At 47.6% G+C, this 288,358-nt stretch overlaps 9 protein-coding genes across 16 annotated transcripts; 4 read left to right on the top strand and 5 right to left on the bottom strand.

Annotated features, from left to right (window-relative positions):
* Positions 1 to 39,472: 39,472 nt before the first annotated feature.
* On the top strand, positions 39,473 to 40,486 carry LOC142558489 (putative G-protein coupled receptor Mth-like 2). Its single transcript, XM_075670620.1, has one exon. The coding sequence runs from the start codon at positions 39,473 to 39,475 to the stop codon at positions 40,484 to 40,486; it is 1,014 nt and encodes a 337-aa protein (XP_075526735.1).
* Positions 40,487 to 47,712: 7,226 nt separating this feature from the next.
* Positions 47,713 to 52,537, bottom strand: LOC142557256 (uncharacterized). The gene is made up of 4 exons (XM_075668964.1): positions 52,154 to 52,537; positions 52,012 to 52,062; positions 51,272 to 51,813; positions 47,713 to 50,565 (listed from the first exon to the last, which is right to left on the bottom strand). Exons 2-4 carry the CDS (start codon positions 52,051 to 52,053, stop codon positions 49,149 to 49,151), a joined length of 2,001 nt encoding a protein of 666 aa, XP_075525079.1. The 5' UTR covers positions 52,054 to 52,062; positions 52,154 to 52,537; the 3' UTR covers positions 47,713 to 49,148.
* An 11,595-nt stretch (positions 52,538 to 64,132) lies between these two features.
* LOC142558488 (putative G-protein coupled receptor Mth-like 1) lies at positions 64,133 to 64,885 on the bottom strand. The gene has a single exon (XM_075670619.1). It carries the CDS (start codon positions 64,883 to 64,885, stop codon positions 64,133 to 64,135), a length of 753 nt encoding a protein of 250 aa, XP_075526734.1.
* A 5,681-nt stretch (positions 64,886 to 70,566) lies between these two features.
* Positions 70,567 to 107,416, bottom strand: LOC142557252 (uncharacterized). Its single transcript, XM_075668959.1, has 8 exons — positions 106,973 to 107,416; positions 102,264 to 102,554; positions 98,165 to 98,470; positions 93,489 to 93,751; positions 85,062 to 85,341; positions 80,607 to 80,864; positions 72,577 to 72,893; positions 70,567 to 70,984 (listed from the first exon to the last, which is right to left on the bottom strand). Exons 1-8 carry the CDS (start codon positions 107,324 to 107,326, stop codon positions 70,669 to 70,671), a joined length of 2,385 nt encoding a protein of 794 aa, XP_075525074.1. The 5' UTR covers positions 107,327 to 107,416; the 3' UTR covers positions 70,567 to 70,668.
* An 11,287-nt stretch (positions 107,417 to 118,703) lies between these two features.
* On the top strand, positions 118,704 to 170,268 carry LOC142557253 (uncharacterized). 3 transcript variants are annotated; one of them, XM_075668960.1, is made up of 4 exons: positions 118,707 to 119,563; positions 119,745 to 120,102; positions 121,801 to 121,939; positions 170,019 to 170,268. In XM_075668960.1, exons 1-4 carry the CDS (start codon positions 118,792 to 118,794, stop codon positions 170,157 to 170,159), a joined length of 1,410 nt encoding a protein of 469 aa, XP_075525075.1. In that variant the 5' UTR covers positions 118,707 to 118,791; the 3' UTR covers positions 170,160 to 170,268. The 3 variants fall into 3 exon arrangements, with proteins under 3 accessions (XP_075525076.1, XP_075525075.1, XP_075525077.1); XM_075668961.1 differs by lacking the exon at positions 121,801 to 121,939 and having other exon boundaries at positions 118,704 to 119,563; XM_075668962.1 differs by lacking the exons at positions 118,707 to 119,563; positions 119,745 to 120,102; positions 121,801 to 121,939 and adding an exon at positions 161,759 to 162,855.
* Positions 130,346 to 141,320, bottom strand: LOC142557903 (uncharacterized). Its single transcript, XM_075670105.1, has 3 exons — positions 140,616 to 141,320; positions 137,518 to 137,717; positions 130,346 to 130,684 (listed from the first exon to the last, which is right to left on the bottom strand). The coding sequence occupies exons 1-3, from the start codon at positions 141,318 to 141,320 to the stop codon at positions 130,354 to 130,356; spliced, it is 1,236 nt and encodes a 411-aa protein (XP_075526220.1). The 3' UTR covers positions 130,346 to 130,353.
* Positions 156,708 to 176,549, bottom strand: LOC142557254 (uncharacterized). Of its 2 annotated transcripts, none has more exons than XM_075668963.1 (2): positions 176,310 to 176,520; positions 156,708 to 158,478 (listed from the first exon to the last, which is right to left on the bottom strand). In XM_075668963.1, the coding sequence occupies exons 1-2, from the start codon at positions 176,385 to 176,387 to the stop codon at positions 157,903 to 157,905; spliced, it is 654 nt and encodes a 217-aa protein (XP_075525078.1). In that variant the 5' UTR covers positions 176,388 to 176,520; the 3' UTR covers positions 156,708 to 157,902. The 2 variants fall into 2 exon arrangements, 1 of the variants encoding a protein (XP_075525078.1); XR_012822748.1 differs by having other exon boundaries at positions 158,346 to 158,478; positions 176,472 to 176,549.
* A 260-nt stretch (positions 176,550 to 176,809) lies between these two features.
* LOC142557249 (uncharacterized) lies at positions 176,810 to 215,087 on the top strand. 4 transcript variants are annotated; one of them, XM_075668955.1, is made up of 3 exons: positions 176,810 to 177,590; positions 185,998 to 186,196; positions 208,812 to 215,087. In XM_075668955.1, exon 3 carries the CDS (start codon positions 209,271 to 209,273, stop codon positions 214,617 to 214,619), a length of 5,349 nt encoding a protein of 1,782 aa, XP_075525070.1. In that variant the 5' UTR covers positions 176,810 to 177,590; positions 185,998 to 186,196; positions 208,812 to 209,270; the 3' UTR covers positions 214,620 to 215,087. The 4 variants fall into 4 exon arrangements, with proteins under 4 accessions (XP_075525070.1, XP_075525069.1, XP_075525071.1 ...); XM_075668954.1 differs by having other exon boundaries at positions 185,998 to 186,358; XM_075668956.1 differs by lacking the exon at positions 185,998 to 186,196 and having other exon boundaries at positions 176,810 to 177,180.
* Positions 215,088 to 242,153: 27,066 nt separating this feature from the next.
* Positions 242,154 to 265,841, top strand: LOC142557251 (uncharacterized). Of its 2 annotated transcripts, none has more exons than XM_075668958.1 (3): positions 242,154 to 244,841; positions 255,605 to 255,891; positions 265,514 to 265,841. In XM_075668958.1, the coding sequence occupies exons 1-3, from the start codon at positions 242,277 to 242,279 to the stop codon at positions 265,761 to 265,763; spliced, it is 3,102 nt and encodes a 1,033-aa protein (XP_075525073.1). In that variant the 5' UTR covers positions 242,154 to 242,276; the 3' UTR covers positions 265,764 to 265,841. The 2 variants fall into 2 exon arrangements, with proteins under 2 accessions (XP_075525073.1, XP_075525072.1); XM_075668957.1 differs by having other exon boundaries at positions 242,154 to 244,848.
* The last annotated feature ends 22,517 nt before the right edge of the window (positions 265,842 to 288,358 follow it).

Raw genomic sequence — 288,358 nt, 5'->3', positions numbered from 1 at the left:
TAGAACAATCTGCCCACCATCCTTCAACAAATCTGCTGTTACCTGATCCTCCCCAGCTGCCTTCCCACAGTAACGTCCCAAATGTCGGGTGACAATGCCTGAACAATCGCCGCACAGGCGAGCACATGCAGCCGAGGCGGGCGGTGAGAGTGCTGCGTATGCATGCGCAACCTTCGCGATCACTTATACATTCCAGTCACGACCTCTCCTGCTACTCGTGCGCCATGGTGTTCCTGGTGTTCCTGGTGGTGTGCATGGTCTTCCTTGCCATGGAGGGAAGACTGCAGGGAGTCGTCCAAGACACGGACGCCGCAGCCTCTCCCTTGCAACCTCCCGCCAGCCCCGGGCACGACGGCGCATTAAAGAGCCAGGTTGGGCTGCTCATATACGCCTAGAAATAGACCCACCTTTCAGGTGTTTCCCCCTGACAATGGGTGGCTTGTGGTAAGCATTTTGACTAAGTAAACTTAATCATGGCTTGCTGAATGTGTTTTGATTAGGTAACGGTAAATTGCTGTGCAGTAGGTGATCGAGCCACGAAGACTGATAGACTCGCTGAGGAACTCGGCGAGGGCATTTGTCCCTGGTAGTGGACAATCCATTGCCCGAAAACGTGCTGCAGTGATTCGTGCAAGCAGCCCCAGCTGAAGCAGGCATCGTTAGGGAAGTGATAGCGAAATGCAAGCAACCCATGTGGGACACAATGAAGGAGATACACCTATAGTGGTGATAATGGGTGGAGCAATTGACGAACTGCCGGGACAGGGGGAGGGGGGACGGGGGGGGCAGAGGGCAAACAACCAAAGGGGTTAACGACCTGCGGAATGTTTCAAAGGAAATGCAAATCGCATTGTGCACGGTGTCAGGGATTTAAAGGCGAGGTCATGGAATTGAAAAGAGAGCGCTCGCAGAAAACAAGGAGATTTGAACGCTAGCTGAGGCAATGGATCTTACAGTCATTGACGTCAACGGAGAAGTGCACCGAGCAGGCCGCAAAGGCGCTTTGGAGCGTGGCGGGATGCATTTTAGTCAGAGTGTAGCAACACTGGTTGCGCGTCAATTCGCGGCACGGGAAGTAGCTTTCTCAGGCGGGCCCCAGGCAATCGGGAAGGTAGATTATGTATGGAATGTAGCGACCCACCAGCGAGGAGCATAACTGAATAATCAATCAATTATGAGGCTTTGCGTGCCAAAACCACTCTGTGATTATGAGGCACGATGTAGTGGAGGACTCCGGAAATTTCGACCCCCTGGGGTTCTTGCACCTAAATCTAAGTACACGGGTGTTTTCGCATTTCGCCCCCATCGATATGCGGCCGCCGTGGCCGGGATTCGATCCCGCGACCTCGTGCTCAGCAGCCCAACACCATAGCCACTGAGCAAGCATGGTGGGTCGAGCATAACTGAATAAAAAGGAGTTAGGAAAAGGCGCACAAAGCAAAACTAATGAGGTGGTAAAATTTGTTGCATAAACATGCAATATGGTCGCAAGCAGGATAAATGGCTGGGAATTCAAAGGCACCTGAACGAACCAAAGTGTTAGCGTCTGTGCCTTGAACGGAACGCGACCGGAACAGAGTAGATATAGTTCTGAGGAAGAGAAAAAAATATTAAGATGTATATGAAATGATAGAATAGAAAGAACGTACAGCATAACTGATTAACTCAAGTACGCTAGGTACGATTTCTCACCGCTCATGTTCAACGGCGCCGCCAATAAATCACAATTCGTCTTACGCCTATAGGTGCAAAGTAATTTAGTTAACTTGATTTTGGTGCTCTACGTGCCAAAACAACAATCTGAGTAGGAGGCACGCCGTAGTTCGGGACTCCGGAAATTTGGAATACCCGAGGTTCTTTTTTAACGCGCACCTAAGTCTAAGTGCGCGGGTGTTCTCGCATTTCACCCCCGTCGAAATGCGGCCGCCGTGGCATGGATTCGATGCCGCGACCTCGTGCTTGGCTGCCCAACACCGTTGCCACCGACCAACTACTGCGGCTTACGCCCATGATATCCATGAATTAAAATACCGTTATGAGAAATAGCTAAAATTCTAAAATACTCGATCACCCAGGCCCGTTTTCACGAACGCTTGCATCGACAGTCAAGAAAGGCCGCAACGGGCAGGCAGCGACCGGTAAAGACCGACGCCCCAGACTTGCATCGGCGAACCGCCTCGGCTGCGCACCCACATTCGAATGCACCGGAGCGGAGCGCCCCGCCTTCCCTTCGGCGAGACCGCTCTCTCAGCACCGGCGAGATCTCGCACGTGACGTGAGTTCAGGGTATTACTGGCTGCATTGTAATTTCAGAATACCGAAATGTGGCGCGCGAAAAACGGAACGATGCCGGAAGACGTAATGACCACAGACGCACACTGTGCTATTGTCAACAATTTCTTTCTTTAATGCGCTATCATGAGGAGTGTCAAAGCGCAAAACGTGGAGTACTATATATATATATATATATATATATATATATATATATATATATATATATATATATATATATATATATATATATATATATATATATATATATATATATATATATAGAGTGCGTGTGCTTCCATCTCGATATCACACCTAAAGACATCGATATATCACCTAAAACACGTTAAAACTCAGTAGGCATTTATTCTCACTGAATGGGCACGTGAGCCTGTCCTCCGGATTTGAGGGCAGTCGAGAAAATTTTAAATCAGTGTGCGCCACTTGTTCAGGCGTCTGAACAAGTGGCGTCGCCGCGAAAAAGCAGGAAAGACGTACAACAAAGAGAACGCTATTTTATAGGCAAAGCTTAGGTTGCAAAAATACTCGGAGATTCGTTCGAGTAGCGCGAATAAATGCAGCTGCGAATGCAGACAGTCTTCCTGCAGTATGTATGTATGTATGTATGTATGTATGTATGTACGTACGTACGTACGTACGTACGTATGCATGCATGTACGTATGCATGCATGTACGTATGCATGCATGTACGTATGCATGCATGTATGCATGTATGCATGTATGCATGTATGCATGCATGCATGTATGTATGTATGTATGTATGTATGCATGTATGTATGCATGTATGCATGCATGCATGCATGTATGTATGCATGTATGTATGTATGCATGTATGCATGTATGCATGTATGTATGCATGTATGTATGCATGTATGTATGCATGTATGCATGTACGTATGCATGCATGTACGTATGCATGCATGTACGTATGCATGCATGTACGTATGCATGCATGTACGTATGCATGCATGTACGTATGCATGCATGTACGTATGCATGCATGTACGTATGCATGCATGTACGTATGCATGCATGTACGTATGCATGCATGTACGTATGCATGCATGTACGTATGCATGCATGTACGTATGCATGCATGCATGTACGTATGCATGCATGCATGTATGTATGCATGTATGTATGTATGTATGTATGTATGTATGTATGTATGTATGTATGTATGTATGTATGTATGTATGTATGTATGTATGTATGTATGTATGTATGTATGTATGTATGTATGCATGCATGCATGCATGTATGTATGTATGTATGTATGTATGTATGTATGTATGTACGTACGTACGTACGTATGTATGTATGTATGTACGTACGTACGTATCAATACATAAAAAATATACAACGAACTACTAATAAAGGGAAAATCAGACATCTGATGTGGATATCTGCTTTTCCCTTTATTAATTACTTCTCTCCACCTTGAGGGTTTCCGCAGAACTACTACGTCAAACAACGAACTATGTGACACGAGCCACATCCACGTTTCAGTATGTGTCTTTCATCTGTCCATTGCCCTGTGTTCTCCTCACTCAACTGTATACATGCGGTACTTCGGTAATTACACCGACGGTAGACGCCGTTATCCATTTTCATAATCGGTATTCAATCACACAAACTGGGGTGCTCGTTAACTTGTTTAAGTGATGCCACAAGACCACTGAAGTGAAGGAAATTACGGAGTAACTTATGTGTCTAATTAACTGCAACGTAGAAATAATCAGAAAAGGGGACAATAACGGTAGAAGAAAGTACAAGCAGTGAAATTCTGCCGCGTTTTAACTGACTATTCGTTGCTCTCAGCACGATTTCTGTTTCGATGCATTTGAATCCTATCGTGCATATTTTTCGCAAGGGCTCCGCTGTATGCTTTTCAGGACGGCATTCCCTGTCGAAGAGGAGGAGAACGGTGGGGCTGAAGCATCGCGAATGCCTTCGCTGGCGCCCTCGGCCGAGACGCCCCCTGCTGGTAGCTACAAGCCCGAGACGGGCGTCGCAGAGGCCATACCGACGCCCTCGAGTAATGAAGATCGCGGAGTCACCACTGACAGCGTGGTTAGACTCCATCCGCTGCCGATCGACCCGCCCCCTGGCAATGGAGAGCCGGACGACGACGAGGGATATGTCGACGGATAGAGTGTCGCCAACGATGACAGCGACCGTGGCGTCTAGGGCGGCTGTCCTCGCTGCTTCACAAGTTTCACGTTTTCGTCACGCGGAGTACCCCCGCGTTGAATGTACACATAATCGCCTTCTCTCCAAAGAACTTCGAATGACTAAAGGTTTATATTCAACCCGTTTATTTCATATTGCAGAGTAAAACCTTTGTACTCCAATAGTGTAGAAAGTATGAAGTGTTGTGCGTGATCCGAAAGGCCATCGAGTTGCCACCAACAGGAATACATGTTTCGAAACGACTTCTTCGCAAGAAAATTCGTTAAACTACAACGACAACAGCGCAAATTGCAGTGTTTAACATGTTCTAGTACTACACAGTGCTTTATCGAACTTAGGGCCTACGTTCGTGCCACGCTCATTATTTATTTTTATTTTTTTCCATTCTCCTCCACTTTCGGCAAGATTCGTGTCGTTGACCGCCAAAATGTGCGGTACTCTGAATTTGAGAAGTAACTAAATTGCCGAAAGAATTAGCGAACGTAACCATGGATTCGAAATTTCAGCCGGTGTTTCTTTTGGGCTATCTACTTGACAGTTCGAAACTGCAAACTTCATTAAATTACAACCGTCACTCTCTAGAGAGAAGAAAAGTAGTTTTCATCATTCGCGGCTTTAATAATAATATTTGGGGTTTTACGTGCCAAAACCACTTTCTGATTATGAGGCACGCCGTAGTGGAGGACCCCGGAAATTTTGACCACCTGGGGTTCTTTAACGTGCGCCTAAATCTAAGCACACGGGTGCTTTCGCCCCCATCGAAATGCGGCCGCCGTGGCCGGGATTCGATCCCGCGACCTCGTGCTCAGCAGCCCAACACCATAGCCACTGAGCAACCACGGCGGGTGATTTTCGCGGCTTTCGTACACTTTTATGGTCAATTGTGGGCGTTTGCATATATTGCGTTTCCTGATTTCATATTTTTCTCGTGTTAGTGGTCCTCTCATTCAAAGTAACTGAACACCTATTGATATCTCTTCTACAATTTACCTCGCAGATTCTAGTGCGAATAAAACACTGAAAACATTGCTTGCCTATTGTCATGGTTTCGCAGGAGAACTAGATGATTCACGAATTTTTCCTTTAAAGGGAATGCGGGGCATTGCAGGGGTCATGAGCAAAAAAAAAAAATTGAAATGTGCAAGTTCATTATTGGTGCAATGAAAAGTGCTTAACGCTAATTTTTCGGCTCGCTCGGAAGGGTTAGAACGCTTAGAAAGCTTCGCTCCTCTATAGGTGAACCAAAAAATGGCAATTTTATATTTGCGGAGGATGGGGGCCACCCTGCGGTTGACGCCTGTCGATAGCATTAAGTGTGTAGGTTGTTTACGGGTTTTGTGAATGAATTGCGCCCGCAAGCGTTTCACAACTTTTATATTTGCGGAGGATGGGGGCCACCCTGCGGTTGACGCCTGTCGATAGCATTAAGTGTGTAGGTTGTTTACGGGTTTTGTGAATGAATTGCGCCCGCAAGCGTTTCACAACTTTAGAAGTGCTTGACCGAACACGCGGGAAGTTTGCCACTGCCTCGACAAAGTGTCGACAAACATGACACAAACTTTAAAGTTTGATTCCCACGTTTTCATATTAATCGGTGTTTGCGAAGTATGCTATTCTTGTTCAGCTACCGTTTGCAAGTGCAGAGCATAGCATAAAGTTAGACACATGTTGACCAGAAAGCGAGTCGCTCAACAGTAAGTTCCGCCCCTCGAGCACCCGCGCCGTACGAATGACGGAGAAATTGACAATCTAAGGAAGACAAAAATTTAGGATGCCGACGGTAGAACGACGACGAAGGCTGCAGTCCTTGTCAATTTATCGGCAGCAGAGGGAGTGTCCTGGGCGATGTGAAGGCAGGCAACCTTGTTGGAACTTGCCGATCCATGTAAACACAGTTGTTCGCGCCGCCATTAGTTGTCCAGCATCCAAACAATCTTTTCACTAATGCTTCGCGCTTCTCTTGGACTCCGAGATGTGCATTGGATCTGCGCAATTATTCGCACATTTCAGTTAGCGATTACCGATCCTTACCTGCTCAGGTTCTTTTATTGACAGCATCAACTTTCGCCTTTCACACGACCTAACTTATCAGAAAAAAATTTATGGGCGGTTATTTCTGGAAGTAATACGTCCGATATTTGTCCAATCTTTAGAGTAGGTATGAGCAATGTACTTATTAGATACGAATAATTAGATTCCCGCCACTGGAATAGGGACCTCGCTATCGGCGCGCGCAGTTTCCTGCATCGTAATTGTTTGGTCATGTGTATTTTCCGCCAGTCACGCCTATAAGGGCGCTTATGTAGCGCTTATGTAGCTTATGTAGCACAGTTATCCACCGACGATGACGACGATGGTGGGGGGTGGTAATGGTGGCAGTGGTGACGATGACGATGTGTGGCTCCACCCTTTTACAGGGGAAGAACGGTGCGCGCGGACGGAAAAACGCTTATTTCGTCGCTGACGTCACGTGGCGGCGGCGGCGGCGGCGGTGGTTGTGGCGACAGTCGTCTACGAAGCTAGACAGACGGCGATGGAGGACGCTCGCCCGGGGCCTAGCGGATTGCGCGGTAGGCCTCGAAAGTACTCAACTGCCTCGGATGCTCGCCAAGCCAGAAATGAGGTGCCACGTGCGAAGCGGCGGGAGCAAGGCGTTCGACCGCGAGTGCTGTTGCAACGTAATTGCGTTCGACTTGTGTTATACATTTGTAACACTTACTGGCAACAAGCACACCGCACCTTTAAGTAGTGCATTAAGCGCTCGCATGTGTCGTTGAGGAGGTCGACCTAAAGCGCCACACGTGTGTGCTTCACGCTGCGACTCGTTATGCCTTGCAAGAAGTTCGACCTCTCCGATCGTATAACTTAATGCATTACCAAGTGCGCAGCTGGCTTGCACCTTGACGTGTTACAGGAGTGTAACGGGCTGCCGAACTTTTTTTTTCAATCATTCACTAATCAATAATGAATGAATCAAACGTCCGACGGATAAAAATCTGTCGTTTCTTCGGTCCCGTCAGGACCGAAGGGCATATCGGTTTCAACAAAGGGATCCGAGGCCGTCGATCAAAAGGCGCGGCCATCAAAGAGTGGCGAAAAAAAGAAAGAAAAAGTGTTGCTCCCAGGCGATCCTCACTCGTCGAACATGAAACGCTGGGGAAGGGGTGAAGCATCGCGTCGCATCTTGTTTGAAGGCCCGCGTCGCGTCGTATCCTGCTTAGCGACGCGTCGTGCGACGCCCTCGGACACCGTACTGCTGGTGGCGTCGAACGCCGTCTCACGGACCTTCTGGTGCTTCATTATCTGCATGGTGATGATCAGCACGAGGACGGCGACCACGATGGTGCACGAGCCCACGAACAGAATCAAGGTCAGTGGCCGGCGACGGTTCCGCAACCCAGGCGCACGAGCAGGACTGCCAATCGCCTTGCTGCGACGGGGTTCTTGCTATTTGCACATGCACAGAGAGAGAGAGAAAGAAAGAGAGAGAAAGAAAGAGAGAACGACAGAGAGAAAGAGAGAGAGAAAGAGAGAGGAGATAGAGAAAGAGAGAAGGAAGCAGAGAATGGGAGAGAGGGATAGAGAGAGACAAGGAGAGAGAGGGGGAAGAGAGAATGGGAGAGAGGGAAGGAGAGAGAAAGGAGAGAGAAAAGGAGAGAGAGAAATTTATTATGACATAAAAGCTGAGAGGTTGGCCTCATTCAATGTTCCGACCTGCTACTAAGCATTTGGGAAGGGCAATGGGAGTAAGAGAGAAATGAAAGAGAGGCGTTGATCGTGAGGACTAAAGTGGTGGTGAATGAACTTGAACAGCGAAGACTCTTGAAATATTGAAAATACAACTACTAAAATGCTCGTACTTGCTTTCACACGCTTTGTGGAAGCATTTACTGAGGTGGCGAGGAAAAGGGGGGCGGGGCCAGAGGTGGCGGTCGTACAAGTAAGAACCTCAAGAGAAGAGTGAACGCGTGCTTATAAATTTATACAGCTACAATACTCGGAAAGGTCCTTGTAAACAGGGCGAAAAAAAATTGGCAGGATTTGTTAGGATGCTGCCACAGTCCTGCGATATCGTCGTGAGACTCGAAGGCAACTCAAGGATAGAATCGGTTTCAATGTCGGTACTTTTTCATCGACTGGTACTTTACGAGTGCGAGAAACCCATTTTTTAATCAAAGGGGGAACCGTGCGCTTTAAATATTCTTTTTTATTGCTTGGGAAGATTTTGATGAAACAAGCTGAGCCTATGTACTTCAATATTCCAATTATACATGTACATTCAGTTTTCTTGTGGAGTTACATATGGTCTATCAAAGAATTACAACTAAAATCATGCGGAACTATCAGAGTGCAATGCTGGGAGAATGAATGCTCAGAACTAATCCGAATCACCGTTATAGCATGCAATTTTTTAAAATTAAGAAACCATAGTAGCAAGCCCGGACAAATTACTACTTGTTGAAAATTTCTATAATAATATTTTCAAATTTCAGGGTTGTTGCACCCTATAATTTTGTATCTTCTCGAACAAAAATAAATATTACGATGGGGTAAATAAAATAAAAGATACCATCACTCTAAAACTGCGACGCCACCAGAAATGCTGTTTAAAAGAAAACGAAGAAGAAAAACATTTCGCGACATGTTCATGGTGATTGTGGTAAAGGCTAAATCGATCCAGATATGGTACAGGCATTCAGTCAAGCAAGAATAAATGCCACGCGTCAACTTGGAGCAAAGGAACGCGAAAAGATATTCGGCGCAATATTTCCCGCTTCAAAGAGCAGGGTCACCCCTTTAGAATAGACTGGTTAATTACCGAAAGGAGCAGCTACGTGAACGTGGACGAGGACCGTCTCTTCACGTCTGTAATGGCGAAATCCGGCTTGCCTTCTCCAGAGAGAAATACCGAGATGTAATTTCTTGCTGCCTGCCAGTTTGATGCTGCGCCCTGGAGTTGCTTGTAATCTAATTAAATGAATGTGTGGAAAGCTTCCGGGTTGTTTATCGAAGACTGACGGCAAGATTATAATTAAACCACGTCTATACGCTTCCGCTATCATCTAAGTGCAGTGCATTTAGGATCAATATTTAAAAATATTTAATAGAATTGTTTGCTATTGAGCTTAAAAAGAAAGTTCGGCAGATCCCGTCTTACGATGACTGTTGATGGTGAGATGATTATCACTTTGAAGCAATACAGCGGCACAAAATATAGCCACCGTTGAAACGCCTTATGTACGAGTAGCGTACTGCCGCGGGACTGCTTTGTCGGCCTTCACTATGAACGCCCTGTCAGCTCTGATTGACCCAAATGGCTGCTACAGCCTCCCCGATTGGCTCAAAATTCCATTAATGCAGAATTAGAGAGTACGACGGAATTAGACTACGTCCCGAGGGTCCCTAAAGCTTTCAGAAAAACTTTATTCATCGCAATCCTCCTTCTCGCTTATTCTTGTCTCTCATGAAAAATGAATAGCGTTGCAGACATTTTTTTGCTCTTCATGTCACCTGCACAGAAGTTTGGGTATTCTTCGAGCGGCCCCCTTAGGATTGTTTTTTTTTTGGGTATCGAAGAGTGCTTGCTTAGTTTTTGGTGGCGAACACGGGACTCGCGTGTCCCTGTTTTGCACTGGCATGGTATTAGGCAGCACAGGCCAGCGTACGGTCGCCTTCGTTCGTGCCAGCTCGCGCCTTACGACAATTACCGTGATCCCTGACCTACTTCAGTGCTCGAACACGCGAAAGCACTTAACTTTAGTCGGTGATGTGAAATTAAAGCAGACATAAAGAGGCATTTCCATCATTGCACGCTCCATCTTCAAAATGTACAGAATGTACAGTGCAAGCAACGCAGGCACTTATGCTTCACATCATATACATCTTTCTATTTATATTAGTGTCCTGCCATTGCTATTATTATAAATAAGTACCAAATAGCCCAAACTTCACTACTATAAAAAAACAACTTAAAGATACAGACGCTGTCGTCAACAATTTTGATACTGTGTACTCTTTTGCTCTCAAGTGGTCAGGTCTTAAAGGCATTGAAATCATTATTTAAGAAGTCACAGTTTCACCCGAAAGGAGAAGCATAGATTGCGATAGTAAATTAGTATATAGCTATACGAAGTAAGGATAGCAGCTTTATTGACGGTACAAACTTGTAAATACAGGTATACTAACAAACTTAACGAGCATGTTGTCACACGCGCTCAAGCAAACGTGAACACATCTCACTCGATGACCGCGGAAACTCGCTGTCAGAACGCTGCACCGAGGAAACGCGGCAGCAGCATCGAGCGGATTGACCTTCGTGCTGCTGCTCGCATCGACGCGAACTAAGTCGCGAGAACACAGCGCAGCGCGGACTCTGTACCCTCCGCTGATGGCTTTCAAGATAGGGCGGCCCGGCCAAGCACTAGCGGGCTTTACCCGTCCGGAGTACTGCGCGCTCCCTTCCGGCCTACCCCCGAAACTTTGCGCGCGACGGAAGGCGGCGCGCTTCCTCCGTGGCGTGCGCGAGATTGAGCCGCGGTCACTGACTCACCCACGCACGCTTTCCTTCGCACGTGCAGCATACGGCGCGCGGAGACGATCTTATCGCCCTGATACTTTATACGGAACCTCACGGCGACGGCACAAGTGCGCCCGGAGTGTACATATAATTGATATCGCAATAACCACAATATTGCGAACGCGTCAGAACGCTCCTGTTAGTGTTTATCGACTCCTTAATGCATTGTTACCGATTGATGTTAATTATGTAGTGGCCAGGGAAACGTTGGACGATTTCAGTCAATATATTTCTGATTTCTAAGCCTCGGGCGCCTTGCTTAACCGCGTTTCCCAGAACCCGTTACGCATCCTTCGTGAAAGCACCCTGCATAAACGCCTAGCAGCTCAGCGTACCCAGTTATGTACAACACCACCAGAGGTAGTACCTGGCGGAGGGTCCCCGAAATGAGGACGTGAACGCCCTGACCGCGCTATAGTCGTGCAAGTTGGGGCCGTAGCCGACGGCGCGCAGCTTGCACACATCTCTCTGATTACTTTCATCGCTCCTGTAGCGCGCATCGCACTCAGCTACTCTAGCGTCGAGCTTTCAGCTGCTGTCGCCTTAAATGCAGGTTCTGGGTCTCGTTTATGAAACGCACTATTTTGCTCTCTCCATCAAGGTGTCATTTTAATGTCAATGCCTGCGGCATCACGTGAGAACCGTTGCGTGCGGGATAGCCGACTTACGTAACTGACGAGTGGAGAATATATTTCGCTTCCCGATGGTGTGGGCCACCTCGGCTGCGCGGGTGCAGAACGGGTCCCCCGGCGGCTGGCTTTGAACTCTTCGGCTGGCGACGTCGCTTTGGCGTCGCCCCGCGGAATCGGCCTCGCCGGATCCCTGCACAGTGGAAATCATACGAGTTTCATAAGTATACACGGCATGTGCAAAAGTTTCGCGAGGAAACTTTCCCACTTACGCGATTCACCCTCACCTATACACCGCTATGCTTCCGCTTGTCTACCGAGCTCTCGTACAAATATGCCCCCCCTGCAGAATCTAGAATCAGAGTTGTTCATTCGCTTAAATGCTACAGATTTCGCTCGAACACCTTAAGCAGTTGCACAAGGGGATGAGCTAGGCGCTTTGCAAGTATTTGAATAGTAGCGACTGTACTTATAGCTGGAACTTCCTGTATTCTCCTCCGACAAACCGGACACGCACTTGCACATTACGCTACAAACATCTGCTTCCTTTGAAATGCATTCCACAAACACAATTTTGACGCTATTACAATTATACTTAACGCTACAGTCACGCGGATCCAGCATTGAGCATGCATCGGGCGCACTATGCATTGCGTCGCCAACGTTTAACATATGATCGTGTACACAGAAACACTAGTCGAACCGACACAACAAGTGTTTTCGATTTATTGGACAGTCGCCATCGCCTTGTAGAACCTTTCAAATCGATGTAACGTTGCCGACTACTTATACAACATTCTCAGATCTTGTATTCTTCTATACATACATGCACGCGCCTACTTCACACACAGAGGATATCGCACCTAAAATGAATGCCTCGCAACGCCAACAAATGAATGCCGACAAATGGCCAACTGCGTAAACATATAACCTCCATTCAAATCATCTTCTTGACATGTCAGGTCTTTAACCAGTTACACTCTCACAGCAGTTGGGCATGCTTGCTTAGCAGAAGATTATCAATTGACGCAAGAGTGTGTCGTCGTTAGGTTGCCAACCACGGTAGCGCTTTTCTTTACACCTTCTATTATTCTTGCACGTGAGGACTATCACGAAAAAACAGCATTAATTACTTAAGTGGGCTTCTCCTTACAAAGGTTCTCTGTGCAGAAAAACCAACTTTAGTGGTTCTTTTAACATACTGCGCTCATGGATAACCTGTCAGGCGTATGGGAAATACATAGAAGAAACAGCAACCTGAACAGATCACGCGAGATAGGTCAGTTAAGCGCTTGCAAGATAAGAGATGTGCCCCTTTCATGCAGATTTGGCGCACTGAAAAGTGCTAATCAACGTGAAAGTGAAAGAAATGGGAAATTTGCTGGCGTCGAGAATTGCTGCATGTCGAAGACTAAAGAAACGTGCTGACGTGCGAATCGGTTCACGGTGCTGGTGAGATCAAAAAATTGCAAGAAAAAAGAACACAAATAACACCGAAGAAAGCGCAGGTTTCTGAGGACAAGTACTGTCGCATATGTCTTGCTTCTGTTTCGGTTTGTGTTTTACTTGCTGTTAATTTCCGCAGTATAACTATTACAAACATGCCACCCTAAACACTACTCTGGGCGTAATATGAAATAACGGAAGACAATACATTTGCACAACGGCCTGCCTAGTAAAATTCTCACTCTATTCACCCGTTGTGCACTGCGTGGAAGGACTGCGCAATTAGTATTTCTCTTAGGATAGATATTGTTATCCGCCGCTATTGCTAAGTGGCTAATAGGTTGTGCCAATGAACAAGACGTCGAGGGTTCGATTCCTGTCCAATGAGGGCGGAGTTTAGAAACCCTACTGCGCACTATAGAACTAAAGGCGGTCGAAGAGAACTATAGGCGGTCGAAATTATTAGGGATCTCTCCGCCATTGCATCACTCATTGATCCTGTGTTCCTCTGGGACATTTAACTCAATCAATCAATCAATCAATCAATCAATCAATCAATCAATCAATCAATCAATCAATCAATCAATCAATCAATCAATCAATCAATCAATCAATCAATCAATATATGGTCCTTTTTTGAAACTGTGTCTGACACACAGGATTTTTTTTTATTCTTTCATCGACTGATTTATTGATGCATCTATGGGCTCTTGGCAACGCAAGTATAATGTACCGTCGATTACTTGAACTTACGTTAATTTGGGAAAACCGAACGAGTAGGGCCTTACGATATCAGAAAGGGTGGCAGATCGTGCTATAGGCTTAGTTTCCTTTTTTTTCCCGAGGCGTTTGCCAAGTGGCAAAGTTTTGCGAAGTGCGTTTACACATGGCCACCTAGGTGAACTGGGTGTCGACGGTGCGCCAGGTTGTCCTTTCCCACCGGCGACTTCGCGACGTTGCAACTTGGGAGCACTGTAGCTCGGAGTGGCGCCACCGATGTCGATCCCCTCCACTGAACGCAAGCTCACTGGAGTCGACGTCGAACGGGCTTCCGCTGCGCGGAATGAGACTCAATAAGCACGACGTCAGCTATGGCGATGGTAATGAATAATAATAATAATATTTGGGGTTTTACGTGCCAAAACCACTTTCTGATTATGAGGCACGCCGTAGTGGAGGACTCCGGAAATTTTGACCACCTGGGGTTCTTTAACGTGCACCTAAATCTAAGCACACGGGTGTTTTCGCATTTCGCCCCCATCGAAATGCGGCCGCCGTGGCCGGGATTCGATCCCGCGACCTCGTGCTCAGCAGCCCAACACCATAGCCACTGAGCAACCACGGCGGGTTATGGCAATGAATACCACGGCATTATGTACTTTCTATAGCCCAAAGACAAGATCCATGTTTTGCAAACAGACATGGAGCGATGGAGGTGATATTTACATTGGCAGGTATAGCACGGCTGTAAAGGGGTATACCTGCCGTAGTGGCTCGATGGAGGTGGCGTTCTGGTGATTAGCGCGAGGTCGCGACTTCGAATCCGGGCGTGGGTGGTCACATTCGTATGGGAAGGAGATGCAAGAACGCCCGCGTGCGTTCGGGTTCAACGATTGCAACATAAGTTGTGCGTAAACTACGACCTAAAATTTCCACCGAATATGTGCCGCTTCAGTGCGTTCCCCTGTAAAACCCGCCGTGGTTGTTCAGTGGCTATGGTGTTGGGATGCTGGGCACGAGGTCGCGGGATCGAATTTCGGTCACGGCGGCCGCATTTAGATAGGGGCGAAATGCGAGAACACCCGTGGTACTTAGATATAGGTGCACGTTAAAGAATCCTAGGTGGTCGAAATTTCCGGAGTCATCCACTACGGCGTGCCTCATAATCAGAAAGTGGTTTTGGTACGTAAAACCAAGAATTTTTTTCCCCTGCGAACTTCCAATTGGTAGTTTGCGCTTAAGTCGTCACCTGTTTGATGCTTATCAGCGCTGGAAGCGCTGCATAAATCCAGCGATAAGAAGAACATAAATCGTGCAATAAGAGGAGGAAAAAAAAAAGGGAGAAAAGACGCAGACACATTGAACTCAGTGATGGAATCTGAATGGCGTTGAGCTTGTTTGAGTTAGTGAGGAAGAAGTAGCAGATGAGATGCGTACGGCCTCTTAACCTCGAACTTTTAGCTCTGTATGTCACAAGCAAGAAGGCAAAGAGAAGGCACACACACAGACACAAATGGGCAACAGTAAAATCAGAGAAAACGAAATTAAGCAAATCACCGAAGTCGTTCAGTATGACGCGCACCTTTATTATTAATTTAAGGTTGCATGTGTTTAGATATACAGCTAAAACTCGATCTAACGAAACCTGATCTTACGAAGATCCCGATATCTAACGAAGAATGTTACATTCCCCGGCAGGTATCCCTAGGGCGGCGGTGGTTGTTTTCGTTACTTCATGGTTTTATGCAACAGATGCACCAGTGAGTCGGTCAAAATTCATTGCTATAAAAGGCATGGAAAGCTTCGCTTCAAAACGCAAATGAGGCCAATGGCACATCGTTCGTAGTTGCCTTCAGTTACACAATTTCTTCACATGCGACCACTTCTCCTCGCCCCCCCCCCCTCCCCTCCGATGCAGAACAAATTACCTGGAAGTGGCGAGACGATAGGTGCCGGAGCAGCGCTGGATTTTGGCGATGGCCCAGCCTTCGCGGGAGTGCCAAGCTTCGGCGGTGACCTCGCTGGTGACATCGCTGGTGACAGAGAGCCGCTCCGCTGCGGTGAAACGGTGGCCGCTGGAGAGCCGACGGGTTTCGGTGATGCACCAGGTTTCGGCGAGGCGCGAGGCTTGGGTGACGCGGACGGCGTCCGAGCGAAGTCGGTGTCTTCGGGCGAAGCGCCGAGTTTCGCCGCCTGAGGGCCTCTGGTCTTCGGCGAGCCCATTCCTCCCGTCGCCTTCGGCGAAGACTGCGGGGGCACCTGCGAGTACGGCTTGCTCGCAGGCGAAGCAGCCTGTTGCGGCGACTCGCGGCCGGGTCTGTTCGAGACGCGGCGACTACTTGGTTTCGGTGGTGGGTGGTCGGCGGCGCGGACCCCGTCTCGGGGTTCAGCTGGTGGCGTGAGAGCTTCGCCACGGCGAGTTGGTTGGGGCCTCAGGGGTTGTGGCGAAAGGGCTCCCTTTTTCGAGACGGTGCCGTCTTTCGTGAGGCCTCCTTTGGGAAGTCCTTTCGACGTGTTCTCCATATTGTTTTTCTTCTTCTATCAACTCTTGTTGCACGTGCCTAATAGTCGTCGTTGTCGTCGTGGTTGCTGTTGTTGCTGCCATTCTCGCTGCGGCTGATGCTGTTGTTTTTTCTAGCTGTTGCCTTCGCACAAACGTGACTGATTTCATTTTAATAATTTAGCTTGACGTGGCAGACACACAACTTTGGGTATGGGGTAACGATCGGTTGGTTTCCTAAAAAATGTGGTTAATAGGCGAAGTAAATGAGAAAAACTAATATTCTGGAGCACATACGTGTTATTGGAATGTCAGACTGTTAGGCTATTTTAGTAAGGTCAATCGTAACACGGTAATTGAAACAATAAAATACAATTACTTTCTAGAAAAGTAGGCAGTGCGAGTCAGGAATGAAATCGCAGAATAACATGCAAACATCCCGGCAGCTGTAGGACCGCGTAGAAGCTCCAAAGGAAAGTAAGACAGGAACATTTACGCCGAGGCCGGCTTCTTTCTTTCTTTTTTTAAACACAGCTTTCATTTTCTTTTACAGCAGCCATATGATCCCAATGTGCTGCTGAAAGAAGAGAAAGAGAGGTGCAGATGGTTATGATAGCTGAGAAACTAGACGAACATTAGAGGGGCTTGTTGTGCTGCGAATGAGCTTGCCACGCCAGTCGTCGGGAATATAACGACAAGCGTTCGGATGCTTTGGGAGCAGAGCAGGTAGCCTTGCCTGTGAGCTCATTATTGACAATGATAATATGAAGGAAATAGTTTTGAGGAGAGACAGGAACATTGGTTATGGGCAATGGGGCATGTGCCAATAGGTCACCGGGTATGTATCACTGGGTATGTACCCCTGGGTATGTGGCGCTCTTTCACACAAAGTTGGGCCTTAATGTGTGTGCGTCTGGGTATGCGCCGCTGTTCAATGAAAAAAGAAAAAAAAAAGGGTAAGCGCTGCACAAAACTCAGCCACTCCCCGCGCCTCGTTAAGTTCTTTAATAAAGACTCTACACTTGCACATATCACAACTCGATCTCTGTCTCGTTACCACCATCACTATAATCATCACAATAATCATTATAACAACCATCACAACAAATAAAGACTCATCACCAAATACACATCCATCGCAAGAAACACTGCTAATCGCATTAGCGTCTCCTATCACCTCCGAATGCTGGATGCACCCCCCAGTTCCATTGATTCCACGAGAGGTGAATTCTGGTAAATATTTGTCAATTTGGGCCAAAATAGGTTTGCCGGTTTAAGCATGGCCATTGCGGCATGTAGCGCAATGCGTTAGAAACAATACGGGTGCTAGCGAATGAGATATTAGACAGTCCTAGCGCAGCGTTACTGCCTTGTCGTTGCCGGTAACGGCTGTCATACCAGCTGTTGCGTTTCGCCTGCGACACGTGGTTTTGCCGGCGCGACTGCGGCGGGCGGCAGACATTTTGGCCCGATCGTCGTCGCCGCAACACTCATCGCCAGGTGTTTCCAGGCGCGTCTGCGGCGATGCGACCGCCTAGGGATTTCGTTCCAGTCATTGTGCCCGAAACAGGCGATGCCAAAGCAGGGATCTCATTCCAGTTATTGGGCCCGAAACAGGCGATGCCAAAGCAGGGATCTCGTTCCAGTCATTGTGCCCGAAACAGGCGATGCCAAAGCAGGGACCATCTTCTCGTTACAGTCATTGTGTCCGACCGGCAGCGCCACGACAGTGTGCTGCGCAGCGCCACGACCAGGTGCTACGAGATCGTGCGCAGCGCCACGACATGGTGCTACGGCGTCGCTACGACAGTGTGCGTCACCATTAGCCCATTGTACATTCACGTGCTCGTCTTTTGAGGGGGTCCTTCTTGCCCTCAACTGCGAGAGTATAAAAACAGCTGCCCCCGGACGCCAGAGGAGGGCTCCGATTTCTTCAGTTGAGTGAAGTGCTCTCCCGTCTCTCTACTTCGGTCAAACCTGACCGCCAACTCTTTGCGATGTTAAAATAAACAAGTTGTTTCGTTGTTACCAGTCGACTCATGCTTTGCCGGGACCTTCGGATGCTTCGAGTTGTACCCCAGGCCGCCAGGCCAACGCTACCCTTGGGGCTTGCGACCCAGGTACAACCACGGGCGTCAGCGCCGAGTTCCCAACAGATCGTACCAGCAGTCAGATCCAAACATCTGGTTGGCAGCGGTGAGATCGCCTACGACTTCAAACAACAGTCTGCCAGCGGTGAGATCGCCTACGACTTCAAACAACTGTCTGCCAGCGGCGAGATCACGACAACGGAGGCCAGCAGCAAAGAGATGCAGTTGACAGTATGCTGAGCAGCTCAACGACGATCCGGGAGCAGTGCAACGAGCCCTGTGTGACGACTGGTTGCCTGCAGCGGAACGACTGCGCGGAATTCCTGCCTGCGAGGTTTGGTGAGTGCGGGACTTTCTTCTTCTGAGCTTTGCCAGGCTTTTTGTTAGTGTCAGAAACAGAGCTGGTAATTGTGGTTGTCGTTGCTGCCGGGTTAGTTTGCGGCAAGACAATAGTAAGCAGTAGAGAAAGCAGCATTCAGAGCAGCCATGGATTTGAAGTCGTTGCGCAAACCGAAATTGTTGGAGCTTGCAAGAGAGTTGGGTCTGGATGTCTCAGACAAACTAAGAAAACCTGAACTGCTAAAGGCTATTCTTGAGTTAGAGGCTGAGGATGACGAGCTGTCGGAATGCCTTGAGACTATTGAAGAGAGGGAGACAGAAAAAGAAGAGCGTGAACGTAAAGAACAGAAAAAGCGAGAGCAACAAGAGAAAAAAGAAGAGCGCGAACACGCTTTGGAAATGAAGCGTCTCGAGGTAGAGATGGAACGCGCTCGTAATGGAAGTCAGGCACACGGTGCAGGAGAACGCGTATTGTTCAAAATGACTGACCTGATGCGGCCGTTTAAGCTTGGAGAGGACATTGGTTTGTTCCTGGTTAACTTTGAGCGAACGTGCGAGAAGCAGGGGTTCTCTCGGGAAACGTGGCCACAGCGCTTGCTCACTTTGTTACCCGGCGAGGCGGCCGACGTAGTCGCTCGCTTGGATAGAGAGGAGGCAGAGGATTTCGACAAAGTAAAATCGAGTCTGCTAAAAAAGTACCGGCTGTCTGCGGAGGCGTTCCGTCGGAAGTTTCGGGAAAATGAGAAAGGCAAAAGTGAGTCATATACAGAGTTTGCGTATAGGCTTATGTCGAACATGCAGGAGTGGCTCAAAGAAGAGAAAGCGTTTGGTGACCACGATAAAGTTCTGCAGTGCTTCGGGCTAGAACAGTTTTATAGTCGGTTACCGGAGAACGTGCGATACTGGGTCTTGGATAGGCCAGACGTGAGTACGGTGGCTAGAGCCGCTGAGCTAGCCGAGGAGTTTGTGACGCGTCGAGCTCGCGGAGCTAAGGACGGTCAAAAGGGTGAATTTGGCTCCAAGTCTGAGAGGCCAAGGTTCACGCCCATGAGATTTAAGGGGGACACGCGTAGTGAGGATGCGAGTGAAAGCAATCCGACCAAACGTAAAGAGACGGCAGCCGAAGCCGAACGCAGAAAGCGGTTCGAGATGAGGCGAGCGGGCGTTTGTTATACGTGCCAGAAGCCGGGTCACTTTTCGGCGCAGTGTCCGGAAACAACACCAAAGGTTGTGTTTTTTTCAATAGGCAGCACTGACGAGAACATGAAGCTTCTCGAGCCTTACATGCGAGACCTCCTCGTAAACGGGAAAGAGTGCCGAGTGCTTCGCGATTCCGCAGCTACGATGGATGTAGTTCACCCGTCTTATGTAGAACCCCATATGTTCACGGGCGAGTGCGCGTGGATCAAGCAAGCCGTGGAAGCTCATAGCGTGTGTCTTCCAGTAGCAAAGGTGCTTATTGAAGGACCTTTCGGAGCGCTTGAGACGGAGGCGGCAGTGTCATCTGTGCTGCCACCCCAGTACCCGTACCTATTTTCAAACAGGTCCGATCACCTCCTGCGCGAGAAGGGGCTTTTGTTTGGTGAAGCTAGTGTTCAGGCCTTAACCAGATCGAAGGTTCGGGAGCTCGCTGCAAAGGCGGTAGTTGCGGGGCCGACGTTATCAAACAACGAAAAAGGGTCAGAGGCGCAGCAAGCTGATATTCCGAGCACGCCCGAACTGAATAAACTTGAGTCTGTAACGTTAAAGGCGCCATATACTGGAGAGGAAAATCCCGATTCGGGAAAGTTAGAAGAGCTATCTACTGATTTGCTCATCGCGCCTACGTCAGACGGACTTGATAGGTTGCTAAAAGTCAGCCGGTCGGCTTTGATAGCCGAGCAAAAAAAGGATGGTAGCCTAGAAAACATACGCTGCAATGTCAAAGAAGGTATCGCCAGGAAAACTGCGCGTTTTGTGGAAAGAGGTGGAGTCCTGTACCGGAAGTATCTAGACCGCAGAGGAGTGGAGTTCGATCAGCTGGTCGTGCCTCAATGCTATCGTCAGGATCTGTTGCGCTTGTCACATGGGGGTTCGTGGTCCGGACACCTAGGAGTTAAGAAAACTAAGGACCGTCTCTTGCAAGAGTACTATTGGCCAGGGTGTTTTCGGGACGCAGACCATTTCGTGAGGACATGTGACACTTGTCAGCGGGTGGGCAAACCAGGGGACAAATCGAGGGCGCCGTTGAAATTGGTACCTATCATTACGGAGCCTTTTAGACGGCTCGTTATTGATACTGTGGGACCTCTGCCGGTAACAGCCACGGGGTACAGACACATTTTGACTGTGATCTGCCCAGCGACAAAGTTCCCTGAAGCAGTGCCGCTTAAAGAACTCAGCTCAGTTGAGATAGTTAATGCACTACTGTCCATATTTGCGCGAGTTGGTTTTCCTGCAGAAATTCAATCAGATCAGGGCACAGTGTTTACTAGCGCTTTGACGACAACTTTTCTCGAAAGGTGTGGGGTAAAGCTGTTACACAGCTCAGTGTACCACCCACAGTCGAATTCCGTTGAGAAGCTCCACTCCGTCATGAAGCGCGTGTTGAGAGCGTTGTGTTTTGAACATCGAACTGACTGGGAGCTGTGTCTGCCTGGGGTGATGTTTGCTTTAAGGACCGCGCCGCATGCGGCTACGGGGTTTTCGCCAGCTGAACTGGTGTACGGTCGCTCGCTTCGATCTCCGCTTCGCATGCTTCGAGAATCATGGGAAGGTAGGGGCGACGACCCAGTCGTGGTGGAGTACGTGCTTAAGCTCCTCGAACGCTTAAGAAGGGCACAGGAGTTGTCAGGTGAAGCAATGGCAAAGGCCCAGCAGAGGGCCAAGGTTTATTATGATCGGACAGCCAGGGCCCGTCGTTTTGAGGTTGGCGATGAGCTCATGATATTGCGCACATCGCTAAACAACAAACTAGACGTGCAGTGGGAGGGCCCAGCGCGAATTGTTCAGAAACTGTCGGACGTTAACTACGTGGTAAGTCTGCCAGGAAAGCGGAAAGCACAGCAAGTTTACCACTGTAATCTGCTCAAACCTTATAGACAAAGGGAAGCAGTGGTGTGCATGATGGTAAACGTTCCTGAAGAGCTTCCGGTCGAGCTTCCGGGACTAGGCTCAGTGACGAACAGGGAAGACACCGGTCAAGTCATTAGTGACCTTATCAGTAAAGCACCGCTGTCGCCCGAGCAGAAAACCGAACTACACCAGCTATTACAAGAGTTTCAAGGTCTGTTCTCTGAGAGGCCTGGTAGGACTTCTGTACTTACTCATGATATAGAACTTACCTCCCCAGAGCCAGTACGATCCAAGGCGTATCGGGTGTCACCCCGCCAGAGCGATATTATGGAGGCTGAGGTAAAGAAAATGCTACAGCTCGGTGTTATTGAGGCAGGTGAGAGTGATTATACCTCCCCTTTGATTTTAGTTGAGGTACCGGGCAAGGAACCTCGTCCTTGCGTCGACTACCGCAGGCTTAATTCCATCACTAAGGATCAAATTTATCCGATCCCTAACATCGAGGAGCGCCTTGAGAAAGTTAGTAGCGCTCAGTTTATTTCCACCCTAGATCTTGTCAGGGGTTATTGGCAGGTTCCACTTACAGAAGAGGCTAGTAGGTATGCGGCGTTCATTTCACCAATGGGAACATTCCGTCCTAAAGTGTTGAGTTTTGGTTTGAAGAACGCGCCATACTGTTTTTCAAGCCTCATGGATAAAGTGTTGCGGGGACAGCAAGAATTCGCTTTACCGTATCTAGGCGACGTAGCGATATTCTCCGCATCCTGGTCTGAGCATATGACACACTTGCGGGCAGTGCTAACCCGCCTGCGCGAAGCAGGCTTGACAGTCAAGGCTCCTAAGTGCCAGTTAGCACAGGCCGAGGTTGTCTACCTCGGTCACGTGATTGGTCAGGGTCGTCGCCGCCCCTCTGAAATAAAAGTGGCCGCTGTGCGAGACTTTCCGCAACCGCGCACAAAGACCGATATTCGGTCGTTCTTAGGTGTCGCCGGCTACTATCAGAGGTACATCCCTAGGTACTCTGATATCGCGGCTCCCCTGACGGATGCTCTAAGAAAGACAGAGCCTCAAACAGTCGTCTGGGACGAGACAAAGGAAAGAGCTTTTAGCGCCCTAAAGAGTGCCCTAACAAGCCAGCCTGTGCTACGATCGCCAGACTATACAAAAGGGTTCATTGTTCAGTGCGATGCTAGTGAGCGAGGCATGGGCGTTGTACTGTGCCAACGGGAAAATGGAGAAGTAGAACACCCCGTCCTGTATGCTAGTCGTAAGCTGACCAGTCGTGAGCAGGCGTATAGCGCCACCGAGAAAGAGTGTGCATGTCTCGTGTGGGCCGTTCAGAAATTGTCATGCTATCTAGCCGGCTCGAGGTTTATCATTGAGACGGATCACTGCCCTCTCCAATGGCTGCAGACCATCTCTCCCAAAAATGGCCGCCTCCTGCGCTGGAGCCTCGCTTTACAACAATATTCCTTTGAGGTACGTTACAAAAAGGGGAGTCTCAACGGTAACGCCGATGGCTTAAGTCGAAGCCCCTAACGTAGGAATCAGCCTCAAAATTGTTTGTTACTGATGTTTTTCTTCCTGAGGCAGGATTTTTTTTAACATATTGCTTTTGTTTAGTGTTTCAAAGTGATGATATGCTTTCTAGTGCAATTTTTCAATTTGTGGACGCGTTCTGAGTGATGCTTTAAACTACTGTAAGGAACTAGGCAGTGGTATAAAAAGGGGAAAGAGCCTGGCAGGGCTTAGTGAGGGTTGTGCCGTGCTTGCTGACTGAGCGGTTGAGTTTTCAGCGTAGTTCTAACGCTTGCCGGGAACGAGAACAAAAATGTGAACTCTCCCGAAGTCACTTTGCAGTGTCCCGTGCGAACCTGAACGAGAGAACGAGGCCTTCTCTGTGCGCTGCGCTCAAGAAACGTCAAGGGACGCCCGACTTCGGTTATGAGCATCATCGAGCGACATCCCTCCGGACAGCGGATGCAGTCCCCTGTCCATCGGGATCTCCTTCCCCCGGCGGGGCGGTCTGTTGCGTTTCGCCTGCGACACGTGGTTTTGCCGGCGCGACTGCGGCGGGCGGCAGACATTTTGGCCCGATCGTCGTCGCCGCAACACTCATCGCCAGGTGTTTCCAGGCGCGTCTGCGGCGATGCGACCGCCTAGGGATTTCGTTCCAGTCATTGTGCCCGAAACAGGCGATGCCAAAGCAGGGATCTCATTCCAGTTATTGGGCCCGAAACAGGCGATGCCAAAGCAGGGATCTCGTTCCAGTCATTGTGCCCGAAACAGGCGATGCCAAAGCAGGGACCATCTTCTCGTTACAGTCATTGTGTCCGACCGGCAGCGCCACGACAGTGTGCTGCGCAGCGCCACGACCAGGTGCTACGAGATCGTGCGCAGCGCCACGACATGGTGCTACGGCGTCGCTACGACAGTGTGCGTCACCATTAGCCCATTGTACATTCACGTGCTCGTCTTTTGAGGGGTTCCTTCTTGCCCTCAACTGCGAGAGTATAAAAACAGCTGCCCCCGGACGCCAGAGGAGGGCTCCGATTTCTTCAGTTGAGTGAAGTGCTCTCCCGTCTCTCTACTTCGGTCAAACCTGACCGCCAACTCTTTGCGATGTTAAAATAAACAAGTTGTTTCGTTGTTACCAGTCGACTCATGCTTTGCCGGGACCTTCGGATGCTTCGAGTTGTACCCCAGGCCGCCAGGCCAACGCTACCCTTGGGGCTTGCGACCCAGGTACAACCACGGGCGTCAGCGCCGAGTTCCCATCCGATCGCGCCAACGTCGCGATCCAAACACAGCGCATGCGAGGAATATACTGGGCACCGGTGTGCTTACCGGACGGCTACTACCGGTTACCACGACTGCGCGATGACTTGGCATGGCCGAGGCCGCCCACTTCGATCCTAACTTGTCCGTGTTACGCGCTTCCCATTGTCACTGCAACAAATAAATAATGAAATCAGCCATCGTGTAGGCTCATTTTACGGCGAGGACGAAGTGCAAGCGCTCTTTTATTGTTATTATTGAGATCGGTTGCTCGTTGTGACACTGATATGCCTAGAGGGAAGACGTCTAGGCGGGAAAGTGTGTCTAATTACCCCCAACAGTTGACGCCGCAGCATTGAACATTCGTCAACGCTGGATGGATGGATGGATGGATGGATGGATGGATGGATGGATGGATGGATGGATGGGAGCTATGAGCGCCCCTCTAGAACGGGGTAATGGGCTGCGCCACCAAGCTCTTGTTATTATATTGCCTAATGACCTACCTATGTTAAAAAAAAGAAGGAAAAAAACAATGATGAATTCCCATAACTAAACTTTCTGAACCCCTATTGTGAACTTTGTTTTTGCACCCCTCGGTTGCTTGTCGTTTCCCTACTTTTCTTCCACCAATCTTCCAATCCCCGCTTACTAATCTCTACTGCGGACATGTTTACCTTTCCCCTGCTATCAGTGAAACCGAGGGCTTCAAGGAGGCCAGAGATGCCTAAATCGACCGCTAGGCAGATAACTTCACATTCTAATAAAACATACTCCATCGTTTTCCTACTCGCGTTGTAGCAGCAAGCACATGCTTCTTGTTCCTTCTTGTATCTCTCAATGTAACGCTGTGCGGCGCCGTGGCGCCATCTGGCCGGTGTAATTAGACCCGCTTTTTCACCTGCATGCCGCCCTCGGCCACGACCGCGAACTTGCGACAAAGTACGTTGTCATTGTCATTCCGCTAGCCGTCCCGCGTTAATCGCAGCGAGTGACAGTCACCGTTTACACCGCCATTTTCGACGACTCCTTCGCGCGCCTCTACATCCCTTTCCCTATCTGGGCGACCACCGGCGTACCTTTGATGTCGGATGTGCCAAAAGGTTCCGTAAAGCACAACCCGGCGACATTTGCACAACCTCGCCTGTGTATCTTTGTTCGTTATCAGTGTTCTGGGAATCGTGTTCATGAATTTCCAACCACTTGCGTCTCGATTGCTCGTAGCATCGACCCAGTTCTGTTTCCCATGGTGATCGATCCAACGTACTACCTGGAGGCTCAATGACAGGAATAATTTATTTGAATGAACGCAGAGAGGTCGGCCTGAGCTAACGCGCTCTAGCCTGCTACTCTGCACAGGGGGATGAGGAACGGGGACATAATGGTGTGATGAGGGATGATGATGACATACAAAGAGGGATGCGTAATGGTGAAAGCAAGTTCAACATTCTGATAATAAACATTCAGAAAGGTAATTCATGGAGCCACTATGGGGTTCCGTATCTAGTCAGTAGTCGACAATTCAAGTGAACTTAAAGGCGCTAGGACGAAGCTGGTGTGTAGGCCTCCCCGCGTGAGCAGCACAAGCGCCCCCAAAAAAGAAGAGAAAGCTTTATAGCATGTGAAGAGCTGCGATAAGCGCCTCCAGCACGGCGAGCACCTGCAGGGCACATCTGGCGGCCGGATTCTGGGCTCAATGGCTTTCTGCTGCAGAGTATGAGAACGTGGGCTCTACTCGAGGCCTCAGCATACCACAATCCGGTGGGGGGCGAAGTACAAAATTCTGATCTACTGGGCTATGGGTGCACGCTATAAAACCCCAGGCTGTCAAAATTATACTCGAGTCCTCTACTGCGCTTCTGAAAGCCCCAATGTTGCTTTCGCTTCTTAAATCAACAATACAGCCATTCATTCGTCTGATATGTCGTCACTTTATTCAAATGGATGGATAAATTTTGTGGACTCAGGTGACATATATAGCGAAATTATTTTTTTACCGGCCATCGAGGACGACCTATACGCGCATACGTACATCTCATTTTCTCCAACGAAATTCACCAGTGTTCTGTCTTATGTATAGCTCATCGTCAATATCGTTTGCGTAAACTATTCCGATCATTGCGTTGTTCACTTTCGACTCCACGAGCGAGGCTGCTTCATTACGACTCCATTAGCGAGGCTGCTTGGCTTCAACCATTAAAGCCACGAGAACCCATTGGCCGACTCAAGCATTAGTTACTATCAATGGTGAGTGCTTCGAGGATTCTTGCTCCTTGCCTTGGAAACTGCCCAGGAATTCATACCTGAACCTTCCAGACTACGTCTTTCGGTCGCTCCTGCAGTGCCTCGCAGACTAGCATGGATGTTCTGAACAGCTCATCACCTGTCGCCGCCCGGACATTTACGTGATCGTGTGTTCTTGCGCCTCCAACTGCGTGGTTTACGGGGACTGCGGATCGAACTTCGTCGAGTCCAAAGTCTTTCAAAGAAAAACAAAGAACTGGAAGCTGAAAACTGCAGATTGAGTAAAAGGATAGATCAATTAGAACAGTATCAAAGGATGAACAACTTGGAAATAAAAGGAGTGCCTGAGGAAGGTGACGTTGTCGATGTTGTGAGGAGGATCGGGAGTACTCTGAATGAACCGATTGCTGATTTGGACATTGACATCTGCCATCGTGTGCCCACATCAAACTCTTCCGAAAAAAAACATTGTTGTCCGTTTTGTACAACGCACAAAACGGGACAAAATTCTGCAAAAAGCAAGAAAGCAGAGGATGACTACAAAAGATCTTGATTATGGTGGAGACGGCACACCCATCTATGTGAACTAACACCTGACCCGCTCAAACAAGATAATTCTGGGTGTTGCGATCGCTCAGAAAAAAGTAGCAGGATGGAAGTTTGTGTGGGTGACTGGCGGGAAAATTTTTGCCCGTAAGGACGAGCGAACCACAAGCCACAGAATTAGCAGCGTTGCTGACATAGAGCAGATAATTGTATAAAAAAACTGTACAAGCTGTACAGTGCACAACAGCTCAAATGGAAGACATACCACAGGAATGCCACTATTATGAATGTGATCATTTCAATGAAAAATACAAAAAAGGCGAAAGAAAGTTTTCAGCAATTCATCTAAATATGAGAAGCCTTAAAAATAAGGTTTAAGATCTTGAAATGTTTCTGCAGTCATTTAGCTTAAAATTTACCGTTATAGTGCTCACGGAAACTTGGCTGTCAGATGAAATCGAACCCCCTTACCTTCAAGGTTACAAATGGGAAAGCATAAAAGAAAGCACAAAGGAGGTGGTGGGATAGCCATTTACTTAAAAGATAATTTACCGCATAAGGTATTAGACAGCATGTGCAGAATGGATGAAAATGTCGAGAGCTTATCGGTGAAAGTGCTTAACACCATTGTCTGCGCTGTGTGCAGGCCACCTTCTGGCTGCGTATCTGAATTCATGTCATTTTTTGAAAATTCACTTAGCTCTCTTAGCCCGGCGAATGCGCCGTTTATGATCCTTGGAGATATAAATATTGACACAATATCCGGTAACTTACATGCTAACACATTTCGAGACGCTGTTCACCAGTACGCGTGCAACAATGTGATAACACTGCCCACTAGGGTGACCGTTGACACGGCCACATCCCTTGACATCTGCGTCACAAACATAGATAGCGATGGTCTTTCCGCTCGTGTAATCTTGAATGACATCAGCGATCACCTGCCCGTGTTTTGCCTAACAAATGCATCCTACAAGAAACAACATAATGATGAAGGAAACCTCTTGCTCCGCACAGTAAACGAAACTACGCTAAACATGTTCAGCTGCCTTATCAACCAAGAAAGCTGGCAGGCCGTTTATGATCAGCATAACCCCAGAACTGCGTACAAGATCTTCTTGGATAAATTCAACCAGTGCTACAATACAGCCTTCCCTCTGCGAAAGCAGAAAAAAAGAAATAGAAAAGTTAGAAAACCATGGATAACTGCCGACTTATACAAACGAATACGCAAAAAAAAAAAAATTTGTACCATAGTTTCATTAGCTCTCGTAATTGTGACATATTGACTGAGTTTAAAAAATTCAGAAATAAATTAAACTTCGATTTGAAAAAGGCAAGGGATGATTATTACGAAAGAAAATTTTACAAAATTCATAACGATCAACGTAGACTGTGGAATACAGTGAACGAATTAACTGGACGAGGGCGAAAAACGCATATCGTGAATGAAATTGTAATCGATAATGCCAGTGTAGTTGGGCAACAGCTTGTTGATGAAATGAATCGACACTTTGTAAGCACAGGGGTATATAGTGGAGAAGACTTGCAAGCGGATATTTTCATGACTACAGGGCAGGTTGATTCCATTATGCTTACACCAGCGACTCCTACTGAAATTGAAGCAATTATCACGACCCTAGAAAACAAAGCTGCAGGCGGAGAAGACGAAATAAAGGCCTTACCTGTCAAGTATGTCGCTCATCATATGAGTCCTGTATTAACCCAAATAATAAATGAGATGCTTACACGCGGCGAGTTCCCAGATGAATTAAAAATAGCTAAGATCACCCCTGTCTACAAGGGTGGCGATGAGAAAAAGCTTACCAACTACAGGCCGATATCTGTTTTGCCGGTGTTTTCCAAGATATTTGAGCGTGTTATTAATGATAGGCTTACGTCTTTTTTTCATAAACACAAAATAATTACGAAGTCGCAGTATGGCTTTCAAAAGGGTAAGTCTGCAGAACTAGCTTTAACAAACATAAAGGACAAAATAATTGAAAATATTGAGAACAAACTGCTCACTCTGGGGATTTTCTTGGATTTAAAAAAAGCATTTGACACTGTGCAGCACGAAATCCTTCTAAAGAAGCTTGCTGCGTATGGTGTTCGAGGAGTAGCACAGAATTTAATTACATCATATCTCTCAAATCGGTATCAGTATGTATGCGTCGACAATCTGTTATCACAAAAATTGAAAGTCGAATGTGGTGTTCCTCAAGGATCAATCTTAGGACCCCTCTTATTTCTTGTATACATAAATGATATAACGTCCATACCAAACTCCCCTGAAATAATAATGTATGCTGACGACACTAATATCTTCTTTACTGGCACTACAAAAGAGGTCATAGAATCATCAGCTAACAGTTACCTCTTACACCTCTCCAGGTGGCTTAAAAGCAGCCGGCTCAGTTTAAACACAAGCAAAACCAAATATATGATTTTTAAGCCAGCAAATAAAAGAGACCCCTATTGTGTTCATCTGCACTTTGAGGACACGTTACTGGAACAAGTTACAGAGCAAAAGTTCTTGGGCGTATGGTTTACAGAGGACCTTACTTGGAATACTCATGTTGACAAATTAAAAAGTGAGCTATCTCGAGTTACTGGCTGCATGTATAAAATACAAAATATACTACCCACCTGGTTGAAACAAACATTATATTACTCACTTTTCTATTCAAAACTCAGTTATGGCATTTTAGTCTGGGGAACTACGACAGCTTCAAACTACAACAAACTAATCATTGTACAAAAGAAAATATTGAGAATGTGTGAAAACTATGTGGGTGACAAACGAGGACTCCGAACAAAAGCGCTCTTCATTAAATATAGCATGCTTAAAGCAGATCAAGTTTATTATTTCAAACTACTCCAGTGGATATATAAATATAGGCTGCACACAATACCTGTCGACAGTTGCACCTCATACCCAATACGTAAACCACACTATGTAAAGCCCGCCACAAGAACTAATTACGGAAAGCAAACATTGAATTATCAAACGATTAATATATTAAACAGTGATCACTTTAACGTACAATACACACAATCCTTCCACAGTTTCAAAAATGACTGTAAAAACCTATTAGTGGGCAGTGACATTGCGTTTTCATTTTGAGTAACTTGTGCTCATCCCTGATAACACATGTAACCTCAGTTATGTTAGATTTTTCTCAGCGCTTGTAAATCATGTTTGCCATTGTTTCGGCATTTACATTGTGTATCAGTCTAAACCTTCGTTTCTTTTTTTTTGTCTTCTGAAATGTTTTAATGTACTGATCTACTTACTGTATGTGCTATTTATTTTCGAGCAAGTGATTCTATGGTTATTTTTATTTATTGACTTCTGGTGTAAGCCAATTTTATTGTTATATAATACTCATTGCATATGTATCTTCTGCTTTTTCGAAATCTATCCCGTTGAAGCAAAAGTAATGCTTTGGAGACATGTGTTCTGAATAATTGAATTTTTCGTTGCTGTGTGCTGTGTGTTAAAGATAGGTTCGACAAATATGTATGTGAATGATATGTCATGCTGCCTTGAACTGTAGGGGCGCAGAGGCTCTGTCAGGTATTTTGCCTTTACCTCTGCCCCCTACACGGAGAGAATCCGTGAAACAAACAATAAAGAAAAAAAAAGTGTCGACCGCGGAACTACTCCGGACTTCTTGCGTAAGCCTGGAAGCTGAGCTGAGGTCGAGTACCATCCAGGGTCGTCCTTCTTGTGCTTTCTGGCTGCCGCGCTACTAAAGACGACGTTTTTTACTTTATCTACAGTTTCGCAGCAGTTAGTCTGCATGAGTCGGCGCGAACCTAATAAAACTCATGAAAAACTTTAGTGATTGATGGGAAAGCTCTGAGACTTGTTCATCAACAAAAGTTCTTGGGTGTTGTCCTTGAGAGGGTCTAACATGGGCAGCACAAATAAAATACACAGAACGGAACATTAACGCGTCGACGAAAGTTCTAAGGCGCATTGCGGGAAAGAAGTGCGCTGTTAACATCATCATCAATAATCGTCCATTTTGCAAACATAAGGCGAGTGGCGCATTCTGCCCCTGTCCTTCACAATCTATCCCGTTCCTTACCTTGGCCGCGTTCTGGCCAGAAATGTGCGTATATGTCTCGGAGCACCACGTGCGACGGTAGGTGCTTCAGTAATTACATAGGCACGCGAATCTTCATTTAGATCACTGAGACTTGTGGAGACGGGTTGCCAAAATTTTCATCTGACAACACAGTATGCCCGTCACCCGACTTCTTCGGAAATTAAACGACGCAAACGGAGTACATGTACACGCCACGATATGAGAATGCAGCATCATTGTCCACTGGAATATGTTTTGGTCAGCAGTAGCTGAGTACCCTCCCCCCCGTGGCTGTTATCAACCCAGAATCAGCTCTCGCCAATGGGACCTATCGGAAATAGCTATGAAACAATCAACGCTGTCGCTGATCCACTAGCCTACAGGGGTTGCGTTCTGTTTCACACAGATGGCTCGTGTCAAATTGAAAGTTCGCCGTCCGCATTCTGCATACCTTCTACGAGAGAACAGAACGTTCAAATCAAGCGTTCCTACCTCTGCAATAGCAGACCTTTATGCCGCAATGTCTGCTTGGAAATTCAAGTGCTCACAATCGCACCCACTGAAATGGGTGATCCTGAGTGACTCACGAGCGCTTTCGTTGAGCATTAATTCAACGAGCACGACAAAAAATGTGATAATGCTCTAGTACCAGAAGTACAAAAGATAAAAAAAAACACTAAGGTGACAGACTTGCAATACGAAGTTTAATTTCAGTGGATCTCTAACCTGTGGCAATCCAGGCAACACAGAGGCCGACAGCATAGCACATGTGGCGCTTACTGAAAATGGGATCTTAGAAGGGAACTTACCGAAGAATAAAAATGGCTTGGAGCGCCTACGGCACACATTGCCCCGTCCTGACTGGGCGCTTACTACTGTCATTGAAAAGAAAATTGTACAATTATTGCATTTTGCAGGTGGTAACACATGGGGCAGAAACTTGGAGATCAACAAAGAAGGTTAACAAAAAAACACGACTTTCGATACACTTACTACTTGCAGTTACCGTGTTCGATAAGTTTACGACGGTCTCTTATGGAGACCCTCCTCCATCTTACGCTGTGACTGTGCTGCATGTGTCACGCAGGCCTATGGCCTTCTTGGTTTCTGTGGGAGAAAAAAGAAATGATACATAACAAAACAGAAATAAAATTGTTGAAACGATTCTTAGCGTGTATTATTGCATCGAAAACAAATTGACGATGCTGATTATTGATAGGCAAATCGTTGAATATGCTATTGTACAAAAGTCATTACGATATATGGATTGCACGTTATCTTCGACAGCTTGATAAGCGATCGCGTCTCGGTGCAGAAGTAACAAACCTGGAAATGAGGCGATTAATTCACCGGGGAAAAAATGCGCTACAACAACTATCGTGCAAATAAATAGCCGCGCCTGTGTCTCGACTTTGCATCGTCGGATATTATGTGCTGTCATGTAACATTCCCTCGACACAGCATTTGACCGCAGTTGCGCATATATACTTTCGTAAATTGTTCCGTTTGCGTGGTCGTAAAAGCATACCGCGCGACAACGGTGTCAATTTGCCTATATCCAGAACGCACGCGAGAAAGCAGAAAATTGTGACTGCATTCGAAGGCCATGTTTCTTTTTTTCTTTCTTGAGAGGGACACTTCGTAGTAGTTGCAACTCGGTTCGCGTGCGAATAACTGAATTGCATGCAAAAGTACGTAATATCAACATCCGATGTCAATGTACAAAAAAGAAAAAAGAAAAACGTTGCCTGATTAGCGACGTAGCGTGTCAAAAAAGGCATAGAAACCGCGAAACCGAAGCTGAGCTACGACTTTTTATCTTCCTTGTTCGCGTGTCGGTGCCAATGGTACGTACCGCTCGCGCAGTCAACGGCTTCGCTCGGTTAGTTGCATTTTTCTGCTTTCGTTGAACGACAGACATTCCCCAACAATCTGCCATCACCGAAACAAAACCACAAAACAGGTCTCCGCGTAATTTCGACGGACCTTCTCTCATATTATTTGTTCTTCTTTTTTTTTTTTTTACATCGACGTCCATAAATCGCACTGGTCACAGGGATCGATGCAACCTGCGACCAACCGGCAGGTCGAAGTCGTAGTGGGGAGGAGAGGGGGGGGGGGAGAGGTCAGGGCGTGCGATATTGGTCGCATGCGACGGAAGTCGTACTTCCAGAGTGACGAAATTCGCTCCGTATGAAACGAGCTTCGCACCACGAAATAGCTTAAGAATTTTTTAGGAGACATGTTTACAAAAGGGAAGCGATCAAGAAAATTAGGTACACCAGGCTCACTGAGTTGAGAAGTATACTTAGTCCGACCTCAACCACGCGGCTTAGTGGCGTATTGGTTTTCACGTTTCGCTGCTAAGCACAAGATCGCGGGTTCAAATGCCGGTGGCGACGGCCTATTTCGATTGGGGCAAAATGTGAAAACGTCCGTGTATCGGGCATTGGCCGTGCGTTGAAGAACTCCAAGTGTTGGAAACTAAACAGGAGTTACCTACAAAGGCGTGTCTCATATTGATATCGTGGTTGTAGCTCGCAGAACCCCAGAATCTGATCGGTTCGACTTCGCGGCACAAACTGCGTAGCTCTATAGCCTTATCATGATTTGTATCCTCATGCTGGAGCATGACGGGTTGATGTGAGTACCCACCGTGGTTGCTTAGTGGCTATGATGTTCGGCTGCTAAGCACGAGGTCGTGGGATCGAATCTGGGCCACGGCGGCCGCATTTAGATGGGGGCGAAAACACCTTAAATTCGTACTTAAATTTAGGTGCGCGGTAGTGAACCACGGGTGGTCCAAATTTCCGGATTCCCCCCACAACGGCGTGCCTCATAATCAGATCGTGATTTTGGCACGGAAAACTCCAAACTTTCATTTTAACAATTTTTTTTTTCATGTGAGCAGCTGCGCCAGATTGCAGGTTTCCCACAGTCTTTCCCGTGCATGAAGGGCGGCCATGATGCAGATTTCTGCACAATCGACGGCGACGACGACGATGATGATGATGAAAGGGCTCACGCGACAAATGGCAACATCTCCATAGTCTCTTGCATTATATTTGCAACTCTTGGTTTGTGCTTTCATTTATCTTGCTAATCACGTTGCAGGGACCACGATGAACTTGAAATTTCTCTCTCCCTGTTAATCCGTTAGTCATAGCACGTCGCTCCCATGGCTTCAGAGCAACTGCGCATAGCCTCCATTTTCTACGACTCTCCATGGCGCCTATATGTGACTCTGGCTATCTGAACGAACACCGGCGAAGCATTGATGTCGGATGTGTCAGAAAGACTTCGAATGCATAACCCTCTGACCTTTGCAGAGTCTCGCTCTGTCTACTTCTCTTCTTTATCGTCCTTCTGGCGCCACGCTGATAAATATCCAACCACTCGAATCAGGATTGCGCATAACGTCGATTCAGTGCTGTTTCCCTGGTGACCCGATTTGTTCTGCGCGCCGCCGTAGCACAGCAGCCTTTTGTTGCAGAGCACGAGCACGCGGGTTCGACTCCAGACCTCGGCTACAGCATTCCATTGGTGGTTGAGCTCCATATCATGGTGTACCGAGCCTCAAGTGCGTGCTAAGAAATCGGAGGCCGTCAAAATTAAACTGGAGCCATCCGCTGCACCGCCCTATAGCGTTGATCCTCATAGCCCTATTGTTGGTTTCACTTCACAAAACTATAATTCAGTCCCTCCTCCAAGTGATGCGTTCTCAGCTTTACACAAACGGACAGTCCACTTCGGTGGACAGGGATAAAATATATAGTGAAAGAGTTTTTTTTTTAGCGTCAGTGGAGAACGACCTATGCGAACCAGTATGGCCCATTTTCTTCCTAGAATCAGAACGCGTCCCCATTGGGCATATTGTATTTCATATGTTTGAAAAGTCCAGCAGAACGCAATGAGCGCAGCAACTCTTGAATGAGTATTTTAATTCGTGGCGGGTCGTGTTGATGCTGTGAATTATGTGCCCCAAAAGACACCTTAGTTATCAGTGAGCACAGCACTGAACTCCATTAAATGCATGATCATAGATAACATTCGAACTTTTTGCCGTTAGTTCTTCGTCTGGATTTTTCTCACGTTATAAAATACGTGTTCTTTCCAACTGCCGTCACCCTTCCGCGCGTCTACTTCACTCGTGGGAAGCGCGCGCGCACCAGTCACTAGCCGTGTTTGTCGGCGACAGATTCTGCGTATTTTTTTTTTTTTTTTGCTTGAGTTAACGCTCTCGGTACCACGAATAGCGACGACGAGAAATGACCTAACGTCGGACGTTGCGTAGAGTGCCATTCCGGCATCGCTTATGTGTACAGACTCTGTTTCCCGAACGAGAGATTGTTCCTATCAATCATCTTATCTTTGTCGAGTCATCTACGTCCGTAAAAGCTTTCGTTGTCGCCCCTCCGCCCTGTTCCGTCATAGGGCTACGCCCTTTTTCATCGAAATTGTTTCATTCCGGCAGAAAATGTGGTGTATGAATCCTCGACCAGGCATCATTCATTTCCAAGACCCGCGATGAAGTTCTTCTGCGCACACCTGGCATGGCTGATCTCGGTCGGAACATTCGCACTGGCCGAGTCTGCGCACGAATCAACGTGGCTGCTAAACCTCGACGGCTTATGGCATGGGAATACTTTGGCCGAGGCAAGCATGGCTACCGATGATGAATACCTGGAGAACTATTGTAACTTGCCGTCGAACCTGGTAGTGAGCGCTGAGCAGGACCTTCCAGACCCCTATTTTTGGTCGTTCTTGCAATGTCCCGCATACTTGCATGGGTGTTCTGAAGAGCTCTTCACCTGTCTTCGCCCGGACATTTACGTGCTAACGTGCTCTTGCGCCCCCAACTGCGTGTTCTACGGGGACTGCTGCTGGAGCGCCGCAGAGGGTCCTGAAATTTCGACCGCGGAGCTACCCCGGACGTCTTGCGTAAGCTTGGAAGCTCCGGCGATCGGGCGACAGTTTGAGTACGACCCTCGGTCCGGCGTCGTTTCCTTGCGTTCAGAGATTTCTGGACGGTTTTCTCTTCAAATGGTCGTCGGATGCCCTTCCTCATGGCCCCGGGACGACGTCCGAAAGGCATGTGAAGAACCTGACCTGTTTAAAGAAATATTCTACGGTATTCCGCTCACAACAGACCGTGACGTCACGTACAGGTAAAGTAAGTGAGAATGGTCGTTTACAACATCTGTCTATAGGAAGCGCTTGTTTGCATGTTATAAGCTGCACAGCATACGTATATAAAGCAAGCAAGAACGATACCTTTGGGTTATTTTAGAGCAACCGCGCCTGTTCATTGCTCCTTTATTAAAGGCAGTTGACCTCTAACCATTTTTTCCAATAGGTATTAATGTCTTTGGTCACCTACATTTGAAATACATGAAGACAGAAAGACAATGCGAAATTGAACATATTGATGTGCTATTCATTATTAAAAGCAAATCACGCGGCTCTCATACTTTCTGTATCAGAGGTTATTAGAGTGTATTATTAGAGTGTATTAGAGTGCAATCGTACTGTTTCAGAAGCCGTAGGAGGGTGTCCAATAGCACAAGATTACTCGCATAGGCTTGAATTGGCGCAGTTAATTCGGATGAGTTTGTGATATTACGGAGAGGCACTTTTGCTTTACAATACGAAAGCCATTAATTACGGTGAACAACAGGTGATGTTCATGCACATCTTACGCTTTGATTCATGCTTGGCAGTGCATAATGTAAAATAAAGGAGGCAAATACAATCGCCGGCTGAGTTAAGGAAACACGCCAGATTTTCGGTAGGCCTGCTGGGATATGCTGTTGTGGACACTCATTCCTGTGCTGTAGTGGCTAATGCTATGAGGGTTCGCGGTGCTGTGACATTGCTCCGGGGTCAGCCCACGTTTAAACCCACATAGAAGTACGGAAGTATGGTTAAATTCCGAGCGCGCACTAGTGGGACACAAGCTGTCAACTGCCTGTCGCATAGGTTGAAGAAGATAGCGTCACGCTATGGCGTGAATGTTGCTTCCTCGGCGAAGAACAAGCTCTCCACCATTCGTTCAGCCATGCGCAGGCGTAGCGAAAAATCGAGTAGCTACACGACAGATGAAAGTAATCGGTTCGGCTGCAGTGTGAATCATGCAAGCAGTTTTGTTTCACGCTCAAATTCAGTGGTGTATTCTCTGCCTTTCTCGTCTGGGAAAACGAATGTGGGCCAAACACGCCGATGTCTTTACACTAGGCTAAAGGAGCATTTGAATTCCACGAAACCGTTTGCCCACACGCATCTCGCGATGCAAGTAAGAGGCTGAAATTCACCAGGTAAATGCACACCCCAGTTTGGAAATGCATCAATCCTGTATAAGCACACAGATAGAATATCAAGAGAAATTATAGAGCCCCACGAGATAAATATATATATATTATGGGGTTTAACGTGCCAAAACCACTTTCTGATTATGAGGCACGCCGTAGTGGAGGACTCCGGAAATTTCGACCACCTGGGGTTCTTTAACGTGCACCTAAATCGAAGTACACGGGTGTTTTCGCATTTCGCCCCCATCGAAATGCGGCCGCCGTGGCCGGGATTCGATCCCGCGACCTCGTGCTCAGCAGCCCAACACCATAGCCACTGAGCAACCACGGCGGGTCCCACGAGATAAAGAAAAAGCAAGCAGGATGTATCAGTCACGCTTCTATAGCGCTTCATGACAGTAAAATATCTTTTCTTGATGCGACTTAACACGTGGCAGTTTTTGGCGAGCTAACACCGAATAACAGACATGGTCTTTTTACCTGCTCTTTTTATGACGTTTGATGACGCGGGATATGTGGAGCTCAGAAAGTCTAAAAGCTTTCCAATAAACTTTCAGTTGCAAGTAGCGCTGTGTCCTGGGTCTTTTCTTGTGCCCTAGCTTGTGTCCCAGTAGTTCGCGCTCGGAATTTAGCCATACGTAACAATATATTTCAAGGGTCTGGACAGGTGCTTTCCAGGCACGCTAAGCATGAAATACTCGCTTTTTTCTCATATTGTGTGTTTCTGTAAAGAGTCCTCACGTTGACGCGACGTTCTGTAAACAAGACAAAACTCACTTAAGAATTGATCATTATTACTAATTTGTTCAGCAGCCATGTGGTTTGCGGGATTCTGAAGGGACAATAAATGTGATCAGTCTATATTTTGAATCGGCAGGAAAAATTTGCACCTGAAGGGTTTTTTTACTGCAGCCGGTTAGTCTCGATCTGTGCAACTTTTCTTTATATTTGTTATTTTTTGGTGATTACTGTTGTCAATGCACGTACTCTTTGTTCGTTTTATTTCCCTCTCTTATGTGTAGGTACATGCAATCCACTTCTTTTTATAGGGTTGTCGTAGGTACAAAGCAAGAAAAAATATATATCTGGCCGCACTGAGTCACTGCAGAGAACTAAAACAAACAGATGCTGCCATAAACATAAATCGCACGATGCTTTCCCTATTCTTTTACTTCTGAATAATGTGAGCCTGCACACATTGTGAACCTGCGCATAACCTGGCCTTGAAGAAGACAAATCCACTTGTCGAAACGTTGGCTCCTGCTTTCACCTTGCTCTCTTCTTGCTCTGCGCATAATTTAGCAGTGTATATTTTGAACCAAGATCTGCCTTTCATTTATTTCTTCCAGAAATGGCTTCTGCGCGCTGTGTAACAACGACCGCTTCGACGGCGCCTTCTGGGATACCAAGCCCGGCAGAAATGAAGCTGTTAGTCTTCTTCTTCCTGACCCTGCCTCCACTAAACGAGCAAGCCATCTGCGGCCTTGCACGGATGATGGCGCAAAAGACACATGCAGCCGAGAAGTTTCCGAAGTGGTTTCTCGCAAATGCGAAACGCATTACGCGCCAGTCAGGGACATCGACCACGGGACGGTGTACAAGAACGTGTACTGCGCCACGTGCAACGGGGCTAACACGTCGAGATTATCATGTGGACCGATGTCGTATTTGGAAAGTAAGAAGGATACCTATAGAGGGGTTGGTGGCTTGGCGGCCCTATTTAAGCCCGTGACTAGCACGCCCACCTGCCGCGCCTTCTACGACGGTCGCTGCTACATCCCACGCAGTGCCGACCTACGAGAGGAACAGCTGAATTCGGGCAGCAGTGAAAATCGCACGTCTGAGACGCAGCTGGCCGAAGCGACGAGCGAGCTGTGGTCGCTTAAGGATTTCGGCCTCGAAAACTACGTGACTCTCGTGTGCCTGTCCTTCTCCATGTTCTGCCTCGCCCTAAAGATCTTCGTCTACTGCGCGTTCCGGGAGTCGCGTGGTTTCACGTCCAAGTGTACGCTTTGCCTCTCCCTAACGCTGCTCGTGACCCACGCCGTTTTCGTAGCCACGAACTTCGTGGATCTTTCGGCTGCCGCCTGCGTCGCAAGCGCCGTGCTTGTTCACTACGGCATTTTGTCAACGTTGTGTTGGACGTGCACGCTTTCCTTCGACGTCTACAGATGTCTCACCGTCCTCAAGGTCTCGTCCGACCGCGACAGTACTTTGGTCGCGTACGGCATCTTCTCTTGGGGCACGCCTCTGGCGATTGTCTCGGCAGCCATGGCCGTCGACGGGGCAGCCTCGGGAAGCCTCCTTTCGCCCAGTTACGGCAGTCCCACTTGCTGGATAGGCACGTTCTGGGGCCTGGTGCTCTACTTTCTGGCGCCCGCGTTCGTCCTACTGCTGTGTTGCCTGATCTTCTACTTCATGACGGCGTCCTACATTGGAACTGCATCTCTCGCGCTCAGCGCAGCCGAGGACACAAGGACCACGCGCGAACGCACCCACGCGACGTTATTTCTGCGACTCGCGCTTATCATGGGTTCCCCGTGGCCCGTCGCGTTTCTCGCTACCTTTGTACAGTCAAAAGCATTGGACACCGTGGTCAACGCGCTGGTGGGTTTGCAGGGAGTGTACTTGTTTTTGATCTTCCAGGACTACCGCCACTTTTGGCGTCGTTGAGGAAAACCATTGCCCACAAGCGCACTTGCCCACAGCACGCTTACGCACTGTTTTCGTTCTAAGTTAGGGCCAACTGCAACGAATTTCCACTCGAGCCTAATTGACTTGAAAGGATCATTGTATGGTCATCGAAGTAATTTTGGCAAAGCCGGGAAGCCGGCAGTCGCCTTATGCCCTAATTAAAAGCGTTTATGTAGCATCTTGACAGAAGACGCAGGTCCTTATTGGTAGCCGGACATTACTTAGGTTTGTGACACCCGCATGTATGCTCATCTCGCCGGTGGGCCTTGGGCTTTGAGGCGGGCGCTGGTACTTTACAGCTGAGGATTCTGCGTTAAATCTGGGCAGCGGTAATCGCAGCGTCAGGGCATAAAATTGGACGAGTTGTTTCAAGTTGATTAGAACGGGAGCGTAAAAGGCACGGTGACAAGGAACAAATACCCCTCAATACAAGGAATAGGCTAACAACGGACAGTTCGTTGCAATTATGCAAGGAATAAATACAAGAAGCCCATCTGCGCACGTGATCTCATTCTTCCGACTTAGCCAAAAGCCGCCGTGCACGGTTCTTCACTCTTTGTCGCTGTCCCTTTTCCGCTGCAGCAATAACGAATCCCTTCCGCTACTGGAAAGTCCCAGACACAAATTATTTACCCTTACGCACCGGCAGGAATATCACTGTTTGGAATCAGCAAAGCTGCTTAAGCTAGGATCATTTCACGCGGCTTCAAAGGATTCATGTAATTGCTACAGGTGATGCACCGAACAGAACCTTGGATCACATCTTGCCAAATTTGTTTTCGTTGATGGTGTTCTTGGCACATTGGTGAGAGCAGGTGTGTGCGCCGAGAAATACGATAGGAAACGAGAAGGACTCAACGTCTCGGTCCTTCACACTTGCCACTTTAGTGGTTTTCGTGTTACTCGCTGGCGGTGGGCGCCACGCTTATTTGTTTTGCTTCTTGCTTCTTGGTGCAACGTCCGCCATGCTTCACGTGTAATCTCATGTAATGTTTACGTTTATCCACCGCAGAGGTCAAAACGTTATTGTCATGTGATTTTTATGTCTATGCGCTAAATCTCTCCAAATCTATACCGAAATACAAGTACCAAATCAGGCAGACGCACATTGAGAAAGAGAGAGAGAGAAATCACTTTATTCTCGGACAAAAAAAAATGCACACAGAGAGGCATACATGCAGCGATTTCACAAGGACGAAGGCGACCTACGATGATGGTCGATTGAAGAATGGAGATGTCAAGTGTATGCAAAGAAAAGTACGACACGTATCAAGCAATGTTGTGCACCTCTTGTATCATAGTGCAACATTCCCATTCTGGACGATTGGGCGACCACAGAGTGACACACACTGAGTTGTTAAGTCAAAGAAAATAAAGCAAACAAAATAATCTGTGAGTAAATTTCACCGTTCCATTAGCAGATCGGTGCACTTTAGAAAAGTCTGTGAGCGGGTGTTGCGTGTTATTTCTTTGCTACGCAAAAGATAGGTGGGAGCACTTGATCAGCACACAGGGATTATATAAGCGAAAAGGGTGTTTAACTGGGCCAGCTCGTTCATTCTTCGAGCATCGTAGCAGCAGAACTTAAGGGACACGGACACATAAGGAGCTGCGTCCTCGTCCAGTCCTTTCTTCTGTGTCCGTGTCCCTTAAGTGTGCTGCTACAATCCTCGAACATTAGATAAGCCATTTCGCGGGCACTTTGATATGACGTTTGCATGCATATCCACAAATATATGCGACGAGATATCGGCTGCAACAGTAGTCTGAGCTGTTTCTTTTTGCATGCCGTTTTTTTGTGTTCATGACTATTTTCTGTGTTGACTGTTCTTGAAACTTCTTGCGCTGATGGATACATCATTCTTGGACTGTCTTACTAACAGTTCGTGCGCAATGTGGACTTTTTGTAGTGTCTCTTTTTCTGTCGTTAGCCTTTGAGAATTCGCCATTTAAATGCCTCTTGTCACGTCACAGTCGCGAATTGCTGGCGTATGTTGATTTGATGCGTTTTGTTAAATCTATTAAGAGTCTCTTTCTGACCAAACAGACAAGCAGCCATGCGAGACCCATCAAAAGAGGAAAGAAAAGGTTTAAAATACGGTATATTTATTAACTGGTAGGCCTTGCCCTTCTGGCTCTATTAACTACCGAGCAAGGACAGATGAGGTATCAGAGCGCAGTGACGTATGTCTGGCTTCGCGTTGCTTAACGGAAGCGCAGCACGTGATACGAGTGATACGATTTTACGGTCATCCGCCACAGCGCACCCGTTCGACTCGCGACTAGGAGAAGCACTGATGTACACAAGTAATGCGTGACTTTACGTAATGTAACGTCCCGAAGCTGTAGTTGCAGCATACCACGTAGCAGTTTGTTCACCGGACGCTTCGCGAAACTGCCGACTGCCGACAGCGAAAAGGCATGGAGTGAGACTTCTACGAGCGTACTAACTACGTAACTTCTGCGCCATTCCTGATACGTATGCTGCACAGTACTGTGCTTGCTGAGGATGCTTATTCCGCCGGGGGTTCTGCATAAACACTGACTATTCTTTGCCACCGGGCCACCACGCACTGTGTTGCATCAGTTACATGTTGTTTCCCTCTCTGCAGTTGCACAGCTTGTAAAACAGGCTAATAAAAGGATACTAAACCATGCGAGGTTTAAAATTGAGCGCTTCATGGTCTTGATGGCAGTGGCCTAAAGAGAAATCAGCTACACCAAAGCACGATGGCAACATTACGCTTCAGCGCTATCAACGCAAAGACGTTGTGCCCTGCGATTGATCAGTATAGATATGCATCCCAAGAACAGACGTTAACCATGTGAAAGTGTTTTTGCTATTAGGCATCTTCTGTGCTCTTCACAACAACACTCAACGAAATTGATGAACTGGAAACTAAGGGTTGAGGCATGCTTTCCAGGCTGTGCACCAGACGTACGGCCTTAATGCCATACGTCGGGCAGAAATTACGTAGTTAATATTGCATTAACAAAAAAACATAGAGAATATCAATATAACGTTTCTAAGGGTGTCTTGCACGAAATAAAAAATAATCTTGAGCAACAGAATCGCACATTGGCATGAAAACATAAATTTGTGAGATTTTATTAACTCCGACAATGTTGCCTCTACCTATCCGTCAACATATGCTGCGGTATATCGAGAGGGCAGTGAGGCGCAGTAAAAAGATTCCACTTTTCCCGAACCCCTCAGAGTTTCAGCCAAATGGCGACAGTGTAGGTGATCAAAATGTAGATCCTAAAACATCGCAGCAGTCGGCAGGCAGTAAAAATTTGCAGTGTATGTGGGGTGGTTTCTGACATGTAACATGAGTCAGTTGACAACGTGTAATTTTTACTGCTGTTTCTTGCCACTTCTGTGATAGTAGGCAATGTAATCTGGAGTTTGTAATGTTATGAGATAATATCTGATGCACGTAACTGCTGTGAAGAGCAGTAGCCGGCACCATACGTTGGGGCCAACATCTTCTTGTTTATTCATATCGGTAGAAAAAAATTATTCGGCTGATTTTGTTGGTGGATCTACTTCACTGCGCAATAACCATTCCTATAGGCCAAGCAAACTCACACGTCTTCAATCACAACAAAGAGCTACAGTTTTGTGCATTAGCGCAAGCTCTTGGGCCAGTCGGTGCATGGGTAACTTGAAAAAGGGTACCAGCGAAACACAAAGGACGCGCATACAAACAAAAGGCGTTAGACACAGACGGACGCTGGACTTTCAACTGTACTTGCAGGAATTCACATTGCCTTGCAGTTTTGTATCGATTTTCGTTACTGATGACGAGGCAAGGAGTACGACAAAACGTGAAACTACCTCCGTATGAGAAAATCCAGAACATAGAACAAAGCTAAACTGTCTAAACGAACTTTTTCGATAATGCCTAATTGAAATGCCCGAACAGGTTGCCCGAGGTTGCCTAGCTGCTGCAGAAAAATAATCTTTCACTCCTTCTCCTGCCGGTATTCAGCAGAGAGGCCACTCTTGTCTTTGGCACATAGGGGCAGCTGCTTTGAAATGTTCGCAATGCAAATGTGTTTCCGCGTTTGAAAAGTTCAAACGACCTTTTCGTTCCTCTTCGTCAATAGTAGAAGCCTCAAAAATGGTGCGCTACTGGCTTTCACAAGGAAGCACAAAAAACCATCTCAGATCGTATGTTTACATCTAACTGGTAGCTCAACAATATTGTTGACCGAATACATTTCCCGCAGTTCTCAGAGAATAGTATTGATATTTAATTTATCATGTATTTGTACATCATGAAGAGAAGAATTAAATCAATAAAAAAAAACTGACGCCCAGTCCTTCGTACCTTGCCAGGGTTAAGGAACATTTGTGAGAAACTTTTTTAGTACATAACTGAAGTTCGTTCTACTTGTAGTGGATACACTCGGCATTTTTCAGAACCAAAACAAGAATTCTGGTCTTGGTCATCCATTCCGAAAAAATCCCAAAGCTGGAGGCTCGAATTCTGACAAAGAACGAAGTTTTCAAGCAAAAACGTTTTCTTTTTATTCAGTATGTACAACACATAATCTGGAACGACCCACAGAAAAGCCTTTCTAGACAATGGAACAGTTGCTAGGAAAATAATTTTTTTTTCGCACAACCAAGGTTCTGAGCAAAACGCAATTTGAAGCTTTGTTTCAGAAATACTAGCTCAGAAGTCTTCCGCTGTATAATGTACACTGCGTTTTTTCTCTCGACTGCCTCTCAAGACAACTCCTTTTCTTCGCCTTTGCCTTTTCATTACTAACAGCAGAGGCCTGGAAGCCTGCTGTGGTGATTCTGTCATTGTCCATCCTGCCCAGCATGGCACTGTAAACGCTACTAGTGTGACACCGAGGCGATCAAGACTATCTTTTTATTATCGTTGCCTTCACTGCGATAACTGATTGCACCATTCGCAGCAGGTGTCACTGTGGATATTCAAATATGACTTCTGGACAGAACAAGAGAAAAAGAATGAAATAATTGGAAGGCGCGTTCGTCGTCACATGAGACACTTTCTACGGAGCTCAAATCTACATTAATCTTCAGAGAGTGCCCTCAAAACAGAACAGAACAGTCGGGAGCTCTCAGAAAAGCCAGAAATTGCGAAGCGCCCAAGTGGAATTGCGATATCTAGTTATATCTGATGCCCACATAAACGTAAACAACTGTTTCCCGCACAAAATATCGCAGAATTCTTACGGTGCGTATTCAAATAACGAATACACTCGAGTCATTAACATGATTCTAGATCCTTAGACAAGAAGCAGCCTTTAGGCTCTTCCAACTAAACGATAACTCAGGAACTCACTACGCATTATTGAGGCTTGCACGGTCAGTAAGCGATGTACCAAGGATAATAGAAGTTTTCACGTTCAAATAAAAAGAAACGCAATGCTGGTAGATTTTGGTACTCATACGCACTTAATCGCTTATTGACAAAACGGGACAAAATTGCATATTAAAGGAACAAAATACTCTGCATGGCACATTTCAAGAACTTTCTCAGTGCCAAAACAACCCGAATATAACAAGATGCGTTAAAATACGTGGCATCAAACTAACGTACCAGTGCCGAGGTTCGGGCGCGGAAGTTTAAAAGGAAAGCGTAACGTTATTTTCGTCCGGTAATATTGCTATTTGCCATGCAACGCGAAAGAAAATAGAAGCGTTAAGGAGTATACTTTGCTAGTCTAGCTTACTGTTTCTGTTAAAATCTTGACTAAATTTGAGCCCTGTGGTGTACTGCATGGCCCTTCACGGAGAACGAGTGCAAACATGTCCGATAGCAAGCTCTGAGGTGCGAGGGCTTGGTCGTAAATGAACAGTCCCACCAAGAAAGGTCATCGAGCATAAAAATTGCAGGGGAGTAGACTTCGCCATGGCGACAAGATTGTCCCAATGACACGCGCATGCACTCGAGGCGTAAGTGGAACGTTGATATTACGAATGCCCTCCCGGACGGTTCGCAGGTGCGATAAGCGAGGCGGTAGTGTGTGAAGATGTCCAAATGTTGCCGAAGTCAGGCCTGACATCTGCGATATTACACGTGGGCGGTGGCTCGTGGTGACAACGAGCGGTAAGCATGACGGAAGGGTGAGATGTGAAGGTGGGCATGGCTCGGTGCTCTGACCAATGTGGCAAAAGAAAGTTCGCCGATGCTCTGCCGATACAAGAGACAGATCCGGAGGAACAAAGCGGTTTGTTCTAATGAAATGAAAAGCGGCTCACACCAAGCATGCCGTGGTTAATAAAATTATGATCAGGATGACGACGTTTAGGATTGTTTTGCCAACGCAATGAGACTCGCAGCTATATTGGGAAACATCTTAGAAACACGTGGCTTTTTCGGATATCAACATAACTATAACAAGCCAATGGCTGGAGATCTAGTCTTGTCCTCCACGAAGCGCTATTTCTTTACGCGACGTGATTCCTTGTCCAGCTTTCCTTGCGAAACATCGTGCCTTGTACTACTATCTAAGCACGCATGTTTAATTGTGCTCCAATGTCATAACGGCAGTGCAGGTTGAAGTTGTTGCTGGCAAGTATTCCTTTGCGCAGTCGGTAGCAAATTCACTCGAGCGTTTCCCTTCGCGAGTAAATGCAACACCGACGCATCAACGTGTGCGAACACTAAAGAAGGAGGAGCAGAGTAGGAGAAAGTGGCACGGTTAAGCCCAACGGTGCTCGACTCGGCGTCACAAATTCAGCTTCATACTAAGGACACTAGAGGGGGAATCTGGCGCTGGTGACTGCGTGCGCCACCAGTGCGGCTTTTCAGCAGACCACGGCGATGACCACCTGTGCATGGGTCTGCCTGAACTTCTCCCTTCTCGATTAGAGAAGCAGTAAACGCTCTTACTAATCGTTTACCGCTAATCGATTGTGAGACGATTGCAAGCCTCATTAAGTGTTCAGCTTGCGCACTTCAGTAGTTTTGGTTCTATAATAAGGCCAAAGACAATAATTTAGAACGTCACTTTCAGCTTACAAACGGAAACCGTGGCAAGCTTCCGGCTTTCCCCAGAAAATGAGAAAGGCTGAAACAGAGAATGGCAAACCAAAGCAGCGCGGCTATGCAGCCACCCGTACAATTTCAACAATTCATTTTTTTTGCTCTGCAGCTAAGCACAAATTGTGAAATCGATTTCGACGCATTTTACACAGACAATTAGAGGTTTCCATGCTGTGTGCATGATCAGTATTTATTTCATTTGAAAACGCAGAATGGGGCATCTCGTACGCTGAGTAAACTTGAAAAAAAAAAACACTTTTTTTGGCATGGATAGGCGGGCGTTTAATCATGTCGCACACTCACCGCATCTAAATCATGTGCAAACTTATGTACGAAAAAGTTATTACGCATGTTCAGTGTTGCTAAATAACATCTATATAAATCTGATGATGTGCAGAATCGTAACTGCTGCATGTAATTTATGTGGATGAAACAACGCACTGAAAGGAATTCATTGCTACCCGCTGTGGTTGCTCAGTGGCTATGGTGTAAAACCCCAAATATTATTATTATTAATTCGTTGCGAACGCGATACGTTTCGAATACTCCCAGGGGACGTTGGGACGTCAGCATACATCAGAAGTGAACCGTAACCGTTATAAAAAGCCAGCAGAGCGTTCTCTCAAAAAGGTTCTCGTGAAATTTTCGATAGGTCCATGTACCTTCAAATCCCAGGGAAGCTGAAATGTAGTGTCGCTAAGTGTGCCTTCGATAATCTTAATGTGCTACTTTTTAGCTTAGTCCAACTATATGAACGGCAGGTAACCATTATAATATTGTCATTAGCGCGGCTTTACTCTGGAACTCTTCCCCGTGTGATCACTAATCTCTGATAATCCCACTGCAGATGTGACTGTGCTGTTTCGAATAATTATAACGTCGTCAAGAGTTAGCAGAAATTGCATCAACTGGATTCACGACGCTTTCCGTTGGCAGAGCAGCTGATCATAGAGAATGTTCTGGATTGTTAGATCTCCTGCTGCTTAGATGTACTCAAAGTCGCCAGATTCTGGCTCCCAAGGACCCAACAGAGAAACGCCACCAAACCTGCACAAGAACTTGGTAATCTCAATTTATTTTTTTCCTGCGTCATACGTCAACATTTTTCTTTTCTCGTTTTCGATTCTTTAGTTTATAAAAAAGAACGTCTCTAAAGCCACGTCTGTGGCGTCATGATGCGAATTCATAATTTCCCGGCCTCGCGGTGTCTACCATAGCTGCGAGATCGATCCAGCGAGGACGTCGAAACCCGGAAGTTAAAGCGGCAATGTAACTTTGAGATCACTGTTGTGGAGAAACGCGCACTTAGCGGTTTCGGAAGTGATGCCGCAGCTAGCCACATAAATATGGTGAGCGAAGATTTTGAACACTAGCTTCACGGTGAAAAGCTCGCCTCTCATGCGGTGTACTGAAGCTCGATTAATGCTTAGTGTGAATGAAACTTTTGATGGTGCACGTTTCACAGGGCAAAAAAGCATGTATCTTTCTATCTTCTTATAGATTGCTGTTAGCTCTTTGTTAGCTCTAATATATACCGTTCAAGGCTTTCAAACATGCTATTATTTTGTGGTAAATCCCTCTGACTGGACAGCGTGTGAAGTGGACATTCAAGAACTGGTGCTGGGATCTGTCTTCGCTATTAGCTTACGAAGAGACCACCAAATGTAGCGGTAGTCCTTGAAGACGAAGAACAGGTAGACCCCTTGGGAACCAACCAAAACGTTCACGATGGATTCGATGATTGTGCTGTGGACGAAAGAACCGGCAAGGGCGACGGCCCAGGGCGCGCCCATGATGATGGCCAGGCGAACGAAAAGCGCAAGGTTGGTCCGTTGTTGACCGTGCTTCAAAGTGTCACCGCTTCGGGTCTTTGAGTTGGCGTCCGCGCCGTCAGCTGCAGAAGACGTCGTGCGAATGTAGTGCACAGTGTGCAAGTATAGAATCAGGCAGAACAGCACTAGCGACGCCATGGGCAGTAAGAAGTAGACCACAAGGCCCCAGAAGGAGCCGATGAAGCATATAGGATCGCCGTAGTTGGGAGATAGCACCGATTGAGGAGCAGTCTGATCCACGGTCAAAGCGGCGCTGACCACCAGTAAGGGCGCGCCCCAGGAAAGAAGAGAGTACAAGGCCAGTGTGTTCCTGCTGGTCGAGGACACCTGGACGGTGGTCAGGCTTTTCCAGATGTCAAAGGACAGCACGCACGTCCACAAGAATGTGCTGAGGAAGCTGTAATGGGCAAACACCGCGCCGGCGAAGCAAACGGATTCCTCAAGTTCCACGCACTTTGTGAAGAGGAAGAGCATTTGAGCGACTAGCAGCGTCACTGCCAGGCACATCGTGCAAGAGGACGAAGAGCTTCGGGCCTCCTTGTAGGCACAGAACACAACGAGCTTCAGTATGATGAAAGATATCGAGATAGATGTGCAGAGAAACGCGACGTAGTGCTGCACACCGTTTTTGCTTGGCCTCTCCGACCTGTATCTGCTTGGAAATTCTGGTTCCGTAGAACGTGCCCCGCCTTCTGCAATGTCGTGTTGCATCCCGGAGCTATGATGTCTTTTTGAGACGTCCCGAGAGCGCCGGATGTAGCAGCGGCCATCGTGAAGGGCGTAACATGCAGGTGTCCTCATCACCGGTTTTAACAAGCCGCTTAGCTGAGACGTCTGTACGCCTTGGCGTAGCGCCACAGGGCGATGGACGGTCGGACTGCAAGACAAGCGCGACATGTTTACCCCGTTACACAAGGCACAGTAGACGTTCTTGAACGCCGGTGAGCCTGGAATGTTAGCGTCCCGGACTGGTGCGTAGTACATCTGGCATTTTCGGGAAACGACCTCGGAAACGTTCTCCGAGCATGTGTTGACAGTCGCGCCTTGATTACAGGGCCTCAGGTGAAGCGATGCATCACTTTGGGCGACTCTTGGGGGAAGCATGTGGACGCCGCGGTCTAGTCTGTGCTCCACTACACTCCAGAAGATTGTATTCGCCACGTCCTTGTTACACTTGGCACAGAAACCATTCCTGGAATCAGAGAGGATAAAATTAATTCAGGGAGACTAGCTTGTCCGGGTGGCGTGGTGTCATCATACTCAATAGAATGTCCTTCGGAACTAAATCGTCTGTTGTTATCACGCACGCATAGAGAGTACGCCTATTTCTTGGATTACGTGCAAATGGAATAGTTGCACCACTTGTTTTATAGAAGTGTCATGAATTAGTTGCCAGGAAACAGCTAGTGACCGCACGTAGCATCACAAAAGAGACGTAAAAAGAAATAAAATAACATGAGTTGCCATATGAACATACACAACGTCCATTTGGCACTGCATAGAAGCGTAGATTGATAGTGAAGAGAATGAAAAGCTAACAGGCTTACATCAAAAGGCACACACATCTACACCTCTTCTGCAGCTCAGACAGACGTAAGCTTAACCGGGTGAATTGTAACAGCTCTAACGCATGCGATGCTCACAAGAGCTTACAGCAGAATGAATCCGTGCTATTTTTCCAAGTAGCTATCTTGTAGGGACTGCTAGTCTTTTTTTCATTTGTTTACACAGAACAATTGAATTGGACTACTCATATTATTTGCATTTCTTTGTCTATCCTTCTTTGCAAAATACGATACTGTAGTAAGCGTGGTTGGGCCATGAGTCTGAACTTGAATGTAAACCAAAGCTCTATTGTACAAAGATGCTACGCAAATTAGTGGAGGCACAGAACTCACCGGTATGTGACACCAGTAACGCTTGTGGCCGGAATGATGTAAAAATTATCCGTAAAGGACTCCGGTCTTTCGCACGCATCTCGCACGTCGTCGTTAGGCCAGGTTGCGGAGCAACCAGTGACCATGTTGACGTGAATTTTCGTCGTCGCTGAGACTTGTACTTCGATGCACGATGCCCTGGGCATCTGTGCCACGGGAGTTGTGGTAAACGCGACGTTCCAGCAACAGTCACCGTAGGCTCTGCAGTTGGGTGCGCAGGAGCACGTCACCACGTACGTGTTCGCGCTGCAGCCGATCAGCTCTTGCGAGCAGCCGTGCAATTGCGCAGGGCAGTTGGTGAGCGTCCGAGGAACGGTTTCTGGTAGGTCCTGGTGCGTCCACTCGGACATCGTCAGTGACAAACTCTCGTTGCATGGTATCTGCATGCTTGACGACTTGAGCGTGAAGAGCCCTGCCACCATGTGGGCCGAGACGAACCACGATATCCACGAGAGGAATGTCATCGTATAATGTGGTAAGACTGAAACCTTGGGCAGCCCTTTCTGGGGACAAAAAGAAAGAGTAGGAAAGAAGTTGTGTGAGAGGGCACTCACCAAGGTAAGGTGTTGCTTCTTGCGCAAAAGGCAGAACAGAATTAAAGATAAAGTAGATTGTGAACGAACAACAATCCCGTATCTTTCAGTGCAGTATGCAATTTTCAATGTCAGTGGGGTACCTCTTCGATAACGAGTGTTACTTACCTCCAACGGCTTTTGCAAGAACACACTGCCTTTGTATCGCATGACTCAAGCCTGCAACGAAAAAAGGTCACTCAATGAGCACCGATAAGACAGATGACACTTTCTGCAAAAATGCTAATCGGTGGCGTAGTGAGCTCCTTACCGGAAACAAATGGCGTCGCTAGGGGACAAGGCAACCATCCCTGTTACTTGGGACTTCTTTAGCCTTCTTCTGTGTTCGAAGTTTGCTCAGCGGCGTCACGCTGAAACACCTTCAGCTCCGCAATGTTGAGCGCTGCACCGAAGCTTTCAACCCCACGCTTGAAGCCAAGGTCACCGCCGACTGAAGTACTTGAAAACTGTTGTAGAACTTCCGTGCACTACATAAGCGCAACGTTCTCAGCATCAGTCAGTCCTCATTGCAACGGTATACCATTAGAGCTGAATCCTTTGTCACGTACGCGTTCTTTCAGGGCGGGGGACCCTTACGATGCGTCTGCGGTCGGGTGGGACAAGCCCTACGGAAAATGGGCGGCCGGCTGTGAAAGCAAACCCCTCTACCGGATTTGGGGAAAGGGTACTACGCTACGAGAGCTCTCTGCGTAGCGTCGAATAGCAAAAGCTCTCAGGGCACAGATTGGCTAGAAGCAGATAAGACGATGAACCGGAACCTTGCCTTCTATTTTTATTTCTCGTTCACCGAAGCTCGTCCGTCTAGATAAGAATCGGAATAACACCTTATGGCAGGTGCGCCTGCGTGCTTTAGTTTCGCGTAACTTCTCCTCAATTGTCATCGCGTTAATCTCTAATGCGGAGCAGGCCTACTTGTTTACGGCTAGCAGACGGGCTAGGCGTGACATAATGGTGTTTTTCGCCATGTGTAAAGACAAAATTGATCGGAAAGAACAATTCGCGCAAAAACGTTGCAGTATGCAGCCATGGCCCAAGGCTGTGTTTTGTTCGTGCTGCATCGCACCGTTCGGCACCACAGTTGCGTCCAAGTTGCTGCTGTCTCCTTTACTTACGTCAAGGTCACCTTCAGACCTGGCCAAATTTAACTGAATCCAGAGCGGTGCCAGCGCCGAAGTTTTAACTCTCCCTCAAGTCTCCCCGTAGGATATGGCGGGAAACAAAATTTCCAAAAGATCAGTTAAGACTACAAGAAAGTTCTCTAGTCTGTGCTGAAACCGTGGCCACGGGCATATTTTCATCAATATTAATATGTAACCCTTGAAGATGATTCACGTGACATCGCGTTTGCTCGCAAAATGCCGTAGCCTATGTGGAAAGCAGGTGAAACGTGCTGTACTGCCGCATAGCTGCTCCTATGTAAGGACTTGTAACATATTTTAGTCGAAGACTTCTAAGAGTATTCGCAAACTTTTAAAACTCTGATGCGCAGTAATGTTCAGAAAAAGAAGCAGTTACCATTTTTTTCTAAGAAAACGAAACTTTCTTTGCCTCTTGTCGTCCTTTTGGGGTTGCTCTTGCTACTGAAGCCTTGCTGAGCAACCCATTTCGGCCACCAAGAATGGCCCACCCGGGTAGATGACCAAATCCACAAGTTGCTACTGGCTGTTGTCTTGCCAAGTAGACACCAACATGTCCCATTGGGTCATGGAGTTGTGTGCAAATACGCAAATTTTCTCGTATATTGAGGGCGGCCTTCAAGATATAGCGAAAAGGAAGAGCACGGAAAATGAGGCTCCAACGCACGTGTTGGAACACGTATAAGGGGAGTTTTACCGAAGTGGTTCGCTAAATCCTTTATAAGCAACTGCAATGCATATGATGGTATTTTCTTTCTTCCATAGCAAAGTCAAACCTTGCGTAATGTTTATATTGATTGATCCACCACTCAGGTGACGACATTATTCCGATGCAAGTTTGTTATGTTAATGCGCTACACTGTTCGCAAGTAAATGAGGAAACGGAAGCACCACGTTAGGAGGATTGAAAGTATCAGATGTGAAGGCGGCGATGTCACGAAGACGATAGATCGCTACTCGGGGAAAGAAAAGACTACAAAGCCACTATGTTCCTGCTACAAGAGATTGTAGCAGGAACACGTTGGCCTGGAAATGCACGCCTTTCCAAAGTACGATGACTTGTCGACGGAAGAATGGCGATGACAGGTGTATGGTGCGCAGAAATGGGCGACACGTATGGAGCTTCGTTTACGGATGATCGTGATCATGCTTAACCAACACGCCCAACTATCCATCCTTACTCCGTTTACGGATTCTGTTTTTTCTTTTGTCACAGGCTAACCTATGCCCATTCTGAAGGACTTACGTGTCTCTTTGTCCGTGTTTTTGCACGCGGCGCAGCCCATATTTATCGAACGAACTAACGAGCCGAAGCCAAAGTTCTATAGCTATCCACCATGGCCATGGCATTGCGCTGCAGAGCTCGAGGGTCCGGGTTCGGCCGTGGTCGCTGCATTTCGATGGGGGGGAGGAATGCTAACACTCTCGTTATCTTAGATTTAGGTGCACGGAAAATAACAACAAGTGGTAAAAAAAAGAATCCGGTATCGCTCACATGGCATGCCTCACAATCAGATCATCATTCTGGCCTGTAAAAATCCAGAATCTTCCTTTTTTATTTAAGGTTTAGCGTGAACAGCTGAAATTCATGAAACTTTGCTTGAAGCTACTGCTGCCTAGCTAACCTGAACTTCGCGTCATTCACACTAAAACAATGAGTTGGACTGCGTGTTCTGCCACCACCTATGAAGCGCACAGAAACAGCGTACAGCTTCGAGATAGGATAGCTGAATACAAAAGTATTCCACACAACAGAAACGGATGACGGTCGTCCCGGCCTGCGTAGCAAAAATGACGCGTTTTCGTACCTCACGTGTGTTCTTCTTGGTGTTCTTTCGAGACGAGCAAGTAAGTTCCTGACACGAATGCAAGGGTGAAGGCGATATCAAGTTTGATGACGGCCGGGTGGATTTTTCTTTGGGAATGTTAAAAATCGGACTACTAGACGAGCTGGAGTAGCTGAAATAATGTATGTATGTATGTATGTATGTATGTATGTATGTATGTATGTATGTATGTATGTATGTATGTATGTATGTATGTATGTATGTATGTATGTATGTATGTATGTATGTATGTATGTATGTATGTATGTATGTATGTATGTATGTATGTATGTATGTGTGTGTGTATGTGTGCATGCATGCATGCATGCATGCATATATGTATATATGTATGTATGTATGTATGTGTGTGTGTGTGTGCGTGCGTGCGTGTGTGTGTGTGTGTGTGTGTGTGTGTGCGTGCGTGCGTGCGTGTATGTATGTATGTATGTATGTATACAAACAATTGATATCGCCCATCTTAAGTTGCCTTCCAATTGCTTGCCGACCTGTTGCGATGCGTGATGACAGTTAAAAGCTGCGCACACAGATTTACGCCTCTCGATAACCACGCGAGGCGCCAGATTAGAAGACCGTGCGGCGTCACAACAAAAAGGCGCGCACGTATGCTAATGCAAAGCGCGAACTAATTTCCCGGGCGACGAGATTGCCCCGGCGGCACGCGCACTCGAGCCTCAAGTGGACGATATGCCATTGACTTGGCCTTTCGGCAGCGTCGAGTGCCGATAAGCGAGACGGAAACACACGATACGCTGCCAAATGTCAGTGGTACGTAGGGCTTCGATGTCACCTGTCGCTTGATACATCCGTTATAGTACAGAAACCACGTAATGTTTCCTGCTGAAAATTGCTGCAAAAAAGAAAGGTTGCTGCAGAAAACCGCTACAGAAAATTGCTGAACCACACACGATTACAGGGCAGCCACTGTGTTCATACGTCCGCAAAGTTTCACGAGGTTCCCGCCTCCCGAGGTATATCTGAATCTCGATCTGACCTCAACCTCACAAAGCGAGGTTAGATTGAGGTGAAGGTTGGCGACTGGTGAAAATCTTGCGAGTGAGGCTTTCTGGTCAATGTTTTTTGACAGCTGCTCACGTGTATGCCTGCTCCTCCTGAACGAATGAGTCCATGGTATTCCTTAGAAGTTGCACGTCTACATTTAAATATTGGCCCCCAAAAGTTTCTGCAAGTAATTTGATTATGTGTGCTTTCTTCTCTCTCTTTTCATCATTTTCTAATGTTTAAAAGCTGCCTTGCGCGAAACAAACCTTCAGTTGGAAGTAGGGGCTCCAACTAATGTCCTGTTTAGTCCCGTTCTTAGAGCTATTTGTTTTCAAGGTCATGCACCAACGAGCTCACGAACGCGCGTCATTATCGTCGAGATTATTTGCAGGCACAAAGTGCAAAGGATGCCGGGAGATCGCAAAATATGACGAAGCATGGTGCAATTACTGTTGACGAGTAACCAACCGCGCTCGTTAGTGAAAATGTGAGGTTTTTTTTCCCAGTCAGTAATACCTTCAAATATGTAGAACAAGTGTGTATAATTATGGGCGAATTGTGAAAAAATCTGCGTTTCCCTAAACAGTGATTTAGTTGACGTGCCATTTGGGCGATTGAGTCTTACCACAGTGCGTCCGTTCCAAACTACAGTGATTTTTGTTTACTTCTCACAATGCTGGGATTTAAAAGAAATTACATCTATAAAAATGAATAAAAATACAGACAACAGTTGGAGGGCGCCATTTTACGCAACGCTCATTTGGAGCGGCAATAAACCTTTCCTTCTTTCACTCTTTGTTTAGAGTGAGAGCCAGTGAGTGAAAATTCAGCGATTTCAGCGGGAGTGTAGCAGACCAAAAAGGCGATTTCCGCAGCTGGCGTCACTGGAACGCCGTCCCCAGTGCCACCACCCGCTACGCACGATGCCTGTAGTTTGTCTAAGCCATAGGACACCTTAACACCACATGATTCTCAGAGCCACCGATCTCCGCGTGATATTTTAGTTGGTTGTGAGTTGTGATGTGTTTTGCGTATCTTGTGTAACTGTGTTCTGAACTAAGCACATCGTTTCATTTTCCGCACAATCCTTCTAGAGTAGCATGCTAGACGTGTCGCAAGGCAAACCTCGCCAGGGTCCATTACACAGCCTTCTCTCTTTCTTCCTCTCGTGCTTTACAGCTAGAACCTTCCATGATCAAACATTTCCTTGAAGTCTTACTTAATTTGCTCTATTGTGGCTTTGGGCCACCTGTATGATAGGCATTAGAGCATGTTCACATAAGTTTGTACATGGAAAACACATTAGAATTCGAATACCCGACCAGGAGCCCTGGAAAACGATATTGTCACGTTGTAGTGACTCTGAAGAAGATAAAAAAACTGTCTATTCCGAAGCTAAGCTCTTTGTTGGGCGAACCTGTGCCCAGTTAGCCAGGCCACACTCAAAACGCAGTGATAGTCGCGAGCACAGTCGGCTATCATCGGAATCTGATCTGCGGGTCAAACACGTCGCCTTTTGCACATGACTCGTGGAACGTTCCAACGTAATCGCTGGCGCCTGGGTACCTTCTCAAAGTACTGCACAATTTGCGTCGCGCATACTGATTACAGAAAGTTCGGCGACAACACACACAGCAGATAGAATCAACGATAACATTCGAGAAAGTTCCACATCATGCAGGCTGAATTGAGCTGATCAATAACTTTAGGTTAGCGGGTGAATTACAGTCCCAGGAAAAAATGGGAAGTAAGTACACGTGTACTTATTGAGGTTGAAAATCTAACAACTTCAATAATAAGGTTAAGGCTCGATGAGATGATGGAGGTTGGATCCTAGCCTCACCTCAACCTCAATAAGGACGCTCAGGTGACGTCGGCGGTGGCCCCTTAAAGTCGAAGTGAAGGCACCCAACCTCAGTGGATGAGGTTGAGTGAGGTCGTAGAATATGATTGAAGGCTGAATTGAGATTAAGCAAGACGAGTTTGTTTGACCACCTTTGTTCGTCAGTCCTAGTAAACGACCAGGATACCTTTTGTTTACTAATTGCGTGGTTCAACAGAGAATAACAAACAAACAAGTTGTAAACTTTGGGCAAGTTTGATTTTGGAGATGAACACTTTCCCAATGTCTTGCTGCACGAGCCTCTTCATGCCGATTTTGAACCGGACGCTTAGGGCGCAGAGGTTGGCATAGCCGAGGAAGCGAGAAATTTTTTGCAACCTATTGCACATTCGCATACTTTACAACTCGCGATGAACCCCAGTTCGAGTTTGATAAACTATAGCTACTGTGACGCGGTGAGCTTTCTCAAACGCGGCCGTTACTGCTCTGATGGACAAATGTACTGCCGAGCAACACCGCCCCGAACGCTGCGCACTAGGGTAAATTTATTTCCAATTGCATCATGCGCGGCGCGACAATGACGTCATCTGCGCACGTGACTGATGCATGGTCGACTAATGGTTTGTGTGTTATACACAATGACATCAAATTATGGTGCATGGGCAGCATTTTTGGAAAGATGTAAGTGACAGTTCTATAACCGGGTTTCGCTGCATCAGCAAGCGACCCCTTTGATCGTTGTGAAGGCGTTTCGCGTCGAAATTTTGCTCATCTTTTCTAAATGGAAAGAATCGGCGAAGCAGTTACAAGCGCTTGACTTTTCTCCACTGGAAATCATCATTGCCGACAGTCCCAAGTGCTTGTGCTCGTTCGATGGAACGATTAATTGGAGCACTTGCATTCAAAGTACACGTGGTCGCTAACCGTAGGTCATCGTTGTATCAATCTTAAACGCTTCCGCGTGCCCATTTGAAAGCTTCAGTGGAACAGTTATGCCTGCTCACGGTCGCCCAATGGTAGTGGTCGCGTTCACCCGCTGCATAGCGTCATTGGAGTAGCTTTACGTGCTCGTGTTTAGTCCAGTGGAAAGCATCACTGAAGCGATTCTGAGTGCTCGCATTCACTCACTGAAAAAACGTTCCAAGTGCTTGCGTATGCCCATTGAAAAACTTCGCAGGAGCACTCGCGAGTACGCTAAGTACGCGTTAGAGGTGCCTGGGCATCGGTGAATCCACCGAAACGGGCAGAAACACCCATGGGATAGCATTTTTAGGCATCCTCAACTCTTCTGTATAATTGGAGGGAGAAATTGATTCTAGAACGCTAACGTCTTACGAGAAAGCTGGTAGGCGTAGTATGCGAACTGAAGTGAGTACCGCTATCCCTGTTAGGATTCTATACCAAAGAAGCGAGGCCAGTTATCCTTTATGCACTCAAGCAACGTTGCGCATCCAGGTGACAAGTACAAAAGAATTTCGCTGTACTCACAAGATTCGCCGCATTTCTGAGCCTACCTCCGACCTCTGTGCTTGAATCGAGCAGGGTGTTGTGACCGCAGTGACCTCAGGGCTGTGATCCGCAAGCGTTTCATCTAGTGCAGAAGAGGCGGGCTTGGGAGCGACGCAAGCTGCTGACGAACGCGGACGGCCTTTGCACCATCTGATCAACGTTGGAGTGTTCGAAGAAAACAAAAACAAAAAGAAGAAAAAAAAATGTCCCCCAACGTTTCTGTGAAACGGCGAACGCGTGATCAGTGAAAAAAAAATTGGGATTTTTTTCGCATTACCGCTATCAATTTGGCGACTATCAATAAAAGTTTCAGCTTAAGTTTCAAACTCGTGCTATTTTTTAGCTATTGCGCAGAGGCGGCGTAATACTTTTAAATGGAAGGTGCTTTGAAGTGCAATGCACTAGACTACACTCCTGTATACTTTATTTTGATGTGCGATTAAAAGAACACATCAAGCAGGGTATAGAGGTAGGTGTGTTGATCGATAAGCATATGACTCGTTTACGTGTCCTTTTTCGGAGCGTTTTTCACATGCTATGTTTCATAATCTTTTTTTTTTACTTTTATCTGAACAGTTCCAACAGGACGCATTTTTGCTTTTGCTTTGTGTCTCTTTTTGTCTGTTACTATGTGACTGTACACACAAGTGTGGCGCATGGTTTCATGCCTGGTTTTACACGGAGGCGGGACCACTGAGGCAGCTATCTTGCAGATTTTACCTTGCCATCACCACCACTGATCTCCAACAGCGATGCTCGGAAAGAATGCTAACTGCCTCATCGCTACACAGGGTGTTACTTTAGCTGCACAAAATTTTAAACAATTCCCATTGACCGATAATACAATTGTAGCCTTTCATCTACATTGGCCACTTATTCTACTAGATATCAAAATGCTTAACTTAATACTTAGCATAAGCATGATAATGAAGTGGTAAATATTTGATTTACGACCCATGTTTCAATCTACGAATTATAGCCGGTGAGTTAGTGACTTGACCAGTTTCATTTTTCAAAACAAAACGCTGTATTATGCATTGAAGCACGAAAGTGACTGGAACACCAGTGGATCACTTTGGACGCTTTGCGAACTCACCAAATACAACGTTCTAAGGAAGTTAATTAGCGTAAATATGGTAATTATTTAATTAAGATTTTGATTTCTCGTAAAAATAACGGTTGCCTCAAAGGGTATCTTAGATCAAAGGTTATAATTGTGATATCTGCTACAGGCAATTAAAAAAAAATCGGTGCAGCTGTGAAAAAAAGTACTCTATACATACACCGGTGCAGCCATTTGGTAAACGCCTTACTCAATGCAGTGGTCTCTAATAGCAGGGCAAGAAAGCAATTGTTCCTGGTTGATAGTCGGCCCCTTAAATCTGTACAAGAGCAGATTCCTCTAGGTCATATAATCACAAAGGACTCGGAAATCTCGAAATATTGAGACGAATAAAGCCCATTTGGAAAGCTTGTGACAAGTCATGATCGGCAGCTTGCCGATATTCTTGCGACATCAGTGCATCTTACTAACACATGACTATGGAACCGAAGCTCTAAACAAAACGAAATAAAAAAGAATGTGCAGTACTCGAAGAACGCAAAAGGAAGGATTGAAAGAAAAATAATAAAAACGATAGGCGTAACTTGAGAAACAGGAAGATAACTTTGTGGATTAAAAAGGGCGAGGGTCGCACCTAAAAGATTAGCTGCGAGTAAGACGACGAAGTCAAGTTGGGCAGGTCGTCAATTACTCAATTTTTGTTCGTATCAATGCATGCAAGTGTACCAAGGTGCTTTCCAATTGCCACCTATATATACTTCGACTGTGAATTTTTTTTTTATAAACGTCAGCATTGAGAGGTTGTTGCTGTTGTTACAGTTGCTATTGTAAATGACTTAATGTAATTGAGATACGACACTGCGATGCCCGCAAAAGTTATATTCGTAATGCACCTCGCGCACAACCAGAATCGTCACGGTCACAGACGCGGTCTCGTGGATGACGGAAAACATCAAGCCGCGGGGATAGGGCAGCTTTGGGCGCAGCTTTGGGGCAGTTTTGGGGCAGCCTTGGGGCAGCTTTGGGGCAGCTTTGGGCAGCCTACGCAGCTTTGGGCGCAGACCGGGATCTTGTGGCTGGAATGATAAATTTCCGCGTTCACAGAACCACCTGTAGTCGAACGCAATCAATGCATTTCACTAATTAGTTTCTTGATGTGGCGTCACATAACTCGACCTAGCTGTCAAAAAAAAAAATTCATACACTTTTATGGGCAAGAAGTTGCTCTAACACGTTAGTTGCACAACGCCTTATCATGCCTCGCAATCGTCTGGCATTCCTTGCACTATGTTTTCGAAAGTTAGTCTCATTATCGCTTTTCAATGCAAAGAGTTTATGCTAATTTAGGCTAGCAGGATTAGGCTATTCGTGCTCAGTGCACGGTACGAATAAATTAAACCGCCAGCAAAACTTGGCTTACGTCAGTTTCAGAGCAGATAAGTTTATATTACCCACCTAAAAAAAGGAACACATAGGAAAACTATCTTTTAAGAGGAAGCTTTAGATACCAGTTTCCCAGTTGAACGAACAAGTGATCGTTCTTTCTTGCAACTAAAGCGCCGAATTCGGATACGTTCAAAAATTGCCTTTAAAGAAAATTAAAGTATAGTTAACATAGGAAGGGGACTATTTATTTAAGCCATCTATTTGTTTACAACTTATAATATTGCTAAATTGAAAATAACTTGAATACAAATTTTGCGGCTCTTTAAGTGGTGAATAAAAACGTTATCTCAATTCTGGAAACAGCAATTAGGACCGAATCAATGTCCTAGATATCGCTCTGAAATTTACAACTAATTTGCAAGTAGGGTTCCTGCGAGACCCTCGAAAACGGTGTAATGAATTCTCGTAAGCTGCATATTCAGATCTTAAATTTGTCGAAATTGGATGCTTTAGATACGGCGTACAGAACTGCTATATCTCCTTTTAGAGCATAGGAATCTATTTATAGACTTGGTGCTTCATTTTTCTTAACTTAGCTGTTTTGGGAAAATTTTATAAAAAGCTTAGTCCCTAAATCCTACTTTTGCTTGACAGCGTCACTAGAATTGAGCTTTTTCTACCAAATGTAACGCATTTCATTCAAATCGGTCAAGTTGTTGTCTCAAGGCATTCGGGCGTTTTACATGTGTTTGAATAGGGAAATCCAAGTCGGCAATGAGCTAAAGCTTCCACTTCAAGCTGCCATTGTGCGCAGGACAGTTTGTTGCACTTACGGGCGTGCACTTCTTTATCCTTGAAATTTTAGCTATCCAGCTATTTATTACGAAACGTAACACCAAACGGAAACCAATCAATTTGATTGGCCGTGTTTCAAATTGCGCGTGGAGCGCTTACGAAGCAAAATATATCGAATAAAGTGCACGAAGCGTTTGGCCCAATTGGTCGTCTGTTTTTGTTACGTGATAGAATATTTTTTTTTATCTGTGGATGAATCTCTGCTGGTTAGCAGGAGCAAGAAAGAAACTTTGCGTAAGAGTCCCGTTTGCGCTGAGAATGCTAGCCTGAAGCAATACAGTTGCACATTCTTGCGAAATGCTCCCGAATAATTATGTAACGTTCTCTGTTTTGCCCCGTAATTTTGTCCGACCCTTCGAGAGAGATTTGAGAAATATGGTCACAACCAAACCATGCGGATGGGCGGCTGGCCATGCGTAAAAAAAGAAAAAGTAAGCGGCGGAGATTAGGCGTCTGTTTGGTCAATGTTCCGTAACCAAATCCCTCAAATTGTGGTGACTTAATAATGCACTCTGATCAAACATTACTACTTAAATGAAACCCGAAATATCAGGCAAACCTAGCCAATCAACAATAACATTTCTCTTTTCCCACTTTCTTCAAGCACGTTTCGTTTCCCTCTTATGCCAGACCATATGCCAGCGCTGAAACGTGACTTACTTACCTAATCATTTTGCTGCAACGAAGCACTGCCTGCATTAACGCGCCACATCAACGTGTTCAATGCTTGATAACAGCACAAAATGTATTTCGTGATATGCACAAGGCTGGAACGAAATATAGATGTCTGCGGTCAGCGGTGCCAATGCCCGACCACGAAGGGCACAGTTACGCAACGATAAACACTGAATTACAGTGGAGACTTGGAATCTGAAGGCCCAGTGTAGCAGTTAGACAACCACAAAGATTGTTGGCAAGCTATCACGAGTGCGCCGCAGCCAGCAAACAGTCTTCCGAAGATACGCACACTGTACACGCACATGACACACTGACGTCAGCAGGCAACTCCTGGGCCCATCCATACTGTAAGCGTACAACGATGCAGCTCTGCTCAATTTCGTGGGTAATATTGTTGTAGAATAATCCGTACGGCTGTGCTAAAAAAATTTGCACGTGAACGTGCTTAACAAACTTGAGCACGGTATGTCGAACGACCGTGTCAAGCCCCTTTCAAGTGGTGCACACGCGCGCGGCGCCACCAGTGAAGTCCACCAGATGACGCGATCGAGAGAGCGACACTCGCAGTTCTCAAGAAGTAGGACATTAACGTTATTCTGTCTACCATCCCTCCTAGCATAAACGTTTCAGTTTTCTCTGCTGCAGAGCTGGACTGACCCACTCAGGTCATGCCCTTCGGCAAACTTTGGCGTGAAGGGGTCTTGAAAACGGACGGCCACCTATGCTGTTTCCGTAGAATGCCTACCAGTGTTCCTGGGTGTCAAAAAAAAGACAGGTTGCCACACAAGTGCAAGTGTGGCTGTGGCGCGTGAAACCACGTGGGCCCCGTGGGACCACCTATGGAAAGCGTGGCGCGGAGCGGCAAACAGGTTGCGTCAGTATTGCTTTAATTGGGCGACTTTGACTTAGAATCCTACAGGTATCGCTCTGTGTAGTGGGCGCTCATGAATCTTTCAGGAATTATCAGTAGGGAATTATCAGTAGGGAACGGGCTAGAGGCATTGCTCGGGTGCGCAAGTCTGGCGCGTTTGCGTATCGATGACCAAAAGTAGCGGTAGTCCTTGAAGGCCAAGAATAGGCAGACACCCTGAAGGCCAACCAGAACATTCACAACACAGTCCAAAACGACAGATTCCACGAAGGTCCCCGCGAATGCGATGGCCCAGGGAGAGCCCATCACCAGCGCCAACCGCACGAAGAGAACGGCGTGGGCGCGTTGCCGATTTCTGACGCCGCTGACCGCATTCTGTACCAGGGACGTCTGGCTAACGTAGAACACGAGGTAAAACACGAGGCAGCACAGCAGCAGCGTCGCCACGGGTACCAGAAAGTACACGACCAGACCCCAGAACGTGCCTATCCAGCAGACCAGGCGGCCGTAGCCGGGGGACAGAACAGTTCCGGGTACTGCCAGATCTACTGCCAACGCTAAGGCGACGACGAGGAGAGGCAAGCCGCAGGAGAAAGTGCCGTAGATGAGTGGGACGTTCTCGCGTGACGAGGAGAGTTTCCGGGCCGTCAGGCTTCTGCAGATGTCGAAGGACAACGTCCACGTCCAACAGAAGGTTGACAGGAAGCCGTAGTGAACCAGCGCCGCGCCTGACACGCACGCCACGGTGGGAACGTCTAGGCAGCTCGTGATTAGGTACAAGATCTGGGTGAGCATGAGCGCGACGGAGAGGCACAGCGTGCACTTGGACGCGAAGCTTCGCGAAACTCCCGGTAGGCGCTAAAGACGACGAGCTTGAGCGCGAGGCAGCACATTGAGAGTGACACGCTGACTAGCGTGACATACTGACGTATGCCGCCGTCGCGGGGCGCTTCCTCTGACGGTAGCTCCGTGAATGTCTCGTTCTGGTTGCCGTCCCATTCCTGGTCCCTTCTTCGGGGCTCGCTTGAACGCTGTATGTAGCACCGGCCGTCGTGCTCGGCGTAGCACGATGGCGTTCTGACAACAGGCTTGAACAAGGCTGCGAGATTTCGATACTTCTGGGCAAATACTCCCGAACGGCTGGGAACGAAATGCCGCGTTGGGCTGCACGACAAGTTTGACAGGTCGACCCCGTTGCACATGGCGCAGTAGACGTTCTTGAAAGTCGTGCCGTCCGGGTAGTGGTTCGTGACGGGCGCGTAGTGTGTCTTGCACTTTTGGGTTACCGTCTCTGGCACCTCTTGCGAGCACGTGTCCGTTAGAACCTCGTCGACGCAAGGCCTCAGATACTGCGCTGGCCGGCGACGCGTGAATTCGGGAGGCGCAATCAAACTTTCATTCTCATTTGGATCCCAGGCGTATCTCCAAAAAGTAACGTAATATAATCAAAAGTAGACGAAAAATGTAAATAATTCCCTTTTGAAACTGCCTATCCTCTAGGACACATTTATGTTAGAACAGAGTTTCAGAAGCACACCGCCGTGAAAAAAACATGAATTTTTAATAACTACAGTTAATTTGAGGCAATGAGAAGTTATAAGGTGATGCATATCGAGTTGTGCCGAGATGAACAAGTTGTTCTCTGTTTAAATATATAGAGGGAACGTTTTAGTGCATGTTGTTGTAGACCACAATTGCCATGTTTAATTTAAATAGCCAATGAATTGTGAGAATGTGATGCTCTTACCCAATTTGTACGTGCGCCAGCCAGTTAGGTCCGATGATTCCCGGCTTTTGTCCCCGTACAGAGCTGTCGCTATGTCCCTGGTCTCAGAATGAAACCTGAACGCCCTGGCAGCTAGTTCTGTCGCCAAAATGGATATCAGTGCTGAGCCAAAGGTAATATTTTAGCTTGTAGCAGCGAGATTTTATTCTCCATTTACCTTGGGGTTTATGTTAGCAGAGCCGAATCATTAAGCTGTAAAAGGTCTCCTGCTGGCTCGCCTTTCTTCCAGAGGTGTAGAGCAGGTGCTCTGGGTTTTTGTGGGGGGAGCTTGTTCTTACTTTGAGGTCGTCACCGACGATAGTGTATACGGGAGCTACAAGCATGAAGTTTCAGCCAACACGGGAACAATGGCGTATTACACGGCTTCGCCTAAACTTCGATTTTCTTGCTTCGAACGTCTTCGTACGTATCGAAATTTGGGATATTGAACAAGTAGCTGTGCTGTCATTCACAAACAGGAATTCGTCGCGTGCGTGCATATTGAAAAAAAAAAATTAAGTGATTGCTGGGTAACCGCAAGCAGACAGTCCATTTACAAATCAATACCCATTACTATATTGGTAGATGAACGGTCGCCGTTGCAGAGCTTTTCTGAAATATTTCGCAGAACACTCTAAAGAAAACAGAACGCACCTTCATGATGAGCAGCGCGCGAAGTATGCAGAGGTTAGCGAAGGCAAAGTTACGTTCACCGGGAGAAACATCGGTTGGCACAAGTCGCAATCTTCGCCTGTTCCAGCCATAATACTCGCTTTGGTGCCGGTGTAAGACTTGCTGCCGAATTCACTCTTTCTATATTACTGCGCAGCGCCCAACGCGTTCGATTCGGTGACGCATCGCAAAAGATAAGATGTAATGGAAAGCGGGTGGGGGTGGTCATCCCGGATACTCCCTGAGCAGCTTCACTTGTGCCTTTTACAAGTTCTTTGCAAGTTCCTCACCTGTGCCATTTGCAAGGCGGGCACAGAAGTGTTGATTTGACGGTCGACCGCTTCCGTAGTGTCCCCTGGACCCTGCGGTGCGCATTAATTAATGCGGCTCAGCTTCTGCACGCCCTGCGTAATTTGTTCGCTTGACATATTTGCATGTCGCTTATTTTCCAGAAATAGCTGCGAAGTACTGTACCGCACCTTGAACTTAAGCTTCTCCTGTGTCCCCATAACGACTGTCGTATGGTAGTGGGGTTTCCTTGCCTCCTCACGTCACCTCCCCCCTCTCTTATATGGGAACGGCCTCTGCTCCTCCCTCTCCTTCTCCTCTTCTCCTCTCTACAGTTCTATCTGCGCCCCCTCTGGCCTCGCCAGGTTAGTAGAAAGGGAAGCGCTGCAGTTTCTGCAATGCTTCTCAGTGGAGTCACGGATAATCACAGCTGTCAAGAGGCTAAGGCGGTGACGGCCAGGGAGCTCCATAGGGAATTGTGCACATTCGAAGCGGTGAGGTGAAAACGAGTTTCTCCCGTCGCCTTTCCTCTCTTAATCGCGCTTGACTATATATACACGCTCTGAACCACCCCCCCCCCCCCCGAGGCGGTGTGCGTGACAGCAACAGCCACAGCAGCAGCCCACAGCAGCAGCAGTGGGAAAGTCGAAGGAAGAGGCCACGAAAGCTTCGCCTTAAAAAAACAAGTGAAGTAGGGAGCACCGATGCACTGCAGCCGCTGGGACGACATCATCGTCATACCGTGGCCGTGCCGCTGTGTTCCCACCGTCATCGTCACGCACTGTTTTACTTTGTTGTCACCGTGCAGCCTTCATGCAGCGCTATATTTTTTCCTAGCTGACGGAAACGATTGTTGCAGACGCACGACCGAAAATAATGGCATATTCTGTAACGCGCATTCAACCCTGTGTGTTTCGTTCTACACTAGGCTGAGCAAGGGCAGAGCCTTTTGGCCGGATAGGCTGTAGACGTGAGGCCCCACGTGTTGTGTGAGGGGTGCTTGTTGAAAGAGGGCTTAGAAACAAAATGTAGAGTGAGAGTGAGCGCATGTTTGTTATCCGTAATACAGCAATAAGGACGCTGTAAGTATGTGTATATATATATATATATATATATATATATATATATATATATATATATATATATATATAGCAGTGTGTTTAATGGGGCTTGTTGGTTCACCTGTTTTTATTCTCTCTATATATATATAGTTCAGGCTGAGGAACTCACGCAGGCCCCGGTAGTGAAATGAGGCAAAAGAGCGTACGACATACGTTGGATTTGCACAGTATATTTCACTGGCATTTCGGCTGGTGGACAAGCCTTTGTCGAAGTGACAAAGGCTGGTGAACCCTGTGATAACTTTGACAAAGCCTGGTTCACCAGCCGAAACGTCAGTGAAATATACTGTGCAAATCCCCAACGCACGTCGCACTCTTTTTCCTCATTGTGTGTGCGTGCGATAACTGCGAAGCTGCGCTTCGCCGTTATCTTCGATTTGTGTGCGCCACCGTTCCGGTCGACCGACCTTTTTCAAAGACTTGAAGAAGGTCGGTCCACCGACTGGAACTCTTGGGTTAGTAAACCAAAGATAACAGCAAAGTTCTGTTGCTGCACACACACACACACACACACACACACAGTATATATATATATATATATACTGTATGTGCGTGTGTGTGTGTGTCTGTGGCAGGTCCTCCGGTTCATCCTGCAAGAAGACCTGTATGTTAAGACTGCACTATTTGCAAGGACGTAATTAATGAGGCGCATGATTGGAACTGTGACAAAAACAAGTATTCCATGAGAATTCGGCCAACTAGAATGGAGGTATACAAATGAGCTCTTAAAAGCTTAGCATAACTATCAACTTTGCTATTATTTTAATATGTAGCAATCGCACAACCGAGAGCTATCCACAAAACTTAACACAAGCGGTCGGTTTTAATGAAGCACCGAGAAAATTAATGAATGATATAATTGGTGGATTTCAGCACCTCAAAAAACAAGAGTGCGACTACGAGGCGCCATGATTCAGGATTCAAATTTGGCCGCCTGGGCGCGTCAACCCTCAAACTGTGTCCAACTACACCAGCGTTTTTGTCTTTTGCTCTCATTAATACGTGGTCACTGGCAAATCAACTGCATGAATGATACTACTGCAGAATGCCTTGTCACGAAGAGCCGTAGTCCGAGTAGCACGTGGATTCCGGCTGGCGAATGCTGCCGACGTTTGCTAGCAATGCATTACGAATACGTGCTTGTTCAGTTGATGATGGTGCGAGCTCTACGCCGGCTACGCTGAACAGGAACCGACACCTCAGGCATCCACAAATACCGTCCCGCCGAGGTGAGTATGCACAAGGCAGTCGCGAATATGAGAAACACGAAAACGCCAGAAAAAGCGGCTTCGCCGAGGTCTCCTCAAGGGCTTGACTTCTGACCCAGGCACGTTGCCGTGGTGACCGGCTGAACGACTCAAAGGGGCTCGACATTTAAAGCGAACGGTGCCTCGTGTGACGGCATGTGATGCCAAACCGACGTACCACACACACACAATATATATATATATATATATATATATATATATATATATATATATATATATATATATATATACATAAACAGAGTGCCGAAGCTCTCCATCTCATGCGTTCTTTCGTTCTTTCGTTCGCGACCTTCGACGCAGAAAGTCCATTTGTCAGCACTCTATACGCTCCCACTGGAACTTGGAGCAAAGCTTGTAAACAAGCAGATAAGTGCCGTAACTCAGGTCGAAGAAAGTAAACTTTCGAGGAAAAAAAAGAGAAAGGTGTAGAGAGAGGAGAGAGAGAGAGAGAGAGGGCAATGTGTCCACACAGGACACGAGTAAGCCAACACTTAACTCGTGAACCTGAACATGACATACGGCCTTCTTTTTAATGTGACATGTATACCGGGACTCATGCGATCCTCCTTGTCAACTGCCCTTGGGTGCTGTATATACGCTGTCGCGAAAATAGGTCTCGCCACGCGGCTGCGTTCCTTCCTTCCGGATAATAAAAGATCTGTCGAAGTATTTAGGGATGTCAGTGGTAAAATAGACAAAGGGTACCTAAACAGTTGTATGCGATTATCACTTAGCTTATTTGAAACGCGAAACAGCATTCCTTATCTGAACTACCACGCAACGTTTGAACGTTTATAGAAAGTAAAACTTATGAGCTTCCAGGTGTCAAACGTCAAGTGGTGGCTTTGTAATTACATAGCACCACGTGGGATTACGTAACATAACGCCCGGGGATAGCGAACTACCTGCAGTTGTTCAAATACGACCAGCGGATTGCGGCAGGAGTCGGGGTTCTTGTGCAACACTACAAATAAATAAAAAAATTGCGAAGACCTAAGACGCGCTCTCATGTGTTATGAACGTTGCTTGTGACATATTGCAGTTGGTCGTACAAGTTCGCGTTCCTTGTGAGCTGTTCGCATTTGAACGTCTGCAGCTACAACCAGAATATCTTGCTACAATCGAGTACACTGTACCCAAGCCACGGGCCTCAAGCATTTTGCATTCTGCACCCCCACCAGAATGCGGTCCCTGTGGCCGGAGTTTGAACCCAAGACCTCTTTTGCTCAGCAGCCTGATGCGTGAACTTATGATAACAATACCGACAGACAGGACTTGGCTTGGCTTGACCGGACCTGACCTGGTCCGACCTGACTGACGGAGAGATGACTGACGGAGAGATGACTGACAGACGCAGAAAAAAAAAGCGAAATCCGCGATAAAGCACGCATTTATTACAGTGTGCTGGGATGCAGCTTCTGCGCGGAAACCCTATAGAAGAAAGAGGTTTACGCGCGCGAAGCGCTAAACCCTGATCGCGCACTTAGTTTTCGGGTTCATCCTCGAACCCTCCTTGCAACGATAGACGCGCGCGAAGTCGCTAGAGTGCATCAGGGGCAAGTTGCAAAGCATTTCGTTGTAGGGTCGCAGTCCGCACGAGAACCAGCAGTGGAAGGCGAACACGGCGGCGTCGCTGGGCACGGGTCCGAGGTTGATCGCCGCGGTCGCGTTCGCCCTTCTCGCCGCCTCCCAGGTTCTCCAGACCACGCGCAGAGCAGCGGCTGCGGCCGGAATGTCCGACCCGGCACCGTGTTCGTCTTTGGCTGAGGGCGCCAGACATCTGCGGCCGAATTTGCGGAATATTTCTTTTGTTTGCGAGTTCTCTCTTCAGCATTGCCCCCCCCCCACCCCCTAATATATCATTTGCTTATTTCTACAGCTGCTGCTGTAGCCTCAGTCGGAGGCTTTTGCAAGATAGAGAAGATGGTTTCGTACCATAGTGAATACTAGCGCCTTTCGTTCCATGGACGGACGAGCTGAGCTTGTCAGTGGTACTGTTTCATTTTTGTAGCATTCCTTTGCAATGTTTTGTCGAGCTTCTGGTCGATAGCGCCGCAGATAATCCCTCGGGGCAGCGCAAGCGGGAGCGAGCTTATTCTGACGGAGGAAGTAAAATGTGTTGACAACTCTGGTCTTTCGACGTAATTGGGCCATTTTCGGCCAGAATTGGGAATTACAGAGCGGCACGAAATGGGTGAGGAGCAACGCCATCAGCCATCAAAATTTGAAAAAGTAAGAAGCGCATATAGATACGCAGTAGAAGAGATACAATAAACGTCCGTGCGGTAAAATTAATAGCGCTAACAAAAGGAACCATTGCTGCCTTCAGTTCTATTCTACTTGGTCAACATTCTGAGATAAACTCTCGTTTCGTTTCGTTTTTGACAAGACGTTATTAGACCTACAGTTCACAAGCTCACGTGGAAACATATTGCGTTTTCTGACTTTCTATCAGAAAAATTTGTCTTAGCTTAGAAATCTGCTTGAATAAGTGTTCAATGCGCTCATCTCTCGTTACTCTAAAAAGTGTGGGCGTCAGGATCAGTTTTAAATTGATCATTTGTGTGCTGGCAGAAAAACTTAAGGCGTAATAACTTCGCACACAGCAATTGCTAATGGTGGGTAATTTATCCCCCTTCTGCAGTTCAGACCGAGAAGTGCAATGATCATGTTTTTAATGCAAGTGTCATTGCCTTTCGATGTACATTTTACAACATCGCCACATTATTGAGCTCGCGAATGTACACGAGCATGCTACACCAGACTCCAGTATTAGTCGAACGTTTGACAGACTAAAAACACAAATAAATAAGATAGACACCATCCTACATATCCAAGCCTATAATTCCGAACAACACAATATCGTCAGATCTCTCGGCGGCACTCCCAATGTCTGGCATGAAGCAATACCTGATCGTGCATAGCCGCGTACATTTTCAAGTTTAAAATAAACATTCTTCACACTAAGCGTGTCTAACAATTTCAGAGCACATACAAACCACGAAGCATTGATCCTATAGGGTTACCTGATGGCGCCACCTGGTAGCTCTATCTTAGCTACATCACATGCGACGACAGCGCCACACGTAGGAAGCAGGTGTCGTGGACCGTGCTCATCTATACCGGAAAGTTGCCTTTGCTTTTGCCCTCTCATTTTTCTTGTCACGTACTTAAAAATAATCATCTCCGATTTGTCCTTTGTTATTGGAATGCTTCAAATGCCGAATAGTTCCTTTCTTCTGCGCTTTTCCGTAGCTTCCTTATCGGTTGGCTTCAGCCACAGACGTGCTACTCGACTCCTAGCTGTACGACGGGCCACCGTTGGACCGCATAAATGGACACCGAAATGATTTCCATCATTTTTGTCCTTGCCTGAAATTGGCGGCGGTGGTCTCTGAGGCGTTGGCCAGCCTCGCCACCGATTGGAAGTAGAGCGTGGCCGCCATTCGGACGCCCAGTCCTGCCAGGGCGAGGGCGTAAGGCCTTCCCGGTCCCAGCCACGGGAACTCGAGCTCGGCCGGCACCAGGCTGTACGCCCGCAGGCTGCTGGAGTCCTCGATCTTCCACGCCAGGTTCATGTCCAGGAACTCCGGGTCCCGCGTGTGGCCATACATGGCGTCTTTGACGGCCACGTAGTTGTGGAGCGGCTTCATTTTCATGGCGGGCACGGAGGCGTAGAAGGCGTTGACCTACCGCCGAGAACGTGGAAGCGATGAGGGCGCGCAGAGACGCTAGTTGGCTACAGGGAACGCACTCTGCACTCTTGAAACAGTTGCACCTCTTGAGGTGCGTATTTGTCCTACAACAACAATCGTCGCCTGCCTCAATTGCTGGCGCTTTTGTTTTTGAAAACGCTGCGCTCGCTACTTTTCTTTCGGGAATCCTATATGTCACGCTGAAAATGCGCATGCCTTTCGTGGCTTGGAAGTACCGAGTTCGCAGCGTTAAAGAAAGGAAGTGCGGGCAAGGCAGATCACGATTATTCCTGTGGCACAAGATAAGCGCCAAAGGGAGTAATCTTTTTAAGAGCGTAGAAAAGGAAATCGTCACCTTTTAGGGTGTATCTTGTCCCCATATAGTTATCGCAATGTGCCTGGTTTGCGCTTTCTTTCAGGAAAATTCTGCGTTCGCTATACGTTCCTGTCCAAAACGCCGTGTCGTGTTGATAACACAAATGCCGTTTATCAGCACGGCAGTATGCTGCGCGCGCAGCGTCAAACTGTGTAAAGGCACGCAAGACAGGCGGTGAGTATTGAGGGGGGGGGGGGCGTAATACGCCCCGAAGTGTGCACGGCTCTGTTAGAGGGTAGCATTAAACGTTGCGTGAGATGGAGCCGCCTCACTCTCGGTAGAGCGAGAAAAGACGGGTCGTGTCTTCGCTTTACCTTTTCTTTCTTTCACATCCCGTGCATTCTCCGCATATCATATTGAGCGCAAATAAAGAAAAATAAAGATTCTGGGGAGGAGCCAGGACCATACTGCACGCGAACTGATGCAGGCATATCATATAAAAAAAAAAGATAGGCCGAGACTGTGTTAGTGACACTTCCATTAGGTTGTTTCAATCGGAGATAGATTTTTTTTGATAATTGCTTGCCCCGCTAGGCTGATGAATGTTCTTGGTAGCTGTGTTCTGCGCATGTTCTATTTGTCTATATATGCCCATGGGTTGTCGCGAATAAACCAGTTGAAAGTTACCGCCCGTGTCGTATTTTCGTGTTCCCTTCCGCTGTCCCCGTCTTTATTTGCGATCAATATGATATGCAGTAAACACCAACTAGGCCAAACTGAAGTACTTCTCGTCCGTGCTCGTTGCTCCGAGAATGGCGAAGGTGCTTAAATACGATGAGAAAATGACAAATTGAGCGTTTCAATTCGCCTCGTGCTTGTTCTGCTATTCGTATTCTTTGCCACTAACCTGTATAACGCAAATGCACAAGTGAAAGCAAATAAGGTTCGCGTATTTCCACGCCGAGTTTACAATTACACCCAAGAGGGTATTAAAGCTTTACTCCACACTCTCTGTTACGCCTAGCTAGTACTCATTTAGCTCGTAACACCTCATAATAGAGGTGTGGGCGAGAGCATAACGTCGCAACCAAAACATTTTCACACGCATAAGGGTGGTAATGGGTGCTTGGCACTTCTTCGAGCACCCTATAAGAAGAGTCTTTCTTCTGAGGATTGTCGCCAACTCCTATGAGCAACAACTCGCCAGCATTTAAGGTAGAAATCTTCAATATTTTTGTTGACTACGACAGAGCAGTGCCGATATATCGCCTAACGCAAATGTCCTCTGGAAGGTCTCTCCCGTGAATATTATGAGCCCCGCCTTCGAACTTTATGCCGCTGTCAATGATTCATTTTTTATTAAGACGTGGACTTCCTTGCATAAGCAGTTCACTGCTAAGCGCGGTATAATAAAATACGGGTTTAATGTGCCAGTAAAGCGATGTAATACGTAATTAACGGACCAACTTAACACCGACAGCCCGAAAGAAGCGGGAATTGTTTATCACAAGAACAACCTGATCGCCTTGAATAGCCAATAAAGGATGCTAAAAGGAGAGCAAAAGAAAGTGTACTTGAGTGCGGCAAGATAGGCCACAGAAGAGACGTTTGTCCTAACCCCAATATGAAAGTATGCTTCGATTGTGGGGCCAATAACCCTGTCGATGGCCACGAGTGTAACCCTAAATGCAAACTATGTGGGGGGACAACACCCAACGGCCGATAGAGAATGCAAGAACAAATACAAAACTCCCTACGTAGTAACGAAAAGGCAGTGGAAGCGCAAGATGGCGGAACAGCGCGTGCAGCAACAACTAGCATCCGGAGAGTTTCCACCGTTGATGACGTCAGCAGGAGCGAGCGGCACAGCTGGTCGCCATGAGTCACGCTCGCGCGGGAACAGCAGCGAAAGTCGAAACAGAAGCTTGAGCCGCCACCGCCGATCCCAATCCAAAGACAGGGTAGCCTGGGCAGACATAGTAAAGTCGGGGATAGCCAAGAAAGAGCAGCAGCAACCGCAGCAGCAGCAGCAGCGACAGCAGCAGCAGTCACCACCACTTAGAAGTGATGGAGGGAAATTTAAAGACGAAAGTGAGGCAATGAAGGCGCTAAGAGAAGCAAAGGAGGCGTTGCGGAAGAACACTGAACTATAGGCGACAGTCAATAAGATCAGTAAGGAAATGGCAGAGATCAAGAGAATGATGACGGTCCAGCTACAGCAGCAGCAGGCACAGCATTTATCGCCACAACCACAGCAGATGGCAATGACCGAGGATGAAACAGAAGTAACGGTGAACCCGAGGCCAGAGAACGCGGCCTCGGTGGGCCCAGCACCCAAGAGAAGAGCAATTGAAAATCTTAAAGAGCGGAGGCTCAGCGATAGGGTAGACAACCTTGAAGTTGGCTCAACCACATTGAAGAGTATATTCGCACGACATTCACCAAGACAATCACCGACCGTTTCATAGCAATTGAACAGACGTGCCAGCAATTAACTACGACAGTACAGAATTTGGCGACGCAAATGGCTAACTTTCAGGAAACATAGATAGGACATCAACTACCGCAACCACAACAGCAGTGAAAGGTCTCCTGGTCTGGCATTGAAATTGCAACGGTTTTGCTGGAAAAAAGGTTGTACTTCAGCAACACTTAGAACAAGTATCAAGAAAGCCAGATATTATCATGTTGCAAGAGACCCTCATTGAGGAAGTAAAGCTCTCAGGTTACCGATCCCACGCCAGCCCACCAAGCCTCCTGACCACGGCCGGCAGTAACGGCAGGGGAGTTTGCACCTTGGTGAGAAAAGGCATCACGTACGTCGAGCACGAGTTAGTGAGCAAAATCCCAATCGAGCTCACTATGGTAGAGGTGGTTACCGGGAAAAAGCAGAAGGAAAGCACTTTTCTGGTAAACGTGTACTGTAGCCCGTCGCACGGAAAGCAGAAATTCAAAGCACTGTTACACAAAGCGTGCAACGTCGCGGGGCCCGACAACCTGCTGGTAATCTGCGGGGACTTAACGCGCCGAATCAAGCCTGGGGTTACCCCAAAGCATTGGCAAAGGGCAGGGACTTAATGCAAAATGCTACCGACTTGGGACTAAATCTAATCATCGACCCAGCATATCCTACAAGAATCGGCAACTCGATCACGCGAGACACAACGCGCGATCTCACTTTCGTCAGGAGTAACGGCGGTGGTATGGCGGACTTTGAATGGCGAAACACGGGCCACGAATTGGGAAGTGACCCTCACATAGTGGAGGTCGCTATCCCACTCGGTGGTAACGACGAAGTTGGCAGAAGCTTTCGGAAACATAGATTCACTGACTGGGACGCGTTTCGAGGATTGTTGCCCGAGGAGCAGACCGAAATTACGGACATTGAGGAGTGGTCCACCCGAGATTGTAAACAAGGTAGAAAAGGCCACCAAGGAAGTCGAGACGGACGAGCGTGTCCACAGGGTCGACAGCCGCCTCGCCCACCTCATCGCAGCCAAGCAGTCCTTCCTGTCAAGGTGGAATACGCAGAGGACAAACAAAGCTACGCAAGAAGGTCGCCGAACTCAATCACGAGATCGAGTCCCACAGCCGAGTGCTATGCACTCAGCAATGGAATGAGGTTTGCAACGCAGCGGACGGCCAGATGCCCTGCGGCAAGACGTGGAGTATTCTGAGGCATCTTTTGGATGCGACCACGACCAAGTCTCACCAGCACCACAACCTAGCCCAGATCATTCACAGGGCGCTGACCGAGCATGGGGAAGACGAAGTGAAGAAACGCCTCGACGACAAGTACCTCCCGGCCACTCCCACAGAGACGCAACCGGCCTACCTAGGCGAAGCAAACGAGCGGCTAGATCGAGACATTGAAGTATGGGAAGTAAGGGTTGCCCTTACTTCCCAACAGCAACTCCGCCGCTGGTCCCGACCGCGTTACGAACAGAGCGCTAAAAATCTTAACGAAGCGGCCATCGAGAACGTCACGGCATACTTCAACACTTGCTGGCGAGCCGGATCATTACCCCGGCAGTGGAAAGCAGCCAAGACCACCTTGATTCCCAAGCCGGGCAAGCCACCCAACATTGAGAACATCCGGCCGATCTCGCTTACATCCTGTGTAGGCAAAGCGTTGGAGCATGTACTCATGAACAGGTGGCAGAGGTACCTGGAAGATTCGGGGCTCTACCCAAACACCGTCATCGGGTTCCGAAACAAGCTCGGAACTCAGGGCGCCATGATACAACTGAAAAATGAAATCCTCGATGACACTACCAACACGAAAGACAAGCGAGCCATATTGGGTTTGGACCTGCAGAGCGCTTTTGACGAAGTGAGACACTCTGCGATTCTGGCCCAGGTGTCACGGCTAAACATGGGCAAGAGAACATATGCGTACATCAAGGATTTTTTGACGGAGCGGACTACCGAAATCATCGCCGGTGACCTGCGACTCCAAAAGAAGAAGCTCGGCAGTGTCGCGACCCCCCAGGGCTCAGTCATCTCGCCATTACTTTTCAACCTTGTAATGATAGGGGTGGCCGAGCGCCTCTCACGAGTCGCGCGAGTCCGACAGACCATCTATGCCGACGACATAACGCTCTGGGTCCCAGGAGGAAGCGACGGACACATCGAGAATACATTGCAAGAGGCGGTTGACGCTAGCGAAGAGCAGCTGGACGGGTCTGGGCTCGTCTGCTCACCAAGCAAGTCTGAGCTGTTGGTGATACCTCCGAAAAGGGCAGCTAGAAAGACGAAAGGCAACGAACCTGCGAGAGAGCAAGACACAATAAAGATCAAGACGAGCGGTGGTCACATGATCCCGGTTGTCGAGAAGATCCGAGTGCTGGGGATGCTGATTGAGCGCAAACGAGTCAACGGCGAGACGGTCAACCGTCTGGCGGCCAACGTCACCACGGCCATCCGCCTCATTAAGAGGGTGTCGCACAGAACAGCAGACATGAAGGAAGAAAGCCTCACCCGGCTAGTGGAATCCTTCGCTATAAGCCACATTACATACGTTGCTGCATTCCACAACTGGAGGCAGTGCGAACGAAATACGATCAATGCGCGCATATGCAAAGCGTACAAAGCTGCACTCGGACTTCTCGACTGCACAAGCACCGACAAGTTCCTCGCCCTGGGAGTGCATAACACCTGGGAGGAAATCGCCGAGGCGCAGAGGACCGCTCAGCTCGCGCGGCTATCGGAAACAAGAACGGGCAGACAGGTGCTGCGTGACCTTGGCCTGGGGCCAAAGGAAATGGGACCCGAAAATACAGAAGTGCCTGTACCGGACGCAATTAGTAGACGGCTACGGGTATGTCCGGTGCCAAGAAACATGAACCCTGAGTTCCACAAAGAGCGGCGGGCGGCGAGGGCCAAGGCGCTCATCGATCTCCATTCCAAAGACAGGGGTGCCGTGTTTGTGGACGCGGCAGAGTATCCACATGACAGAAAGGCATTCGCCGCTGCAGTCGTCGGGGCATCGACCGGTGCAACGAGAACAGCGGCGAGTGTGCGGACTCGAGGGGCGCATCAAGCCGAGGAGGTGGCAACTGCCCTGGCCATCGCCGACCCCAAGTGCACGAGTGTGCTCTGTGATTCTAGGACGGCAGTGAAAAATTACGCCAGAGCAAGGGTGTGTGGTGAAGCCGCGCGTGTGTTGCGTGTAGTCGATCTCGCGAGTGAAAGTCGGTGTGTTGTGATAAAGTGGTTTCCGGCTCACATGGGCAGTGATGTGTCGGATCGCGGCAACGCAAACCACGAGACGGCGAACGCGGCGGCGCGAGGACTAACCAACCCCGCCGCTGCTACTATACGGCCGACCCGTCGTGGTGGTGGGAAACCAAGGACAATATGGCTTCCTACGACGAAATTGTGAAATGGTACCGACTAGAGCGAAGGACTATGCCGCCACCTCATCCGGGCTTGACCCGGAAGGAGGCGGTTTTATATCGACAACTTCAAACTGGGTCGTTATTCATCCCGGTGCTGATGAGGCACGTGTGTCCAAGTGTTTATGACAGTGATCTGTGTTGTGTGTGCCGAAAGGAAAGAGCCACTGCAGCTTACATCTTTTGGGACTGTGCTAAGAATCCGCACGAAGCTGCAACGATGACAACGATGCCGCCGCGGCTCGAGGCCGCAACGAGGTGCTACGACCAAGATGTCCAAACCCAGGCCGTCCAGCAGATCTCGGCGGCCCTCGAAAGGCAACGACCGAGCGAAACCGGAGGGAGGCTGCCACCCCAAAAGAGGGGCAGGCGCGGTCGACCAAAGGGAGTAGTGCGGCCGCGGCCGAAGTAGAGGCGCCACACGCCGCGAAGACGTCATGGCCGCGTCACGGTAACGCCTCCCTAACAGGGGAAGGCTAACCGTTCTGCAGGCTTTCACAACAAAGTTTCTTCACTCACTCACTTGAGTTTAGCAAGAGAAGAAATAGAGTTTGTCCTGCGTCAGTGTGCTACGGTACGCCGGGGGAAGTGTAATGAACCGACTGATAAAGGCGGATCGAATAAAGGAAATTAGTTACGACCGGCGTCAGTATCTGGAATAAAACAGCATATCAATTACCCTAATTGTCAAATAACGCTTTAATTATACATCACAGGCCACGTGTAAGAAAAAAATTTAATGGAGAGCTCCATTCGTTCCCGGAAGAATGTAATGGACTGCCAAATTTTCTGCCTCAAAAACACATGCGTATCACTGAATCACCTCCCAATGCTAGCTAGCGCCATCGCTTTTGAAATATTTTTTTTTCTACTGATTAGATATGACTTTGTATGTGTTGTACGATTTCAACGTTGCATTGAGGTTGTGTATTATCCACTGTGTTGGACTAGCGGCTATGGCGTTGCGCTGCTAAGCGCGCAAGACCATAGGATCGAATCCCCGCCGCGGAGGCGGCATTTCGATGGGGGCGAAGTGCAAAAACTACCCGTGTTCCACGAATTGGGAGAACGTTAAAGATCGGAAAGTGGTCAAAAATAGAATAATCCGTTGTCCACCACTCGTGGTATGCCTCATAATCAAATCGTGGTTTTGGCACGTAAAACATAAAAATTATACTCAGATTGCGTACGGTTGTTTAATAAAGCTGTTTTGCTGTCCACACGGTATACAATAAAACCTCCTTATAACAATATTGAAGTGGAATCCAGCGTTACTTCGTTAATGATATCGATATCGCGCGTACGGCACTACGAGTCTCTATTGGGGATCATCGTTACTTCGTTGCATTCGTTATTTCGTGACATCTCTTTTCGTTATAACGAGGTTTCACTGCATCTCTTTCGTTCGCGCTTTCTTTTGTCTGTGTGCCATCGGTAATGCGTATTCACACTGACGACATTCTAAAATAAATCAGTGAAAAAAAAAACGCCCACCTTGTCGGGCCTGGACAGCTTCCGGTGTCTAAACAGGGCCTCCAGGTACGGATTCTTGGGCGGCGGACTCCGGCTGCCCAGCAGCGTTTTGTTTTCCTCGACCAGCAGCTCCGCGAAGCCTCGCCAGACGTCGTTCGCCGTTGCGATCACGTCCTGTAGAGACGCGTCGGGCACTTCCATCCAGTTGTCGGCGTTGATGGCGGAGCGGAAGGCCGCGTGAGTCTGTGCAATGCAGTGCTTCCGGTGCCTGGAGAAGGCCTGCGAATTGCGGAGTGCTCGACTTTACCGTAACGACCTATACCGCTCACTTCTTAACGTTTCTATCTTTCGGGGTCATTGACCCAGCCGCGCGTGCTTTGCGAACGTGTTTAAATATGGATGTGCTGCGTCAGATTGCATGCAACCGCTGTTAGTGCAATACTGTTTCTTTTCAGCCAGTTCCTACTTTTGGAACTGATAATGAAAGTCGGCAGTGTAGCTGCTCTGCAATTTGTGTGAAAATGTGAATATGCTGCGTCAGGTTGCACACGAGCGTTATTAGTGTAATACTGCTTTTTGTCAGCCAGGTCATACTTCTGGAAATGACAATGAAAGTCGGTAATATAGCTGCTTCGTGTAGGAGCTTCGTGAGAACAGTTTATTTACGGAATTCTGCCACAGCGTAAGAACCAGCCCTTCCCTAAACTTTTTTGTGGAATGTAGCTTTGTCGCGCCGAAGTTCATTCGCTCATTACTTCTTGCGAAGTCGAGTGCCGTAGTCGTAAAATAAATTTAACACGCTCTTCTCGTACGTAAAAGGACGGGCACTTAGCAAGTTCGAACTTTGGTTAAGACGTAAGATATTTTAGACCAGTATTACTAAATTTGATCTCGAAGCGCCAGGCCTGGCGTTTTGAAAATAATCCCGACGTCATGACGCAGCAAAATGTGCTAATGCGCTGAAATAATTGTGATGCGCGGTTGTCTCAATTCCTTTTAATTTAGATTTTTTTTTGTTTCCATGACCGTGCTCGCGCGCGCCCGTTGCAGCGAGTACAGGAACAGAGCGAGCCACTGTATCATGACGTCATGATGCATACAGCCCCTGGTTGGCAGTCAAACTGGTTCGGTGAAACAACTGTTGCGGCAACTTAAATTTATGGGTGCGGGGACGTTTGTCACTATTCCATCTGGTGTTAAGATGGTTTGAACCCTGTAGTTAACTGCAGGAAAGAAAATGACAAGTCAACAATACCGCGCGATTGCTTGTTTAACCAAGTGCAGAAGCAACGTACTGCTTCTCTGTGAACGAAAGAGAAAAAAGAAACATACACGCAAAAAAAAAAAAGTGCGGCATTGGAGCCATCAGCGTTAACCCGCTTCCTCCTACAATGTTCACTGGCGAGTAATGATTGTTTAGCGAATCGAAAAAAATTCCGCCTAGTCAGCGCGAACATTTAACAAATCGCACACATCTCGGACACCGGGTAGAGCCTCCCGTCACATCTTTTTCCACTTCGCCTTGCATTATTTTCCAGAGTAGTTGAAGGGGCGTAAACTGAAAACAATTCCACGAGTAGCAGAAAATTACCTTACAGCAAAGTGAGAAGAAGTCCCGAGAAAAAATACCTCTTACCTTGACGAGAAAAGGCTCCGCAAACCATAAAACATGCAAATATGACGAACTCGTGCTGACGCCGCCCTGAATTTCACGCGCAACCTCGCCGTGACGTGACGGATTCAGTCGACGTCTGCTTGGGCCTAGCTAATCTTTCATCATTATGGATGACTAGATTTCAATCCAAAGGGGTCAGTGACTGAAATCGGCAAGTTTCAAGTTTGAAAAACTTCTGCCACAACGGCCAAAATACGAAAAAAAAGATACCTCAAAATTTTTGACGTCACACTGACCTGACGCCGGTTTTTCTGGGGGGGGGGGGAAACCGAGCAAAAGTAAAACTTTGACAATTTATTTTCGCTTCGAGTACGCAACCTACTACCATGAAATTGGCTAACAGATAGTTTTGAAACAATACTTTATCAGTTTATAAAGAGATTTTAGTATTTCGCTTAAATGTTCCTCTAATCTCTGAGCTCTGTGCGAAGATTGAGAGCGCTTGCAAGAGTATACATTTGTGCTCGGCCGTCTCACCAAACGCCCTATGTGCAGCTGTAGCGAGACCGGCTCGACTCACACCCAAGTCAGCACGAGCCTCCGAGACACCCGGCGGCGAGCAACACACCACACCCCTGGCTATATATTGATCTGAATGGGTCGTTTGCCAGCTGCTACATTAGCTGCGCGGCGGATAGTTTGTTTCCCACGCACAGACCGCGGTTCAATTCCCGGCAATGGTGGGTATTTCTTTCCAGTTGCCGACCGACACGAAGGTAAGCAAGTTTCTTAAAAGCGAAGGAGATCGCACACACAGCCGATCGTCGTAAAGGAAACAATCATTAGAGTGACGCATATAAGGTCGCTACTTATGGGATGTCTACGTGCTACGGGCTTGCGTCACAGGGTGACCACGCAGACAGTTTTGCCATAGAAGCGGTAGCGCCTCGCATCGCATAGTTCGGCGGAGTACAGTTGAAACTCGATCTAACGAAGTGATGACCGCGCTCGAGTTATTTCGTTAAATTGGGAAGTTTGTAAAGTCGAGGAAGGCATTTTTCGGCTCTTCGAAATCTAAAATTGTGACGTAGCTACATGCCAAAGGCTACCGCGGCATCGTAGTTGCCCCCTGATGGGGCGATCTGTGGCGTAAACCACGAAATAACGAAAGCAACCACCACCGCCTCTACCGAGGCGGTGTTGAGTCCGCAGTTCCGTGCAGTCTCGTCAAAATAAAGCTAGGGCCGCGACTAGGGCGCCTAGATGTTCTAACACGTAAGCTTTAGGGCCCACGTTCGAGGAAAAACCCGTATGCGTCAAAATTAGAAAGAAAGCACCTTTCTTTTTCGGTCATCTATTTCAGGAAAAAGCTTCGTTAAATCGAGTTCGGCCAAGTTAGATTCGTTAATTCGATTTGATGACAAAGTTGAACCCTATGGGTACCTGCTGGGGAACGGAAATTCCTTCGTCAGATCGGGAACCTTGTAAAATCGCGTTTCGTTAGATCGAGTTTTAACAGTACTTACCGCAAAAACTTGGGCGCGCCTGGACAAGGCGTCAGATTCATACGAGAATTTATTTGTGCAGTCACTGTCGATGGGCAGTGAGAGCACGGCAGCGTTACAGATGCATGACGTAAAAGCGAATTCGGATGCATACTCATGGACGCACACCCGCTCAGCAAGTCCACTCTGACGCCACTTTTAGCGCAAGGCGGTAGTCTCCGCCGCCGCAGTTACGTACTGTTCACGCCGGCTGAAGACGCCCGTTCATAGTTGTCTAGTCACTGCGTTTTTTGTTTTGATTAGATCACGGTCGCTGCACGACGGCGGTGTTGCTCCGCGGCATTTCTTGTAGCGCCAATTCATCTCGCTTCCCCTCTAAAGACGTTCACGGTTCTGATCTGCACAAAATCCGTTGGTGCGAAAGCATGAAAACAACCACGTGGACATTAGGCGCCCGAACAAGAGCGAACACGCTTGAACATGAGGTGCATCACAACGGTGGCTCGATGAGGAGCGACCCCAGCGCCATTGCCGGCGTCGCGCCTCAATAGTTTGCGAGACGAGACAGGAGGACAACCGTCAACGTTTGCTGCTTGAAGTCGTTCCGGTCAGACAACTGTATACAATGCACAGTGTTGTCAGGGCAGAGCTGCACAGCAGCAACTCTAAGTGGCTGTACACGCGAAAGCTCCCGCCAGCAGCGCAAGGGAGAACGCCGATCTGGCTCCGCCGCAAGCTTAATGAGCGAAACCATGATGGCGCGCCCGTAACTTGGCTGCGTCGTTTTAACGCGACAGCGTTAAGGAGCTCGTGTCGCAGAAAAGCCGGTGTCGGCGGTGTTCGCCGTGAGCAAAAAATCCCGGAACGCAATTCATAAGTAAAAACAACTTGCAAGAAGGGCTGGGTGGGAATCGAACCAAGGTCTCCGGAGGGTGAGACGGAGATGCTACCACTCAGCCATGAGTTCCATGGTTCAAAGCGCGACAAAAGCGCGTCTAGTGAATGCGGCATTGTTTTTCAGACAAACACAATGCGCGGCCCTTATGTCTCAGGAGAGCTCGCAAACCTCCACGCTCGAGCTTCGTGTAAACGCGGCGACTTGCACCATCCACACCGGGACATCACGGCGACGGCGCGAGCGCGCCTCGAGTGCCCGTATAAGTTCCTGTGCTCGATAAGTGCTGAATAAAGCAGAGATTAAATCCGACATCGAAACACCGGTGACCCAGAGAACACAGCTACGCAATGCCATGCAACGTTTTTTGTATGGCGCGAAATTTTTTCCGAACCTTGCATGTTAGTTCTCAGGGATGAAATTCCGCAACGTCATTGCGTGTGGAAAGCACGAATCCTTACCTGTTCCTCGGAAGAGTAGTAGTAACTGGAGAGCAATTTCCGGCTGGTGAAGTGTATCAGCGACTGTGTGCAGAGCCAGCCGAAAAAGTCCAAAATCTTGGCCCCGAACGTGGCGTGTAACATGAACACCGCCCTGAAGTATTTGGGGCGTTCGATGGTCATTGACGCGATGTTGTCGAAGGACTGGTTGAAGTGGCGACGCAGCGCGGCGTTCCAGGTGTCGTAGTCGGTAGACGGCGCCACCTTCGGGATGTCACGTGGGTGAAGCTTGAGGGGCGTGCTGCGACCATGTCACGTGCTTCCATTTTGGTTTTTTTTTTCTTTTTGACCGTTGAAGCTGACATTGAGGGCAACTAGGTACGCTCGAGAACGATACACATGCTAGCTTTCGCGGTTTTCTGAAAAAAACTAGATGTCTCATGACGTTTTTACTTTGAGAAAATGTGGAGAATGCAAGGAGTATGATATGCAGAGTAATCTTGAAGCTCATTGGTCAATTAGGGGCTAAATCAATATTACTAAACCCACCTTCTCGCATTATTAAAATTAAATTATGGGGTTTTACGTGCCAAAACCACTATCTGATTATGAGGCACGCCGTAGTGGGGGGACTCCGGAAATTTCGACCACCTGGGGCTCTTTAACGTGCAGCTAAATCTATGTACACGGGTGTTTCCGCATTTCGCCCCCATCGAAATGCGGCCGCCATGGGCGGGATTCGATCCCGCGACTTCGTGCTCAGCAGCCCAGCACCATAGCCACTGAGCAACCACGGTGGGTTTCTCGCATTATTAAAGTAGCTATATGAAAAGGATATATAGCAGGTGTTCTTTGTTTAGCTGCACAATGTTTTGGTGCGAAAGCCTGATATGCCCCATTAGGCGAGAATGCTTCGTGGTCGGCGTGACGGTAAGAATGGTACCAAAAATGGCCGACGACGCACTGAGTGAAAACACGTCAAAAAGAGCTATAGGATAGACATCGAATGTATCCTGCGGTTCTTGCAAACAAAGTAAAGTATTGTCTTTGAAAAGACAAATTCGGTACGTTTTGATCTGGGTGGGAATCGAACCCTGGTCTCCACGGTGCAAGACGAGAACGTCTCGTCGAGGTCACGGCTGTCTTTTGTTGGCTGCCTTTTGAGTCCGGCGCTCTACGCGGTCGAAGGGGACTGGCGGCCACGCATCGTTACTCAACTTTCCAAATAACAATACGAGTCAGTGATTGTTCCGCAAATATATATTTCTCTGTAATTATTCCAGGCCTAATTCGAAAAACGCTACTACAGTCGGACACAACTTCAGGCTGCAGTGAAGCCCTGCCCCTGCCCTCATAACCGCCAGCCACTGTTCCTCCGCGAGGCTGCAAATAATTCGTTGTTCAAGTTTTCTTGTTATCCAAATAAGGCGGTAACCGCAAAAATTAAATTATTACCACGTAATTTTATACGTTTTCTTTCGCCTATTATAGCGGTATGGAGAAAGCCTGATTCGTTATTGAACTGAAGTAAAATGGTTGCTTCGCTACAAGTGTGTATAGTCAATTTTCACTTCAGTTGGCAGTGAAGTTTCATGAGTGGAACGGGCTAAGCAGTTAAATGAACTGTACCATAGACTTTCCAAGAGTGAAATGCTCAGACTCCATACACCTTGTACATGTCTGTTGCACGCCTCATTGCTTCCGCCGATGAAAAGACACTTCAAGAACACAGGATGGTCCGAATTTTTCAAGAGTATGACGCCATTTAGAAAAGGCCGCATGACGATGATTTTGTTTGCTTCTGTGATTGACTGGCAGAGTAACACAACGCCGCGCGGTCCGTGCGCCTTGGTTCCTAACTACTGTTTCTTTTTTAAAGTTGTATTCTACTATTGAAATCTTTGTGTTGTGTTGTGTTTTATGGCACATAGGCAACTAAGGCCATCTTGCGCCAAGCTCGAGGTATAGGAGAATTTTCCGTGTAATTTTATAAAAATGTAAATAATCGTCGGTGGTGTTGAGTGCTTAAATAGTTAGAGTTACCTCATGATGGAGTAAGAAAAAGATTGTAACAATGGGTACTGATAAAAACTTCTAAAGGGGGTCGGGTAACCTCAGCGGCCATCCTTGCCAGGGCAAGGATCTCGAGGCTCCTAAACAACCAAATAAAGTCCTCAGCCTTTTTCTGAGGAATGAGAAATGGCTGTGGTGTATGAGGTGAAGTACTGCGTGATGATTTACATATTTTTAAGAAAACCAGCTTCTGTTAAAAATCTAAAAACGCTAGACATATCCACAATTGCATTATCGCTCAAGAGCAGTGCTGGGTGAAAAGGGATGTATTGGTTATAAAACGGGGAAAAGCACTTTTTCCGTAGCTTTTCCAGTTTACAACATGAAATTAAAATGTGATTGACTGTAAGTTCATCTCCGCAAGTGCAAATTGGTTTGTCTTCTTTCTTCAGCAGAAAGTTGTGTGTAATGTGTGTGTGACCTATACGGAGACGGCAGATAATGACTTCCTTGAAACGCTTCTGGTGCACGCATGACTTCCATTCACCTAGAACTGGTTTTATTAATTGTAGCTTGTTATTTAGTTCGCTGTTCCAAGTGGACTGCCATTTTTTCCTTGCATTACTATGCAGTAAGTTCATGCAATCTCTATAGGGCATATTTACATTCTTAATTTGTTTACCGTAAGCTTGAGCAGCGCACAAATCTGCTCTTTCATTGCCTTTTATGCCGACATGACTTGGTACCCAGCAGAGCCTGATGTTTTGTCCTTGAGCTGTGGCTGCTGTAATGCTGTGTATGAGGTCTCCAAGAAGAGGAGCCATTGCATTTCCAGAATGAAAGGCCGTGAGCACATTCAGTGAGTCTGTATAAATAACACTGTTGGCGAGTTTCTCATTTACTATTTTTTCTATGGCTACATAGATGGCATAACTTTCCGCAGTGAAGATGGAAGCACACTGTGGAAGTCTTACTATTTTATTCCAATTGCCCTGTACAGCTGCGCTTCCTACATAAGCATCTGTTTTTGAACCGTCTGTGTAAAAAGCTGCAAAATTGCTGTACTTTTCTTCAAGTGTGAGGAATTCTTGTATTATATGTTGTTGCGGAATTTCTTTTTTACGGAAGTGTGTCAGAGTGAAATCACAGATTTCAGGAAAATTGTGCCATGGTGGCAGTGGACCTCGCCTTTGGGCAATGTTTGGCAATATGTCTAGCATGCCGAGGTTTTGGCACATCTCTTCGAAACGCAGGAGGAGTGGCCTAATAGTTTGTGGTTTGTTGTTAAAGAGTGTTCTTGATGGGCACTTTGTGACTATCGGGTAACATAGGTGTTTGGGAAGCGAACGGATTTTTAGTATGTACGAGCTTGTAAGCATGGCTCTTCTACCTGTAAGTGATGGTTCATTGGTTTCTACATGGAGACTGTTTATGGGTGATGTCCTGTATGCACCAGTGGAGAGACGCAAACCTAAATTATGTACTGGATCTAGCCGTTTCAGGTACGATGGTCTTGCTGACCCATACACTATACATCCGTAATCCAGGGTAGAGCGTACTACAGAACGGTAAATTTGTAAGAGACAAGTCCTATCGGCTCCCCAGTGTTTTCTCGATAGCACTTTGAGTATGTTCAGGGACTGAGAAGCTTTCTTTTTCAAAGCATTTATGTGAGGCAGGAAGGTGAGCTTCCTGTCAAATGTTACACCTAGAAATTTATGTTCATTTTTTACGGGTAGATCTATTTCGTTCAGGTATAGGGTGGGATCTATTTGTATGCCTCGTCTAAGTGAGAAAAGAATGGCCACCGATTTCTGCGGGGAAAAACGGAAACCATTTCTGTCTGCCCATGTTGCTAGTTTGTTTATTGTTAGCTGTATTTGTCGTTCGCATGTTGATATGTTTGAGGATGTGCAAGCTATCTGGATATCATCTACATAGAGAGAATACATCAGGGATCTTGGAATTATTTTCCTCACAGAATTCATCTTTACAATGAAGAGTGTTGTGCTCAAAATACATCCCTGAGGCACTCCATTTGCCTGGATAAAATTCCTTGAAAGGGTTGAGCCAAGGCGGCCATGAAATGTACGGTTAGACAAGAAGTCCTTCAGGCAGTTCAAAATCCTGCCGCGGATGCCCAGTTCAGCCAGGTCCTGAATGATCCCAAACCTCCACGTTGTATCATAAGCCCTCTCTAAATCGAAGAAGACATATAGACAGTGTTGCCTGTGTATAAATGCTTCACGAACAGTGTTTTCAAGACGGACAAGGTGGTCGGTGGTAGAGCAAGCCTTTTTAAAACCGCATTGATGGACATCCAGGAGCTCCCGGTCTTCTAACACAAATGTTAATCTGATATTCAATAGACTTTCAAAGGACTTTGCTAGACAGCTAGTCAGAGCTATGGGCCTATAGCTGCTAGGAAGGGTGAAAGGTTTTCCGGGTTTTAATAAAGGAACAATAATGGCCATCTTCCAGGCTTCGGGAAGTTTCCCCGATACCCAAACTTTGTTAAAAAAATTTAAAAGTGCTTCCACAGCCGGTTCAGAGAGATGAGCTAACATATGATAATGTATTTCGTCTGGGCCAGGTGCAGTTTGCTTACCAGCGGACAGTACTCTATTAATTTCCTGAACTGTAACTAAGTTATTATAGGGTTCATTTGTACCGCCACTTGTCGGCAGTCCTTGTCTTTCAGCTGTGTTTTTGTATTTCAGGAATGATTCTGAATAGTTAGATGAACTGGAGACCGCAGAAAAATATTCACCCAGAATATCTGCCTGTTCTTCTATATTTGTCTGTGTACCAGGGTCAGAAAGAAATGGAACCGTGAAAGGAGAGTAGCTGCCATTTATCTTTTTTACCATCTCCCACATTTGTTTTGATGTAATTGTGCTATTTATTGAGGACACGTAACCTTGCCATGAAGCTTTTTCTGCATTACGGCGAATATACCGGGCTTTTGCTCTGAACTTTTTGAACTTGGTGAAATTTTCCTGCGTTGGGTACCTACGAAAAATTCCCCAGGCTTTGTTCTGTCTCCTTTTTGCGTCTCGGCATTCTTGTGTGTACCAAATTTTGTTATTCTCTTTTACTACTCCTGAAGACTGAGGAATTGCCAGGCGTGCAGCGGTTAAAATACAGTTGGCCATAGCCTCATTCAGTTCGTCTATGCTTAAATCATCTGAAACTATTTTATCTAAGCTGGCCCTTTCTTTAAAAAGTGCCCAGTTGGCTAAGTGTAACTTCCACCGTCGTGGTTTTGTTGGGATGACTTGTGGTGGAGCGGTTAGGCTGATTAATACAGGCAGGTGATCGCTGCCGTATGGGTTGTCGATGACATCCCATTTAAAATCGCTAAAAACAGAGGGTGAACTAAAAGACAAGTCTATGGAACTCATTTTTCCCGTGCTCGGAGAGCAGTATGTACTTTTGCCGGTGTTCAGGAGGCAAACATTATTACTTAAAATAAAATATTCTAAAATACCGCCTCTCGCATCAGTGTGTGCACTTCCCCAAAAACCAGAGTGGGCGTTAAAATCACCAACTAGCAGGTACGGCTGTGGTAGCTGTTCTAAAAGGGTTTCTAAATGATTAAGTGTTACTGTTAAGTGTGGCTCAAGATATATATTACATATTGTGATCGTCTTAAAATGAATGACAGTGGCAGCAACAGCTTCGTATTTGGTTTTAAGTTTGATTTCTTGGGTTGCAACACCAGTCTTAATTACAATGGCAACACCTCCAGACAGTCTACTTGCGTGTTCTCGGTCAGACCGAAAGACATTGTACTTGTTTAAAATGTTTTTTTGTTTTGGACCTAAGTTGGTCTCCTGTAAGCATAAAGCCACCGGGGACAGTGTGTTTAACAGTTCTTTTATGTCACTGTAGTTTTTATTAGTCCTCGGCAGTTCCACTGTATAAGGAACGCCATGTTTGATGAGTATAGTTAAAAATTAGGATGCTGGTTTTCGGGGTGCCAATACTCGGGTTTTTTCTTTTCTTTTTCGCTCCAGGGAGCTGTGCTTCTGCTGCAGCAGAGGCGAGTTTCGTGTTATGTCCATTGCCTCACTAGAGGCTCTGGACTTCCGCGGTGAACCCGCGGGTGTACGATTTGTGGGCTTCTCTCGACTGGGGGAAGCCTTGCGGGCGGCCGACTGAGAGGCCGGCGCGCCTTTGTTCAAAGGTGGCAGAGCAGCCTTCGCTGCGTCTGCCGGGGGCGGGAGTGGCCCTGCCTCAGGCTTTGCCTGGGCGGTGGCCGAGGCCTGGTGTGGTGTGCCGCCCCTGCGCACCACATCGGCGAAATTTGTTTTTGCTTTGAATTGAAATGTTGAGGAGTGTCGTTTTCGTGCCTCTTGATAAGTTATGTTTTCCTTGGTCTTGATCGTTATGATTTCTTTCTCTTTCTTCCAGGTCGGACATGATCTCGAGTACGCGGGGTGATCCCCTTCACAGTTCGCGCACAGTGGTGCAGCGGTAAAGTCCACGGATTCATGAGCATTTGATGAACATTTGGCACATGTTTGGCGGCCACGACAGCTCTGGGAGCCATGGCCGAATCTTTGACATTTGAAACATCGTCTCGGATTTGGAATGTATGGTCTTACAGTTATTCTACGATAGCCTACTTCTACGGATTCAGTGAGTTGGCTGGAGGCAAAGGTCAGGATAATGTGTTTTGTAGGCATTTCCTTGTTGTCTTTTCGGATTTTGATACGATGGACTTCGGTGACATTCTGGTCTTTCAGACCATCCAACATCTCTTCTTCAGAAAGGTTCAGGAAATCGTGCTCAGATATTACTCCTTTGACTGTGTTTAGTGAGCGGTGAGTAGTTACGGTTACCCGCACGTCTCCAGAGGACACTAAGGTTGGGAGTTTCGAGTATTGTGCTTTGTCTCGGATTTGGAGAAGTAGGTCGCCACTGGCTAGCTTCGTCACCTTGTAGCCAAGGCCCAGGGCGTGAGTCAGAGATTTTGATACTGTGAATGGGGACATTTTTCGAGCTGGTTGATCTGGATCTTCACTATGTATGACATGATACCTGGGGAAATGTTCGTTTGTTTTTTGGAAGCATTGGGAAGTTATGTCCTCGGTCCGCACTCTTTTTGGAGTGCGATCATTTTCTGAGAGAGGTGGAGCCATAAAGTGCGTTTAATGTTCGGTCATGATGCCAGCCGCCCACCATGGAGCCCAACGAGGGGACGGGACAGGAACTCGCAAGCAAGTCCTGCCTACGCCAGCTGTACACCTCAACTATAACCTAATACGACATAACCAAGGTAGGTTAGTCACACAAGGTCAACCCTTGCCACCTACGAAAAATTGAAGTGAACAGAAGATACAAGAAGACAGGACAGGTGTGAAAGAAGAGGGTAAAGAAAAAGCGTTTAGAGGGAGAAGATAGGAAAAGGCGACTGCCGATTTCCCCCGGGTGGGTCAGTCCGGGGGTGCCGTCTACGTGAAGCAGAGACCAAAGAGGTGTGTTGCTTCCGCCGGGGGGCCTTAAAGGTCCAAACACCCGGCATCGGCTCAACCCCCAGGATCCCCCTTTCCCCGGACACGGCTAAGCCGCGCACGGCTACACGCGGGAGGGTCCAACCCTCGTGTGCTCGGGTCCGTGGTGTCGCAACACACCAAACGCCTGCTGACGCAGACGCCCCTGCGGGGTATTGAAATCTTTGTACTTTCGCTTGTTTACTTCTTCTTGGCAGCGTTCTCCCTGCCCTTCTTTCCTGCGCGAGTCCATTTGATGTGGTTCCTTGTTTGCCAATTAAACGAGAGTTGTATCTCGCAGGCCTAACTGTGAGATGCGACTTATTTCATTTCTATTTTGCGGGTTTACACGTCTTTATGGCGATTGGTGGACGTTATTCACATTTGTACTACTAAAGGTAACCCCCCCCCACCCTAATTTGCATGGAAAGGTTAGCTTGGGCCCGTACATAATACATAATACTTCGGGGCCCTGTTGTGATTACGAAACTATAGATAGTCCGGGAATGCTCAACCAATGCCCGTGCGTCGAAGTGCGTATATACTTCAGTTCGTGGGCGTGGAGTCGCTTTCTTCATTGCACAAAGAAGGCCGAGCTCTCTCAACTATCTTTGATTACCCGCGTATAGCAGCAATCGACTTCCATCCAACGCCTGGAGATGTTCTACTGTCATCACACGGGTAAGCCGGTGATTTTGGGTGCATAACGCTTTCACGCGCAATCAATCCCGCTAATTATGACTCATGTACACGGTGACACCCCTAAATTGCTGAAGAATTCTCACTGATCCACAGGGCGGTTGAGCAAACCACCGGTTATCATTGTTACACGCAAGAGATTCACCCACGCGTAGTTTCACCTATTCAAGTTTTACGCTGTCTGCGATGCCACCTTGGCTTTGAAGCTTTCAGAATGGGGGTGCAATGTTCACTATACCTGTCGGCGATGGTATTCTGGTAGGACGTGGAGTTCCCAAATTTGACGCTGATTGCTATGAGGTCTTTGAAGAGCTGATCGGAGCGCCCCTTGTCATTGGCCAGCTTCGGTGTAGACGCAAAGCTGTCGTACGTCAGCTTGAAGTGGCCCAGGATTCGCTTCGTCATCCTGTGCTGCTTCAACATCTCAAGTACGGTTATGAAATCCTTGTCCAAGCGGAAGGTGACAGCGGGCGACTCTAGGGCGTTCTTGCTAACATTCACCTGCACGTGACACCATCGGCAAGAAATGTTGACGCGACAATGAATAGCGATAATAATTTACGCTGACTTAAAATAATAGTTACTATAATAATTTACGCTCTATTAGGCTATAGACGACGCGCGAAATTACGTTGGGGCGCTTTCTTTTTCAAACCTTTCAGGCAGACTTCTACGTAAGGAATTACACGTGATTAATTTATTGTAATCCCTTACGTTCTCCGGAAATTAATCTATCATTACGCTGTTTCATTTATTTGTCATAAATATTTAGTTCACAGTGCAGTTGTAAACGCTGCAGTGTTCCCGTCTGCTGTCAATACATGGCCGTCTACGGAGGAATTGTGGTTGTAAAATATGACTGTAACTCTTGTTTTATCGAAACGATCCCGAAACAAATTGCATGAAAATTAGCCGCTAAGAATAATCTAACATTGCGCCGAGTTTCATCTGCTTTTCCTAATCGCGTTGTTCACAGTGAAGTTGTAAATATTGTACTATTCGCGTCTGCCGTCAATACACGGGCTTCTAGGCGAAGGAAACGGACAGCCCCATCTATGTACGTTAGAATAAAACTGTAGTCCTTCCAACTTTTATTCAGCTAATTAAGTAAGAATTATGCTCAATCGCTAATTACAAACAAACATATTTTGCTTCGTCAACTCCTTTTATACTGCGCTCCAGTCATCGTCGCTCCCGTAGAAGCTCAGTTTAACGGCCACCTGCGTCCTATGCACACTGTTGCCACGAGTAGGCGCTGTTTGTTGTGGTTGCGACATCGTCGCCTAGGCAACCTCATAATATATGCACGCATATATGCACACAGACACACACACACACACACACACACACACACACACACACACACACACACACACACACACACACACACACACACACACACACACACACACACACACATACACACACACACACACACACACACACACACACACACACACACACACACACACACACACACACACACACACACGCGCGCGCACGCACGCACGCACGCACGCACGCACGCACGCACACACACACACACACACACACACACACACACACATGCGTCGATTGAGGCAAAACATACCACAGCTTCGCTGTTCGATCGTCCTTCGCGAAGTGAAAGGGCTGATGAGTTTTTTCTCATTTTTTCAGTAATCAATTAATATAATCAGTTACTGTATCGACGGGAGAAGCTGTAAAAGACACTGCAGCACTCAGAACCTGAATTCGGTGGGAACTGCACTCGGACACCAGAGATCGCGCCATGCGTCAGCCTCGCGGAGTTTTCAGACAAACCCCGGAGCTCAGTAGTTATATCCTCGCCTTTACGCTGCACCTGATGCTGGCCGACGAATGGAACCGGCATATCGCAATGTCTCTTTTATCAACGGCCACTTATGACGGCATTGCTAGGACAATTTTTTGTAACTTTTGATTGGCCATACCACCTTCTCCGAGTATCTGCAACAATGAAGCGCCGAGCTTCATAGTGGACCCAGACGCTGAGGAACCGTACACGTTAGCAAGATCCTTATTCGCTAGAACACTGCCTTATGTCCCATCACGCGTATAATGTCTTCACGAAAAGGAAAAGAAGAAAAAAACGAGGGAAGATGAACGTATCAATCCTGAGAAGGAATCGCTAGTGAAGATTAGCATTGTGTGAATATTTGCAGAAGAATATCTGCAGAGGTACTGCAAGTGCCAGGCCAGTTGGCTCCGCATGTGGTGTCTGTTTAGCGTTCATTAATGTTCGGAGAAGTAGCTCCTCAGTTACTCGAGTAACTCCTCAGTTACTGTCCTGGGGCAGTAATTCGTAAACCCACCACTGTGCGGTTACCTCAGTGTGACGTTACCGGTGGTGAGGACAGCGTTTTGGCATTCATCTCTCTTGACAGCTAGCGTTTTGCGACGCTGTCGCCGAGGCGCTACACCTCCGGTAACCAAAGACGGTCGCGGACAATGCACGCGGTTACGAACTGGTCCCCGAGGAAGGGGCGCTCGAAGTACCCGTTGGCTGGCTCTCAGGTACGCGTGTAAGCACGGTGGTAAGTGCAGCGCTACCCACAACACATGATGCAACACAGTGCCACCAATCACCTCTCAAAGCACACAATGTGCTTTCTTGGATCGCAACCAGGATTGGTTCTCTCACAAATAATTTAACGTATCCATGGCAAACAGGAACGTGGTTGGTACCTTCAAAAATCTTTCAACTTACAGTATGCATCGACAGGACAGTTTTGTGGTTCACAATAGAGCAAGATGCTTCAACAGCTCCGCATAAATCATTATACACATTCCGCCTTGCTATCCAGGTGTTGCACCTCAAGTTTTATTTATATAGTAACAAAAGACTTCAAGAACCATAATTTGTAGGGATGTATGGCAAAGTATTTCATTGGTGGCGTACGCCTTTGACTACACCAAACATAGTCACTGTTAGTGTTTGTCTTGAAGGGTTGTAAGTTATTGGTTATAAGTGTGTGTTTGCTTTATACGTTTTTTTTATATGTAATTTCTTGATTCCTTACTTAATTCTTATGCGTATTTTCCCTTATTGGCTTCGCTAACCCCCCCCCCCCCCGCCCCCATATTTTTGAGGCTATCACTTTACTTTATACCTTACTCTACGCATCGTCATATAAGACTCCTCCTCCCCCATACATAGTGGGGGAGAGTGAGCTACGTGTAAATAACGTGTTTCGTAGGAAATCAGTCGCTCCTGGGATGAGGACAGTAATCTGTGTCAAAACATTGGTTCAGCTGCATGCTTTGTTGTACAAGTGGCAAAAGCAAAAAGCATATCACAGCGATGAAAGACTTAAATAATAAGACAGCAAACGCAGGTAAAGAACCTGAACGTTTTTAGTGCCCCGCTACTTCCTCACGTCCGAATTCGCTGTGACGAATTCCGCCGCTTGTCAGCTGTCAAACCGCATTTGACGAAGAGAATCTAAAAAATGGCGAAGCAGCTAGCGAACGGAAAGGTGGGTTGAGACCTCACAGCAAATATCTCGCTTTGCTTTGGTCTCGTCTATTGATTTGCACCATAGTCAAATATGCATCACCAACTGGCGCAAAATTCTGCTATTCTAATGTCAATAGCGTTTTAATCTTTCCGTGCAAGCCAATCTGCGCGTATCCATTTATTCTTCATGTAAATAGTTGTCGGCACGGGCTCAGAAAATGATATATGCAGGAAACCAGTGCCTTTGAGAGAAGTGATTGTACCTGGCTGGGCTAACGTAGTAACGGGCCGTAGGCTTACCTTTCTTTAATTTTTTTCATTTTTCCGGGTTACCCAAGCTTCGCGAGTTCCTTTATTCATCGCGTGAATAAGCAGGGACACGAGCACGAGGAGTGATGTATGCAACGAGCCGGTACTTTCGAGAGAAGTGAATGGACCTGGCAAATTCAACATTGTAATGGCCTATAGGCTTACCTTTTCTAATTTTTTCGTGCAAGCCAATCTGCGCGTGTTTGTTTATCCATCGCGTAGCCACGCATCGTCAGGTGCACGGGAACTGATGTACACAAGCACCGAATCAGCGCTCTCGATATAACTGATTGGACCTGGCAAAGCCGATATTGTAAGGGGCGATAGGCTTACATTATTGAGCGAAGCGTTCAGCCTGTAGTTGGTTGTGATTTTTCCTTGCCACGTGCTCACACAAAAAATTCGGCCTATACCGCAGACAGTGCAAAGAAGCGCGAGGCGCACAGTGTGCGGCTCATCCAAGAGGTAGCACATGATGTCATCAGGCGACACCACCTCTTGACGATGACGTCACTGCGCGACGTCACGTATGGTGTGATGACGTCATCAGGCGAAATCGTCACGTGACGATGCCATTTGTACCTAATGTAACGTTTGACGTGAGGTCATCACGCCACCTATGGTGTGACGACGTCATTTTTTTTATTGCGATGTGACGACGTGCGATGTGCCATAGGTGGTCATCACGCCACCTATGGTGTGACGACGTCATCACGCGACATTTGGCGTGATGACGTAATCATGTTACGTCATCACGTGAAACGTCACCTCACCACCGGATGTTAACGCCCAGTGTTTCACTTCATGGGCCATATGATGCTATCGAATTTATAGATACCCCCATCAGCAGTTGTAGAGGCGGTATTAGACAGCTTGCGAAACATTCACTTTCGCAGGGCCGGGATGGCGACTCAACTTTTTTTGTTGAGCCTTTGTTTTCCCGCTTGGGTTGCCACGCGGCACAACGTCCGTACGGAACCAGAAATATAAGTATGTAGGCCCGCTTCGTAGAAATACTGCAATAGTGACTTAAAAACGTGTTCTCCATAATCCATCTTTCATTCTGTTCAGCTTGAGCTCTGTTCATTTTCACAGCTTTCCGTATAGGTTTCCGTATACCGCCATACCTCTACGCGAAAGAGGACAGTCGTGTGCAGTTTCGCCGACATGTAGAAAATCCCGTCGATGAGACTGGCCGAAGGATCCACGTGGTCGGGCCACGTGATGCCGCCTCGTTTGAGAGCCTCCCTCACCTCGTGGACGTTGCTGCCGTTGATTACGCGCTCGCAAGCCTGCAAATAGGCGGCCGCTTTCTGCAGCGGCGACTGCCCCTCATCCGGGACACTCATATCCCGCAGCTTGGTCGTTACATCCATGAGAGAGTCAAGCCGGATACGTTGCACCATGCTGATGACGTTCTTGAGCCGTCTATTCTGCAAACGTAGGAGATAAGAAAAAACTCAGTGCCCTTCCACTCTGTGAAGAAGGATGACCAGCGGAGCTGTGTATGTGGGCTCCTTATTGGCGAAGTGCACCTCCGCCGCGGCTCGGCCCGGCATTGCACTTTCTTAGGGATCGGCCTACGTATGAGGAGTGCTTAACGCCTTCTTCACCTCCGCCGTTGATCGGGCCGGCATTGCACTATCTTAGGGATCGGTCTACGTAGGAGGAGTGCTTAACGCCTGCTTCACCTCTGCCGCGGCTCGGCTCGGCACTGCACTAATTTCGGGGTCGGCGTACGTATGAGGAGTGCTTTAACCTACCTGCTTTACCTCCACCGTGGGTCGGGCCGGCATTGCACTTTCTTAGGGATCGGCCTACGTATGAGGAGTGCTTAACACCTGCTTCACCTCCGCCGTTGATCGGGCCGGCATTGCACTATCTTAGGGATCGGTCTACGTAGGAGGAGTGCTTAACGCCTGCTTCACCTCTGCCGCGGCTCGGCTCGGCACTGCACTAATTTCGGGGTCGGCGTACGTATGAGGAGTGCTTAAACCTACCTGCTTTACCTCCACCGTGGGTCGGGCCGGCATTGCACTTTCTTAGGGATCGGCCTACGTATGAGGAGTGCTTAACACCTGCTTCACCTCCGCCGTTGATCGGGCCGGCATTGCACTATCTTAGGGATCGGTCTACATAGGAGGAGTGCTTAACGCCTGCTTCACCTCTGCCGTGGCTCGGCTCGGCACTGCACTAATTTCGGGGTCGGCGTACGTATGAGGAGTGCTTAAACCTACCTGCTTTACCTCCACCGTGGGTCGGGCCGGCATTGCACTTTCTTAGGGATCGGCCTACGTATGAGGAGTGCTTAACACCTGCTTCACCTCCGCCGTTGATCGGGCCGGCATTGCACTATCTTAGGGATCGGTCCACGTAGGAGGAGTGCTTAACGCCTCCTTCACCTCTGCCGCGGCTCGGCTCGGCACTGCACTAATTTCGGGGTCGGCGTACGTATGAGGAGTGCTTTAACCTACCTGCTTTACCTCCACCGTGGGTCGGGCCGGCATTGCACTTTCTTAGGGATCGGCCTACGTATGAGGAGTGCTTAACACCTGCTTCACCTCCGCCGTTGATCGGGCCGGCATTGCACTATCTTAGGGATCGGTCTACGTAGGAGGAGTGCTTAACGCCTGCTTCACCTCTGCCGCGGCTCGGCTCGGCACTGCACTAATTTCGGGGTCGGCGTACGTATGAGGAGTGCTTAAACCTACCTGCTTTACCTCCACCGTGGGTCGGGCCGGCATTGCACTTTCTTAGGGATCGGCCTACGTATGAGGAGTGCTTAACACCTGCTTCACCTCCGCCGTTGATCGGGCCGGCATTGCACTATCTTAGGGATCGGTCTACATAGGAGGAGTGCTTAACGCCTGCTTCACCTCTGCCGTGGCTCGGCTCGGCACTGCACTAATTTCGGGGTCGGCGTACGTATGAGGAGTGCTTAAACCTACCTGCTTTACCTCCACCGTGGGTCGGGCCGGCATTGCACTTTCTTAGGGATCGGCCTACGTATGAGGAGTGCTTAACACCTGCTTCACCTCCGCCGTTGATCGGGCCGGCATTGCACTATCTTAGGGATCGGTCCACGTAGGAGGAGTGCTTAACGCCTGCTTCACCTCTGCCGCGGCTCGGCTCGGCACTGCACTAATTTTGGGGTCGGCGTACGTATGAGGAGTGCTTAAACCTACCTGCTTTACCTCCACCGTGGGTCGGGCCGGCATTGCACTTTCTTAGGGATCGGCCTACGTATGAGGAGTGCTTAACACCTTCTTCACCTCCGCCGTTGATCGGGCCGGCATTGCACTATCTTAGGGATCGGTCTACGTAGGAGGAGTGCTTAACGCCTGCTTCACCTCTGCCGCGGCTCGGCTCGGCACTGCACTAGTTTCGGGGTCGGCGCACGTATGAGGAGTGCTTAAACCTACCTGCTTTACCTCCACCGTGGGTCGGGCCGGCATTGCACTTTCTTAGGGATCGGCCTACGTATGAGGAGTGCTTAACACCTTCTTCACCTCCGCCGTTGATCGGGCCGGCATTGCACTATCTGAGGGATCGGTCTACGTAGGAGGAGTGCTTAACGCCTGCTTCACCTCTGCCGCGGCTCGGCTCGGCACTGCACTAGTTTCGGGGTCGGCGCACGTATGAGGAGTGCTTAAACCTACCTGCTTTACCTCCACCGTGGGTCGGGCCGGCATTGCACTTTCTTAGGGATCGGCCTACGTATGAGGAGTGCTTAACACCTGCTTCACCTCCGCCGTTGATCGGGCCGGCATTGCACTATCTAAGTGATTGGTCTACGTAGGAGGAGTGCTTAACGCCTTCTTCACCTCTGCTGCGGCTCGGCTCGGCACTGCACTAGTTTCGGGGTCGGCGTACGTATGAGGAGTGCTTAAACCTACCTGCTTTACCTCCGCCGTAGGTCGGGCCGGCATTGCACTTTCTTAGGGATCGGCCTACGTATGAGGAGTGCTTAACACCTGCTTCACCTCCGCGGCGTGTCGGCCACGTATTGCACTATCTTCGGGGTCGGCGCACGTATGAAGCGCGCTTAACACCTGCTTTACCTCCGCCGCGGGTCGGCCCGGCATTGCCTTAATTTCGGGGTCGGCCTAGGTGTGAGGTGTGCTTAACGCCTGCGTCACATCCACCATGGCTCATCCCAGTATTGCACTATCTTCTGGACCTGCCCACGTATGGAGTTTTGTGCCTACACCCGGACACGATTCCGGGGGAACTAGCCATTAAGAGCTTGGCTGTAAAATTGCTTTAATATAATCAAATAAAAGGCATACGCAGCGAAGGAAATTCTTTGCTTGGGTCGCCCGCCAAAATAAGAAAGAAATGCAAGCCTATGGGCACGTTACTACGTTGGCCCAGCAAGGTACCATCAATTCCCTCGAAGGCACTGGTTTTGGGCATATATCATTTTCTGATCCGCGTGCCGACGCCGTCCTAACCTAAAATACCCTATTACCAATTAATTAATTAATTAATTGATGACTACGAACGCGGGAGCAGTTTTCTATATTGCCCGAAGGGCGAGGCATTGACAGCTGCATACGGAGGTCTAGCGTTGCGCTTGAATTCGTCAGACGCTGTTCTAACTGTACACGGGTGCGACACCTTGGCGCCACGTAGGACGCATGGGTACCACTGCTGGACGGCAGGAACAACGCCCTCACCGCTACCAGGCGTCACAAAACGCGGTCAAGAGAAGGACTGCATTGGCACTGCAGGTGTCGCACATCGGTGGCGCACGAGATGAGACCAACGGAAAACGGTAGGCGTAATTCAGCGCCCAGAGAAAAAGAAATATTAGATAACGTTCGCTTCACGTTTGCCAGAGCATATACGCGAGCCAGCAGCGGAAGGCAGAAAGTTGGCCTTGCTCTGCCGTCGAGGAGACTGATCGTAGCGTTGACGGTACGTTCGATTCGCTTCGTCGTTTTTGCATGCAAACGCACCTTGCGTCTCTGGAGACTAACACACTGCGCGCGACCACCCCATGTACGGTCACCGGACAGCACGACAACGGCGACAGCGCGGAGGAGACGCCGACGGCGTGGATGTACATACATCGAGCGTCCGGGCAATTGCTATCGCAACGAAATCGCGCCCGCTCTGTTCTTTACGTGTGCCCCTACATGTCCGTGCAATTAGCGCGCACTGCTCGTCCCCATGCTTACGAAAGTTTGTTGCTTCGTACATACTGGTGTGGAGAACCTATACCTCGATGCTGCAGATGTGCTTGTAGTAGTTGTCGCACGGCCTGTTCTTCTCGTCGATGGCGTTGCTTAAGAGGGCCGCGTACTTTGCGCAGGCCGCAGTCCGGCATCCCGAACGATGCATGGAACTTCGAGCGTGGTAATGCCAGGCCATCGTCGAGGCGACGCCCAGGAAGACGGCGAGAGCGACCGCGACGGCTGCGCCGATGACGAGCCAGGCACGGAGAGTTCGTTGGCGTTCACGACGATGGGCCTCTTTGACCGGATCGAGGATGCCCAGCGCCGACAGGTCGACCTGCGGCGAGCGCGACGGCCAGTCTGTCGTGAGTCGCCGGGCACGATTTGCGAGCGAGATTTTACACTATCTTCGAAATCATGAGCGTGCCGTCTGCCATCCTCAGAGGCTGTTTTGATGGCCTGGAAACAGAAGGTGAGTCTGCGTTCTCGACTGTCACGGCGTGCGTATATGCACGCACTCTGTGAGGAACCACTGTAGCAGGAACCATTTACAGGTGGTTCCTGGTGCAACTCCCTTCGCGTAACTCGAGCGGTCGCCCCTAGCAGCCAAGACGTAGAAACGTCGCTAGCTGACCTGCGTGTGTAGATAAGGACAGGTGGTTCCTGGTGCAACTCCTTTCACGTAACTCGAGCGGTTGCCCCTAGCAGCCAAGACGTAGAAACGTCGCTAGCTGTCCTGCGTCTGTAGATAAGGTACAGTGTTTTATACTTCTCTGAGCTGCTACGACTACCGCAAATCTTGAGCGAAAAGGCGTGTTCTCGACAGCATTTCACTGCATAATTGGCGCTGCTTTAGAATATCCAAAATAGCCGCGCAGATGGTGTTTAGCTCTTCACTTCAACCAGTAGCGCGATCACCACACGTTAAACCGAGCATATGGTCGCATGTGCATTCCGAGATGGCCGTGACCAAGAAGGAAAAGTGGCGTAATATATATATATATATATATATATATATATATATATATATATATATATATATATATATATATATATATATATATAAGCAAACTGTAGATCCAGAAATCAAGAAGATAGGTAGGTGCTGCGGCCAGACGACACTTTGCATTACCGTTACTGGAGTTATGGCGAATTACGAAGTCGCGCTTCATTTCGACGAGGCCTGGTGGAAGAAGGTCGGGTGAGAGAAAGTTCTTTGTGCACGAGGCCTGCTCGAATATGTCTGGTAGATATTTTTTTTCTTGTAGAAATGTCACAGTCGAGTAAACTTCCATAGTTTGCCTCTACATGTTCTTCTTTCTTTCGTGCCAGGAACTTATTCCACGGAATTTTTCGTGTAATACTTATCAACTTAACGTGCATCAGTGCTCCTCTTTGGCTCCCTCTATACATCTTCGAGCGTTCACTGTAACTGACAGCAGCTTGTGCCACTTCATATTCGATATGTCACGGTCTCTGGCCTGTCGTTCGACCGTTGCTTGCACCTAATTGGTGTAAGTTCTGGTATATAAAAAAAAAGCATGCTCCTTTTCCCGACGTACTGCTCTGTGGCTTGCCTACCCAGCCACGGCTGCTGGATATATATTCAAATAAAAAAGGTGCGGCCTGTGGCGTGCATCGAAAACACCGTTATCCGCCGCAACGCAACAAGCCGGGGTCTGCTGTCTGAGATCAGCATGGAAAGTGCGTCACGCACGCACCTGGAACGCCATCGCCGACGCGTCCCATCCCCGGCAGTTAGCGCCGTTCGGCCCAGCCAAGCGGCCGAGAATGCAACTACGGCAGGCCGCAGCTTTTTTTCGTGATCCAGCGTTGCTTATACTACACTCAGCATTTTGTCACGTTGTCAGCACCGTTGTCAGATGGGAAGAGGACTTGGCACCCGGATGCGCCGAGAGCTCGCGTTTACTCGTCAACCCAAACATCATTCGATACATTGACCCTGGTGCTCCCCCTCAACCCGGGCTGACTGGGCGGAAGGACTTGGTTCAGGCCAACGGTCCTTCCCGGACAAGGTGGCTACTGTGGTGCAGCACAACTGAGGAACTGCACTCAAGACACAAACAGCCATGTCGGTCTTACAGGGCACAAGCCTGGTCTCCCCCCGCATTGCCAAAGGTACGATCTGTCCATGCACAGGGCGAACTGGAAGCTCATTACGGCCGGCGCTTCACAGCCGTCCCGGCTCGTGGAGTGCGGCCCTTTTGTGGCGGTCGTCAGGACTCGGTTCATATCTTTAAGCAGTGTTTGCTTACGACAGCTCTTCTCCAAAGGAGTGCTAGTCTCTTTAAGCTCACAGGCGTTCCTTATGAGACAGCTCGATTTTTGCACCCTTTGCCTAATCAGGCGATCAACCAGTTCGTGCTTGTTCTCGCCGAGTGCTCATACCAAGTTTGGTTGGCACGCTGTGATGCACTTTTCGGGGATCGGGCGCCGGGCCTTCACGAAGTGCTTGCGAAAGCGCGGAAGGAGGTCTGGTTCCATCTCACCCGGGAGCAGCACCGCTTGGGCAAGAAGAAGTTTCTCGAAGTGTGGGCTCGTCCTGCCGTGATTTTTGGTGAGTTAAGTGGAAAGCTATCCATTAAGTTATGATGCATGCTCCTAAGGTCGCTCGACTCGGCCGTGTGAGCCAATCGATATACGGGGTTTTGTTTGGCTCAGTGGATCCCAGAGCCGGAAACGGTGGTGGCGCACCCTCGTGTGGTCGCGCTGCCCCGCAGATGACTTTGGTTGTATCCGCGGTTGTATGCCTTGACCTCTTGTGCGTCAAGGGAGTCCGGGCTTTAATAAGCAAGCAGGTAATAAGCAATGTTAATAAGCGAGAGCGCATTGGCAAAACGAATTTCAAACCCCGCATACACAACCAGGCAAGCCCTCCATGTGGCGCAAGGAAATTACGGAAATAATTGAATTTCTCAGCGGAAAACATGTAGAAAAAGTATAATTTAGACACAACCTAGAGACGCGATAGAGACGGGTTGTAATTTGAATATACGTGAAAACATAATTATGTTACGCGGAAACTCAAACACAAACCCCTCTTAACGCGGAGCGTTTTCCAGCTGCTGTTAGATGTATGTCTTATAATCGCGGACAACTTTTCTTGGCTATGAAACGGAGGCTACGGAAACTAAGCGCACCTCTTTCACTGCTGCTGGAAGTAGTCCCGCAGTTTTGTTGACGTTTTCTTACGTGGGAAATAGAAAACAATATTATTTTTGTTTTGTACTGCACCTAGTTTCAAACGATGCGTAACCTTTACCAGTCAGCTATTGGTATTTTATTGTACATTTAGTTTGGTCTTTCGAGTTTTCGCACACCCGAAGCCATTCCACGTTTTGCACATTCACCAAACGCGAAATGGCACCTGTGTCTTCTGGTGAGTGTTTGTCGCCTTCTGTCCCGTCAATCAACTCCCCTGAGAGGCGTTCACCAATCTCGCCAACAAAAGACCGTTGGAGCACACCAATAAAAAAAAAAATTGGAGGACGCTTAAGCTTCGCCTTCAAGAGTGGAACGCGACAGCGTTCCCGTCGACCCGCCAAGGGGTGTAAGACAACGGGCTACGGCGCAGCGACTACGCGCCCCGCATCGGACGCGGTGAGCGTCGAGCAACGCAGCGTTCGGCGCGACAACGAAATGTGCGCCTGAGCAAGCGACGCACGCCTGAAACAGCTCGTTCCTAAGGCAACACCGCGTTCACTAGAGGCGCTTTTGTACCGCTTTGAAGCATCGAACTCGTGGCTCAGTGGTAACGTCTCCGTCTCACACTCCGGAGACCCTGGTTCGATTCCCACCCAGCCCATCTTGCAAGTTGTTTTTATTCATGAAGTGCCTGCTGGGATTTATCGCTCACGGCCAACGCCGCCGACGCCGATGCCGACGACACCGGCTTTTCTGCGACACGAGCTCCTTAACGCTGTCGCGTTAAAATAGTGTTCGCAGCGTCTGCGCCGAAACCAAGCGAGCCCATCTGGAAGTCGCAAACTTCGACATCTTCGTACAAACGAGTGCGCGAGCGAGCTGACTGCTGGCTGCGCCGGCGCTCTACCAACGCCAGCGTCGGTTGGGCGTCCAAGCCCTAACCGACGCCATACGGCTGCATGGGAGCTCCGACGCCGGCTGCGATGCTCCCTGTTCACAACTTGGTACATATCGGATCTGAATAAACATTGATTCACGCCGAGTTAATTGCACCTGCCCTCACTGAAATGGTTGTGCGAGGTTGGCGAAACCGAAACCTTTGCCGAGTGCGCCCGGACTACACTGCATACGAATACACTCACGTGCAGAAGCTCCGCCCCCGGAGCTTTCGCTTCATAGCCAAGAAAAGTTGCCCTCGAGTATAGTAGTAGCGGCGCGGCCCCTTGGTTTCTTGCACATCATAAAAAAAAAAGAACCATAAAGCTCGCCTTCGTGCACAGCGCTTACCGTCAGTCAGCGTTTTCCGGTGTATATTACGGTTACATAAGCTGCAGTTGCCCGGAAGCGTGAGAAGCACTAGGGGGTCTTTGAACGCTATCGTGTTGCACTCGTAAAGGCGAAGCATCCTCCAAATTTTTCCCCCCACCTTTCGTGACGTCAAGCTCAGCCGGGTGCCCATCGAGCATTGTTTACTCCGCTCGCGTCTATGGTTACGTAAGGGTCTATTACTTGTCTCTCAAGGGTCCCGTGCCGCAATCGTTACATTTTATGACGTCACGGAATGCGAATCGTCTCTGAAGCATCGCTTACCCTACTCAGTCTTTCTTGCCCTCGCTGCGCGTTCTTCGAGCGCTTAGCCTTGGTCTTTTTACCATCCGTGGTAGCGGCGGTGGTGCCGAGGGTGATCGTTGTGAGATGGTCCTTTGTTTTGGCGCGAGCCCCACCCGGCGACGTCAAGCGTTGTCGCGCGGACACGGACGGCCTCCTGAGGGACGGCTTCCTCAGGGACGTAGCGCTCTTCGAAGCCCGAGAACGGGCCGCTGCCCGTGTCTTTTTCTCGGACGACGGCGACTGATGAGGACGCTTGCGGTCGTCCTTGACCTTGACCTTCGGCGCCGACTCTTTCGAGCGTTTCTTGTGGGACTTGCAGAGCTCGTCCGACATGGCGTGTTCTCGGTTCTCGCGCTTCTTCTTCTTCCTCCTCTACGCTTGCCTGCTTGCTGGTTATGCCACGCCGCTCGTCCACCACGCGGAATTGGCCGAGAAGCCGGCGCTCGATAATGAACGATGGTTATATAATAAACTTTACTAAACTGAAATCACGAGCCATTCCACACTGTCAAGGTAGATGCCACACAGCTTCGCCGGTGGCATCTACCTTGACAGGACATACAGGCGACCAAGAAATTGTAACAAAGGTACGAACACATCTATTGCTTTGATCGGTGGTTATCGTGACGAAAGGTACGCACCAACATTCATTTTGACATAGTCTGCGTTCATTCGCGTTATACATTCGTTATACACGCTCGTGTTTTCATTTCGCGATATATTGAGGCAAAGAACTTGAAGCTTCAGTCACCGCACCGACTGGCAGTAGACCAGTGCCGTCAGCGCCGTCGCGGAGGGAGGACCAGTGTGAGAACGCCGATACGATGGCATTGGGATATTAACTGTGAGCATAGCGCTGAAGCGACGCGGACAAGAAGAAAGAGGTTAGCGCGCCCTCTTTGTCGTTCCTTCTTGTCCCCGAGCGCTCTTGTCACAGTAACTGCGACACACGCCGTGCTGAGTGATCGACTCCGGGTTAATCCTGACCCCCTGGGGATGTTCGACATGCATACAATGTTTCAAAATACGAGTGCGCTTGCACTGCAATCTTACGTGAACGCGGTAGCCGCTACCACGATTCGGAGCCGCGAATTTGAATGGCGGAGGTATTCGTGAGAAGATGCCGTTTATTACCAATATTATTTCATACCTGTCATTACTAGAGCCTGTTCTGATTGCGCACTCACAAGTTTTCTGTTTACTGAACATTCAGATCAATGCTCAATAATATCTTCGAATCCCATTGGCTGTCTTCCGCGAGCAAACCCAGAGGAAATAATTAGACACGTCTATTTTAATGCCCTTCGGTTTGAATGGCCACTGAAAAATGAGCGCATAATTGTCGTACATAGTCTAGTTGAAGTTGCCTTACCTCGTTTTCGTTTATAGAAGTGTGCGTGCATTTTCTGGGAATTGTTCGAGTGCCTTTCTGCCCCCAGAAGTCCGGTTATAAGTGTGTTAGCTTCCCGTCTTTGTCTCTCACAGAAAAAGAACTAAGTTTCTTGGAGGCGGCATCACATGACTCGTAACTATGTTACATGAATTCGCACTTCATTTTCTTGTAAGAGCATGCGCGGTCTACACTGCTTCCCATGTATAAAATCGACGCAGTGGCACAATAAACCCAGTTGAAAGTTTTCGCTTGGTGTGTCGTCTTCTCTCACGTCCGTGTCATTCTCTTTGTTTTTGTCGGGCATTATCATTTAAGTAATGGATTACCAACTTGCCCGGAATGCTGCTCTCTTTGTATTTATTTATTTATTTATTGATCGCAAAATGGCCGCACCTCTTCTCTTCAACCCGATGCATATATGTTAACAGGCATTTTCTTGTGCTGTCTTCAACGGTTCCCGATATGTTGAACTCACTGAGCCTCGGCAGCAAAAACGCTCCTATTAAGAACAGCAGTCACTCGCCCGATCGAACGAGACCGTGGCTTCCACCTGCGAACGGCGAATTCTCGCCTTCCATCCAATGTCACGTGAGAGGATGATCTCTTTATTTTTCGGATGCTTTTTTTTATTCAGTTACCCCTAAAGACCCGGTATGGGCAGGTAGGGGGGAAATGATAACGAAACTAAGATACATTGTAACTTATCGAAAATACCTATATTACATATTTGTATATTGACACGTGTACTTGTCTACTTTTTCCGGGTGACCACTTGTCACCGCCTAACAAACGTTATCGCAGAGCGCAGGACACGCCTGCATGTATCGGAAGTTTCTGGAATGTTATCGGCGGTTCCATCCGCTGTCTGTCACCGAACCTTGTGTAATCTGATTGCATGTATGCGAGACGCGAATAGTGTAGAACTGTGTGGAAGACACGCGGGTACCAACGGTTACTCTGGAACATTCGACGACTGACCTATAAAAGCAGACGCGCTTGACCCGCTGATCAGATTTTCTACGATCGCTGTGTTCTCGCCGCTATCGTTGTGTTTTGAGCGTAGCCTAGGTTTTAGGGCACAGCCTCGCCCAATAGAAGACTAGTTTTGCCATTCACACTTTTGCTGCTTTTTTCACCGTCCTACCACATGACATATATATATATATATATATATATATATATATATATATATATATATATATATATATATATATATATATATATATAGTAGGCAAAGAGGGATTCTTCAGGCTACCTTTCAAACGTAAAGAACTTGAGTGGTGCTACAAGGTAAACAGAACAAGTATTTAATTTCAACAGTTTCGATCGGTGGACCGATCTTCATCAGGGTTTACAAAAAAAAAAAATGGCAGTTCGGCCCTGGTAGTGAAGACACCAGACCGGGTGCCCGGTCATTCTCAGATACATGAAACCGAGAGGAACAGTTGTGACAGTGATTGATTTTCGGCGCTTTGGCAGATTTACAGCTGCCTTTGGCAGCTATGCAGGGCAAGAGGAAGGAGGAGTCACATGTATGTAGAGCAAGGAGGTCAGTGAGCAAGGAGGTCCTTGCTCTACATACACGTGACTCCTCCTTCCTCTTGCCCTGCATAGCTGCCAAAGGCAGCTGTAAATCTGCCAAAGCGCCGAAAATCAATCACTTTCACAACTGTTCCTCTTGGTTTCATGTATCTGAGAACGACCGGGCACCCGGTCTGGTGTCTTCACTACCAGGGCCGAACTGCCATTTTTTTTTTTTTGTAAACCCTGATGAAGATCGGTCCACCGATCGAAACTGTTGAAATTAAATACTTGTTCTGTTTACCTTGTAGCACCATTCAAGCTCTCTCTCTCTCTCTCTCTCTATATATATATATATATATATAATAGTATTATGTGATGCGTGAACGATGCCTATGCAAAAGGAAAGTTTAATGATAGGGTCGCGATTTCAGCCGGAGGAGCTTTTCTCTGGCCTTCTCCTCAATCGGGGCAATGGGTTAGGGAGAAACAGCAAAAGGATGAGAGAGAACGAGGTGACGACGCAATATTACCGTAAGTGCTTGTGCTGGATATGCAACGTGCACGAAAAACAAGAAAAATGCAAACAAATAATGCATTACTAAGCAGTATATTATTACATACCTTTATTCGAATGAATCTAATAATAGCAACCTTAAAGGAAGAAGTATAGACCGAGTTTAAACATCATAGAAGGTGGTATAGTTATTTAACGTAAGCAATAAATTCTTCCTGATGCGTGACACGGGCTGTCTTCAGATTATTGGAGAGCACGGGCATATAAAGTGTCCAGCAACACGAATGTACTTTAAATGTTGAAGTCGATAGCCTCATATTGACGTCCGTAAGGGTACTTACGAGCAGAATCTCAAATGATAGCGAAAGTTAGCATCTTCCTTTTTCTCTCTCTCTCTTTCTTTTGTGTGATAATAATGAACGACTATACAGTAAGCAGCGTCCCCTCTTCCCTAAAATAGCGAGAACAAGAGATTTAGGTCAGGTCCTGAAGTGCCCAAGTATTTCTGATGCACTGTAGGGTTCCTTTCACGCGTAAAGTGAAATTGAAGTTACCGGCTCGCGGCATGGGTGCGGAATCCGAGAAGTCAAATTGCGCCGTCCGTTTTCTTCGTCAATAATCAAGGACCCTCGAGCAAACAAATGTTTCCCGGAAATATTGAGAACCAAAAAAAGATCAACTGCATTTAGTTACCCCTATGCGGATGAATGCGAAAGGATTGCGAACACAACGTGTTGCTTAGACATGCCACAGCGTAATGCCGACGGTTCGACTTGCAACAAAGGTATTAATTGTTGTAATACAACAATGTATTAATTAACTGTGTCTTAATTACCTTCGCCTTAACTTATACCAAAGGTGGCGGGTTCGACTCGCACCAAAGGTCGAGGTTTCGTAGCCTTTCTGTACCATCGTGTGGTCACACCGAAAATGCCGCATTTTGCGCTTCTCGAGTCATTTGATGCTTTCGCATTAAAACGGAAGGCAGCCGAACGCGCAAAAGTATTCACAGAGCAGAGACGGCAGCGAGCGACCAACTGCCTCATTCCCATTGCATTTTTTCTCTTTACATCGATGGGTAGCGAGTACAGTTGAAACTCGATTTAACGAAGTAATGACCACGCTGGAGTTGCTTCGTTAAATCGGGAAGTGCATAAAATCCAGAAAGGAATTTTTCGGCCTTCTAAATCTAAAATTGTAACGTAGCGACACGAAAACAGCTACTGCTGCATTGTATTTGTCGCAAATTACCTTATACCAAGGTGGTGTTGAGTCCACAGTTCCGTGCATGGGCGCGGCGTGCTGCCTCGTCAAAATAAAGCTGGGGATGTGACCACGGCACCAGGATGTTCTAACGGGATAGCTTTAGAGCGCACGCTTCAAGAAAAACCCGCCTGTACTAAAATTAGAAATAAAATCACCGCTCTTTTTACTCATTTATTTCAAGAAAAATTTCATTAAATCGAGTTCGGCCAAGTTTGTTTCGTTAATTTGGGTTGATGATGTTATGGAACTCTATGAGTACCTGCCGAGGAATGGAAATTTCTTTATTAGATGGAGAACTTCGTAAAATATGATTTTCTGAGATCGAGTTTTAACTACAGTAGGATAAATGAGCTGCAGACGAGATTTCTGCAGAGAAAAATGAAATGTCATCTCTGGGCTGCTTTGTTTTCAAGGAGCTCCCGAAGTGACTAGAACAAAAGGTAAACTGGTGGTAGCTGTCCTTTCGCGAAAGTTTCCTTTGTCATGTTAAATTAACGACTACGGCTTCGAATGCGTAACTGTCTGAAACCATAGAGTTCAGCAGCTGGCACAGTGCAATTTGCACCATCCTTCACGAGTTGATTAATGCGTTGATCTCATAGGTTACAAATCGGGGCTCAGTCTCCGGCGATTTCTTTGTGATGTGTTTTCTTTTAGTTATAAAAGAGAATGGAATAAATAAATATGAAAAAAAAATGTAACGATAGGAGCAAAATCCGCAGGGCAACTACGATCTGGACATGTGTCGTGAAGAGCCGACCGTCGTCACTATATTTGTTACTAAAGTGTGCACAAACAGAAGGTACCAGTCCTGTCGTCCTAGTCATGTCGTCACGTTCGGCGTGAGCGTAGTAACGGGTGCGAACTGCGTGCGTTTGTGGCAAATATTTTAGTAGTCATTTTATTTATTTTTCTGTTTTCCTGGCCGTGCCAGAGTGACTGCTCTTCGATCATAGCTTCTACTTAAGACGTTTCCCTCACGAAGGTTGTATTCGCGGACCCTTTCATTTTTTTTCCACTCCACCCGACTCTTTTTTTTTTTTTTAGTGGCGCAAGGGCCAGATATGGCCAAAGAGCGCCAAGACAGTGTTAGTGATTTCGCGGAGATGATAATGAGTTCTGTGAAGATGTGACTTGGCTGTAAAGAGGCCTAAAAATAGTCGCTGTAAAGCGCGTAAAATCTACGTGCTATAAAATTATGGCGATGTCTAATGACGTCTAATGACGAGTACTATGGACATTAAAATCCATCGTAGAAGAATGATGCATTGTTTAAAATATGCGAGATGTTGAATTGCTTACAGCACTACTGCCTCGCCAGAGCCCTTGAACCACAAGGGCCTAGAGGCATGTGCTATTTAAAATAATTATCGCAGCGGCATCCTCTGAAGAGAGGAAGCGCTACGAACGTGTGGGGCTAATAACATGCAATACAACATCTTTCAAAAAACCTAGGACGGCGTTGGTGTCAAAGAGTGGTTCTGGACCAAGTAACATAACAGGATGAAGGGGGATGTGTTGCCGGTACGCTAAGAGAAAATGTTTCTTTCTTTCAGATTCGGCTTCCCGACACTCCAGTAGGACGTGGAGGACGGTCGGCCTCTCCCCGCATCTACCACAGGTTGGAGGCTCGTTTCCTGTGAGTGAAAAGTTATGTGTGCCAAAAGTGTGTCCTATTCTTAGACGGCAGAATAGGACATCTGTCCGGCGGGATTTTGTTACAGGAGGCCAGAAACCTAATTGTGGCTTTATTACATGCAGTTTGTTATTTATTTCTTTGTCCCACATGTGTTGCCAGTAGTTTCGTAGTTTCCTTCTTAAGAAAGGCTTCAGGTCTGTGACAGGGACCGAAGCAGTAGGATGAACTGCATGAAATGAAGTTGATGTGGCCATCTGATCGGCTAGAACGTTTCCCTCGATGCCCCTATGTCCAGGCACCCAGCATATAATCACATGTTGGTTAGATATATATGCTTTACACAGTGCGGAGTAGAGTTCATTAAATGCTGGATTTTTGTGGTTACAGAAAGACATCAAGGCCTTCACAACACTGAGGGAGTCCGTATATATAACTGATTTCTAGAGTTGTGATTTATTTATATGCTTTACGGCCGACAGCAGTGCGTAGGCCTCAGCCGTAAAGATACTAGTTTCCGGGTGCAGTATGTCGGATTCCGAGAAGGATGGACCGACGGCTGCATAGGACACCCCCTCGCGCGATTTCGATGCGTCTGTGTAGAACTCGGTGCAGGCATACTTGTACTGGAGTTCCCGGAAATGCATTTGGATTTCGATATCTGGAGCATGCTTTGTGACTTGCACAAAAGATATATCGCATTGTATGAGCTGCCACTCCCAAGGAGGTAGCAGCTTGGCTGGATGCATTAGGCGGAGCTCGAGGAGTGGGACGTGTATTTGATCACTAAGCTCCCTCACACGCAGCGAGAAAGGCTGTCTTACGGAGGGACGATTGCGAAAGAGTGTAGCATATGTCATATCGTTAATGGTATTAAAACGCGGATGTTGAGGATTAGAGTGGACTTTCAGAAAATATGTTTGGCTGATGTATGTTCTCTGGATATGAAGAGACCACTCATTCGATTCTGCATATAAACTTTGTATGGGACTCGTTCTGAAAGCTCCTGTGGCTAAACGGATACCTAGATGGTGAACAGGGTCTAGCATCTTTAGCGCACTTGGAGCGGCAGAATGATAGATCGCGGCACCATAATCTAATCGTGAACGAATCAGGCTCTTATAGAGATTAATTAAGCACTTCCTGTCACTACCCCACGAAGTATGGGATAGAAGTTTGATTAGGTTCATTGTTTTCAGACATTTTTCTTTAAGGTGTTTAATGTGGGGGACGAAAGTGAGTCTGTAGTCTAGTATAACACCTAGAAATTTGTGCTCTTTGTTTTTTTGTTTTCGGGTATTTGTTGTCCACATAGTTCTAAGCAAGGATCTGGGATCATTCCTCTCTTGCTTGTAAAAAGAACGCAAGAGCTTTTGTTAGGATTGATCTTAAATCCATTCTTGTCTGCCCACATCGACACTTTGTTCAGGCCATGCTGTACCTGTCTCTCGCACACTGCGAGGTTACAAGATTTGAAAGCTATTTGTATGTCGTCCACGTAGACAGAATAAGAGATTGCCGATGGTAATGAAGCGCGAAGCGTGTTCATCTTCACGATGAAGAGTGTGCAGCTGAGCACGCCTCCTTGGGGTACTACAGTTTCTTGCGTAAAAGGACGCGAAAGTACATTACCGACTTTTACGCGGAAGGTACGAGTGGACAGATAGCTTTCTATAAGGTTTAGCATATTGCCATGGATGCCCATTTCTGACAAGTCTCTTAAAATTCCGTAACGCCACGTCGTATCGTACGCCTTCTCCATATCGAGGAATATGGATAAGAAGAATTGTTTGTGTACAAATGAGTTCCGGATATTTGCTTCTACACGTACAAGATGGTCAGTTGTGGAGCGCCCTTCTCGGAAGCAGCACTGATGGGGATCAAGGATTTTGCTCAGTTCAAGGAAATGAATGAGTCGCTGATTAATCATTTTTTCAAAAACCTTACAAATGCAACTCGTGAGGGCTATCGGGCGGTAACTTGCCACTGAGGAGGGGTCCTTGCCTTGTTTCAATACAGGGACCACAATGACTTCCTTCCATGCGGTTGGAAGGTACCCTGCATCCCAAATGGTGTTGAAAAGTGTGAGTAGTGTAACCTGCGTGTCATTGTGTAAGTTTTTGAGCATTTCGTACATGATTCTGTCAGATCCCGTGCAGAGCTCTTGCATGAGCTCAAGGCAGCTCTCAACTCGGCAATACTGAAAGGGCAGTTGTACGATTCATTCTGTAGACATTTTCTTTTGAGTGGCTTACATTCTTCTATTTGCTTATACTTCAGGAAGGATTTCGAATAATGTTTTGAACTTGACACACTCTCAAAGTGCTCCCCAAGTGAGTCTGCCTGATGTTGCAGCGTATCACCCTGTGTGTTTACCAGAGGGAGTGAATATGTTTGTCTCCCTCTAATTCTATTTTGCGCGGTTCCAGACTTTCGCCTCATCTGTAAACGAGTTGATGTTCTATAAAAACTTTTGCCAACTCTCTCTTCTGGCCTGTCGGCGAATTCTCCTGCCTTGAGAATTAACTTTCTTAAAGTTAACAAGATTCTCTGCAGTGGGTGAAGCACGTAGCAACCCCCACGCTTTGTTTTGATTCCTACGTGCGACTCTACATTCATCGTTCCACCACGGGACATGCCGTTTGCATGCCGAGCCACTTACTTCACGTATGCATTTAGATGCGGCATCTATAATGAAAGCTGTAAAGTAATCCACAGCAGCATCAATTTCTAACGAGGACATGTCATCCCATGATATGCTAGTCAAGGTTCCGAATTTCTCCCAGTCGGCTGTATCGATTTTCCACCTAGGAGCCTGTGGTAGACATTCGTTTTCTTTATATGTTCTTAGTAGTATCGGGAAGTGGTCGCTCCCGTAAGGATTGTCGTTAACTTCCCATTCAAGTTCAGACAGTAGTGACGGGGAGACTAGGCTAAGATCTATTGAAGAAAATGTTCTGTTTGCAAGAGAATAGTATGTCGCTTCCTTCTTATTCAGAAGACAAGCACCAGAAGAGAAAAGGAACTGTTCAACGAGACGACCTCGCGCGTCTGTACGAGAGTCGCCCCACAGGCAGCTGTGCGCATTGAAATCGCCGAGAACAGCATAAGGTTCTGGCAATTGATCTATATAGGATTGAAATTCTTGTTTCGTTAATTTGTAATGTGGGGGTATGTAAAGAGAGCTCGAACCGCCACTGCTTCGAGAGGCGTTTGTAGCTGTAAAAGTTGACACGCAATGCTCTTATGGATAACAATGGCGACACCGCCCGATGATGCGACAGCATCATCGCGATCTTTACAAAAAGTTATGTACTGTCGGAGAAAGCTTGTGAGTTTGGATTTTAAGTGTGTTTCCTGTAAACACAGCACTTTTGGATTGTGTTGGTGGATCAGTTCTTGTACATCATCAAGGTTTCTAAGGAGACCTCTGACGTTCCATTGTATGATTTGTGTATCCATATTTAAAGCGAATTGGTGCTGTGTTTACGGAAACGGAAGTGATGCCTTAGATCACAGAGCTCTTGCGAGGCCCTGTAACCGGGGTTCTGCCTTTTTTGGAGCGTTCGAGGGAGCCTCGCCGCTCCTTAGGCGCTTGGCGCGCCGTGAGGACAGGTGAAGTGTCCATTGCCTTTTTCAAGGCGCCGGACACATGCTCTTGCGAGCGAGAAGTTTTCTGTGAGGGTCCTGCCTCAGAAGGCAAGACCCCTGCGCCCACCAGCCCGGAGGCCGATGGGGCTCCCTGAGGGATCTGGCTGCGCCGGCTGTTGCCAGCGCTGGATGGGGCCGGGGAGGTTGGGGTAGCCTCGGCTGCGCCCACCTTCGGGGTCGGTGGCCCCGTCTGCTGGGTTAACGGAGCAGCGTTAGCTGCAACCACCGCGGGGGCAGATGGCGTAACTGCCGACTCACGGCTTGTGGGTCGGACAGCAGCCGGAGGCCGTTGTGACGCAGCCCCCTGACGCGCCACTTCGGCAAAGCTGCACTTAGGAAGGTATGCAACCCACCTGCGTGCCTCTTTGAATGATATGTTTTCTTTTACTTTGATTGTGACTATTTCTTTTTCTTTCTTCCAAGACGGGCATGACCGCGACTATGCGGCATGCTCGCCATCACAGTTCACGCAGTGTGGAGCGTTTTCGCACGTTTCAGAGGCATGATCATGGGAACTACATTTTGCACATGTCTGCCGGCCTCGGCAGTTCTGGGAACTGTGGCCAAAACGCTGGCATTTGAAGCAGCGGAGAGGATTTGGAACATACGGCCTGACCCGTAGCATTACATATCCGGCCTCGAGTGTCTCAGGCAGAATGCTTGAGGAGAAAGTCAATACAAGATGCTTGGTTTTTATCTCCTTGCCGTCGCGCCTTAGCATGATTCTTTTAACATTGATCACGTTTTGCTCACTCCAGCCTTCCAACAGTTCGGCTTGTGTGAGCTCCATCAAGTCGTCGTCAGAAACAACACCACGGCTGGTGTTCATAGTTCGGTGTGGGGTTACTGTTACTGGGATTTCCCCAAATGACTGAACTTTAGGAAGATTTTCAAGCTGTTTCGGAGTGCGGAGTTCCAGAAGGAGATCGCCGGTAGCCATTTTCGTTGCTTTATAGCCTGTACCAAGAGTTTCAGTTAGATACTTAGATACGAGGAAAGGAGAAATCATTCTCATGGTCTTTTCAGGATTGTTTGAATGAATTACATGGAATCGGGGGAAGTTTGGCTGTTTGTTCCCAAGAAATTGGAAAATATCTTCGGTGCGCCCTCTTTTCTGAGGGCGATCAGGTAGTCTGGGAAAAGAAGTGGCCATTAGAAGTATGGTTTTTTCGGCAGGGATGGCCGCCGCCCACCATGGAGCCCAACAAGGGGACGACACAGGACGCAAATATTCAGTTCTGTGCACGCCAGCGGTACAACCCCGCTATAACCAAATACATATACCCAAGACTGGATATAGTGCACAAGGTTAACCCTCGCCGCCTACGAAGCCGGAAGTAATACGGAAATAAAGAGAGGACAGGAAAGATTAAAAGTGAGAGAAAGGCGAAGATTTGAGGGAGAGAGAGAAAGGAAAAGGCAACTACCGATTTCCCCCGGGTGGGTCAGTCCGGGGGTGCCGTCTATGTGAAGCAGAGGCCGAAGAGGTGTGTTGCCTCCGCCGGGGGGCCTTAAAGGTCCAAACACCCGGCATCGGCTCAACCCCCAGGATCCCCCTTTCCCCAGACACGGCTAAGCCGCGCACGGTTACACGCGGGAGGGTCCAACCCTCGTGTGCTCGGGTACGTGGTGTCGCAACACACCAAACGCCTGCTGACGCAGACGCCCCTGCGGGGGCCCCACCCGACTCTTCATCGATCGCACATAACAGGTACGTGCCACAATTCTTGAGCCCATCATCATCATCACTTTCGCCCCTAACACGCCTTTTGCTACTTGCAAGGACGAAAAGAAGAAAACAAGGAAGCCGAATCATGGCGGACGGTAAATGGTCTGGTTCTAGCCCAGCACAGCACTTCAAAGGGAGCAGACCTGGCGAGAACAGCCCCACGAACGCGAGGACATCTCCGAAAGACGCAGAATCCTCGAAGTCTGCGAGAAGCGGCGGCAGGGCGTCTCCGAGAAGTCAACACTCGCCTACGTCATCCATCCTTTCGCCACCACCAGAACGAGACGGCGAAGTGCGCGAGGCAGGCGAGGAAACCTCGCCAGAACGGACCGCTTCGCCAAACCGCGGAGGTTCGCCGGCGAACATGAACGAGAAAACGGTGGCGAGCGACTCTCCCAGCTCGGCGAGACCGAACACGTCCCCTCGAGGTTCGCCTGGGCGAGGAGGCACGCCGACACGTAGGACATCGCCGATGAGGGGAGACCCGTCTTCAAAACCTGGCACGTCCTCACCGAAACAGGGCGAAGCTCGTGTTTCAAAACCCGGTGGTGCTTCGCCAGTGCGTCGGGGTTCGCCGATGCAATTGCACAATATACGGGTGCCAAAAACGGGAGACCAGTCCCCTGCACGAGGCCCGGCGAAACCGACGAAATCCGGAAGCGCTTCGCCGAAACGGCGAAGCTCGCCTAAGCAACAACCTATACTGGTGCAAGTGGGCACGTCCTCCACGCCTCCTGGCGGTCGTGTGCCAAAAGCTGAGGGGTCACCCGCCAAGGCTGTCGACGGCTCGCCGAAGGGTCGCAGCTCACCATCTGGAGGAAGCACACCAATTCGCCGAGCTTTTCTTGGGAACGCAGGTTTGAAATCTTCGGAACTATATGGCTAACATAAGTGGCATATACTCAGAATATTTTGAATCCGTAATGGTCATATATTTTATTGCTGCCTCGACCTCATGTCCCACCCATGTTTTTACGCTAGAACCCTTTGTAGGAACACGTCTCTTGGTATGTAAGGACTTCGCCTCTTTGGTTACAGGAGCAGCGGCAGCCCCGAAGCCGCAGCCTGCGAAAGACGAAGTCGTAGCCAAGCCGGCCGGCGATGCAGGTTCGACCAGAAGCCCTACCGAAGCTCGACCTAGGCCCACGATATCTCTGAAGGACCCGCGGTTCCGGTACATTGCCCAAGCCCTGATGGCTGTGCGAGGAGGTCGTGGAGCGGACGGTACCAGTGGCAGTTCGTCGCCAAACGGACGGACGTCTCCCTCCGCCACCCCGTATGTCGCTTCGGAGGACGACAACACCATCCTCGAGCTCGGCACATCACAACTGCCCCACTCCACGGGGGCATATGGAGGGAGGTCCTCAGGAACTGCCTCACCCGTGATCTCACAGAGGTAATGCTGGTACGATACATATTTACACACTGTATACTTTAAAGATATAGCCTATACTTACGTATGCATGGTATGCTCAAGTTGACGTGGAGAAAAAAAAGAAAACGGAGCTGGACAGGGCATGTAGTGTGTCGGGTAGATAACCGGTGGGCCATCAGAGTTACAGAATGGGTGCCAAGGGAAGGGAAGTGCAGTCCAGGACGTCAGCGAATTGGAGCGGGGGATGACACTAGCAAATTTGGAGGCGCACGTTGGAATCAGCTTGCGCAAGACTCGGGTAATTGGAGATCGCTGGGAGAGGCGCATGTCCCGCAATAGTCATGGAACTAGACTGATGAAGCGGAAGAAGATGATGATACCTTTAATGGACATAAATACAAACACTAAATTGGTATAGAGCGTTGTAGCGTGCTTCGATAATCACACCTTTGGTAATCTTGACGTAGCAGTCTAATTATCAGAAGACTCCACAAAGTTAGCTTTTTTCGTAAATTATATAGACACCCCAGGCGAAATTTCGCCGTCGGCGTCGTCGTGCCGTTCCGCGTAGAGTCTTAGTGCGATGACGTCACGGCTGCGCGCCTTATGCTGTACGTGCGAGGGAAAGCATGCGAGGGTGGGCATGTCCTCCTGCAGATTGAGCGTGATGGCAGGTTTTGCTCCGGCTGTCGAGAACACCGTGTCATGCTGATAATGCTGGAAGTACCGGGCTCTCAGCGTTAAAGGAAGGAAGTGCGGGCAAGACAGATGGGACAAGATAACCCCAAAGGGTGTAAATTCTTTAAGAGTATATGTACAAATGGGAGTATGCACCTTTAAAAATGTTTGCGCCCTTTCGGGCGGAATTAAATCTCCGTTCAGTTTCGTGCATTACCTGCTGCATGCACCAATCCCAAGGCTGGGTGGAGCAAGAAATTGCGCGCCGCGCGTCAAATGATCGAAAATTACGTTATTTACTCTTTCATTAGTACGTGTAGTTGCCGTACAAGCAGAAATTAGTGCAGCTAAGCCCAGTGAATGTTAAATATTGATTGCATATTAATAGCATATACAAGGCCAGTCGCTTTTCCGCGTGTCTGCGTACGGCATGTTTATTTTCTTTACACACACACACACACACACACACACACACACACACACACACACACACACACACACACACACACACACACACACATATATATATATATATATATATATATATATATATATATATATATATGTAAGATGCTCGGCAACGCCACCTTGGGGCAGCCGGACGCGCTAGCGGCATTGATGCTTTCTTTTTTTTTTTTTTGCCAGCGCGCGTCATCTCTGAGGCCATGGGGTGGGCCGGGAAGCATGGTGGCTCGGCTCGACCTGTGTTTTCTCGTGCGCGCAAGGCAGGAAGGTGACAAGGGTACTCGAGACGGTCTTACGTGCAGTACTCCAGATTTCGTCGGTGGTCTTTCGCGCTGTGTAAAAGAGGGCCCTCATACAATCAGTCAGTCATTATAGCGAGCTGGCCAACACTGGGAGCGAAACAAGCACAAACCTAAGCGCTAAACCGCTACATTACAAGCGTTGGGTGGCAGATGCAGTACATTAACGCAAAATCCCAACACGCATGCTTGGGATCAGCGGTTTTCTCTTTTCTTTGTCCTCGCGAAACGCCGCGCCATTCTGACAAAACGGACGGTTACGCTAATATATATGCAGGGCTTCCATCCAGCTTTCCTCAGCGCTCCGCGAAAAGCCAGGCGCATTTCCCCCCGGCAGCGAAATTCGGTCCTCCGTTCGAACCTGGCCGTGGCGCGAGTCTGCGAACGACAAGTTCTCGCCTTCCAGCCCGCGTCACGTGAGCAAATGACCTCTTTTTTCTCTTTTTTGTTTCGTTGGGCCATACTGTAAGACGGAAACAATAAGTACAACAGAGGTATAGAGAGAAAAGTGTATTGACAGGAAAGGTGTAAAGGTCGGCCGGAGGAGCTTGCGTCAGTCCTGTTATTCCAGAAATGGGCAAATAGTTGCGTAGACACAGGTAAAAGAAGACTGAAAACGAGGTGACCATCAAATACAACAGTGAGGGCCACTGATCAGTTGACTGCGCGCTAAAGACAACGCACACGGTTATTACGGATGATCGACACGCCTTTGTCTTGGGATTATTGAGGAATACTACTAAGTTAGACGGCCTCTGTATTTCCATGCGCGAATGTGCCCTACGTAGAAATTACAGTGATCAGGTACATAAGGATGCACATTATACGTATACTACGCACCCGCGGTCAGGCACACGAACGCTATTGTAAAATCCGCAATTGCAAAATCTTATACTGCCCAAAATGTCAGAAAGCACGGGCCAAGCAACTCGCCCTTTCGCTGTTCCAGCTTCGCGTAAAAAATGAGCAATAACAAAAAGAAAAGCGCTAAGAGAAATTGTAGCATCAAAACGTTGTGCATGAGTTCTAGCGAACTCCTACCTCCTTGTATAGTAACTCCTGCACGACGATACACAAAGGACGTGACAGGGTCCCAAGGCAAGCTCTTATTATTGACGAACACTGCGCTGAGCAATCACAAACCAACAGCAATAAAAAAGGCCAACTTGTCAAACTTTCTCTTTTTTCTTTTTGTTGTCCTCGTTATGCCCCAGTTCTGCCGGCAAAGGGAAACACAGTAGGTGTTTGGAAAGCTGGCACGAGTGTATAAATAAGTGTGTGAATAAGAGCGAAATGGAAGACTTTTTTCTTAATCGGGTAGCACAAATTTTAAATTGGTTAAATGGACTCAGAAAACCATATCGAATCAGTACAAGATGTTAGCTCACTCTTCTGGAAACGTCGCAACGTTTGCTGATTGAACTCGAGGAGTCTCTGCTGGGAAGCTATAGTTGGTAAGACATTATTTTGTGAACCTAAACTGCGCTGGGGACGAGACGACTTTGCTAAGTGCCGCGAGATGGTTTAACTGCAGACATAACTCCGGCTCAAGCTGGTATTTCAAATCACCTGCCAGAGTAGCAAGATAAGCGAACTGGATTCCGCAACTGACCTTGCGATTTAACTATAGAGGTCCAAGGGTGCCGCGCGCAATTCAGATGCGAGATGGTTTCTAAAGGCAGCAGAGACAGAACAGGGGTACGAAATGTGTGGGTGACACCGTTTCCCCCACTGGGGCTATTTCCTGCATGTGGAGGGTTCAGAAACACTATTCTGTCTTCGAAATCGTGGCGTCCTATTACCGTCAGTAGATCGCAGTGTGGGTGAAGAATCTAAAAAGAAAAAAAAGGTGAAATTTCGCATTCGTTTTTTTTTCGCTCTCTCTACCCGCTTATGAACGACTATAGAATAAAATGAAGCTCCCACTCCCCCCTATTCTCTCTGAAACACCCAGAAACAAATATTTCAGGAGGTTTTGAAGCATCAAGGTAATTCTACTCTACAGCATGGTTCCTATGACGTGTGGCTCGCGTTTTGGGGGCAGAATCCGAAAAGGCGAAGCTCGCCGTCTATTTTCTCCGCTAATAATCAACGAGTCTGCAGTAAATAACTGTTCCACGAAAGACCGTAATTATTTGCCTGACATACCGAAGTCCAAACGTATTTCTTGTGTGCTGCAGGGTAACCTTCAAAGCCCACTTGCCGGTGGTACCAAGTACGACGGCCAAAAACGCTCAAAGCTTTCCTTCCTAGTGCTGACCGGCGCGTGCTTGCTTGCTCTGCTGCTCAGCGCCATCGTCCTGGCCGTCTTGCTGCACATGATCTCAATCTTCAACGCTCCCTCGCGTCGAAAACACGCAGGTCAACGCCACACCAACACGAGCACAAGGAATCCGCGGTTCGGCACAGGGGTAGCCGACACTAGCGGTGTTGGCGGAAGTGCCGCTGAGGTGGGGAGGGTGCAGACTTCGTCTCCCCCCTATTCTCCATGGCGACACGCTTAGCGCGTCTTTTGAAGGTCACAGTAGGAGCTCTTGCCGATGTCTCCGAACTGGCTTTCAGAATCGGCGACGAGCTCGCGGACGCATTCCGTAGCGGTGTGCCACACCGTCATCGGCCGTTTTTCGTATTCCGGGGTGACCAGATTCGGCAAGATGTTCACGCTTCTGGATAACGCCCGAGCCCGTGTGGTTCATCGGTGACCGTGGAACGTACCCGGACATTAGCTGGCGTCCACTCAGGAGTCGCCTGACCCTCACCGAACCGCTGGCGAGGCGATCGGATTTGGCGTCGACGGAAGCGCCGACGTTGCGCGGCGACCCACTAAATGTACTGCCGACCTGCCATGTACGAGAGTGGGAAGGTGCTGCCGGCATCTCGTACCTCGGGTTTTGTTTGGCGCCGTACCACCTCTTCTTTCTCTGGGTTCTCGGCAAGCAGCTTCTTCACCGGACTGCACTGTACGCCGGAATCGGGGCTCGCGACTTGGCGGCGGCACCGTACTTTGATTACGTCGATTACTCTTGGACAACCACAGGTGCCTCGCGTCGGAGCTGCAAGCGGAGTTACGGAGCTGCAAGCGGAGCGGCGGGGCTGCAAGCGGAGCGGCGGAGCTGCAAGTGGAGCGTTGGAGCTTGGACCTGCAAGCGACCGACGCGGGAGCCGAAGAGGGCTGGAGCGCGTACAAGAAGAACACGAGACGGAAAGTCATCAACGAGTTCGACGAGTCCACTTCAGCGGCGAAGGTATTCGGTGCCATGGCGGCAGGGTCCCCGAGCGTTGCTCGCCTTTCTGGTGTCACATTTTTCGTGGAGAGGAGGAATGGCGAGAGGCTGTGCAGCTAGCCGCCGAGGCACGGTGCTGACTTCGCTCGTGTATTTCAATGTCACAAGGTTTCCTAGACGAACCCAGAAAGGAGGTGCGACATGTTTCGCTAGTGCTGATGAAGAACGCGTATGGAATGATCTGCCCCCATCCGTATATATCGTTGTCCCAGTTCTAGAATAACGCGGTAATTCATTGACGACAATTGAGTTCTTCGAATATTTGGCAGACTATTCTTTAGCCCACGAGTTTGGGGATTCTTTTTGTTTCTTTTTCTTCTGTCCGCGCCTCGTCAAACCTGCTCGGCAGAGAGGGACCAAGCGAAAGGGCGTACTAAAGTGAAATTCTTTGTTGATCGATTGTGCCATAACGCGATTAGTAATTTCGCTATTCGTATATGAAATGAGGATAAGACAAGCGGCGATAGATGCCAATGATTTCTGCGATGGTCGCGCTAGTTAATGCATGTGCCTGCATTTTACTCACGGAAATCACTTTTTGTTGGTTAATGTAACATTTGTTTTCCTTGTGTTTATGCATATTTATAAACTCCCGTATATTTAAATTCTAACGTTCACGATGTCCTAGGCACAACGCGTTTCTGCAAAGTTTTGGCTGAGAATTTGAAAGGCCGAAAAATCTGAGATGGAATGTTAGCTCGCCTAGAAAGGTGAAGTTAGCTCTAGGTAAGCCATACAAAACTAATGATTTGTTGAAGCTTCGTCACTACAAATTTTTTGACCGCCCTGAGTGCAAACTGCCTGGTATGTTCCCTCCTCCAATTGTCCCAGCAATACTGCCAAGGTTTCCCCAAAATTATTTTGCCCCTCAGGCGATTAGTTACACTTCCTACTATAATAAAGTCTGTGCATTCAAATGCCCTTATAGCGAAGTGCTTGGTGCCTCCAAAATTCGTTATGCGGGGCACTTCGTTGTAAAGGTCGCGCACTGCACAGCTGCTGATGGAACATTTAGTTCCAGGTCATTTAGTTGTGGACAAGTTCCTTGTGGAGACGCTCGACTGTAGATCGCATGCATGTCTTACTAGCTGATGCTTATTGCGCTGTTCTTTTCGCTTGTTACAATTACACCTGGATCTTCTGGCAGTCTACGAAGTTTACAATGTTGAGATTTGCTTGCGTCGGCGTTGAGTAGTTTGCGCGCAACATTTCTGACGTAAATTCACGATAGTAGAGCTTGAAAGGTGACAAAAGGCTACGCGCAATGAAACTATGTCTTGACTGATTTCTACCATGACCGAGACGCTCAATATTTTTGATGTTGAAAAGGATGAACATTCTCGCTGCTTCTGACCTTTCCTGGCTTCTAAGTTTTGGTTCATATTCGTTGTAATTGAACGCAAGAAATCACGAATGATATTAGAGACCTTTAGCCTGTCCGCTATTCCGGTAAACGGGAGCGGTTTCGCCGGATTGCCAAATTTGCGGAGGCGTAAACATGAGTGGCCAGAGCGGTGCAGCCGCGTGGTAGCGTAGAGTTCAACCAGACAAACACAGAGCTAAAACTGCAGTAACCCACTATATCCTGATTCGCTACTGGTGCAAACTGTTGGCAGCGGCGTAATTGTGAACACGATTACGCCATTATCGAAAATTTACGCCAGCAGCTACGTAGAATATAGTAATTAGCTTTGTGTTTGTGTGGTTGAGCTTTGCGCCACCAGCTGGCGCCACCAATCTGGCCACTAACGTTTACGTCCCCGCTAAACCGGCAAACCGCCCGCGCTTGCCGGAATACCGGTCACGCTAAATCTCTCTGTTAATAAATGTAGAAAAAAATACACGGAACATACTTTTGTGAAAAAACGCCTTAGTATGACGCACACCGCAGCTACACCGCTAGATTGATTTCTCGATTACACCAATTGAGAAAAATCGGGGAATGTTTGATTGTATAGCTACCAATAGCTGGGCAAAAACTTAATCCAGGCAATAGTGAAGAACGCCTTATCTCAAAACGAAATATAAACATGATATTTAAGTATTAGGTGGCAGCCACAAACATGTTTCGCACTTTTATTCAACCATAGCAGAGCCACCAATGCGTCCAATCGAATACACAGCAAGCTGTAGAAAGGAAAGCAAACCGTCCTGGATTTCGACCGAGCCATTTTGAGTATGTTAGTGTAGGATTGAAATATTCTGTTTTATTTCTTAATGTCCACTAAAAACCGTTACTTTATTGGCGACTAACCAATGAGATTACTGAGAAATCAGAGATACAGTGAGCGAGATTTATGCGGCGTCAAATCTGTATTATTGGCCTTTTCTTAGTGTGAACGTCTAATCATGCCACAAATCGTAGGTAGTCTGTTTACGTTTGGTTAGCCAAACATTCGTGGCCACTCAGCCAACATATTTGTGTCAGATCTCGCTTCCTAGGTGTGACGCAAGTCCGCAAGATCATTGGTCGAACTAATTTGGTACCGCGGTCACTGAACAACATGCCTTGACTTGTCTCTCGAACACTGTTGCATAACTACCATAGGGGACTGGCTAAAAAGCAAGCGCTTTCCGGGATGTTTAGAATTTAAACAAAACTAGATTTGAGTTGTAGTGCGGGGCAACAAAGGAATATGATTTATAAGTTTAATAAGGATATTCTGAAAATTTTCGAGATAAAATAACTTGACATAAAAAAAATCTGAATAACTTTATTAGGCAGTCATTTGCACCTTCTTCCTCCTCCTCCTTCATCCTGCCAAAATATAATATTGCATGCCTTTAAGGATATAAAATTTCTAAGACGAACTGCTGGTCAGTAGGTTAAGCATGTAACGAGCATGTCGGATGAGATGAAGTCGCATGCTGCACAGACACATAGTACAGAGAAAGCGTACAGCGTCCCAAAGTTTCTTCTGCCCTGTTCGTCTCTCGTCAAACACATTTGAAATATTTTTAATATAATTCCAAAAGATTTGCCTTCCATCGTACCGGTACTTCGCCTGACACAGGCAGTCAAGCAAGGCGAATTAAGGCTTGATTACATTAAAGACGATAACGCTGACTAACACATTAGTGGACGACCGGGTGAAGGAAGCAGTGAAGATAGGTGAAGCAATAAGTATCCCAATAACAAAATCATTCATTAAAAAGAATCGCGATCCAATATTTAACACCAACTAATTATAAACTAAAGAAGCGAAAAATCTCAGTAGCGGAAAGCAGAAATCGTTTTTCTCGGCAACCGCCCTGTCCGTATTGCGACAAGGTTTGCCGCATTTAAGACTAAAAGTTAATATCATGACTACAGGGAGCAGATCTTTATTTAGCCTATTGACGTTCTCGCAGAAATTCTTCGAAACTGCGAAATACTGAAGAATCACGATTACAACTATGTAGCGTGGCATTAAGAAGAAGAAACACAATTCTGTCACAATTCTGTAAACTGCTTCTATTGAGACACCCAAAGCGGATAAAATTTATGTACGATGCATCACTCTGAAGCATACCACTAATTTTGGGTCGTACATTTGTACAACACACGCGAGTGAGAATGGCAACTGTTTCACTTTGTAAAAATCCAGTTTGTCCATTTATATGCTCTAATTGATGCTGTTTACAGAAGCGTGATACCGGCATTTGTCATAGCGCTACGAATTTATAAAGTTCCCGCACCACTTCTTTTTTAAATACAAATTATTTAGAACTTTTTGTTAAACGTCCGAAGCCTTAAATCAAACTATTTCAAGAGTCAGCAGAAAGCAGCTTTCTCGTTTAAATGCAACACGGTTTATTTGATTCGGTGAACCAGTTGTATAGTGAAGGCACTTCAACGTTTTACGCCTACTTGAAAATACAAATTACAGTTTCGTTTTTCCTCTTCAAGCATCGGTCTGAGAACGGGAATTTAAGCTTAGGTTATAAAGGCAAAACACACAAGAAATCTCGCTTACCTGCTGGTTCACAACAGAATTTACGGACTTCAATACACACTGATCACACTTGTAAATTCAGGCATTCTTTCGAGTGTAGCGCCTGCGCAACAAGTTCACGGATTTTGCGCGCTCTTCGATTTACTATTACGAAACAAGTGTTAAGAACCTTGGATCCTGACGCAATAACAGCTAATATTACCTGTAAGATATGCAGTATTAAATGTTAAATGCACCAAACGTCAACGCCACGTATCCCAAGAAACTGAAACACTAAACAAACCAAAAAAAGACACGAAGAAATTAAATGGACACCCTTAAGAAGCAAAATCCACGAGTATTTGCTGCAGTTATCAGCGCGAATCAGTGCCATGTCAAAAATAGAGATAATCAGAAAGGACAAATGAACGACACACCGTGCCAGAAAAGAGAAAATCTACAAGGAATTGTGTTTTTTTTTGCTTTTTTTGCTATTTTCTAGTAGAACAGGAATAAAAAGAAAAAGGTACATTTTAACAGCACCGACGCACCTGATTGTCCATCATTAATGATGATGATGACCATCATTTCTTAGCACGATGGTCTCTTCTACCACCGCCATCTTCCTCGGGGCTGTCCAGAACGATTGTCAGTGCAAAAATTATTGGTGAATTTCAATGGAGGATTCAGAGCACTTCCGGCGCAACAATTATTGCTCTTTCTGGATCAAACCTGTTCTATTGGTAGATCTGGAACATTCCAGTTGCAGGTTCAGAGAGCGCGAATCTGGAGGTGAGAAGGATTTACTCTCAGCAGTCCGCGCACCACACCGCCAAATTGGGCGGAGCCGAGTGGCAGCCCCCGCGATGTACTCTGATTAGAATGTCTGCGGCTCATCCCCTAACAATAATTGTCATTCATATTGCATGCCTTCTCATGTTTTAACGCTGTAATCCTTAACGTATCATATATGTTGCGGTGTGTTTGATACACATTTTGGTTGAAGCATGGGAAACGTAAGCCTACAATATATATATATATATATATATATATATATATATATATATATATATATATATATATCAACGTTTCGGATACGCTGAGCTGAGTTTACAGTTGTGATTAGTTCAACCAAGCAATCACTAAACAATCAAACGCTATGCTAAAGAACTTCTGACTGAAAAATATCAACGTGAGCATGTATTTTTTCAACATGTGCTCCACAAGGCCAGAAATAATCATTATTAAGTTTTCTGTGTGACGTGCGTCTGGTTGAGCTCCCTACTTTTTCTTCTGTAAAGCCTATTGTGAGTGCTGTTTGCATGCCATTTTCCGGCTACCTACTCTAACTATTTGTACCGCACCAGCACGATTGGTCGGCATCAAATTGCGAACAGTACTAGAATAAGAACTTTTTGTTTGTTGCTATTTTCTTTTTGCGAATATGGGCTCATAGTTTCGTATTCATCGCTAGCGGGGGGGGGGGGGCACTTGCTCCCGAAGTGGTAGACATCATAGATCCCCATAGATTCTCGAAGAAGTCCAACGAAATGAGGCGCTCCGAACGCCGACCCATTGGAATTCACCCCCTGCTCGCCCCCTTGCACCGGGAAAATGAGACGCGCTGTCCGTTCATTCGTCGTCGTTGGTTTCGTACGCCCAGCGCTTCTCCACTGCCGCCAGGCGGCGCAGCGGGCACCGCGTGAACGTGGCCGCGTGGGGGCCGTGGCAGTTGGCGCAGCGCGGCGTGCCCTTGCGCTCGCACGTCTTGTAGCTGTGCGGGCCCGAGCACACCTTGCAGCGGGGCGTGCGCAGGCAGTAGCGCGCCATGTGGCCGAAGCGCTGGCAGCACATGCACTGCACCGGCGGCTCGTAGTGGGGCCGCACGACGAAAGGCCGGTCGCCGAGGAACTTGGCCACCTCGGGCTTCGGGACCACGGTTGTGGGCATCCTTTTGTCCGGCCTGGAAGTGCGCAAGAGGCCAAGCGAGAACTTGATGGATACACCGTCGAGCACCACTGATGTTATGCTCCGTTTCACACTATTGAAAGCTTTCACGTGACGTCACGAACTCGGCTTGTCACCGTGCCGGTGCACCAGCATGGCAGCTACGATGACTTCAGGGCAAGTCATCTTATCGATAGCTTCGACGTGGCGGCACAGACCCAGCTTATCACTGTGCCGGTGCACCAGCATAGCGACTATGATGACGTCAGTGCAAGCATGGCATAGCAGGCAAAGCTGTGGAACCTACGCATGTAGTTTGGCTATAGACTACAAGTTGGCACCCATGATCAAACTAATAATAATATTTGGGGTTTTACGTGCCAAAACCACTTTCTGATTATGAGGCACGCCGTAGTGGAGGACTCCGGAAATTTTGACCACCTGGGGTTCTTTAACGTGCACCTAAATCTAAGCACACGGGTGTTTTCGCATTTCGCCCCCATCGAAATGCGGCCGCCGTGGCCGGGATTCGATCCCGCGACCTCGTGCTCAGCAGCCCAACACCATAGCCACTGAGCAACCACGGCGGGTCATGATCAAACTGGGATATGAACGAAAGGTGTGTATTCGAGTTGGTCACCTAGTGCCAATGGACGAAGCCAACTATTTTTTCGTGCACGCACATTAGTTATTCTGTTCAAATGTGTTCTGAGATAATCATGCTTCGCAATCGACGTTCTCGTGGAAGTCAACTAGGGCCGTATTATGAAAACAGTACGTGCTAACAAAGAAAATGAAACTAGTTTGTCTCTCTAGTTTTCGTTCTCTATGGTATGGCATGAAGAACTTTATAGGGTCCTGAAGGTCAACCCTAGGTTGACGCGGGCCGCTCCCACGTTGGGACTGTCAGGCCGAGCCCTTCAGCCACACCGCGGGCATTCTGGACTGCCCGTCATTTGTCAGAGAGTGATTCACTGTGTGGCATTTGCCGCCACCATTCTTGTTCCTTCTCACAGTCTGTGAAGACCGCGGGGCACTGCCAAAGCATGTGATCAAGAGTAATGATGCCATTGCACTTATTACAATTGGTTTGAGTTTCCCTCTCCGGATAGATCCTGTTAATAAAATCTGAACATGGGTATGTCCTTGTCTGTAGCAAACGTAATGTGACCGTTTGGGCTCTGCAAAGCTTACCATGTGGCATTGCTTCTGCTTAAATAATAGTGCTTGAGGATTTCGTTATATGCTAATAATCGATCCCTGTGTTCCCTGGGTGAAGTGTAAGTTGCTCAGTCTTGAAAAGCACGGCTAGAAAGTCTTCGTGCTGCTTAATTTGCCACCTCATTGAGGTTTCTCTGAGTTCCGCTGGTTTCGTTCTGTAACCACAGCTAAATTTCCAAATATCTATTTCTTGGTCAATCCCCCATCGTGGCTAGGAGTCACACACGTGATAAGCAGCAGAAAACAACAACAACAAAAACCTAAGCTATGCCTACAGTGTGCCGGCCGCCCTTAGCTCACGTTAACTCTCCCGCGCTTTAGAATCTCGCCGGTAAGCTGTCTGACCCGACGCCGGGTATCAAGCGCTGTATTCAGAAAATAAAGTTGCTGCTGCAGAGCGTAGCTGTTCCTTTTTCATCTCTCTCTAGCCGCCGAGGTGTCTTTGTACAGGCACCACTCGAGACCTAAGAGGGCGTATATTATTTCAACGCGCCGCGTGCCTCCGGTTGGCCGTGGCGCATTCCCGGCCACTGTCACCAGGTCGTTTTACTGAGTACTACATATTAACGGACCTTCTGATCGAGTTATTTTGCAGTTCTTTGCTCTGTAAAGCCTGATGTCCGGGTACGAGATAAAGAATGCTTAGAAAATCGTACTGGGAAAATTTTAGGAGCACGAAAGCTAGTGAGACGTGTTTCCCCGGAGCTTCCATAGTTACTGGATTGATATGTACGCTGGTGCAGCGGACCACTTGGCACACAGGGACCTCTCACTCAGAGATGTCGGACTCCCCTCATTGCTGTCACCTGAGTGATACCTTAACAGAGTCCAAGGCTTGACATGCAATAATAACACGCTGCCCGTGTGTTACGCGTCTAGAGTGTTCAGACTTTACTCGCTTCTTATGTCGACCGTGGGCAGAGAGGGGCCTAGAGCTGTGGCAGCACCTCTAGGCCCGTCGCTGTTCGATATTGCGGCTATATCGAAGCTCAAACCTTAGTGACGACACGCTAACAAGTTTCCCAATCGCAAAATCTTGTTGAGACATCTCAGGAAAACGCGAAACTTGCAACTTTTCGTCAACAGCTCGTTCACTGTGCACCGTCCAGCACGCTCCCGGATACCAGCATGATGCTGGACGATAGACGGTGCTGTGATCGCAAAATGGCCGTGCCCTGGATAAAATGGTCTATAGTACTCATATACCGTTGCCTGCTGTGTATAAAACGCACTACATAAATTCTAAACGCAAACTTTTATTAGGATCATAAATCTTTTTAAAATTTATTTCAAGTCATAGAGCAAGCACTAGCACTGGAGGATTTTCGTCGGAAGCCACTTGTGTGTGGCCTTGTGAAGTCTCTTCTGTGTGGTGTGCCTGAAGCCCCTAAACGTGTTACCACTTCCGAAGTACTAGATATACTTTGTGCTCGTGTAGGCGCCCGTTAGCTTGTCTGACGTCTATTTCGTGTCATATGTCTAATCAGGCAAAATAACAATAACCGGCGTTCTCTAACGCAAATAATGGCATGGGCTTAGATGCCTCTTTTTTTATTCTTCGTTAGGTGTATATGACAGCAAGATTGTTAAAGTTTGCAGCCAGGGTTAGGAGCCAGGTTAGGAGGACAAAAGAAGCATATACAGTGCTAAAAAGCGGGCATGTACTGTGTTACCGGGGCTTAGCGGAGAGACGAGAACTAGGAGTCGGATTCCTGATTAATAAGGAAATAGCTGGTAACATACAGGAATTCTATAGCATTAACGAGAGGGTGGCAGGTCTTGTTGTGAAACTTAATAAGAGGTACAAATTGAAGGTGGTACAAGTCTATGCCCCTACATGCAGTCATGATGACCAGGAAGTCGAAAGCTTTTATGAAGACGTGGAATCGGCGATGGGTAAAGTCAAAACAAAATACACTATACTGATGGGCGACTTCAATGCCAGGGTAGGCAAGAAGCAGGCTGGAGACAAGTCAGTGGGGGAATAGGGCATAGGCTCTAGGAATAGCAGAGGAGAATTATTAGTAGAGTTTGCAGAACAGAATAATATGCGGATAATGAACACCTTTTTCCGCAAGCGGGTTAGTCGAAAGTGGACGTGGAGGAGCCCGAATGGTGAGACTAGAAATGAAATCGACTTCATACTCTGCGCGAACCCTGGCATCATACAAGATGTAGACGTGCTCGGCAAGGTACGCTGCAGTGACCATAGGATGGTAAGAACTCGAATTAGCCTAGACTTGAGGAGGGAACGGAAGAAACTGGTACACAAGAAGCCAATCAATGAGTTAGCGGTAAGAGGGAAACTAGATGAATTCCGGATCAAGCTACAGAACAGGTATTCGGCTTTAACTCAGGAAGAGGACCTTAGTGTTGAAGCAATGAACGACTATCTCATGGGCACCATTAAGGAGTGCGCAATAGAAGTCGGTGGTAACGCCGTTAGACAGGAAACCAGTAAGCTATCGCAGGAGACGAAAGATCTGATCAAGAAACGCCAATGTATGAAAGCCTCTAACCCTACAGCTAGAATAGAACTGGCAGAACTTTCTAAGTTAATCAACAAGCGTAAGACAGCGGACATCAGGAACTATAATATGGATAGAATTGAACAGGCTCTCAGGAACGGAGGAAGCCTAAAAACAGTGAAGAAGAAACTAGGAATAGGCAAGAATCAGATGTGTGCGCTAAGAGACAAAGCCGGCGATATCGTTACTAATATGGATGAGATAGTTCAAGTGGCTGAGGAGTTCTATAGAGATTTATACAGTACCAGTGGCACCCACGACGATAGTGGAAGAGAGAATAGCCTAGAGGAATTCGAAATCCCACAGGTAACGCCAGAAGAAGTAAAGAAAGCCTTAGGAGCTATGCAAAGGGGGAAGGCAGCTGGGGAGGATCAGGTAACAGCAGATTTGTTGAATGATGGTGGTCAGATTGTTCTAGAGAAACTGGCCACCCTGTATACGCAATGCCTCATAACCTCGAGCGTACCGGAATTTTGGAAGAACGCTAACATAATCCTAATCCATAAGAAAGGGGACGCCAAAGACTTGAAAAATTATAGACCGATCAGCTTACTGTCCGTTGCCTACAAAGTATTTACTAAGGTAATCGCAAATAGAATCAGGAACACCTTAGACTTCTGTCAACCAAAGGACCAGGCAGGATTCCGTAAAGGCTACTCAACAATAGACCATATTCACACTATCAATCAAGTGATAGAGAAATGTGCAGAATATAACCATCCCTTATATATAGCTTTCATTGATTACGAGAAAGCGTTTGATTCAGTCGAAACCTCAGCAGTCATGGAGGCATTACGGAATCAGGGTGTAGATGAGCCATATGTAAAGATACTGGAAGATATCTATAGCGGCTCCACAGCCACCGTAGTCCTCCACAAAGAAAGCAACAAAATCCCTATAAAGAAAGGCGTCAGACAGGGAGATACGATATCTCCAATGCTATTCACAGCATGTTTACAGGAGGTATTCAGAGGCCTGGAGTGGGAAGAATTGGGGATAAAAGTTGATGGAGAATACCTTAGCAACTTGCGATTCGCTGATGATATTGCCTTGCTTAGTAACTCAGGAGACCAATTGCAATGCATGATCACTGACCTGGAGAGGCAAAGCAGAAGGGTGGGTCTGAAAATTAATCTGCAGAAAACTAAAGTATTGTTTAACAGGCTCGGAAGAGAACAGCAGTTTACGATAGGTAGCGAAGCACTGGAAGGGGTAAGGGAATACATCTACTTAGGGCAGGTAGTGACCACGGATCCGGATCATGAGACTGAAATAACCAGAAGAATAAGAATGGGCTGGGGTGCGTTTGGCAGGCATTCTCAAATCATGAACAGCAGGTTGCCACTATCCCTCAAAAGGAAAGTGTATAACAGCTGTGTGTTACCAGTACTCACATATGGGGCAGAAACCTGGAGGCTTACGAAAAGGGTTCTGCTGAAATTGAGGACGACGCAACGAGCTATGGAAAGAAGAATGATGGGTGTGACGTTAAGGGATAAGAAAAGAGCAGATTGGGTGAGGCAACAAACGCGGGTAAACGACATCTTAGTTGAAATCAAGAAAAAGAAACGGGCATGGGCCGGACATGTAATGAGGAGGGAAGATAACCGATGGTCACTGAGGGTTACGGACTGGATTCCAAGGGAAGGGATGCGTAGCAGGGGGCGGCAGAAAGTTAGGTGGGCGGATGACATTAAGACGTTTGCAGGGACAACATGGCCACAATTAGTACATGACCGGGGTAGTTGGAGAAGTATGGGAGAGGCCTTTGCCCTGCAGTGGACGTAACTAGGCTGATGATGATGATGACGCAAACGCTATACGTATTATTATTTTTGTTGTCGTTAAACTATACAGTTTTACGTGCCAAAACCACTTTTTGATTATGAGGCACGCCATAGGGGAGGACTCCGGATATTTTGACCGCCTGGGGTTCTTTAACGTGCACCTAAATCAAAGTACACGGGTGTTTTCGCATTTCGTCCCCATCGAAATGCGGCCGCCGTGGCCGTGGTTCGATCCCGCGACCTCGTGCTCAGCAGCCCAACACCATAGCCACTGAGCAACCACGGCGGGTGTTGTTGTTGTTTCAATTTTGTTTGTTTTATGTGCTCGCGCTTTGTACGTTATATTGCGCGAGTGATACGTCCCTTCTTATGTTACCGTGAACTGTACTTTTCATTCCTTTCCCGACAACTTTTTGTATTGATTTGGCTTTTTCATTTGTAACACTGTTCTGCAAGAACGTGATGATTATAAACATTTTTAGCTGTCACCTTTCTTAGCGCTCATATGTCGGTTTTCTCTTGTCATTTGTTAAACGACGCCCTCCTTACTCAATGCTCCCCTTGGGGCCTGTAAGGTACATTGAAATAAATAAATAAGTAAGTGTGGTGTGGCAATGTGTCATTTGCTGCAATACTGAGGGCTCAAGTAAATGGCGTAATCTTTAGCCTCGCGTCTATTTAGGCCTGGCATGATTATCCTTTTTTAGAGTGTATCAGCAGTGCTCAGGATAAAAAGCGACAGTTACGAAGGAAAACGCGATGACGTGACCATATGTAAGGCTTACTCTCATCAGAGCGAAGGACAGCCTCGACACGAAGACCAGCGAATTAGACCGCACTTCAACATGCATCGGTTGTATTGTTTTGTCCTCTTTATTTTTCTCCTTGGTCTTTTCAGTAGGCTCGTTTTGTGTAGTTTACCTCGTTTGATTTCGCTTCTATTCTCATTTTGAGACGCATTTGTTGTCAGCGCTGTGTATGTGCACTCGTCTCGTCATTGTCCTTTGCGCTGTTGAAAAAGTATTTGTTGTCTTGCGGTATTATCGTGTTTTTTTTTCTAATACTTCAAGTGGCTAATGATTACGCTATCATTTCTTACGCTTCTTCCTCCATGTGGTTCCATCTGCAGTTAGCTTGTTTCGTCTTAAAAACGTTGATGAATTTTATCTGTACGGTCTATAAACACAGGGGGAGATTTGTCTGAATTTCGTGTGTCATGTGCGTCTGCTTACTGCGCCGTTAGTTCGCACTCAGCCGACCCGAATCGAAATAAACGAACAAGATGCAGACACACTCCGTTCTGCGTGGCGCACCTGAAGGTGAGGATCACGTTGAAGGTGGGCACGCGTTCCACGCGTTCGTCAACTTGGCGCTTGTAGACCACCTGGCGACGGGCGTGGATGACTCCTTGGGACACGAACCACTCCTGCAGCTGCTCGTCCGAGTGGGCCAGCGGCACGTTGGTGATCTTGCCGACATTGTTGCTCTCGTCGGCGAAAACTTTGACGCCCACCTTTAAGTTTTAAACAACAACAAAAAAAAACGAACACGTTAAATATTAGCGTACGAGCCTGATTATATAGACACTATCCACACGGTCACTGCACGATCTACTTTACCCAGACGTCAGAGACGCGTGTGCCGAGTATACCGAATTTCTCGAAAAGATGCCAGCTTGAGCGTCTTCTAAAATTTTTGTAACGCTGGGTGAATTTTTACAAAACATGAGGTGCCGGAAGGCGGGGCCTGTCTATATATATATATATATATATATATATATATATATATATATATATATATATATATATATATATGTACAAAAGAGAAATTGTGATGGTATCTGCCATCTTTGCAAAAAAGAAGCATATTTTTTGTTATTTCGTCATAGTCGTGTAGCTGCTCAACACACTTTGTTCGACTCCCAGCGTACAGAATACGACAGTTTGACGACGTAACCTGGGCACGCGTTGTGCCTCTCTGCCGTGGGCGTTTGTTCAGCTCCTCCGACGTGGCTGACACATCCTGACCTCGAGATTATGCATACTTTCAGACGCTAGTGATTGCGACAAAGCACTTGCTCCTCATTGGGCGACGAACGATTCGACGTGTCGCGGTGCCAGACAGACAGCGTCCTGCGAGACAGGGAGGACCAAAATACTACTGTGCGTTAGTCTTCGTTAAGTGGCGAGTGGGGCCACGACCGTGCTTATGACAGCGGCTAAAACTGAGACTGTGCACCTTGTTCAAGCCTGCGCACTTGTGATGGCGGAGACATCGCACCAGACGCGCGCCCAAGTCTGCGCAGCGAACAGAAGTTCAGCAGTGCGCTGAAATTCGTCTGCTAATACGATACTCCTCGCCTGTATCAAGTCCTCCTGGCCTATATCAATTTAGGCTTGGTAAACGAAGCCTAAACTAGAATATCTTATTGCATATGACATCTTTGCACTAGCGTTATATCAAAGGAATGAAACGATTTAAAGAATGTCAGTTAGGTTAGCTTATTCCATCAGAGTTACCAAGCCTATCGCATGTGACATTTTTATCTACAACTACAAGAAGCCCCCGTTGCCTGGGCCGAAAGGGTCGCTCCTCGTGAGGGGCCATCCTAGGACTCGGGCGTGCTAGATCATAACTGAGCAGAATCTCAATAAAGTTGTCACCACCACCCACCGATCCCGAATCGTTGAAAAGGCAGTAATCACCTTACTTATATTTTTTACATCACGACAAAGTCGGCCATAATTTGCTCTCCATTGTAAATAAATGTGATCTTGGTGACGTTAATAGTTCCCCTAGGGCAGCAGGCTAAAGTCAGCTGGCTGAAGTGTTTAGAACGCTTCAGTCAGCTTGCAAACGTACATATGCAACTATCGGCACCTGTACTCACACTCGCAGATCGCCATAGTTATAGAGTACTCCCAGAGATGGCGCGGCATGCCTAGTGATGCCTGCTCCCTTTGCTACGGAGGCAGTATACGAAATTTAGAGGAATATCCTGGGCGAAAAAAAAAAGTAGCAACCGCAACGGCGCCGCCATGTTGCTATCTCTGAACATCGTAACGCTGAATACATTCGAAATAAAATGGAAAATGAAGCATTTCCACGTAGTACATACATACGTACGGACGATGGCGCAAAGTTCATTCCCTGTATTTTTTTAGAAAGATTCACTAGCTATTTATAAAATTTTGTTGTAACATCTATAGGTGCGGAAAAGGGGTGCAGTTGCACGCACGCGAACTAGGTGGTGCCACGGTACCGGGAGCATGCTCGGTAGGCTGGGGATCACGTTGATAGTGCATCTCCTCTGATTCGCATCTCATCGTCTGCACCTGCGCGACTCCACAGAGTAGCAACATGGCGGCACTCTGGCGGTTACCCATTCCAATGCATGAGGGTTATCCTTTCCTCTAGGGTCGGTTATAGTAACTGTATGCCCTTCCCCTCGGAGACAGAGTTGCCAACCTTCTAGTATTTAGCGGAACCGTCCCGATTTTTGAGGAAATGTCTCGTGTCCTGGCCAAATCTGCACATTTGGCCGTCCAAGCTGCCAAATATAACGCCACTTTGTCTACTATTGGATGACAACAAATAGACGCTATTCCTTTTTATGAAGGCTCACAACTCCTTTGCAGATCTTTGTCTTCTCTTCCATTGTCATTAACATAGAGGCGGTTTCATTTTTGTCGTGGTTTTAGTTCTGTTCTACAGCCCTAGCCGTTTACACCACCTCTATCAGTATTGGTAGCCGTGTGGCATGCACGAACTAGATCGCGTCTTTCTTGTGGTATGTGACCACACGGCAGGACTATAAAAAATACATGTTCGAATTAGTTGCACGTAGACACTGGCTGGCGGCTGCTGGTACTAACAGGTCAGTCGTAGCTTACCATAGCTACTCCTCCCTTCTCGCCCTGATTGACATCTATAATTTGGCAGCTTGTTGAGTTTCCATACGACATGCTAAAGTGACGAAACTGACCCTTATATTAACAGGTTACATACATAGCCGGATCCGAGATACACTAAATCCGTGTGAAGTGGCCAAAGAAAACCTTGTCTTAAAAAATATAAAGAAAAGGCTCTTATGAAATAGGAAGCCGAAACATGAAAGGTCTGCCAACCTTGAAGGGACTGTTTTCCAAGAACCAACGCTCAGATGTATACCTTGAAGAAAGGGGGGAGGTCACTTTGTTTGAGGTTAACTGCCCGACATCACGCTGCCACTTGGTCATTTTCATTCGTCCATGTTTATACTATATCGACATTAACGAGGATGACGTTGGCGGCGACGCACACAACGATAGCAGCGTCCTTTCCGCCTACTCCTCGTTACTGGGCTTCCCGCTACAGAAGTTTCGACGGGTTTGTACCATTTAGTCCACTCGTTAGCTCTTTCTCAGCGCACCTTGTGGCCGGCGATGTGCCGCACGCGCAGAAGCCTGGCAGCCGCCTCGGCCGACCGGACGACGACCACCAGGCTGCCGTTGTAGGTGACCCGCTGGAACAGTATGGGCTCCTTGGCGGCCGCCGTCAGGTCGATGGTGACCTTCTCGATCTCCAGCTGGAGGAAGGAGGGCGCCGAACCGACGGTCTTGAAGTACAGCTCGATGCCCTCGACCTTGAAGTCTTCGTCGTAGGTGCACGACAGGCCGTACCAACCGCGACCTCCGCGGCCGCGATACCTGTTCCTCGCCTTACCGCGGAACGCCTCAGCGGCCGGCAACCAACGACGGCCGAGTCCCCCGTACGTGGCTTTGGGCGGGACCAGTGGATTCCGCGCGACGGGAGTCGGCGCCGGAGACGGGCTGACCCGAGTTTTCGAGTTGGACTCCGGGTCAGGCTGCGGGGGCGACCGTCGCGCGCAGGAAGAGTCCGAGTCTGAATCTGAGTCTGAGTCCGAGTCTGAGTCCGAGGACGATTTGCCGGAATCGGTGCGCCACTCCGCGTCCGAGAGGTGCCCGGAGTCGTCTTCCTGGTCAAAGTCCCGACCTCGGGACCCACTGGCCTGGCCCGACGCATTCTCGCCGTCGGCGTGTCCGCCCGCGTCGTCTCCGGAAAAATCTGAATCTTGACCAGAGCTCTTCCTGGAACGTTCGGGACAGAGGGACATGATCGACCGAAAGGCAGGAAAAAGGTGCAGTGCGCCTGGTCCTTTCGCTGGAGTGCGGTATCTTATAAATGAAAGCTTGCATTCACGAGAAGGATCTCCTGCTCTGCATATCGACGGAAGGAAACGCTTTCCTCGGCCGTCTGAAAGCTCAAAGCGTGAAATATTACGCCTATGATGGCGGCACAGCAAAGGAAAGATTACCAAAGCAGTGAATAAACAATGGAGCAATAGGTTTCCCCTACGTACCGTATGCGCAGGCTTTATGCCTCTGGCTTCGATTCTTGCGGAGAGAGTGCCCTGCCAAGGGAAAAACGATCTGAAACAAAACGACAGCAGGGGGTTCGAGTAAACATTCAAAATTAAACCCACGCAGCTAGCTGCGTTGTTGTCAATTTACGAAAACTACTTACATTTCTGGCAAGAAAGTGGGAATGAGCACTGAGTCCCTGGGCTTGCCCGCGAACGCTGTCATCGCATGGGGCCACACTTCACCAGAGAAACCGGAGAGCAGGCATCACTCATTCACTTCCAATGGGCAGAGCAGAGATGACAGGCGCGTAACTCGGCGGAAAGGTGGCAGGAACTACGCCAATTTACAGTTATCTTTAATAGTTTATTCCTTCAGTAAATCTAATTTACCAATTTTCTCTCGTTTTAGCAGACTCCGTGGTTACACTTCTATAAGGAAAAAAAAAATCAGCCATAGCCCATATCTCACTACAAACATCCGGGTTAATGCGATTAGCATTGAAGAAATGCAGTGACGCGCCGTATTGCCCAATCCTTCACTTCTGTCAAGCGACGTTTTTCAATTTTATGTTGCCTACTACTTCATTTCCCATTTTATCAAAATTCTTAACAATATTTTCATTAGACTTCTGAATTACAGTTCTATAGCCCCACGCTCCTCTATTCAAATCTAGTTTCGCTTTACTTATAAGCATACGGAGAACCGCCTGCTTCTTCGCCAACCCCCATAGTGGGTATGCGCTACTTTTTAGGATATAAGACAAGACAATACAAGACAAGGCAAGACATTTCTCTGTAGCTCAGCTCCCATTGCTCCAGGCGCACTCTGGTGTCATTCTGGTAAATTTCCTTCTTTCTCCACACTCGGCTGCTTTTGATACCGACCTTTTTTTTTATTTCCTCCGTAGCCTATTTCTTAAATCTCATGTTGCAGAATTCTTCATTTTGTTCCACGCGTGTTTCATTTCTATCCGAGCACATGCCCAGCGGCTGCATGATTCTGGAGGATTGGCCGAGAATATCTGCATGCCTAGTGTCACATGCATCACTTGCACATAACCAAGAGCCCAAGTTGTCCATTCTCACTTCATTATAGGGGCACGTGTGGGGCGGCAATGCTCGCGTAAACGAAGTTAGATATGGGCGGACATACCGAAAAGTGTGTGAAGGTCCTGTAGAATGGCAATCGCAGTAACGTCTTGCAGGTGAGCGGGTGTCTGCTCCTTCTTTTCCCACACCACACCCACAAGCCACAGCCTTCATAGGACGCATTGCTTTCTGCATTCTCTCGTGCGCAATACTCCATTTTTGGAAAGCACATCTTGCCAGATCCTACATTGCTCAATAGAGGCCTACTCAGCATGAACAAATCTTTCCTGTCCTGTCCAGAAGCCAGGTAGGGGTACAGATATATGCATTACTTCCAAGGCCCCCATTGGCAAGCTCTATAACCGACGAGAATGAAGACGTCATTGTTGGTCAAAACATGTGTACCGGAACTGCACAGCTCTCCCCCCCTTCTCCAGATTGTATGGGGCTGCCGCAGTCTCGGGATTGGAAACCGCGGTCGCATTCTTAGTCCCAGAAAGGTGTACTATACTACCAGAGACGTTTCTGTGGTGTTGGGCTGCTGAGCACGAGGTCGCGGGATCGAATCCCGGCCACGGTGGCCGCATTTCGATGGGGGCGAAATACGAAAACACCCGTGTACTTATATTTAGGTACACGTTAAAGAACCCCAGGTGGTCGAAATTACCGGAGTGCGGCGTGCCTCACAATCAGAAAGTGGTTTTGGCACGTAAAACCCCATAATTTTTACCAGAGACGTTTAGCGGAAATTATGAACATGTTGACGATATATTGATGTATCTTTTGAAAGGGGCGTTGAGAAATAGTCACTTAGCCTGCCTAAACTGATCAGGTAACATACACACTCGTATCAATCCAGACTTCTACTACAGATTCTTGATTGTTTCTATGTTCCTTCAAACTTGTATATCTACCTTGCACACTTATCTACGCCTGTAGCGGATTTGGTGCTAGAAATCTCTTGCTTGTTGTTTTTCCGCCAATACCATAACATTCTCTGTTATCTCGACTGCTGACCGGCTAATGCTTTGATCCGCTTTAAATCCCAGCGCTTCTGGAAAGTGGACGCAAACTAGCTACGGGTCTCGCTAGCTGAGTGCAAATGCATTTCATTTCGATTTCCCGAGTTATCTCCATATTTTTGCTGCAGCAGACACGTGCCTCATCCTGTAGCAAACATCTGCTCTGGTATGTTCTTTTTCTGGCGCAACCAGCTCGGGCCTTAAATAGCAGTGCCTTTTTGTGTTATTGTACAAATTTGCCTTTCTAATTCCTTTCTCGCAACCAACTGAGTTGGTGACGTCATCTTGTGGTGCAGTCTCCAGAAAGTGCACCGAGTTGTTATTGCAGGGAGCAACCATAACCTGTTTAACTGTTGTCGTAAAGCGTCGGTGTAGCCACACAATCGTTAGCAGTGCCTCTTTGAAATTACTTTATTTGACTAGAACACTCTCGTCACGGAATAACATTTCAAGCGCGTTGTAGTTGGACAATGCGCCGTAAAACGTTAACAGAAAATTGTAGCTGGACATTTATGGTCTGCTCGACTCAGAGTGGCACACTAATGTGCGTGCTCACAACCGGGGCTGTGCAGTAGTGAAGTTACATGCACCTTAGATACCACCTTAAGATACTATTTGGGTATCTTGTATCTGTATTATGATACTTGCGGCAAGACGTATATCCGTACCTGTATGTTCGATACACCATCAGAAGTATCGTGAATCTTAGGGTACAAGATACGTCTTTCCCAACATGCGCGAAGACATCCGCAGTTACACAAGACTATAGCAAATTACTGCTATTAAGGAACGTCGTAAGAGACGATAGTATGGGTAAATCATACTCCAAATAATAAAAATCGAGAAGAATACGAAGAATGCACAACGCGGTGCCATCTAGAAAGGCTGCGTTTTCCGAATTAAAGAGGCCGTGACCCCAGAATTTCCGAACTTCAACTTTGCATTACAGGCTCCACTAGGCACTTCCCACAGCACGCTCGCAAAGCTGGAGCGCATTTGGTGCGGCAGAATACTTGTAATCTGAACTTCCACGTATTGCACTTCTAGCGTATACAGCCCTCTGGGAATCCTGATGATCCACGACATGAAGTGTGTTCTGCTTGGTCGATGTGTGGCGCTGTACGCGGGGTTTTGTTGTTGTCTCGAGATAAGTTCTGCGGGCGCGTTGTCTGGAGGGTGAAAGAATAGCGGGCTCAATGCAACAGGGAAATCCTTGCGTGCGGAACAGGGAGACGTCGTTCTTTCCGAGAATCGTCAAATGGGCCAGCTGATAAGGTATCATACTAGAAAGAAATCAAGCGCAAACTGGACAGTCAGTTCGGTTGTGCCAGGTCGTACCGCAATCGTGCACCATATGCCCTTGACCTGTGGCAAGACCTGTATGGGCGAAGGTAGTCGATCTATTGACACGTGCCCCCTAAGAGCATACAAGTATCCATCAGCAGCACCCGCTCATTCCCATTTGGCTGCGCCAATGGGAATACGAGTGAGCGCAACTGCGACATCTTTCCGCAGCGGATCACATGACGCGACGTCACACCTTCCCACGTGTGCGCCGGCGGCTGAAAGTCAAACGCGCGCCGAGATTGACCTTGGGAATTGTACCTCGAGCTTTCGCTCTAAAACAGTCTAACAGGACTAACTCTTCATTGTTGGGCTCCATGCATTACCGCGAGAAAGTTGTACGCCCAGCCCGCTCCTCATTGCTGAGTTTGGTTTCTGCTTGGGCGCTCCCTCAGCGGTAGGTGTGCAACCTTCTCGGCACGGTGCAATATTTCGGAGCAGACGACACAGGGGGTTCCCCGCACTTCTTGACGTCCCACAAACCATGTCGAAATGGTGGTCGCTGTCCGTGGCAGGGGCTCGGATGCCCAGCCATTTCAAAACGAAATTGCAAGGTAAAATTTGTGCCGAAAGCCGAATATTAATGTGCGGCCTCTCTACTCTAAAAAAAAAAAGGAAAGAAATTAAATTCTGGTGTTTTGCGTGTCAAACAACGATACAATTATGCGGAATGCCGTACTGGGGGACTGCGGATTAATTTTGACGACTTGGGATTCCTTAACGTGCGCCCAATGCACTGTACACAGGTGTTCATCTATTTTGCTCCCATCGAAATGCAGCCTCAGCGGCCGGCATTTGGTCCCGCGCCTTCGACTTAGCAGTGAAGCAGAAAACCCACCACGACTGATCCCCCTACCCTCGGTTACAATGATATATACGCTAGTATTAGTAGCACAACCGTGTCGTGGCCCATTTAATGGCAGGCACCAGCCCACTTTAATTTTCTTGAGGAAATAAGATTGTCTGCGGTGTGAGTATGTGTACAACGAGAACTGCATGGGGTGAACTAAAAAAAGTGCGGTCGTAGTTCTTAGTTGGAAGGGCGTATGATCTCAGTGGGTGTAAGTGACATTTGGCTAATACGTATAATATTTACTAATTTTGAACTTTGAGATTATAACACCTAAATTAAATTAATGAACTTTAGTATTGACTTCGTTAGGGGAGGTTGTAAATGCAGGATCGAAATCAGCCAGTATTCAAATCAAACGATTCCGGTAGAAACGTGTGTGTAGGAAATGCTTTGAGAAGCACAAACGGCAAAGCTGGCATAAAATGCATTTTATTCTCGTCAATTGTTTTCCATAATGCATTTTCTTAATGCACAAGGATATTATTCGTATGAGCCGTACAATTTGCTTCTTATTTTGAGTACTCCGAGTGCACTTTGTACGGGTGCAGATATACTCACGTCTAAATACCCGCGCACACCTTATATAATTCAATTCGATGCAGCAAAATCAGGCATACAACAGGATAAATATATTTTACTGTTCTTTGTCCGCTCGCCGCGGTCATCAGGTCGCGCAGACGGAGCGCATACCTCTGCGCGTCACCGTGCTCTTTGAAGTCGCACGATCTAAGAAGATAAATTTTGCTAGAATATTCCACGAAAGCTGCACCGAATTCAAGCCGAAGTTGGCTATTCGAAATGTTCCGGACACCACTCATCACAAGAGCATGGCTGCCATCACGATTAGCCAAACGCTTGAGAGGCTGAAGCGCGGAGCCCGCTTCGGTGGCTCTAAGGCCGATGGAAGAACTATATGACTCCAGCTTCTCTTTTTTTTTACTTTTCTCTCGTGACTTCATTCATGCTTGTTCCCCCCTTTTCCCGACAATTTTAAATACGCAAGGCCTTAGACAGGCTAACTGCATCCTCAAGCTCCTTCGCATGAGTGCTTTGATGGGCTATCAAACCGTGCTAACAACTTCTGCGTACTTCCACATGCTGCGGATGAATAGTCGTCATCGGCAAGAGAGAGAGAGCAAGGACAGGAAAGGCAGGGAGGTCAACCAGAGGAGCACCCGGTTTGGTACCCTACACTGGGGATGGGGGAAAGGGGAATAGAAATAGGAAAAGAGGGAGAGAGTGAATACTGAGTGCGCGCGGGAGGATGCACAGGGACGCTATAAACGGTCTCTCAAGCCGGTGAACTTCACGTAGTGTACTAAAGCACGAATCGCTTATGTCCACCACCAGCGTTGCTACTGTCGCCCAATTGCTTCAGTGACCCGGTGTGTAGCAGATGGACCTGCGTTTACGGACGTGCTGGAGCCGTGATAAAGGGGGCGCAGACTCTGCCGCGCAGTTAGCCGCAGGCATCAGCTGTGCCGACAGTGTCGGCCAAATGTCAAGCTGACGAGTACTCCGCGATCAGCCAGCTGCTCGTTGCGGAGCCGTCCGAAGAGCCAGCTGCTGGGCAGCTGCAATTCGATGACGACCGCACTAGCGACCCATAGCAACTAGACGAGAGACATTACCGCGCATTCTGTGGGTAGGAGTACAGGCTTGGCCTTTCTCGACTACGCTCTGGCATGGCACGTTAAGCCAAGTCGACGAGCGAGATTCTTGAATAATTTGCAGGGCCGAGCACGTACGCTTCTAACGACAAGATTCAGAGAGGGAAAGCCCAGTGGAACAGACAGTCAGAGCTGAATCGCTGTTCACGATTTAAGCTTCAGAGATCAATGCACCCTCAATCGTACATTTGCATGCTGAGAACGGTGTATCAGCAATTTCGTGCAGTGAGGCGAACGTCAGCGTTCGTGTCAGCGAACCAACGACGAGCGTTCGACGCGTGTAGCAGGAGGAACGAGGGCTCGCCACTTGTGGGCCACTAATCCTGCCGTGAAACCTCATTTCAGTCAGTGTCACGTGGTGAGTAATCAGAGCTGGACAGTGAGGCAGCCCTTCTTTCTAATTCTATGTTCTGGTTTGCTTACGTGGTCGTGGACTCCGACATTGGCACCCGATCTTGGAGGCTATGCATCCCTGCAGGCGGTCGGTGAGAGGAAGTATTGCGGAGATCCCGACGCTGCAATTATTAGAGGGCCGGGGGAAATATTAGCAGTACTTGGGCTTAGAATTGAATTCTGGGATTTCACGTGCTGAAACCGCGATTTCATTATGAGGCACGCCGCAGTGGGGGACTCCGGATTAATTTCGACCACCAGGGGATCTTTAACCTACCCCGAATGCACGGGACGGGGGCGTTTTTTGCACTTGCGGCCGCCGCGACCGGGATTCGATCCCACGACCTCGTGTCTAGCAGGGGAACACCATAAGCCTCCGCGGCAGGTCAGTTGGGCTTTTCTACGATCTCTCAAGGCTTATTTAATGAAGCTCATTGTTGATTATTATATGGTTCTTGTTGTTGAGCTAAGCTACGCGTTATCGTTGAATCGTTTGCGCCGTCGAATGCCTCACGTTCACAAGCTCTTTCAAGCATGCGTGCGACTAGAATGGATAATATGGACAGTATCTGCAGCTAATAATCATGATAGGTTATGACTTTTAAAACGCATTCTCGATTATTTCTTTTATTTTAAAGGGGCCCTGAACCACCCCTCTGGCTTGGTGAAATGACGCGCAGCTGCGGGTAGCATACGCTGCTGTGAACATCTCAGCCTTATCGTACGTGCTGCGTGGAGCTCGCAGTCACCTTTGTATCAAGCGCTCTCTTTTCCAACAGAAGTCTGCTCCTCACTCTCTTCTGGACGCTTTATTTCGTAATAAAGCGGATTCCCATAGGCGGCTGCTATTGGTAGCTGCGGTTGGCAACGCAGCGTAGATACCGCGGCCGCCGCGAGGTGCCGCCACGAGTGCACTTGCTGAGCGTACCGCGGATCGCTGAGGACAACAGCATTTGGCGTACGCCGCAGGCACCGAAATCGGAACACGTGGCGTCTGCGTTAACATCCACAATGAAATTTTAACTGCGCGTCACGGTGACATTTGGAAGGCGCAGCGTTGTCGACACGCCCCACTGCGCCGCAGCCTTTTGCAGTGCAAGGCACTGAAGATGGAACAGGAGCACAGCGGATACGGTGTTTTGTTGCCAATAACTCCACTTCTGCTGAACGCATTGAAGTACTTTTTTGTGGCAAAGCATTTCTGAAAGAGCCTATTTTCATTTCAAATGTCTGTCTCCATTTGGACAAGAGAAGGTTCAAGGCCCCTTTGAACCCGGCCTAAGGCCGAGCCGGGCCGGGCCGGGCGAACTCAGGCTTCTTTCGCGTCGGGCCGGACCGGGCCGCCTCTGGTAGTGTAGGGCCTGGCCCGGGCGCGGGCTCAGAATTGCGGCCCGTGCACAGTACTAGGCCATCTAAGAGAGCTTGCGTGTCAGTCATCTCGCGTCGCCGCGAAAACATGACAGTCGTTCGTCATTCGTTAGATGTAACAACAAATCCTCCGCGGTAAGTGCATTCTAACTAGGGTGCACATTCTGCGTATATGACATGCTATCGCCAGGAAGTCGTCGCGGCGCTTAGCTGACGCGATTGACAGCGGACTAAGCAAGCGCGCCGTGTCTCTCGATGTCAATTGAAAAAAGCTAGTCGCAATAACTGCATGTGATTTTATCACTTGCTGCTATCCCTAAGAGCTTCGAAAATCGCAAGCGCTGCCAGAACCATGGTATGTTCAATGAGACGTGAGGCGAGAGGACGCTCAATATGGTTTCTTCACCAGCCCATGATTCCGAAACTATACGGAGCGTGCTTAGCGTGCGTTTTGTGTGTTTGAATTTATTCAGTTTGACAGTCTACTGTGTACGGAACGCTGTTGAAATAAGGAGTCACATAACAGAAGGCGTCATTTGGCTGGCGGCGTGCTTTCGTTATGATAAGCCGCGCGCTTGACGGTGTCTCGCCCATGGGTAATCTGCGACTACTGAAGTTACGTGCAGCGCCCGTGCTAGTTAGGAACGTTGCAGCAGGCATTCAGCTGCATGCTGCAATAGGTCAGTTGGGCGCGTTACCTTGAACTTGCCGAAAACGCGTGAGGAATCCAAGTTTTATGCTGAGAAAAGTATAAACACCATATAAGCGGTCTAGCGGTATGGTGTCGGTATGAGGGCTGAAAATACGCGTCGAAACTATAGCGTGACACGTGCTTGAGTAACTTAAGTTGATGCATTTTATTGAAAAAGTAGCATAAAATATTTCTGAAGGTCTTGCAGTAGGTTCTTATCTTTGCACGTATAAAAATTCAATCGCTTGATCGTTCCGCGCGGAAATCGGTAGTATTTGAGCGATGTATATCCAGTTCCGGCTTCGCTCTATTGGCTAGTCACTCATAGCACTTCCGGGCGACGAGCGACGAATTCTAGATTTGCAGAACCGAGCGATCTGTTCAAGCGACGGCCCGTTTTGTCGCTCGCAGCCGTCGCTCGTCGTCATCGCGCTCTAAATCGCTCTCATGGGGTTTAGCCCTAAGACTGAACTGTGTTTGTTCATCTTTTGAAGTGGTGTGATTATATGTCTGATTTAATGTCTCCTGTTGCGGTTTTAAAGCACGGTGCAAATACAGAAGGGTGCTTATTTCTACGAACTCGGTAAATTGTCAAGCAGCGAGTTATGCTTCGGCATCGAATATAAAGGCTGCTGTGTAGAATTAGAATTGCAAGGGCGCTTTGCATACGCTAACTGTTTTGAACATGCCTGTGCATTTGCTAATATGAGTTGGCATTTCAGAGTTGTGAGCAGCTAAATCACCCTTCCTCTTAGGGTTACAAGCGTAATGTGTGCATCTTGTTACTGCATGGTAGATCAAAATGTGTTTATCACCTAATTATTTGTAGTAGAGAAATATAATATCAAAATAAAACGTTGTTTATTAATTCCGTGTTACCAGTCGTCTGTAGTACATAAAACAAAGAGTTGGTCTAATAAACTAATAACGGCGATCTAACAGCAACTTTTCTATCTAACTGCAAAAGCATGCCTTCAAGAATGTAAAATGCTAGATTTCAAACTGCAGCAGCAGTCGAGTCTGTCAAACATGAACTCCATTGCGCACCTCATAAATGAAAATAAGTTCATGCCTTTTAGTAAGCTTAGATGCAGGCCGCAGTGAATTTCTTGTTAGTATTGAAATTAAGCTTGTCATAACAAGCCTTGTTGCCCTTTCTGATAGGCACATCCAGTCATATCCGTTGAACTGGAGGAGCATATTTGCATCCTTACTGAGCATCATGTTTGCAGATATGACCCTAAAATTACGGCTTGAGCAGTGGCACACCCAGAGATGGTGCGGGGGCACACTGGGCACGTGCTTAGGATGTGTCACAAGTGGTGTTTGCGACACTCCATACTAATGACAGACTTATGACATCTGACAATGACCAATATTCTATTAGTAGGAGTATTTTAACTTCGGTGCTGAACCAGAATGAACTGCCGGTTATTTCTTTTTTGCTTCAATCTCAAAATTGTAGTTAGTTTAGCAGTTGACTGTTGCAGCGATTTAGATGTTTCGCATGTATTTCAGTAGGAAGACTAAGAGCTAAGACTTTCTTTTAGTGCCATGACCTTACTTCTTGACCGTCTTGATGTAGTTTTACAACACGTCCTCGTGTTGACAATATGTTTCAGGTACCCGCTTTATATAACGTAAGAAGGAAGCTTCAAGGACACAAGGATGTCAAAGAGCTAGCCCAGATCGATTCCACATAGTGCAGAGGAACGCACGCCAAAGACTCAAAATAAATTGCCATGCAATTTGGGCGAGAAAACTAGAATGTGGGTATATTGGGTGTACCATATGACTAAATGTCAACAAAACTTTACAAATACAGTATGTTACACCAAGATGAAACAAAATTGTCACGTGATCTAGGCAGTCATCTTAACATGGTATACTTATGTAATGTCTCTGATGGGAATGTCAAAATCAAGTATGCTTTCTGTAGACAAACACATAGGAGTAAATGTCATTGAAAAGATAGAAATGTGTTAAAAAAAGCTGATTATTTTGTGAGATGTGACTGCTTTTTGTCTTGCCTCTCGACAGATATATTCATGTGATAAAAAAATAGTGCTACAGTGAAATTGCATATTTGCTTAGTCACATGATGTATACTTGCTGTAAGCCCAGTGCCTGTGTTCACTATAAAAATCAACAGCTCATGCTTGGTTGGATGCTTACATACATTTAACGTTTAACAGCTTTAACAGCTTACATTTAACAGCACGTGAATGCAACCCTGCAAATACAAACCGCTGTGGTTCTGTATTTTAAATGCTGACATGAAGCAGGCAGATTTTCATGTCTTCCCTTTTATCTATTTTTTACACCTAATTTTAGAAGTATGGCTTCCTTTTAGGTTCCAGAAAGGGTAGCATTGGGGGAAGAGAATCCCACGTTTAAGAAGTCATTATTTTTACGTACAGTCTCACGAAAAACCTGTTCATTAGAACTGCTCGTGCCTCCTGAAGCGAAACCAAGGAGCAATTAAGGGCTTTAACTGTGTGCATCGTGGTGCACACCTTACATCTTAGAAGCCGGAGAGTCACGTTTAATTGAAGATTATTTTAAAAATGTAAAATTGCGGTTTCTCCTTCTGTGAAATAGTCATATGATAGCTTCTGGCACGTATTTGATATTTTGATTAGGGTGACTGAACCTACTTGCCAACCAAATATGCTAATGGAGCTAGAGATACGTTCAATGCAAAGAACCTAGAGCATCATTGTAGAACACTTCATCAATTGGTGGATGTGAACATATAGTGTTAAGCGAAATCCCCTTAGTTTCATGGCTTCTGTAGACATAATTTTTATAAGGCAAAATAAAATTACAGCATTTTTTTCACATGGTAAATTTCTGGACTTCAGATGAGGCGATGTATTAATGTTCCCAGACACATATGCACTTGTTTCGAGACGAAGATTCTGTGAAGTGTGATAATTTTTCTTACTTTAGCTCATTTTAACGAGTTCAGCAGGAAAAAAGCTTTGTTTCGGATAGTTCATTGTGCAAGCATATGCATAGTCACATGCAGAATCCACGTGCATGAAAGTGATATGTGAAACGGGATGGTGCCTTCGTCAATTCATGATTTGCTTTTGTCTTTTTCGCGCACTTCCCTGCCTGTACTTATGATTATGTCACCTTTGATGCGTCATATTCATCACATCTGATTTTTGGTTCACATCTGAAGCCATGCTATACTTTAGTTAAAAAAGTTAGATTGCATTTCAACTGGTCACAATAATTTATCATGTAATTATGCATGCTTCTCCTCAGAAGTATAGCATTCTTACCCTAATGGGAATGAAAAGCTACCATAGGTGACAAAAAATTTGATGCGCAGGATTTTAATGCCAATGCTCCTTGCAGTTTTATACTAATTTTCTACACACGAGATAATATTGTAAATTTTATTTTATTTATTTGTGAGAGAGTGTAACGAACCAATCCCAACAGCACCAGGAAACTACTTTCGTGAGGACGCCAACTGAATAGGCAATAGGATACGCCTCTGTAGCGCTTTGAGGCCGGGCAGGATATTGCGGCAGAACCACGACAAGCCACACTTAGAAACAATGGGGTGCTGCCCATACATGAATAACTTCATGTGAAACATAAGCAAAGCTAGCTAGACCTGTGGCCTCACATGAGGATAAACAAAACATTTCTAAATTCACTGTACTGTTAGTCAGGAACATCCATATGTGGTACAGGATGTTATCAAATGAGCTGCTGTCTTAGAATATGGCACAGAAAAAAGTTTCTTGCAAAATTTATCTACGTTACCAGCCCAATGCTTAGCAGCTCATCTGGTAACCTCTGCCATATAAGTGCATGCGTGTTGTGCCAGAAATGCGTTTTCTGGCCAGTAATGTGGTGCATACTTCTCTTCAATCATAGTGTCAATACTTTGTGAGTTTGCACACGTTTGTTCTATGTTTAGCTTTCCACTGTATACTTCATTCTTGAGAAGGTGGAGCCAATGACAAATAAAGGATATTTCTACACTTTAATACTGATGAAACTTCAGGGAATATACTTATGTTTTATTACAAGATGTGTTCTAAAGATCATGGGTATCATTGTAATCTGGTTTCATGTATTAGTCAGTATTTTTCTTATATTATTATTCAGTTTTCTTGTGACTGATCAATAAATATTGACGTTTAAAGAGAGAAAATGTTTCATTTGAGTAACTCGGCGACTACAGATTACATCCCATTGACCAAGCATAAGTGCAGGAGCTGCTTATGAAGGAGTCAAACATTCCCCACATGTAAGTATTGTGAATCCCTTCTAACATGACCATGGATCTACATCGGGCTTTCACACTATTGGGAAAAGTAATAGAACCCTGTTTGCAGGAGTAGAAGTACTCTGTTTGGAGGAGTAGAAACACTCAGTCTGGGGGAGTACTATTGCCCCTGTGGGGAGAGTATTAGACCTCCTTTGCAGTGGAGTAACAAAACTCTGTCAGGAGGAGCTATACTCTCTCTCAAAGCGGGTCAATCTACTCTCGAACAGAGTGAAACATGGGACAAGCAGATACTCCCTCGAAGGGAGCGCCCGGAACTCTCGTTGTTTTTAGAGTGTTGAATTAAATCTGGCGCCACGATAAGTGCAAAGTTAATTACAGGGCTCTGTGAACCACAAGAATCCCAGTGGTATGGAATGGTTGGCGTGATGAGCTGGGTTTGTCAAAAAAAGTAAAAGCGCAACTTTTTCAATGAAAGCTTTTCTTAGAAATGCAACTCGCCAATACAGTCAGACCCGGTTATGACGAGATGGTTCGTGCACTAAAAAATGCTTCACGTACAAGTAATTCGATACAGTCGAACCCGGGTATAAGGAACTTTTTATCTACACTCGGCACTTGCTGACGCACGATAGAACGAACCTGCGTGGAGAATCTGCTGAAAGACCCTTGGTGATCCCACGATTCCAGCAGCAGCGCGTCCAAGGTAACGCTGCAACGTAACACCGTCTGTCTATTGGGTTATGCGTGGCATGGCGCCCTATCCTGCTTAGAATTACAATGAACTCTTGAAGTATACTGGTACACGAGGAGAAAACGTCACAAAAGGAGGAAAGCTGCAGAGAGTGGTTTCATGGCCCAGGTTGTAAGCGATTATGCGCAACGCAAGTGATATGTCCAATGTAAAGTTCGTTTTAATGGGTTAATATTGTACGAGTACTGCTAAGTAACTTTCATGTGTTCCATGTGAACGAAATTTGCTACACGCAGGTTTGTTGTAATAGGGTTTGGCTGTCGCTGTCAACCCGCAGAGCGCTCATTTGTTGGTTCTTGTTCCTTTTTTCTCCCGTGCACAAGAAATGCGAAACCTGCAACTGTTCAGTTTGTATTGCTAGCAGTCCAACACGTTGTGTGTCATGGCCCTCTGCACAATAGATGATCACTCGTTCCGATGACGGGCCATTTTCGGAACAAACGTTTTCTTCTTTTTTTGTAATGGCCTGCATCATAAGCAGTCACAGCCGAGTACGAGAAGGAAATGCTCCACTTCTTAAGGCCAACATATGTGAACAAACAGCTTGAGCAATAACTTATGTTATTTGTGATCCCGACTAGCTGTGAACACGTGCTTCCTCTTATTTTATTTTCTTCTACTTCTACGTACTTCTACACCGTCCCCCTGATTATTGTAGCATACCGGATTTTCTGCGCCGGTCAGCCTTCCTGTCGTTCTCCTCTCTCTCGTCTGCCCACAAACAGCCCGTCAGAAGCCATCGCAGTTTAAAATGGCGAATTGTTCTACACGCAAGTCCCAAAGCGAGTACTTATGCTTTAATGTTATTTGCGAATACAAAATAAAGAGTATAAGTCATATAGGCAAACAAAAGCATCACCTTACAGGTTCGCATTGCTGTCGTGACAGACGCGACACCGGGTGTAAGCCGCGTCGTCTCGATTGCCTGACCCTCCAGGATAGACGTCAATCCGAAGCTGTAGTCAATCCGAATCCATTCCCGTGCATGCTACTCGATGCAGCACAGCAGCGCTTTTTTCAATGCCATTTTATCCTTCTCATTTTCGGTGCATGTGGGCGCATGCGCCGTTGCATCTGCATGCTGCTTACAATGGCTGTTTCCTTCAGTGTTATTATTATTATTATTGTTTTATTACTGCGATAACAATTATATGAACACTCCAGGCGCCTTTCTGCCGTCGCCGTCGTCGTGGTGTTCCGTATGTTGTCCAAGAGCGATAACGTCGTCGCCAATACTGCGAGCCTTTTCCATAAGGCAATGCAGGTAATGGGTGTTAAACATGCACATGAGCATCGACAAGAGAAGAAAAAAAAAAGCGTCAATACTGCAATGCAACAGCAGATTCGTTGTTTCCTGCGACGCAACGAAGAAACTAACAAAGAGGTGCTCACATTAATGTACACCATTGATCGTGCCATATTGCTGTAGTTAAGGATGGTTCAATAAACCACTAATTTGCAGTGAATCAAAATAGGTACAGCACAAAAGGCAGCATACAACAGAACTGACACCAGTGCCCAGATATTCATCATGTTCAATAAATTTTGAATTGCGCGCACAATTGAATTCTGGGGTGTTATGAGCCAAAACCGCGATTTGATTACGAGGCACAACATAGTGGAGTACTATGGGTTAATTTTGAACACCTGGGAATCTTTAACGTGCCCCCAGTGCATGGGACGCGGGCTATTTTGCATTTCGCCCCCATCTAAATGCGGCCATTACTGCCAGAATTTGATCCCGTGACCTTGCGCTCAGCATTGCAACACCATAGCCGCTAAACCACTGCGGCGGTTTGCGCGTGTGAGAACAGCGATGCAGATCATCCTCATGATCAAATAAATATTACTCCAATTTTCTAACAAACCAATCCACAACATCTCATGCAACAATTTAATTTGGCAGCGCATTCTACATTCCAAATGAGTACTTGAAAGTGTCGCAGTGTTTGCCATGCTGCATGAAAGCACAATAAATACTTATGGGATGGCAGGCTTCAAGTTCGAAACAATGCAGTATGCCATCTTTGCAGAGGGAAAACTAGCTAATCTAGTTTGACTTCACTAAGCGCCCTTGGGGCACAATTACGTTCCTCGTTAATGGATCTCTGTTGACACACGATCACGCTCTTGTCTCTCTACAGTCTTCCTCCTGCTCCTTTCTCTGCACGTCACTTTGCGAATTAAATGACAAAGTTCTGGGTTAGATGTCATCGCGTCATACGTGCGACTAGATAGACGATGTCGTGTAACAGAACTGCACGACGTCAAGCGACGATGCTCATTTACGTGTTTCAGCACCTTACGGAGATCCGCGTGTCCTTGGGACCTCAATGGAAGCCTCGTCTTTGACACGGTGGATATGGCCTTCTGCTGTAAAGCACGAAGCTGTGCGTTATGTGTTTGAGGACCGCTGCTGCACCATCCCGATGGAAGCAATACGGAAAAAGACGCTGGTGTGTCAAGCCTATAGGCGGATCACAATTAATACAAAGTCCTCGCCTCTGGCATCTCTGGAAGCACCGGTGTTGTTCGAGACTGAGCGGATCGCGATAAGGTTTCATTTTTTCAAAGCAAATCAGGACTTGGAGAGACGACGCAGTTGTCATACCAGCACATATGCAGAGCACTAACTATGGGTTCTTTCGTACTCTTCTTCTTCTTTTTACACTATCTTGTGCTTCCACACCCATGGCGTCCGTCTAACTGTAACTCGCTCACACTGTAAAATAATTTAAACCCTTAAAAGTGAAAACGGGTAGAAATGTGTCTAAAACTCCCACCGTTAAGGGTGTGAGTTATGGTACATCTACACCCCTTTTCACCTTTAAGGGCGTAAGGTATCTCACAGTGTATTTAAAAAAAAAAAAAACCTCCCTATTGTTTCATTCCGGTCAGTAGCAGTTCCCGTCTCGGGGCCTGCGGTCGAACCTGAGCGCGAATCGCTTGTCGCGCACCGCGGCCAGCCGCGCTGGGCACCTGCCGAACGTGGCCGCGTGGGGACCGTCGCAGTTGCCGCACCGCTGCTCGCCCCGCGACACGCACTCCTTGTACGAGTGGTTGCCCGCGCACACCTTGCAGCGCACGCGCCTGCGGCAGTGCTTGGCCATGTGACCGTAGCGGAAGCAGTTGTAGCACTGCGTCGGCGCGGTCACGTGCAACCGGACCGGAAAGTACCGATAGTCCAGCGCCTCGGCGTGGTCGACGGCGGGTCTGATCCGCACCGGGATCTCCCGCTCCGGCCTGAAGGTGAGGACGACGCTGTCCCGCGGAATGGTCCTGACGGAACCGTCCGGCTGGGTCCGGTAAGCGACCTGTCGCTTGGCGGCCACCACACCGGCGGGCGCGAAGAACTGGCGGATCTGCGAGTCGGTGTAGGTGAGCGGAACGTTGGCGATCTTGGCCACGTTGTCCGAGTAGCCCCGGGGCAAGACCACCTCCACGGGCAGTTCACCCAGGTTGTCCAGGTCCTGCGCTCCGGGAGAGGTCGTTTCCGTCACCATTACCAGCACGTGAAAGGAAAAGAAGCAACAAATTATGGTAAACTAATGAGGTATATTCTTTTACAATCGATTTTCGTTTCCTTTTCTTGATAATGCAGCGTATCAGTTTCCTGTCAAGACGGATATGCCAAGCTAATAATGCGCATGCGATTAGCGACCTATAGATGTACCGGGCGTACAGTGTCAAAGAAAGGAAACGCACGCAGGATAGATGACCCTTGTTGTACGGGGACATGGACACGGCCATTCGAAACCAACGAGCGCCAAACGAAACATTAGTGGGAGACAAACAGGCCGCGCTTTAACGAGAAACGTAGCATATTTTTGCTTGTAGGACACCACTCTGGTATGATTCTGTCGAAAGATATAAAGAAAGCGCACGTTTTATTCAATTATAGGCTTGCGATAATTGCGGTCTCGTGGCGTTGGTAACTTTTCCGCGCTCGCGCGTCTTTCTCCTCTGCATCGAACAAGAGATCCTGCGTTAGCACTCCCTTTTTTAATTTTGCCTGACGCTGCCAATGCTTCAAGCTTAGCAGCACGTTTGACGACAAAATTGCCGTTATCCTCACCGCATGGCTATACTTCGATTGCAACCCGCCTGCTAACCATATAGGTCTAAACCTGGAAGCAGGTCGCTAACGATCTTGCGAACCGTGCAGCCAAGTTCTCTGCCGTTCTTTACAAATCGATACCTGCAGAATACTAGCTGCCGTCGTAGTCTCCACAGTGACCCTCAGGAAGCCTTTCCTGGTGACTTCTAGGCTCAGCGGTGCCTCCTGGGTCGCTGCAGCAATGTGCTGCTCAGCGCAACACAGGCAAACCTCCGAGAAGGAAGGCGGCGTGTTGTCCAATTTCTTGAAGATGAGCGGGATCCCATTGTAGGACCTGTACTTTTTTCGGGGCTCGCGTATGAACGCGATGTTGAAGTCTTCGTCCGACGCGTTCGAGTCCTCGTCTTCTCTCGAAGCTCTTGTCTCGCCGTTGCAGCTGGTGCTTTCCAATGCATCCCTCGTGTCTTCTTCACTGCTGTCTGCGGCAGAATCCGTCATTGCCAGTTTCCGTTCACTGTTTTCATCTGTCTGCCTGCAATCTTTCTCGCCGCCACTGCTCCGTCTGTAGTCGGAGTTCTCAAAGGCGTCTCTGGTGTCTTCGTCACTGCGGCTTGAATCGGACGCAGATGTAGCTGGCTCTCGATTTGGGGTTCGTTTAGAGAGTCTTTTGTAGTCACTCTTCCTGTGGGAACACTCAGAGCCTAGAAGAGGTAGTTCTTCTTCCTGCCAAGCTCCGGGCTCTTCGGGACAGTTCGCATCGGAATGCGACGGATGGTCGGCTTGCGGCCAGTATCGAAATTCTCGATGTGGTTTCGAGGCAGGCGCAGTCCACGTCCCGCTCTCGTCACGGACGTAGCAGTGGCGACGACGCGGCGCAGCCGCGTCGCTGACGTCACGACTGTCATTTTCAGACAGTTCGCTCACTTCGCCAGCCCTGTCCTCATCCTCCTGGTGGCCCTGCAGCTTTGCCGAAAAACTGGAGTTCTCCGAGTCATATTCTATGCTTGCGTCGTTCGCGGAGACGTTTTCACCTGTGTCTGAGCTCATTGTTTCGGATGTGTCCTTCTCTGGTGCTACCAGCATATATTCGAAGTGATCATCAGTGCTTGGCACGTTGAACGGACCGGGTGCAAGATATGCAGGCGTACCCGGAAAGCACAAAGCGGCGTTTGAAAGGAGCGCACAGCTGCGCAGCTGAACACAATGAACAGACTCATCATTTGCGATGGCGTTCCAGAAGTCTTCACATCTACACGAGCAGACCGACGGACCCTGGTTCTGCGCGAGAGCGGTTTACTCACATTCGGGGTTCGAACTCACGGTTTTGTAACGATCAACAGCGCTGACGTGCAGCACTTGTACTTTAGTACTGATTGAATTGATTGATTGACTGACTCAAACTTTTCGTTTATTTCCTTATTTATAACAGAAGCAAGTCTTGAAAGGAGATTTTACTGCAGTGGTGTCAAAGCCAGTCACTGGACCGATGAATAGGTGCAATTTCGTACGCACAGCAGCACTCGATGAAGGAAAAGTTGATAGGGAAATTTAATAACACGCCTAATAAATGGACTATAACGAGCAACAATAACGCATTTTGAAGTAGTGAAAATTTTTTTCCTCAAAATTCAATTTCACATTTCTATTTTATCTTGAGGTGGGAAACACTATTACTTGACGAAGGAAAGGCTAAATTTCTTATATAATTTCGCGCTTAACCTCACGCCCCACCATCAGTGTGAGGTTAGAAATTTTATTTCTACATGACCCTATTCGCGTCATCTTAGCGCAGGCAGTTATCAAAACATCCATTGAGCCTTCTGTGATTTTATAATAAAGTGGATGTTTCTTTTTTGACGGTAAACTATCAAAGACACCCGAGTTAACACTTTCAGAGGGAGAATAGAAGGAGAGAAGAAAGGGTAGTTAGCCAGAAAAGTGCCCGGCTTGCTACAATACGCCACAGAGGGGAACAAGAAAATAGTAGTCCATGACGTCACATCAGGTCGCTGCGAGAACTTCAGAGCGGCATGCATCGCCACCTGTCATTTATTATTTTGCTATGACCTCAGAGCTTGAACGACGCGCGCGCTCCGATATCTCGGATGCCATCCTTGAAGATATCTGAGGCCGTGCTTCCGCTCACAGCAAGAATGACCACTTTGCCATCGCAGCAGTGCAAGCTGGTATCACTACTGTAGCTCAGTATTCTTCCTTAATGTCCTATTCACCTAAAGCAAGCAACAGAGAATACCTTTATTATGATTTCTCGCTCCGTCTGTTTTATGCGCAAGTTCATTTGGTTCGAGATACCCAGAGCCACCTGAGGTCATACGCTCAGTGATGATGTTAAATGAAAACTGCTGTATACGTAGCTCTTCACGAATGGAAACGAAAGAGCTACGTCACACCTTGCAGCAACGATCGTAGCGTGAGCGTAGTTGGAACCTTGAATCGGACCACCATAACGGATTGAAGCTTTGGTGCCGTAACTCTCTCTGCGCCGACGCCGCAGTACATCACGGCTTACTAACAATTCCTGGAAGCTAAAATCCCCGACATAGTGGTAAGGTAAAGAAAGATAAAAGGAAAACAAGATATACATAAAAAAATCAAGAACAAACACTTTCTTTTTCCTGAGTACGTACTTTTGATTGCTGATTGCTGTCCAAACCTACTGCCGCGCAGCTGAGCTCCAGCAAGGTTCTTTTCGACGACGACAGGAGGCAATAGCTTTCGCGTTCTCAAGAAAAAAAAATAAATGTGAGTGCGCGTAGCGCACAGAGACCAAGACTTCCGGTGACGTCATACAGAACGCTCAAGAAAATACTACCAGAATTTTTACAAGTAAGGGGTTTTCTAAATCCCAGCCAAAGTCTGCTTCATCGAACGAAACGGCAACTGTGAGGAGATGACATCGCACACGCCTGAGCGCCCAAAGCTGCTCAACTACTTCACCTCCAAGAAACCGCCGGCCGAGCAAAGAGAAGCGTCGGAGCAGGCGTTCCTCGCGTTCCTAGCAAGCGCCAATTCGGAACTCGACGCCGTAGCGGCAAAGGCCCCGACGAAACCTGACCCCCGGAGCGCCGAAGTAGGCTGCAGCCGCTGCACCACGCATCGCAAGAGGCTCCACAAGTGCAGCTCTTCTTCCCTCGAGGTCGACTTCGGCAACGAGGCCTCGATCGAACAGCGGAAACGCGCGCGGCGGTTCAGCCTACCGGTCGTTTTCCGCATCGTCGAGGGCGACCGCACCTTTTGGGACATCAACCCAAACCAGATCGCCCGCGAACTGGTCACCATACTCAGCCGAGACGTGGTCCACCAGCGCCTGAGCCGGCGCGGCCTGCTCACGGTCCGCGTGGCCACTGCAGACGCGGCCATCAAGCTGCTGGACATCAAGACTCTGGGGGGCCTCAGCGTCGAGGCCAGCATACCGGCGGTGCTGCTCAAGAACGAAGGCAAGATACGGGCGGTACCCTACCGCTACACGGACCAGCAGATCTTCGAGAAGCTCAGACCCCTCGGGGTGATCTGCGTGCGGCGTCAGTACGGCCTCAAGAAGACCGACGACGGCGGCGTGGAGCGCGGCCCACGGGGCGTGGTCGTGCTCACGTTCAAGGAGGACGTGTCCCTGCCCACCCGCGTGAACATCGGCCAGTTCTCGTACCCCGTCGAGGAGTACCTGGAGCCGCCGCTGCAGTGCTTCCACTGCATGCGCTACGGCCACTGCTACAAGGTGTGCCGCGCAGACGTTCGCTGTCGCCACTGCGCTGGTCCGCACCGCATCAAGGTAAGTCCGCGACGTTGTAGCCGCGCTTACATGCATGCAGCGCCTCGGGCAGGACAAAGGGAAGAGAAGGAAAACACACAAACAAGCTCCCCCCCCACACACAATATATATATATATATATATATATATATATATATATATATATATATATATATATATATATATATATATATATATATATATATATATATATATAATTATATTAAACCAACAAGGACACCAAGGACCACATAGGGAAAATTACTTGTACTTACTGATTGAATTAAAGAAAGGATAAATTAATGGCAATGAAAGTCGATGAAAGAACAACTGGCCGCAGGTGGAGAATGATCCCACGCCTTCATCCCAAGACGTGGGACCACAACAGACGTTGTCGAACTATCCGTATACAAAAGAGCTGGCCGATATGTTTGAAAAATTACAGAATGGGCAGTGCGATTCGTTGTAGGTAATTGGAATCACTGGCTCCGAACAGGCCGCCATTGGAATATGAACCTGGCAACGTTTAACGCTAGAACGTTATCTAGTGAGGCGAGTCTAGCAGTGCTATTGGAGGAATTAGAGGGAAGTAAATGGGATATAATAGGGCTCAGTGAAGTTAGGAGGCCGAAAGAAGCATATACAGTGCTAAATAGCGGGCACGTCCTGTGCTACCGGGGCTTAGCGGATAGAAGAGAACTAGGAGTCGGATTCCTGATTAATAAGAATATAGCTGGTAACATACAGGAATTCTATAGCATTAACGAGAGGGTGGCAGGTCTTGTTGTGAAACTTAATAAGAGGTACAAAATGAAGATTGTACAGGTCTACGCCCCTACATCCAGTCATGATGACCAGGAAGTCGAAAGCTTCTATGAAGACGTGGAATCGGCGGTGGGGAGAGTGAAAACTAAATACACTATACTAATGGGCGACTTTAATGCCAAGGTAGGCAAGAAGCAGGCTGGAGACAAGGCAGTGGGGGAATATGGCATAGGCACTAGGAATAGCAGGGGAGAGTTATTAGTAGAGTTTGCGGAAAATAATAATATGAGGATAATGAATACCTTCTTCCGCAAGCGGGATAGCCGAAAGTGGACGTGGAGGAGCCCGAACGGCGAGACTAGAAATGAAATAGACTTCATACTCTGCGCTAACCCTGGCTTCATACAAGATGTGGACGTGCTCGGCAAGGTGCGCTGCAGTGACCACAGGATGGTAAGAACTCGAATTAGCCTAGACCTGAGGAGGGAACGGAAGAAACTGGTACATAAGAAGCCGATCAATGAGTTGGCGGTAAGAGGGAAAATAGAGGAATTCCAGATCAAGCTACAGAACAGGTATTCAGCTTTAACTCAGGAAGAGGACCTTAGTGTTGAAGCAATGAACGACAATCTTGTGGGCATCATTAAGGAGTGTGCAATGGAAGTCAGTGGTAACTCCGTTAGGCAGGATACCAACAAACTATCGCAGGAGACGAAAGATCTGATCAAGAAACGCCAATGTATGAAAGCATCTAACCCTACAGCTAGAATAGAACTGGCAGAACTTTCCAAGTTAATCAACAAGCGTAAGACAGCTGACATAAGGAAGTATAATATGGATAGAATTGAACATGCTCTCAGGAGCGGAGGAAGCCTAAAAACAGTGAAGAAGAAACTAGGAATTGGCAAGAATCAGATGTATGCGTTAAGAGACAAAGCCGGCAATATCATTACTAATATGGATGAGATAGTTCAAGTGGCTGAGGAGTTCTATAGAGATTTATACAATACCAGTGGCACCCACGACGATAATGGAAGAGAAAATAGTCTAGAGGATCTCGAAATCCCGAAGGTAACGCCGGAAGAAGTAAAGAAAGCCTTAGGAGATATGCAAAGGGGGAAGGCAGCTGGGGAGGATCAGGTAACAGCAGATTTGTTGAAGGATGGTGGACAGATTGTTCTAGAGAAACTGGCCACCCTGTATACGCAATGCCTCATGACCTCGAGCGTACCGGAATCTTGGAAGAACGCTAACATAATCCTAATCCATAAGAAAGGGGACGCCAAAGACTTAAAAAATTATAGACCAATCAGCTTACTGTCCGTTGCCTACAAAGTATTTACTAAGGTAATTGCAAATAGAATCAGGAACACCTTAGACTTCTGTCAACCAAAGGACCAGGCAGGATTCCGTAAAGGCTACTCAACAATAGACCATATTCACACTATCAATCAAGTGATAGAGAAATGTGCAGAATATAACCAACCCTTATATATAGCTTTCATTGATTACGAGAAAGCGTTTGATTCAGTCGAAACCTCAGCAGTCATGGAGGCATTACGGAATCAGGGTGTAGATGAGCCATATGTAAAAATACTGGAAGATATCTATAGCGGCTCCACAGCCACCGTAGTCCTCCATAAAGCAAGCAACAAAATCCCAATAAAGAAAGGCGTCAGGCAGGGAGATACTATATCTCCAATGCTATTCACAGCGTGTTTACAGGAGGTATTCAGAGACCTGGATTGGGAAGAATTGGGGATAAAAGTTAATGGAGAATACCTTAGTAACTTGCGATTCGCTGATGATATTGCCTTGCTTAGTAACTCAGGGGACCAATTGCAATGCATGCTCACTGACCTGGAGAGGCAAAGCAGAAGAGTGGGTCTAAAAATTAATATGCAGAAAACTAAAGTAATGCTTAACAGTCTCGGGAGAGAACAGCAATTTACAATAGGCAGCGAGGCACTGGAAGTCGTAAGGGAATACATCTACTTAGGGCAGGCAGTTACGGCGGATCCGGATCATGAGACGGAAATAATCAGAAGAATAAGAATGGGCTGGAGTGCGTTTGGCAGGCATTCCCAAATCATGAACAGCAGGTTGCCGTTATCCCTCAAGAGAAAAGTATATAATAGCTGTGTCTTACCAGTACTCACCTACGGGGCAGAAACCTGGAGGCTTACGAAAAGGGTTCTACTCAAATTGAGGACGACACAACGAGCTATGGAAAGAAGAATGATAGGTGTAACGTTAAGGGATAAGAAAAGAGCAGATTGGGTGAGGGAACAAACGCGAGTTAATGACATCTTAGTTGAAATCAAGAAAAAGAAATGGGCATGGGCAGGACATGTAATGAGGCGGGAAGATAACCGATGGTCATTAAGGGTTACGGACTGGATCCCAAGGGAAGGGAAGCGTAGCAGGGGGCGGCAGAAAGTTAGGTGGGCGGATGAAATTAAGAAGTTTGCAGGGACGGCATGGCCACAATTAGTACATGACCGGGGTTGTTGGAGAAGTATGGGAGAGGCCTTTGCCCTGCAGTGGGCGTAACCAGGCTGATGATGATGATGAATTGGAATCGTCATCTTAGTATGAGAGTAAGCAAAAGTAAACTTAAATGGGAAGACTTGAAAAATCGTAGACGAAACCTCAGGTTGAAATTTTTTCATAATATCTACCATTCCAAAACTGGAATCTATAAGGACAAGTACATCCAAGCGCCGCCCTACATGTCCCAAAGAAGGGACCACAGTCTCAAAGTAAATGAATTTTCCTTTAAAGGTGACGCCTTGCGCTATTCATTTTTTTGTTAGATGCATAAGACAGTGGAATGATCTTCCGCCTATGATAGTATCCATTGTCTCTAACGATGATTTTTACCGCACTTTGTGTAAATAGTTTTTTTATCGGTCTCAAATATGATGCTTATTTTTATGTATCCCCCTGCTGTAATGCCTGCAATGGCGAAGCAGGCATCAAATAAATAGAAAATATATATACAACTCAACCTCTAGTTAACATGTAAATGAGCGCACACAATGGTGCCAAAGCAATGTAGGGGAATCAAAGAAGGCAAAAGAAATGGAAGAGAGGCAGGTAGGCGTCATGTGTCACGTAGGGTAGGCCGCCTTTATTTGTGAGCAATGAGGTATGAAATATCTTCAAGTTAAGCATATGCGCCCACTCAGACACGAAATGTCATTCACCACCATTTCCATTGTTATAATCCACAATTTTAAAGCGAAACTTTGCCTCTTCCTTCCACTTTCCCACTGATACTTGCTGCTTGTTGCTGATTGCTGCTGCGTGCTGCCGCTACTGTCTGGCCCACCGCGTCAGGAGATGGTTTAGAGCATGTGTATACATGACAAGGGCGCGGCAGAGAGGAAAGGCAACCCGAGAGGCTCGTTTGGACCTTTGTACCACGTCGAATATGCATAATACCATCTGGAGCTTTCTGGGTGTCTCCACATAAGCCTCTTGACAACTGTAATTGACCCCCTGCAAGAGCATTGCAGAAATTGCAGCACTTGCCTTTCTACTAACGTGCAAGTCCAAAGGGAAGCTAGATAGTATGGTACAGAGGAGGGGGGAGAGTAGGTGGAGAATGGGTGGAACCAATGCAGCCACGAAATGAGAGAATAACGACAGCCTTGCCATTCTTCACTCGCAGTTCCCATACTAACGGGTGTGGACTGGGAGACGGCGAAATGGCAAGGAAACGCTACTACTATAGTCACGACAGTGGTTATCGCAAAAGGGGATAAATTTAAGTTCAAGGTACGGTACGGCGCGTTTCGGCTATTTCTGAAAAATAAACACCATGTAGGACGCGTGTAGAAGCAGAGCCGCAGCTGCACCGTAGGGTCTGGGGGACATTGCGGAAGCGGTCACACGCCACATCGACACTTAAAGCAAAAATTAAATTATGGGGTTTTACGTGGCAAAACCACGTTCTGATTATGAGGCACGCCGTAGTGGAGGACTCCGGAAATTTTGACCACCTGGGGCTCTTTAACGCGCACCTAAATGTAAGTACACGGGTGTCTTCGCGTTTCGCCTCCATCGAAATGCGGCCGCCGTGGCCGGATTCGATCCCGCGACCTCGTGCTCAGCAGCCCAACACCATAGCCACTGGGCAACCACGGCGGGTCACATAGACATTTATGTGCCCACCGCGGTAGCTTTGCCGCTATGGCATTGCTTGAGGTCGCGGGTTCGATCTCGACCGCGGCAGGCGCATTTCCACGGGGGCGAAATAATAACACTCGTGCAGTTAGGTTCAGGGACAAGTTAAAGAACAATATGGCGTCAAAATTAATCCGTAGTCCGGCACTATGGCCCGCCTTATAATCCGATTGTGGTTTTGGCGCATACAGTCCTATAAGTTAATTAAAGTTTCATATTTCTGCCACGATGCGATGTGCCATGTGAGGCAATGAATATGAGGTTATGAAATATGGCACAGAAAAACGCGCGCGCGCGCGTGTACGAGCGTGCGTGTGCGTGTGCGCGTGTGTGCGTGTGTGTCTGCGTGTGCGTGTGTGCGTGCGAGTGCGTGTGTGCGTGCGAGTGCGTGTGTGTCTGTGTGTGTGTGCGTGCGTGTGTGTGCGCGTGTGTGTGTGCGTGTGTGTGTGTGTGCGCGTGTATGTGTGCGTGCCTCCATGTGTGTTTGTGTGTGCGTGCGTGTGTTTGTGTGTGTGTGCGTGCGTGTGCGTGCGTCTGTGTGTGTGCGTGTGTGTGTGTGTGTGTGCGTGTGTGTGTGTGCGTGCCTGTGTGTGTGTATGTGCGTGCGTGTGCGTGTGTGTTTCAAATATGAAAATAGACAAACAAAGCCGAACGTAGCACTTAAGGTTTCTTTGTTTTCGAATGAACAACATTTTTGCCTGTTCGTTTTTGTTTTTCAAACAGTGCTTAATTACAACTGTTAGCCTCTCCCAGAATGTCTTCCACTTATATTCCCTATAACACACAAGGAAACAGGGACAGCTGTCTTTTATTTGTTGCGTGGTTGTGGTAACCGCTAATTGTCATACTTCAGGCTTATAACGTTACTGCTCTATGTTTTCCATGTTTATGTGATTTTAACTAGCTCCGTGGCGGATTTCTGCTGATAACGGCTTTGATTTCACGCACCTCGTAAAACCTCATAAATGGCATTTTGTGGGCCACTCAACCCTCTCCACTCCTACTATATGCCGACGACTTAAAGCTACGTTAGACTGTCAATACTGCTCACGTCTGCATTGACCTCCAAAAAGGAAAAAAAATTTCGCTCTCAAACTGGTGCAGAGACGAGAAGCTACTCTTAAAAGCTTCCAGAACTATGGTATTAGGTTCTACGCGGAAAACACAATATGAACAATTTCCATACTCCTTTCGGAATGCTCCACCACCCAGGTTCGATGAACTGAAAGATCTTGGTGTGTACTTCGAGAAAACGCAATGTTCCTCTTCAGATTTTAGACGTGCGGAACAAGGTCCATTCGCGCTCTTGGAATTGTTTGTCGCATACCGTACGACTTCCTCCCCTGTTGCCTTTCTAAAATTCTATTATTCAATTTTACTGCGTGCCTTCCACTACTAGAGTATGCCTTTGTAGTTTGGGGCGGAACGTGCAAGTCCAGTTATGTCCTGATTGAACGCGTCCGAAATATATTAGTATCTATTTTTGAGCCCCGCTTTTGCCCTTCTGGCGACCACAATCCAATCCTCTCACATATACCTCACCCCACACCACTAAACTCAAGGCGTATTATATCAAGCATTTTGCGCATCTATAAATAAGGTGGTCGATGGCATTATACATTTCCCAAAACTTCTTGATCGTGCGCAATTTTCCATGCCTGCAGAAATACCAGGCAACATTCCGCGTTTTCTACTCGGCCTTGTTGTATTAGAGACTGTCCTATGGGTCGACTCAAATAAAGAAAAAAAACATGTAATAAGTATTGTTTGTATTGATGTATATCAGAGTTCTTTACTGTGTATTTCTGTGTGCGTAGACAGTGATGTTATAAGATTAACTCCCTTTAACTTCCGCCTCCTCGTTATATGTTTCTCCACTTGCTTTTTTTATCTCACACTGTTTTATCTACCACATTTGTCTTCTCTGTACACGTTGTCTCGAGTAATACTCGTATTTCTAAGTGCACGGGTACTGGTTCTCCGCGGCTGCTACAGGGCGCCATAATAAAAATTTGATTGATTGATTGATTGATTGATTGATTGATTGATTGATTGTCTATAGCGCGAAGCTTCACGTCAGGTAAGTACATAAATCAGAGTGGTTGATTTCATGGGCTGTCTTTGTTCGTTGCACATTCAAGGGAAGATTCCGTAGCCCCTCTTTTAGTACGTGCATATCTGCTATGTGTCGTTTTTTTTTCTTTCTTTCTTTAATTCACCACTCGCAGGATTGCACAGTCAAGGAAATGCGCTGCGCCAACTGTCACGGAGCTCACAGGGCAACGTACCCGGGCTGCCCGAGGCGCAGGGACGCGGCGTTTGCCCAAAGGATCCGCCAGTTCCGGATAGAGGAAGAGTTAGCCGAGTGACGCAGAAGATTTCCCTCTAAAGCCCGTGGGAACGCGATAGAAATTCACGTTCGCGCAGAACCGATCTGGAGTTGGGCAGCATTACAAATAAAGCCTTATTTACATTTAACGATACATTCCCCCTGTCTCTGCCACTGGGAAAGAAGGTATATAAATAGTCTCATCCAATACATACATGCTCCCCTTTTCTACCTGACAGCCCACCTAGTTCTCTTCCCATCGGCCCCCTCTGCGACATCTGGAGCCCCAAAATATGTTACGCGACGTGACATACATGATTAATCTCGATGTGCCGTATGTAAAACAGCGCGGTATATCCGTGTATGCAAACTATGCAGCGGTACTCTCCCTTCGCCCTTCCCTAAGAACACTCGGCGCCATCTAGCGCCACGGCCGCGAAACATGCGCGTCTATCGTCCCCGAAATGCATGGGGTGCGAGTGCGTGCGAACACTGAGAAAGGAGTCATGCAGGCAACCGGGCTCCTCTCTCTCGCGTTTCTCCTTGGACAGGCCACGCCATCTAGTGGCGCTGCCGCGAAACGCGCGCGTTGCCTCCGAGACTACAGGCGCGGCGCGTCACTGCGTGCAACGCTGAGAATTGTTCCTTCGCTTGCCGCGCACCCGGCGGCATGTACTCGGTGACCCAACTTGGCGAGCGGTTAATTGAAGAGAAGCGCATGCGCAGTACACTCACGACGCAAGTCGCTAAAGCGTTGGCGTGGAAGACGTTCACTGAAAAGTGATACACACCCAGTGCATTTGTGGCGCAGCCTGCGAATGCGTATAACGTTGCTTTTCTCGAGGAACCCTTGCGACGTGGGCTCGATGCCTTCGGCATGGGAGAAATTTAAAGGATCTTCATTGTAAAGGATCGTCATTGTAGAGCGGCAATTCCCGATGGCACATAACCTGGCTACCCCAGTTGGCGTTCATTGAAGAGCGGCATACATTTACTGGCACTTACCCAGTGCTCCAAGTCGGCGTCAAAGAGTTTTCCGAACAGCGGTACCCACACAGTTCGGAACCTACGGCGACCCATGACGGTGTGAATGCAAAACAGCCCGATACGCTGCCCATTCGACAAGGCAGTAACCAGCGACCCAGGTACAGGTACGCTGAAAAACGGTTAGATCCAAACGTAGATAGATACATAGATGGCCCCACGGAAAGCGCGTGAAGTACCCTAGGAATGCTGATGCATTATAAAAAAGTTGGCGCACAACGTGCAGCACAGTCACAGCACCACCCGGAGAACCACCCTCCCAGTAGCTTGTGGTACAGGTGATGAGGAGGCTCGTTAAAATTAGAATATGAAGCGCATTGAGCAATTGTGCACATAATTATGTTAACAAACCAAAAGATGCCCTATTCATAAAGCAATCAGGACTCGGTAAAAGACGAAGCAGGCGCGCGCGCTATCCAATACAAATGAAGAGAATCTCTTTAGAGATTTAGAGAACCTCGAAACATGAACTCCGAGATCAGAATGAGCGCGCACGTGTCCGATCACGGAGGCCACAAAGGGCAACAGCGCGGAAGCCTGACAAAGACGAAGATATGCACAAGGCAGAACACACCGCAAAGCGACCTCAAATAATTTCCTATCTAAATGGGTAAATGCATTGGAACGAGGAGATCTTCTCGCTTACTTCATCTGAATTGATTGTACAGATTTCGTTAAAGGTTGTTACACTTAAAATAGAGTTTAGATTTCCGCGGAGCAAGGAGTAGGTGTTTGATTAAGCCCATCAATTTATTTACTAAATTTGTAGCAATGCGAAATGTTTAGGAAAACTGAAGCATCAAGTTTACTACTCTCAGAAGTAAAAAAAAAAGTTGCAACTCCCTAAACTACAATTGATTTGTCATACACTCCTCTGATACATACCTATAATTAGTGAATAACACTTTTAGAGAAACCCCGTGAAATTTAGCAACTTCACGTAACACATGGATTTACATTAGCTATTTGTCTGCTGGAGATGCTCTGAATGTTGCAGTTTACAAGGCCTCAATATCTGTTTTTACTGCATTCTTAATCACTGTGGGACAATATCTCTATGTTAGCAATCTTCGCTAGTTCTTCCAGACACACGTGACCTTGAATCAAGATTGCGCGACCTGAATTTCACACAATTGATCATTTCCTTTCATAATGTGGCAAATTTTAACATTATCGCTTGAGCAACTATGTAATGCCTAATGTGAGCATCTCTGCATTCATAATTTGTTTTATACCCCGAGTACTAATGCTTCCAGTTCTTGTGACTTTCCCTGTACGACAGTGTATACAATTTTTTAGCAGTAATTAATAACTTTACGTGTGTTCCCCTTTATGTTGCATGTAATTTTGTTGTATTTCGTCCCCATCACTCAAAGCTCCGAGTGGAGCCTTTTATGTGTAAATAAACAAATACATAAATTTAAAAAATTAATATATTGGAGATTGGTACCGACCTCGAACCTCGACTTATATGCAACTGCATCGCCGGTGTGGCGATTAAGGAGGGCAGGTGCGTTCGTTCGTAGGATGCATTGAAAATAAATAAATAAAGAACGGAAATGGATCCCGATTGTAAAGAACAATAGAACGTGTACTATGTCACTATAAGGCACCGCCGTGTACCCATCTTTGAATTGGAGAGAAGGATATTCCGCATTGTCCATTGCCGATGAAGGTGCTCTACTTTATGACATTAACTTCAGTTTGGGTATTCCACAACCAAACACTTTCTCCCATGCATCGAGTCGCTGTTAAAGCTATTGTATATTTAACGGCGAGTTCCAAATTTCGTGCTGGCATTGGAGAACACAAAACACAAGGAGAAACATTATAGCTTTTGAGCTCCGTATGTGTTGGCTGCTGTGACGCGAAAGCAACGAGAAAATGGTTTAAGCGTTCGGTTAGGGCAGATCTTCCATGTGAATCTGTAAAATAAACATAAAAACGGATTTCGGACGTGTTATCTAAATTTGAATAATTTTCCGTCACCACTTTCGCTGTTTTCAGGTTCGTTCATATTATGACGCTTTGAAGAAAGAAAAAAAAAGGCGTCTGTAGGTTGAGGCGCGCTACTGTCACATTATTTAAAGAGCTGAACTATAGCGTGTTTCCTCGTACTCTTAAACAAATGTACACCCTTGGGGTCGTGTCTTGCCACACAACAATAATCGTCATCTGTCTTGCCTGCGTTTCCTTTCTTGAAAACGCTGCACTCGTTACTTTCTTGTCGAGAATGCTCTGTCACGCTGATAACGCGCATGCCGTTCGTGACATTTAAGTACCGGGCTCGCATCGTTGAAGGAAATGCGGACAAGACCGATGACGATTATTGTTTTGTGGGAAATATACATCCCAAAGGGCACAACCGTTTTACAGCCAAGCTGTGTACCTCTACCTTCCAAGGACAGAGAGAGAGAGAGAATAAACATTTATTTCGCAAAGCAAGTAGAAAATTTCCTCGATGAGTGGGGCCCTCAGTCCGCCGAGCCCGCTGGATCAGCCGTTGCTGTTCCTGCTGGCTTGGGCTGAGCAGTGCAGAATCCCAAGAGGAAAGGGTAGGGTTGTGTATAGGAGGAACACCTGAAGGGTTAGGGCATTCCCATATGGAGTGATACACCGTGGGTTTGGCCCCACAGTGGGGACAATAGGAAGGGTATAGGGTGGGATGAAATATATGTATCATGTGGAGACAAGGAAAAGAATTGGTCTGCAGTTGCCGCCAGACAGCGGCATCTGCCCTATTAAGTGAAGGAGGAGGAGGGGGATAGTTATGGCGACTTTGTCGGTAGTACTCGAGCGTCTCGGTGTACTGTAGGGGCTCTGGCGGTGCGTCGTCTGGGTTGGACAGCTCTTCCGATGGTGCCCGGCCAGTCAGACCTCGGGCTACCGCATTAACGCGTTCATTGCCATGGAGAGAGGCGTGTCCAGGAGTCCAGACGATACGCACCCTGTGTAACGTGGGAGGAGGGACAGAGGAGAGAATTCGATGTGTGTCTGCAGTCACGAGTCCTTGCGCGAAGGCCCGGCAGGCAGCCTGCGAGTCTGTCACTATGGTCATGGGGGTGTCTTGTGCGGAAAGGGTCGAGGTGTGGACAATGAGACGAGACACGTGTACCCGCCTCCCCACCCCGACCTCGAACGAGCGCAAGCCACCACGCTTCGCAGACTGCAGACCGCTTCAATTCTCAGTCATTCTAGGCTTTATTTAATCACTGGATTACGACCCCGTCTGTACTAAGTGCGACCATGGAGTGTTCGCCACTCGGGCACACATTCTCTGGGGATGCGAGGGTAACCCTCCCCCACAATCATTGCTGCCAGCTCCCTCCGAGGAGGGTTGGAACCAGCTGCTGACAAGAGCAGACAAGAAAACGCAACTCGCACTCGTCTCGTGGGCCCAAGACGTCGCCCCCACCTGGCAGCCACACTAGGCCTACCTGCCCTAACTTCCTACCCTACAGTGGCAAATAAAGTTGTTTCTCTCTCTCTCTCTCTCTTTGGTTGTCACGAAGGGAAAGCTACAAATGTGCGAATATGTACAGCCATGACATACAGTTGCCGTCGTAGTAGTACGCAACGCGCCGGCAGCGCGAGCCCTCAGCAGCAGGTCAGGTTCATCAGTGCTTATATCGCTGAAGTCGAGCCCCGCATCGCGAGCCAACGTATCGTTGTCAGGGTCGTTCATTGCAACGAGCGTCAAAGTTGGCGTCATAAAATAAAGGACCAGCTTATCGTCGCGTGCTTTCCCTTCCGCTAGGCACCATAGTTCCGCTTTCGCGCTGCTGTCGGCTCTGTCATGGCTCTGTTTCTGGCCGCGCGTTTGCGTTTTGCGCAGAAAAGCCGTAGCGCCGTCTGCGGGCGCCGTTTTACTCACCGACGGCGCAGCGTCACTTTGAGACCATGACGTCAACACTCCTCAATCGGAGGGCGGGTGATTTGAACTGCGCTAGAGGTACGCGGACGCTTCAGGACGCATTTTCTCTTAAAGTAATACTCTTCTTCGCATGAAACAAGCATTTTGACGTTTCTGGGATGGTATTTAAACAGTCCACGTTGACTTAATATTAATTTTTAGTGTTCCTTTAAGACTCCCCATACGTGGGCCGATCCCGAAGATAGTGTAATGCGGGCCAATCCGCGGCGGAAGTGCTGTTCGCCATTAAGGGGCCTAGATACACAGCTTCGCTGATCATCCTTCTTCACAAAGTGGAAGGACACTAAGCTTTGATACTCTAATACTGAAGCTCAGACAAGAAGACTATCTTGCATAACGTTTTCCCTGATTACTAAGCCCTGAAACCCCGCAGCAGCCTATAATAATACCACTGTAAAAAAGTGTCAGAACAAAGCGACAAGTCCCACATTCTAGAAAACCCCTCTGCAAAACGGGGATGCTGCACCGTTGTGCTTATGTTGGAGCAGACAGGTTTAGCCTTGTACTTGGAGCCGGCAATGGCTCCTCCTGTAGTAGGTCTGTGAGGGCGCACAATTTGTCACCGCACATATTATGTAAGAAAATATCGTGCGCTAACGCCGACATGTGACATTTCTTTGTTCCGTCTTGTTCTTTTTATCATTTGTTCAGCGCTCTTGTCGGTAATACAAAGATCAATCATGTTCTCACAATCAATCAAGCTTCAATCATGTTCTCGTCCACACTGAAAAGCCGTAGGTACGACCTCGTCGAAGACCACACTTTTGAAGAATGGTTTGCTGGTACTCTCAAGACTATAAGCGGCAAGTCCAACTCCAGCTCCGAGTGCACAGACACACACAAATACACACAAAAACCCACACACACACACACAAACAAGGTGTCCCGACTATCATGTGCACAGATTTAAAAACATGCAAATGCAACGTACCGGAACAGAACCAAGGTAAGGTTGCTTGCCTCTTGGAGCTACTCGGATTATTATTCGTATTCCGTGTAATTACGCAATTATTCTTAATGAGTTAATCAACTCATAAAATATTACCATCAGATGAAAGGTGTAAATGAAAAAATAAGGAGCGCCATGAACAGCTCCCAATACAGCTGAGTATTGGTCGATGCGTGCTACATAAAAGTGTTTTTTTCTGAGCGTGAAAGAAACCCGCAAAGTGGCTCTAGAGGCCAGTCGAGCGGCAATTTGGCTGTACTCACGGGCTGAACGACAGGTACTATATTTCGCCCATTGCCTGTCTGTATCAAAGGCGAACAAGATTCTTGTACAACCCACATTTTCTGTGTGAACGACCTGGCGCTGCACGGCCTGCTTAAGAAAAAAGAAATATCGAACAAAATTATCTGCTGCCACTGACTCACGCCCACGCAACCACCGCAGGTCTTCGACGCACGTACGTGCCCGACTGAACAGACGTATGCACACTATTTACTCGCGCACACATGTGTCACAGGCAATGGATACACGTTTCCAGTTTCAAACAAGCGAACGACAGCTGCATCTCCTCTCCCAAGCTAAGTACCTCCCTCCCTTCTGCTTCCTGCTCTCGACCGACCAATCAGCGTCGAGCGTCGCGACCGCTGCGCCCCGCGCTCTGACGTCACAGCCCACTCTCCCGCGGCATCTCTGGTTGGCGACCACACCGTTGTCACGCCGTCTGGCCCCGTTCTCTCGGCGGTTCTCGCGCGGCGCTCATCAAGGGCGCTACGGACACGGGAAACCCAGCTAAGGTGTCACGCAAACAGCGCATCTAGAAAGCCATCGGCGAGCATTAAGTTTCACAGTTACTTTGTAGAAAATTGCGAAAACGATTTCACCGCTGTTTGTTCGTCGCGCGCTTTTGCGTTCGGAAGCCATCTTTTTTTTGTTAATTCCCGCGGCGCGCGCAGCGCCAGCCATGCGGCGGCATCTGTTTGTGGCGAACGCAGTGCTGCAGCGTGAATGTGCTCGCGCATATGACACGTGTCGTGCAGCTGTGAGTTGTAGAACAATAAGACATCGAGGCCCCGTAGCCCTGAAAGCCGCTGGGCAGCAGGTGTCGGCTTCCTTGGACGCCTCCTGCCCTTATTGGCAAGAATTTTTGATATTTGCTACATACGACGCAGTAGCGCCGATTGCCGCGTCGAATTATTCAGTGTTCGTTCTCGCGAGCTCTGTGTGTGTGCCCCTGCGAAGCTCGCCAGTTGGGAGTTCGCGGCGAGAGTGCTGTGCGTGTGAGTTTTTAGTGCGAGAAAGAAAGACGACGACTCCGCATTCTATGTGCGCGCGGCAGCGTGCGATTGTGTTTCTGCTGATACGCCGTAGGTCCGCAAAGCTTACAAGGAGCTCATGTGTGGCATTTACCACTATCTGAACTAGCCGCTGGAGCGATAAGGAAAAGGAGACGCCAGCGTTCTGCTTTTGTTTTCTGATTATGAAATCGGGTTTGGGAAGCCGCATCGACTGATTCTACGGGAAGGTGCCCCAGGACCAACGTCAAGGTACGAAGTGCATGTTGCGGTTACGTTGGAATTGGAAGTGCTTGGAGTAAAGGTGGTGTTACACAGTGAAGACAGGTAGACCGAGAACGAAGTGGTAGCATTATTATTTCAAAGTACAACGTGTATTCCTTTGTTGACACCATGTCCACGAAACTATCTGTGCTGAGTAGTCGGAACTAACGGTAGGGTGGACTTGTTTTTCGCTCTCGTTGATTGTTCAGAGGGTACACATCAGTTTCTGTATACGCTTCGAACTCGCATTGGTATACGGTGTGCTGCAGACAGAGTTCGCGTTTGAAATGCAAGCTTGCGCAGTGCACTTTTGACTAAATGTGCCTGTATAGAAACGTCATTTGCAGAACCTATGCCGGGCGCTAGTTAGATTCAGTGTTTAGAATTCGTTTATTATATGTTTTCCTGAGAATGGAAACCGGCCAGTTTAGCACATCGCACCTTCGGGAGAAATAATCCCTAGAAGTTAGAGAATGCGCTGAGAGCCACCACGTCTTGCGTCAACCATTACGCGGTAATGTTAACCAATAGCTTTTACTCCACAGAGCTGCCCGGCTGTCTACAACACCCTACTGGGCTGATAACTGATTTCAGCCCCACGGGAATTCTCTAATTAGCACCTCGAAGAGATTAGGTTCCGACTACTGCAGAAAGAACAGTTGGGTTCGTCGCTGTACGCACGAGCGTTATAGAAGTGAGCTAAGCGAACACGAAAAATAGGCGACACGGCACATCACTGACACGTTGCAAAGATAATCGAGCCAGCCGTTGCTGACCTTTGTCTGAGGATATGCGTTCCTGGTTGGTGATAGAAAGCGCTTGAAATGCCAACACTACGGCCTCGACTCCGAAGCGTGGCCCGGGTGTTGACCCGGTTCCCCTTAGACATTTTGTGTGTTTTTGTAACTATAGTTCTTTACAGTCACGGCTGCTTCGACCACGTGACCAGATGGTCGCGCACCTTTCAGCTGATCTTTGAAACCAGGACAGCCCGCAGAGTCAGCGCCGCCTCGTGTGCTATCCTTGTATCTATCTGCTGTGATGACTTCATTCAGGACCGACCAGCGAAATGAGCACTTTTTTCTACAACGCGATTCACACATTTCGTCAATTTTTGTAAATTCACGCGTATTGGGACCAAATCGAGGTCTCGGCACCGAATGTAGACCGACTCATCAGAAGCAAGCACAGTCAACCGGTAGAGAAAAGCTGGCATAATATAAACTTTGAGTGGTAAAGCAGCATAGCATTTGGTGTGCTACATTACGCTGGAGAAGCGACGATGAGTACAAAAGCCAGATAAAAAGAAAGAGGATTAAAATAAATGGAGCCAGCATTAACAAAAAGGAAACCTTTATTCTGAAACTGTTCGTCGGAGCTGATGCCAGTTATTCCTGATGTTGGACATATTGTTAGCAAAAGTGACCGGCCTCCTTGACTAAAGGTGTGTCCAAGATTGCCACAGTCTAAAATATGCGCTTATACACGATTATAGTAGCGTAATAATTTCTCGTAATAATAATTTTAAAAAATACGCGTGCACATCCGCTCACGGGGGCCGTGGTCTTACTCGAATATGTCAAGTACGGCACTCAAGGGCTTTGCCATTTGCAGTGCTCTTGAAGCTGGGGTCGAAATGTACCTCGAAGAGCATTGAACGCTAGTGCATTCAGGCCCTGCACCCTCAAAGGTCGTATGGCGATCTGAATGCAGGAGTATTTAGAGCACAGAAGAACTCATAAGTGGGGAACGTTTGGAGCGATCCAGCTGGACAGGCATTACGGCACCGCTCAGCTGGTCAATACCGCATGTACACGTAGGAGAGTAGTTCGGTTGTGCGTGCTAGTTCGAACAGAATATAATTACTGGCCGCTGCCGCGTCGCTCCGGGCGTCAGAGCGAGGAGAAAGGGGACGCTGCTATGCCAAGAAGCTGTAGTGATGTGAATAACAGTCGTACTGAAAGTGTCGTTGTGCCGCTAAACGAATGCCACTGCGATTTTTTTTTGTTTCGGGAAGTTTGATTACATATTGTCTTGAGAACTTAGTTTTTCTTTCGGTCATCAAAATTGCATCCACCGTTAGAAACACCATTACGAATGGAAGAACAAACTAAATATCGCGCCTATGAGACGGTTACTCAAAGTGGCAGAAACACAAGTTGTGTTGCCGATATCGTGCCCAAGAACCCCCCAAAATGCATATTGCGGAGGTAACCTCAGTAACGCGACACGATGTCAGCCAAAATAAATTGAAAATAGCGCGATAATAGGTCGCATAAATGAGGTTGTGGCCAGCAGAGACCGGTTCACTCTTGTGTACAATGCCCGTGCGGCCCGCTACGCAAGAAGGGAGGCGCTGATCAGGCATCACCGAAGTAGGGGCATACATAATGAGCTGGGCCAGTTGGTTTTCGTTGAAATGAGTGGTTTCCTAGTTCAACAAGTTTAGACGCGAGTTACCAGCTTCTGTCATTTACGTCTTTAACTTATGTCTTAAGTTTGCTGTGCTAGGGAACATGCACTTGAAACATCACCGCTCGTTAACAGCAACGTGCTTAGCATTACACGTCCGTGTTGCCCCGGGGCAAGCAGCTTGGGGCCCTATATCGACCGGCAACCACCGACAGGCATCACCGGCCGCAGGGAAGCTGGCTGTTCCTGCGCTTTGTAAAGCGGCAAACACAAGCCGAATTCAGGAATTCTCTCATTCTTAAGTGTCCTTTGCCAGCTACTGGGGCACCTTCGCTAATGATACGTCAGGCATCGAGATTTGCCTGGTGTTATTCTTACGAACAATTCTAGTGCAATAGCTTTTTCGTGAATACGGGCCTAGACCTGCTTTTGCTGTGAGAGGGAGCTTTTTTGTTTTCTGCGCTTACCTTTGCCCTGTTACTCCTTCACGTTTAGACCTGTACAAAAAATTCCGCGTGAACAGAATCTCGCAATAAGACAACGCCTAAAGCGTTTGCAGCGAAGCTTGCTAGAACTCCAGCGCTCTTGCCTGTTTTGACCGGCATGGCTCAGCATAACCTAATGGCTCCCGTAGAAAGGGAAAATTGCCCACTCAAACTTTATGCGATGGTCACAAAACGGTGAAGTTGCCTTACAGCCACAGACAGTAGCCCGACTCAGGCTTATACTTGAAAGCGTGAACATTAAATTAAACAAAAAAAAAAAACGTCCAATGAAAGCACAAACGAAAATCACAGCTGCTGAAATTCGTTTCGCCGACAGCTTGGCGATAATGTCCTGCCGTAAGAGCGGAAAACAGCCACTCAGAAGGTCAGCAGAATGAATCATGGACACATTATAATTGAACAGAAAAGGTCGTACGACTCTGTTACCAATGTCCTAGCGTTCCAAGTTCGCCTCCCGGAAAACGACGGAATTGAACACTCCATAACAGCTGGTCCAACTAAGGCTGCTTCTCTACATCGCGTTGGCCGTCACGCGTTTAAAGTTGCAAAAACAATTGCAGAAGGTCACCAAAAGGGCATGTTTTAAGTGCCACGGCGGCGTCGATAGCCGGCCAGAACAAAACAAAGAACCTTCGAGCGCGTTTGCGGGCGAAAATGCCCGTACCGTGCACTTCGTGCCCGTTGAAGAACCCTCGAAGGTCAAAATTATTCCGGAGACCCTTACTACGGTGTGCCCCATAACCAGAACGTGATTTTGCCACGTAAACCACCCGAATTTAATTGATTTTAGCATAAATATCCCGTGATACCAAAGCCTGACTGGGAGCTTACTACTGCCATTGGAAAGAAAAGCGTACAATCGTTGCATTCTACTCGTGAACATAGGGGACAGAAACTTAGAGTGTAATAAAGAACCTCGATAACACGTTAAGGACTGCACAAAGAGCGAGAGAACAAAAAATGTTAGGCGCAACGTTAAGACACACGAAGACACACGGATCAGAGAGCAAACGGAAATAGCCGATATTATAGTTGACATTACCAGAAAAGAGATGCAGATGCTCAGGCAATGGTAATGCGTAAGTCAGATAAGCTACGGACCATTAAGTTACAGACTGGGTGCCAAGGGAAGGTAAGCACAGTCATGGACGACAGAAAGCAAGGTAGCACGTGATGAAATTAGGAAATTTGCAAGTGCAAGTTAGAATCAGCTAGTGCAAGACAGAAGTAATGGGAGATCGAAGGGAGAGCCCTGTGTCTTGCAGTGTACATAAAGATATTGCTGATGATGATCACAATGATGATACTATGATAAAGTGAAGAAGGTAAAACTAGAATCTTACTTCAGTAATCAGGCTGGGGACGTGCGTATACGCGTTTCCTCCTGTCAAAAAGATTAATCGTCAGCGAGGTAATGATTAGCTATAAGGGTGGAAAGAAATGGTGGCCATGTGCTCGCTTGCTAAGCTGCAGTTGCTGTTTCGATAAAACCACAGTTGGGAGCAGCACCCAACGACCTGTGTGTTACCATGTTTCCGTGAGTCGTCGTTATCGCGTTAAATTACGCGGAAGTCGCCATATACCTTGACACGCACGAACCTGAGGACTCAATCGCAAACGCACGGAGAAATGGGCTAAAAAAATTCAGTGCACTTCCACTCTGTGAAGAAGGATGACCAGTGAAGCTGTGAATAGGGACCCCTTGCTGGCGAATTGCACCTGCGCCGACGGTCGGCCCGGTATTTCACAATCTTCGGGATCGGCCAGCGTATATGGGTATAGTGCTTAACGCCTGCTTCACCTCCGCGGCGGGTCGGCCCGGCATTGCGCTATTTTCGGGATTGGCCCACGTATGAAAAATTGTTTGTCTATGTCCACGGGGACCAGATCCGCAAGAACCTAGCCATAAACAGCTTCACTGTAACAAAGCAGCAACGCCGACTCTGGAGAAGGAACAGCGCCGTGGCAGCTACCGGCCGTCTCATAACGCAGACATGATGAGCGCCACTCAGCGGCGTTGCATGGCACCGCACCTCTGTGGTGCGCGAGATGGGACCGACGAGGAACTGTCAGCGTCAGTCAGCGCCGAGATAAATAAAACGCCAGCTTTACGTTACGCTAGTACGGTTCAGACCACAGCCCAAACACGCAGAAGATCAACGGGAACGCTATAGTCTGGTGATAGTGCGCGTGCGCGTAACGCTGATGCCAGCAGCCGAGAGCAGAACGCTGTCCTCGTTCGACGACCGAGGTGGCTGAGCCAACGCCACCTATAGACAGCACAATGCCTGTGCACTCTGCTTTGTGACGTTATTATGTTACTCGGTCCGAAATTTCTATTGCTAAGCCCGTCGCGTTGAAAGCGATAACGTCAAAATGATGGCGGCTTACTCGGTATTATAGCGTTTCTACTAGGTCCTATCGCAGGCAGACCACGTAACATGACGTCATGGACGGGAGTGCGTTGTCTTTGCGCTATCTCGCCGGCGTCGGCTGAGCGCATGGTGGGAGAAAAGATAGGTGGGAGCGTCGCGTCTGGTTACACGAGTGAAGCCAAATGAGTCGGCCCAACACGCGATCGTCACGTCAGAGCGCACGACAGTTTTTATTCCTCCCGTTCTGCATGCAGAGCTACGGCAGTACAGTCGAATCAGTGCGCATAGATAAAAAAAGAACTAACGGCCACGTGTCTCGGCCAATACGATTAGCTTCTTTCTCGTATTTGCCCGAGCGTCGTGCGCAAGCGTGAGTTGCGAAAGAGACATTTGGGGACTTTTGATGGAGGCTTTCGCGAGAGCAGGGGACATTTTGCCGGGGACCCTTGCATCCGATGTGCGTTTGCCTAGGCACTACTGAGGACGGCGCGCTTTGTACCCGTGTAAGCGCCGTTTATTAAACTTTCGTCCAAGCGGAATCATAACGGCTGATACAGTCTATAATGGCTAAGCTGCAGTTGTTTGTCGTCAGCGGTTGGTCGGTGTCACTGCGGCGCACGTATCATAAGGTTTGCCTATTCGCAGTCCGTCTTCGGCTTTCTGCCAGCGCCACGGTCGTCGGTGACGGGAGGAGTATACGTGTCACACGTGCACGCTCCTCATGCGCCGTCCAGCTATGAAATATATATATATATAACGTGCAAATTAACATCTCACAATAAAAGGAATTTGCAGTAAGACGAAGTCTTTATTCAGAGGTCTGCGGCCGCTAATGCGGTATTTGTACCTAAGCCCTTCCCCACGTCCCCCTCTCAAGCGCTTCGCGCCGGATCCCTTCTCTCCCCTTGGCTGGAACACTCCATGTTAGGCCTGGTGGTGAAGAATGGGAAAATAATTACTGCAAAAGTCAAAAGCTGCAATTGCATAATAACGCAGATTTTTAAAAAAAATTGTCATATGTGATTAAACCATGAACCTCTCACTCATCAGCTTAACGCTCTCCCGCGGCGCCAAGAAACCCAAAGGGATAGACGAGCTTATTCCGGAGAACTTATCCGTTGTCGCCTACTGCAGCTCGGCTAGAGACAAACGGAGCAAAGCGCTCCCTTTTCGGTGGCACTGTAGTACCTAGGGACAGGCAGGTTCAGAGAGGCAAAAGTCCCCAGATGTCTCCCTCGCAACTCACGCATCATCATCATCATCAGCCTGGTTACGCCCACTGCAGGGCAAAGGCCTCTCCCATACTTCTCCAACAACCCCGGTCATGTACTAATTGTGGCCATGCCGTCCCTGCAAACTTCTTAATCTCATCCGCCCACCTAACTTTCTGCCGCCCTCTGCTACGCTTCCCTTCCCTTGGGATCCAGTCCGTAACCCTTAATGACCATCGGTTATCTTCCCTCCTCATTACATGTCCTGCCCATGCCCATTTCTTTTTCTTGATTTCAACTAAGATGTCATTAACTCGCGCATGCACGCGCTTAACTCGCCGGCAAATACGACAAAGAAGGTCTCCAGGTCAACACTGTGTATGGGCCACGTGTCTACAACACAGTTTAACGTTACAGCGTGTAGTACAATACTGCGACACGGGTCTCACAGGTCACGTGTTGGGCCTACCCTGCGAGGGGGAAAAAGCGAAGGAAATGGCTTCAGGGAAGCGTTCGCTCGCCAACGGTGGCTGCATGACGGGATGCTCGCTCCTACAGTTTACTTCCGCTCCCGGTGGCTAGTCGCTCGAAGTACTTCGGCGCGACAAGCGGTGGGTTCCTTATTGGCGTAACGCAACAAAGAACGACGAGTTGCAGCGCTTGTCCTTGTCGTTTTTTTCCCCGTGTGGTGCGCCTTTTGTTTTTGAGCTAATTTTCTCGCCAGCAATGCAACACCAGCCATCCCAACAACTAATGTTTCCAGAGCGAGTACAACGAGCGATCAGGTCGCCCGAACGCCTATTGAGAGGCTTGTACCAGCCGCGCGCTAAATCGCTCAAACTGGTGCTTGAGCTTCGCGGTTCTTTGAGAATTCAGCACGTGTTGTCGGGCGAAAGCTTATGACCCGTCTGAACGTTTACTAGCTGTGGCGGCGGTGTTGCCGCAGCCGCCGAAAATATTGTAGTAGGTATTGTCCGAAGAGAAAACAAATGCCATTATTCAGCAGATGCATTTGTTTTGTTTTATCACGCATATTTAGAGCTGATAATGTAATTTTCGCGCCTGGTGTTCTCCCTTAATAAATTCTATTCATTATTTGTTCCCACAAATGAAACTGACAGAGTTGCGCGAGCTGCTAGAATCGCTAGTCAGAGGCTTTATAGTTCTGGGAACAACGTTACGTTACATTCAAAAGAAATGTCACCAAGAGCAAGCACGTACTGACGTCGTATATACCTAGTTATGTGCCTTCCATTTCATTGAAATTAGAATTTCTTATCGTTCAGAACATTCCGGCACGTATCGCGTAGCAAGCAGATCAGGGGTTTAAAATTTATGCACACGCACGCGTATCGTAATTACGAAATTTCGCTGCTTGCTAGTACCGCCGGCGCGGCGTGACGTTGTTTCCTAGTACGGGCCCGCCTCTCACGCTTCGATATTTAAGGAGCCGTCAACCGTTGACAAGTCGGCATTATGAAATTCAGTTTTTGAACTTAGCTGAGATGAGGAAAGAAAGTGTTATTTGTACGTTCTTTCATTGTTACCCCTTGCGTGCTGGTAACAATTCATGTAACGGCGGGTTCGCTGAGATGCTTCACAAGAACATGAACATTGGTTCGAACGCATGCCACATCAGCTGATTGGGTTGTAGAGCGCTCCCACGGCAGAATACCGCATTTTTTATAGCAATGTTCCTCAAAGTAATAAATAGGGCGTTTTACGCAAGGCATGGCATGGTGAACGATGCGATCTGAGATACAGAGGTGTGTTCTGAGTTCTACAATTTGGCTGTTCATTAACGCGCAAGTATATTTTACTACGAGAAGATACGGCTCTCTATATGTTTAATAAGTAACTTTCCTTTTTTTTCTGTAATTTTCAACGTTAGGTGTAACGATAACTGGACGTTTCCATATCCCGCTGTCTGTGGAAGCATACCATCGAAAAGCTTCTTGGGCATAACGCCATGCTCCTCTTGGATTTACTCATCATCTGCAACCTCGACGCCAGCGCCCCTTCTTCGAAGCAATGGACTGTCCACATTAAAGTCGACGCAGGCGCACCAAGCACTGCGCCCATTTCACGTAGTACGCTGGTCAGAATTTGCATAATCTGACCACAGGCCACTGTGTATGCGCGTGATGGGCTTTTAAGTGTGCGCTCGGGAATCTAGAATGGATGGACGTCAATGAGTGAAAGTATCAGAAACGGAGAAAGAGTAGTGGAGCCTGAATTTCTTTTAAATACAGGTGAGGAATCGCAAGATTTCGAATCTTGTTCGCTGAATTACTAAAAGGTCGAAAAAAAAAAATCAATAGCTCTTGCCAAACTTTACGACTCGAATTCTCGGCGAAGACACCCCTCTTTTTCTCCCATGGCCCTTTCCATCTGTGGCGGTGGCGGAAGAGGGCTCACTAGCTCTGGAAGGAAGATGGCAATCGCAATTATTTTCTTACTTCCCGCATGACGTGTTTTTTTGTGTGTTTGTTTACTTAATTCATTTGGTTTGCACACATTCAAAGCAATCACGAGGTCGCGGGATCGAATCCCGGCCACGGCGGCCGCATTTAGATGGCGGCGAAATGCGAAAACACCTGTGTACTTATATTTAGGTGCACGTTCAAGAACCCGAGGTGGTCTAAATTTCCGGAGCCTCCACTACGGCGTGCCTCATAATCAGAAAGTGGTTTTGGCACTTAAAACCCGATAATTTTTTTCTTCAGAACAATAACAGTGAAGAGGGAGAGAGCTGATGACAACTGCTACTGGCAGGGGCACTGCGCCTCCCTGCTTTAGAAGAGCAAAGGCACATAGCAAAAAAAAAAAAAAAAAAACGTGAATCGGAAACAGGAGATACATTAAAAGGGAGAGGAACTAAAAAGGGATCGTGGAGGAAGGGAATGAAGAACAAAACAAGAACAAAACATGCAAGCCTATAATATAACGTCCACGATGAACCACGTCAGTAGGCAGTCGACGCTCTTAAGCATGACGTGGTACTTAGTTCTGTTCACTGCGTTTGTGTCTATTGTGCGTAATATTTTCACAGTGTGCCAATCATTTGTATGTGACTCTGGAAATTTGAATATATTTTCTAAGAATGTTGTTTTTTTTTCAGTCATTCCCAGGTCATTGAAATTATTCGGAAATGACGCCATAAATATTTGATACTTATAATAACGGATATTCGAACGTTACTGCATACCTTCACGAGATTATTTCTCGATTGCTACGCGAAATATCATGTAACATTTGACGGAACGTAACATTTCATTTTTTCTTATCATGGACAATAATTTAGACATTCTGTGTAAATTAATTTCACGAAATATTTGGGAACGAGCCGGATAATGACATACTGACGATAGGTGACTTCGTATGTAGCTCATGTATTTTAGTCACAGCTAATAAGACTTAAAGGAGCCCTGGAACACTTTTCAAACATAGTATGGAAAAACTTTGATGATCTGTCAATGAGGCGCCTCGGAACGCGTAAGGACAATGTGTACTGCACGGAGCAGAAAATTTACAATCTCCTGTCAAAAAAAAAAAAATTATGGAGCGAAAAATTGCTTGCTCTCTCCTTCGCAATGTGGTAATGTAGAGTCATCGGAAGTAGCTGGACCCACCAACATCTATCTATTCGACGACTTCCTGATCGCGAGAACATTCTCAGTAATGCAATTGCTGCACGTCTGAGTTATATAAATCAAGAAAATAAAATACCTACATGTCTCCGATCTCAAAACCACAAAAAAACTAATTTTTTTTTTTGCACTGCCTGTCTACACGCGACAGTTGCGCATTGCTGCGTATGCTGCACGAGCGTGACCTCCGAGATGAAAGGCGTAGTGCAGATACCGCGGCCACCACGGGGTGCCGCCACAAGCGCTCTGCCCGCCGAGACGTTCAACTGGTGGGCGGGGCCAGGAGGGCATTAGTAAAACCTCTTAAACTTCATAAAGTAGCGACACTCTCCTCTTCCGCCTTCACTCCTCCTCGTTTCTCCTCTCTTTCACGCTCCCTCCTCGACCGTGGCGCCGCCTACACTGCTCGGGCGTAGCAACGGCGCCAACATGAGCTCCTCGCCACTCCGTAGACGCTTCTCGAGCAAAAATGGCGCTGATGCACGGCGCGAGGGCCCACGTGATGCTGTTAGGCCAATAGCGACGCGTCGTCGGCCTCGGCCACAGCGCGCGAGGAGGAGGCGGCATTCTTCAAAGCGTGGCACTACTTTACTAAGTTTAAGGGGCTTTAGGCATTAGTGTTCCTGTATATGATACCGCAGGGAGCAGAGTTGCGCGTAGGTCCGGCATTATGTTCCAGTTGCGCAGTGAAGCCACTCCTCGCACGCAGGAGGCAAATGTCGCGTGGTGTTCCATTTTGCTTTTTTTGTCTGCTGAGTGCGAGCTACAAGCGGCATTGTTCGCAAGTGCTGAGCAAGATGAGACTTTTTAATACAAGCTACGCTCCAACCATTGGCGTAGCCGGAGGGCAGTTGTGTTCCAACCCCCCGAAATTTTTAGTTTGTACATATGTACAAGCACCTATACGAACACACGCATGAACTTGCACATAGGGCGCAGCACCCCCCTCGAGCCGCCGAAATAAAATCCTGACTACGCCGTGGCTCGAACAGCCCAAAAGTTCGCGTGCAAACCCACAGTGCCTTGCAACAAAAAGCAATGCAATGTATTTCCGCATGCATATGAAGTTTTCTCGCTCAGGCCGGAAGGCAAGAAATGTTTTAAACGATGTTTAAAGAAAACTTCACACACATAAGGTGGAGAATTATGTGAGCGTATTTTGGCCGCCGGAACCAGCCGATTAATCATCGTCGCTAAGATAACTATCGTTACTGCAGTTATGTCACTGACCGTTAACAGATCACTAATGTCCCCATCCGTCGTTCATAACAGCTGCGCCTTTTCGATATATGCGGTGCAGACACGTAGACTTAAACGTATTTCAAATGTTCATATGCGCACACTTCATGCATAGTCAATTTATACGATTCATTCACACCCCAGGCTAAACAGCTGCTTCGTAGCAGCCAATGTGCAAGTGGAAAAAGATTCAAAATGCAGGAGTTTCTAGATCAAATTTATTTCGTACAATGGAATGGATGACCAATGGCTGCTGGCAGCAGGGCAGAGTGCTGGTTCTTGGAGCCATGGGAGGCAGAATTCAAAGCAACTGGAACGGCAACAAGGGACTGAGAGTAAAAACAGCTTATTTTTATTGCACCAATCACACCACTACGATAGCATACATACAAAGTAATTATTCACAAATTGCAGACTGCAATATGAGGATACATTTTTTAATCTCTCCATATTACTCAGGTGAATTTACTGTAACACAGCGCTTATTAAACATACAGGCACAATTTTACATTCCTCATGTCGACTAAGGCCGATTTAACAAGCAAGATATTGCGGGCGGTAAGTGCCGAAGCTATCACGGCTGTCTAATAAGCGGGAGCATGCGAGGTTTTCACTGACTACGCAAGAAGGAACACTACCACATCGATCAACGTTACATAAAAATACAACGCCCACAAAAATAAAATAAAAAAAAACAGAAAAGAGAAAAACCAGGGTGCAGCGGGCAAATTGTACCGGCTAGTATTTACTCCGTTCTGAGCACACTGTTCAATATCCGCGTATAGTCAGAACAATCGTACAAGCAACGCAGCGAGTTGGGCGAGTTGACATTCTTGGCCTATATGTGGAACGCGGCACGGACGTATCGTTCATTCTTTGTCCCGCGTCTGTTGTCGCGCTGCACACGCACGCCAAAAATCGTTCAAAAAAGGGCGCGACCCCTCACGTCCGGCGTACGCATCTCGGCGTTAAAAGTGGTGTTACTCTGGATGAATGCTGATTTAGGGTAAACAAGGCGAGCGCGCCTCGCATGCCCTGGTTCCTTTCGGAGCCGGTCGGGCTCGGCCCATGCGCAGTAGCCATACCAGTCGCCGATGCACGTCTGTCCGTTCGCACGGCACCGCGTTAAAAAAAAAGAAAAGAAAGAAAAAACTTTGCCACCTTCCGTGCTGTTTGTGCAGTTTGGTGCGCTGCACCCCGTCATACTGGAATACATGTGTCACTGTGGTGTGTTTCGTACCACTTCACCAAGGTCCTTGAGCTAATCTCGTCGAATACCGTACACCTGGGATGCGCAGCCGATGAAATGCGACGCGTGCTCGATGGTCCGCTGATTGCAATGTCGACGGCGCTGACGGAAACGACGAGTTGGCGTCGCGCGCGCGTAAAGTTGGCTTCGCAGCGGCGCAGTTGAACATTTGACGTCATTTTTCGCCACGTGATAGCGCTCGGCGAATAGCGGTGCGAGCGGCGCCGGAAGGGTTATGCGCAACTCTGCTCCCTGCGGGAGCGTATAGTAAGTAAGTAAGTAAGTAAGTAAGTAAGTAAGTAAGTAAGTAAAGTAAAGTAAGTGCTTTTATTTCCCATAAACAACATACATTTGAATATGGACAGATCATGAGGAAAAAAGCTGCGTCAGCAGCTTGACTAAGTCCTAAAACCCGTTTTATGGCAGCAGCAGGGGGAGCAACAGTGCGTGAGGGAATGATAACAATAAAGCAGAATAAGACTGATAAAATAACGCATTAGAAACAAACACAAAAATTGATAAACTAAAGCAAGTTACTTAGCTTACATATTAAGAAATCAGCAGTATGCAGAGAAAGAAAAAAAAAACGACACACAGATCAGTCACGCCTACTAATAAGAGATGATGTAGCAAAAGTAATATTGTGGTCTATATGTACAAAGTATTAAGCATAAAACCAGCGCTAGGAGCAATAATAATTGTACATACTAGTTAACGAAGACTGTAAAACATAGATATTATCTGCGATCAGTGTGTTGAGCAAGACAGGCACCGTATAAGCAATCATTTGCTTTCCGTAATTAGTACGCGGGTGCATTACGTATCAACATTCTGGGGATCGTGTTTGATAATGGCGTATGCTCCGTTTAAGGTTAGCTATGGAACGGATATAACAATTATTCGATTTACACTCCCTAACGTATACAGGAACACTAAAGGGCATTACATCCGTGCGCCCCCTTGTGGTCTCCCCTTTGTAGCTTCCAGCGGGCGGCAATGAAAGAAGGAAAGCCGCTCATTGGTCAGGTGACTATTTCTCACTTCGCTTTCTTTCTTTCTTTTTTTTGCAGTTGGAGGTAAGCGAGGCGACGAAACCAAATAGTGATGTGATTCTATGATTAGTGAGAAAAGTGTTTCAGGAGTCATTGTATATGTTGAAGCTACAAATAAATGTTAGCGCTTTAAAAATTACACGACAGTTTTGTCCGAAACCCTAGGTACTGAAAGCGATAGGAACGTTTAGCACTACGCTCGAGCTGCTCGCATGGCATTGCGATAGACCGGTGCCAAACGGGCAGCTTCAATCGTCATCAACACCTAAGGAGACAGAATGTCTCAATCGCAGTTGCTTTTTTTTTCATTTTTTTGCGCAAGCTGCTGAAGTGAGCCCACCACATTCTAGAATTTTTCGTTCCAGAAAGGTCTTTAGATCGCGATTGAAAAGCGGGCCCCGTGTGACCTGCATGCAACAACGCGCGGGTGCCACACGTCGCGACGCAGCACGGAAATCGCCTTCTACTCGACAGCAGGAACAGCACCCCGACAGCTAGCAGGCGTCTCACAACGGCTGACGAGATGAGAAACGCCGCCTGCGGCGTCGCAGAGCATCGCACGCGTATAGCGCATGAAATGAGACGGACGGCAAGAAAATCGACGTTTATCACTGTCGAGTGAAAAGATAGTTTTAGCGTGGCGTTTACTGCCCTTTACTTTAGATTATGGGGTTTTACGTGCCAAAACCACTTTCTGATTATGAGGCACGCCGTAGTGGAGGTTTCCGGAAATTTCGACCACCTGGGGTTCTTTACCGTGCGACTAAATCTAAGCACACGGGTGTTTTCGCATTTCGCCCCCATCGAAATGCGGCCGCCGTGGCCGGGATTCGATCCCGCGACCTCGTGCTGTCCTTTACTTTCGGACGAGCGTGTGCATGCACACAGCCGGTCAGCCAGAACGCTACTGCGTGCTCGCGCAACTCTTGTGCCTCGGCCGCAGCTGTCGCGGTTCATTTTCTTTTTGTTTTAGCCATTTTTGAGCTTGCCCCTCCCCCCCCTCCCCCACTTTCTTTTTCTTTTTCATGCGTGCAAGCTCTATACCGTAGTCGGATACAACTCAAGTCTGCAGTGAAGCCCCGCCCACACCCTCATAACCGCCAGTCACTGTTCCTCCGCGAGGCTGCAAATAGTTCGCACGTCAATCTTTCCCTGCTGACTAAATAAGGCGGTACACAGGCAAATATCCGCGTTTCCCTCTCCCTCTGCCAAACTGACCCGCTACTTGACAACGAAGTTTGGCAGCGGCTCCTATCAGTCGACTCGCTCGATCTGGACACAACAGTGACATTGACCTTTCGAGGCGCTTTCCTGCCTCTCGCTCTCTCATTTTTTTTTCAATTATGCTTCCAAGCTGAGCAGGTGTGCAGCGTACCTTGCCCAGGACAGTGGGCCAACTTTCTATGAGGTTTGTAAGATACTACAATTCTAGCGCCCAGAAACGCTTCAGTAAGGTATTCTTATGAGAACTATTCAACTGACCTACATAGTTTAAGCCTCTATCGTGCATCACCCACAACATAGTGATTATTTCATTCAATAATGTAAACGAGGTGCCTTCTTTCGTTCAATAGGCAGACCCGAAAAACAACATACACGATTTGTGAAAATCGAGTATGTTGTCGATTATCCTCTACCCATCAGTAAAATTGCAGTTACCGACAACGCTTTCACGACGTGGCGCAACACTGACGTACCAGCTACGCGTAGGAATAGCCTTCCCTAACCCACACAGCTATCGCATTGGAATGACCGACTAGTCCATGTGGACTAAGTGCATGCGTGAAGAGACCGCCGATCGTTAAAATTAAAATTAAATTATGGGGTTTTACGTGCCAAAGCCACTTTCTGATTATGAGGCACGCCGTAGTGGAGGACTCCGGAAATTTCGACCACCTGCGGTTCTTTAACATGCACCTAAATCTAAGTACACGGGTGTTTTCGCATCTCGCCCCCATCGAAATGCGGCCGCCGTGGCCGGGATTCGATCCCGCGACCTTGTGCTCAGCAGCCTAACACCATAGCCACTGAGCAACCACGGCGGGTACCGATCGTCTCCAGTGCCACTGATCTCGCTTGCATAAAAAAACGGCAGGCTATTCAGTGTGCCTTGAACAGAGAGGACGATCGGCAATTTACAGAAGCATATGCCTTGGGAGCGTGGCCTCACAGCTCATCAGCACAGAAAGCTAATCGAGCTCTTCTACGGTTCCTGAAGGCGACAGGCTTGAGTGTCCGACTTCAGATACGCCGTACCTGGCTTATTGCATGTGAAACTGTCATCAAGACTCGAGCCTTGTCTCTTTCTTTCACTCCCCCTCCCCTTACCCACGTGCAGGGTAGCAAACTGGTAGCAAAGTGCAGTTGACCTTTCTTTCTTTCCTCCCTTGTCCTTCCTCTCTCTGTGTAGTGACGTTCCAACCAAGTGCGCGAAACATTTCCACGCACTGCACAAGCACGTTATCATTTGGTATTGTCGCATGTATAACGCGATGTTGTGTTGGATAACATCAATTGGCAAAGACGTCAAGTCATTTAAAGCCAGAAGCACGAAGTTTAGGCAAATCCTCGTGCTAACCTTCACCGCAATGCTTGCAGCTCACGGAGACGCTAGCGCCGCATTTCCCCACAGCGATTTGTGTCAGAAACTCTATACGCTGGGAACATAGCCTCTGGGATCGGGCAGTTGAGCGGGCGCTCGTCAATCTCGGATGCCATGCTTCGAAAACGGCAGCTCATCCCATTCTGCGCCTGCTTGTGCCATCTCCGAAGGCGGCCTTCGTGTCCACTACGTAAATACTGGGAACTATACCAACGCTGTAGCGTTACGCCCTCAACCTTGTAAGTCTACCGATGCGATGTTGTTGGCAGCCTGCAGAGAAAAAAAAAACTAACAAAAGACATAATTAGTTCGTATTTTTGTGACGTCACTCTGAGCAGACAGGAAAGAACCGACCGCACGCGCCGCACGGGCTGCTGACTGCGTATTTAATGCGATAATGGACAACAGAAACACGAAATAATTTTCAGACTGTATCCATAAAACGCCGTAAAAATAATAAAAAAAAAACCTTCACCATTTACTTTTCTCAGATGCACTGTCGTGGTGTTCTAGGTCTGGCTTGTCTTTATGCGGCTGTGCTGCTGTTAGCCCTGCTTAACCTGACAACATTGAAACAAAAGGCGGCAGCGCGGAAGGCCGCCTTCAAACATGGCCACCGGGCATGAGGACAACACCGCTCTGTAAACACGCTGCAGTGGGTCTCGACATATATACACGTATATACCCATTATATATATATATATATATATATATATATATATATATATATATATATATATATATATATATATATACGCCATCTTTTTGGGCCATAAAACGGACGAACACGGAAGAAAAGAGATGAAGAAGCTGGTTTTTCTAACAGAAAAATAAAATGGAAGAAGCGAATAAAAACGTCCGCACAGAAAACTATTGCGGAGAGCTGCCTGTGGAAACAGCGGCTGACGCGCCGCCTCGCCCAAGGTTTTCAAGACACTTCAGTAGCACCTATTGTATCAATATTTATGACCTCTACAAGCGCTTGCCTCATTTGCTATTGTGTTATTGTTCCCATCAGCAATATCAACCAGCGCTCCGATGCTAGAAATCCGTGAGCCTGGACGTTATTGCGCAATGCCGAAAAATAAAGAAAGAAAGAAAAAAAATATTTCAGTTGGCTTTGTGCGACAATTTTGAAGCCCAGACATACACACAAAAAAACATTAGACCGAGGCTCACGCAATAAAAAGACGTCATGGCCCGCTTGCGTTAGGCAAGCGGTAGTTTCTAGCCGCCTGGGGCTTTGAGGAGAGTGTGGAAATACGGCCTTACTGAGAGCCACATCCACGGAAGAAGGAACTAAATTTGGCGAGTGCATTACGTCACGCCACCCAGCTCTCTCCGTGAAGGCACTCCCTTCGCCTTCCCTCTCTCTTTCTCACTATATCTCTCTCGCTCTCTTTCTAAAATATGAAAAAGAAAGCAAGCTGGCTTCACACGTGACCCTGAGCTCGGCGGACCATCGGCCCTGTGTGCTTGGCTCCCGGTAGGTTTTAAGAGACGCTCACTTGTTCGGATGCATTGCCTAAGCGCTCTGTGCGCACTTTCTCCGGGTGTGCTTTTGCAACTTTTGTCGTTTATTGCAACGTACAACTACGTTTATCGTCTTCGTTGCGAAGTTCGGGTGCTGCCCCCGGACATTGCTGCCGCACCCTTTGTGCTTTCGGAAGAGCGTGCGTTGAACGGCGTTGGAAAACCGTAAAATACCTACCGCGGCGTGACCACCGCATACGCCAACATCATATTGGGCTTCACTTTTGTTACGCGATGCTCCCACATAGTTCCTTTCTTCCGCCATGTTAGCGGAGAGCGGGCGTGGCGGTGAGCCACCGCCAACCTTAGTCACGTTCGTGAGTGATACCGGCAACCATGGGCATATAGTATTTCACACGAAGCATACCACCAAGAGTCGAGGGTCAACACGCCGATAAGGTCCCACAAGAAAGAAAAAAAAAAGAAGGAAGATAGGCTACTGGATTCCGCGGAATTCGGCGTTCCGAAATAGGCTGTTTGACGCCATACTTCCTCCCTCCCCCCTCGATTTTTCTTCCTCTTTTTCTTTTGACTGCGCGCAGCGTTTCTTCGCTTTCGCAAGCATTTCGGCGACCGTCTGCACCCGCGTGCGAAGCGCAGTCCATTGTTAATCTTCAGCTCGCAAGCCTAATAAAACACAGGTGTGCATTCGGCCACTTAAGTTGACTGTAAAAGTTATTCAGTCCAAAGCTTACAGCTGATTAACATGTTTAGAAAAGAAATGTGTGTTTCTTTCGTTTTCTTTTCCAAGCAGCAGATTTCGCTCGAGCGTTTTCAGCCACCCATTGTTCGCACTCTCCGCGCTGTTCGCAGTGTTTATTCTCCTGTCGTGGGAAACCGTGGGAGCTGCAATTCATTCCCCGATAGAAGGGTTCCGTGCCGGAGCGCTCGAATGGCCGAAAATGTCGTTTCAAGCGGGCAATATCGAAACGGCGCATTGAAAACGTAAACGGACCAATCCTAAAATGTAAGGAGTTGTTTTGTTAACCCGTAAGTAGAGTATGTTAAAACACCTACGAGTGTACGTCCCTTCGGTGAAAGGAATCTTCAGAGCTTGCTCTAGATCATTCAGTGTCAGAGTGGGCTCGCACGTATACCTTAAGTGCGCAGAACGGCGTTAAACGGTGTTGCTGCGCCGATTTCACCGAGTTTTTCTCATGTGCGAACTTTGCCGCAGTTTTCGACAAGTTTACGCGTCACGCTGCCTTCGAACAGCTGACGACTAAGGGGGAAGGCGTAGATATTCGTTCGGCCCGTAATAGTATGATTCCTTGAGTTGATAATCTCGTATCTGGCAACTCTCCCGAATTTGTAGTGTTTAAGACTTTGTGGGCTCGTGCTACGGTTTTGCCAATGTTATTTCAAGTTTTACAAAAATATGAAATAGCTAAACGTTCTGTTGGCGAAAGCATTTTAAGTATGTTTAAGGATGGGGCGAGCAGATTGTCAAAAAGAAAGATGCATACAAGAAAAAAAGATTTCAATTGTGCGTGCGTCCGGCCTTTTGTGGGAATGAAACGCACTAAACAGCTTCGATCAAGTTCATTCCGACTACTTCCTCAAGCAGCGTAAATTGGCAAAAGGAAAGTCTCTAAAGAAGTCCCGCTAAACTAAAAAAAAAAAAAAAAAACGTTGTATTGCTTGTAATTTTTCGCTGTGCCTAGCTTGCTGCTCCTTATTTGCTGCGTATGAATTGTGCGTGTAATCGCAAATAAAGTAGTGTATGCATCCCACAAATGGTGTGTGCTCATGTCCGACATAACCAAAAATGCGTGCTGCATCCTTCTCCCCCCCCTCCGACCTCTTCCTCTGTCATCTAGTTGACTGCTTTTGCGATTTTTTTTAAAGTTCGCATGTCGGCCGGTAGAAAATAGGTGGTGTCCGAGTCCACGCCCCACAGGGTAGCGCCCTCTGTATTCAAAACGCGGCCACTGAACGCTGCGCTTTAGAAGAATTAACGCTTTGCTGTCCTTTGCGAAAGAGGCAGGCATCCTTCCTTTCATCTGATCACTTACCCCTATCTTAGGCCACGGGCAGCCCCTTCTATATGAAAGTTTCAATCAATCAATCAATCAATCAATCAATCAATCAATCAATCAATCAATCAATCAATCAATCAATCAATCAATCAATCAATCAATACCGGTTGAATGCGGCGAAGGCGAGTTCGAGAGCCGGAAATACGTCATATAGAGGTCGGGTTTTGGACACAAACTATTTGTATCGGTCTGCAGGACAGCGGGCGGAAAATATTCCGAGACGCGAGTATGGAGTTCCGTCTCTGACCGAAACATTTTAATGAGAGTCATGCTTGCAGGCGTTGATGTGACGTTACATTCGGTGACAAAAGAATTCACTACAAGCTCCACTCGCAAAACGTGCAACGCATTTGTAATCGTCATATATATAGTGACAGAGAAAGGTGAAGGCAGCGCTTGCACCTCCCCTCCCACTACTTTAACCTCTAACGAAGCCGCACCAGCTAGAATCCGATCACAACTGAAGTGCTTTGGCTGTGGTTATGTAAACGGTAGGTTTAGTGCAAAATAAAGCATTGCCGCTAGCTAAAGGAATAGTTGCCGCCCAACATTGATTTCAGGTGATTTTATGAAATTGGTCAAGACGTTCCTGTTCTGATCCGTAACCGGTGATAGAAAGGTGGATCTGTACGGAGAAATCTGCTGCCTTAAGCGCGTGTTCACGGAATGCGCGTTACCATCTCTGCGGTAGTATAAGGTCCTTAACGCAATAAACAATTAGTTCTGGCTTGGGTCGTGCCTCCAATGCCATGCGAAAGACCGAAAGCAAACAAAACGCTTCGTACCTCAAGGTTTCGCACTTGAAATGAAAATCTGAAGAAAAAAAAAAAAGAAAGAAGATTTACCGCCCGAGCTGCGCCTCGAGAGCTGCGTAACGTGTGCTTCCAGAAGGCGCTGACAAAGTTGTCTTTTCCTAGAATAACCTAGCGCAACGTAACGTAGACGCACCACTTTCCAGCAAAATGAATAAACGAAAACTCCAACAAAGGAACAAAAAAATCAATCACTAATTACTGCTTCTCTCATGTGTACTGAATCACGGGACATGCCTCTGCATATTCACAATCACATGAATTCACATCCAATGGACCATACAAATACTCGCATAACCCCTGCAATTAACTTACTTATTACCATACGAACTCATTAACGATACCAGATACTCGAACCACAACCTTCTGCATGCATCACACATACTGTGTATATGTGTATATGTGTTCAAAACAAATAATAATGATAATGCATCCAGTCGTTTCTGTTCAGTGAACCACGACACGTCTTAACTTCAGTCTACTTACCTCATTCCTATTTAGCGTGCAAACATTTAACATGTACCCATTACTACGTTTCTCCAAGACATTTTACCAAGTCATAACACAACCAGCTGTAGATAGCTCACATATACACACAAATTCGTTTGTTCAAGTACAATGGACCACCACAACACCCGCATTCCCTTCAGTCTAGTTAGACCGTTCTTACTTAGTGTACTCATATTTACCATGCACGCAACAGTAAGTGTCTCTAAGGTACCTTACTAAGTCAAAGAGGACAAATCATTCACTACAACACCCTCTATCAAGCTTGAGCCAACGAATCTTTGTGGCCGTTTCGCATTCTGAAGGTCCTGGGTCTGTTTACACGGACACCCCAATTTTATTTTCAGCTCAATTACTTTCCTTTGGTTACAGGAACCTCCTTGAAAAATTAAGCGTCAATGCCAACATTCTTTAAGCATTTAAGTAATTTTATTGATTCTTTACTTCTATCGCGGGTTTTCGCTCACGTCCAACGGTCGTTCAACGCACGAACAACGCCGACGATGCCGGATGTTCTGCGTATAGCGGCGCCCTTAAAGCTTTCGCTTTAGAAACATTTAGCGAAAAACATTAAAAGGACGTTTCGGCTCTCATAGGCCAGGCTTGTTCACAGGCTCCCGTGCAGGATTCTACCAGGCAGGATTCCGTCAAACCCTGGATTTCACTTTCCAGCGACAGGCTAGAGGCCCCCTCGAGCGGCATGTATTATCGGCATGTATTACAATGTATTATCGACGTACTTTAGTAGCATTTTTTATGCGCTTGACGTGTGTTTCCAGCGCAGCGCCATTGCAGGCACTGGCGTGCCTATATTCAGCCGTGTCACGACAGCGCTGCATCGTCAGTTGCAGTTCACGTAGCAGTTGGTTGCGCGCTGAATTGGGAAACCTGCGGTAGTCACGTGGTTATGTCTCATCGCAAAAAGAAACAGCAATTAAATTCCAGGGCCCGTATTCGCAACCAAGCCTTACGCCAAAATTCTTCGTAAGAGAGCACTGCAACTAATCCGGACGCTGGACATATATTTAGCGAAGACGACCAGCCAATAGCGAAGAGCCCCTTACGGGCTTTGCGAGTACAGCCACAGTTTCGCCCTAATGTGAAGCACTGAAATCGATAAGTTTTAGGCGTGGCGTTCGAGCCCCTTCTCGTGGTGTTGTTCTAAGCAATACGGGGAGGCGACATGACGCAGCAATGCAGCGCGCGGGAGAAAACTGCTCGCAGGAACGGCGCCCTGTGGCAGACACCGGGCGTTTCGCAAAGCTGGCGCATGATTATAGGAAAGCTGTCGGCGGTGTTACAGGCGTCTCCCACGTCGATGGTATGGGAGATGGGGATCGCCGGCAAACCATCCACGTTTGCCAGCGCCTGCTCCGTGAAACGATCGGTGAGATTTACCCCCGTATACATAAATGCATCTAAAGTTGAAGCCCGCGCTCGACTTGATTGAAATGACGCGTGTCGTGAATTCACCAGAGGAAACGCAATGAGCGTCTTGGGTGCGTTCGCACCGGGCGTCGTTTATATAAAGTGAAGCACGGGCTTCAAGTTAAGATGCATTTATGTATACGGGGGTTAGTGTGAACGTTGCTACCCGTTCCGCTCTGATCAGCGCATGCACCGGGGTGTGGTATGCGCGCACATATCTGGTTGGTAGGAGCGCTATTCTGTGGGCGCGTGCGACACTCAAGGGTGCGACCCACTCACTGGTACAGCCAGAACGTTCGACTGGACCATGCAGTAGGAGGACATAGCGGGGCGATGTGGCTGCTTATCGTCGCCATATATTTGTAACCAAACGCACTGCGCACCTCTGGAGCCCTTCTGACGTTACGTCCGCGCATGAGCGCGCATGCGCTGTCGAAACCAGGACCGCGCGACTGGACCGCACGGCGCATGCGCACCTCAGACGTCAGTATAATTGGCAAAAGAAAAGGAAAAGAAACAAATGACCTTGGCTTATGCATGACAATCCGAGCAACTCGGATGCCAAATACACGTAGCGATGGTCCGTAATGGAATTGTCGCAACCTTAGGAGTCCTTCGGATGTAGAACTCCCGTTAACAGCACGGTGTAAACCGATTTACACCCTTGAAGGTCCTAAGGGTGCAAACGGGTCTGTAACTCACACCCTTAGACTCGTAAGAGATCGTAAGGCTGCGATTTATAGACAGAAAGCAGTCTTACGGGTGCGGATTAATAGACAGTGCATCGCCGTAAATGATAAAGTGTTGCGCAGGATTCTCGCCGTACGCTTCCAAAAATAATGTCGGAAATACATTGCCCGCGACGTCTCCTGTAGAATTCAAGATTACGGGCTGATTTGATGCCCCCGCATCGGCTAGCGTATTAGTGTGGCTTGAAACGCGGCCTTCGCGGTCTCAGGTATTCAGCAATTAAGCTCATATTACCGTAAGTTCCTCTGTGACCACCACTGTTGTAACAGTTTCTACGTGTACTAATTACCATTTATGCTATTCTTGCAACCGGAGGTTCACTTGCGAATTAGAATGAATTGCTTCATTGCAATGAGATGGCTTTACGCGTGCATTGGCAGCAGCGAACCTGCGACTCCAGGAAACGCGCGGTTCCGTGTCTCTCATTGCTAAAAAAAAATTAAAAAAAATAATCGCATTGATCACATCCATCATGAATTCTTTACCAGCAAGCTAGAAATATATGGTATCAGGGGTGCACCGCTTGAACTAATTATGTTTGAGCAGCAGGCAACAATCTGTATAAACACATTTGCTTCGCGAACTCTTCGAGTATTAACCGCAGTTCCCCAAGGGAGTATTCTCAGACTGCTACTATTCAACCTAAATGTAAACGACACTGTTCTCACTGGACCGGGAATAAGATGTTTACTTGGTGTCGATGACGTCAGTCTATTCTTATCTTCGATCTACGTGTCGTACTAGCCTAAACGATGCCGTAAATAACCGTTTAGGCACCTTGCCTGCTTGGTTGCAAGGAAACTTCTAGATAATATTTTAAAAGACAAAAGCAGTTATTTTCTGTGCGAAAGGTACAGGTATTAATTAATCTTGAGTGATATTGTTGTAGAAGTAAATAATATAAATGTTTTATCTGTACACTTTTGAAACACTTCACGATGGGACCAACATTTAAATTTTGTATTTCCGAAACTAAGCCGTATTGCGGGAAGTCTGAACAACTTAAATGTAAGTTTTACCGACGAGGTACAAAATTACTAATTTATCGTACTCTGCTGGTTTTGTACATCAGTTATGCGTAACTCGTTTGGAAAATTGCACTTCGAAGAAAGTCGCAAACATCTTTTTTCTAGTAAAAGTAGACAATGCGCATAATAGCCACCGTCCCATATACACGCCACACTGAGAATCTTTTTACGCGTTATAACCTACCGACAGTACTCTGTCGATACGATGAAATTCATCTAGGGACACTACTCAGGAGCGTACGATACTAACAAAGTACATACGGACATATTGCTAGTATGATGTTTAATGCATTATTACTCAGTACCCGAAATCCATGTTTGTGCAACGTCCCTATAGTTGAAGACAAAATAAAGTGTACAAATGATTGTAACTGTTCCAGCTCAACTTCGCAACTCTTAAAATGTATCCGGTATTTGACACTCAACACTTCACTATATCTCAGCTCACAGAACTTCACCGATATTTAATTTAGTGTTTCATTATGTCATATGTCTACTCTTATCTCTTTCAATAAACAGTATCCGAAGTCATGCTTTGGCATTATGTAACATTTGTGTCTCGCCTGACTCACCGGTTTAATCTGAGGGCCGAGGGCAGTTCAAGGGAAATTTATGCTGTTTTTATCTTTGCCTCCTCTGTTTCTATGAATGGAAACAAATAAAGAAAGAACTAGGAAAAAAAGTAAAGCCAGTTCCACGCAGTGGAAGCTGTCAGAATAGCTAAGCTAGTGGTCGTAATCTGACGTTTGAACGCGTGTTTAGCCAAATTTTCATGAAAGTTTTTGCCTGGTTGTCGTCGTTTTGCTGGATTCTAGCTTCCGTTCCGGATTGCGCACTCTTCATTGCACAAGGTTGTGATCAAACCACAGTGTATCACACGCCTTGCAGCTTTGGCCGCACTCACGGTCGAGGAATTCTCTCTTGAACCGTCCATTGGCACGCTCCGTAGGAGGAATGTCTCTGGGTCGACGGCTCTACTCGGCCCCCTGCTCTCGAAATTTGGAGCTAACTTGCCTCTGCTGGCGCTTGGCTTGGGTTGCCTTCTTTTGAAAGTGGAGGTTGGCTTGCCTCCAACGGCGCTTTGCTCGCGCTTCTCGCTCTCAAAGCTCGGGATTTGCTCGACGTCAGCGCTGCCGCTCGCGCTGAGCGGAATCCAGAAGGGCGCGCTCCGGCGAAACACCTGCTCCTATACCCCTCTCCTTCCCCCTTACCCGGCGCGCACTTTGCCCTCTACCCCCCTGCGTGACGCCGGAGGCCGGACGGTGAAGGCTTGACTTAAAATAGCTCTGTTGTTAAAATGGAGTCCAAGTTACTGTGAAGGTGGCTGGCCAGCGAAGATGTGGTATCATCTTATCCGATAGACCAATGCAGCGTAGCTTTGCACAGCCTCCTGCCGAGGCTGTGCAATAAGCCGTTGTGCATGTTGAAGTTGCTCTTCCCGTCGCCGCTCATCGTGTTCGCGCTGCTCTTCGGAAGTCCTAACTATACGTGGCCTTTCCTTAGCGCTATGAGAGCGCAAATGAAATCAGTTGCTATGCGGGTTCTTCTTTCACATACGAAAGTGTAGTTACGTCGCTCCCTGCTTCGTATGCTACGTATGCTCCCTGCTTCCCGGCAACTGCAGCTTATGCAACCGTAACCCTTAGCGGGAAACGGTTGTGGCGAGCGTTATGCGCGAAGGCGAGCTTTCTGGTACTTTTTCTTTCGCCTGCATGGCCGACGCCGCCGCTGCCGCGGATGCGCGGAGGCGAGCGCCACCTGGATGTATTGCAAGGAACCCAGCGGCGCACGCAGCGCGCGATTCTCGCTGTGATTGGTTGAGTTCTTGCCCACGTTCACGAAATGCATTGGGGGAGGGGGGTAGAGGCACACAGCTTCGCCGTAAAGAAAGGCAGGCTATGAGAAGCGCCGTAACCAAGTCGTCTTGATGAACATTTCCCACACCGAATTCATTAAAAGTAAGTCAAAGAGGAACGCTAACACAGTTTGGACTGATAAAGGGTGCTTTAAAAACCCGATAAAGGGTGCTTTATAGTTATTTTATTCTAGGTGACAAGTTGATTACTAGAAAAAAAAACACAATTGAAGACTGAACGTCACTTTTCTAAACCTGGCGCCGAAACCCCGGCTATTGTACGTCACGTTGACGTCAAGCGTGTCAGTACTTTCTCGTATTTCAGCCGTCGTGGTTGGAATAGATGCTTGCAAAACTAGCCTGAATTAGTGTGACTTTCTTAGAGAAGTATGCCATTCAGCTTCAGCGATGAAAAATAACGAATGCCGCCTTGGAGACTGCGTCAACATTCCTGACGTCATGAAGTAATTCATGCCGTAGAGATCGTATGCGAAGACGACAGGTGTCTCGCGGTCATAGCCTTCTTCTTAAAAAAAATCTGTGTTCCCTAAAAAAAAAAACTCGCTGTGTGTGTGTTAGCCTAGCACTTCCAAGAAACAGATATTAAGATATCACGCTGCAAGATAAGATTATGATTATCATGAATTTTAAATAATTTTTTTCTTTGAACAGCTTGGCCAACTTTAGTGGGAAAGATGGTATATTTTTGTTGTAGAAGGGGAATTTAGCAACACAGCTCAACTTCCCTTTTTGGTTTCCCCTTAACATGCACACAAAGCACTGTACGCGTACGCTTTTGGAGGAGGGAAGTTACGAGCTCGTGGGAATATGGCTGCCGTGACTGGCAATCGAATCCGTGACCTGCTTCGCACACAACGGGCGGACGCTGTATAGCCACTGGCCAACCGTGGTGGTTTGCGTCGCATGCGAGTCACAAGTTGTAGCCACTGTTCCTTTTGCCAACATGGCGGTAGAGATTTGCTGCGCTCGTTGCACCAAATTTTCTTGTGAATACCGTCGCGTTGTCGCGACGGCGAAGACCAGACGCCGTATATCTAGTACGCTTCTCCACTCAACACTCCACGTCGACTCGTAAAAAGTTTACAGCAGCGTCACTCTTCTATAGAAACGCTCATCGCGCCTCACTGTCGTTCCACGGCCATTCCTGGCCGTGGAAGTGGCTTCTTCATCCGAGGGGAGGCGATGGCGCTCAACTCGGCGGAATGGAGGAAGAGCTTCGAGCAGAGAGAATCGCTTGAGAATACGGGTGGGTGTTGCACACTGCCAGGGTTAAGCTTTTAATGAACGAAATAATGCGCAGATGAAAAAAAAAAGAATGCTGGCTCTCCCGTAATCGAGAGTAGATGCAAGCATGAAACGGCTACCGGAAAAGCAGATTGGTTGCAGATGATAGTAGCCACAATCTTGAAATATGTGTGGTGCACGTTCGCAACGGTACACCTCACCACACCACACCGCACCACGCTATACTGTGCACTGGTCCATATGGACGCAATAGTTTCCTGTCACCGACAGAGCCTCATTGCACGTCTCGTCTCGGTCAAACAGCCACCCGCGGATCGCCGGACGCCACCGTACTCCTTTCCACACATAGTAGTCAACGCTGTGGAGGCTAGAGAGACTTCTTGCAGTGGCTTCGCATGCACTTGGAGATAGTTCGATGCTTTTTGATCGCAACTGCTTTTTATATTGAATCAGTTTCGAATGAAACAAGTTTCAACCCTTAGACACTTACACACTGCGGTACACGGCTGCTGATGAGTTGTTTTAGGTCATTTTCATTTTTGTTGTTCTTTTCGGGCATTTTAGTTGCAACCGGCCGCGAGCAGCCTCACGTGCATTATGCTCGCGCGTGCGAACGCTGTTGGCGGCGCAGCGGAGCGTGGACGGAACGCGCGGAGTGATACCTTTTCTTGACCGAACTTCTTGCGTAGCTTCCGCAGCGTTGACTGCTACGTATGCAACGCGTGCTATGTATGCGCTGTTTGCATGTAGACTCCCTAGACTCCCTAGACTCTCTACCGGCTTGGACATTGCCGGTGCGCCCGACGCGCCGCGGACCTCGCACATGCACCGCTGGCGTTGGAAAGAAAGCAGACAATTCTGTCTCAGCACCAAAAGATGAGAATCAAGAGTGTATAGCGCCCTGTATCTGCCTTTGGAACGTCGCCTATTGAATATGAGACAAAACTTCAGCGTGCTAGAAGTTACAGCTTGAGTGATATTGTGAAGAAACGTTTGGAAGAACTCGGAAGCAGTATTCTTTGGTAACTTGTTTGGGAAGTAACGAGCGTATGTAATGCGATCTTGACTGGTTGCTCGGACGATCTCGTTTTGTTCTCGCAACTTACCCGGATGTTCTCGTTGGAGTGCCCGGATAACGGGTCTGGCTTATTGATAAGCTCAAGGCCAATTGAAGGTCGCCGACAACGGGAGCTAAAAGCATTTCATGCTTAAATTAAAAACACGTAACACTCGGGGCCTGATTCACAAAGTCCTCAAACGCCCGGTCCTGTCACTAGCGTGACACCGACGTTCGTCATGAAGGAGTTTTTCCTCGCCGCTTTTTTTCTTATAACTGGGACGACAGTGCTCATTAGGAGCTAAGGTCCACCTCACCAGCGTCCTGTTCTTTTTTTTTCTTTTTTCTTTTTTTTATGGAGAAACTGGCGAGAAACAGCTGTGTCACGCCGGACGCTGGTGCCGTTACGGTGAGTTTGATGACGGTGTGGATCCGGCAATCAGAGCAAAACGACGGCGGCAAGCAAGATTGCAGGTCGTCGAAATCTAATCGACAGATGAAGCGCGTCGGCTATTCAGACTTAACTCATCGTGCATTCCAGCGTATTCGCTGTTGCTTAGTTACGTTCTAAAAAAACACACCACTATGTACATGAAGGCGCACAATTTGATTAGGAAAGATGTTTTCGCTGGAGAATAGGCGACGACATTCGAGAAAGTTTTGACACGCAAAAGGCGGGCCTGGCATCGACCGATAACTCTGTAACGTTGGTTAGCCGGTGAAAAACAATCACAGGAGAAAGACTGCCCCCCCTTCTTAGGAAAGCCATCGTCTCGATGTTGTAAACAGAACGCGAAAAACGAAAGCTGTTTAAAAAAAATGAAACTAATAAAAAGTCAGAATCGAAAGATTTCACAGTTCGTTATAGCGCGTAACATGACTTTACACACACTATGCGGACGACTTCAGGTAGCAATTGGCGCTGATGCGAAGGCGCGACAGCGCCGGGCACGAAGTCGAATAGTTCAGTGCAACATGACGTCGGCTAATCTTGTACGTCCCGGTTGCGCTGCGGCCTGCAGAGGCAGCGCATACCGCACGCATGCGCTGCATGAACTGCGCCAGGATGCGAGAAATGTTCGCAACTTCGAGCGCCGACCTACCGATGGCGACGCCGTGGCCAAGTGCGAAGTACGGGCGGACGTGTCGGCTGTAGAGCTAAACATTTCTTTTCAGATGACAGAAAAAAATTAAGTGAATTTGCTTGAGCGTATGATATGAGAGAGCTCACGTGTTTAACAACAGCAATAATAAGAACTGACTGGCGTTGGTTCCAAGATAAACTTTCCTTTGAAATGGTTATTTTTTCCCGGTATCAGTACTCACGCTTTTATTAAGACATATTTATTTATTTGAACATACTGCTAGCCTCACATTTGAGGCTGTTGCAGGAAAGGGGCAGGATGCACATTCAAGATAACACAGTTCAAGCAGGCGCGGACAGATAAGTTTGGGTCAACAAGGCAGTACGTACGCACTCTATAATCATTATACAATTTCTATAACAGAAGCGGGGAAAAATGGTAGTAAATGCCATGTTGGAAGGTTTAGCACACAGAAGAACAAAGAAAGAAAATGTAAATATTTTGGATGTGCAATGCGCAAGAGACAAGATTCAGCAGGTATTTATATCAGGGCAGAATACAAGACACTGAGAAGTGAACCAGAATTCCATTGTACGACGCAGCTCGCCTACGCGCAGATCGTAGCTACAGAGCATTGTTTGATAACTTGGCGATAAAAGTTTCGAGTGATGTGCAGGTGACAACGTCATCAGGCAGCATGTTCCATTCACGGATTGCATGTGGAAAAAAGGAGTACCTGAATATGTCGTTGTGAAATCTGTACTCTGTTAAGTGCTTGGTGTGTTTCGTTCGAGAACTAGGTGTATCTGTCTGTAGCAAGTAGTCACTCGCATTGATTTTCATACTGCCATTAAGAAGAAGGAAAAGAAACTTAAGACGAAGTAGTCGAGCTCGATTTTGCATAGTGGGAAGTTCAGCTTGCCTTAATAGTTTTGTGGGGGAGTCAAGACGGCGATACTTATTAAAAATAAATCTAACCGCTTTCCTTTGTACGCTCTCCAATTTTGCTATGTACTGCTTACGGAAGGGAAACCAACATACTATTCCATATTCCAGTATAGAGCGAACTAGTGACAGGTATGCTAAGCGTTTAGTATCTATTGATGTGGATCTAAGCGAGCGTGTTAACGAGTATAGAACTGCCAGTGATTTATTAACAACATATGTTACCTGCTTGTCCCATTTGAGATCTGATAAAATTATGACGCCTAAATATTTATATATACGGGATTTCATTGGTGCAACGAGCGTTAGGCAAAGTTCACTCCTTCGTTGCCGTTATAAGGCACTTGCCAAGTAGCAGAACCTGTATTATTTTAACCTACGCTTGTGGTTAGTAGATAACATTAAATATCGCCTCGCAACTACCATATGGATTTTCGTTCTCCTGCCCCCTGTTCACCATGAGTTTATACTTTTTCATAGAGACAAGAAAGTAATCACAAAATTAATCTAACCAAAATATTAGGGTATGAAAACTGTAAAAATTTGAAATTTGCTTTAGTCGACCTTCGGAGATCATGTATCCTGACTAACCGTAGTATTATTCGCAGGCCAGCAGCGTAAGCCACCGAGAAAGATGAAGATCCTCCTGCGACCCACAATGAACCGATGAAAAAGAAAAGCGTTGCGTAGGAATCAGCATCAACGTCAACAGTGGGACGAGGACGAAAACGGAGCTTATCGCCGAGGTTCGCTGAAATCCTCACCGAGCGGCTTCACCAGACAGGGCAAGTGTTTCCTTCTTGTTGTGCCGCTTCCCCACTGACTTGCGTGAATCTGACCTGAACACCGGCAGTGAGACAAGCCCGGTACCGAACCCTGTGTTTGCCTTCGCGCTACGCGGCATCGACAGATGCCGGAGACTTTATTTTTTGTTATTAGCACGACATGTACGCTGAACGTGGAGTACCTTTGACGCGTCGTAACTTGTGTAATTAGCCACTGTGCCCGTAAAAGACTCACTGCCTGTGTGGTCCGACTATCTCGGCTTGTGCTGATTGACAAAAGCCATGAGCGACCGCAGGCGCGACAGCCGAACCAAGCCTTCCTTCGAACCGCGTCCTACACGCCACCCGCCGTCCGGTATGCCAGGGTTCAAGCCTTCGCCGTCGCTGTTAGAATCTACTCCCCATCTGTCGCGAGCACTGCTTGACCGTCAACGGCGGAGAGAGTTCGGAGATGACTGGCCCATGGAGCACAGAAGGCAAAATCCAGGGTTCGAAAATGAGGGGCCCATGGAGCACAGAAGGCGACCCCCGGAATACGACGACGAACGATTTGCCGGTTCGGCTTCCGTACCTCCAATTCACTTCGACGGTCGTTTGAGGGACGACAGCAGGGACGACAGAGGGCACCGAGGAAGGCGCCTGCCCGAAGAGCACGACGAGCTGTCTCTGGCATCGTACGATTACCGCAGCCCCGGTAGTGGCGACCCGCGCGGGCCTCCCGGGCCACCGGAGAGACTTCGTCGTCCCCAGAGTACCCCGCGGTACGGCGTGGATCGTGACCGGTACTTTGAATCTCCAGACCGCGGGAGACATTCCATCGGGTATCCAGGACGTCACGGCGGTGAGCGCGAGCGATTCGACGGTTTAGGGGACCGCGAGGAACGAGGCCCCGAACACTACCGCCTCCGTGGTGACTCGCAGCGCTTAGGCGATGAAAGGAACCTTGAACACCGATCTGGTCGCATGCAGGAGTGGCCCGATGACGTCCCTGAGTGGGCGCACTCTGGTCCTCCCTACGGCGACGAACGAGCTCGTACTGGAGGCGTGGGCCAGCGGCCTTTTGTTCCAGAGTACTCTAGCAGTTTTAATGACGAAAGACCACCTTTAATGCCTTGCCAGGAAAGCCGGCGAAGTGCCTCAGTGCCGACTCGGCGCCACGACTGGGGTCCGGAAGACTTTGACAGAGGACCGCGCGACCACGGAGCGTTGGGCTGGGAAGAGGAATTCGGTTCCTTCCCTCACCGTTCGGGACCACCTGAGTTCGGTGGGATGGACAGGGGGCCCTTCTCATCGAGAGACCATCCCGGTGGCAATTTTCGGGATCCTGATACATCCGGCTACAACGAAAGGCCTCCAAGGAGTTCCAGTCGAGACCGCGGGTACCCCTGCCCACGGGAATTCCAAGAGCGCGGTCGAGAAGTGCCGGGCTTCGCACCTTACGAGGAACGTTTGCACAGTTCACCGGGTCGAGGACGTCGTCCTTTCAGTGATGGTCACCCTGAGGGGCAGCGCCCGGTCAGATTTTCTTCCACCTATCAACAAGAAATGCCCGGTCCAATGGGCCAGAAAGGGTACTGTCCACCTGAAGGCGTTCGAGATGTCCGTTTGATGCGCGATAACGCGGCTTTCGATAAACGACCAGTGATGCTAGTAAAAGATGAAGTGCGTCCCGCAGTACCGATCCATCCGAAAAATACTGTAATTGAGCAAGCTGCTAAAGCAGGCTACAAAGAAATGGCCGCTAACCCTGAAAACCCGTGGCCAAATATGCCAGCCGCCAGTTACAGAGGCCAGGTGCTTGGTTCAGGCTACAAAGGACCATCACTCAGCAAGGAAGGGCTACTTGGGGAGCCAGCAAAAGCTCTGAGTGGTATTCCAGACCGGTTAGACGCTCCTGCTCCCCCACCGCAGCTGCCTAGGTCAGCGATTCCTGGGCGACCCATGTCTAGCATAGATATCTCGCAGCAGAATCAGCGGGCGCCACTGGCTTCACAGTGCCAGACGGCACCAGGTGCCCGAGGGCCAGAACAGCGCTCGTTGCTTGCTGAGAAACTTCGAAGTGAAAGTGCGCCTCCTCTTCCTGCTACAGCCGACCGACAGCGCCAGCGTGCTCCGCTTGCTCCTCCTGTAAGCAGCGTCTCACAGACACCACAAAGTGTAAGCCTTCCACCTGCTACAGGCGAACAGCGTCAGCTCCCTCCGGTGGCGCCATCTGTTACCAGCGTTTCACAAACACCACAAAGTGTGCACATTGCGTCCGCTACAACCGACCAACAGCGTCAGCGCCCTCCAGTTGCTCCATGTGCAACCGCCCTTTCGCAGACACCACAGAGTGCGCACCTTCCACCTCCTACAGCCGAACAGCGCCAGCACCCTCCGGTGGCTTCATGTGCAACCACCCTCTCGCAGACACCACAGAGTGCGCGTCTTCCAGCTCCTGTAGCCGAACAGCGCCAGCACCCTCCGGTGGCTTCATCTGCAACCAGCGTCTCGAAGACACCACAAGGTGCGCGCCTTGCACCTCCTACAGCCGATCAGCGTCAGCGCCCTCCGCTGGCTCCATGTGCAACTAGCGTTCCACAAACTCCCCAAGCTGCACGCCTTCCAACTGTTACATCCGAACAGCGTCAGCACCCTCCGGTTGCTTCAATTGTAAGGAGCGTCTCACAAATGCCACAATATGCGCAACCCTCACCTGCTACAGCCGATCAACAGCAGCAGCGACCTCCGGTTGCACGAAGTCTAAACAGCGTCGCACCAACACCACTTGAATCTGCGATTCAAAACCCTCCTTCGACTGTTGAAAGCAAGGATGATCCGCCTGTTGCATCGATGCCATTGCGTAGTCCTGTAGAGGAGCGACCAGGCAGTATCGAAGACCGCAAACTACAGCGCCCTATCAGCTTTCCCCTTCCGAAGGGCAAGTTGGAACAATTGGCCTCCCAGGTACTGCGTCCCAATCCTTTAGACAAAGGAGCGCGTGCTCCGACCATAGGCCAACCTCAGGGCCAAGTCCATGTCCAAAGTGGTAACGAGAAACACTTTTCTGCTTCTTCAGACGTACAACAGCGTCCAGTACTTTCGCAAGGGTCTTGCGGGACCACTCAATATAAGGCACCCGGTACTTCGCTCGCACCTCTCCAGCCTGCGTGCACGTTGTCTGCGGTTTCAGCTCAGCAAGCACTTCCGCCGCCACCTCGGCCGCCGTCGTTCACTTGCCAATCGTTCCGCCCAACTGGCCAGGTAGCACCGGCTTCCACTAGCAACACAACACAGTGCAACGTAAGCGTGCCCAATACTCCTGAACTACGGCTTCCGATGACTACTGCGTACCCGCAGCAGCTTTGTCCACTCACTAGCATGCCAACTCATTTCGGGGAAGAACGCTACATGACACCTCCTCAACAAGCAGGATCCGTCCCCGGGACTCCTAGCCTTTATGACTTTCAACAAAAGCACGCTACTACTGCAGATCCAAAGCCGGAGCTTCCAGTGCCTTCGCCATTTTTCAACACAGCAGGAGGCCAACTCTCGGCGGGTGGAGCATTAACAAGGCCGCCTCTTCCAACTCCAAGCTACTTCACAGGACGTCAATGTCCAAGTGGTGCAACAAATGTTCCACCAACAGCTAGCCCACTGTCTCTCCACAACCAACAACTTCCCACTTCTTCAGCAAGTCAGAAGCAGGCCCGTGCTCATACTTTCAGTCAAGAAAAAATAGCAGAGGAAAGAGTGCCTCCGAAGATAGAAGGGCAATCGGACGCGAAATGTGGACAAATGCTGGTGCCTGGCCCGAAGCAAAAAGAACCTGAAGGAAGTGGTGTGCACAACACAAAAGTTCCAGTATACAAATCAGCTCCTAAATTATCCGCAGCGGACGGCGAGCATCCCAACTCTGATGTTGAAATGATAGAAGCTTACGTAGACGATACCAGGACCTGTGCAAAAGACGAAGCAAAAGCCACGGTTGGAGGCGCAGCGCAGCCGGTTCAGACACTTAGAGTTGGCCAAGGCGTTACGAAAAGTGACGTAGCTGACGGAGCTCGATTTAGTGACCCCACTATTCAGAGTAAGAACCAGGATGCTGACACAGAAAAGCAGCAACGAGAACCACAAAATCAACAGAGTAAATCGAGGGCTGATGAAACTAGGCATCCTAAAGGCGGGCAAAGCAACTCTGAGGTGATGTCAGAAAATCAGGTATCATTGTCGAAGCTTGTAGAATCTCCCACCGATAACCCAAGCTTGGCTGTGGAGAAACAAGAAACTTCAATGAAAGACCGGGATGCTGAACTGAAAGACTCGGGAAATCCTTTACAAAATCGGAAGCCTTTGGCAAAAGAACAGAAGGCAAACGTGTTGAACGAAGATGCGGTCATGGCGGAAAGCGAGGTCCTTTATGGACCACGGCCACCGACTACCAAAGAGAGCGATAAATGTAAGAATACATTGGTTACAGACAACATCAGCAATCCAAGCGACATGAAATCAAGTTCAGGCAAACAACCTGCCTTAAACGATCACGAGGTGTCGTCCTCTACTCCCGAATGCGCCGTTGCAAGCTCTTCTACACAAAGTAAGGATCAAGAGACAGGTCAAAGTGGAGCTCCAAACGCCAGTGCTGGGCAGATAACGGAGGTTCAAGATACGCGTCAAGAAAACTCGAAGGCCACCGAAAAGACGGAGACTGCTCCGGCCAGCAAAAAGAACGAGGAAAGTTCGGACTGCGAAAAGTCGGGACACTCGTCCGAGAGGAGTTCCAAGGCAACTGAAGACTCGCACAGACCGCGTTCCTCAAAAAGACGCCGCCGCACCTACAGCAGTTCCGACGATAAGTACGACGAGGACGAATCCGACGTCGAGAACACCAACGACGGCGTTTGCCTGTCTGGGCGTGGAAACGAGGGTCAGGTCTTCGGCATTCCGGTAGTATTCAAGGCCATCAGCACGACCCGCACCTTCTGGAACATTCGCGGAGGGCAGGTAGCCCGCGAGCTTGAAGAGGTCATCGGCGACAACGTCGTCAATCAGAAGATCAACCGCGCGGGATTCCTCTGCGTCAATGTGGCCACCGCAGCGGACGCCGTCAAGCTGCTAAACCTGAAGAAGCTTGGCGGAGCGGACGTGGAGTCAGTCATACCCAGCATGTACCTGCGGCACGAGGCCAAGATCCGTGGCGTCCCTTACCACTACACCAACGAAAAGCTCGCCGAGGTCTTTGCCAACGTGGGCGTCTTGAGCGCAAGGCGCCAGCTCACGGTGAAGCGGCTGCACGACGGCACTTACGAGGAATTCCCGCGTAGCAGCGTCGTGCTGACTTTCAAACCAGACGCCACGCTTCCCAAGACGCTCGAGCTGGAGAACGAGAAGTTCATCGTAGAGGAGTACATAGAAGCACCGCTGCAGTGTTTCAAGTGCCTGCGGTTTGGCCACACTTCGCGTGCTTGCGTGTCCGTGGGCCGTTGCAAGAACTGTGGCGCTCGGTACTGCGATGAGGAATGCGAGCGAAGGATGCCGATGTGTGCCAACTGCTTCGGCCCCCATCAGGCGACGTACGTAGGCTGCCCCAGGAGAAGGGAGGTTGCGTTCGCCAGCTTGTGGAAGAGGACCTTCGACTTAAACGCCCTCTGAACTGTTTGATGTACAGATTTGAGATGACCTGACACAAGCTGCACTGTGCACCGTGAAAGGCTCAATCTTTTTGCAAATCGCGATGTGGTCACGGAAGTATTCCAGCTCGGACAACACCTGGAATGGTTGAAAGCGTGCGTGTGTCCGTTAGTCAACATCAGACCGCGGTTTTCTTCAAGAACTTTGGTTATGCGCTTCGTCGACACGGAATGAAGCAGTTATGAGAAAGGGCCTCAGGCCCACACGATCGTCTAACATTTTTTGCCCTGTGAAACACCGTGAATCCTATTCTTAATGTGAGATTTCTTGAACTACGTACGCCGTGACTCTTGTCACAGTACTGTCAGTGGCCACGAAGTGTTTTCTATTTTGTTTTCATAGCTCCATATCTTCAAGTTTTTTTTCACCATCTATTTTACTTCCTGTTAAGCTTTCCGAGAAATAAAAGCATATTTTCTTTTATTTGAACTCTGGTTTCATCTTTTTGTCACAGCCATAGTTTGGGACCTGAATCACGGGACAGTGGGCTCTGTCTCAAAGTATATATGGTACAAACATAACATTCATATAAGAACCTTCTGCACGGCGAGCAAGAGCATCGTTTGATTAAATATGAAACGTGCATAAGCGTACATACCCTATAGACATAGGAAGCATTGATCGACCTTATACTTACCAAGGAAATATAAAATTCGCTGGACCGCGGAACGGAAAACAAGGTGAGTGCATATCTTCCACGACGTAAACAAGAAATGAGAACGATGCCTGCTAAACTTTCGTTGACATATGAAGCTAAAGAAAAGGGTCGAAGTGTACCGCATAACATACCGCATAACATATCTTCTATTTCTGTTTCCGATTTCACGCATACCACCTACTGCCTCGATGGTGTTCTGGGGACACTTTCTGAGAAATTCACAAGCTTACCTTAAAGCTACTTTAAGTGTACTTTCTTATTGACACCGAATTAATGGCCTACGCCCGCAATGAGTATACGTCAGAGTGCGGTCATCATCCTCAAATGGCTCGTGCATGATAATCAAGAAGAATCGGCACGTGCTGGACTTCTTAGATATTAACTATTTGTGGGTATTTACCAATTACTGGAATCACAATCACCCATGGGATTGATCGGCCATGCAACTAAACGGGTTGCAGCTGTTTAAATCGTTCATGACGAAAACTGCCAGCAAACCCAACTATGTTAAATGAGCAGCGTTGCATCGAAGTCGCCTCACTCATCGGAATGCGAGCGGGAAACATGGCATCTCGGATGGTTATAACTTGCTGCAAACTTGTTGGTTAGCTGCGCGAGGCATCAGAGAGCTTCGGTGTCTGTTTTTCTCGCTTTGTTTATATTTGTTTTGGATATTAGATGTGAATCACCGGCGCGTCATAGCCATCTGAGCCGTTCACCAACACATCAAAAATATGTTTGTACTGCTACAAGCTGCCCAAAACGAAATGCTTGAAGCAGTTGAATGATACGATCCACCGTAGGACACGTTATACGCACTTCACATATGTACATTTCACGCTTTTAGGCTGCATCGCTAGTGTCACGTGCTAATAAAAAAATGTGCTCCTGCTGCCATAGCGGTGGCTTCAGCGAACCTTTACTTAAGAAAACACAAAATTTCTGTAATGAAGAGTGCCGTAAAGCAGGATCTTAATTGAGGCGTGTTGGGTATAAACACTCCATATTTTGCAAAAGTTACGCAAGCGTACTTGACCAATTAAACAAACTGTTGAGATCATAAGCAAGAAGGCTTTCTGCCAAACTTCAGACACCTTAATATGTTGCGCAGCGTGATGCAACAGTCGCATCCGCACGCAAACCCAGAATGCGCGGAAAAAAGGTGAATATATAGCGCTTTTCTATCTTATGTTTACACTACGTTGAGTGACCGCAGACCAGACACGGTCGTTTTTAGGATGTCTAAACGTGCGAGCCTAGCCTAGTAGCAAAGGCCGGCACCCGCCTGTATGGTGTCGCATTAAGAGTCCATGGATCACATTGCGCGAAGCGTTCGATGACGTCGAGCCGCGGAACAGGCACCAACGTTCGCAGTTAAAGTTCGCAATAAGAACATGTGGCCGTCCACCACGAATCTGTACAAAACTCCGGGTTACCGATTGACATGTAACGGTTGCAATTTGAAAGCTTGGCAGGTCTGGCCAGTCCACCGTCGCATAAGTAGACGAACAAAATGGGCTAGATTTCTTTCGAAATACATTGAGACCTTCTGGAAGCACTAGACTACACACACAATCGTGCTATAATCCTCTCCTTTTCAGGTTATCAAACAACACAATTCGCGCTGCAGTGTCTACTGTCACATCGGCCAGATCATATAAAGCTAGACGTGTGGGCCACCGCATTCCGCATTCTGTCCACCTACGTTGTCTGCTCTCGCAGACTGGATTGCGAAGTATGAACGGAATTGCAGAGGTTCACGCTGTTTCTGCAATCTTCGATATGAAGACATGTTCTGCCAAAGTTACCGTTATATGTACGAACTCTAAGGGCATAATTGATCGGTTATCCCACGATCTGCTTTCAAGTGAGTTTTTACGGCACCCGCTATATCTATTGCAAGCCCTCCAGGAAAAGAAACGAAAATGTATCCGTCGTTGAGCACTTGAGGACTCCTTAAGACCCCTCAACAAAAGCAGATGGGAGCAGATTAGGAAATTCAGAATATCAATGACCAGCACCTCTAGCGGCTAAGGGGCTGCGTACAAGCACAGTTTGTATGAGAAAGCAGCGTTTTCCGCGAATGTTCAACCATCACCTGCCCGAGATACTCGATTTTGCAGGCCTTACAGCAATGTAAATAGCAGCGTACGGGGTTTTCCTTGTTACCTTTCACTTTCGCCAAATGAAGGTGCTAGCAATGACTGTGATTTGAAGATTCCATGAAAATCTCAAGACTCGCAGGCATGTTAGAGCGTACGACAACGATATCCCAAGGAACTAAAGGATGAATAATCTGGCTTATCATGGCTTATTACTGCGCGAAGCCTTAGCAACGGCGCGGCGCTAGAACAATTAAAAGCTGCTACAGAATTGCAGACATCGGGGCAATTCCTTGCAAAGCGGTCCATAAACCTGCTGGTGAGACGTAACGTGCTCGTAAGCCGTACAGGCTGTACATCTTTACAGCTGCACAGAGGGTGTCACGCATGCGTACGCGCCAGGCCGCTCGCATGTGTCACCCAATGTCATTTTATTTATTTACTTTCGGGCGTATGTGAGCGTGTACTTTTTTTTTTAATATTTGGGGTTTTACGTGCCAAAACCACTTTCTGATTATGAGGCACGCCGTAGTGGAGGACTCCGGAAATTTTGACCACCTGGGGTTCTTTAACGTGCACCTAAATCTAAGCACACGGGTGTTTTCGCATTTCGCCCCCATCGAAATGCGGCCGCCGTGGCCGGGATCCATGAGCGTGTACTTGCCTGCCTGCCTGCATGGGGGGCCCGGCATGCGTGCATGCTTGCCAGCTTGTTGAGGCTTCCTCGCCCTGAGACGAGTACGTGAACATCATTACGTTGCAGCTGCTGCGTAGCGCTTGGACAGAAAGGTGTTTGATATTGACGGTGTCAAATGAAGCGTTGATACCATATCGGCGCGCTGTTTGAACAGCGCCGATAACTTGTTCCTTTCTAATGCGTAGCATCATATGGTCAGTTCGTCGAAAAATTCCACGTGAAGCCAGAAAACCCCTGTGCGAAGACAGGGTGCGAATGAGAAGTTTGAGCCCATTGTGTGCGCGGGTGATAGACGCCATCCGGGGTACAGTTACAAACGCCCCACTTTCAGCCGTAACAGGCGCGCTGACGCAAAAACTCAACGACCCCATGGGCTCTCGCCGTTCCCCATATGTCGTACGTTGAAAGGAGTCATTAAACCTACTGCGAGAAATGCCTAAGCCTATACTAAACGTTGGATAGCAAGCAGTATATGGAACGCCCGGTAAACATCGACCAGTTATGACGGAAAGTGACTAAAGGGGTCCTAAAACGAGAGCATGAGACACTCGCGCATTAATTACGCATGCAGACGCCTCCGTCTCCACACCACTGCCTACGACGGCATTAACGCGTTAGCTGTGCAGCGTTGGGCGTCGTGCAAACAAATTTGGCGGAGCCGCTCTGAAGGGGAACTGTCGAAACTATTGCGGTAGGCGTGGTGCGGAACATATATGTTAGGCGGTGCAAATCATATATGTGCATCTATCCGCTCGTGCTCCTCACGCATGTGTTAAATAAATACCGCATATAGTTCATTAGCGTAAACCCTACACGCATCATTACCACGCATAACACATTCCGCTCCACGTCGACCGCCATATAATGCTTACGCATAGCTTGGGCTGTCCCCTTCATGGAGGCTTTTTATTATGCAGGAATTAGAGCAGCTGCTCGTTAACATAAATGTCTTTCCTTCAAAGCAGCGCGTCAGCGTGAGCGTAAATAGTGAGATGCAAATTTTGTCGCCCCCAAAATATGTATAAATTCCATGCTCTGATAATTCACCGTCAGCCTCTGGACACACGGTTTGTCGCTTCCATGATTTTCAGCGCTCCCATGTTGTAGGCGCTCTGTGGCTCGTTCTAGATGCGCACCTGCTTCAAGTGCGCAAGGTAGGAATTAGTAAAGATAACGTTATGTTAGGTTATCCTCAGGTGGAAATATTGGCGGTACAACATAGTGTAGAGGTTATAGAATAGTGCATTTAAGAGTGAAATAAAGGAATCGAGAGGGTGTCTTTCAGAGGACACTGTACCTGCGCCCCGAAAGATAGGCAGCTGCAAAGATAGGCTGAAAGATAGGCAGCTGCAGTACATATTCCGTTGCGTGAGAACCTATCGCCACTGGATATTTCAAATTGGCCTCTGCCCCAGAAAAGAGAATCCCGACGTTCTTTTTCTGTCTTCGGTGGTGCGGAAAAAACGGGCATTCGGCGTGGTGTGTACGATGATCACGCTACAGCGCACCTGAAGCGAATAACTGTCATTGGCTCTTTAACCCGCTCGCAAGTTGTCCAGGAAAAATCCTTGGATACATCTTGTTTTGCCTTACGCGATCCTATTGCAAATTGCAGGGCAGAAGGTATGCCAAGGAAGCGTTATCTAAAGGATCCCTCAGCCATGTCATTGCGGTCTTTTAATTTATGCAGTATTATTAACGTACTCGCTCGTCACTACTTGATAACATGATTGTTTTGTACATCCTGTGAAATGAATCACATTCAGTTACTGATCTGGAACGTTACGAGACACGAAGAGGACGATGTCAGGTTCACTGGAAGACCGTGGGCGTATCGCGTTCCGTTCATAAAGAACAATACTGTGATTCTTTTTTGTCTGACAAGTGTGGAAAATTAGGCTTTACGTAGTTGTAGACACGTCGCCCTGCCGTCCAACATTTCGCGCAGCACCTCAAAGGCACTTTCAAAGGCAGATTGTTGTCACCACTGGCACATCCGTGTACATGCCTTTCAGAATACCGCGTGATCCTCAAGAAGCTCTTAGAGTTGGCGGACGAGAATTTAAAATGGGTATATACATATAAATATGCAGATCCTGCTCACACGTTGGAATCTGTGCAAAGCGAAGCTTTCGCGAAGCGCTTAATTATGTGCTATAAAAAATAAACGCGCTGCAAACAAGTCGCTTTAATGTCATCCTGTGTGACGTGAAACTGTATTTAATGTTTACGTTTACGCACCGCACAGGTCACCACGTTATTATCGTGCTGTGTTTATGTTTATGGACTATTATACAGCGTCCAAAAGCTATGCCCAAACGCAAGCTACACTTCATGCGAATGTACACCGTGAAGACGTCGACTTAACAACGCCACAAAGAACGGAAGGCAGTGTCCCAAGGTTTGTCGAGGCAAGAGTGGTGAGAAGTGTTTTTTGCAGAGAGAAATGCGGTGCCAAATAAAGTTGTGCGATTCATCGATTTCGTTCTTGTGTCCGTCGCCTGATAGAGACCAGCGCGCGCACGTTTTTCCTGTGATGTGCTCCGGAGCAACAGCAGCAGCCGCAGCAGCCATGGTGAGCAAAGACGAAGAAGGCTCGCAAAGAAATTGTCGCTTTTGAAAGGTTTAGCGTCGCTACGTGAACACTTACATAGCATATAAATTAATGTCAGTATTGAATACCAGCGTGCCCTTAAAGGCTGGCAAAGGCTTTCCAAGTGAATAACCTTTAGCTCGTGCTGTAGCCGTCACGTACATCCCTCAGATGCGTGGAAGTTTACGTGAAGGCGGTTAGAAACATTTAACCAGACTCTCCGGCGGCTTTCCACGGCGCCGTCCCGCTTTATCATGGTTTACTGCGACGCTTATAAAGGGTCACTAAACCTAAAAGTTTCCTACGCGCTTTTCAGTGACGTTTCAACTGTGTATACTGTGCGCCCATAAAAGAAAACATGAAAAACTAATAGTCATTCAAACAGCGGTTCTGGGAATCGTTTATGTCGGAACTTCAGCATCAGAACATTAATGACGGTTAACTACTATGTATGTCATGTGTTGAAGAACCGTGCTGTTGGAACTTTTTCAGAGACAACGTGAGGAAAATCACTGGCTGTCAACACAACTTTGCTGTTAACTTTCGTTTTTTTCAATGGCGCACACCGAACACGAAATCTACCTGATTCCTGCAGAGCTTCACCTGAACACGTCTTGTTGGTTTCCGCTGGCTTTCGTTTGGTGCCGGCTCCATGATTGTGGTCATGTTTCAGCAGCTGACGCTGCTCTATTACATATGTTTCCGACACGTTCGAAGCCGAGACCAGAGAGGTCAGAAAGCGTTTTCGTTGAAAAGGTTCTTAACCGAAATCGCAAAAAAAATTATTTGCATTGACGCTTCGAGTTGCTATGTTCAATTTTATGACGAAGAGACTAGGACGTTTCTAAAATGATAGCACTTCGGATTAGCATCAAACTTTGACTGCACTAATCAAGAAGCTACCAAAATAAAGAACGCAAGAGAGGGTGAGGGAGAGATATTTTCCCTCCAACTTTTCATACTCCTGCGTTTCCCGAAGCTACAAGGGTATTTGAGCTCTCTCCACAGTCAGTTCCTTAAATTGGGCACCGAACCTTTTGCGGGCTGCGTCCACGTGGCATTTCAATGTATTCCCTCATTTCTGAACCATTTCTGCGCAGGACAAATGCGCTGCGCTTGCTAGACTGTGCCATTCGCTCCTTTGTGGTGCAAGGCAGGCCTCAATGCCGGGGCCATAAAAAACTACATGGACCCCCACGTGGGGCTCACAATATTTGTGAGAATTCGGTGAGCTAGGGTCAACTCACGGTGTCGTTGTCCCATTTCTATCTGTTTTGATCTTCTTTGAAGGACTTATCAGGCCTGTTCCCATAATGAGAGCGGCCGTTTCGCAGTTTCATAATTGTAATTTAGTAATACTAATCATATGTTTTAGTTGCCAGTGAACGTAGTGGCCGCGCAGTATTGCCAAGCTTATTTTTTTTGTGATTACGCACAGTTTTTCTTTGCAGCACCTCGCACTATACACAATATGAGCGTATGAGCTTCTGCTCCTACTGCCTCACTCGCTTTTTTTGCCGCAGCAGCCATCATCTCCGCCCAAAGCAGCGCTCAGCGAGAACCAGCCTGCAGCTACAGAGAGTCGCTTCGTTTACGCGCGGATACCTGCACCTCATGCGACGCACTCAGTCTCCAGAATGGGAGTTGTGCAATGTGAATGAGACTATAGGTCATGTTCTTTGTGACTGGCCTAAGTACGTGGAAGGGCGTCGGAAATTGAACAGTGACATTACGCGTCTCGACAGCCCACCGTTGTCGGAGGACGTTATTTTAGGTCCTTGGCCATACGCTCAATCGAGTTTTAACGCCCTCCAGGCGTTACTGAACTTATATGTTTTACATCCTCCTTCTCTCGTCATCGTCACCCATCATGCGCCTTTCTCTTCGATCTTTCTTTCCCTCTTCCCCTTCCTCCAACGGTGAGTAGCTGGCTAGAGGAACATACCTGAGGCCGACCTCTCTGCATTTCGTATCATTAAACTTTATATATATATATATATATATATCTCGGAGAAACAAGATATGCACAGAATGCATCGCTAAAGCCTGGCTATGAACAAGTTAAACGTTTAGATTTTCGCATTTGCAATGATGTGAGCAAAATTCTGCTGCCGCAGGACTATCGCGATAGGGATACCTCTCGCTACCAGCTTCCAGCGAACGCATTTGCGTTGAGTCATTCTACGGCGAGCTTCCACACAACACAGGATAACACCATTTTCATTATTCCTCCTCGTACGCCCGCTGGTGATGCACTGCTCTAAATCAACGCCGAAGTGACGACAGGCCGCTACAAATTGGAAGAAGTTGTTGGACCGGTGACAGGAAAAAACAGCAAAGCAGGTGAGAGTGATTTTGATTTCTGACACCGAAGAAGTAGGGTGTGAGAGAAACGGTTCTTGCTCCAACACTAACATAGCGAGGAGAAAAACAAAAAATTGTGCAACGTGGATCGGCAAGGCTGATAGATAACATCCCATTGACAGACAGGGCACGTTCAGGCAGGCAGACCTACATGCAGATTTGAAGAAATTCACGTAAAAACAAGTTTATTTTAGACGTTTCGTACGTCGAAATTCAGCTTGCGTTTTTCAACGTGGATTTCTTAAGATAGAACGACTGACAGACAGACACGTTGATTATCCTACAGCAGAGGAAGAGTGGAACTTCAACACGAGAAAGGTGCCGAGCTAGGCCTTATAGTAGCACGCCTTTATAGCCCAGTGATTGTGACGCTGTTGACTGTTTATGCCGACAGGCAGAACCACAGTTGTGTCAATTACTGTTGTGTGTGCTCTGGTTAACGTCGCAGTTGCATGATGGCGCGACCGTATCCCGGGTGCGCCCATTCATGGCACCCGTGTTCCCGTATTCGGGAAACTATGATGAGCTTCCGGACAGTCAAGAACTGCGCACTTTTTCTCGAATAACTAGCGCTTCTGAGCAAACGTGACGCACGCTTTCCATACCTAAAACAATTTGACCTACCGTCAACTTCTACGGTCCTTGCCTGAAAGGAGACGCTCGGGCGGAACAATTGCCGGCATGCCTTGCGAGGCTGTGTCCGCCTGTGGCAATCAACAACCTCATCTTGCTCCTCCTATAGTGTCCTTCTAAGATGTCTGCGCAGCGAAATCGCGACAAGCGACTAGAATGGGCTAATAAAGGGTCACTGAACTCGTACGTGCAGATCATCTTACAGCAATCTTGCCGCAATGGACGGCCTCCGAAATTCCGGTACGAGCTTTCTGTACCCGGTGGTACCGCAGCCTATGTGGGCGAGTGCAGTAGCTCTTGCAGCGTCGTCTGTGCAAGATTCGGACATTCCATGGGCAGTGCCCGAGGATGCAAAACAGGACCTTTCGAACAACGTGTTCCGCACACTCATGCAATGCACACTCTTCGCGGTGGCTTGCATGAGCTCGAGCAGCTGCGGCTCCGACGCGCCCCATGTTAACCTGCTCTTGCGCGTCAAGCTGCAAGATACACATGGACTGCTGCTGGAACGTTTGGCTTGCCGACTCGTTTGAAATGGAGGCGTCTAAAGTTTTTTTGCGCGCCCGTGGCAATTCCGAAGTCGGAGGATCGCGTATCTCTCCCTGTACACGGTCATCGGCTGCACTACGGCGGGGTCCAACGATGACGTCAGAGAAGCGTGCGAAGAAGCCGAGTCCCTTCGCAACCCTTTCTACCGCATTTCAGCTACGACCGCGAATCACGTGACTTACAGGTAAGGTAAATCGTCCTGGTCGCTCAGAACTGCGGTTGTGTAGTAGTAACTCGTTTTACGTGAACAAAAGAAGGATTCATTATGCAAAATAGAAGTGAGGCGTGCAGACAGGACACAAGAGTAGAGAAGTGGACAACACAAACGCCGACTATCCACTTCTCCTCTTCTCTACTCCACTCCTCTACTCTTGTGTCCTGTCTGCACGCCTCACTTCTATTTTGCATAATGAATCATTACCAACTAGCTCAGCTTTCTGTCGTTCCAAAAGAAGGGACAGTGCGATAAATAAAATGCCTGGCCTCGTCGATTTGTGCGCCGCTACTGCTCTATCTTATAATTCGCCGTGTGCAATCATGAATTGGACCACGGTACCAAAGTGTGGTAGCGAAGCTTTCATGGAAGCCCATACGTTGAGAACACGACGCTTCATCAGCGGTTTATGGGATTTAGCGGCATCTGTGTGAGGAAGGGTATCTTCCGGCGCAAAAAGAAAAGAAAGATAAGGCGCATACGACGCCATATGCATTTAAAAGGTATTTTGCTTTTGGCACAGATGCGAATTTCTGCTTTTGTAAGGCTTGCGATTAGGGCGCCACTTTTAGACATCCTGAAATTTGACACGAGTCCGCTGTGGACTAGGCATGTAAAAGTTCGCAATTTACTCAATGGGCGCTTTAAGTCGTTGCGGGCTTTTTAGATCTAAAGCCTTATCGAACGCGGGCCCATGTCTAGTGGCAACTCAATGAAATTTAGGCGTATATACTGCCGTTCCGCCTTGGTTTGGTTGCGACAATTAGTACACCACGTGTGAGTGACCGTGGCATTAACTAGGCTTTCGACTGACATTTCTTTCACAGTCGGCTAAGCCCACCCGGCCGCGCACCACACGTGCTTGCATTATTTCATTATTTCTCGGGTGTGTAGGTGACTCTAAGGTGCAAAGTGATGCTCCACATTTCTAGTGATCGAGTTCCCGTTGAAACAAAAGTGTTCCTATTTATGCCTGAAATTCTGATAATAATTTTTATATCTTGAACCAAAAGCATAAAACAAGAATTATACTTTGTGGCTTACGGTCAGCACCAACTCAGGCAGCGAATAAACTACGTACAGCAGCACTGCGCGGCCCTTAAAACGTTGCGCATAACAATCACAATGAGCGATCTACATATCGATGCACAACTGCCTCAGTACTAGACACATTCACGTACTTCGGACGTCTGCCCCTTCATATTCAATTCAATTCAATTCACTTTATTTTCAACACCACAATGTTGAGGACCGCGAACAAAAAGCCTTTTATGGCTTGACAAGGTCCGCAGCCCCTTTGAACAAGCAGCTACGGAGCATAGGGTCAGGTATTACATATTAAGCTAGAATTACCTAAGTCCCAATAACACGAGTGACAGACATAATGCATATACATAACATATACATACATATATGTGTAAAATGAATTCAAGTGAAACAGAATGTATATGCAGTACATATACCACTCACGTACAATTGAAACCGAAAGAATTAACGCTAATTACTAATGCACATTATACATATATGAAATCAACAAATGTGTCACATAAAACATACTGCAATGCACAATTCGGCAAATACACTGTTACAAGAACAATTTCTTCCATTTTTGCGGAAACAAAGAAAAGACAAGAAAAAAAAGCACAATAATGAAACTTATACAGTGTTGATTTTATTTAGACAAGATGGTAATGTAAAGCGCTACATTTGGTATGTGTAATTAGTCCTTGCCCGTGGCATCTCCCAGAGTTCGCAACTGCGCGTATATAACTGTCGAGGTTCACCGCGGTACACCTGCGGGTCACAAATGGCGACGTCTAAAAAAATATATATTTTAAAAGGCCGCCCGAATCCCAACGAAATTAAGTTCGCAATGTTGATAGGGCACACCCTTTAATTACCATGCGCAATTGAAACACTTAGTCGTGACGTCTTTGCTGCGTTATAGCAGATAATTGCTCAGGATTAAAACACTACTGCTACAAGGCAGCGGAAAAGTTACAAATAAGTGCCGAATATACGCGTGTATAAGAGCACATTCCTGCAGTTTCGAAGAACTTATGACACTTGACATCCCGCCGTCTTTCAGGATCATAGGAATGACGCAAGCGCGTGTGCCTTGCCGTGTGCATAACTTTAGTGACTCATCTGGCGTTATGCACATCGGGGAACCTGCAGTGCGCTCTAAAACTGTGTAGCGCAAAGTGAACAGACGGCTGCGACGAAACAATCAATCAACCAATCAATCGTATGGAAGCACTCGTAATGAGCACAAAAATACTGGGCATACGATAAAAGAGCCAACTTTTCGCAAGTGAATCTTACTTGTGGGACAGCTGGTTGCCTGGACGTACCACACATTGCGCGTACCGCTCCTCAGGTACGAGCCAGCCTGTTACACGGTAGTCACGCAAAGACCGCCGAAGTCGACACTTGTCCGATGTTCATTAACCACTTCTGGTGAAAACTTTTCATTCTACGCGTTGACTCGACGTGCAATACACCTCGGAAACACCGCGCTCAGCAAGCGTAAAAAATTTCCGTCCACCCGAACTCGGAAACCGCACGGTGGAGCAAACCACCACCACATTTGACGTGGGCGTATCGTAGTACACGTAGTTTACGAGGGCTTTTCTTTTTTCGCAGCAAATTCAACGCGCCCTCCCCCTCCCTTTCTTTTTTCACTGACGCTAACGAAAGGATACATTTCAGTAATGATAAAATAAAAGGCAGTCGTCTTTTCTTTAGCATTCGTCTTTGTACAAATATCGTTTTTTTTTCTTGGCGCAATACATATCTATTTAGAGCTAACTAAAAACTTAGCATTTTATTTGAACGAAATGAAGCTTGCCGTGCGTTGCTTTTCATGTCAGAAGATATTTCTTTTTTTTTAATACTGCTTGTCCCCTCCTCACCTAGTGGCGCTTCAATCGCAACTCCCTACGATGATCTCGCTCACAATTGGTCTGGATCACTTTTCATCCAAACCTTCGCGAGCATGTCGATTAACCTTGCTGGTTCGCTGACGCTGAAAAAAAAGTGCATTGGCGGGCGCCGTCTGCGTAAACGACGATGGCATCAACACACGCTATGGTCATATATGGCCACCGGGTTGACGCCGGCTATCGCTACCCCTTGCTATTTGCAAAGGAACGACCGTCGCGCTTCGTGGTACCGATAAGCGGCCCCTTGAAGCCAAAGAATTCATGCAATCTGTATGAACAGGACAGGGGGCGTGGTGTTGCCGGACGTTTGCGTGCACGGGTCACGTGGTCACGGTATGTTTCTTAAAGGATCGAAGTTGTAGCTTCTCACGAAGTTGCGAAGCTGTCGCGTTTTGATCATTTGCACAAAATAAAGTTGGGAGAATTTGAAGTGCAGTCTTTAAAGGGTTGCCGGCGTATGGCTAATCTGTTTGAAACGTCGCCCGCTCTTTAACGTTTTCGGCAACGGGTTTCACAAGTTGTGTTGCAAAAAAAAAAAACAAGATGCACGTTACCAGCACTCATTTTACTAGCACATCAAAAACAAGCCACTCAGTTTCATCAAATTTGATCTCAGTGGCTTTTACAGTTGTTCTAGTACAGCTAGTTGAATTGTATCACGTTAATCAAACAAGTAACTTGCTGCAAAGGTCGTAGTTTACCGACTAATTTTGAAATAACAAAGTGCCACGCTTTGTTAATCGAGGACAACGAGGAAACTGACCACGTGCCTCGCGTCGAGCATTAAAAATGGGGAGAAAATGAGGTTTTCGTAGGTATTTACAGTACGCATAAATCAGCAAGAAGTGGTAAAGTCTTGCGGTACGTTGAACTTCACATGTTGCACATTTTACACCTAATGTAAACTAGGTTTGACGTAGAATTCCTTCGGAACGCTGGGAAGCAATGCTGATAATGGCAGTACAACGCTGTCAAGCAATAAGTGAACGAATGTATTTAGATAAGCTGCAATTTAACTATACGCCTTTAACTTCGCCTTCGCTTTAACCTTGATCTCATATCCAGTTTCACCAACTCATATCTCAGTGGCCGCCATAGTTTCTCGGGACAGAAAACTAAACGTAAAGCTAACGTTATATTATTGCGGTAGCAATCATATGGACACTCCAGGCGAATTTCTGCCGTCGCCGTCGCCGTGAGGTTCCGCATGAGTGAGAGCGTGTGAGGGCGAGCCGGCGAACGCGGTTCGATCGCACGTGTGAGAGCGAGGAACGCGGCCCGGATGTGTGCCCTCTCCTGCGGCGTGCGAGGCCAGGTGGTGAGGCCAGGGAGGAGGGGCGTTAACCTCAAACGGCTGCTACGGTGTCTCGATGTCCTCCTCGCCCGCCGCTCCATACGGAGTGGAGACAACCGCGGCGTCTACTACGGCGTTGGCCACGCGAATCGCGGACGCCGTAGTAGACGCCTTTGGCGGACGCCGCAGGGACGCGTTGCCGGCGCTCGTGCGTCTTGAACGCAGTCTTCGACGTGGCTAAAGTGCGCGCCCGCGCGGGCCTCATCTTCAAAGAGATCTGGGATGTTTTCAGAGTGCGCGGAGTGCCGCGGTGGCTTCGTATGCGCTGTGCTTACGATGTTTCGTACGCGTTGAAGCGAGACATGCATGAAGGTCAATTCGCTTGCTGCTTCCGCTCGCTCCAGAATTTTCAGAGCGAGTTTCCGCGCTCATCGAGCGAGATATGTTCATGTTTACCTGCGCGCGCGTGACGCCGTGCTGGTTAACTTAGTTAAAACACATTGACGTGCTAGTTGGTTTGAATCCATGATATAATGTGTAAGTGCGACTGAAAGACGTAGAAAGAAGCAGAAACACAAAGACAGCCGTAGAAAGAAACGGACACACAGAGACAGCGCTGTCTCTGTGAGTCTGTTTCTTTCTATGTCCTCGCTGAGTCACGCTTACACATTATATCATTGTTATTTTGATTACTAAGCGAATGTTTATAAGTTTACACGGTCGATAAGACTACTACCCTTACTTCGTACAGCTATCTACTAATTTGCTATCGTAATAGGTGCATCGCCTTTCGGGCGGAACTGCGAAATTTTTTTGCTTGCTTACGGGGCATTAGCCATTGCTCACGGGGGCTATGAGCCATTGATGATGACAGTTTTCGACATGCTGTTCCGTATGTTGTATGCGTGATTAGAAGGAATTTAAGCGCTGTTCGCTTCATTTTGGTGATTGCTTATAGGCCGTCTCTTACGGGGCTATGGACTATTGAATTTCTTGCTTGGTTACGGGAGTATGATTGCTTACGGAGGTATGAGCCATTGATAGCGACAGTTTTTGTTCACGGAGAACAAAAATGCACGGAACCCTAGCCATATACAGCTTCGCTGCATTAAAAGAAAATCAACGGTTTTCTGTTGCCTTTTGTGCCCCGACAGTAAAGGTAATGAAGCAAAGAAAGAGCACGTGACATGATGCGTGTAGAGCGCCGTTTTTGTTGAAGTGGGAAGGGTTATACTACACCATCGGACATTCCCTTCAAGGGATGCAACTACGGCAATACTGGCTAAATTATAACTTCGTTGTCTAAGCCTAGACAAGAAGTTTACATGTTAAGATTTTGCCCAAAAGACTTCCTTACTTAGTGACTGTGGCATAAAAGTTGTAAACAGGGACAACGGGCTTCAGAAAGGCACGTTATCCCTGTTTATAACCTTTATACCACAGTGGGCTACTCCATCTGTTAGCTTTAGTGTTCTTGAGTGACTGGAATTTCTTGAGCAGTATAGCTGTGTGCCCCGCACTTTCACTGAAGAGTTGGTGCCACTGCGTAACATCTTTCCTGAAGGAGAGTCATTCGGAACAGTACTTCCATTTGTCTCGCGCTAGAGACTACAATAGCGTTATTACGCCGTACATTAGAACAGGAACGTATGTTTGAAAAGTCCATAGAATGAATTATCGAATCGCATACCAATCGAGTAGCAAACGCTATATACGATTCACATGACGGATTTTAAATATCCGCAGTTCCCTACCTTTTGTTTGTAGCTTGCTCCGGGCTTTCCGGAACGTTCGTTTGTGTACAAGCCTGAGGTATATCAGGCTTGCGCAAAGCAGGGGGACAGAATAGACAGGGTTGGGCGTCATGTATGTTGCGACTCGCGAAGCTACGGTGGCGGTTCCACAGAAACCAATTCACTCGTTTGGTTGCATTTTTATTTCACGCATAATCATATTTCAACATGGGAGACACAGAGATGTTGTAAAAAAAGGAAAGATGCGGTCAGCTTATCAACAGTTAGACAGAATTTAAGCGTCTGAGAAGAATAGCAAGTAATTGGGATAAATTGAGCGCGTAACACAATGAAAGTGAAATCGGTCCTCGCAGTTTTTTTTCCTTTATTATGAACAGCTTGGACGGCGTCGTGAAAGAGGCATTTCATTTTTATTTGATATAAAGCTTATAATCTATCGATGGTTCTCTGTAATAGGGTGTAGTAGCCGGCGTAGTTTGTTGTTCTAATTATATTATTTTATCTTATTTTTTATGCTCAACACAATGCTTATGTTCTTATTGTAGTCCACACATAGCGATTCGGTCGCCGGCTTGAAGGCGTGGCAGAACAACCGATCTCGGGAAGATATGAAGTACGCGTGCCACAGCGGCTTGCTTCGTTGACGTTGCATCGCAGCACTGTTGGGGAATACGTTGATGTCTATCGCAATAAGATAGATGATTCCAGAAGTGCAAGCTTGTCATAATGACACGTCGGTAAAAAAAAATTTTTAGCAAGTTTTAGCGAGTGCTCGATTTTGATTCACCTGCGCTAGTGTAACTTCGTAAAGACAATTAAAACCCCGTGAATATTGCTACGGCTGCGCTCTGCAGTGAACCGTTACATTCCGAAACGTAACGTAATGAATAACCGCAGTAAGGAAGATAAATTATTTCCTGCAGGATTCGTAAAAAAGTGGCAAGGGGAAACCTGGCTAGGCTATACCCTAGCCTGGACTGTAGCGGCACGAGATTTAAGATCTCGCATTGTTCACCATTGTGCCGGAAAACGCTCCTCTCAAATCAAGCTACCGTGCGTCGTAAATCAGGCGTCACACTTGGCGCCGCCATTGTTCAGTAAGCGCCAGAATAGTGCACGTTCTGCGCAGCATCCTGCCTTCTTTGTCATTTAACTGCATCGAGTCGCCTGGTTCGCGTAACATTCCACAAGCTCGGGACATTTGGTGCAATTTCAATTAAAACGGTGGGCTCTGCTAAAGGCCGTAAGTTCCAGACAGCGATAAAAAACGATCAATTCCTGATGAGCCATCCACCTTATGCCGTAATGTCTGATGAGACAGATTCGGCGCAGACAGCAGCAGATGATGATTTCTGGACGATGAATGAAATGGAGGAAGAGCTGCGCAGTGAGAACGCTGAGGACAGTGGAGACGGGTCAGCACCTTCGGTAGTAGATGCGGATGCACAGAGCCCAATCGCGTCACCATATTCGTATCCAACTGGGAGTGAGGAGTGCGCGAGACAGTCGCCATTCGCGTCGGAAGTTTCTACTGAAGCCGGTGGCGAGCTTCCTGCGCACACCGAGTCAGTGCCAACTCAGAAGATGTTAGTGAATCCAACTGAGCTCACGGAAAGAGCTGAACACGCATCAGAACGCATTGAAGCTTCAGCAGGAGCTTATGCTGAGCGGACTTCGTCTGGCATACCTGAATTAGATGAAAAGCTACCGGTGCCCTCAGCTTACCTCATGGAAACTTCATCTAAGACGTCGAAACCACGAGCGGGCTTCGAGGTGACCCTCGCCACAATTCCGGAACTAGATAATGAACTGCCGGAGACCTTGGCGGACCTCACGGAAACATTGGACGAGACTCTCAACCACGCCACCCTCTTCAAAGAGCCATTTAGTCTGGGTGCTCTGGCTTCTAAGCACCAGGGCTCGGATTCAATTTCTCTAGATGACATGGAGAGTGACGGTGATGTGCCTTCGGAAACCACATGCCTCGAAGAGAAGGACCCTTCCACTTCGGACGCTCAGCAACCGCAAGACGAACACTCCCAGTTCAAACGCAAAGTGCCAACTAGCTCAACAGAGGGGCGTCCCGCGAAAAAAAGTCGATGGGACCAAAGCGAGCCGGTAGCTGCAGACGCCACTGGCCAGCCAACGACGAGTCAGCAGGAGGCCGACCTCAAGCGAAAGACCAAGGAGCTGAGGACGGTGCTTTTGAACGGCAACATACTCAAGATCACCAAAGAGGAAGATGATGACAGTCCTCCTTCCGACCGCTTCGGGAACCCCATCGCCCCGTTGCCGGACGGGCAGTTCTACAACGTTGACACGGGGGACGCCGCGAGCACGCCGCGAGCAATCTACCGGAAGCGGGACACCGAGGGCGTTCCGGTCATCTTCAGCAGCACGGTTCCCGACGTCTCCTTCTGGGACCTGAACCCGAACCACTTCGCTCGCGATTTGCGCGCCGTGGCCGGGGACGAGATTGTAGGCCACCGCATGACCAACCACGGTGCGCTCGTCATCTACGTCAAGACTGGCGAGGTGGCTCGCGAGCTCCTCAAGATGACCACCGTCGCCGGCATACCGGTGACCGTGTACGTCCCGCGCTCGTACTCCAAGAACATGGGCAAGATCCGCACCGTCCCGTTCCACTACACGGAGTCCAACTTGGTCACCATGTTGGCCCGCAACGGCGTCGTGCACGCTCGCCGCCAGTTCAAGAACGTGCGCCTGGAGGACGGCAGCAACGTTCGCCTCAGTCGCAGCAGCGTCGTGCTGACGTTCCGCGACGACGTCGAGCTGCCGTCGCACGTGCGGCTGGGCTTCCTCAGGTTCCCCGTCGACCCGTACGTCGAGCCGCCCATGATGTGCCGCAACTGCCAGGGCTACTGGCACTCGGCCCGGGTGTGCCACCGACCGACCCACTGCCGGACCTGCGCGGGACCCCACTTCCACACGGAGTGCCAAAATCGGGCCAGGCCCCGCTGCGCCAACTGCAGGGGACCGCACTCGGCGGTGCACTACCGCTGCCCCGTCAGGCGGGAAGTGTACAAAAAGAAGCGCTTTGAGTTGGCACATTACGCTTTGTGAAAAGAAAAAAAATATATGCATACATATCGCAGCCGATCAACGCGCTGAGGAACTGTCGCTTAAATGCGGCGGAAAGCCGAAGACAACCTTGTGGGATGCCATGCTCCGACTGTCGGCACCTATAAGAACCCTGCTCTAAACTTGGTTGGGCATTGCTTTAGGTACGACTAGTCGCAATTTCAAACCGTACGTGGACTCGTATAACATGCGTTTTTTGTTGATTAATTTCTCTGTTTTCCGTTACTATTCCTATGTGAGGTGCGCTTTGAAGTTAGTCCTGGGTTACCCTCTGGCTTTCTTCATTGCCTTATAGGGCTGGGATAATACAAGGATTCGATGCCCGCGCTATTCCCCGCTTTGTCAGTAGTCATAGCAGTGGTCTCATCCACGTAATTAACGGATTAAACTGGTCGTGAGCGGTGGTTAGAAGTGTTGGATAAAGGAGTAGAATTGAGCCAAAATACTCTTGCATCATATCGGCCTGGTACTAATTCTTAAGGGCGGAATTGCACTAAGTGCAAACGCTAGTGTATCGAATATAGAAATGTGCGCAAGCACCCCCACTGAGAGCAAAATAAGAACTCAGTCATTTCACGCCACTTATACTCCATCTCGCCAACTGCGTGCAGCGAAAGCTATAGGTCACGTGGGACAATCACGATCGAGAATCAGGCTATAGTATCCGCCACTCTTCGACTCTGATCGTGCTTCGCTTCGACGATGACTCACTGAAAGCTTCACGAAACGTTTAGCAGCTCACAATGGGCAACACTCCTCCCACATTTGGAAATACACAGCCGGTTCTCGACACTGACTCGTGAACACTGACACGAGGCCTAGCGCGCGCTGCGCTTCACGCTGTTGGAGAGAACATAGCCTTGCTTTGCGTCGTTGGCAGTGCTTCATCTGAATGCAGTCCGTGCTCCTCACAAGTTCGCGCCATCTTCCTTCCTCTTCGTCCGACGTGTCGTCTCATTTTTAATCAGTGGCGCAGCCAGATTTTTTTTCGGCGGGGGGCAGGTGGGCCAACGCACTTGACCGCTGACAAGAGAGGGAGGGCGACTGTGAAGCCTGCATATTAACTTTGAAATCTTGAGGGTGGGTGGGCACGTTCGAGGTGTGCCGCCCCCTGGCTACGCGACTGGTTTCAAGTGAGAGTAGAGGTCGGCTGAACACGGCTGTGTAATTTGTTTATCTCGTTAACAGCCTGAACAAGGCGATGAAAGTGCGAGAATGGCTTCCGAGATCGGTGCCCACGCGCCGGCCATTCTCGTAAGCTATAGACTTGCAACTAGTTTCGTGTTAAAATCACCAGAGGGAAATCTGGCGCTGCAGTTGTTTGACCACGCTGATCCGCCTATCTGTTCACCTCCGGCAACTTTGACAGACGTCTGAAGAACAGTGGAAGAATCTGAATCGGAGGAGAAAATGCGTTCATGACGTCACATAAATGCTGAGTGTAAGAACGCAAAAAGAAAAGACATGGGTAACAGTGCAAAGAAGGGGACGAGCAGACTGAGACAGACTCAGCGCTGACACAGCGCTTCGTATGTCTAAGCCTGTATATTCTGTTCTTTGGGCTGTTACTCGTTTTCTCCTAAGTTTTCTTTTCGGACATGTACCCACCGACCAAAGCTAGCATTTTATTGCACTGTGCAATAGACATTGAACCATAGCTAAAGTGTATTCTCCTCATCGCGCTAAACAGCCTTTGTACGCAGACATTTGTCAAGAATTTGAGAGTAACGTGTTTGTGTTTATCTCTACATTGTGTCTTTACACGCGATGTTTGTGATTGTAGAGCTTGGCTACATAATGTCAAACAACCTTAGGACCTGCCTGGCACTTCTACTCGGAGATATGCCTGCAAGCAAAATACAAGCACATTGTACGGCGCTCTGCAAGTAATCGCCGCAAGCGTATCATATGCAAATATACAGTAAGCAATGCGTTGGTTCGAACAAGTTTGAAAGAAATTTCTGCGCGCAGCGCTGCTTTGCGTTAGCTGAAACTAAGCAACAAGGTCACGCTTTCTTGTCCTGATCATTCGATGATATACCCGGCATCATTTTTTCACCGACTCGACCGAAAACAGAAAGAAAGAAACATAAACAGAGTTTCCTGAAAGAATTCCAAGACGGTGCTCTGTCGCTGTGATCTTTTTTTTTTCAGTTCAGGGATCCTCTCACGACTATCACATGACTTCCTATGTAATCATTGCGACAAAAACGCAGAAAACTCACCAGCAACATACATGGAGCACTAGGAACAGTTGCGGAGAACGAACGGCATCGATACTCACACACAGACTCACACCGGAATGCCTGCACGCTAGGGACAAGCGCATGCAAAACGACCAAACAAACTTTTTCGTAGTACTATAGGTAAAGTAGGATATTCAAGGAGTAAAAGGCCCCAGATTTTCTCTCTTGCACCCAATATTGTTATTGCTCTGCGGACGCGTGTCGTTAGGCTTAGGGACGCCGGAAACGCCCAAAGATCTCAAAAACTGGACTCGCTATGCGCTCACAGTTAACGTTTAAGGTGAATTTACAGGAACGGACAGCTCATTTGAATAGTTACTGGCCATCATAGAGGATGGAAAGCTCAGGAGAGGCCCAGGCCACCACGGACGTGTTGGAGAAAGTGTGGCGGAAGTCACATGCTGTCTTTCGCAAAGGAGCAGTGGGACGGGTATTCCAAACGTCAACGTTGCCACAGCAACCGGGGTCCTGAAGCTCTCGCTACTGCTCTCGGCTTCTGAAAAGTCAGATAGGAATTTACGATCCGTGTATTTCTCGCAGCAGATTCTGTTCGCGAGACAAGCTGACTTTGGGGCGTGGTGTGTAAGCTTTAAAGTTGCGTTTAGGATCTACGAGTTTGAGTGTCAGCGAACAACAGAGATACTCAAGCAATTGCGGCGCGGGTCTTAACAGTATTCTTCAATGTGCCACGGAAAACACAGGAGCCCGTCTGCTTCATTAAAACTGTTACAGAAGTTTCGCAGGCTTTCTTCTGACGTGTCGGTAGCACACGATTCCGGTGGCTCGTGGCAATGCAAGTTCAAAGCTTGCGCCTATCTGCTCCTTCGAGCTGATTGGAGGCGCAAAGGGATATGGCACATCAACATGGCTGCATTTGCAGCTTCAAAAACGTGACGTCAGGGCCTCTCGTATATTTTTTTGCTTTCGTCCATGCTGGCCACCAACGAGAGAGAGTGTGTAGCCATATACGGCAATTCACGCTGAAGCGGGTGCCATTGGTGCCTCCATGCTCAACAACGGTAGTTCTTAGCGTACGCAAACATTACGAACGCTAAACTCGCGAAATAAAGTACGCTATCATAGCTCACGTAAATCACAAAAACCTAATAACGGTCGGAGCATGCGCAGTGAGGACAACGCTATTTCTTTACGTTCGTACGTAATACGTTTACGTTCGGTTGCGAACGCTACTATAAGTACCTCTACTTTTCTAACTAATCGCAGAATTACATCATTTCAATTACATCGCCTCACGAATCTCCTACCGCATTTGTTTATCGAATCCTTCAAGCTCAAGCGAACTTAGACGTAGTTCATTCCTTGCACTTCCACACTATCGCGCTGGAAGCTACATACGGACGGCGGCAAGAGGACGGAAGGGGAGCAATTACACTTTGGCCCCGCCCATTTACTCCGTGGCCCCGCCCAGAGGTTGAACGTGAGGCGGCTCGTGGCGACGCCCCGTTGCGGCAGCGCTAACTACGCTACGATTCCGATCTCGGAGGTCACGCGCAGCTGTCGCAGCAACGCGCAGCTGTCGAGCGGCAGCGCAAAGATAAAATGGCTTTCTTTCTTTTTCAAGATGGCAGACATGTACAGTTTTTAATTTATTTAACGCAAATGAGCGATTTTTCCGTTACTGAGAATTTTCTAGCGATCGCGAAATCAGCCAACGGGTGAGTCCAGCTGCCTGTGATGACACTGCGTGACGACAATGCTGAAGCGAGAGCAAGGGAATTTTCGTTGCTTTTGACACGAGATTGTAAATTACATGCTGTGTGCAGCCGAACAATAACATTTGGCTCACATGTTCGCAGGAGCCTACTTAAGAGATCGTCAATGTTGCCATGCTATGTCCAAGAAGCGCTTCAGGACCCTTTCAATATTCGATATTCGTAGCACAAGTACGTGGGGAAGAAGATGAACAGCACTTTTTCTCGTCTATTCTTTCATTTTCTCCATGCATTTCCGCTACGAATGCATTTGTATGAGAACCAAACTCGAGTTAATGCTTGATACACGCCCAACTGAATAAAGCTACAGAAATTCTGAAAAATTCTTGCGTGGCAGGGCTCACCAAAGAACGCTCACGTATTAATAGCTAGCGCCGGAAACTTTTATCGGCACAGTTACGGTTATTTCCAGTTACGAGTATATATGTTCAAAAAGAAAGAAATGTTGTGCGTGCAAAAATTTAATTTGTAAATTAATTAGTAACTGCTCTGTTTAATATCCCCAGCGGAAACCTTTCTCGAGCGAATCCAACATGCTGCACTAGGTCTAAGCGTCGTTTTTCTCGTGCTCGTATAATAAATTCTGGGTATCAACTTAGCGGAGCACAAATTGTAGTCTTGTGCAACGCAGGCTTAGTCGAGCAGGTTGGCCCAAAGACACAGAGTGGACAAGGAAAGATGGAGAGGGAATCGTTGCAACTAATATAGCTTCAACGACACGGTGCGAATGAGAGCATTGCGTTCGTCGTCAGTCATGAAGAACCTGAAAAGTTTTCAATTCCTACTCAACTCAGAGCCTAGTGGATGTGGAAGAGAACCAGTCGCTTGTTCCGTGCTCCCAAATGCATGGTTATGTGGTTTGCGACAATAGATAACACGAGTCTGTCAGCATTCTACAGAAGCGATATTACGCAAGTAAACTCACAATATTCTTTTCTCAGAATTTTCAACATTCGAGTTGTTAATTCAAGCGTGTGTTACATAATATTATTATATTACACGTAATATATTAGACCGTATTATAATTCCTCGGGTACATGGTTCCAAGGAATCTACAGCAAGCGTGAAGAAGATTATACATGGTCGTCATCTTCAGGTGAGCCACCGTAATAAAAAGAAACTGTTGCAGTCATTTCGTTCCTTGTTCTTGAATATGTGCGCGTGTCTCGGAACTCCGGAACCAGACTACGGTGTGCAGCTGATCACCAGGTGAGTAGTTTTATGACTTTCTTTCGTGAACCTTTCGGCAAACATTCGCAAATATTTCGCAATCTTATTCAGTTTTGAAACATCGCATTTGCTAGCGAACTTAATGAAGAGCAGTTTTCTTGGCGACTTCCTTCCTTATTTTTTTTGAGTGACTCCCTAATGAGGTGGAATCACTTTTAAGCTTGTTTCTAAGCTTCTCACGGTGGCCTATACACAACAGTAGCGATAAGCCTACACAGCTCTCGGCCCAGCGTATGCACAGTACACCAGTGACGTTGTACGCATAAGCGTCTCCGTCGGTCAAAGAGAGGAAACCGTAATGTGAACTTGTCGTTCTTCTGGCTGAATTATGTTTACAAGTGCAAGTATGCTGTGCGAATGATCATAATCCACTCTGGACATTTGCGAGCGCCTGTGAGGCCCCGTCGAAGTAACCACGGAAGCCATCGTTGCTGCTTTACAGTAAGCCTGCTTGCAGGAGCTTCGGTGCATGATCGTCTACGTACAGGGCCCACAGGGATGAGCCAGAAAAAAAAATGGCACACTTTGACAGACCCCCTCCCTGTACGCGCGCAATCTTTTCTTTGTCTGTCGTACACGGGCGCAGTCTGGGTGGTAGAAGACCTAGTTAGCGGTCTATTGGCCAAGACGGTATACGCTTCGTTCTGAAGAGAGGCCAAAGAGTGAAGTTAGAAAGCGTCAAGAACTTCTATGCCCAGCCACGATGGCGCAAATACGAACGAAATACTTTGAAGTTTGTCGCTTCACACTGACGTACTCCTGGCGGGATTTCGGCGTGAAGCTCAACGAATAGAGCTTCCGCATTTATTTCCACCTCTAATAATCAACAATATGGCGCGAAGTTTAACGAAAATAATATTTTGAAAGAAAATTCTACCAGTCTACACGAGTAGTTCAGTAGTTCGCCTTAGCGTCCATATAGCTTTGGTTCAAGTTAAGTGAAATACCACGTATGAGGAAGGATGAAAGGGAGATGGCAAAAGAAAAGCAGTTAAAAAAGCAAGAAAACGCGTGCGATACTCGTTAGCATGACAGCTTACGCATTTTAAAGTGCTCAGCGGGATTGTTGTAGAAGCACTCCAGTGTGCGCTTTTCGCACTACGGCATTTGACCACGATTCCGGCGAGAATATCGCTTTACGTAAATGTCGCACGTTAAAATATGCAGGTAAACTACACTTCTAAAATGCCAGTAACGTAAGTCAAACCGCGAACATAGGCTTAATTAGCAAACGAGAAAATAGCGAAAAAACGAAAGACCGACCTTCAAGTTCCCGCGCTTGCCCCTCGGGAGGTGATGAGACAGAACCAGCGTCTGCTCCGGGCTACATATATTTGAAGTGTCAATAAATAAGGAAAATATTACATTTCTAGAAACCAATGACATAAGTTGGTGAAATTTTACTGCACCAAAAGCGGCCCCAGCACCCGAAAATACATTGAAACCCGCGACGTCGTGCAAACGTATCGCCGCTGTACTTAGGAACCACGTCACCCGGTGTTATTATCAATGTTATGAAAATTGATCGGACCAGTATAGGCCCTTATCATCTCTTATCGCTCGTTATCAACCTTATCGGACTCGCTACGAGTCGCAATTGTCAACCCTTATAGGTCGGTCTAAAACTTATCACATTGGATCCGATCCTTATCAAACTCTATCTGCCCTTAGCAACCTTATCGGACATGATCCGACCTTTATCAACTCTTATCGGTCGTTATCAAACTTAGCAGAATCGCTCCAACCATTATAAGTCCTCATCGATCTTTAGCACGTCATCCATGTAAGTCGAACCATTATATACCGTGAAGAAAACTATATAACCCCCCATCACTCCTTATCATCCATATCAACTCATTGATATATATATATATATATATATATATATGTGTGTGTGTGTATGTGTGTTTTTGTGTGTGTGTGTGTGTGTGTGTGTGAGTGTGTGTGTGAAAGAGAGAAGAAGGGGAACCGAGGGGCTCGATTTTGTTAATTGTTACCATATATATACACACTAACACGACGTGTATACAAGGTGGTTTACTGGAAACGCCGTAGCAAGCCTTAAGATTGGGCAGCAAATAGTTCGTACTTCAAACTTTCCCTGTTTCCTAAATAAGGCGGTGACCACAAAAATAAAATATAAGCGCACAATTTTGTACGTTTTCACTCGTCTGTTATAACGGAAAAGTGAAAGCCTAATTCTTCATTGAACTGAAAGGAAACGCTTGCTTCGCTGCAACTATTTATTGCCAAGTTTCACTTCGGTTGGCAGTGTGGTTTTATGAGTAAAACGGGGTCAGCAGTGAAATGAACCATGCCACGGACTTTTAGAGTCCACACTCTGTCCATGTCCATTGCACGCCTCATCGCTTCCGCCGATGAAAATACTCTAGAACAGCAGACGCTTTGGAGGTACCAAGTACGACGCCATTTTGAAAAGGTCGCATGATGACGATGTTTTGGAGTTGCTTCTGTGATTGGCCGTAATTGCTAGTAACACAACTCCGCGCAGTCCGTATGCCTTGGTTGCCAACTGCTGTTTCTTTCTAAAAGTTCTACCCTACTGTAGCACAACTTCTTCAACGTGCACCCAAAGCGCAGCACGGAAGCGCTTTCGCTTTGAACCCTTATCGGAATGCTGCCGCCGGGGCGGGGGAATCGAACCTGCAACCTCAGGCTTAACGGCAGAACGGCACAGCCACTGAGCCACCGCAGCTTGTGAAAAAGTAATAATAATGATAAATAAAGAAATAATAAAATGCATTCTATAGCGCGAACTAACCGTTATGCACTTCGAGTATTTTCAGTCCAGTCTAGAATACGCGTATAATCTGCCGGCTTAGATGCGCGTGAAAGAACCACAGGTGGTCCAAATTATTCCGGAGCTCTCCACTATACGGCGTGCCTCATAATCGAATCGTTGTTTTGGCTCATAAAACCACATAATTTATTTATTTTTTAATCCGTCCGCATTCAATCTCCTAACCATACAGCTGTCATTCAACCTTGATGCGACGCGTTCATCCCTTTCAGTTCCATTACTCGCCGAGTGGCCATTGCTTTCATAGCTATTGCTTTGTTCTCATTGATTTCGATCGTATATATAAAGCGGCCTCCCTGGCAGTGATGCCACGGCCATCGACTATGCCTGGCTTCCGAGTCTTCGCTTAGTTGCGCGGAAACCGACAGCGGGCATTGCGGAAGGCGTACGCACCCGAGAAGCGTTCATCAGGCGATCGTGACCAAGCCGAGACAAAACGTAGTCCACGTCGAAATCAACGGCTGCGCTTTCAGTGATAACTCAGCAGCAGCTGACGTGCATCGCAGCACGTCAAGAAGAGGAGAAGAAGCAATGTTTGTTCTTTCTTCCACGAAGTGAGTTCTAAACTTTGGCTGGCGTTCGTTTTAGCCGAATCGAGTCCACTAGCTCAGTGAAAGCGACAGAAGTTGGCGCTCTGAAACTTTGTGAACCGCTAAGCGAAGTCCTACCGTCCGTGAGTGGCAATGCCGCGATGGGGAAATGCCGTGCCACCTGGTTCAAGAAGGTTCAAGGACCTTCGTGAAGCTGGCGCGGCGATGCTGGTACCGATGCGTACTACCGATGACACCGAGCGAATCGCTGTTCCATGTTCAGTGCAGCCGCCATTGAAGAAGTCGCGTCCGAGCACGCTACATTTCGATGCTTACGGTGCTGATTACAACGATCGGACTTCCACGCAAGACCGATCGAGGACTTGGAATCCGCTTCGGCGGCAATCCGCGTCGAAAGAGTCGTGCCTCGATGACGACATTTTCAGTGCTTCGAGTGGACACTACTACAGTTGGGCTGCGCCTCGAACTCCAGGTGAAACTTGTTCCACGCTTTCCCTTGGCAGAGACTGCGCAATCGCTCCTATTGATGCTGACGGCTATTACGGAAGGAAAGTGACTCGCAGTGACCTTGAACATTTATCTCTAAGCAACGATTATTTCGCTCAATACGAAGGTCCCGACTCCGAAGGTTTGATCGCGAACGATTTCGTCGAGGAAGGCCATTGCGACACTAATAGCCAATCCTATCCAACTTCAATCGGCCTGGACCATGCAGGCAGAAATGGCAAGAACGATGCCAGCTGCTTTGACTCGTACACTTCCCTTTACGATTGTAGTAGCCAATTCATGGACCAGAGTTTGAGCAGCCGTTGTGATAACGACAGTCACACCACCCTAGCTTATCCGCTGTCCGTGTATCAGAACAGTGTTGGCGGCGAGACCTCTTCCACAAACCAATTCTGGTACCCTGCTAGCTCTGAAGGGAGTGACTCTTGCCATGTGCGAAATTTTGAAAACACAAGCGGTGCTATTAAGTCAGATACTCTCTATCCAAGCAGCAACACTCACTCAACGACGGAAGGCTGTAATGACCAACTCGGTGTTTGTGCAAACGCGTCAGTGAGCGTTCGTAATGCCGCAGCAGACGAAAACTCCTTTTCGTACGCCAACAGCGCTCAAACCTCAGCATTATGCGTTCCCTTGGCCCAACACAAAAATCACACTCTAGACAGCAGCGCCAGAAGCCACATGTATGTCCCAAACGGCTTTGTTTTAAGCTCTTTAGGTAGCTATAATGCCAGCGCATATGGCGGGAAACTCCCCTCTAACAACGGTGGCTCTTGCACGCAATTATACCCTTCGTGTGGTCCGATCCTTTATTTCGTCCCAAACAACCTCGGCACATTCAAGCCCATGGCACATGTCTCAGATACTAATGCCACAAACGGAGAGAGAAGCAATCACATTGCCTGCGGTGGATTCTACCAAAAAACTACTGACCAATCACCCTCCACATTGACTGGACAGTGCGTCGATGGCACCGTTGAAACGAATCAGTATAATCAAGGCACTGCGTCATACGATTCGTCGCGTACGGTCACAAAGGAATGTTCTGCCAGTGTGTTCTTGACTAATACTTCTGGTGCGGACTCTTTCGAGCGAAGCTATAGTGACCGAAGCGCTGCAGACTTCAATGAGCACATCCGAATGCCTGTTAACAATCAGCTCAACAATTATCAAACTGTCCAGTGTTCTAGTGACATGGCCTACGGTGCAAACGGCTTTTGTGTAATGGTCGCTGATAGTTCTCCCCATGGCGCTACAGTCTACCGCGAACCCAAGCAGTTATCCGCGAGCGATGAGTCAACCAATGTGGGTGTCTACAAGTGTCCTACAAACTCTCTCGTCCACACTACCGCTCCGGACTTTGTTCCCGAAACGGTCGAACGAGACATCCACTGTGTCCAGCAGACAGAAGGATGCCACGGTGACACGCAGTTATCTACCTGCCGACTATCCGACTCTAATACCTTTGCGTGTTCCAATGCGCCCGTCGCCTGCAACACATTCGTCTTACCTGGAACGGCCGACCAAAACGCCAACTTCTTTCAAGAGGGGGCAGCTTACTACGACCAAGCGCAAGTGAGCGCGAGCAACCACATGCGCTACGTCGAGTTGAACGGCGGCTCTGACGAAGTCTACGTGAGCGGTACAGAGTTTGTTCCTCAGAATACAGAAACTCTCAGCTCCTCTCAGAGCACAGCCGTCGTCGCAGCCCCCGTCCTTGTCAACGGTTTCGGAGAAACCTCGGACGGCGACAAGGAAGCCTCTCCGGGAGCAGCCCAGCAGTGTGGCGACCGCAACTCCGGGCTCGCAGTGACCGCAGAGACCGGCGACACCACGTCCGCGGCGAAAGCGGCGACAACGGAATCCGGGAGCGAGCCCACGGACATACCGTGGGAGATCGGCCCGCAAGCGTGTCCGACCGGGTACTCGGCACAACTGAAGTCCCTCGCGACGCACGTGGCCATCGCAGCCAGCATGCCGCGTCGAGAAAAGCTCAAGTGGCCCCTGCCCATCCCGTTGCTCATGAGGCCGCGAGACAAGGAGCTTACGTTTCGCGACATCGAGTACAACTGGCTGTCCCAGTGCGTCTTCTTCGTAGCCCAGGAGGAAGTGCACGCCCAAACACTCGACGAGAAGGGGTGGCTGAGAATCTTCGCCAAGTCGCCCAGGGCCGCCCACAACTTGGTCCAGGTGCACAGTGTGTACAATTCTAGCCAGCACAAAAAAGAAGCATGACGGGGAAATTTAGAATGCACGTTATGGGCTAAGTTCCGCGGAGAGGGATTATTTGTTTGTTCATTTGATATATCACTGGAGGGATAAAATGTACATTTGTTATTGCAGTGGTGCGGTTGTCAGCAGCGTTGTCCAGAACACTTCAATGACGTGTTTTAGGCTGCACGGTTAACGCCTACCGGGGAAGCGTGCTTTTAAAATACCTAGCGTATGAGCATGCAAAGCCGCATTGATGGGACTGCCCACACCATTCTCGCGTTACCACTCAGCTAAGACTACCGCCACTGCAATAAACTAAGTTGCCGCAGGGCCGTGAGTGTATTGAGGAAAGAGGTTGTTATTAAGATAATAAAAGGAATTCCCAGGCTGCGGTTATATGCCATGGGAATGATTCTTAATACATGTATTTGTCTGATCTTCGTGCTTGTTGCTTCAGGCATATTTTGTGGCTGCGTTTACTACGCTTTATCCGCCTTCATTGGCCTAAATATCGAAGCAGTCCTAGTTTTCAAAACGCAGAAGGCAATAACATTCTTCGCGCATGCATCGGCACTGCAGATTGGAGCATTTATAACGCACCGCGTTGTGAAAGAAAAATACACATTTTGCGAAGTCACAAAGCCGCTTGAAGCCATTAGGACGAAGTCAAGCCAAATACACGTACTGGCCATCATTCTCGTGCTCTCCGAGTCGCCATGCTTGAAGCTCCCACGTTACACTATAGCGCCAGTGTTTTGCCTAGCCTTTTTGTAGGAAGCACTATGGTTGGGGACGTGGTAGGCGGCGTTGTCGAGGAGGTTATATTATGCAAGAGTTCAGTGAAACCCTTCTGTGAAACCCTTCTTTTTCAAACGTCCCGTTTGTGTCGTGAGCTGGGCCGGAATACTGCAGCTATTTTATTCTGATTCTTTTTTTTTTCCTTTTCGCGTTTTGGCAGCGGTCGAAACAGCACGCCGCCCACGTTATGATTAGGATCGGCCGCTCGCGAGTGGTGAACAAAAAGAAAATGAAATAGTGCGAAAGGAAGCAATACGTTATGCCGGCCCTTTTTTTCGTTCACCCGCAATTCGTTTTTTTCGTTCCCCCCTGCGTGCGCTATGCGCAACCGTATATTCTTGTCGCTGAAAAGCTAGGGCGCCATTTTTATTCGCTCCAGTGTGCAACTTGTGAGGAAATTATTCCTTCAAGCGCAGAGGAATAAATGGCAGGTGCATCACTGCCGTTTTTTTGGGGAAGGGGGTTGGAGGGGGGGGGGGGAGAGGAGCCTCTCGTTGAGTCAGCAGCGGTGATAAATTGACTAGTCTGTGCCAAAGTCGGACGCACGGTGCACCAAGATAATAAGTCGGCCTAATAAAAAGTTAGTGTTCCAGCTGCAAAGCTGCTGCACCTAATCTCTTAAGGGCGGCGCATGCATCGTCGTGTTATCATCGCTTTTCTTCTGTTTGGTATCCTTTCGAAAGGTCGATGCGAATAAGTCGCAAAACTTCGGGCGAAAAGCGGTTCAGAACAAATTGTCACCGACATCAGCAAGGGTGGTTATGGGAGCAGCGATTTAAGCCCGACTATCTGAGGCGCGAACAAACATGGGGAAAGAAAAAAGCGTTGTTCAATTAAAACGACACAGAGAAGGATTAATTCAACGAAAATAAAATTCCTAGTAAGCTTTGTATACGCGTGGCGAGAAAAGAAAATACAGCTCTATTTTACACTATCCTTAATAATACCTTTCCTTTCAGCGCCCACCATAGGAGTGGGCGTTGGCACCTCTATCACATGCAGTGCAATGTAGCTCTTGAAGTGTGCAGGAAGGCGCGCTCGTGAAATTCACCTGTTGCAATGCGCACCCCTCACACGTTCTGTTGCTTTGCTTGTCGACGTTCGTTTGTATTTGATGGCGCGGGTAGTTTCACTGTTTCTTGACCTGTTCACTATAATCTAGTGAGTTACGACCGTCAGACAATTGTTTACCTCAGCTGTTTTTATGCGCCCGCGCTGGCCGATTGGCTTGGCGTCTGACGACAGGACCAGCACTATACACGTAAAGCTTTCGTCGGCCTCCAAAGCAAGTTACCGTTCGGTGCAGGGGTGCAATTTCGACACCCGTACTGATGACCCTTTCGCTGCATCGCTTTCCGCGCGCAAAGCTCGAAACACCCATCAAGTCGAATGACGGGACATTTGAATGTACAGCTCTAATGGAAGGCCACCAAAACAAATTTCGCGCCTTTCAGAGCAAAACTACGCGGCTTCTGCTTTTAACGGATATGACGTTATATCGTTTTCTTTTTATACCGAAAGTGTTCCCTCGTCACACAGATGGCGCTAAGGCCCATGAACCAATAGAGTCACTGGAAAAAAATTTCAGAGTACCGCAAAGGTCGGGATTTGACTGGCAACACTGAGCGGCCACCGCCATATACCTTCCAAGCCCACTGCGTCGCGGGAAGGCCGCCGTGTTGGAAGAGCTTGATATTCGGTGACACATTGGGTTGAGTGTTTACTGAAGTACAAATACTTTGTGCACGGAGATAATGGTTGCTAAGAACGAAAAGAAAATGTTATTTTGTTCGAAGTAATGTAGCCGGTGTTTGTTTTGCACGCCGATCGTGTTTACTGCTGGAACTGTGCTATAGTATTGTGGGCAGCAGCTTAGCGCTGCTATCGGGAGCTTATGCACGCGTTTTTTTCCCCTTCCGCGGAGCGAGCTACGAATGAAACATTTCGTCATATTGAGCCGAAATGAGGCAAGCTTGTGCTTTTGGGAATGAACATCGTGGACCACCGCCGGCTTCTATTGAATGTTTCCAAGCAGGAAGAAACTAACACCTGACAGTGTCACATGCACATACGTTCATTGTGTAATTTCACAAGCTGAATCGGATACATTTAATTTAGTTTGTAATCGGATACCGCGCGTTCTGGACTCTGCCGGGCGACTTCGTCCGCCATGTACGCACGACACACTGCGACTGCCGTGTGCGCACCGTTGTTTGGCCGTGATCGTAAGACGATCTGTGCACAGCAGGTGTAAAAACCAACTTCGATGAGCATTTTGCGCACTAAATCTTGTGGAAGGCCAATATGAGCCATTTGCGTGATTACAGCAACGTATATGTACTTCTGTACACTGATAATGAGCGAGAGTTTGCTACATAGCGATTTATGAACGGGGCTGTATAGTGCGTTCCCCCATGAGTGGCGACTCTTCTCAACCTCTTCATGAGTGTTTTATTAGACTGCGCAGATTTGCTGCCTGTGTAAAAAAAAAAAAAAGGCAGGAACGCCCGTTGGTGAAGCAGCACTTTTTTTCTTCTAACTTACATGGGCGATGTGTAAATTTATTGTGCTTTTAGAGCAGTTTACGTAACATGCATAGTGACAGAGTGAAGCTAAAGCTGATGGGTGTTGTGCTGTTTTGTATTTCTCGTTATGCATCAAGCACAGCATTATTCGGGTATGCACCGTAGCATTTCAACGTAAAACATATGTATGCTGACTTCAGTTCATTGCATGTGCACGGCTTACAAGCTCAAAATTTGAAGCATGTGTTGTGAATATCACCTGGCCGTTGGTTTTAACCTCAAAATGCGTATGTATAAATGAGCAAAGGAGAAATGGAATGCCCATCCACTCTAGGCTTCTCAATGTCTTCAGCGCAAAAGTGGTCCTGCAAATGTTTGTTGTATGGTTAGAAGTGTGATGCTGGTCACCCCAACGCTGGGCTGCCCAAGGAGGCTCCCAGGGCTTTTTTGATTGAAGCCCTGTTTGAGACATGTGAAACAAGAAAAACATGGAAGATAGCTGCAATAATAAGTTGAAAGACCCAACTAAAGAGACGAAGAATACGTTATAAAGGTTTCGAAGTTTACGCAGTGAGACAATCAAAAGAGCTCCATTGAGGTGTAAACGCCCATGTGGCCGCAAACACGCAGCTTCAAGGAATGCTAGCATTTCCCCCCTTTATATTTTTCTACCAGTGCCAACACAACTGCACAGAAAGCGGCCGTTATGTGGACGCACGACATGCACTGACCATGTTTTTATTGACTGCGATCGTCGCGGTCGGCGAAAGACAAGTGCCATATGGGTCGAGTGACTCGAGGCGACAGCGCGCTCACGTGCGCGGAGAAATAATGCGAGCACCTGGTGCACGTAAGGACGCGGAATTCTCGCGCGACAAGTGCGCCTTCGCGTGCCACGATCACGGAATAACCGCGTGTGTTGAGTAACAAACGCGTAAACGTGTACCCGCGTCAAGCCAAAGCCACCTAGAAAAAAATGCAAGGCCTCGTCATGCTAATCGGATGGGCCGGACAGTCGACGCCGTCGGCGTCTCCGCGCCTAGGTTCGTTGCGCTTGCAGGGTGTCTCCTTGCGCGTCGCGAATACTATGGCATGGGAAAATTAGTGCTGTCCTTAAAGTGACAGCAGCCTCTAAATGCACATGCTTCGGTTCCAAAGCAAGACACGTATAGCTGACGCAAAAAGTAAGGGGGAGCCGCTGGTTCACCGCTGTCAACACCACCATAGAAAGCAACATTCTTTCATACCCTCCTTAGATGACTTGACTGGCGACAATTTTTTTTGCGTGTATCGCAACACAACCTCCCTTATTGTGTTTGTGATGTTTGGTCGGGACTAAGACAAGCAAACTACATGCTGCTTAGTCACTTTAACGTTAGACAGAACGAAAGAAAGAGGAAAACTGCATATTGAAGACACAGAATATACTTTATTCACAAATGATAAGAACTGCATTCAGAAACAAACATTTTAAATCTTCCATATACAATTATCAATCCCACTCTTGCATTGCGTAAAACAGTCCTCGCTAGACACACGAATATCGAGGTTCATTGTGAAAATTTTATCATTATAAGGTCACGCACGACTAATGGTCAAATAGAATAAGCTACCGTCTTTGTTGAACCATTTCTTGTGGTTCTTTTATTTCCACCCGCCTTGTTTGCAGGCCTTTTTGGTTTTCATAAAACGCTGAGATAATGGTGAAAAGTAAGTCAAAAACGAGAGGCCTACTCTCAGTCCTGAAGGAAAACAGGCAAAATAAAGTTACTTCACTCAATAATTAATGGATTGCGGTAGCATGGAGAGTTCGAATCATAAACAGGTAGCACAATACGTTGAAACGCTAACATTTGAATTGGCCAAAATGCAGGGTTGAAATTTTGATAATGTAGGCAGATAAGTCCTAGCTACGCCACAGGTTTCTTTTTACAAGAGTTCTGTCAACACAAACACACGTAGATGTTCAACAAAACATACCTTCATGAATAAAAAATAGGTAATAAGAAACATATCTCAGGCCTTCAAGGTGTGCAATTTTCGGTCGTTCTTGGCGTTGCGTAATTTGTCATTTTCTGTGCGGCACAAGTTGTTCAACAGTGTATTCGCTGCAGCACTTACAACAGGCTGCATTACCTCCTGTACAGGATGACCGAAATCACACATGTCTACATCCTCAAAGTCATGAAGGGTAGCGGACACAAGGCCGACAAGAGTATCTTTCTGCCTAGGAAGGCTGAAAAATCGTACGGCATATTCTGGCTCCCTGAGCTTGTCCAATGTAATTTCAGTAAAGAGTACAGCATTAACTACAACTGCTCGAGGAAACTTCAGGCCACCCCTCGTCATTTACGTGATTAATGTATTCTCAGAGTCATCTAGATCGACATTTTTGCATCACAAGGCTTTCACTGCAAGATGCGCATGTAAACTTTTTTAGAGCTGCATGGGCACAACAGCCGGCAACATAGGCTAGTGCCGGTAGCCTGGACGTTTCTTTCTCAAGGTCAGAGTCGGTCACAGTGAGGTGAAACTGGTCGTTCCCTGAATTTACACTTGTCTCCAACGTGCTCGCGCTCGATGGTACTAGAATGTCCAAATCTGGCAGGTCCAGAACCTTCTGCAAACGCAATTTGTTTTCAGATTCATATATCTGCCTTATAGACACGTGGTAACTGGCACCAGAAAATTGCCAGTACTTTCCAAAGCGATCCTCCAATCTATCAGTTTTAAATTTGCCCAAAAGAACATACTCGAAATGAAGCTCTTCGAGACAGTATATGGCAAGTTCGTGCATGGCGTGGGTAGTTTGGCCGAAAGCTGTGTGCGTTTCACGTGTCAGACGGCCATTGTCATGTTTGAGGCTTCCCCAGTGATCAAGCCATTGAACTATTCTCTCTAAGAATTCTAGTTGAGGACATGACGATGAAACTATTGGACCTTGCAACTGGTCTCGCAACCGCTGTCCTTTTCTTGGCGTCTTGACTTTAACAATGTTACACCAAGTCAAAATGGCGTCAACATATTGAGATGTTTCCTTTGCAAGCTGGAACGTTGCAACACTGAGAGCACCAACAGTAGATGAGTTTAACGTTCTGCCGTTTCATGTTCCAGGGATTCAATGCCTTCAAAGTGAGCGTTGGCACTAGCTTCCAGAGCTCATGCTTTTCAGCTTCGTGCAACTGGCATAATACCTTGAAAGATGCTGTATCTTTTCTTCATCATCATCACTCTTCGGTTCAGGAAAGTACATGCATTCGCCAATATTTCTTTGATTCAGCCAGTTATTTCTTATACACTTTAGTATGTGAACTGGGTCCACCACGTAAAACAGGAGTCGTGATGGATCAGCAGGCTGCTGGTAAACAATGCTGACATTTGCCTTCTTAGCGAAGTAGGACATGGCTTTTCTGTTTATGGAGTTATTGTCCGAGATCACTGCAATTATTCTAAAACCAGATGCCTTTAAATCAAGAACAATCTCCCGAAGGAAGTCGTGCAGGGCCTTAGCATCGATTTGTGTCACAGGAAAAATGTGTACAACATCCTTGTTTGAAGAAAGCAGGCTCTGTATCATAAATACGTGGGCAGTTTTTGCTGCAGTCGATGAATTTACCGCAGCACCAGTAACAAAGCCGGCTTTGTAAAAAAAATGATTGAAAGTGAACATCATCAATCATTAACGTTACAGTCTTTTCATGCTCTTTATATGTGCTTACAATACGCTTTGCATAGGAAAGAAAGCTATATTTTTGCTGCTCCGTTTCAGGGCGTACATCGTACGATGAACACAGTCTTCTGATCGTATCAGGGCGCGTCATATTAAGCTTCATCGAACTTCTCAGGAATCTGTATGCATGAGGTGAAATTGTGAACAAAAGGCTAGCAAAAACCAATAAATCGGGGGGATATCGGCCAGCATTATTCAAAACAAGATCAATTTGACACTTCAAGAATTTAAGCACTTCCAAATGCCATTCTTGCAACTCGCATGCGAAATGTTTTCCACTTACTTCCTCTAGCAATGTCGAAACCAATGTCAGTAGATGACGGGCCTTTTCAGAACGGTCAGTGCTGATACCCTTATGTGTCTGTTCGATCATGTGTAACACTTTTCAAATCTCTCAAGTCGCACAGCTTTTCAGGAACTAACACATCACCACACTTCCTCACACCCGTTTCACCAAAAAGTACTTCGACGCGCAGGTCTGTGGACACGATCACCGAAGTACGGACTGCAGGAGCAGATTGAAGTGACAAGTCCAATAAGAAAACCTTGGAGCCCTTGTCCAAAACTGTCCAGAAGTCCCAACTCTGAAAGCTTGGCAAGGCCTTCAGCAACTCCGCAAAGCTACCAACCACATTTTTGACGTCCTCTTCTGCTTCGGTCTGCTGAGAAAGCATTATTGCTTTTTTTGAAATATGTGGCTTCCAAGCGCGCTCTTTTCACACCCGGCACTTCTCGAACGTACGCTTGCGGACGCGATAAATAGGCAGGGCAATCGGGAAACAAGCTCGGAACTGCAGTTTTCTTCAGACGAATGTTCTTCAAGGCAACTTCGACCACTTTCCTGTCTTGACGTCCGTGTAAGATGTCGCCTTCAAGTAATCCGATGGCAAGAAATGCTTTTCACAGAGCTGAAATAGAAAAAAAACAAGCCATTACAGATATGAAGCTCGACGAAAATGTTGAATTTACAAGCGCGTCGACAGGTGCAGAGACCCATCTATTGTGCACGCGTGCACGAATGCATTGCACACTACGCTGACGAAACCCATTCGTCTGGAGACCCAGAATAACCACAGAGGGAAAAAGTACTTACCACTGTGTACTTCGTTGGCGGGTAGTCCTTCCGAGCAACTGCTCTCGTCCGTGCTTCCCGAGTGGCTCGGACAGATGGGAACTTGTGCACTCGGTCACTTTGTCCTCCGTCATAATTGGACTTGCAGTTTGGTGCGCAACAACAGCCAGGCATCGTTGCGCTTCCGTGTACGACGAACCACACACAATCGAAGAAAAGCAATCGCGTTTACGGTGCAGCATGCCCCACCAAAGCCAGCAAGCGAATGCTCCACGCGTTGCCGCTCTAGCTTTGCAGCCACGGAGAACATTTCTTTTTTTTCAGAACGCTCGCCGCGTTGTAAAAACGCAGCGCTCCCCCATCCACCGCTACCATCCGACTCTCGTGACGTATTGACAAGGAGAGGAGGTGATGCGGTGGCCTCACATTTTTTTCTACGTGGCTTTGGTCAAGCGTGCAAGACGCGAACGATCCCTGCTATGAGCTCCTATTTTCGTAGCATCGCTAACACGGCGTGCACTTCGCTTAAATATCTTCTAAAACAGTGCCGAAGAGCACAAGCAAGGTGTACTGATACCTCGCACACGCGGGTGTTTTTTGTAGGCTTGAAGTTCTCCCGGCAGATTCTGTGTAACCACGCAGAACGACGCTCTCGGTCATTTTTCCCGGTCGCAATCGAAGAAAAAGTCTTTCCAGACTCGGTTCGGTTGCTGCATCCAAAGGCGCAGCAGTTAGGCATAATTTCCTTGCAGTCAAACGCGTGCGTGACAATCGGAACACACAAAAAAACGTAGGCAACCCGCGCTGCCTGCGCTCTAACTCAGCTGAACCCCCTCCCCCCCCTACTGCGCTCGGAAGGTATATGGAACCCCAAAGTCACGTGGTACGGTTGGGACAATGAACGCGTCGGCGGCGCGGGGAAAACGAATGCGGTAAAATTTTCCCAGTGACTCTATGAACCACCGCTGAACCGCCATGTTTTGAACGTATGGGCTTCTATGGAAGTTTCGCTACCAGGTTTATTCGCCTTGGCCTGTCTATGAAAGCCCAAGCGTGTATGAGCGCTCCTTTCGGCGGTCCTGTGTCGTGTGAACGTTTTCTCGAACTCCAAACCATGTCCTCCGAAATCGAGCAGCTTGCGCAATCTCGTGTGGGCAGCCCGAACTCCGAAGCTGTCTCTGCGATGGTGTATCTTACTTTGCACTGAAGGTGGCGTTAGGCGTTCTGCAAAAGTTTGCATTGGCGAGATCACTCTAGATTTGGGGTAATAGAAGCAGCCCCTCAAATGATAGGCATCAGTCTCCATCTCGCAGCCTCTAAGTGAGCCCTAATGTCGAAAATTCAATTATGCAGACGTTACCATAGCACCGCAATACATCAGCACAAATCTCCACATTAGCAACCAGCTGGTGGACAATGAACAAATACACACAAAGCGAAAATGGTGAAACGATTAAGCAGATGCTTTGAGCGATCAAGTGCTTCGTATTAGCGTAGATTCCCACGTAGTCCACGACCTACATGTTATACAGGGTATTTCAACGAACAGTTTAATTTTTTTTCCAACATTGCTCGTGGCAGATAGTGCCGTTTTAGTCCATGAGCTAGTCTACTCGAAGAGGCGGTCGTTACTTGCAGAAGAATTTAAATAACTACATGTTGTCGTCATGAAATCTTTGTTATACGCCTTTCCCGTTAAAATGGATACCATTCCTTCTTGGTTATTTCATCGTCACTGCGTAGGCGTCCTACAGCCGGCGTCATGCCTCCATGATCACGGGTGACCTTGGCAAGCGAGTGCCACAGAAAAGTGGGACAATATTTATTTATTTTTATTTATTTGTGATACCCTCAAGGTACATAATTGTACATTGCAGAGGGGACGGGCGAGAATACATTCCAAGAGTAAAAAAATATAGGATTAGTTCAAGGAGTTTCCAAGGAACAAAAGCAATATGAAAAAACTAGTAATGCGTTCATAACAAATAACAGAGACTTACACAACATGAAAATACAGAAAGAGTACACTTTAGCAAGCAGACAATGTTCACGAATAAGTACATATCGGAGTATGTGGCATATAGCCAAGGTAGCCAATCTCATGATTACCATTACAAGTGTTGAATAGACGTTACTTTAGGAATATGACCTGTCGCTACATTACTGGATTGGTTTTCACATTAGCATCGACAGTCAGTTTATTTACCTGCATTTTTTTTTTCAAAATCTCCTGTGGTAGCAGGATTCGGTCGCTGTAGTGCTCGAAGCGTTTATCATTACTTGCACAGCAAATCGAAGTACGAACAAAATTTTACTCGCCTTCACAATTGCTTAGCGCACATATTGACACTTACGAATTCGATATAGTTCTAAAGGAAGCTCTGTCTAGCAGCGAATTGCGAAGCCACCGCCTGCTTCGAGGTATTAAATGCTCTTACGTAAAATATACACGTTTAGCGCATAAGCGTGTTCGTTGTAAGCATGTTTGACTGCGTGTGTTCGTGGAGCATGCAATTATGGCGAACATTTGGAAGCACATTTGCTCATTTATTTGCATTTTTCCATCGTGTAAAGCTATTCGCTTTTGCATCGTTCTTCTTTTTTTTTCTGTCAGACGCAGGCCCTGGCTGGCATTCTCGTGAAGTGCACCGTAGTGAACAGCTACACGGACAGCCTCGGCTACGTGCGAAACGTGCCGCGTCGCTACACGAACACCGCGCTGTTCGAGATGCTTCAAGACGAGGGCGTCATCTGCGCCCAACGCCAGACCGGCTTCATGCGCTACGAAAGCGGCGCCGTGGGCGACGTGGCGACGGGAACCGTGCTGCTCACGTTCCTGCCCGACCGCCGGATACCGCGCACCGTGAACATCGGCCTTATCTCTTACGAGGTCACGCGCAGGTAGCCACAAGATATTTTAAAGAATGTCGGGGGGCATATAGGTAAAAGGCGCTGTCGTCCTCTATGAAAAAGAAATAAGCTACGAGGGAGCATGAGGACAGACAGCTGGCCTCGGCAAGTGAGTGAGTGAAATAACTTTATTAGGTCCAGAAAAGACGCAGGGGAGACCCCGCGCCACCCGGCTAGTCCCACGTGGGGACCGCCAAGCCGAGCTTGACGGCCCGATCGCGGGCACTCTGGACGGCCGGGGTTTGGTCACTGAGATCGGGGCTGCCCAAGAGTGCAGCCCGCCTATCCTCGCTGAAGGAGGAGCCGATGGCTTCGCACTCCCACAACACATGGTCCAATGTTGCCCTTCAACCTCCTCTGACGCCGCCCCTTCCCTCAGGGCCCGTCTGCGCGTTCGCCCTCGTAAAGTAGGCCCTCCAAGGCTATCGGATCTTTTGACGCATTGTTTGGTCCGGGGCAGCTCTTAGTGATACCCTCGTCAAGATCAGGGGGCTATTCTGTAAGAGTCCACATGGTGGACTGTCCATTTCGGCCACTGCTGATTGGATGCAGCTGTGCGAGCGAGGAGGACACGAGCGGCCCCAGTCAATCAGCAGTGGCCGAAATTGACAGTCCACTAAGTGGACTCCTGCAGAATACCTCCCCAGCCCTCTCTAACCGCCCTCCGCCGTACGCCCTTCCATACTTCCCGCACGGTTGGAAGTTAGAAATTACCACTTACCTAATCACCCAATATATATATATATATATATATATATATATATATATATATATATATATATATATATATAAGTAATTACACTTCCAAATCGTCGCGTGGCACTTCATCCTACCCGCTTTCTTTCCTCCATGATGTCTTCAGTGCAGCTGAGATACAGGAGCACTATACTGTCCAGCCACAAAGGAAAATAGTGCTGAGTAGCTAACCGTTTCAAAGACCCGCCTTGGTTGCTCAGTGGCTATGGTGTCGGGCTGCTGGGCGCCAGGTTGCGGGATCGAATCCCGGCCGCGGCGGCAGCATTTTCGATGGGGGCGAGATGCGAAAACACTCGTGTACTTAGATTTAGGTGCACGTTAAAGAACCCCAGGTGGCCAGAATTTCCGGAATCCTCCACTACGGCGTGCCTCATAATCAGAAGGTGGTTTTTGGCACGTTAAACCCCATAATTTAGTTTTTTAAAGTTTTCAAAGCGTCTAGAGTCGTAACCGAGCCTAATCAGATAGTTTTGAAGGAGATACGTCCTTAAGCTACACTTTTTGCACATTCGTCTCTGATTCTCCACGCGTAAATGTTGCCTTAGTTCGTCGTGAGACACTTACGCGTCTTATATAAGGATGAAAAGGCTTCATTGCTCAGCAGCTAATTACATAGTAATGGCCGCACAGGCGATCATGCACTCCGAATACCTGCGGCGCTCCGATCAATCGTGACCACTAGACACGGAGAAAAAGAAGAACGGAGAAAGTAAGAAAAATCATAGTTCATTGATGAATGGATTGATGAGTCGATTGATTAACTAACAATTAATTGACTGATTGATTGATAATTATGGGAGTATCATGTGCAGTAAATAAGAAAATTGGATAGGATAGAAATGCGGCCGTGTTTTGTTCTCTTCCTCACGTCTTTGTTTATGCGCCAGTAACTCCGACATGAATCAACAATAACTTTCTCAGTTCAATCTTCCTATAAAGTTGAAGCAACGACACGCGGCCACGACGCGGTATTTCCGCGCTCAGCGCACTCTCTACCGAAGCGAGAACGTCCGGCAACCGTGACAACCCGCGGCTAACGTCTTCGTAGGTTGCAGCGAAAACCATAGACGTATGCGTCGCAATGAACCAACCGAAGCTTCACAAGCGCACCGGCACAACATGGGCACACAGGAGTTGGCAAAGTATCCCGACAAGTGCGCCGCGTCGATTAAAGCCTACCGGGAACCAAACACGCTAGACCGAAACAGCCGAGCGCAGGTTGATGTGTTGGCTGGCAACATAGAGTTGGCCGCGAACATAGAGTTGGCTGGCAACACAGAGTTAATATCAATGACTCTAGAGGAAAAGCATCTCGGTAGTGCCCATGCTTTGACGTCTGTAACTGCCAGGGCGGCACCCTGGCAATTACAGAGGCGTCAGATCGTCGTCTGGTCAGTTACAGTTACAGATGGTCTTCTGCTTGTCTGCGCAGACGCGGATGACCAGGCACGACTCAGACGAGATGCGCAATCAAAGCGATTCCGAGGCGTCATTTAGTTCAGGCGCCTGCGAACGCATGCTTTCACGCAACGCAGAGATTACATTAAGTTTTCTTTTATATTATTAACCATCGGATCCGTCTGAAGAATATAATAATAATAATAATATTTGGGGTTTTACGTGCCAAAACCACTTTCTGATTATGAGGCACGCCGTAGTGGAGGACTCCGGAAATTTTGACCACCTGGGGTTCTTTAACGTGCACCTAAATCTAAGCACACGGGTGTTTTCGCATTTCGCCCCCATCGAAATGCGGCCGCCGTGGCCGGGATTCGATCCCGCGACCTCGTGCTCAGCAGCCCAACACCATAGCCACTGAGCAACCACGGCGGGTCGTCTGAAGAATATGAGCAAGGAACTATATACATTGTCTATACGTACGCGCTACAGGTGAATGCTTGTTATTGCATCATATTTCGAATATTTTTAGCATTTGCGAGAATGAGAGGTGGCAACATGGCGGCTCCTTTGCAGTAGCCACTTTTATTTTTCGCCAAGCTTTCCCTCTATATGGCGCAGGGTGATGTATCGTGCATCACGTCGGTGGCGTAACCCACCGTTCCAAAGGGGACACTCATAACATTCGTCCATCCATTCATGCAGACTTCTAGAGAGATGCAGAGTCCAGAGTCCATGCAGACTTCTAGGTGGCTTAGAGAAGAGCTTGGCTTGCGAAGACATGGCTGCGTGACGAGACGCTCCCTTCGACTTCATTCAAGGCTTACTAACCCATGTGTGTGCCAGATAGGCAAAGGCTTGCTGCCGCACACAGTAAAGAGCGGGCCTACAGGGGGCGCATGCGGTTTGATACCGGAAATATTTCAGCAGCAGCCGACCGCCGAGCTAATGGCTTAGGCGACCATCGGCCTAGCATCGTACGAGATCGTACTCAATAACACTCGCGTAACGAAAGAGAAGGTTACTGGAATATCGAGGCTTTGAGTTGATGATGAACAGCGATCGAACGAGGAATTTCGCCGAAAACCAACGTTTCTACAAGTTGTGCTTGTCTTCGTCGGTGCCAAGCTCCCTTGTGAAAGAGTTTGGCTTCAAAGACTTTCCTTGTTCTGGTATCGTTAATCAATTATCACGCGGTAATATTTTAGGAAGTTGCGAGGATAATGGTGCCTTCGACACTGCATAAACGCAGCACGGCATTGCGAGTCGATGCATGTGAGATAATATTGACTAAAGCCACTCCATCCACGCGCCAACGCCGCTTTTGCTAAGTAGCGCCAACCTTTGATGTGCGCCGCTGTTTCCTGATTCGTCGCTCATACCAGTTCCGCTTCCGCAGTTTTCGTTTCCGGGGTTTCCGGGGTTTCCGGGTTCCGATCGTTCCACTTCCGCGATTTCCGGTTCCTAAATTTTCGTCTGTTGCACGCTCGCACATCTACGCAGAAGTGACGTCGTTTCCGTCTAAATGAGACGTTGAGACTACGCAAGTTCCGCTTGGTGCCGGAAGCTGAGGAGAGATGAGCGAGGAAGGAAGCGCGGAGGAGGAGGGTAGGTTGGCGGTACTTAACCTGGTCAGTAAAAACGTGTATGGAGGGGTTATTGTATAGATGAGCGATATCTTTTTCAAGGAAATCACTCCGATGATCCGAGCTTAATCATGCAGACTCGAAGGGTTTATGCACGTAACTTATGTTTTCTTCGAAGACACTTATTTTAAAGAAACACTATAGAAAAAAAATTATCGGAGCTAGTAAATTCCTGTTTTGCAATGCTAACAAAGATCTAGTCATTCTTACTGCGATAAGCGGCTGGTAATCCAGACAAAGATTCAAAATACGAAAGCAAGTGACAATGCCTATTTTGAAGTTCCTAATGGAGCTCGCGATAACGACATGAAGTTTAATAGCGCCTGCTCAGGAATAGCTATTTCTTTATCTGTAATGATGGAATACATTGCATTCTAAAAGAGTCAAAGGTTGAACTGAGCAAGGGTAAAGGACGTTCACAGAGTCACAATGGCGTAAATACGGAAAAATACATTAAACTCCGTGACGTCACACTGACGTACCAGTGCTAAGGTCTGGGAGCGAAACATACAAAAATAAACAGCAAAATAGCTATGTTACTTTACCTTATGATAATAAACTCGATAAGGAGGAATAACAATAATAGACATTCGAAAGCACATTGTATTGGCATAAACTAGTTGAGTGTTTGTCTGTAGTGTCTGCTAGGTGAATAACGAAGAAATTGAGTAGCCAACAACAATACTTCTCGCAAGCGAAGTTTAAAAGTTTCTGTGCGTACTTACGATGCGCTGGCCATGTTTCAGCAAAAAAGAAAAACTCAAGTTTGCAACAACAGATGCATAGACTGAGCAGGACAAATCACGACATTTTCAATGTAACTGTGACGTAGTAGTTCTGCGGAAACCCGCAAGGTGGAGAAAAGTCATTAGTAAAGGGGAAATCAGACATCCACCCGTTCATAGGAATTGCTACAAAGGACGTCCTGGACCAGGACGAATTTTTCTTCAACTATGAGGCTTTTCCTTCGAGGAACCCGTATGGGTTTCCTTTGTAGCAATTGCTACAAACGGGTGGACGTCTGATTCTCCCTTTATTAATTAGCGTAACTGTCTTGCTCGATCCGTGGACGCCTGAGATATTCTGTGGCACGGGAGAGACTATCAAAAAAGTTTGGGAATTTATTTCTTTTAAAAAGGCAGAGAAGTCGGCCTGAGCTAGTGTGCTCTGGCTTGCAGACGGACAGCTAGAAATAGAACAAAATGAGTTATCAAAAATGTTGATCATAATAAGGATAGAAGCGAGGGATGCCTATATAAAGGAATCACTTAAGAAGCAATATCTCTGGGTCAACTCCTACTTTCCCGCTGAAATACTTAGATGAGGGATCGGCTCGACCGATATGAATGCAATTGGTCGCATTTTAGAAGGAACGTGAAATTTTTATGAGTGTACAGGAAGCATACGTATGAGTTAGTGCATGAGTTTATTTAACAGAAATTATCAAGAACTGGTAAGCTTAATAAAAAAATCATATTTAGGCAGTTTACAAATTTGTAACTTCGTAGCAAAATCGGATATCGCAGTTCTGTAAACTGCATTCGCTAGAGCATTTCCAGTGCACTTTGTGATGATATATGAATTCGTAGCATAAGCACAATTCCAATATTCATTCTGCAAGGTCCCTACTCACAAATTATAATTGTATATGTTTCATAGTTGTGTGTTTGTTGAGAGGCATGGTTGTAAACTTGATACGCTGAACATTTTTTGTAATGTTGCGATTTTCAACAATACTTGCAAAAAAGATACATTCACGGCCTCAACAAAAATTCCGCGTGGTACATACAGAGACTACATTAGGGATTTTCGTTTTAAGTTCAACAAACTTCTTCGAATTCGGCTCCCCCTGGGCCACAGGTAAAAAGAATTCCTGCTTCCTCAAGTATTTATATAGGAGCCGCCCGAGCTAGAGCTTCGTACCATGACTTCTGTAAGGCCTCATCTGAAGTCTAGTGCACTGTAAATAATTACCACGACTGCTATAGCAGCAATTAAGACGTGTTGTTCCGGCGTGGTTTCATGTAAACACATACGACGCATGGAAGCGTGCCAATTAAGCAAAAGTTACCTCCCGCTCATTTTTGTTAATTACTCAATTACGTATTTCGATTGCCTGTTCAAGCACTCTCTTCTTCTACGAGGAATACAGCTAAGGATTAGAATAGCGCTATCTGCCACAACTCATATTTAAGAACTGTTAGCCTTAGAATAAACAGCTTGTATATCACTGCCATTATACACCGTACATTGGGGAACGATGCCCCCTTTGTTGCGATGAAGCAAGAGCGAAACTGCAACATGTACTTTGCAGCTACAATTGAGCAGATAAGAAAGAATTAAATTCCTATAGCCAGCGACAAGTTGAGGAAGCAGTTGAGAATACACTGTTCTCCAGCACGTAGAAAACTTGTAAATACGTTATAGCCAATCGTTTTCGCTCATTTCGGTAACGACCGCAAATGCCGAACTGCCTTCTGTAAAGAATAGACGTGTTTTTCTTAGCGGCCTATACGCAATGCGAAAAATGCCGCAATGCAGTATATGCAGCGCGCAAAAACACTGCCTATGCAAGTAAATATTATGTAAGGCAGCTTTCAGTTGCGCGTTCCGTGCGTGTCGTGAAGTTATTGTCTTGATTCGGCGCGTTCGTCAGCGGCCAGCTATGGCAGCACCACAGAACCTCCACAATAGACAGGGTCGTTATTGTGCGGATCATGTCACACAGCTCGTTCATCTACCACGTTTCGCCCTATAGCCAAGTCATATACTTAATCTGTTCGACGTGTTTTATTTGCCGTGGCGCAAGAATGTGTTTTGAATGTGCGCGACTTCGGTGATAAAAACAGCCTTATCGGGCAAGTGGCGAAGGGGAGGGGGGGTGCGATTCTTCAATTAAATTAAATTCAATTTCGTGGCCAGCTGTCGGAGCAATAGTCGAATAAGATCGGTGACCTGCTAGCGAGCAGTAAGGAGTATTATAGTTTAAATTCCCACGCTAAATCAAACAGATTCTGTAACAATGATCTCCTTATACGTAGTTTTGCTCCGTTATGGATCGCTCGTTTGAAGTATGCGTGCCGATCTGATAAAAGCAGGAGCTTTCAAAATGGTGGAATAGGAGGTCTGCCAAAGCGCGGGCTCCCTTTTGATTACAGCGCTCATCGCACAAGTAAGCAAGCTTATGGGTACTTATGGAAGCAACAGAGTGTTTCTACGTATTTTAGTACTGTTTGGGATGATGGAAGGAGTATGTATAATCTTATGCCTAGGCGCTGATTGCAATAGTAATCCTGCAATATCGGCAATGTCCAATATATTGGTCATTGCCGAGCTCACACCCACATATTTCAAACAATATGAAATGGTGCTTTACGGTTTTATGGAAGCGAAAAGTAGCATAATCTATAATTGTGAAAAACGTCAGTGACACTAAATGCACTCTAGGCCTCAGGAGCAAACAGACCGACCAAGACTCAAGTCCCCGTCATTTCGCCTTTATGTCCCCTCGTGCACACAAAGTGAGACAACGCCAGCTGACGCGGGCAAAAATTACGCGTATTTATCCTGCCTGAAAGTGCGTCGGAGCACACCGGAAATCACGAGAGATAAAGCTTACGTTCTAAAAGTGGTGCGGTCAAAAGACAACATCTGAAGCCCAAAAACCAATAAGACTGCTTATTGCAGTCTTATTGCTCATCGCAATATTGCTTGTTGCTTATTGCAATAAGATATACTTACTTCATACGGCCGTGACCGCTTATCTTAGTCGCCACTAGCAAGCTGACGGCGGTGAGATGCCAATGCAAAAATTGCTGGAACGTATTTGAAGTTTCACGAGCTTCCACTATGGTGCAACACCAGAAATTCGAAACCATAGCTTGAAATTCGCGTCGTGACAATGAAGTGCGAGTGCTAAGGTATCGGCGCGAAAAAAAAAGCAACAGAAATCTTCATTTTCCATTCTAATAACCTACACCTATTACAATGAAATAACGAAAATAGAGTAGTGAAAGAATGCGTTATCATTCTAAGCTGCTGTAATAATTCTCGTTAGTGCCACTTCGAAATAGCTAGCTGACTCAGAAGGGCTTGTGTGCGAGCTAGTTGGTACGGATCATTCATATTTAAAACAGCGCCATAAAACACGGACAAGGGAGGACACAGGACTAGCGCGGACTGTCGCAATTGTATATACGCCTGTTGCAAATTGTATATATTTGCGCAGGCTCCAATAAAGGTGTTGTTGGCAGTCAGCGCTCGTCCTGTGTCCTCCCTTGTCCGTGTTTTTTGGCGCTGTTTTAAATATGAATAGCTAGCTGGACTGCAACGAAATTTTCGGACCGCGTAAGAAGCCTAATTCTGTATAGTCTAGCTATAGAGGAGCTTCTGTTCAAATTTTACATCCCTTTATATACGGGTAGATGCGTCACGAAAAGCTCCCAAAATAGTTGCTTTTGACACAGCAACTGAAAAAAAAAAAGAAGAAAACATCTCCTTTGCAGCTCGTCGGAAGCGACACATAACCCAGAATGCAAGGCTCCGCGGCATGACCTCAACATGATACCACCCCTCGGTGCGATGAAAAAATCTAGGAGGCTACGTCATGGAACTCAGGTTATATTCACTGGCCACCAGGGGCACGCGTCCTCTTCTTAGGTGCAAGTACCGTTTAAATGCTGCTAACAAGAAAATCAGAGTACAGTTGCCGTAGCTTTGTCAAGGTTAGTTTAACGGCATGAAGTACTATATAGTATGTAACCAATTTAGTCTCCTCATCATCATCCATTTAAATACATTCTCTCCCTTTCGCTGTTCCCTTGTACAGAGTACCAGGAACACGGGAAGAGGTAAGGGGAAGGGATGTACTCCGTTTGAGAAATCACGGGACGTGTTCTTAGACGGTCCCTTTCGGCCTTACCAATTTCAGGGCTCGCTTATTGGCTGGTTGAGCAAAACTGAATGATCTGATTGGCTAGTTGAGCACTAGGTCCCGCAAAGGCCATAGTGTCGCCGAAAGTGACCTTCCGAGAACACGTCGCCAGGTGCAACGCTGTGGAGGCTAGAGAGACTTTGTTCAGTGGCTGCGTTCGGGCTCAGCAATAGTTCTGTGAAAGCTGAGTACTGAATGAAAAAAGAAAGTGTTGGAGTACTGCATGCTAACGCGTTGTTTTAGAACAATTAGATTTTCGTTGTTTTTCATTTCGCGTTTCTTTTTCGCAGCACGTCGCGGCAGCCTCACGTGCATGCTCGCGCGAGCGGTCGCCTCTGGCGACTAGCGAAGCCTAGACGGAACGCGCAGAGTGATACATATTTATGACCGAACTTCTTGTGCAGCTTTCCACAGCGTTGCATCCGATCATTGAGCGCGCCAGCTCCGGTCGACCCCTCAGCCTTTCCTGCAAATAAATTACCGCATAGACTCGTGTAAGTGCCGCGCTTTATTTCTCGCGATTTTGTCGTGCGATTTTGAGCCTTTGGGTCAAAAATTGTGCCGGCGCAGCCTTCACTTGTGCACACCTCGGACCCCCGCATGTACTATTGCATCAGAGGTCAGCGCTCAGCTCTCTCCATCTAGCAGCGGCAAGCGGATGTACGCAGAGAGCGAAAACTCGCCGATGAGCGCGCGCGGCATCGGGGCACCGAACGCAATTGCTTCTCCGTGGGAATTTTTTGTTTCTCCAAATTTCGGAATGCCAAGTTGGGGTTGCGGCCCATACACGAGACCATACGGTACATCTAGCCAAACGTATATTTTGCTGCACTTGGACGCGTCTATGCTCGAACAAAAAGAACTGTGCATCACTTCGCAGGCTCACTCTACCGTTGCAGTGCTACAACTGCCAGCGCTTCGGCCACTTGGCCAAGGAGTGCAAGCTGCCCATATCGTGCCGGCTGTGCGCCGGCACGCACACGTACTTGCAGTGCACCTCGCGGGACAAGCCGCAGTGCGTCAACTGCGGCGAGGCGCACCCGTCCACCTACTGGCGCTGCCCCATGCGCCTCGCGCAGGCGTCCTCGGAACCGCGAAACTGGTGGCTCGAGGACTGCGTCAAGGAGTGAGGGGCGGGCTCTGCTGTGGCTCGTCCTCAATAAAAGTTGCCGTCTGGGTGGACGTGTTGTTTGATCCAGTGCGTTAGGCTGCGTTCACACTTGGTCTCGGAGCAGGCGGAAGCGGGAAAAACTTGACGAAATACGCCCGCCTAGGCGGAGAAACGGCCGGAAAACCAGGCGGCGAAAAAAATCGGTCTCGGACCGATTTTTGCGAAAACAGTGCCACCACGCGGAAAAACGTACGCAAACTAGATAGATGTGGGCGAAAGCGGGAGTGGTTTCCGCTGCAGTGGCGAAACAAATGTGAACGTTTTGTACATGCGCGAAAAAGATTATCCGGCCGCTTTGGTTTTCCCGTCCGCTTGCGGTTTCCCAAGTGTGAACGTAACCTTAGACGGAAGCTTCTGGGGCGGAAATGACGTCCGGAAACCGAAGAGTGACCACCGCCATCTTAGAAAGAGTACCAAGAAATATTACAGTGCTTCGAAAGGAAGGAAAGAGAAAAGCAGAAGACGGGTAGGGTAGCCAGGATAACGTCCGGTTGGCTACCCTACACCGGGGGAATGGGAATGGGGAAAACAAAGATGACAGGGGAGAGAGGAGGGAAGGAAAGAAGGAAATCAGCGGTGAGTTCGCTGGCGCGTGCGGTCTAATAGTAACTGCACTAGTAGTCACAGGCGTTCACACCAGCTCGTCGTCCTCAAGAAGCACAAATGCGCCTTCACCGCTTTATGGGCCGACGAGCGGTGGGAGTGGTACCAGTGTTTGGAAAAAGAAATAAAACACTATCAATCACACAAAAATAAAAGAAAGCAAACACCACGTAACATTCCAAGACTGCCTAAACTAGGCACGCTGTCTTCCTGAAAAAGAAATGTAAATAAACAAGGCGTCTTTGTCGTACTTTTGGATGGTTTATGGGTTTTATCGGCGCAAGGGCCAGGTATGGCCGAAGAGCGCCAAGCAAAAGATAATGAATGGATTGACGGTGGTACAACGGGGCAAATGTCAAGATTTGTGAATCTAACCTGCGAATGGTAGATGTAACTTCGGTGTAGAGAAGGCCTATAAATTAGTCGCTGGGACAGTGCGTAAAATGTAGGGGTTTTAAAGTTATGACAATGACAAGTCATGTATGTAATGAGCTATTAGCTAGCAGTGGCACTCGTACCTCACGAGTGAGCCCTTGGACGTGAGCGCTGGGAGAACGTCCTTTAGAGAAATGCGATCGCAGCGACAGCGCCTTTGTCATACTTTCTGTGAGGCTTCAGAAGCTAAGTTTTGCCGTACAAATCCTGCTCGATGGTGGTCCATGTGTTACTGGCTTTAGAATCAAACCTCTATGTATTGGAAGTGATTATATGAAATTTTGTTTTGACTACTCAACCAAAGAGAATACTTGCGCATAAAACAACGAGCTTTTATTTCTAATTAGCATACAATTTGCATTAACAGGATAAAATCACCTGAACCGGAACCGCAGCGGTAGCGTATAAGGCCTTTGGCACTGCGCTGCTAAGCCCAAAATCGAGGCATCCGATCCCTGCAGTGGCGGCGGCCTTTCCATGGGGTTAAATGCAAAAAAAAAACAACGCTCTTGTACTGTGCATTGAGTATAGATTAAAGAACCCCAGGTGGTCAAAACTAATGTGGAGTCTTCCACTACGGCGTGCCTTAATCATATGGTGCATTTGGGCATGTAAAACCCCATAATTTAATTTTAAGTTTAATTTGAAGCTTTGAGTAGGCTAAAATCGACAAGGCTTTATTTTAGAGGTGAAGCGTTGGAAAACCGTGGCTTCATTTCTGGTGCCGAGAAGGTGTGGCTACTTCCACTCTATAGGTGTGGATGCATATGAGCTTATGCAGGTCGTACGCACTGCTGGATTGGATGTTATGAGCAGCATCTAACAGGTAACCTACCGATACAACATCGCTCGTGGTTCTGCAAAGGATTGCAACAAAAAGAAATGCATTTGTGTAAGATGAGTGCTTTGCTGTGTGTGACGTCAGCAGTAAGGGGACGGCCGAAATAACGACGGTATTGCTACGAGCCGCCGCCTCGGACTAATGAAAGGACGATGATGGTTGTCCGCGTTTAGCCATCTTGGCCAGCCCTGTAAATAGTCTATATTTATAAATCGTGCTTCGCTTTCGTCTATTTGACGACCCATCACACACTGGTGGAGTTGCGGAGTACTATCGCCACACGACGGAGTTTCGGAGCAGCCACCATGGCGGACCAGTCAGAATGTGCGTCTGCACCGTGGACCGCGATTGTTTAAGCCCACCCTCGACACCCTGGAACGTTAAATGGGACCGACGACACCGACGTTGAGGAGTGGCTGCCACGACCCGAACTGGCGAGCGATCACACTGACCGGGACCTGACGGTCATGCTGGCCAATGTGGTCTTTTATGAGTGGAACGGCGAAGTCGTCGTATGCAAATCATGAGGCCGAACTCGGGAGCTGGAATGCATTTAAGCAAAAGCTCCGTGGTCTGTTCGGCAAGGCCTCCACTCGCAAAATCGCTACGAAGGAAGAGCTACCAAGTCGAGCCCAAACGTCCACGGAGTCGTACCTATCGTACGTACAGGATGTGCTGGCGCTGTGCCGTAAAGTTGACAGCGACATGCCAGAGTCTGAAAAGGTTGGCCGCGTTCTGAAAGGGATAGCGAACGAAGCTGTCAATCTGCTCATGTGCAGAAATTGTGCTACCCTCGGTGCAGTGATCGAAGAGTGCCAGCGCTTCGAGCCGGCCAAGAGCTGCCGCATTCAACTACCATTCGCCCTGCTTCCCAACACCGCCGCGACGTCTCCGTGTGCATAGCGGCCACCATCTCACCTTTCACCGCCTTCGGCCGAATTGACGAGGATTGTACGCCGCGAGATCGAGGCGATGTCTCCAGCTAGCTTCTTTGCCAACTCTAACACCGGCGACTCGAACGCAAAAGTGGTTTCACTCGTCCAAGCCATCGTGCGAAGGAAACTCGCGAATCTCGGGGTTCGCGCTGCTTACCGTTGATTACCGTTGATGCCATTGACCACGAGAAGACTGCCTTCGTCACACCTGGTGGATTTTACCAGTTGAAAGTTTCGCCTTTTGGGTTGTGTAATGCCCCCGCAACCTTCGAATGAATGATGGATTCTCTCCTTAGGGCCTATAAGTAGTCTACGTGTCTTTGATATGTAGATGATGTGATTGTCTTTTCGCCTACTTTTGAGAACCCCGTGACCCGCCTGTCGGCCATTCTCGATGTGTTTCGCCGCGCTGGCCCGGAACTCCTCTAAGTGTCGTTTCGCGCGGCGTCACATCACCGTTCTTGGTCACCTTGTTAGTGCGACTGGTGTCTAAGCTTGACCCCGACAACCTGCGTGCCGTCCAGGACTTTCCTGTTCCTCGCTCAGTCACAGATGTCCAGAGCTTTGACGGCTTGTGCTCATAATTTCGCGTTTTGTCAAAAATCTCGCCGGCAGTGCCCGGCCACTTACTGACCTACTCAAGAAGGACGTCTGTTTTTCTTGGGGTCACGAGCAAGCTACCGCATTCACAACCCTTGTTAGTTAACTTGCATCACCGCCCATTTTGGCGCATTCTGACCCTTCGGCCCCTACAGAAGTTCGCAGCGGCGCTAGCGGCCATGGTGTAGGTGCAGTACTCTCCGAAAGCCAGAACAACCAGGAATGTGTCATTGCCTACACAAGCCGCCTTCTCTCGTTGTCGGAGCGGAAATTTTGGATAATTGAGCGTGAATGCCTCGCTTTAGTCTGGGCTGTGGAAAAATTCCGCCATTACTTACATGGCCGCACCTTTTCTGTCGCCACAGACCACTACGCCCTTTGCTGGCTCTGGTTACTGAAGGATCCTACAGGAAGGCTTGGTCGCTGGGTAGGAGGACACATTTGACGCTCTGCATAAAGCTGGCCAGATGCATCAAGATGTTGACGCTTTATCCCGCTACCCTGTCGACCCTTCCGACACCGGCGAGCGTGATACCGGCGACTTCGTCATGGCTATTTAAGAACTGGCCAACATCAGCGCTGAACAGAAATGGAACACGTTACGATCCATAACAGGCCGCCTCCACGCTCGTCAGCCCGACCTATCGCTCCGTCTGTTTGAGCTTCAGGAAGATATCCGTTATCGCCGTAGAACCACTCCCGATGGCCCGGAGCTTCTGCTTCTTCTCCCCAAGCAACTTCGTGGTACTTTTCTCAAAGCACTCCACGATGCCCCAACCGCTGGCCGTCTTGGGGTATCCCGCACATTCGACCTCGTGCGGCACCGGCTTTTCTGGCCTGGTCTATATCGATCTGTCCGACGCTAGTTTCAATGTTTGGTTTCTTTCCTTCTTCAAATGTTGCAATTTTCAACAATAATCATTAAAAAGTATCCACGGCATAAATAAAGAATTCCTTCCTGCACTCACTAGATTGTAACTTTCTTTTAAACAGAGTAAGCCTAACCAAGTTAGGGAATGTCACTGCTGGGAAAACAGTTTTCTCCTCTCCCCTGTATTTAGATAGTAGCCCCCGAACTAAAGATTCCTCTGTAGGCAACGCTACTAGAACCATACCCTCGTAACACTGATTTACTTACGCTCCTTAGATCCTACACGTCATTGCTGATGACAGCTGAAAACAAACACTTCCCTTCATCACCCATTTTCCATCCTTGTTTATTTCTTTACTGGTATATTTCACTCCGTCTCGAACGGTGAAGACAAACCTGAATAAGATCAAGTTGTATAGGCAAACAATACGGATTTCTTACAAGGAACGCTTCGAGTTGAGTACGCACTTGCCATGGTAATAGCATCGAACACGACACAGCATCCATTGCGGCGCACTCGAGTGTCCAAGTTGCGCGAAGGTGTAGGTGGGTAGATTGGTTATATATCATTATAATCATCAGCAACAGCAGCCTATTTTATGTCCACTGCAGGACAGAAGTCTTTCCCTGCGACCTCCAATTGCTGCTGTCCTGCGCCAACCAATTGCAACTGGCACCTGCGCATTTCTTAATTTCATCACCCCACCTAGTCTTCTACTGTACTCGAAAGCGCTTCCCTTCTCTTGGCACCCATTCCGTAACCCTAGTGGTCCGCCTATTGTCTAACCTACGCATCACATGACCTGCCCAGCTCCATTTCTTTCTCTTAATGTCAATTAGAGTATTGGCTATCCCCGTTTGCTCTTTGATGCACTCTCTTCCTGTCTCTTAACGTTACGCCTGACATTTTTCGTTCCGTCACTCGTTGCGTGGTCTTTAACTTAAATACCCAAAGCTAATGCAAGTTATCGAACAAGGGTCTATTAATCAACAAGTAGAAGCACTGGAACAATCAGCTATCTTAGTAACAGTGCACAAAATGCTGACACGCTGCGCAAACACAATAGCCTGTATAGCCGGTGTGCTACAGATCCAAGCTTACCTTATTACTCCACGCAATAAAGACATTGGTGCTCTTGCTGGTCCAATTAAATCACGAAGAATTGTTTCATAGGTCGCAGTTCAGTTAGTTTTGTGGCAACGATTCTTAGCGAAAATGTGTAGGCATCCCCCATTCGTATAGATGGTGCATCAATGTAGTTCCAACGTTGGCATTAACAACACAGTAACAATAACACATTAACACATCACAGCACAATAACACATTAACAGAGATAAGCGCGTGGTGGTAGCGGCTCTTTCTTCTTTTTTTTATTTGTTCAATGCCATGTTAAAAAGTGGAGCTACGTTTTTACCCTTCTTCAATATCTCAATTCAAGTAACACACGTCGCATTACGGAAAAGGAACGGTAGTGTACGAAAGTGAACGCGTACGATTTAACAGGAAGAAAGAACCATGAAATGCCACGAACCGCTCACTGTGTCCCACAGCACTCACCAAGCCATAATATTTGCAGCATGGAAAAGACGAAAGTGAAAAGTAATTTGCAAATCAATAAAAGCAGTAAACATAATCAACAGCTACTACGTCGTTTGATAGTACCTTGTCTTCCGAAACATAGCGAAAATAAATGAGGCTTTCCCATTTATTCTCACTTGGATGGTACTCAGTCAAACGTTCGCACGAAGTACTTACACTGCAAAGACACCGTGGATAATACATTAACTATACTAATTTCTTCTGTTATGAGTATTGACGATCCAGACAGCAACATACTCAGATGGTTTACCACTTCTTCGTTTCGTTTTTAAACGAGCATACAATCTGTGCTATTTTCTTCCTTCTACCCGCGTAATATCCGCAAGCAGCAGCGGGTGAGGTGCGGGAAGCTTTAATCATCCACCGAATGCTGAAAGACGGGAACCCCGTGCTTCACCAGCTTGTGAAGATAGCGATGATAGCCGTGCTTGAACCGTCGCTTGCTGTCCCTGGTCAACCGCGGGAACCTGATCACGCTCGGAGGGCTGCGCCGCCCCCTGGGAGGCGGGACGTTCTTGCGGGCCGGCGAGGCTGCGGTGCCGATGTCGTCCGCAGTGTCGTCCGAGTCCCTGCTGCTGTCGTAGTCCGCGCCGTCGGAAATGCTCGGCTTCCTGCCTTCGCGCCTGGGCGTTCTCGACTCGTCTCTGGGGTTCTCGTGCCAAGAGCTACGTCTTTCCCCTCTGGACCTTTCTCTGTCTTCTCTGGACCTTCCTGTTTCTTCACTCGTTCGTTCTCCTCTTTCGCTTCCCTGGCTCTCCCTTCTGTCCCTGTAGCTTCTTCTTTCGGAATCACCGCTTCTGAAGCCATGGTAGCCGTCATCTAGGCGGCGCTGTGAAGACGACGAACGCTGACTTGACGCTTGTGCTTCCTTCACGTAATAACGAGACATAAAGCGCCGTGTCATCGCAATCTTGCGCCTCTCCGGGCAGCCCGTGAACGTCGCGGCGTGATCGCCTCCGCAGTTGGCGCACATGAGCTCCTTCGGGTTCCTGCACTCCTTGTAACCGTGCTGACCCGCGCACAGCTTACAGCGCCGCGGCAGTTCGCACTGGTACGCGGAGTGGCAGAACTGAAGGCAGCGGTAGCACTGCATCGGTGCCGTGGAGTACGTGAGCACGCGGAAGACGTCGAAGCCGAGCGCTATGGTCTCCGGCAGCTCGATGTCCGGCCTGAAGGTCAGCACGATGCCGTCCTCCGGCGTGGACGACAGGGAGCCGTCTTTCCTCCGGTAGAAGGCGACCTGGCGCCGCACGTGGATGACGCCGGCGTCTGTGAAGCAGTCCAGAAGCTGCCGGTCAGTGTAGCGGAACGGGACGCCCGAGATTTTGCCCAGGTTCTTGTGGTACCAGTTGGGGATGACCGCCTCGACGGCGATGTCAGCGATTACGGTCATTTGCAGCAGTCTCCGGCCGGCGTCCGGATCAGGCGCATCGACGTAGAGGAAACCCGACTTCAGCACCTTCTGGGGGAGCTGCTTGCTCCCGGCGCATTTCACGAGGTCCCGCCTCACTCTCGCGTAATCGGCCTGCCAGAAGTTTTGAGAGCGGTCCACGGGCCGAAAGATTACCGGAACGGAATTCGACGTCTCGGCTACGCCTGGCGTCGGCAAGGGTTCCACCCCTTGGAAGGACAACGTTTTCGAGGGACCCACTTGGTTATTGTTTAAAATGTCGCTTTCCTGTCGATCTCCGGATGCGCCGTCTCGTGCCGTGCTGCTTCCCGGTGCGTCATGTTCCTCCGCGGAAGGACACTCTCTTTGCGACGGAAAAGCGTCTCCGGTATCTTCTTGGCATCGATTACAATCTTTCGGGAGTGCTTCGTTGACGCCATCGAATTCGGTGTCTTCTTGGCTTCTGCGACCCTCTCGTTTTCCTTTCTTGGTGAAATCGTCGCCGTTTGTCTTCGGCGAACTCCCTTCGCCATCGTGCATATTTTGCTCAGGAGGAGGATCGTGCTCGGCCGCGTCACAGAGCTGCTCGCCGTCTTCATTATTTCCAGTGCCCGCTAGCCACTCCCCAGCACAAATCGAAATTGTCCCTTCTTCACTACTAAGTCCCGAAGAATCTTCTCCTCGTTTTAGCTGCGACCAGTTGGCCATTCCTCTATTTTGGCATGAACTTGTGGCGTCGCTTCTGTCTGGGTTGCATGTCACATCACTTGGCTCAATGACAGCATTGCTCAGGTCGGCACTTTGAAATCCTTTGCCGGCCATTCTTAAGGATCGCCTGGCTTCGTTGAATGAGAAAACTACCGTTCCCACTTCGATTTATAAACGGCTCGAGAATACTACGTTAATCGTCAAGGTACCTTAGCGTGCGCGGCCCGCAAACTCTACAGCAGGCATTAAATACGCTGTTGGGGTGACTCTGAGATCAATTTCGAGATTGAACAGAAAAAAAAAGAAATCTCCCTCGCCAGGAATCTCGACATCGAGAACTGCGCAGGGCCGAATGAGCTCACGTGGTTTTTAAAGTGGGGTAATGTATCTCGGTAGTGGTCTTTGTGGTGTCAGTATTTAGCCTTAAGGCATCACTCAAGTCCCTCAATCAGTCGCTCAATCACTCCAGTCGCTGCAATTATTTGGAAGTGCATCTGCGTTGCAGGACATGCAACCACTGGATGCCACGTGGTCATCCTGGCTAACGGATGAAGAGGCTCTTCGTCGTGACTGACCGCTACTCCACGTGTGGTCATATAACCGTCTATATCTCACTACGAAATGTATGGCAGCTAGGCTGCGCTGAATAGCTTCAGTAAATCTCGAACGGAGAAAAAACTTGAATAACTCCTTCGTCGTTGAGAGCTCGCGCAGGAACTGCTCTTTTTTTATCGTATAAGAGGGCTGTTATTTACTTCAGCCTGTGACAGCAGGCAATGTTTCTCTCTACTTCTGCGGGCGCAGTAGAGAATCCTTTCAATTCTTACAAAGATATCATTCACGTAGAAGCCCGAGGAGAACAAAGGAAAATTTAGGCGGATGGTGCGTCAACCTATACAAGTCGTGTAATGCCAGACGCTATAGGCACCTCTGCTAAGTTTTTAAAGCGAGGCTATCTTTGGAAGCACTCGCAGCGTTTGCTAACCGTGACTCCCCCTGCTGCTGCTCTCTGCCACCGCATTGCCCCATAGCTCATACAAAGAAAGAAATATCGCCTGTTAGACGCACGTTTTGGAGAATATGTGAAGCGGTTAAATAAAAGCCATAAACTATTCTTCTTCTGCAACGCGTTTTGCAGCATAGCGAATACGTGCCTGCTTGGCAGATCAGCAAGATGCGGAAGTCTCCACCATCCGACCCACGTAATTCACGCCAGTACGGAATACCTGGTCTCCGGGAACGGCCCACATGCCTAAACGCCATTTCGGGGCTCAGGCCCGTATAGGCAGCGTGAGGCCGTCGTGAGCCGCCAGCAGGATGGTAGGATGGATGTTATGAGCGTCCCCTTTCGAAAGGGTCGGTGGGTTGCGCCACCAAGCTGTTGCTATTAAACTGCCTAATGTCCTACCTAGGTTAAACAAAAAAAAAACACTATGAACTCCCAAAACCAAATTTTCTGATCCCCTATTTCGAACTTCGCTTTTTTAGGTCTTCGTTTTTTGTCGTTTCCCTACTTTTCTTCCACCAATCGTCCAATCGCCTCTTTCTAATCCCTGTGGCGGACATGTTTACTTTCCCACTGCTCTTGCTGAACCCAACGACTTCAAGGAGGCCAGCGGTGCCTAAATCGACCGCTGGGCAGACGTCTTCACATTCTAATAAAGTATGCTCCATAGTTTCCCTAGCTTTACCGCAGCAAGCACATGCTTCATCTTCCTTCTCATATCTCGCGTTGTAGGTGCGTGTTCTAAGGCATCCGTATCTCACTTCGCAAAGTAATTAGCTTCCATTTGAGTTATCATAAATTGTTTCTTTCCTGATTTCATTGTCTCCTCTTAAGTAGTTACTCATGGGAGGTTTCTTTTCCATTGCCCCCACCCACGAGATTATTTCAGCCTCTCTGACTTTCCGTTTGACCTTCTTTGTTGCTCTGTTGCCCACCCTACAGGCCGCATACTTACTGGTAAGCTTCCTAGTTCTGTTGCTCCACTGTGAATCAATGTTTTTCCTGTACAGATACCTCAACACTCTCCCAACCCATTTACTTTCTTTCACATTCCTCAGTCTTTCTTCACAATCAATTTTACTGCGAGCTTCCCTCCGCTCAAAACTTGTCCAGCCCATATCAGCCTGCACAGCTTCATTTGTGGTACCCAATGCGAGGCGACCCACTGACCTTTGGTTCCACGATTCCTGATTGTACTTCTGATTTCAAACAAAGAAGCGCATTTGCAAAAGTAAATCCTACAACCATTACACCTTTCCACATACCTCGCAGCACCTCCTACCTATTGTATCCCCATAGCGCTCTGTGTTTCCATATGGCTGCCATTTCCCTTCCCCATCGCTCTTATTGTTTTTTCCTGTTTCCGTATATCTATTGCCTTCGTTTATCCATATACAAAGCTATTTATGTTCTGTTGCCCAAGGTATTTCCTGGGCCTATATCGCCGCTGTCTGTTCGCTGTTTTCATTGAATACCACAACACCTGGTTTTCTAACGCTAAATTTAAAACCTAAATTGTTGCCTTCCTGTCCACAGATATTAGCCAGACGTTGCAAATCAATTTGCTTGTTAGCTATCAACACAATACCATACGCATGAAATAAACCTGGAAGCTGCTGCTCTACTACTGTAGCGGTCTGTTTGTATGAGACTTACTTCCTTCTAGCGCCCTCTCCTTCCTCACCATGTACATCATAAACAGCAGTTGGGATAAAGGGCACCCCTGCCTGAGTCCCTTGTTGTTATGAACTTTCTCCTCACTCCCTATCCCTTCCTATTCAACGCAAACGGTACCTTCTAGCTAAATCTCTCTCAACATCTGTAGACAATCGTCACCTGAGCCTTCCCCATCGAGAATATACCACAAGATGTTGCGGTCGACGTTGACATAGGCTTCTGTGATGTCTAAAAAGGCCACATATAACGGTCTGCTTTCTGCTGTTGATATTTCAACACACTGAGTAAGAACGAATAAGTTATCACTTAAACGCCTACCTATCCAGGAGCCACTCTGAAGTTCTCCCAAAATGCCATTATTCTCTGTCCAGGCTTACGCAGAGAATAATGCTTCTCAGCAGCGCGCTGGTGAACAGTACTGCGCGCGGCTGCAGAAAGACCACTGGAATGCGATGCAAACGACGAGGCGATGGCCCACAGGGCGGAGCGTTCGCTGTTTTCGCACTGTCGTTTTTTGACAGCTGACGAACTATAAATCGCATTTTCGTGAGTGTGCTCTTGAGAAAAGTCACCGCCAGTACGAGGCAGGCGACGTTGACGGCGCCACGTACCAAACACGGAGCAAAGCGAGTGCAAATTGCGATTCAAACACCCCTCGCAAGCAAAGCTCACTGTGGCGAGCGCGGACGTGGAGCTGCAGCAGTTATTTTGCAGGTGCTATTTGGCTGCGCATGTTAACGTTGTCCCATATTTGACCACGTGGATTGGCAAAGCAGCACGCAGATTAAGGACGATGGTAGACCAACGGCTCTTTCTTTTCTTTCCTTTGCACTGGTTTGCCTATCGCGCATGTGTCAGTGCGTTCCCACTCTCTGTACGTTTTCTTTGTTACTTTCTTTCTTTTCTTTTTCTTTCTTTCTTCCATTATATGCCTTTCTGTGATGCTTCGCCGATCTTATTGCCTTAGGGACTCGCCCAACCTTCAGTCTTGGTCTATTTCACACAACTTGGCTGGCGTTGGCGGCGAGCACAAGGACGCAGCTGCATTGGCGTTCGCTGTCAATGCGCCGCGCACAGAATCGTGTACGAGACGTAGCCTGAGCAGGGAGAAAAATTGTTTGATTTTAAGAAAATGTATTCATACTTCACAGGCCTTAGGGTTGTGGTAAGGGGAAAACTATGGGAATACGTCGACGTAAAGCAAGCGTTATGAAACAAAACAGAGAAAAACAGCAACGCAACTAAATAATTATTCGCACAACGTAATAAGTGCGGGATCAATGAAGTCGATACAAGCGGTACAAATAAACTAATATCCGAAAACAAGAAAATGTATTCACATATCGTAACATACTAGTGAACATTGCGCGAAGATCATCGAAGTACAGAGCAATGATACAGCGCAGCACTTGCCATATCAACTTGTAAATCGTCGCAATGCAAAGTGGAAAAATGAAAGAAAGGAAGAAAGAAATATTGTAGGATAAGGCAACGACGATTAAACTCCAACCATCTACGATTAGTTACAAGTTCAGAATCAATTATCAAGGGATAAGAATAAACGGTTGAATCGATTTGAAGTTTTCACCAATTTTTAAAAATCGGTTGTAGCAGGTAGCATAATTCTCGTTCTTGACCTGGATGATTCGAAGAGGCGGACTATTACTAGCACAATAAATTGAAACACCAATCTAATTAACAATAATTCAACAATTAAAATAATATTGAATAATTTTATGGCACATATCACAACTTTTGAATGATAGCGGGTGAGTTTGCGAGACTTGTGCACTTGAAATGAATCTCGATAATGGCGCCCGTTTCGAGACATTATTTCCCAAACTGTGAGACGAACCACACGGGCGTTGCAGTTACTTTTGTACTTTAATGAAGAAAATACCTTTCTAAAAAAGTAGGCTAAAAAAACATTATCTTTAATGCCAGTTTGATGGTGTATGTCTCGAAACTAGTGTCATTCTGGGAATTTCTTTCAATGGACACGCCTCGCAAGCTCAGCGGCTACAATTCGTACATTGCAGTATGCGCCGTAAAGTAATTGATTAAGAAGTTAATTAGTGAATTTTATTAATTTTTTCATTACCTATTCTCACTGCTCATGCAAGTAATGTCCGCCTCTCCGAATAACCTACATCAAGGACTTGAACTATCTTATCGACGACAGCAAATTTTCTGAAATTTCCTCAGAACTTAGAAATCTCCCCTCCCTCCCCCCTCCCGTAGAAAAGTACTGGGGCATAATCAAGACACTACAGAAGTAGATGGCTGAGGTGTGAAAATGTACAAGGCAGAACTGAGAAATTGCCTGGTATATATTGCGTTAATATCTGCCGCAACATTGTAAAAGACAGGCAATGCACATGTCGAGATCTCGCGCAGTCTTCCTTCTACTTCCGCCTCCACATGCGCCGGAGCCCTCAGCTAACAGTGCCACACACACACACACACACACACACACACACACACACACACACACACACACACACACACACACACACACACACATATATATATATATATATATATATATATATATATATATATATATATATATATAGTTCAAATCCGGCAACGTGATCCCCGAGGTCGGCAAAATTAGGATCCTAGGCATGGTCATCGAAAAGCACGGAAGAAACGGCGAAATCATCACCCGTCTCAAGGCAAAAGCAGCCAACGCGATTCGACTCCTCAAACGAGTCACTTCCCGGAAGGCTGGCATGAGAGAGGAGAGCCTAACTAGGCTCGCCCAATCCTTCGTCATCAGCCATGTCGCGTACATTGCAGCCTACCACAGATGGATGCAACACGAAGGAAACAAAATCAACGTGCTACTCAGAAGAATGTACAAGACGGCGCTGGGCCTGTTCGAGTCCACGAGCACGACCCGCTTGTTACAACTCGGTATACACAATACGCTCGAAGGAATAGCCGAAGCGCAACGGACCTCTCAACTGGAGCCGTTGTCCATGACCAAAGCCGGGAGGAAGATACTGGACGATATGGGAATTAGATGCTCGAACGAGGTATACATCAAGCTCCCCGTTCCCGAAGAGGTCCGACGCCAGACCAGAATCAACCCCATACCGAAGAACATGAATCCCGAGTTCAACAAGGGAAGAAGAGCGGCGAGGGCCAAGGCTCTCATCGACCAGCATGCCAACAACGAACACGCGCGGTGCGTGGACACGGCCGAATACCAACGGAACGCCTTCGCAGCGGTCGTCAAAGAGGCGTCAACCAGCGCCACGAGGGCGGCAGCGAGCGTGAGAAGCGCCGGAGCGGAACAAGAGTAGGAGGTAGCCATCGCCCTGGCCATCGCCGACGCAGACTGCCACACGGTGCTGAGTGACTCAAGACAGGCGGCGCGAAACTTCGCCAAAGGCCAAATCTGCAGGGAGGCTGAGCGCGTACTGCGAGCGGTCAAACTGGAAGAAAGAAAAGTACGACTCAAGTGGTTCCCGGCGCACGCGGGCGACGCATCGGAACGCAATGAGAACCATAATGAGATGGCACATGCAGCCGCGTGAGCGCTAACCAACCGCTTCCCGGCGTCAGACCGTCCGACGGGGTTCGGAACCAAGGACCACATGACGGATTACAATGAAATCACGAAGGCCTACCGCCTGGCTCGTAGGACTCTTCTACCCCGCGCCCGAGACTGAGTCGAGCGGAGGCGGTAGTACTGAGACAGCTCCATACCGGATCGCTACCGAGCCCGAGACTGATGAATCGCATGTACCCCGAGACATAACCGACAGATATGTGCAGAGTCTGCCTGAAGGAGACCGCAGACTACACGCACATCTTGTGGGACTGCGTTAAATATCCAGAGGAAGCAAAATCAAGAACGCTCCCAGCGCGGCTCGAGGCAACCGCGAAGAACTACGACCGAGACGATCAGCTCTGGGCCGTTCAGCAGGTCCTCGAGGAGCTCGAAAGGCACGGACCCAGCGAGCCGGCAACGGCGAGCGGAGACCCGCGCCGAGTAACGGCGGTTTCGAGGATGACGTAGGCCCTCGTAGGGGCACGCGAGCGCCCAACTGCAGGCATAAATAAAGTTGGCTCCAATCCAATCAAATCTCTTAACGGCAACTAGAATATCAACTATACCCGTTTACTCTCAGATGCATACCACTCTCTTCCTGTCTCTTAACGATACGCCTAAAACGTTTTGCTCCATCTCTCTTTGCGCGGACATTAACTTGTCCTAGAGCTTCTCTAACCTTCACTTTTTCGCTCCTTCTGTTAGCACAGGTAGAGTGCAATGGTTGTTCGATCTTCAACAAGAGTGTTAAGCTTCCAGTCAGGATTTGATAATGCCGGCCGTATGCACTCCAACCCATTTTTATTCTTCTGTACATTTCATTCTCATCATCAGGGTCGGCTTTGAGTAATAGACCTAGATAAACGTACTCCTTCAAAGACACTAGAAGCTGACTGACGATCATGAATTCTTGCCCCTCGGCAGCCTATTGAGCCTTTGTCTTCTGCATATTAATCTTCAACCTTACTCTTACACTTTCTCGTTTAAGGTCCTCATTCGTGTTTTGAAATTCATCCCCAGTATTGCTGAACAGGGCAATGTTATCTGCAAACCGAAGCTCGTTGAGATCTTGATGAGGGCTAGTTGGTTCATATTTAGAACTGAGGTGAAACAGCGCGAATAAAACAAGTACACAAGGAAACGAATACCACAGACAAGCGCTTGTCTGTGGTATTTGTTTCCTTGGGTACTTCTTTTATTCGCGCTGTTTAACCTTGTCGAGATATTTGCGTTTATCCTCACTCCTAGGCCTTCCCAGTATAATAGTTCGGATACTTCTTCTAAGCATGCTCTGAATACTATTGAGGAGATCACGCCTCTTTGCCTAAGTCTTTTTTCTGGTAATTAATTTTCTACTTTTCTTGTGTGGAACCAAGGTAGCGGTGAAGTCTTCGTGGATATTTCACAAGATATTCAGGTCTGTCTTCTGCACTCCTTGTTTACGCAAGGCATATATTACTGCTTGTACTTCTACTAAATCAAATGAATTTTCATAATCTATGAAAGCGATATAGAGAGGTTGAATGTTCTCCGCAGATTTCTCGATTACCTGATTGAGGACGTGGATGAGATTCACGGCAGAATATCCCTACTTGAAGAAAGCCTGTTCACTTGGCTGATGGAAGTCAGGTCTTGCCCTCATTGTTTTGGAAAGTAACATGGCTAATATTTTATATAATACAGAAAGCAAGCTAATGGGCCTATAATTCTTCAATTCTTTTGTGTCTTCCTTATGATGAATTGGTATAATGTTGGCGTTCTTCCAGTTCTGTGGTATACTTGAAGCCGTGAGGCATCGCCTTAAAGGGCCGAAAGCTTTTCCTGCATAATATCTCTTCTACCTTTGACTAAATCGAATTTTATTACATCTTAGCCTGCCGGCATTTCCCCGGAGCCTTCCTTGCAAGACCTTTCTAACTTCACTGATAGTTATAGAAGGAGCCTCTGTATCCTGATCACCACTTCCAGCGAAGGTTGCCTGACTGCTTTGGGTAATGTACATGTTCGTACAGAATTCGTCTGCTGCATTTACTAATAACTAAAACTGGCTGTGACATTACCCTGCGTAGCATTCACTGCATACTCTTTGCCCTGTCCTATGCCATGTTTTCTTCTCACTGAATTTATGCGGTGGCCATCTTTTACTGCTTCCTCTGTCTTTCCGACCTTATAATTTAGAATATCGCTTAATCTCTTCTTGTTTACCAGCTTTGACAGTTCAGGGAATTCTATCTGATCTCTTGAGCTAGACACTTTAATGCTTTGTTGTATATTTATTACGTCCTTTATTACTTCGGGGAGCTTGCCTACTGGTAGCCTGGTGCCTTATCTCCCAATCAGATTGCTGCTTCTGAATGTACACCCTTGTTACGGTTCCATCCATTAACATTATGCTATCTTCATCTTCCAGCACTAAACATGCATATTTGTTTGCAAGCATCAGACTGAATTTGTCTGCTTTTACCCTTACTGCATCTGAGCTGGCTTGTTCCTTTCTGACAAAATTTGCTCTTTTTTCCTTCCATTTGAGAATAATCGTAGGCCTCACTAACCTAGGATCACTGCCATTTACCCTGCCCCACTCTTCTACATCCTGCAGTATGCTGGGATCGGCAGAGAGTACGAAAGCTATTTCATTTCTTGTTTCTACATTAGGGCTTTCCAGGTGAAATTCTTGTTAATGCGCTTCGTGATGGAGGTATTTATTATTCGGAGTCTATTCTGCGAATTCTGCTAATATTTCTCCTCTTCTATACCTAGGACCGATGCCGTGGATGCCAATTACTTGTTATCCAGCCTACTTTTTGCCCCCTTTTGCATTCTAGTTGCCCATGACTACGCTATACTGATGTCGCATCTTTTTCATTCCTTATTCAGCATCTTCATAAAACTGTTTCATTTCTTCATCATAGCGACTGGAGGTTGAAATATAGGCTTGTTTTACCTCCATTTTATATCTCCTATTTAGCTTCATTACGACGACCGCTATCCTCTCAATAATGCTGCAGAATTTCGTCAATGCTGCCCACTATGCGATTATGAATTAGGAATCCTACCCCGTATTCTCTCTTATCTGGAGGACCTCTGCAGCAGAGGGTGTGGCCGTTAGTCAGCACTGCTTAAGCCTCACAAGTTCTAACGTCACTGAGGCCAATAATATCCCGGGCAATGCCTGATAATTCCTCAGAGCCCCACTGAGCTATGCTCACTCGTGAGTATTCACGTGTAAAGCGTTGCCGTGTTCAGTTTCCAGTGGCAGCCTCTCCGGATGCAGAGATTCTTAGCACCCTCTGCCACGTGGCAGGTCTGACCACCATTTTGGTCAAGTTCTCTGCAGACGTTGGGGGCTGAGGGCTACGGGCTTATTGCTAGAGTTATGGAGGAGCTAGTGGCTGAATGCTGCACAAGGTAGGCCGATTACTGTTTTGGCGAAGGAGTGTCTTTGTTGAAACTTAGTTGGCATTCCTAAATCGATTTGAACTTGGGCTAGTATAGCCCCACTGGCGCTTAAAATTTCTGTGGCGCTGCCAAGCGCCACTCTGAGCCTTAAAAAATGTTATGGATTGGACGAGGATATGACCTTACGACCTTCAAGATTAGAGGCCGGTTGCTCTACCGCTGCTCCACGCCACCACACCACACCATCGACATTACCTGAAAATAAAGTGGAGACCTGTGCCGCGCATAAACAATCTTTGGGATCACACGTTACAAAGGATGACAGTAAGCAAGATTGAACACATCGTATGCAGTTGTACATTATTAAAATTGTTTAGTGTCCAATTAAGACACTAAATTAATTTCGTGTCTGCGTCATCGATGCGAGTGATTGTGTGCACCCAGGTACGCGAAGCGCGTAATTCAATTTCCGCGAAGAGAAGGCGCGTACCAGCGATGCTTGCCAGATTCCACAAGTAGACCGTACAAGGGGACAGTGCAAAAATTTTAAGCATACGACGGCAGGCACAAAGAAGACGTACACTGCACTCCGGTATCCACAAAACGTTTATTTTGCCGGTAGACAGGTTTTGTACAGATCGCAGCAACAAAACAAAAAGCAAATTAATTCTAATGCTGCTTCTTATACGTCAATATCACGCTTTGACGGTGCTTTCTAAAAACGGAACATTTTTTTCGAAGAAGGCTACCGGCCCCCACCTCCCTCCTCGAAGCAGAGCTTACACAATTTCTACCAACTTCGCTTGATCTTATTAAAATTTCTCTGCTGTTCCCCGGTACGATGAACAACACCTACATTGCCCGGCTGTCAGGGCTGCTTACCGAAAATAGACTGCAGCGACAGCGTCGAAGATGTGGGCAGTGTCAGCTACGGGTGCAGGATGGTATGACATATGCAAGCTATTACTCTTATACTCTATGGACAAAACGTGTTGTGCGTGTTGGTCTGGCATAAAAGAAAACACAAAGGATTAACAAGGAGACATGAAGACGACCATAAGCGCCTTGTGATCGTCTTGATGTCTGCTCGCTTGTCCTTCGATTGCCTGACGGCGTTTCCGAGCTTTGCCACCATGAGAATGCGCGATCGCGACCACAGCGAGAATAAGGAGGATCGTGATTACGCCTACAACAAGTACAGTGATGGGGTCATTAAACATGATGGACTCGCCTTCCACACAGATGGCACGCCCATTGATCCTTTCGGTGAAGCTACGTGGCACACCGACAAGCTTGCGACGAAGTTGCGTGCTGGCGATCGTAAAGCAAAAGCATAAATCTGTCGCAGGAGTTACTATATGCTCGTGTGCAATTGTCTTGCGCTGCGGCTGCAATTTCCATTGTCGACCGCCATCGCTGTTCCTTCTACTAAAGTCGGAGGGCTAGCTGGCACCATATTCGGTTGCTGCAAACGGCTTTCATTTACTTTTTTACATTTCAATGACGCTACTGATGCCGCATTCAAAATGCAACTAACCATTACAGGTGCTTATGGATAACACAGTTTTCTATATCGGAAGACTTGAGGCCTGCATGTCATCGATTATGGCATAATAGAGGATGGCGAACATACCTCGTTATTCTTCTGTACTTATTTCTGTAACTCACTTATTCCTTTTCTGTTCAAATGTTTACATCAAACAAAGCTGAAAATAACAGGAAGCTGCAATTGAAACTCGTATGCATTCCTAAATAAAAGGTCAAATATTTTTCCTATTACAAGGATTCATACTGGTACCACAGTCATTCCGGCGCATTCGGTCGACTAAATTATCTCTCCAAGAGGTTATCGAGTGACAAGGTGAGAGCCAATAATTATTATACAGCAACTTGAAGCACACCAAATATGTGCTGGGAGGGCATGAAGACATAAGACGTTGACAGCACTTCGCGGCAGAGATAGTCACTTTGATATGTGCTACATCTTCAAGCTTCTTCTCGTAATGAGCCCCCTGGAAATTCAAATAGCCCAAGGAGAGTCATAGTTAACTTTTATTGATTGCAGTAGGGCTAGTAGCTTGAGGGCACTACTATGGAGGGCAGGCGCAGTGTATGCGTCAACATTTTACCCGGCCATCATTGTTGTTTTACCAATTGCTTCAATGGTTTTCTAGCAGCACAGGTAAGTGAAGCACAGTAAGCTTCTGGGAACACAGCGCAGTTCTGCTTGCTTTGTAGAACATTCAGAACAATTCAAACTTCATTGTTGTTACCCTTATTTCATTATTGAAGCCAAGTGACAAACTACACATTCCAAGAGAAGAATCGAGGCGCATCAAAGCCAACGCATACTCTGCAGAAAAGAATTCATGCAAAGAGAATCAATACTGTGTAAGAAATCCACGTCTTCACCACTATAGTAAAAGCCACTAGCTGTTAAACGAAGAAAAGAAAAAAATCGGAAAGCTTTATGCAGAATTGTTAGGTGGAACAGATAATAACACACTATTATAATTCTCGAGCCACTCTTACTCCTCAAGAACAGAACCAAAGCAAAGCAACAAAACAACATTTTCCCTCATAGGGGCTTGGGTATTTCTCAGCGAAGCTTTTGCATGAAGTACTTACACTGCAAAGTCACTGTAAGTATTGCACACATGTTGAAGTCCTTCGTTACAAGTATAGACGTACAAGCGCCGACATGCTCGTCTTTTTTTACCATCGCGTTGCCTTACGTTTAGACAATGAAGGACTGCGTGTTCTTCCGTTTCGTTTATCCCACGCACTCCGAAGTCAGCCGCTCGAACCTCTAATCATCCGACGGGCGCTGGAAGACGGGCACACCGTGCTTCTCCAGCCTTTGGAGATAGCGATGACATCCGTGCTTGAACCGGCGCCGGCTGTCCCTGGTCAGTCTCGAGAAGTTGATGACGCTCAGAGGCTTGTGTCGATCCCGAGGTGACGGTACGTTCCTGCGTGCAGGCGTAAGCGCAGCGTCGTCGTCATTCGTCATGTCATCAGAGTCCCAGGCACGGACTTCTTCGTCCTCGGACCTCCTCGGCTTCCCGACGTCGCGCCTAGGTGCTCTCGACTCGTTTCCGGGGCTCCCTTCCCTAGAACCGCTTTTCCTATCCCTGTCCCTCTCGTTTTCTCCTCCAGACTTTCCTGCTTCCTCCCTCGGACTCCCTATATCCTCAATAGGGCTCCTTCTTTCATTCCTGTGATTCTCTCTTTCGTCCCTGTAGCTCCCTCCTGCGGTGTCGCCGCGGTATTCTTTGTCTTGCCGGCGCTGCGATGACGATGGCCGTCGATTCGACACGTCTTCCCACTCGACGTAGTAACGAGGCATGAAGCGCCGCGACATCGCAATTCTGCGCCTCTCTGGGCATCCTGTGAACGTCGCTGCGTGCATGCCCCAGCAGTTGGCGCACAGGCGATCCGCCTGGTTCGTGCACTCCTTGTAGCTGTGTGGGCCGGCGCACAGTTTACATCGCCGCGGCGCGTAGCACAGGTTCGCTGTGTGGCCGAATCGTAGGCAGTGGTAGCACTGCTGGGGAGCCGCGCAGTACGTGTGCACGCGGAAGACGTCGAAGCCGAGCGCTATGGTCTCCGGCAGCTCGATGTCCGGTCTGAAAGTCAGGATAATGCAGTCCTCCGGCGTCGTCGACAGAGTGCCGTCCCTATCTTTCAGGACGCTAATCTGGCGCCGCACGTGGATAACGCCGGCGTCGGAGAAGCAGTCCAGCAGCTGTCGGTCGGTGTAGCGGAAAGGGACGCCCGATATTTTGCCCATGTTCTTGGTGTACCATTTGGGGAGGTGCGGGTCGACCGCGATGTCCGCGATGACGTTCAGCTTGAGCAACTTCCCACCGGCATCCGGATTCGGCGCGATGATGGATAGAAAGCCGGACTTCAGCACCTTCTGGGCGGGCAGTTTGCACCCGGCACACCTGATGAGGTCCCGTCTCACCTTGGAGTAGTCGGCTTGCCAGAAGTTTGGAGAGCGCTCCAGAGGCTGAAAGATCACAGGAACGGCGAGTCGCGACGCTGCTAAACCTGACCTTGGCTCTAGGTCCTCTTCCCCCAAGGAGGACAGTTCAGCGGCATCCTCTTGGTCGGCGACCGAAAGGTACCTCCCCCGCTGATCTGGATCGACGCCTTCTGGAAGCGCGTCGTTGAGATCACCAAATTCGGTGCCTTTCTGATTGACGTGACTATCTGTTTCTCCCTCCTCACCCAACTCGTGACTGTGCTCATTTGGTCGACGCCACTTTCCGTCACCCGTGCCTTCCCCATCACAAGAATCGACATCCACCGCATGGCACTGTTCACCACCTTGTTGACTTCTAGTGTCCAATAGGTACTCGCCACGATGGGCCGAATCCGTCGCCTGGTCACTACCAAGTATTGAAAGATTGCGGTCTCTTTCCAGTGGTGGCTGGGTCGCCGTCCCGCTGTTCTGACTTGAGCTTCTGTTACCGCCTCTGTCGAGAAGGGACTGCGCATCAGTGAAATTCATGAAAACACTGTTGAGCTCACCAGTGCTAAACCCGTTGGCTGCCATAACGAAGGGTTTCCTGGACTCGTTGAAGAATAATATGTGGCTCTCACATGTGTTACCGCGCGCCTGAAGAAATCTATGTTAAGCGTCAGAGATCACCACAACCTAGATCAAGATATGATTGCCGCGATCACTAGGGCGGGCGTTAAAAACGAAGCTATAGTGCCATGCCGGAAATGAACATCGACATTTTGCCGAAAAAAACAAAAATAATAAAGTATGCATTAGCTTGCCCCTCTCGGAAGCGCACATGAAGCACTGTTCGAGACCATATATATCACATGATCTTACAACGCGCCAATAAATATGCCAGTGCCCAGCTCATTTCGCATCTTATAGCAGCTGTGCTGCGTTGAATAGCTCGAG

Source organism: Dermacentor variabilis, chromosome 9 (assembly GCF_050947875.1).
Source record: "Dermacentor variabilis isolate Ectoservices chromosome 9, ASM5094787v1, whole genome shotgun sequence".
NCBI lineage: Eukaryota > Metazoa > Arthropoda > Arachnida > Ixodida > Ixodidae > Dermacentor > Dermacentor variabilis.
This window is presented reverse-complemented; position numbering and strand designations above follow the sequence as displayed.

Bases quoted from the DNA above. Each gene is read 5' to 3' on its own strand.
- LOC142558489 (XM_075670620.1), top strand. From the start codon at position 39,473: ATGTCGTATTTGGAAAGTAAGAAGGATACCTATAGAGGGGTTGGTGGC.
- LOC142557256 (XM_075668964.1), bottom strand. From the start codon at position 52,053: ATGCGATACAAAGGCAGTGTGTTCTTGCAAAAGCCGTTGGAG. The intron at 51,814-52,011 runs GTAAGTAACACT...TTTTGTCCCCAG, and splicing joins TCTTGCAAAAGCCGTTGGAG to AAAGGGCTGCCCAAGGTTTC. The intron at 50,566-51,271 runs GTGAGTTCTGTG...CTCTGATTCCAG, and splicing joins GTTACTGGTGTCACATACCG to GAATGGTTTCTGTGCCAAGT.
- LOC142558488 (XM_075670619.1), bottom strand. From the start codon at position 64,885: ATGCTCACCCAGATCTTGTACCTAATCACGAGCTGCCTAGACGTTCCC.
- LOC142557252 (XM_075668959.1), bottom strand. From the start codon at position 107,326: ATGTCGGACGAGCTCTGCAAGTCCCACAAGAAACGCTCGAAAGAGTCG. The intron at 72,894-80,606 runs GTGGGCGTTTTT...TCTCGGCGGTAG, and splicing joins AGCTGTCCAGGCCCGACAAG to GTCAACGCCTTCTACGCCTC. The intron at 70,985-72,576 runs GCAAGGACAAAA...ATTCGGCCGCAG, and splicing joins ACCACCGCCGCCAATTTCAG to ATGTCTGGCGCCCTCAGCCA.
- LOC142557253 (XM_075668960.1), top strand. From the start codon at position 118,792: ATGGCGGACGGTAAATGGTCTGGTTCTAGCCCAGCACAGCACTTCAAA. The intron at 119,564-119,744 runs GTTTGAAATCTT...CTTTGGTTACAG, and splicing joins AGCTTTTCTTGGGAACGCAG to GAGCAGCGGCAGCCCCGAAG. The intron at 120,103-121,800 runs GTAATGCTGGTA...ATATATATGCAG, and splicing joins TCACCCGTGATCTCACAGAG to GGCTTCCATCCAGCTTTCCT.
- LOC142557903 (XM_075670105.1), bottom strand. From the start codon at position 141,320: ATGTCCCTCTGTCCCGAACGTTCCAGGAAGAGCTCTGGTCAAGATTCA. The intron at 137,718-140,615 runs GTGCGCTGAGAA...TAAAACTTAAAG, and splicing joins GGCACATCGCCGGCCACAAG to GTGGGCGTCAAAGTTTTCGC. The intron at 130,685-137,517 runs GTGCGCCACGCA...GCGCACTTCCAG, and splicing joins AACGTGATCCTCACCTTCAG to GCCGGACAAAAGGATGCCCA.
- LOC142557254 (XM_075668963.1), bottom strand. From the start codon at position 176,387: ATGTGGGTTGTACAAGAATCTTGTTCGCCTTTGATACAGACAGGCAAT. The intron at 158,479-176,309 runs GTGAGTACAGCC...CCCGGAGCGCAG, and splicing joins TAGTACCTGTCGTTCAGCCC to GACCTGGACAACCTGGGTGA.
- LOC142557249 (XM_075668956.1), top strand. From the start codon at position 209,271: ATGAGCGACCGCAGGCGCGACAGCCGAACCAAGCCTTCCTTCGAACCG.
- LOC142557251 (XM_075668957.1), top strand. From the start codon at position 242,277: ATGCCGCGATGGGGAAATGCCGTGCCACCTGGTTCAAGAAGGTTCAAG. The intron at 244,849-255,604 runs GTGTGTACAATT...TTTTTCTGTCAG, and splicing joins CAACTTGGTCCAGGTGCACA to ACGCAGGCCCTGGCTGGCAT. The intron at 255,892-265,513 runs GTAGCCACAAGA...ATCACTTCGCAG, and splicing joins TCTTACGAGGTCACGCGCAG to GCTCACTCTACCGTTGCAGT.